The sequence below is a fragment of the Sinohyriopsis cumingii genome, chromosome 15 (assembly GCF_028554795.1).
Source record: "Sinohyriopsis cumingii isolate HCF-2022 chromosome 15, ASM2855479v2, whole genome shotgun sequence".
Lineage (NCBI taxonomy): Eukaryota > Metazoa > Mollusca > Bivalvia > Unionida > Unionidae > Sinohyriopsis > Sinohyriopsis cumingii.
This window is the reverse complement of record NC_142975.1, coordinates 27,392,665-27,658,895: the sequence shown is the minus strand read 5'-3', so window position 1 is coordinate 27,658,895 and position 266,231 is coordinate 27,392,665. Positions and strand designations below refer to the sequence as shown.

At 36.0% G+C, this 266,231-nt stretch overlaps 5 protein-coding genes across 7 annotated transcripts; 2 read left to right on the top strand and 3 right to left on the bottom strand.

Annotated features, from left to right (window-relative positions):
• Positions 1-3,169: 3,169 nt before the first annotated feature.
• Positions 3,170-25,351, bottom strand: LOC149781456 (tumor protein p63-regulated gene 1-like protein). Its single transcript, XM_089935543.1, has 4 exons — positions 24,965-25,351; positions 19,575-19,666; positions 15,240-15,416; positions 3,170-10,836 (listed from the first exon to the last, which is right to left on the bottom strand). The coding sequence occupies exons 1-4, from the start codon at positions 25,256-25,258 to the stop codon at positions 10,491-10,493; spliced, it is 909 nt and encodes a 302-aa protein (XP_089791669.1). The 5' UTR covers positions 25,259-25,351; the 3' UTR covers positions 3,170-10,490.
• Positions 25,352-69,912: 44,561 nt separating this feature from the next.
• Positions 69,913-146,961, bottom strand: LOC149781455 (peroxisomal targeting signal 1 receptor-like). Of its 3 annotated transcripts, none has more exons than XM_089935541.1 (18): positions 146,870-146,961; positions 145,771-145,883; positions 140,152-140,256; positions 138,189-138,233; positions 137,075-137,110; positions 133,491-133,614; positions 131,463-131,649; positions 130,986-131,124; positions 130,459-130,596; positions 125,723-125,832; positions 120,664-120,721; positions 116,985-117,128; positions 112,189-112,259; positions 106,472-106,657; positions 91,374-91,455; positions 85,371-85,457; positions 83,734-83,891; positions 69,913-80,835 (listed from the first exon to the last, which is right to left on the bottom strand). In XM_089935541.1, the coding sequence occupies exons 3-18, from the start codon at positions 140,245-140,247 to the stop codon at positions 80,634-80,636; spliced, it is 1,863 nt and encodes a 620-aa protein (XP_089791667.1). In that variant the 5' UTR covers positions 140,248-140,256; positions 145,771-145,883; positions 146,870-146,961; the 3' UTR covers positions 69,913-80,633. The 3 variants fall into 3 exon arrangements, with proteins under 3 accessions (XP_089791667.1, XP_089791666.1, XP_089791668.1); XM_089935540.1 differs by having other exon boundaries at positions 146,813-146,881; XM_089935542.1 differs by lacking the exon at positions 130,459-130,596 and having other exon boundaries at positions 146,813-146,881.
• Positions 146,962-147,077: 116 nt separating this feature from the next.
• LOC149781454 (retinal rod rhodopsin-sensitive cGMP 3',5'-cyclic phosphodiesterase subunit delta-like) lies at positions 147,078-175,136 on the top strand. Its single transcript, XM_089935539.1, has 6 exons — positions 147,078-147,213; positions 151,913-151,975; positions 152,849-152,874; positions 155,880-156,005; positions 159,897-160,002; positions 166,046-175,136. The coding sequence occupies exons 1-6, from the start codon at positions 147,173-147,175 to the stop codon at positions 166,125-166,127; spliced, it is 444 nt and encodes a 147-aa protein (XP_089791665.1). The 5' UTR covers positions 147,078-147,172; the 3' UTR covers positions 166,128-175,136.
• A 13,185-nt stretch (positions 175,137-188,321) lies between these two features.
• Positions 188,322-208,163, bottom strand: LOC149781453 (MICOS complex subunit Mic10-like). Its single transcript, XM_089935538.1, has 4 exons — positions 208,057-208,163; positions 203,314-203,361; positions 193,518-193,627; positions 188,322-188,798 (listed from the first exon to the last, which is right to left on the bottom strand). Exons 1-4 carry the CDS (start codon positions 208,136-208,138, stop codon positions 188,763-188,765), a joined length of 276 nt encoding a protein of 91 aa, XP_089791664.1. The 5' UTR covers positions 208,139-208,163; the 3' UTR covers positions 188,322-188,762.
• Positions 208,164-230,090: 21,927 nt separating this feature from the next.
• Positions 230,091-266,003, top strand: LOC149781452 (uncharacterized). Its single transcript, XM_089935537.1, has 10 exons — positions 230,091-230,169; positions 232,828-232,911; positions 238,622-238,767; positions 239,870-239,998; positions 240,301-240,481; positions 241,103-241,273; positions 241,956-242,105; positions 259,034-259,165; positions 263,471-263,647; positions 264,950-266,003. The coding sequence occupies exons 1-10, from the start codon at positions 230,136-230,138 to the stop codon at positions 265,108-265,110; spliced, it is 1,365 nt and encodes a 454-aa protein (XP_089791663.1). The 5' UTR covers positions 230,091-230,135; the 3' UTR covers positions 265,111-266,003.
• The last annotated feature ends 228 nt before the right edge of the window (positions 266,004-266,231 follow it).

Sequence of the window (266,231 nt, the reverse complement as noted above, 5' to 3'; positions counted from 1 at the left end):
TCGAAGGAAGGCATCCTTGAGAAACAACATCTGTGTATGCTTGTGACTTGTAACTGATAATGTATGCAGCGCAGAAACATCAGTAGCTTTGTCAGATTATGAAAAAATTTAAAGTATTCTCCTGTAGTCACCTGATGTCAGAACTGTAGACTAGGCAGGGGAATGAACTCTGATGGGAGTGGGGGTAAAACTTCTTCAATTAAAGCTGAAGGGCACTCATCGTAGTAAGGTCTTATAACAAATGAACTTGAGAGCCAGATTATGTTATGTTTGCATTAAGATACTGTACCTGATGTCTCTTGTGCTACCTGTGAAGTAACTGAAGAAAAATGTCAAGGATCACAGCTCACTATACTTGCAGCAATTTATGAGCAAGATCCCATTACTTCCAAGGTGTCTCCAATTGTATGGCAAAGGCATGACGATGAATAAAGAGAAATCTCTTGAAAGCTGAGGTACCAAAAGGGACAAAGTCTGCTAGAAGTGTCTTGAAGTCCTATGCAGGTTAGACTGAATCATGAGTGTGACTAAGTAACTGGAAGTCATCCACAGGAAGTGCCTAGCAGCACTATGCAGGACTGATCCATGTCTGTATAAATTGGATGTCATCTACAGGAAGTGCCTAGCAGCACTATGCAGGACTGATCCATGTCTATATAAATTGGATGTCATCTACATGAAGTGCCTAGCAGCACTATGCAGGACTGATCCATGTCTATATAAATTGGATGTCATCTACAGGAAGTGCCTAGCAGCACTATGCAGGACTGATCCATGTCTGTATAAATTGGATGTCATCTGCAGGAAATGCCTAGCAGCACTATGCAGGACTGATCCATGTCTGTATAAATTGGATGTCATCCGCAGGAAGTGCCAAGCAGCACTATGCAGTTTGGGTTGCTGTATACCTGGGAACACGATCTGTGTTCTTGGGTATTGAGGCACTAAGCAGGGTATTGTATGCAGTATGGAAATTGTGAACTAGACAAATTTGTTTTTTCTGGTAGCTGATGCTGCATCATCAATTGTGGTCATGGCCCACTGCGATCAAAGTTGTATGGCAGTCATGAAGGAACATAGACACCTTGGCTGGCATGACACCGTCCAGTTCTTGATATTGGGACGTGGTACTGGATAGTATCTGGTCCATAATTCTGAGATGGGATACTGTAACTGAGAATGTTGTTACTCTCCATCTTGCTCCCAAGTAAATGATATGGTTTCAAACCCTTATGTGGAAGCTGATGTTTTCATCCCTTAAGGTATGCTTCTGTGCCTTCCACACAGTACTTCTAGAATTGCTGCCCAGTGACTTCTGTCTATAATATGCAAGTCTGACATGTATTCAAAGAAAGATAACCAGAAAATGCTACACATGCAAAGTGGTTATCAGACTGGTCTCATCCATCGTCTAAATCTGAAGACAAAAATAAAGCAGACAATATATACATGTAGTGTAGCATGCATCCTGCTTCACGAACTTAGGAGTGTCCATGCAGAGTTACACTTACACTCTATCATAAATACCTGTAAAGGGGTGCACACAGTGTGTATAACAGGTAGAGAATCTTATTACTTATGAAGTGGATGCTAGATATTCAATTCTAATAACAAGCTACCTGTAGGAAGGCCAATTATTGATTGCCTATATAGGCAGAAATCACTGATGCGTCACTTATAGTAACTACATGTATTAAGCGGATACTATGAGTAAACCATGTACAGAAAATTTTCCTTTATGTATCTGACCACAATGTAAGTAATACAGTAATATACATGAGTTTTCTAAATTACACACAAACCTGCACATAAATAGGCACTGAATCATCATTAATGATACTTACAATTTAAGTAGATACTACAATATCCATTGTGAGACAATGTTACCTGAAGGAAAGGTCCAATGACATTCTATACAGGTAAAAATCAGTAAGGTGTCACATATATAACTATGTGGACATTGCAACAATATAGAAAACTTACCTATTTATATATCTAGACATGGCAAAAAATTATACAGCAATATGAAATTAGTTTTCTATATCATGTACCAGACCTGTACTTATTAGTGTGGTTATAGCAATCTGAGGTGACCCATCACAACCCATGCAGATATGTACCATCAGCATCTAAGTGTGTGAAGATGGCAAAATGACAAAACTGAAATACTAGAAACTTTGTCAGTGACAAAGTTTAAGAATAGAAAAGATGGAAATTTATAGATGCAGATTACTTTCCTTTCAAGACAAAACTCCTCCCACCTGTTTTCAGGTAGAAAACCTCCAAACTGCTTGTATGGATTATGCAAGACCTATCTGGCTGTAGAGAGCATGCTACTTGGCACTAGCAGAAGTAAATACTAATGATTTCACTGGATTTGATGCCAAAAAGCATGGAATAAAGGGGAGACTGCTCTAACTGCTACCTTGGTGGGAAGATAATTTACAACCTTTTAGCTAAAACATTTTAATCTGGAATGGCTAAATTTGTGAGGTAATAGTAGTTCTATGTATTATCACTGGTAATGCATTTGAAGAAGAAACATTAAAACAAATCACATGAGAATATAGCTTAAGAAAGAAAGCTTCTTATGTGCTGCAATAAGTAGGTCATTATGACAATTATACAATTCATCAAACTGTTTTGAGCATCCAAAGAGCGGAGACAAATGCAAACAAGAATTTAGCAGAAAGCAATGTATTGCCTGTTCCACTGTGGCATAATTAAAAACCTTGAAAAACTGCTAGAGCAAAAAACTATATCACTGTCACTGGCCTAATTTTGCCAACTGTGAGTAGTAACCTCCAGAAATCATCGTTATATGTTTGTACATACAGAAGAGACAAAAAAGGATAAATGCAAAAGTGCAACTTGATGATGATACCAACAACAACAACTGTAAATAAAAGTGAGCCATATGTCTCATCTATACTTTGTTGATAAAAAAAAACTTAATAAGAGCACAAAAAATTAATCACTGCAACCTAACTGTGGCATCAATATTTTTCAAATAAGAATATCCATGAATTATTATTGTCATATATTAAGAGTTAAGAAAATGGGGAGATAAATAAATAACATATGAACACCAATGATTTTTACACTGCTGTAAGTAAAGTGACACCTATTTCTCACAACTGTATAACAAGTAAAACAACAAACCATATGGTGAATAACTTCACAATCTGAAATTTTATTTCTAAATCACACAATATATATATATATATATATATATATATATATATATATATATATATATATATATATATATATATATACACATGCAATCAGTAATTTAAATAGTTTATAATAGTCTACAAAATTGACAGCAGAAAAACAGCAAGATCACCTTTTCAATTGCAAAACTTTAGCAGGTAACACTGCCTGCTAGGAAACAGTGGTTTCAGACAAATTTTAAACTTAAGATATTGAAAGATTTGAGGCATTCTTAAATGCCTCAGTGAAAAACATGCTGCTCACAAGGCAATATGGTCCCATATACTTATTTTAGATTGTGATTGAGTTATTATGTTTCTATAATAATATTGCTGTAAGTACATTAACAAACTTCTTTATCATGACCTTTGCTCTTTTACCTGAATGGGCAGAAAATCACTTAACAATTTCAAGACATAACCATATACTAAGTTTGTTTAAATCTATAAACAATATTAGTGATATAATTCAAGGTATTTGCCAGATATATCCATGAACAAGACACAAATTATAAAAAGTCCATTCATACTGGTTTGTTATCATGCTGATTTGCCAGTATGAGTAAAATCCCAAGTAATGACTAAATATCAATATCTGAGTTGTTGTTGTTGAGGGTTTAATGCCATTTTTCAGCATACAATAGGTTATATCTGGTGGCCAGTATAACTGGTAGAGGAAGAATCTGACAAAACCCTGGTAAGAACCACCACCCCATAGGAACTTAATGGCATGCTAACTCACACACATGGCAAAGCCTGAGACTCGAACTCATGTGGACAGAGGTGAGGAGGCAGTGATTAGTAAAGGCAAGTGCTTCGACCACTCAGCAACCTGAGGCCCAAAATGACCAAGTGCTGAATAGCAACTTGTTCAATAGAATCTAAATACAAAGTCCGGTCAAAAGCACTTGTATATGTTTCTGTGTTCATATATTTAGGATGTAAAAGAAATGCAAGCAATGACATCTGACTTCACCCTAAGGTCAATTAGGTCTGGTTTTCAAAAATCCTTGACAAACTGTAAATATGCTGATACTCAGATATGGACAATTTTCATTCAGAACCACTAAAATATTGCAAGAAATGCTGTAATAAAAAGTAAATTGTTTTTCTGAAATTTCTTTTCTAATGTTATCAGGTAATGTATTTCTTTTATAAAGAAAGCCCTGGTCAATACCACTATTCAAACAAGAGAAGTAGCGACAATAAGATTATCAAAATGACTGTGTTAGAGGTCATGGGGTCCCATTTTCATTAGAACCAGCTACGTATAGCTGTAGTGTTGTAATTTTTTTTAAAACATGTTGATAAGACCATCCATCCACAGAAGTAGCCGTATAAACACTTTGAGGATGGTCATCATGGCAGCCATTCTAGATGCTGTATCTTTATCATTTTAGCAGAATAATGGCTACATATTGCAAGAAATAGTTTAAAATAAATTTGGTATTCTTTGAGTTTACAAAGTTGGAAGGTCACAATGGCATCAATTTCAGTTGGGACCTGCTACAAAGAAGAGAATTTAGTAGACCAAGACTTTCAAGATGTCCACCATGCCTATCATAATGAATGTATAATCAGCACAATTTTTATTCAAGACCAGCTAGATATCATACAAAGGCTTTTAATAAATAGTTATGGGACTATGACTATCCATTCGGAAAAAATAACTATATAACAAGATTTTTAAGTTGTTCACCACTTTGATCATATGTTCAGTAAGAGCACCAATAACAATATTTTCGTGACTGTGGTGCCAAACTGGATGTCTGATGGGTACCATTTTCATCTCATTGGTCATTAGTTGGTCATCTCATTGGTCATTAGTCATTTTATTGAGTGTTCAAATCCCATGACAATATGAACATCCATTCAACATCATGATTTTCAAGGGCATCATCATGGCAGCCAGACTGGAACAGATTGACACCATTTTCATTTAGGACCAACAAAATAAAAAGACTTTCTGCAAAAACATTGTGTCAACATGACCTTCTGTTTAGAAGTAGTAATATTAACAAGATTTTCTAAATGGCTGCTATGGCAGCCATAATGGATGTTCAAGGGGCACTATTTCCATTTAAGACCTACTAGACCTTGGGACGTATATGTAAAGTTTAGTGACAATCTTCCCTGTAGTTTACTAGTAGCAATAAAAATCTCTGCACTAATGGAAACCAGATAAAAGGTCATTACAAAAGCTCTTATGCTCTATGACAAGTATAGCTAACAAGACATGTATCTCAAGAAGTTACTGAAACAACCATGTAATATTGAAACTGATTTGAATGGTAAACACTCTGCTGATGAACTTGATTACATGCCAGAGAGCCAAATTGTATTCAATGTTTTGTGTTGTGTTTACTGGGAGCTTGCAAATTTAAAGTTAAGTACTGCAGGAAACTATCTGCTATTCTAAAAAGAAACATAAACAGATGAAACAAATTTGCCATTACCATTATATATATTATGGAACAATTTGACATTTAGTTAGGAGACAATCATTTTAATAACAGTTGGGAAATATACCATTCAAAGAATTGTGAACTACTCCTAGTCACATTTTAATAATGCAAAGTAATAACAGCTCAAAGGAGTACTATTCCTTTATGCCAAAAAATGCACTCAGTCTGGGTAGAAGATTTTTCTGAACCAAAATTTCAGTAAGGAAGAATGCAACATATTCAATTTATAACTTATAGCATGAGCATATAACAACTTAGAATACGAGCATATAACAACATAGAGTATATAACATAGCTTAGAGCACATTAAGTTATAGAATGAGCATATAACAACAAAGCTTGTGCTGTAAGGAGTTCTTCACAAAATACACTGCTTAGGGAACAATAAGTCAGTATCATTAAAATAGTGTTCAAAATAACATGTAGAAAGTAAATCACAGTGACCAAATTTTGGTGTATAACACAGCTTACTCACAAAAAGTATTTATAATGCATGTTTGGTTGCAAGAGGTTAATAGTTGTAGAAATTTTATTATATACAACAGGCATGTGCAATGTATAGCCTGCAGGCTGCATCTAGCCCATGACCTGGTTTTATCCAATTACATTACACTTCATATAGTGTAGCTTTAAAAATCACTATCTAGCCTGTGCTCTGTAGGTAGTTAGATATGCCTGGTGTACACCATTCTTAATATTCAAAACCTTGGATCTGAATCTGTTGTGACAAAGTTTAAATTTTAAACTTTTTATACAACAAAATTTAAAACTGCCAATGTCTGCAAATCAATGTTGTGTTTAACTTCATTAGGCAGCCATGTACTAAATTATTAGATGCCAATATTTGGAATGGGTGATATACTGAATATGTTAACCAGAAGTGAAAATGTGTAAGTGCCAGAGAACACAGTAGCAATGTGGCATAATGGAGTCACAATATAAGCTCACAAAAAAAAACAAGGAAATGGGATTCTCAAGAGACCAAAGTGAGTCCAATATCACTCAACTGGCTAACATTTGCCTCATAGCAAGTGCAAGACCAGTTAGTACAGAAGTCTAGGTTAGTAAGATACTTTCCCTAGAAATTCCTTTCAATACTGTTGATTGCATATGCTACGAAAAAAACATTATTTATAGGTTTCTGTTTTATATCTTCATTCATATTTGATGGCATATCAACATCATATGTCCAATAATGAAAAGCCTTATTGCCACGATGCCTTCTGTACAGTTGATAATTTTAATGAGTTTTTGTTTTAAAATAAGTTGTTGACATTTTTTTTCTGTCCATTAATAGCAGCCATATTTGATGGCAGATCAGCATTGTTTGTATAAATGTGAAAAGCTTCTACTCTAGGATGCTTTTTGTCAAATTTGGTACAACTCTGTTGAGTGGTTTTTACAAGATTTTATCAGTTATATCTGATATTGAATGAGCATCACTGGTATAATGTTAAAAGCCTTCATTCCAATATGCTTTCAGACAACTTTGGTCGAAGTCTGACGAGTGCTTTGTTGAAATGAAACCATGTAATGATTTTTGATGGCAGATCAGCCTCAGTCTGAAAGCCTTTAATGTTTGGATGTTTTCTCTTAAAGTAATCCATATTCTGTTGAGTAGTTCCCGAGAAGAACTTGTTTAATGATTTATCTACTTTTTGTAACAGAAATCATAATTGATAGAGAAGTGGCACAGTTTGTAAGAACTTAGAATATATCTTCATGTCAGGAAGCATTTTGTCAAATGTGGTCAAATTCTGTTGATCATTTAAGTAGGAAAACATTATTTTTAGTAACATCGTCATATCTGATTGTGTATTTTGGAAGACTTGGTAGTTGGTAGAGCATCAAATTTGTAAATCAAGTGTTACAGGGTTGATTCCTGACCAGGTCAGGTGCCTCAATATCTCCTTGGAAAAGCCACTTAGCTCCCATTATCTTGGCATGATAAAGCCAATACTGTGTTAAAAATTCCACTACAACAACCCCCAAACTGAACATTTTTAAAAACTGATTGTTGACTGCTATATCCATAAATCTGAAATCCCTTCATATCATGACCCTTCCTGTTGAGTCTGGTCAAATTCTATTTAGCAGTTTTTGTCAAAAAGTCTTTAATGAATTTTTCATTTTTAGCAAAAATGGCTATGTCTGATGGTGAAAGGGCTTTATTTGTATAAACTGGACAGTTCTTAATGTCAGGAAGCATTCTATCAAATTTGGTCAAATGTTTGATCAATCAGTTATGAGTCATTTTCAAGGATTTATATTCTGAATAATGGTGGCCACATTTTATGGTGCATCATTGGCATAATGTGTCTATATATGTATGTCTTACAATTTAGTGGTATGTCAGCACAAAAATGGCTACAAATTAAAAGTTAATTATGCACATGTATTAACAAGTTTGCAGATGATTAAAAGTAATTAAATGTTGCATGACATTTTTTGATGCAATAAGGCATAATGTTATTATGATTTTTATTTAAGTCTACTTACTTTATTTAGGGCTATTCTACCTCTGTCATTTTAATATTTTATACAGAAATCAAGGTCCAATTGGTCCCAATATTATTCACCTGCTAACTTAATGACTATTTCACTAAGCAGTCGTATTTAGTATTATAAATTATTTCCCAAAGCTCTGATCATTTCAATTTCACATATTTTAATACAGCATGGTAACAATTATTTTTAAAAAATGGGATAATTAATTGTCATGATCCTTTAATAATAATAATAAATAATAATAATAATAATAATAATTCTTTATTTAAAGCAGATAAATCAATTAGTAACAGGTAATCTACTCTGAGGCCATATATCTGAAGTACAACAAAAATATGCACAACTCATGACAGATATGTGTACATCTACAATTGGTACATCTACAAATTAATCACCAACTTAAAATTAAATGACACTAATTTGCATATCCATAACAAACAAAAAAAAAAAGAGAATCAATATGAAATGAATTATGGGACACATTTCAGTAAACCATTAAAAAAATATATAAATAAAATTTACATATACATTATTAAGCTCAAAAATATAATCTCCTGAGCATAAAAAGCTCAGTCAATTTTATGCAAGATCACCTCACTAATATTGTTCATTGTTTAACTCTTAAGAAATATTAATGTTATATGCTGACATTCCAAGTTTTAACCTATCAGATCAGAAATAAGCTTTCTGGGTGATAAACAATATCACCTCATTAATTTTGCTCACTAGCAAACTTATGTATGATCTTGATGATTTAAATGTATATTTCAAAGTCTGATTAAAATCATATAAAAAGATATGGCTTCCGAAGTGGTAAAAAGCTTAATCAATTTGATGCAATATCACCTCATTAATGCATACTAATTATCCACTACTTAAGTGACCTTAATGATACAAGCTTGCATTTTAAATCTGAGCAAAACAGGATAAGAAAAATGGTCTACGGAGCTGTATCAATTATAACAAAACATATGCAAGATCACCTCAATAAAATGCATGTACCTCATTCATTTGTAAAAGCTTCTAAGACCTTCAAGTCACGAATTTATACTCGACAATGAATCAAAGTTGAATCAGAAATGTAGTCCCCAGATTAATAACAAGCAAATGTAGAAAGATGATGAATGGATGAAAGATCATCGATGCAGGCCATACCTTATCTGTCTGGCATCTAACAGCAAAATGCAAGTGCAGCAAATAATTCCGAATGCAGAATTATCACAAAAATTTGTAATATTCTGCAAGATCCAGAATGGTTGTTATCTCTGTTTGTGACACAGGAATTAAAAAATTTGAGGATGGTAAACCTGCTTTAAAGTTCCTACAATGACTGCATAATTAAATTAGATTATCAACAAATGAGGTGTCTGATTCATCTATTAAAACCAGGCTTATGTTTTAAAAATAATGCATTTAGAGGACTACATCCTTGACATATATGCCTACTTATATTCATGAGTATCCTTGACATATATGCCTACTTATACTCATGAGAATCCTTGACATATATGCTTACTTATACTCATGAGAATCCTTGACATATATGCTCACTTATATTCATGAGAATCCTTGACATATATGCCTACTTATACTCATGAGAATCCTTGACATATATGCCTACTTATATTCATGAGAATCCTTGACATATATGCCTACTTATATTCATGAGAATCCTTGACATATATGCCTACTTATATTCATGAGAATCCTTGACATATATGCCTACTTATATTCATGAGTATCCTTGACATATATGCCTACTTACATTCATGAGAATCCTTGAAAACTTGTGTTACATATGTCCATCCTAATTTGTCATAAAGCAAAACCCAGCAGAATATTTTCACAACAACGTAAAGTATCCAAGTTAGACAGATTCATGTCAAGCCCATGCTAAAAAGAAAAAACAACATGTATAAAAACATAACCTGGAGATCATAAAACAGTGAGCATGAGTTTGAGTTTTTATGTTCAGCCAATCAAATGTTATAAATGTAAAGTTCCTTGTGATTGGCTGGCACAAAATCTCAAGCTCAAACATGCACTAAGAAATTATATGATAATTTGCCAATTACATCATGACACTGATTGATATGTCTCACCATACCACACACAACAAAAAGTTTGATTTAGATTGACCAAAATTGGAATTAGGATGATTCATGCAAAGTGTTCTATTGGGAATGTTCATGGATGATTCAGTTCAACAATATCCATTCAGAATCAAAAAGGAAAATGAATGAGGCACGAAAAGAGAAGTTTACACAGAAAACCCAGTGTGAAACTAATGACAAGAAACAATTTAGAAAGAAACTCCATTTCTATCTCTACAGAAGCCAACAGATGACTGATTGTAAATCATGGATGCCAGATTAGCATAGCTTTCAATCACAATGGGACCCTCTATGACTGTGACTTTTTCCTCTGGTCGCTTGTTACTGTATTCTTTGCTGACCTGCTGAATCAGAGACTCGTAGAATTCATCCACGTTGTAGGTGACTGTTTCATTCTCCTTTGGATTGTACAGAAGAGGATGGTGTGAAAATATTGTCCATGGAATAGTGGCACATATTGGGTTCCAGCGCTGACCAAAGGATGGCATTTCACCATTGTTCCAGCAGATTTTCACACCTCCATGTTCACGTGCACTGTATACAAATAAAGTTAAAAATATTAAAATAATAAAACAAAAATCAAAGCTGTTGCAAGTGGCAATTCTTTCTACTTAGCAAACCTGCCACCTTAACATCACCTCAGTAATGCAGTTGATTTTGTTCCTTAATTTACACCAGCTTTCAGTAAAGTGTAACAAATTGCATGCATAGTTATTTTTAAGTTGGAAAACATGCATATAAAAGTCCACAAGATTAATTCAAGAGTGATGTAGCAATGGTAAACATTGTGTTCAATTCAAAAGTTTGCATAGTATAATTACCTCCAGTATAATTTCACAAACTGCAGTTCCAAACCCTGCAGATCTCAATGGCTTCTTGCCATGACATAGATCATTATTTCCCATTCGACCTACTGGTTCACTTACAGTTTCAAACTAATTTTATGACGAAATAGTGTATAAGATTCAGATCACTGATTCTGATCTTAAAACACAAGTTTGTATGTTTTATCATCAAAGGATATCATGCCCTATGATTTAAGAAAACAGACAATCAATAAACTGGTACATCCCAGACTTAGCAAAGTCTGTCATTACTTCCCATTAGACCTACTGGTTCACTTACAGTTTCAAACTAATTTTATGACAAAATAGTGTATAACAGGCAGTTAATAAATATCCAGATCACCGATTCTGATCTTAAAACACAAGTTTGTAGTTTTATCATCAAAGGATATCCTGCAGGAAATTGATAGTTGCTACCTTACTCAGAAAAGGGTTAATGGTCAATCAGCTATCAAAACATAATGCTTGTGAATGGGCAAGAGTTTGTTTGTCAACGTAATTAATATAAAAACTAGGCCTAGCTACTGATGCCTTGATGAATACATTTCGCTACAACACTAGAACTAACTGGGCTAAGGTGAGGGCATTAACAAAAAATATGGTATGGTCAGTCAATGTACACCTTAAATAATAAAAGGGCGAAGTTGTTTCCGCTTTCCTAACAGAAGAAGGCAAACTTTAGATTTTCAGGCGACTTGTCACCCACTTACAAATGGCATTTTGTCTAAGTCTCAACATGTCTTGATTCTGAGGTCACGTGCACTGCTTATTCCGCTACATTCGGAAATGAACACAATAACGAAAGCTAAAGTTGTTTTTTGATGTACTTTTATAAATGACCACAGGTACATCTCTGGGTCTTTCTGCCTCTGAATTCAATCACTGTAAATATCAGTACATTTTCCCACCCGGCCACCAGTCAAAGCCTTTGAACTTGCCACCCAGCTATTGAATCGTGTTCTTTTTTATGTACTCTTATAAAATGGCAACATGTATGTACATCAAGGGGTCTTTCAGTCACTGAATTCTGTCATTGTAAATATTAGCACAGCTAACTGATCAACACATTTTCCCACAAAGCAGGTGGCTCAAGCAGGACGGGCAAGTCTTTGAATTTTGCCGCACACCTATTACATGCGTACGGAGGACTCCCTCCTGATTTTCTGTGTCCCAGATAAAAAATTGGCATCCAAATACACATAATTAAGCATTTCTGAGATCTCTGAAAACTGTACATTATCGTGCAGCCTGGTTCCTGGGTAAACTATAACTGGCCCACAAATTATAAAGTCTTTATTACCTTTATTTAATTTCAAGTTGGAGAAATAGGAAAATATTCACATGCAATGTAATAACAAAAACAATCACAGTAGTTTTTAACAGTTTATTGACACAGTTATTGAAAGAGCTGCACACTGCTCCATGACAGGTTTATCTTGCCAATTTTGTCTTGACATTTGTTGTTTCTAGAAGTGTTGGGACACCAAAAATGCAATATTTTTTTACATGCATACAAGTCTTGGGAAACAGATAAAATTTATTGTGTCCAAAGGTTTACAGCCATTAAAGTTCTTGATGCAGTTCCAGTGTTTGTTTTCCTCTTTCCAAGTTTAGATACAGTGCTACTGGAAATAAGTGTATACAAAGATCTACTCGTGCATTTATTCAACAAAGTGATACACTCTTTTTTTTAAATGGTTCCACCTAAAACAGTTGTGAAATTAAACTTACACCAGGAAGAGAGACAGCAAAGCCATGTAATAATAGACAGTATGGTATTACAGTAAAACCTGTCTTGAGACCAGGTTATCTGTGTACAGATTTGTTGATCATATTGTATTATGACTTGTTATGAGAGATCATCTGTCATGAGAGACCTTATGTTTTGGCAGAATGGGTGGTCTTTCAAGACAGGTTCCACTGTACTACTTTTAATAATAAGACAAGTGTATAATAATTCTTGCAAAAAAACACAACCAAGATATGTTTTTTTTAAAAAGCCTTTTTATTAATCGCATTTAGTTATACAGTAAATTCTGTTCTGCAAGCCCACTGTTTGGTAAGACCATCTGTAACAAGTGACCAGAATTTTCCTGCACATATTCTAATGAGAAACCACCTTTCTGAGATACCATTTTTTGGTACAAGGGATGGTCTCTAAGAACAGGTTTCATTATAATGCAATTTAGTGCTGACATTAAACATCTAAAATTAAATAAAATGTTCATTCAAAGGTCTGATTATAGTTATCAAACAACAAATGTTTTTACACAAGTCACTTTTAGTTATTGAATATAGTTCAATGACAACTGACTGTCCATTGATGGAACTGCAACACAATTTTCCTGTATGCCAATAAATAGCATACTTAGCAGGAATTCTACTGGCAATTTTCTGAAATTGGCACTGATTCATAATCTATCAAATAAAACATCTTAACACACAAATAAGCCAAAGGAAAATGTCTAAAGCAAAATGATAAATTATAAATCATGGTGCATCAGTCATCATCTTTGGATGCGTACATCAAGCCAAAAATGACAACATTGCTGAATTTGGTCAAATGAATGCAGAAATTTCCATAACGATGTTTTATCCAAGTCCGAAATATTTGAGAATCCCTGGGCTTTAAGGATAAAGAAATAATGTTGTAAGTAGTTAAATCTTGCATTACTTGTGCCTGAAATTCTTGTTAAAAATTTATTAACTTATTCATATTAGGACCATAAGGCTGCAATGTGTACCTAAATGTCTAAATGCAGTATGTAACAACTCAAACTATGCCATTTAATTTGCCTGATTTGCAATTTGACCTTTCCCCATTCTGCATTGTTAGGGTCATAGCTGACAGCTATTTATATGAAAGCCATTGACAATGCATTCAATACCGCACTCCATTCAACATTTTTTGAATATACAGTTTCTGATAATTTAAGTAAAACATCCTTAGGATCATCTATTATTGTTTCTCATTGCTACATATGCACTGTTATGCATATTTGATTTAATTTATATTTGATTTAGTTTATCTGTCTGTTTGTTAGTTTTAAATTTTTTAAATTTCATTACATGTTAAATTAATGTAATTTTGTTAAATGGAATTTGATATTTTCCAGAAATTAGTTCGACTGAACTGTTTAGTTGTAAACACCTAATAATAGAACTTTATATCTAAAAACTGACCTACTTTCTGGCCTTGACTGAGAATGAAGTAAACAACTTTTTTTATATTATTCATTCTTAATGTGGGATTGATAATAGTAAGATCAAGGCTGTACCGGAGTACATGACCGTAGACATGTAAATAGCTTATAGAAAGTGATCACGTGACCTTTATATGGGTATCTATTTTGCATCTTACTTAGACTGGATCATCGTTTTCCTGAAATGAACCAGCAAGTTGGGCATTTTACCTTTGACACTGAAAGGTGTTTTTTTCTGTTGTGACCAGCTGGAGTTAAATTTAGATTTTTTCTTCAAATTATTTGGATTATAAGAGATTAATTCATTTCCCTGGAGAATATTTAAGTGCTCATACAGGATTCTTGGACAAAGACATTTATTGAAATTTTATTTGGAATTCAATCACACAAATATTATTTTCCGTGGTACAACAAAGAGCTGTAGACACATCAGTACTACACTGGCTATAGCATATGTAATCGCCTTCCATTTTGGATTTTTCGTCGGGACTTGGAACTTAGATTAATTAGAACATGTTATTACTAGGTCTTCTAATTTTTAATTCTTGGATTATTATTGGGTTATTTTTTAATTTGATTCTTAAAACCGTAAGTTTGTTTTCTCCATTTTTACCTTGTTTTTCTAGGGAAGCAAATTGTTAAATTTTACAAAGTTTGTTGTCTTCACTTTTTTCTTGTTACTGTTTATTAGAGCCTAAACACATAACAATACTGAAAGAAAAAATGGAAGTGGACAAACTGCCTGGACATGCATATCTGCTAACACCAGAAGTACTATGGGTGTGTTCACACATTTACTGATTTTGTAAATACTGACAAGGGTAACCTAAACTAAGGTGTTGTCACCTGTAAACGTTGCAACCTTAATGAGGCTGTAGGATATACTCACGGCATAATGGAATAATTTGGGTAGACAAAATCCCCAACAAAGATCGTGTCAATGATGTGCAGGAGAACTCGCTTCCAATATTCCACTTTACAGGTGACAAAGTTGTATCTAAAAATCAGCACTGAGTGCTCACACAAAAGTACCATTTTCTCCCTCTCAATATCCCAATGGTCAATCCTGAAAGAAAAAAAATAAATTCAGCAAAACTGATTGATCCCAAATACAATCTATGCAAAACAACTTGAAATCATGGATGTAAATCTTACTTTTAGCAGCAATATAAAGGGGATATATTTTTGAGTATTATGAAACAAAATGATACAAATAGTAAGGTACTCATGCAGTTTTCACATTTTATTCCTACTCATTTACATGTACAACCCAATTACCCATTTGAAAAAATATAAAATGTAGTCATTATGTCACATGCAAAACATAATGTGGTCATTAACACACTAACCCCTGGCGACGAGTTTACATGGCAGGAGGTAGTAGCCTACTGCCAACCTCTGTAGCGTCAAGGTAATGTATGATGCACTAAAGTGGGTGGTATTATAGAAAGGTAGACAGATGTAGCTCTGCAATGATACTAAATAATCTGGATGTTCTACAGAGAGAAAATCATCATTTTTTGGTTACAAAGACAATAAAATTGACCATACCCAGGCATTGACTACACAGACAATTCATGTTAGAAAAGAAAATTCCTTTAATAATATCTACCCAAGTACACGTCAACAGTTATCCAGTGAGTGCACACAATGTCATGTGCAATTCAGTTACAATAAACTATGACCTTCTCTGTGCATCACTGCACTGTGATAATCTACAGTGAAATGATACACACAGCTCTGAGTATACACAGGTATATTAATCTACAGTAAAATGATACACACAGCTCTGGGTATACACAGGTATATTAATCTACAGTGAAATGATACACACAGCTCTGAGTATACACAGGTATATTAATCTACAGTGAAATGATACACACAGCTCTGAGTATACACAGGTATATTAATCTACAGTGAAATGATACACACAGCTCTGGGTATACACAGGTATATTAATCTACAGTGAAATGATACACACAGCTCTTAGTATACACAGGTATATTACTGCTTATCATCATGTTGAAATTAAATATGCTCTTGTCTAAATTTTGAACTGATCGTCAATTCATCAAACTAATAAATCAAAGTTATACTATCCAGCTGAAACCATCTGAAAAGGCATGCCTCTTTTCACCAAGTCACCAATTGAAATAAATAAACTGACTTTTGGAAAGAAATATGACAGGTATTAAAGTCAACAGTACATGCATTATGGCTTGCTACGCCATCTCCAACTGTTTCAAATTAATGACATGGCAGCAAGGAAGTGTTAATTTAAATAATCACACTGTTGATAGATAAAGGAATTTTCATTTACCATATATACTTACTTATAAGTCAAGTCCAACAGCAAACAAAATGACTGATCTGTAATCACACTAATACACCAACATATCAGCATCTATGTTGACTGCTACACTGATTACTCCTAACAAACTGCAAAGACCAAGATCTGCCAGTGCATTATGCAATGACAAATCTGGGATTATGCAGTTTGCAATAAGACTCAATTTTTAAGCAAGTATAGACAGTAAATGAAAACCACTTTATTTATCTATCTATCTACAGCAGCGCATTCGTACCCAGCGGTCACAACCCAAATCAGGGTTGTGAGGACATTCTGGAGGGTTGTCAGGATTTTATTTTAGGATGGCAAAACTTATTGAAATATGGTAATGAGGTTGTGAGGCTCAGAAAATCTATTTTATAAGGTTGCAGCCAAAAAAGGTTAGGAAACCACTGATATATAGTGTGATTATATTAAATTACATGGTATAAACAAAATGAGCTAAATGTAAAAACTCAACCAAGATTGTGAAAATAATTATGTACAAAGTTAGTCCCCACCCAACAAGGTAGGTGTTGTGACACCCTTTGAAATATGTTGCCAAGAACACAGGAAGAATGCCTGAGATGTGGTGATGCTTAACATATAAAGGGGTCAAGCTAGACTATAATTTTTGGGAGAAATGACTTCTCACTTTGGATAGAACAGGGAGAAGTGACAGCTCAACATGGAGAAGTGGACGCAAAGCAAGAAATGCAATATATATATATATATATATATATATATATATATATATATATATATATATATATATATATATATATATATAATGTGTGTTCTCTTATTTGAATTATGCCCTCTTTTTCCCAGTATTCATATCTGCATTTAACAATAGATTTAAGCAATACTTTATTTTCACGTCCAGAGTTATTCTGGTCAAATGACTGACTCTAAAAGAGAACAGAAACTACATTGTAACAAATTTTAACTGAGTATTCCAGATTACATTATTGTAATTGTGAGTTAAATGCTTAATCAACTACCCTTAATCAATTTTTTTAAAAAATTTCTTTATGTTTTTTGTTTTAGACTAGATAGCTCCTGAATGACTTCATCAGCTGCCATATTTGTGGTCTGCAGGCAGATTGACTGTTGAGTTTTTATGGTGTTTGGAAGTTGAAATAAATTCATTGACTCTCAAGATATTTTTACAAAAATTGCATACATACATACACAGAATGCAAATCAGGCTTCTGTTAATATCTATATTTGTGATTTATTAGTTGACTTTGCTTCAGTGTGCCTTGTTAAAAATGGCAAATTTTTTTGATCGCTTATAGGAGAAACTGCCAGATGGCCCATCGTCCAGGTAAAATGGGCAGAATATCACCTGCTAGTGACCTAATCTGGAAGCATATATAATGGCACTTTCAAAGATTTCTAAACATGTTTGAAACAACCCCTGTACCTAAACCATGTACACGAGGGTAACTGCATGTGTCTTTAAATCATACTGTAAGTCCTCATTTCTTTGTTGTGGATAAAACAATACCATAAGTATTCATACATAACACACTACAATGCAAAAAATTACAGACATGGCTATTTTATAGTCAGTATATGAACTGAACTATTTCTAATCAAATATATAGACATGAGTGCATCTATTTTTAGAAGGAGGGGTTGATTGATAGGATTGCATATTTGTGGTTTATTTATTTGTCTAGGTACTTGTAGTAATTTTTGGCACTGGTTAAATAGCATCTTCTTCGCTGCTTTTTTTCCATATTTTCACAAATGAGTCAAGTCAGAAAACAATCTGACCTTACAACGCTTCTCGTAAATTCCACAACATAGCATTGTCCCATATGTTTCTGACCTACATAATTGCATTTTAAAGTTAAATCTTAAATAACATAATACCTAGGCCTTGCGTTCTATGAATTGTATATTTTTCAGAATATATTTCCCCGATGATTTACAAAAAGAGACAATACAATAAACTAGTATTTCCCAGACATAGTGATGTTCACCATTACTTCCCTGTTACTGGTTCACTTAATAATTTTTAATTTCTGATCTTAAAACACAAATTGCTATTTACATACTATTGTTAAAGCTTCAAAACACAAGTCTATGTTTCATCATCGAGGGATAACATATGGAAATCTGGCACAGATAGTTGCTAATTTACTCTGGAAGGGTTAATGATCAATCAGCTATCAAAACATATGACTCTGAATGTGCTAGAGTTTGTCAGCGTAATTGATATCATAACTAGGCCTAGCTACTGATGGCTTGATGAATACATTTTGCTAATACTCAACACTAGATCTAACCTGGCTAAGGCAAGGGGGCATCTCAAAAAGTACAGTCAGTCAATGTCAAAATCACAGGGCAAAGTCATTTTCACTTTCCAAACAGAAGAAGGTGAAGTTTACATTATTTTAGGCAACTTAGTGGCCCACTTGGCCTGGTAGAGTGACCCCTACATATATCTACGCTTTTATGTGCCTGGATGCCAATGCAAAGATAGTAATTAGCTGTCTCCTATGTCTATTGCATTTATTAATTTGATTGACATCAGGGGCAATTAACAAAATACCAAGACGAATTTAATTACTAGTGAATGAAATGATGACCACTGTAAAAACACCAACTAAAGGCCATTGCAAAACCTAACAATGAAAACACATCCTCTCTCCATCATGATTTCATGTTTCCATGTCTTGTTTGATTCAGTATAATAAAAAATGTAGTGCACTGTTAAGCAGAGATATGAAGTCTTGTTAACCTCATGGACCATAACTAGCCTTGTGTGAAAAAATCTTCATATCTTCCCCTTACAAGGGTAAAAAGTATATACTGTATTCCTTGATTCGTGTAAGAGTCCACCTTAAGCCTTGATTACAATGCCTTGATCACACTGCTTACTCAGTCAGCAGCCATGCTCCTTGTACTTCTCCATCAATAGCTGGCACAATTTCCTTCTTACAGGCTCCAACAGCACTATCAAATGCACTTTCCTGTCAAAAAATTAAAACATCAACTAAATGAAAGAATTATATTTGGGACAGTACTATGTATGTATTGATGCAATATAATGTGCCAGTACTGTGTCTTAATGACAAGGATTCAACATGATGTGAAGTTTTAAAGAAAGAATTCCTTGGAACAGCACTCCTTATCCTAATGAAATAATTCAGCTGGACAGTACTGTCTTAATGGCAAGGATTCAACAGGACACTAAGTCCTAATATATATATATATATATATATATATATATATATATATATATATATATATATATATATATAATGTTGGACTATGAATATTCTCTAAGATCTGACCAAAGGGCCAGTCTCCCAACAGCATGGTTGCACCAATGACTTGGCCTTTTCATGTCAAAATGTGTACATACACTGTATATGGTTAAAGGGTGGATCTCAAAAGTTCCAATTTATGAACCCAACAGATATGCCATGGAGGGTTACGGCAACACAGTGGCCTGACCATGGGCAATGTTAGTTTAAAATGAAAGATAATTACCTACTTATGCAACATTCTAAATACAAGAACGTACTTCATATATAAATTTAGTGAGCGACCTTAGACTTCCTGACCCCCACCCCAATTTCTAAACATTAAGCACTGCAATATTACTCAAACTCCTATAGGTATTTTAAAACTTAAAGGCTTACACATGACATCAAACTGATATTGGCAATTTACACAGGACATCCAGCCATATATTGCACTAGACTGATACTTACACAGTACTTCCTACCAAATACTGCACTAGATTGATATTTAAACAGTACATCAAGCCAAATATTTCACTCGACTGATACTTACACAATACTTCCAGCCAAATATTTCACTAGATATTTATACAGTACTTCCAACCAAATATTTCACTAGAATGATACTTGAACTCACTTCTAACCGAATATTTCATTAGACTGATACTTACACAGTACATGTACATCCAGCCAAATACTGCACTAGATTAATGCTTACACAGTACATCCAGCCAAATATTGTACTAGACAGTACATCAGTAATGGTAAAAGTAATAATAATGGGGACAATGTAGTGGGGGAGGGGGTAGAGTCTTTGTGATCGTTATATTTAGACTACATGAGTAACTGACAAACAAAAGAGGTACAATTCAGTATTAAACACTTCAAACAGTACTCATGCTTATATTTCAACTACATCAGTAATTGGCAAATTAACAATAACAGAAACAACGCACTGGAGGCCATCTTAATGGGCTTAAGTGTGGAACGGAGTACTTGTGATGCTTATATTTCAACTACATCAGTAATTGGCAAATTAACAATAACAGAAACAACGCACTGGAGGCCATCTTAATGGGCTTAAGAGTGGAACGGAGTACTTGTGATGCTTATATTTCAACTACATCAGTAATTGGCAAATTAACAATAACAGAAACAACGCACTGGAGGCCATCTTAATGGGCTTAAGTGTGGAACGGAGTACTTGTGATGCTTTTATTTCAACTACATCAGTAATTGGCAAATTAACAATAACAGAAACAACACACTGGAGGCCATCTTAACGGGCTTAAGTGTGGAACGGAGTACTTGTGATGCTTATATTTCAACTACATCAGTAATTGGCAAATTAACAATAACAGAAACAACGCACTGAAGGCCATCTTAATGGGCTTAAGTGTGGAACGGAGTACTTGTGATGCTTATATTTCAACTACATCAGTAATTGGCAAATTAACAATAACAGAAACAACGCACTGGAGGCCATCTTAATGGGCTTAAGTGTGGAACGGAGTACTTGTGATGCTTATATTTCAACTACATCAGTAATTGGCAAATTAACAATAACAGAAACAACGCACCGGAGGCCATCTTAATGGGCTTAAGTGTGGAATGGAGTACTTGTGATGCTTATATTTCAACTACATCAGTAATTGGCAAATTAACAATAACAGAAACAACGCACTGGAGGCCATCTTAATGGGCTTAAGAGTGGAACGGAGTACTTGTGATGCTTATATTTCAACTACATCAGTAATTGGCAAATTAACAATAACAGAAACAACGCACCGGAGGCCATCTTAATGGGCTTAAGTGTGGAACGGAGTACTTGTGATGCTTATATTTCAACTACATCAGTAATTGGCAAATTAACAATAACAGAAACAACGCACCGGAGGCCATCTTAATGGGCTTAAGAGTGGAACGGAGTACTTGTGATGCGTATATTTCGAGAGTAAAAGTTACAATAACAGAGACAACCCAGCTGAGGCCATCACAACTGGCTTCAGTATGGAACATACAGTCTCTGTGATATTTACATTTAAACAGTAGATCAATAACTGATAAAGAAACAGTAACAGGGATGACCCTCTCAAAGACATCACAAATAGCTTCAGCATGGAATATACAGAATCTTAATACTGCCTATTTCTGATATATGCTGTCCCCTTAAAGACCCTACTTCTACATACACAGTACTGGTATGGCTTACAACCTAAGTACTCTTTCTTCCATCTCATTTCTTTTTACTACTTCTGTAAAACTCTACAAGTTTTGGACTAGTGAACACATACTTAAGATTTATGTGCATCTGTTTTTATAAAATCATTATATGACAAGTGGGATAGTGATAACAATTTGTATAGGGGTGTGCAACCCAGGGTCCAAAAAAGATACTAGTTATGAACAACTGTAACTTTAAATTCTTGTACCTAATCACTAATCATGTACAGATCAAATGCTACCTGTAGGTCAGAGCATTATCCTCTCTAGTCCTCTAACCTTGTATCTGGGGTTTAGTTAGATCTTAAAGTAGAGATCCTAAACCCATGATGATAAGGACCTATTCCTCCAGGATAATGAGTCAGTTTTGTAGACATCAAATGATGGACTGCCGATCATGACAACTTCATCCAACATGTGCGCAAATACCATCATATGCCCATCTGTCTTACATGATGACTATACAGTAGCTACTTTTATGTGCATCTATATTATGTATATTAATTTCATAATAATGATTTTAATAAGGATCATTCAGTTAATGACATTTATAATGCTATTTATTCTAACATCATAGTCTGCACTTTAAAAGATGAGTCATAAAGCGCTTATATCAATTTCATTCAAAAGTTCCAAGGTATCATGAATGGAGGTCATGGGTTTCTCTATAAAGGATCCCAACCTAGTTCCTGATTAGTTAGAATAAAGCAGCTGATTTGGTTGCTGAATATTTCTAAAAATTAAATGATTCATTTTAAAGCTTCGTATTATATTGTATGACTACTGCATGTTATCTTCCGATATTAAAAGTATTCTTATACAGAATTTCTCATTCTTAAAATTACTGGACTTGAAAGAGATACAATGAGTAGCTTGATTTATTTATTTAATGTTGAAGCTACAGTGTGTACCTTTTATTCCAAGGCATTCACAGGTAAATAGCAGTATGGATTTATCATGAAACATTCAAGGACATTTGGATTTTAAAAGTGTGATTCTTCTGTGGTGTTGGTACATAAGGACATCACAGTTTTCATTTGGAATACCTCTGGGCTGTATTTAGATTAATTGGACCTACTGGAATTGACTTTTAGGATTTTGTTTTTTATTTTAGGTAAATAAATGTATATACATGTATTAAATTATACAACCTTTTTTTTTTGCTAGTTGTTGCTCTTTCTTGCCCCTAGGTTGTAACACTACATATTTCGCTCAGTAGTTAATCAGTGACAGACAACTTACAAATCAGCTTATAATGTGATCAGATCTATGGATACCATTTTTAGAAAGGTTGGCAATCAAATAAAGAAATGGATAAAGGCAAAGTATTATTGTTTTACAGAATTACAATAACAAGGAACATAAAAAAAATTACACATTTCAAATACTAAAATATTTCTGAATATGTTTATTTGATCAGGAAATAAAAGAAATATATATGAACATAAAATCAGCATATGTATCACAAAACTCCTTATTTTATAACCAATGACAAGGACATAGAATTCAAACTTTATTATTTTGTTTTATTATTTTGTTTGGTATTGTAATTGTTCATGCTGAGGGTCTAATGGGAGAACTGTATATTATAACACAGTCACCCTCATAACAAAGTATTTATTACTATTATTATTACTGAGAACATTGTAAAATCAAATGGATAAAAATCAGTAGTACTGTATCTCAATTTATACTTAATGATTCAATAACATGATCACATACGCTAATAATCAATAATATTCAGGTGTGTATATGCTTCCTGATCCAGGGCATAAACATAGTACATGTGTGTGCCTTCTGTACATACATGCAGAGACCTGCCACTCCTTGTCCTTACATATTGTTATTTTATTGTTTATTGTCAGTAAAAATAGTTTGAAGGTTTCCTTTCATGTAAATACAGATCTACTAAAAATAAAAATTGTTTTCTCAAGTGATAAAATGTTTTAAAACATAACTGCTGTATACTTGCTGATGCTCAACTGAAGTTTTAAATCATACTGACTTTAAATAAATCTAAAATGGGTACTAAATAGAATGGATTAAAAGGTAACTACCCTGTCATGATTTTGTTTTATTATGTGTGCATGTACTATCAAGTACCCTGCTCTTTGCTACATAACCTGCATCATGCTTTTAGACCCATGTCATGCTTTTGCAATTAACATATATTTATACATACTACTTAGTAACAGCTTTTTAAATTCTGTTAATTATCCTAACTTTGACTTTTAATTTAACCAAATACTAAATTTACTTTCAATGGCTGCCTTTTAACAAGCTTTGCTTGCATATATTTTAAGTTAAAAGATGTGTGTTTTGTCTAACTGTATCTGTGTATTATGTTGTATGTCTTGTAAATCATGTCTGATTTATTGTCGTTACTGTTTAATGTAATGTCATTAAAAAGCTATGTGGATGATTAGACCAATTATTGGTGGAGACCGACGATATCATACTAGGCAATATTTGTGCAAGAATTTTCAGCCTTTGACTCTAATGGACTATCGGGCCGCTTGCATATATGCGTCAGAATTTAAAAACTGTCACGCCAATAACCTAGGAGGCTAAAAGTTCCAGCGCAGATAGTGACACGCGTCGTTTGTCTCCGACACCAAAAATGTTCCACAGTAAAAATTTAAAAAAATAAAAATGATCCGACTTGTTGTCGAATTATATAATTACAGCTATTGCTGAACTGTTGCTTTAAACCTTGCCGACATTACATAGTTATTATCTTATCGTATTCAACACGTGTACTATTCAAAATGGATTAGACGGTAACTACTGTATACAAACCTTGTAGCTGAAGAAAGTTTTCGATTCATATTCTGTTTTGATATATCCCGGTCTCATCGACGTTCTACTGGTGGTAGACCGAACACTTTGGCGTCCGATCGTGCTCCCTGGACGATTCCTACTAAGACCTGCACCCCGAAATTCCACATCAGGGTCGTTATCAGTGGGAGCAGTCCCGTCAATCTGAAGAGTGGCCCCTACAAAGTGCCCCTCCTGGTTTGCCTTCTCATCATCAAGGGTGGCATCCGCTTGATCAGGAATAATTTTCTTTGGTACAACACCTTCAGTCTCCATGATAATAGGCTTGTACCGGATGTTAAAGCATGGGCCTGCGCACCTGCAATAGTTGATATCTTAAGTGACTCGATCAATTGGGCTCATGCCAATATACCCAACATATATTAGATTTTCTGGGTCTTTTACACTCTATGGCTTAAGACAAGTTCAGCTCTGACTCTTTTCCTTCACTGCTGACGGTACGCATGTCTCATGCGTGAATGTACTCACCATACAGATAAAACTAATTTTTATGAAACAAAGTATAGGTATTTCCATGGAAATGTAAATATTTACATTTTGGCTGGGAGTGACGTGGATTTAATGATAACAATAAAATAAACAGAAACGGCTTCATTTTAAAAGTGACGAAAGAACGCAACGTTTCAAAAGTAACGTACCGACAATTTATTTATTTTACAAAAGGCACAGATAATCCATTTGCTTTTTAAAGTCCACATTGCAGCCAAAAATCTTAATTGCGGTGTGTGTTGTTTTTTATTAACAAAGACAAATTTAAACAACATGCTAACCCCACACACAGACAAAATTATGGTAAAACTTAAGAGTTCTGAGTAACCTGTTAGAAAGTTCATGCTGCATAGACAAAAAAGTCATATATATATATATATATATATATATATATATATATAGAGAGAGAGAGAGAGAGAGAGAGAGAGAGAGAGAGAGAGATTTTAAAGTTGGTTTTTGATTACTTAATATGTTTTCAAACAAGCAGAAATCGGTAGCAATTAGTATGTGTTTAAACTGAAGATGAAGAAAAAGAAGAGGAAATAATTTAGCTGGTCATTCGTGATAGTGACCCGATGATGTTTTATCAACATGGACAGCCACTATTTAAACACATTGATTGGTTTTTATCAAGGTTATACTGGGGCTACGTCATTTTTATATGTAAACATGATCACGTGATCCTCTATTTCGCAATTAGGTCTTTCCAAAATTGCGCATTACTTAGTTTTAATAGTGATGCTTAGAGAGAGAGAGATCTCAGTATGGCTACTAAACACTGGGACGTATAGGTGTTTCTTTAGTTGTGTCATTTTGGGAATTACATTTTAATGTTTATTCGAGTTATTTGGATTCTAAAAGATTAATTCGTTTCTCTGTAAATATTTTGAGTACTCATACAGAATTCTTGAGAAAAGAAATTTCTTTAAAAAAAATATTAGGATTTCTAACACCGGATTATTGTTTGTGAATAACACAGAACTGTAGACATTCCAACACCATAAAGGATACAGAATCGGTCATCGCCTTCCATCTCTGATTCTTCATCGGGTCTCGAACTTGAATTCATTAGAACATTTTATTATTAGGACCTCTAAAATGTTATTCGTGGATTATTCTTGGATTATTTTTAGATTTGATTCTTAAAATTGTAAGTTCTTATTTTCTCGTTTTTACAATATTTTTACAGGGAAATAAATAAATAATTTGTTAAATTTTTCAAAGCTTGTTGTTTTCACTCATTCTTTTGTTACTGTTTATTCGAGCCTAAACACGTAACATAAGGATAGATAGATAGATAGGTTAACATATCAGAGCCTTGGTAAGCGAAAATGAGGCCATATATGTTCACTTTTAGAAAATGAACTCTAAAGCAAATTTTCTCTTCCTCCCCTCCTTGTCTTCCTCCTCCTATTTTCCCTATTATACAAAAATACTTCTGGGATTTAACACACATGGAGCTATGAATTGTTGTGCATATTCAGTTATTAGTTGGCCAAATATTGCAACAGAGACCACCATTTTTAAACTGCACGGCACTGTTTGAATTGCTTTGGTGAAAACCATTGACAAGGTTATTTAGAAATGTAATGTATATTTTAGCATAAAATGTGGCCATTAAATTAAATAAAGATGTTTTGATCTGACTTTATGCGTAATATTCTTTCTTTTACAATCACGAGAGTCTTAAATGCGAATAAAATTGACTTTCGTGCATATCAGGTTTTGTGGATTAAAATAGATCGAGAAAGAAAAATATACTGCAAAAGTAAATTCAGAGCATTTTTGTGACGTACTGTGCACTTTTTTTTTTTACTAGTTTATACATGGGTTTACCTTTCTGACCAACAATTTACATGTTAGCCGAATTGGGTCAGTTCTGCTAGCATATCAATAGCTATGCTTAGAAATACCCAAATAGTATGCCTGTCATTTTATCATGCCAGTTTGCTGACAAATTCGTCTTTCATCTTTCAAAAAAAAATTAAACTTGAAATGATAAGCTTGCACATTAAGACAAGTAAATAAAACGATTTACCACATTTTCCGGTAGGAAAACGCCACTAACATTTTGAATGTGATTCAATTTCCATAGGAAAAGACAGTCTAGGAAATGGAAATTTTAATGTAAATTGTGTTTCTCCAAGAAAACATACAGATCGCTTAACGATCGCTCGTGTGTGTGTGTGTGTGTGTGTGTGTGTGAAGTAACTCTTTCAATAAACTGCTATACTTATTACTGTCACCGCTAGAAGGCTACCCGTATACGGGATGTATACTGATTTAGGCTTGGGTTAAATTGATACATAAACAAGGATTCTCCCATATGCTAGGTTGATGTGGGGAAGACTTAATCTGAATGTGATCACGTAAGTATTCTTGGAGAAGCATACTTTATGATAATTAAAAAAATGTTGGTCGAATACACTACATCATTCACAGTCGCATTATGAGAATGGACATAGAATGAGTAAATGAATGAGCAACCAGGCTCTACTTTGATCACCATGCAGAGAACTTTATGGTATAGGTCACCATGTGAACGACAAAACCACTCTCCAAATGAGAGGCAGCAAAACTGTAGAATAATTCCTAGCGACACGTTACTATTATGGAGCATTGGATAAACCATAAGGAGAAACGTATTTTCTTTCCAAACTGATATTAATTTCAGGGCGAATCGAGAAAAGCTTTAACCCAATGTCCATAACGAAGCTTTGCTGACGTTATAATGGTCTGGTGTACATGTGGGCATCTGCCAACAGACCAACCAGCTTCACTTCTCTTCTCTGCGAAGCTAAATCACGGAAATAAAAGCCGTAAAAGTTAACTATGCATGTCAATCAACAGATTCTGTAACGTCGCGAATCGCACGCTTATATTTGAATGCGACGATCGCATAGATGGCTGTAATCTCACGGACTGGTATTTTCAGGAGGTTATCCGATCCCGTAAGATCTCAGAATATGCTGTGCAAATCGTCTGCTTGAGCCAAAAGGCTATGAATTGGATAGTGATGTCTTGCTTTCTTCTATTATCAGGAGACAAGGTCTTTGCTGACCCTGACAAATGTTTTTATGGTGTTTCAGGTAGCCCTCGGGAGCAAGAACTTAGAATCCCATTTTTCTCCAAGAATCTAGTGAGGGCAGGGAGTGAATGGTCACTTTTTGATTATCTATGGACAGCAACCAGTTCTTAGCCACAGATCCTGGTTGCATGATTCTAACCAAGAACCACCTGAACAGAAAGCTGGTTCACTCATGTCTTGTAGAGTTGCAGCTTCGTTTTGATTGGTATACCCACATTAATAATTGGGAGTATCCAGTTATGAATAGACTGGTCGGGTAACATGATAGGTCACGTGATATAAGTAAAAGCCGAGGGTGAGACGATTTGGGATTTTGACGCCTTTCATCCTCAGACAAAGAAGACTTGAGAGAAACGAGAAATGAAGAAGATAATCGTAGGTTAATTATTGTAATAAACTGGCTAGAGGTGAAATGCGCCTGAAGAAGGGTTTCCACAACTTGAGCAATATTAATGGCGATGAAAGGAATTGTTGTTTTATATTATTTGCATAGGCAAGCACCAGGGTTAAAAAAGATCTGACGCCGATACCATTGTCGGAGTAAAATCAGAGTACGAACAGCAAGGGGGAAGGTTCGCTACCAAAGCTGTAAATATTCGTTTACGCCCCCTTACACGTCACAATGATATGTCAAGTAGATAGAGAATGAAATCAGCCACTTTCAAAATCGAGAACCGTGTCATTACTGAACATGCGTGTCAAGACACGCCACTTATTCTCATGCTCTTTGAAAGTGTAACATTTCTAGCATGTGTGAGATAACTATCCTCTCAGCAAACGAAGTAGAGAATTCATTCCCATGCCGGGCTTTCCTAATTACTTCCAGATGTCACAGATACCTCTGTCTGGATAGGATTAGAAAACTTTATATATGGACGTTTGAGCAGGCCAAGAAGTCTCACAGTGAACGTATATTGTGAGTAGATCATCGACCGAGAAGCGACTGATGTGATGGGCAATCATAACATATTTACACGTCTGATCCGTTAATTTGTGAATCACTCTAAGAATCAAAACGGTAGGATGAAGGTGTTTCCCCAGATTCCATCTCTCCTGAACGATAGATCATCCATTGGCAAGGTTTCTGGGCCTGGTACAGGTGACGCAAGGACGGACGACTTATTGTTCTCTCCGGTTGTGATGATGAATAGATGGATAACAATAGCTTAGCCATTGCACCTGCCTGGAATATATATCTTGGTTGCTACGATACCAGGTCCACTTTTGTCTTGGCCGACTTAACGTACCCAATGCAAAAGGCTCTTTTAGTTATGTTGTGATCTTTTTTCTGGTCGCCTAAATCACCATGTCCTGATCTTGAATGAGATAAGACACGTTCTGCATAAGCTGCAGTACACGAAATACTGATAACCACAAAATTGTCTGACATTTTGAGGTAAATTTTTCCACAAAAGAGATTGTGCTAAGAATAAGATTGTCTTCATATTTAGTGGATTTATTTAAAAGGCCCTCTCTTCCCAGTCCATCTTGCTGCTGACAGTTCTGTCACATTTGAGAGTCCAAGGAGCTGCATAAACTCATGTCTTCATGGAGATTAATGCGTTTCGCAGGAAGGTGAACAAAAATTGCGAAGAATCAGAAATTACATACCAAGATAAACGAAATGCTGCATGGGAATGGGACCCGAACTCTCCCCAGCTGAGAGAGGAGGGATATTTAGCTGTTCATATCTTGAATCTGAATTGAACATTCCATATTTACGTGCGCTGTCAGCCAGGTATGCTACGGTTGCTGTTCATCAGTTAGGCCTAAAGCTGGTGATGATATAATTGACCGTCTTGATGACTGATGCTGAGACTGAATAATAGGCAAGGTGATGCATGGTCCAATGGAACAAGAACCGAAGGAATTGAAAGAAGACGGGTTGAATAAAGAAAATAAATCAGGCATCTGTCAAGTCGAGTTTGATGACAATCTTGCCCCGTTTTATCACCAGCACAAGGTTTCCATTCACTTTTAGCACCAGAAAAAATTGTGAATAAAACCACTAGAATTATTTTGCTAACTATATCAGAGCACATCTCATATTTCCTGAGCAAAGTCTGGAACTCCTTCTGCAACATTATTTACCGCTCGTGGTCAGCACGGACCTCTGAGAACTTAGAATTACTAAATAGTAGGTGTTTAATTGCCGTCTGTACCTACTGTTACGACTTTGTAGTCTTAAACTAAATAAAAGAAAAAAGCGAAACCAACAAGTTTAGTAAAATTAACAAATAATTTATTTCTCTAAGTTGCAAAATGAAAATTTAAGGGAACTTAAAGTATTGTGAATTAAATCCAAAAAAAAAATCCTAAGTGTTCTGTCACAAGTCCAAAAGATAAGAATGTTCCAAACGAATTTCACTATCAAATGTTCTGATGCACCCTGTCTTGAATGTGATGAATTACCAACAATCTTGTTGTATCACAATGACATAAACCAGAATGTCTTTGAATGAATTCAAATAATCCAAAATTAGTGTTTTAGTCCAAAAAGTCCAATAGCACTTAAAAATTCCAATGAATTATTTAAATAAATGATTTCTCGCAAATTTTACCTGAACAAAGCAATGAATGATTCCACACACTGAACTTAAAACAAACTGTCACCTGTCGTATGATGCATCATGGACAAATTTAAAAAGTTCATAAACAAAGTCAGGCCTTGAACTTACATTTTAGTGAATAAATTGTTTACCACTTATAACCACGACAAAAAAATCAGATATTACATGAAAATAGCCAGGTAGGTCAATACTTTACCCTAAATCACAAAGGTCAAGGACAAAATATAAATTAAATTTACATAGCACTTTATAAGAAAATAATGCTTGCAGCTGGTTTTCAGAGAAGACTTTGAAGTTATTAATGTCCTGTATCTAGTCAGAAAGACAACATTTTCTTTATCTTGAAAGATAGCAGGAGCATATGGGATGATCAGCATCATTATCTGAATCCACAGAGGCTCTGAAGAGGTCTATGTGACTCAGTGGTGGCGGTGTCATTCAGCTTGAGACAAGATTCTGTAAATCTCTTTTAAAACTTCACTCAATCCTATCCATTGTAGGATTTGGGTTCATAAATTTATCAAGGTTGTCCCAACACTTGTTTATGGGGGTGGAGGCTTATCTTGCAAGCCTTTCCTATCCACAACATTCAAACTTGGCAGAAGGGAAGATGTGTCGTTGTCAACAGATCTGTCCTATTAACTGCCCACAGGATAACCAATAAAATGTGGACACATCATGTGAACTCATGGATGGATAGGCATTGAAGCTTGTGTTGTTGAGGTAGTTGGCATGCTGGCTGTGGGATGGCTAGGCAGCTGAACTGACCAGATGGATCTTCATAAGAGGCAACGAATGAAGGAACGGTCAGATGGTTTGCAGCCCAACTCATTGTTATAGTCATCCCTGAATCAAAAGTAGCAGGGACGGCAGGTTGATTGGCTGACTTGATTAGTAAGAAACCAGAGTAGCAGCAGAGGGCACATACAGCTGCCACGCTAGTTGGAAAAGTATGGCGAGGTAGGCAGAAAACCCCATGTGCTAAGAAAGTATTGAGGCAATCTAGCCCTGTTCCAACATACAGTGTGACTGACTTGCAAATCTGAGGAGCAAGCTCTCCCACCATATCCATGTCAGCAGTCAGAATGTTGGATGACAGCAAGAAAGAAATATCACTGAAGACAATGGGGCAGCGAGTGGCCGAGTGGTCTAAAGCGCTCACCGTTCCGGATTACTGCCATCTCACCTCTGTCTGCGTGGGTTCAAGTCTCAGGCTCAGCTAACGTGGGTATGTGAGAAAGCTTGCCAGTAGCTTCTCGTGGGTCGGTGGTTCTTCCCGGGGTTTTCCAGGGTTCTTCCTCCACCATTTATACTGACCGCCATGTATAGCAAGCATATCATGTGCTGAAAATGACAAGTCACACAAAAACAATTATTTACTCCCAAATCTCCCAACATGATCATGCTTATAAAAAAAAATTACCCATTAAATGTTATGAAGCCAAAAAAACAGACCTTTTGGCTCACAGTGAGCAATCACAAAGTCTAGTACAGATATGTGATGTAGAAATAATGATATTGTGTTCGTGCGTTTTAATTCTATCTGTCAACATGATCTTGACCTTTTGACTAAGGCCGCCGTGTTTACACATGTAAATGGCTTAGTTTAGTTTACTACTTGTAAATGGTAAATGTTTACAAAATTGATAAATGTGTAAACGAATATGCACATGACAGTGAGGCAGGAACTACCCTTTCCAATGAAAATATATTTCTATATATTTGCTTATGAGAACCATCTATTTGGATATTTCGGCCAATTTATAAGTATGAATGATTTTCACCTCATTTGTGGCATTACTAGGAAAAAACATTAGTTGACAAGAACATCGTTTGTTCTTCTTACCTCAGCTATACATCACACGCATTGACGTCAGTTCCTAATTATAGCCAGCAACTCTATTTCCGACAAAGGACACCAACATATGGTGGGCAGAGACCTTTTCATATAATTTTTCTTATTGAAAACACTGTACCAGGTGCTCATTTGTTTATCTGATTATAGATGGGCATTTCAATATTCAGTTACAGGTTAAAATGCTGAGGCCTGTCCGAAGCTGGAAACAGAAGCATACTGCTTAAACGGTGGGCTGAGGCTATATACAAAACTGACAGGTGTATAGCCATTCTAAGGTATCCGAGTCTCGGGTATAAAGCTATATACCTAACTGCCTTGTTCATTGTCATTTCAAAATGCATAGCTGTTGGGTAAATAGTGCTCCCAAATGACTACATACACAACAGAAGTTATGTACTAGAGAATTGCTGCCTTGAATTTCAAAGAATTTTCTACCAATGATATATCTAAAATGTTATATTAATCAATCTTTCCTTAAACGATTCAGTTCTGCAATTAACATAATTATACCGAGTTACATCTTGAAATGTGTTATTTTCATTTAGCAAGTAATTGTTTTGTTTATTAAAAATTCCAATCTCATGGAAACAAAAATGGTGTCTAAACTTATTTTATCATGCTGTTATTGGTTTATATTGGTAGAAAGTTTAAGATGGTAGGGTAATATATTATAAGTTCATTTGAAAGTATTCAACAAATTTCAAGGTTTATTTTTTATCAGTTTTATATATAAGCTGAACAAGGTGTCTAACCAATTAATTTACTTATATTTGAAGACATGTACTAAATCGAGATCTGTATACAATGACAACATTTAATTTGAATTGTTGTTTTACTGCTCAGCAACCATTCATTTAGGTTATATAGGCGTCTTAAGAGTGGTAATAATAATAATAATAATATTAATATTATTATTATTATTATTATTGCAAAGAACTATTGTATTTTATTTATAATATTGTATGAGTACATTACGTAATACGCGTTATTATTATACATGTTGATCGTTTGCTATTGTTATTCTTCTTCATATTATTATTATTAGTTTTAGTACTAATGACGGAGTCCAACACTATTAAGGCAGTGATAGACAAGGATATCACAGGTGATGTAGGCAGAGAAATGAGAAAAAGTTACAAGAATCTACACTTCACTGGATGCTTTGTCCCACAACATAGAAAGCAGCTGGAGGCAATGACATCTCTGTCTATTTTTAGCATAAGGGTGAGTTCAGTACAAATGCCATAGGTTGTAGTGCAATCGCATACAACTACACATCCGATTGATTTACTGATATTGCCAATGCAATTTTATTTCAAATACATTATTTACCTTTGAAAAACATGTTTCTTAACTGAAGCTTTGCCTAGTAACATTTTATTTTGATAGAAACACCATTTCAAGTTTATAACCCACCATATGGTGTCTTAGTCACGGTAGATCTACAAAAGCATCCCATGTACATGTCCAAACCGTAGGTAGGTGCCTTTTTTATTGAATATATTCATCAGGTAGATGTATATAGCAGTAGGAAACAATATGACAGTGATCCTGATCATGTTTTACCTGAATTGTCACATATATTCAACAATGACAGATCTTACGTAATGAATCATGCCATATTAAGAAGTAAAAGATGTACATTAAATGGAACAATCTCAAGTTGCTTTGAGGTACGGTATGCACAGTACATTAGTAGTCAACTGTACTGTATGCACAATACAATATCAATCAACTGTACGGTCTGAACAATACAACAGCAGTCAACTATACGGTCTGAATAATACAATAGGAGTCAACTGTACAATATGCCAAATAGGTAGATGGCACAAAGGTCGAATTTCTTGTTGATTCAGTTAAATTGCATTATTTTAGCTCTTGAAAACGATCTACACATTTTGAAATTTCAGAAAACATTGCAGTCTTAATTTTGAGTCTGAAATCAAGATAGTTCTTCCTTACCCCAAGTGCCAGCAATCCTCAATGTTTGGTAATTGTAGATGCTACACAACTAGAGTTATAATGTGGAAACTAATCTGGCAACAGACAGACAGACAGATGGACAGACAGATGGAAAGGCATACTATGATCAACCTTATAGTTGGTGTATAATATCTGCAGAACTAGTTTTGCTAACAATATTGTATCATAAACTGCATTGAACCATTTGTCATAAAAAAGCAATAACTCCCCCCCCAAAAAAAAAAAACTTGCAGGAACAAAATGATTGTTCATATGGTCATGTTCATGCGATCACCATGACATTCGTTATGCTTAATGGCAATATGTAAAATCTACAGATCTAGTTACACTATCGAAATTTCGAGATTTTGTCATACATTAAGCTACAAGACAAAAAAGGGCAGTAAGAAAAATTGTAGGAGCAAAGTGATTTGTCAATATACACATCTTCAGGTGATGAGCACAATTATTACTATATTTAATGAGAATCCATCCTAAATTGTTGGACTAGTTATACTAATGAGATCATGTCATATGCTGCATTAAGGTACAAGACAAAAAGGACAGTAACTTTAACAGATATTGTGAGAAAAATGGTGACGCGGCAATATGCACATCTTTAGGTGATGGCCGTAATATTTACAAAGTTTTTGACAAGCCGTCAAAAGCCATGGGACTAGTTGCAGTCACTAAGTGGTGTTTACATAACATTAAGCTACAAAAGGGGTAGTAAAACTAACAAAGGTAGGAATAGCAAAGTTACTTCTCAAAACATCTTAAGGTGCGTCTCCTCAAGCCAAGGGTCTTTAATCCAGTTTGTTCCACCTTAACCCTTGACATATGTAACCAGCTAAAACAGAGTTTTCGGCAATTGCCCTCTTGCAGATGCAAGAGTTACTGCTGAAAACAAGCATAATCAATTCACTTATGAGAGAGTTTATGATATAACCTGTTAGGTATTCTATATTACAACTTCTGTAATATCCATATGCTTCAACTCAAAAGAAAGCAAGTTTTTAAAGTAAATTGTTTCTCCGAGAATAGGTACCCAATCACATAACATAAGAAATATTAGCCTGCTACCTCGCGAATCCAGCCCTACTAAAAGACTATATATATATAAAGGAAAATAACTCTTGCCCATTACCTCCCCTTGATATCACCAGTTTTAGGACTCACGGTACTAATTCAATTCCAATAGTAAACATATGGAAACGCTATCATATTCAAAATTCAATAACTTAGAATTTCTGGGTGCTGATGATAAGACCTATAATTCTCCATGCAGATCTAACCTTGGTGCAAGCTTATGTGTGGAGAACACCACATGAGCCGCGGCATTTTGTTTATCTACATGTGCATGAAACACATGTTATTGATTCTGCACCAAATGAATCAGGTGCTACTTTCATTTTTGAGTACTCCTAAGTCAAGCCTGTAAAAATACTAAAATTGCATCAATAGAATTTTGTCTATATTTTTAAAAAATTACATATAGGATAAGCTCTCAAAAGATATTTGTACTAAAATTTTAATTTTCATTATTAACCAATTATGGACCACCAAACCCGTATATACTCTATTATTTGTTCACCCGTTTCTAGACTGGTTCACAGTTCTTCCGTATAATTAGTACCTTGTGTCCTTTAGCTGCGCGAGATACTAACGAGGATGCTCACATGGCGGGGTGGTTGGGAGGGTGTTTAAATAATATGATTGGGTAAGTATTCTCGGAGAAACATAATTTATTTCCAGATTTGCTTTCTCCTTCGAATACGTTCCCAAATCACATTACATTAGGAGAATAGGTAAGAGGAGGAGGGATGGTGAGGATCCGATTTATGCCATGGGTATCTTTTGGGGACGAGTGGCTGGAAGATAACACATTCTCCTAATGAAACAAGCAAGACATAATGGGGTCCCTTGACCTGGGACTCGTATCTATGGTTGAGAAGATGATGCTGAGATCTTCTCACCTACCGAAATTTTCACTGGCGAATCCAGCGAAGCTAACAGGCTGAGTTGATTAATCTAGTTGGGATTTTGGCTGTATGTGCTGCTGCCACAGGCCCTACCAGATCCAAAGTTTGTATCTGGGGTAAAACTCTTCATGTGGTGACTCTGATATTATGAGATCTCAGAGTACGTCGAGCGTATAACCCACTTCAACCACGAAGCAAGGGCTTGAGGTGTAAAGTCCTGTTTTACGGCCTTCACCGGGAGCAAGAGGTTTTTGCGCGTTCTACGACTTGTCTCTGTGCGTCTCAAGTAGTTCTTGAGGGCGCGGACAGGATCTTGCATGGCTGCTACTCTCGACTTGTCTATGGAAGAGAGTGAACGAAAGATGACTCGTTGGTTTCCGACGGACGATAACCGGTTTTTGGCTACAACGCATGGTTCTGTCAGGAGGACTACCGAACCATCAGATCTGAACTGAAGATAGTTCGGGTCGTCTGAAAGGGCATGTAGCTCACTGACTCTGCATGTGGAATCTAAAGCTATCTCGAAACATGTATTTTAGGACAGAAACTTTAGCGACGTGTGGGCTAGGGTTCGAACTTGCTTTAATTGAGTGATGTTAGAACCCAGGACAAGTTCCATTTGGGAAACAATGTTATGGATTTTGGTCGCTGCAGATCAAACTTGGCTAAAAGATCAAAAAGGTCTTTATCATGCCCAGTGTCACATCTGCCACGATGTCGATATGTGCTCGATATCAAGGATCAATGGCCTTTGATAGTGATCGTGGCCAACTACATCACCTCAAAGAGCTAGAGAAAAGAGTTGGCCAATTGAGGACTGAGGCACGAAAAAGGACGATGTGATTCACCTGGCGCCAGTCCCTAAACACAAGCCACTTCCCCTCGTATGCCTTGAGAGTGGAGGACCTTCTTGCTCTCGAGATTCTCTTTGCAATCAAATGTTTTAATTGTTTGCCAAGGCTGTCCTGGTAAGAGCCTAGCATGAAGAATAAGAGGGTGGCCCGGGCAGGGAAGGACCACCCGTGACAGTGGGTGCTAAAGAAGACTCGGGTTGGCCGGAATCTTTCTGGGTGTACTATCACTAGAAAGAGTAGATCGGTGACCTAGGCCTTGTCTCATCGGAGAGGAGTTATAAGAAGCATCTTGCCATTCTGACCCCATAACAGTAGTGAAAGGGGACGATATAGGGTCTATGGGAATTAGCATTACAGACCCCCCCCCCGGGACGATATGGGGTCTATGTAAATTTAACATGGAGAAAACCCCTGGGACTGTATAGGGTCTAGGGGAATTAGCATTACAGACCTTTCCTGGGACTGTATAGGGTCTATGTAAATTTAACATTAACACCCTGGGTCTGTATAGGGTCTATGTAAATTTAACATGGACAAAAACCCCTGGGGCTGTATAGGGTCTATGTAAAATTGAAACAGGGAGGGGTCTCTATTTTTGAAAAAATAAAAAATAAAAAAACAAAAGGGTAGGCAATTGAAAGTCTATCTCTTTTCGAGACCTATGAGTGGCCCGGAAAAGGGTCTTTGGTTTTCTTCTTCTTCTAATTTCTTCTATTTCTCCACCAGCTTCTTATTTTCTGTCCTACACTTTTTCTCTTCTTTTCTTTCTTTTCTTCCTCCTTTTTCTTCTTTTTCTCTTCTTCCTGCTTCTCCTCCTCTTCTTTCTTCCTCTTCTCATTTTCTTCTTCTTTTTCAATTTTTTCGTTCTATTCTCTCATCCTTATCCTTTCCTCTTCATCCTCCTTCTCCTCCTTTATTTCTTTCATCAGAGCACTGATCATGTCCTTTACTTTTCTTAAATTGTTTATCTCCATCTTCACTCGATGGGGACTATAAGAATAGTGATCCTCGTTTAGCCTCACTAACATTTGCTCCATCATACCCAAATTGTCCATGACGTCTTGCAATGTTTTCATTTTATCAAGTTGGTTTGAAGTCATCTTCTTTCTTATTCTCTGTAGAATGGTTTGAACGACGAATACTGTGGGTTCTTATAGTGAAAGCGCGGACGTGATGGAAAACATCCCCCTAAAGCCCAAAAGTTATATTACCTAGATCATCACTTAAAACGTGCGGACGTGAAGGAAAACATCCCCTACTTTTCTCATTTCATATGATCTACTATCCACATACGTGAAGCAGCAATAAACAAACCCCTAATCTACTATTCACACACGCAAAGCATTAAAATGAAACCCAAATCTACTATCCACACAAACGTACGTGAGCTCTTACAAAATAACACACACACACACACACACACACACACAAGGAAAAAAAAGAGTCAGTGTTTATATTCACACTACTCTACCTACACACATTGGCAAATCGATTACTATTTCTTTTCTAAAGGTTTGGGTAGCCCTGAAAAGGGCTGTTTGTTTTTAACTCCAGATGCACCTATCTAATGCTGGCACCTTCCTGGCCCGGCACCACACACACATCTTCTTCCCCAGTCTCCTTTTACCTTTTTTCTTGGGAGTGCAGAGGCGGGTTAAGTGGCTTCAGAATCCCAATTTTCTGTCTCTGGGATCCTGAAATTTCTTCTCTCTTTTTCCTCCTCTTCTTTTTTTCTTCTTTCCTCCTCCTCTTTCATCCTTCCCTCTTCGACAATGGCCTCCGCGGCCAGTTCATTCAACAGGCGCCTGGCATATTCCAGGTGCATCTGGAGTTCTAGAAGCTTTACAATTCTGGTATGCATTGTCTTGTTAACGAATGAACAGGGTAGCTAGACTGCCCAGCGAGTTTCAATTTATACTTAAAGCGCGGACGTGAAGGAAAACATCCCCCAAAACAAAGTTGATCTTACCTAGATCATAACCTAACAAACGCGCGGACCTAAAAGAAACACTCACTTTTTTATACTGCCCATCACTATTCTAAAAAGTTTTCATTAATCACTTCAATATATTATTCATATACGCAAAGCAATCCAATCAAACCCCAAATCCACTCTCCCCACACCTCAAACAGCCAAAAACATGATCTTAATCTACTATCCACACCAACGTACGTGAGCACTTACAAACACACAATCATATACACAAACACATACACTCACACTATAAAAAAAGAGTCAGTGTTTATATTCACACTACTCTACACACACACATTGGCAAATCAATTGTTATTTCTTTTCTAGAGTATTGGGTAGCCCTGAAAAGGGCTGTTTTTTTGTTTGCTATGGCAATCTTTTAGTTTCTAAGAATGCGACGTCCTCTGAGGATAGACTTTCTGACGATAGGTCTGCTTCTTCGGAAAGAGAAGAAGAACTCTTTGGTGTCGATACGACAATCGACAAAGCCTCTGTCAGGTTCAGGTTGCTGCTGCTGCTTTTTTGTTGCTGTTGCTGCTGTCTCTGAAGTCTGTACTTCTCTGTCCATTCTTCTTTCTCCCTGTTCACTTCTTCTCTGAAGAGCTCTTCTATCAGGTCTTCAGTGACTTTTAACATTCTCATATCCTCTATCTCTTCTGGCTTCGGTATCAGACTGTGTCTGACCCTATGCAAATTCACGTAGGCTTCATTTAGCTTAGCTAGTTTGGAGCACATTTTCGTAGGAGGATGAGTCGACAATGGATGGTTAGACTGTAAACTACCCCGGCTTTAAAGTCAAAGCGCGGACGTGAAGGAAAACATCCCTCTACGGTTTTTGAGCCGGAACGTTCAATGAGTGTCATGAGAGGGATAGTATGAAGTCAAAGAGCATGAATCAACATTCTTATAGCCAAACAAAAGACAAAGGCAGTTTTTTTTCTTCAAAACACAACATTTTTTATTCAAAATCACTTAACACTAACCAACAACAACTCTAACATTTTTAATAATATTTCAACAATATAACATCAAACATTTTTTTCAAATGACAAACATTTTTTTCAATTAACACTCTACTGTAAACAGGGCTGACAACGTTGTGAATGAAATTGTGATTTCCACTGTTGGAAGTCATTAGGCCATTGATGGACACTACGTTTCCTAGCTTGAGACAAAAGATAAGCATAATGGTCACAAAACCATCGATCTACTTTCACATCATTTCTAGAAGAAGAACGAGGATCAAAATGAGTCACTAAATGTTCTAAGGAATAGCCCAGGCTGCGATGATGCAGAAAATACACACAATATTGTCCACACACCAAGGAATCTGTGCCTTGTAATTTCACATTATTGAATCGGGTGGTCTGAGCATTTCTTCTCATAAAGTCAATGATATCGTCTTCCAAAGGGGGCAATCCGTACGAATCGAAATATTCCACACATCCTTCTTGAGGAAAGTAAACGGCTACCCAGTGGGTTCCTGGGAGATGACTGTCGTCCGTGTTGATCACATAAGCTAGATGGTCTTGAGGTTTGCGATGAGGGAGTTCATCTTTAGCACAGACGACAGGATTCCAAGAAGCCGTATACGAACTGTGGTTCAAAAGGTAATAAAGTTCCCAGGTATCCATTTTTTGTGTGTTTTTTTTCTTCTTCACAGGTAATAATAAGTCATCAATTCGATCCTGACTTTTTGCTTGAAAATGTCTGACAAATAACCGTTTCTTCGTTTCGTCTCCTCACTTTGATTCAGGAGAGCTTCGATACGATCGATCTCTTGAGTGGTTAATGGTGTACAAGAATGTTCACGCAAGTCTTTATACCACTGGTGCAACACGACTTCGTCCGAGATGAGACTCCAAGCTTCGTCCAGATACTCGTCCAATTTTTCTTCTTGGCTCAGCATCAGGCATTTATCGTGTTGAATTTGACTGGGATGATCGTTTTGACATCCATAGCAATCTTTCTTGATCAATTCCGTCATTTTTTCGACCAAGCGTTTGGCAAAACAGGAGACTAAATGGGCTTCTTGTTCTGGCCATCTCGACTTCATCATGACAACTTCTTCGTCTTTGTCTTGGGATTCTCCTTCCACGGTCTCCTCACATTCCATGTCCAAAGTTTCTCCACTAGGTAAAGAGGGATAACAGTCTTCCATAACTTCTAAAAGTCTAGAATGACTTCTCTCAAACTGTTGATTTCTATCGTATTATCGAATTCTACATACAGGATAACGTTCACTGTCTCTTTCACTTCTTCTGCAAACTGAAGTTCCACACGAATCTGGCCGGATTTTATAGGGTGGAAATGTCCCTCGTCACTGCCTTGGTCTGGAGTGAAATCGAAAGCCCACAAAGCATAGCCTCCTGCGTAATCGTCGTACGTAATGCCGTGACTGGTGTTGGTCCCTAATTGGCCGGTGGCTTCGTACAGGGACAAGTACGATCTCAAGTAATTCATCTTCGTGTCACTAAAGTCAGGTTCGAAAGGTCTGGTACAAAGGTCTTGCCATCGCGACTGACTTCGATTTTCTTCACCTTAAAGTGTTTAAACTTAAAAGGATTTTTAGTGAAGTCTCCGTTGAAGGCTGAATTCTTGACCATACCAAGGATTAAACGTTTGGGTAACTGTCCTTGAAACAGATGATCTTCGATCATGGAATGATGTCCAGTGGGAATGGTGAAGGTTTTCACTTCCATGCGTCGTATGGGATATTTGGCGGTCGTTCCGCTCAATGTCTGACTAATGTCGTTTCCCACTTTGGGTAACACTTCCAAGCGTCGTACGTAGAGTTTGACCTCCTCGATTTTGCTTTTAGGATTGCCACCAGTAGTAGCATTAGCATCAGCCAACAAATGGAAAGCAGTACTGCTTCGATTCAGTCTCAAGCGAACATTTACCCCGTTCAGCAAATATTTCTCTTGCAACCACATGTCCAAATGCAAACGATCCATCAGTTCTAAACTCTTTCCATCTTTGATTTTGTTTCGTCTTTCCTCAAAGCCGTCATTGTCTTTATCTATTATGTCAAACTTGGTCGCTTCGTCAGGTTCCCATAGCACACAAGCATTGAGATGAGTATTCTTGGCATCTATTCCGTACGTCAAGAGATTTTCCAGGTAGGCACGGAAAGGGTAAGTATCCATGCTGCTGCTAACCAGTTTGTTATTCAAGTACAAGTCCACTGAGCTGAACAAGGAATGCATGAAATTGTTGACGGGAGCTACTTTCTCGTCACCGTCTATACCACCGAAATTCTTATCTAGAACTTTGACTTTCAAGTACAAGTAACTGCTATTCAGATCGATGTAATCTTCGGGCTGTCCCTTGATTTCAAACTCGATGGGAGCGGAATCTGTCAAAGAGGAGACGGGGTGAAATTCCACCCATTGGGATTCTTGCATGGTCATCATGGTGGGGGGCATGGCAAACAGATCCAGTTCCGACTTGGAACTGGCGCAAGACTCTCGGTGCATCATTTTTTGTTGCTGTTTCTCAATAATCGAAAACGTCTAAGTCTCAAACGGTTCTTCTTTTCTTTGCCTTTCTAGCTTTAGACGTGTGAAGTCTGGTGAAAGGGTGTTTTCTTCGTCGTCTCTTTCTGCCTTGTCCTTGCTGAATGCCTGACTCGGTAGCGTGCAGGGCATTTATAAGTGTGTCTCGTCGGCCCAAAAGGTCTTTACCCGTTTGTAGCAAGACATTTTTGCCTGCCCTCATGAAGGCTTCTTTGGGGTTTTGTTTGTCGATGATGACATTTTGGAGAAATTCTTTGCCTTGCGTCAGTGCCGCATCTTTCAAGGCGTGCAATCCGCGTGTCACCATCGGTTTCAACACCGAGGCCACCGAACGAAAGGCCGATTTTAACATATCTCCTAAACCGTGTCCTCGCTGTCGAGCAACCCCTCGGTACACTGGATACATGACTTACGAATCGTGAGAAAACCGTTTTCGAAAATGGAGTTTCACCGTGACTTTTCCTTTGGTGAATGGAATATTTTGTCCCAAATCTCCTTTTATAGCAATGTTGACCGTGTCCAAATACAACTTGCTGACAGGCAAATAATGAGGATGTACAAATTCGCGGTGGACGTGGTAAGTGTTTCCACCTTCCTGATCATTGGTTGTGGCACTATCCACTTTGAAAGGAATGACACGCAGTAACGGCACGGAGGTGTGTCCCACCACGTTGTACTCCACCACATCGGAGTACACGAACATCAAATTCAGTCCCTGGTTCAGTTCTACCGGGAAACGAAAATACCTCGAAAAATGCCCGTTGTTGTCAATCTCTGCTTTCTCAATCTTTTTGGACTGCTTATCCGTGACCAAATTGAGGTCTCCACCCAAAATGTCATACAATTCAGGGCAAAATTTAATACGTATACTTTTTTCCTCACTTTCAAATTTGACGAGTAGACGGTGAGACAGTTTGTGGTACTCAATGGTGACACGTTTTTTTAGTCCGGTCAGAACTTTGTCAAATGCTGCACAGAATTTGTCAGCGATGGCCTCCACCAGATGTTGACCACTAAAATAATGGTCAGAGTTAATTTTAAAGTGATAAACGTAAAAAGGAGGAGAAGGGTCACTGCTGCTGCGGGGTATTGGGGTCTTGGGAAGTGATTTATGTTGAGAAGTGGTCGTCATGGTTTGCTGCACTATTGGGTCTAGAATTTCGACGTCAAAAGTGTTTTGAGTTTCAGTGATGTTTTTGATTTGTGTTGGATAAATCATTTCTACCAAAGCCACTTCCCAATGGGCTTCGTGATCTAATGGGATGGCCTGAGGTAATTTGGCCGTGTAACAGCACAACGTGTTCTTGGGAAACACCTCCATGGAACTGTCACTGGGTAAGGTTAAGTAAAATTGGTTTTGGTGACTCATAATTCCAGAGTTCTGTGGCTGTCCGAGGGGTTACTGGAAGTCAGAGGCGTGTCTCCGCCCAAAATGGGGTTCTGGTTGTGGTTGTTGTTGGAGTGGTGACTGGCACTGGCACTGGACACAAGGTTTCCGTGGTTCCCGTTGGAAATGAATTTCAGAGAGGGATTGGGAAGCAGGTAACCGATGCAACTGCTCAATAAAATGGTCCACAATTGTTTGTCTCCTTGTTGCAAACTCAAATTGGCAATGGTTGCCCCGATGACACAATACGCCACAAAGATTTGGCAGAAAAAGACGATTTGCATTTTAGGCACACGTTCTCCACACCACACCCACAAAGGTTGTTTTTGTAAATCTTGCACAGAAGAACTGGGTGAAGGAGTGGTCGACGTAGCTGCGTCTGTGTGAAAGGGCATGATGGTCACTTCTTTTTATAGTCGATGACTTGCGAAGTGTCGATCCAAGAATCAAAACTGGGTGGATATCCTTTCCAACGTACTTTGACTTCTTTGACACGTCGTTTGCCCACTTTACGGGTTCTGCGTTCGAGAATGCTTTCGATGTCGTACACGTCTTCTTTTTTGGTGACACGTTGTAACTCGGGCAAATAAAACGTTCCTTTGAGCACTTCTCCGTTCATGTCTTCCAATTTATAGACGGCAGGATGACGACCATGCACTCGTCCAGTGACACGAAACAATTCGGTCGTCCAGTTAGGTAAGTAACCTTTGTCAAAAGTGCGTTTGGTTTTGCCAATGCGCACCCAATCTCCTACGGTCAACTCTTCACTTTTCTTGGGGACAGCCCTCGTCGGGGACGTACCAAACAGGCGCTCAAACACCAACACTTCGTTCTCGGGAGTCACTTCTTGCGGGGCACGTCCGATGCTTCGATGGTAAGATTGGTTGTACGCTTGCACCAGGTGCGGTAAGATGTCGATGTACTTCAGAGTGTGGTGATGCGTAAAATATTTCCACATGCGTTCTTTCAAAGTGCGTTGAAAACGTTCCACGATGCTGGCTTTGGTTTCAGGATCTTCGGTGGTAAAAAAATGAATGTCACGTTTCTTTAATTCTTTTTGGAAAGCTTGGTTCAGAAATTCGGTACCTTTGTCCGTTTGCCATCGAAGAGGGTGACGACCGCTTTGTTTCAACACCCGTTGCAGGGCTCGCACTAACTCGCTGCTCGATTTGGAAGTCAAGGGCACGACCCAGCCAAATTTGGAAAAGACGTCGATGACACAAAACAAATATTTGTAGCCACGATTGTAGCTGGCCAAATGAGAGACATCGGCTAAGTCGGCTTGCCATTGATGATCGATGCCTTCCACTTGGGTGCGACTTCTGGCGAACTTGCGTCGATGGGTTTGTGTAAAGTGTAACTAGCTTGTTCTTGTAATCATCGATGCACTTGAGGTAAACGGAGACTTTTCAGTCGCGTTTTGGCAGCACGATACAATTTTTGAACTCCTGCGTAACCTGCAGGATGGGAGGGATCGTAGTAAATGCTGGCTAAGATTTTTTCAATTTCTTTTGGTTTGTGTGTTAATAAGACACCCACTCTTGGAAGATGCTACTCTTTTTCTCTTGGGGTATTTTTTTGGATTGTAATGCTTTGCGTGTGCGACCGGCAATAGGTGTCGAGGAGGAGGAGAATGTCTGAACAGGGGATATTTTTTCTTGTTTCACTTCTGTCTTCACCTTCTTTTTCTCTTCTGATGAAGAAGGGGTGGTCATCATCTTTTTAATCCATCCAATTCTGGAGGTAGGTGGTGTTGTTAACTTGCGTACTTTTTCTGGTGGAGTTTGAAACCCTTCCTCTTCTTCTTCTCTTTTTTCTGTCTTGGCCACTGGTAGTAGTAGTGGTGGTGGTGGTGGTGGCAGTGATGGTGCTGGACTTTTCATCAAGGTCTTAAAATCTTTCAGAGTGGGTAGAGCTGTTTCGTCTAAAGCTTTCTGGTGAAAGAGTTGCAGTCGTTGCAAGAGTTGACCGTACTTTTGCGATTTTTTCTGTTTCGGACAAATCTTGGCGATCCATCAAGGACTGCAATTCGTGGGACATCTCGCTCAAATGGGGATTGGGAGGTAAATGCGGGGTGCGTTGTTCTTGCCAACGATGGTATTCCATCCATCGTTTGTAAGGCACTAAAGCTAGTTTTCGTCCTTCCATGGGGTTGTCAGGGGTCGATTCTGAGATCTTGGGACTTCCGAGGGCCTTTTTATCTTGCTCCCATCAGTCCTCCCAACATGGTTCCCAAGACTCTTTTCAGTAAGGGGCCTAACAAGAGGGGTAAAATGCCTCCACGTTGGACCAACATCTTGTTCTTTTGACGAATGGGAATTTTCTTTTGAACCATTTGGCGAAGAACGTGTCGATGTTTGCCTAAGCATTGTTTCTGGTGTTTGGACAAAGGGATCGTGCCTTTCAAGACGTTCAAACAGCATTCGCACACGGTATCGATGACCTCTTTGGAGGCTGATTGAATGAGTTTTTTTCGTAGGGGTGGAGAAGCTTTGGACAGGACAGATAACATGTCCCCATGTTTGACTAAATGAGGAGGCAGTCCTTTCCTTTTCTTTCCTTGGGGTTGTTTAGAAGAGGGATGTTTTCTGGAGGGTGACATCTTCAGGAGCACCAAAACACTGATACCCTACTTGGTCACACATCTTTTTTATACTGGAACGCGTCGCCACTGATTGTCTTTACGTCGTATCAACTTCAGGACAGGCATGACACGTCGTGCAGGTGTACGCAACGGACTAAATTGAGCCAGTTCTTGCTTGGACAAATCCAGTAAACTTTGTAACATGCCCGATCTTTCTTGAACTTTGATTTTGGGAGCAGGTACTTTGTGAGCAGCAGCCACTGTCACTAAATTGGAGGGTCCTGCCACTGGGGAAGTTCTTGAGGTCATCAACGGAGAAGTTCTTGGTGTTATCAACGTCTCCAAGTACTCTTCAGTTCTTGGTGTCATCAACGGGGAAGTGGATGAACGTGAGGCTGCCGGAGACGCGGTCACCGCCGTGGCAGGTCGTGGTTTGCGAGTGTAAGGTTGCGTCCTGGCCGAAGTGCTTCTCTTGCGACTAGTTTTCTTCTGTGGACTTTTCTTTTTCTGGGGACTTTTTCTCTGTTTCTTTTTCTGGGGGCTTCTTTTCTTTTTCCGGGGTGGTGTCTGGTAAGAGGAGGGTCCCGCCACTGGAGAAGTTCTCCTTGGGGACCTGGTCTTTTTCTTCTTCTTGGAGCTTCGTTTGACTTTTTTCTTGGGGAGAAGTTTGGGGGCATTAGGATCCCATCTTAAGAGAGAGCGAATGATGACCCCTCCTAGAGTACCGCTCCCTCCAGGTTTCAAAATGATTTGTTTTTTGGTTTGAGTGTCGATGCGGGGATCGGCCAGTTGGGTCAAAGCGACTTTGTTTCGATCAAAAAAGCGTTTGGTTTGATGAGGAATCTGAATGATTCCTTGGAGTAATTGACGTGCCGTCACCGTGAACCATCGTAAGACTTCTTTGAGACTAGCTTCTAAGACACGAGCTCGTATTTGTGGATTTTTTTCTAGACTGATGCCATACAAGGCACGAATCAATTTGACGGGAAGATGCGACTGAAGGGACGTCATGTTCAAAATGTGTGTGAGACAGACGAAAAGGGTCTGAGGATTTTATAGATTTTTTTGTGGAGTGAAATTAAGTCGAGGACGGAGACGTGTACAGGAGAGGCCCTCCGTCTTGGCACCAGTGGTGAAACAAGTGGGTACGAAATCGCAAATCATCGGGGGTCGTAGGTTTCAAATCGACGAGTAAATAGGCGTGTGGAGTTTGAGTGGCATCGTCGTACGCCTGAGTCAGCCAAGGCGTTCCTAACTGTTTGGCTAAGACTTGCACTTGCGATTTATCTCGAGGGCTTTTAAACAAGACCACGTAATGCGCATTGAGACTGATGGTGCGATGGGCTTTACTTTGTTGAAACAAGTTTTGGGTAATGTAAACGACACTGGCATTACGGTGATGCCCTTTGCGCGTGAACCACAGTTTAATTTCTTCTCCGTCTTCTCCTAACATGTCGTCGAAAATGACCAAATGGGTTTGACGGGAGTCAGAGACGATGCCGTCGTCTTCTTTAGGAATGCCTTCCACAAACACGATGGAATCGCCTTGACTTTCTCACAAGAGGTTGTACGCCGATTGCCACTCTGTAACACCACACGATCCGCTGAGGTGGTCGATCGATCAAATGATGTTTATGTTCGATCAAACGTTTGACGAATTCGGTTTTGCCTGAACCGCTAGGTCCAGTAATGAGCATGTTAAAGGGATGGCGAAGATACAAAGCCTCCCAACTGGCACGATCTAAGTGTTCGTCGATGACTTTGACAGTGGAGGAAGAGGGAGCAGAGACAGCAGAAGTAGCCATAGTGTCAGGAATGTCACTTGTGACACGAAAACAAACAAGACGAGAGTTTATATACTTTTTTCAGAACACGTTTATTGAATGTTTTAAACATGAATACGAAAGACAAAAATACATAAAAGCCAAAGGCTTAAGTACAACGATAAAAGGAACATGAAAAACATTAACGTGGAATAAAAACAAGTGTCTGTACAACATGTTTTGGGTAAAGTTCTGACCAGTTCTATAGGTGGTAAGGTCACACAAGTGTCCTCCCGAAAGGGTCTTTCAGGCCTGTCCACGACAGTCCAGTCCTGTCCTGGGTGACGGGTTCTTCTGGCACCGTCACTAACACAGGTTGAAAAGTAACTTTTTTCTTTGGACGTTGAAAGGAAGGATCACAACTCTCGAGCATACTGGGCCACTTCTTGGGTCCAAGCCTCAAAATCCCATTTTTTCCAGGCACGGACATCTGCCCAATGTGGGTGTAAGTCACAAGCTACACACACATCGTCATACACGTCTTGGGTAGCTAAAAGTTGACGAATCTTTTTTTCCCGTAGAGGTCGAGAAGTATCCAGATGAAAACGTAAGGCTTTGAGCAGAAGGAGTCTCTCGTGAACATTTAAAGGCACCACTTTCATGTTGAATGGGGTGGTAAATACTGTTCGTAAAGAGTCCACAAGGAATCGGCTGGTAAACGAAATCCCAGAAAACAAGTCACTAAGACACACACCACTTGTCGACCCAAATTGAATGGATACAGTTCTTGTAAAAATCGATGGTAATTATCCACGGTTTGAATATGGTCATTGAGTTCCTTCCACGGAATCTGTTGGATTACATGTGATAAAAGTCGTGGCATGGCAGCCTGTTTTTATAGTCTCTTTGTTTCGGAAAGAATACACGTACTTTCTAGCCAGAGATCTTCGTTTTCCAGTGGGGAATCTAAATGTTGCATACTGTAACCGAAACGTCAGAGTTTGTTTAGAAGTTTCCTCTTCCGCTAAGTAGATTCCACGTAAAATATGTCGGTAATCCTTTACCTTGTCTTCCTCAATGCGTTGTACTAGGTGAATCTCGAAGTAACCAAAATAATCAACACGTGGATCATCGGGGCCCTGGAAGTATTGAACAAGGTCTGACCACTGAAACAATTTCTGACGAATCAGTTCTCTTATACCATTCAGGTACCAGTGGTTAAAGATCTGGTGACGTAACGGATGCAACTGTTCTTTACGTTTGACTTGTATTTTGACCAGCTCTCGGTAAATGCGTTCTCTCAACTCCACAGGCAAAGCACGAATATTCTCTTGTAAAGTATCCATGAATAGGTCATGCTAAATCCTCTTTTGTCTGACACAAGACATGTACTGTTTGCACAGACATGGTTTTAATTCATTGTCGAATCGAAATCGTTTAAACACTAATCTACACGTTACAATTCGTTCAGAAGTTTCCTCTTTCACTAAGTCGACATTGCGTAAAAGATGTTGGTAATTCGTTAACTCTTCCTCTGGAATTGGATCCAGTACGTTTACAATGTAGTAGATAGAATTATCCATACCAAACCATTCCTTTTTAAAACCAGGGAGTCGTTGATCAATGTCTGTCCAATGGAACACTTTCAACTCAATCAGTCCTTGTATAGCATTCAGATACCAGTGGTTCAAACACCGGTGACGTAACGGATGCAACTGTTCTTTACGTTTGACTTGTATTTTCACCAGCTCTCGGTAAATCCTTTCTCTCAACTCCACAGGCAAAGCACGAATGTTCTCTTGTAAAGTATCCATGAATAGGTCAGTCCGTACAATTCACAATCTTCTCCTAGAGCAAAAGTAATCCACATAGTGAGTAATTTCTGGCCACTGCCATTCAGGGTAACGTCCAAGAATGTCACTGAACTCTTTTGATGTAAACGGTCTAAAGCGATATAATAGGACGAATGCACCCTTGACCCAAAGAAATCTAACACACTGGTTGACTTTTTTCACTTTCCTCTTATGAATTTCTCGACACAAAAGTTCTACAGTGACCCATTGAGACTTCACTCTGGCAAACCCCTGCCAAACTTCCTTGTAAATCTTCTCTTGCAGTTCTTTAGGTAATGATTCAATATCATTTTTGAAATGAAGTTTAAATACCGGTCTCGGTGATGTCCAACATTTCACTCCTAGCCAATCTGGTTTCTTCTTCGTCAACGACATGGTAAGTTACTTCAATGTCTCGGTCCCACTAAGGGTAAGTAATGACAATTCGGTGACCATCGAGCATGTTCTACATAGGCCGAATCTTGCGGTTCCCAGTGGTGAAGTGACACACCGCAACTGACGCACTTGACTTTATCTCCTTCGCCCAAGTAGAACAATCCGGCTCTGGCTAATTCTTCGGGGGTCGGTCCTCCCAGATACTTAGGCCATTTTCCTTTGAACGATTGAAGACGATTTTCAAAGTCGCAGTATTCCGACAAACGCACAGGAAACGAATATTCGTCTTTCACAGGTTCGTTTCGATGAGGGTTGGGTGACATGGACAGGAGTTTGCTCAGGGCTAGATGACATCCGTAGGGAGGTAGACGTGAAGGTGAACATCCACCTTTAAAACGAAACCCAGTAAAATGTCCAAGAGGACGAGCGGCATCGCTTTCGCATCCCTCAGGTTTGACACGCACAGCATCACTTTCCATGATAGGGGTAGTGAGAACAAAGTTCCCATGATGCTTTACGGCATCGCTAAGGTCACAGCGTACAGCATCGTTCCCATCGCAAGGCTCACAATCGCATTCCACTTCAGAAGCCCCACACTTGAAGTGTACCTGTCTGAACCTGTTTTGTGTTTCTCTGAAAGTAATCATCTTGTTCGCTTGGTCTTGGTAGTCACAATGAACTATCGATCTTGACCATAGCCCCTTGTTATACTAGTCGCAATGCAGTCTCAAGCTTGTACATCGTTCCTTTTTTATGTTTTTTTATGTCTAGTTTTGGAAGGTACCGTCTCTAAGGTACCGTCATTATTGTACCGTAGTGTCATGGGTGGAAAGGCTATAGAAAGGTAAGGGCAGTGCGGAGACCATCGAGTATGTTCCAGAATGGCTGAATCTTTGTAGATACATAGATCCATTCGTAACTTCAGTCCGCAAGCGAAACACTGTACTTCGTATCCCAATCTTGACTCAGGTCCCAAGTAGACAAATCCTGTTCTAGCCAAAATATGCGAAGAAGGTAATCCTTTCCTATCCGTAGGCCATGCTTGAAACGTGTCCAATCGACGGGCACAATCACAATAGTCAGGCAAGAAAACCGGAAAATGGTAGGGTTTGAACTTGGAGTTCTCATCGGGTTTCTCACTCGATTCTTGCTGTGGCGAAGTCATCCTTCTGGTGGGTGGCTATCCTCTTACAACCAATGTTTTATACCAACGTGTCCATACGGCAAAGTAAAGTGGTTGGGTAGTCGCACTCGCTTCTGGTACACGATTTGATAGACTTTTTCCAAGGGTCGACTGACGACGTGGTGAGTGGGTAAACGTACAATCTTGTTCGGTTGATAGGTGGTCACTTCAAAGTGTTCATCCTATCAAGATTGCAAGGCTTCTTTCAATACCCCAAAGTTGACCACACGACTGGTACGATAATTCAGAGTCAATCCTTTCACTTTACACGTCGTGTGCACTTCTCCTTGTGGGTCCCGGTATTCGTAGCCGTAATTTTTTGGACCGCCACTGACGAAACTTAGAATCTTGTCGTCGGGATGCTCGTCTGTCCAGGCTCCTAAACGGTCTCCTTCGATGTCAGGGTGCTGTTGAATCGGGTGATGGATGTAAATGCAACTGTCCGTGTCAAAGTACAGGACGCGTTCTTCTAACAGTTCTAAAGCTTCGTACAATTTTAAGCGAGCATGAGCTGTCACGTAAGCCGCAATGATGACATTTCCAAAAGGGTCGTCTTGTACAAAGTCCAGATCTTCTTCGTAATTGACCAAGATCAAATCCTCTCGAACGACGTCCACGTGTTTCATGTATTTGGTTTTGTCGTGAATCATCTGGAAGTAGCGGGAAGGTTCTGTCAAATATTCCGTCTTGGGTAAACACGGTCGTTGTGCCATTTTACCCCACAAGCAATTTAACATCACTTTGGCAAACGATCGCCTGCCTTCGTTTTTTTCGATGTGGTCTAAAGAGATGCCTTCTTGTGCATAGTATTTCTCTTTGAATGTCTTTTGGTCTTCGGGAGTGTGACACCAGGAAGGATAGCCGCTGGCTTCATGCTTCAGTTTCAAAAAGGCATCCACGTAGTCGGCGAAAATGCCTTTCTGAGTGGGGTCACCCTTGTGGTATTGTTGTGTCTTGGGAAAGTGACAAATTTCGTACACTTCTAACAGTTGGTATCCCATGTCCAGAGCTTTGAACAATTCCACGCTGAACCACGTCCCCGTCAAGGCCCGTTCTTCCTGGGTGTGCTGACAAGGTTGGTCTTGGTTGCACGTTTCGGCACAAGTACGGCACAAAGGAAACATCAGTTTGCCTTGGCAATGGTGAGGTAACACGGGATGGTAAAAGTCCTTGGGAGGCAAAACTTTGCACTTGATCAGACCTTCGTATTGCCGAATGTTTTTCAGGTCGATGTGTTCCGTGAACAATTAGGGGTGCCCTGCAGGAAAGCGACAATATTTGCATACGTAGGGATACAGCGAACACACGTCCAAGTATTTGATTTCTTCTCCTTTCTCTTCGTCGGCTTGGTACAGCAAACAGGTGGCATTGGTCCTTCCTCCGTACAAACTATCCCTTGGGTTCAGGGGGTCCATGAACTGGTAACTTTCCACGAGGCGTTTAAATTCGGCATCGGTTTTCAAACGGTGATCGTATTCGTGTTCCCACATTTCCACCACTTGGTATCCTTCCTGTTTTAACTTTAGGCGTCGCTGACAAGTGGCCTGGTACAAGTCTTCCATGGTTCGTTGTAAAAACTGATTTTTAGTGCCACGGTCAGGGTAACAGACGGGACATCCGTGAAATAAGCAACCGTTAAACTCGTACACGATCTTGGGGTTTTCTAAGTCCCAGCCATCGACCGAATGCGTTCCGATGGTCTTTTCGCCTCCTCCGTTGCGGGCATGCTGAATCCATTTGTCTTCCTTGTCGCACAAGTAATGTAACCAGCGTAGGGCTTTGACCGAGTATTGACGTTTGACATAGTTGGTCGTTTGAGGACTGATGACAGCCACGGTGTTTTCAGGCATGAATCGTTGCCGGTACACTAAGGAACACGCTTTGGCAATGGTGCAAGCTTCTTTCAAAGGATCGACCCCTCCGTGTTCCATGAACAGTTCTCGAAATTTTCCACAGCAACGCCGTGAAATGTCCACGTCGGAACGACAATACTTTAGCATTTCTTCCTGAAAGTCGAAAGGGTCCGAGGCGTGAGCCTGGTACCAAGCGTAGAAAGCTTCTCGTTGTTCGGTACGCATGCTGTCGGGGTCGTAATAGTGAGCCTCAGGTAAATGGGGTAGAACGGCGTGTTGATTGGCTTCCGTATTGAAAAAGTGTGGAAAGTACCCTTTAGCCATTTCTGTCATTCCAAACGTTTTAGGCATTCGACTCAAAGGCATGGCCAAATAGCTCATCGAATCTTTAAACTGTACTTGTCCCACTTGCATGAAAATGATTTTGGCTCCGTTCAAAGTCACTTTAGGACGTTCGGTGCCTTGTTCCGTATAGTATCTCAAAAGAAACTGTCCATCGTATCCGGAGAAATTGTGAGCCATCACCGTGGCATGACGATGACAATCTCCGTAACGTTCGATGTCCTCTTGGGTCCACGTCTTGTCGATGGGGTCTAAGACCCATTGTGCAAAATCGGCTAGCGTGTTCGGTCCTCTAAAGATTTTTTCACGCCCTCCGGGAATCTTGCTGCAGTGAGGGCAATGACTGAAGATAGGTTCCTGAATGCACTTCTCGCACGCTCGATGAGCCATGCAGAAATCAGGAATGTGAATGCATTCGAAAGCGAAAAAGATGAAATTGCCTTTCTTCTTGTGACCGTCCTCTTTCTCTGGTTGGGGTTGGTATTTTTGCACGTAGCATTGGTGTTCCGAGTCCACGATGTGGTGACAAATGTGACATTTTTTCTTTCCTGAACATACGTATGTCTTGGCATTATTGGTACGTATGCCTTGTCCACACGTAGGGCACAATCTCAGGAGCTGACAAGCACATTTCTGCTGTGAACCTTGCGTCTTCAGATGTTGTTGGTAACAGGCAGGGCTGACAAACGTTCGCAGACAAGCTGGACAATGCACTGGTTTTTGCCCTTCGTTCAGACAGGGTGGAGAGGCCAAACATCCTGAGCATTTCGATCCGCAATGTTTGTGTTGCTCTCGATTGTTATAGCCATAGTCACATTTCTCACAGTAATATTTGTATCCCAGGAATCCAGTGATACTGGTAATGGTATCGAAATGGTCATCGTGATAATAGACATGAATGTATTTTCCGTCCTTAAAGTCATGGCCTCGAAACAACAGAGGTCCGCGTACTTCTTGAGGGTGCACTTTCAAGGTGTATCGTGGAGCTAGGGCATCTTGCAATTTTTGCATCTCAGGAATGCCGCAGGGTGTGTCTTTGGATAGGCCAGCTTGTTGTAACAGGAGTTCTGCTTCACTTCGTTGTTTGGCTCGGTCCGATTGTCGAATGTTCTCCCAGGCTCTTTTCTATTCTGTCGTGTCGTTCTTGTCGGCATAGGTTCGTCCCACCACGATGGCTCGGGCTAAACACATCTGGTCTTGAGAATTGTGAATTTGGACGAGACTCTTTTTGGTGCTGCGAAGGTCGTTCACCAGTAACACCTTATTGCGTTGTCCGGTCCCTTGAGGAGGAGAGACGTGGGTCATGTCCAGTGTGGCTTTTCCATCGGTGATGTCAAACTGGTCATTAGATTGTTGCACGTGTTGAATCTTGTCCATGACTTTGGAAGCAGTCAGTTCTGCGGGTCTGCTAAACTCGATCCAAACGGGATTTCAAACCGTCGTGTTGTATGGAGAGTCTCAAGCGATCGTCTTCTTTGGGTTGACATTGTCGCTTGAGTGTGGTGAGCAAAGAATCCCACACCCCGGTGATGAACCCTTCTGCTTTCTCTAACGGTACGTCGGACTTGAAATCTTTAAACTTCACCGTGTATTTGTAAGCCGTGGTTCTAAATTTTCTAGAGGTGCACTTTTCGGTCTCTCGAATGGAATAGTATTTTTCAGGGTTAACTAAGGGTGGTGAACTTTGTTTAGAGGGTTTGAATTCTGGTTCACTCATGTCCTCTTCAAAATCACTGGCATGAATTTGTGCCAAGATTTCAGCTCTGGTACGAGGCGATAGATCACGTTTCTGCTTCTTACTTTCTTCTTCTTTCTTCTCAAATGAATTGGATCGTTTCATCTTGAGTGCAGAACGTCAAATGACTAAAGTTTAAACACCATAGACTAATTTATAGTCATGGCAGACCAGCGTATATAAAAGGGTGTGTGTCTTGTCCTTTCACTATTCATTTCACTCTCTAACCGAGCACAACGATGGAAGAGACTAGCCAAATCGAACGTTTCATCAGAGCTTTGCGAGGGGTCATTAGAAAATTCTCTTCAGTCCAGCCGACGGACTACTCTCCTTCCTTTCGAGATAAAAGTCAAGATACTTGCTATATCTGTCAAAAGAAAGGGCATTGGTCTTCAGAGTGTCCAGACCGTCAAAAAAGAAAAACAGGGGCTAGAAAAGACAAAAGTCAAGATACCTGTTATTATTGTCAAGAAAAAGGACATTGGTCTCCAGATTGCCCAAAAAAGAAACAAGAGGAGTCAGAAGAAGAGAGGAATTCTTCAGAGAAAGAAGAGGAGGAAGATAGCAGACAGGTGAAGAAAAAGAAACAGGAGAAGAAAAGACGAAGGGAAGAAAGTGAGGAGGAAGAGGAGGAGGAAAAGACTGTGACGGTGAAGAAATTCAAAAAGCAGAGAGAGTAAACAAAGAAACAGAAGAAGTGAATGTACTTTTTAAAGTGCTCTGTTGTGAATTGTGAATTGGATTGTAACTATTGATAAAAGAATAAATTAATTATATAAGGTAAGTGTCTTTGAGTTCTGATTTTAAATAAGAAGCTAGACTCACGCACTCATATACACGTACTATAGGGGTAAAATGGTTGGGTTTTTTTTGTTGTTTTTTTTTGGTTTTTTTTTTTTTTTTGAATTATTGGCAATTGAAAGTTTATCTCTTTTCGAGCAATGTGGGTGGCCCTGAAAAGGGCCTTTTTTGGTGTAGGGGTGAGTTTAAGCAATCAACTTTAACTGCCTTAAGCTTTTGCCACGGCCAAGGCCTACTTCTGGACTGCGTACTGTTGATGATGATGATTTGGTTGAAATCACTAAGGGTGGTACGGTAGGCTTAGTCACAGGGTTGACGTGTTTAGCTCGGGAAGGTCGTATTCTCTTCGGTCGTAATAAAGAAGTCTGATACATTTGTTTCAGACTTCTTAACTCCGCTAAAATGTCCAACAGTACGGTGACCGTTTGATTTTCACCCTCTTGTTTCTTTGCTGCTACTTCTTCTTGTTGTTATTTTTTTTCTTACCTATTCTTGCTGTTGCTGTAGGAGAAAAGCTTGTTCCGCTTCCTTTTGTCGTTGTATAAATTTCTCCAATTCTTCTTTCTGTCTCTGTCTAAAATTCTCCACTTGCGGTAATGAAGAAGGAGACGAAGGTTCCGGAACAAATTCTTGCGAGGTAAGAAAATCCACAAAATCCCAATTTACCTCTTCTGAAAGCAAGTCCGGGTTCCCTTGGGCAGTCTCCACTGCTGATGCACCCCAATGGATCGTTTTCTGACTTTCCGTCATGTTGAATCACTGTCACATAGACTGACTGCACACAGGCGCTAGCGAATCTATATAGACCACGTGACGTCGCAGACTGCTCTCTTCGGATTGGATGCGGGCTGACTGAATTTTGTAACGCGTGTTTGGATTGGTCAACAAACTCAATCCGTTTCAATCCTACCTCTACCTATAAATAAGTGCAGTTCACTGAATTGATTCACCTGTTCTCGGCGCCGCAAGATGTGGACCGATGTGCAATCTTCTACGCTTGTGTCTTCAATGATGTTCCGGACGGACATACCCATGTATGTCCGATCCAAGTGGACAGTTGTCCACAGGACAGACACCATTCTGTGGATACGTAGGATCTACGTAGAAAGACAAGGATGCCTCAAAAGAGTCCTGATTTACGGTCCTGCAGGCAGACGCAGCCTAAGGACAAGAAGACCAATGCGGTGCCCTTTATGTTAATGGATACATTAACATAAACCCAAAGGTCCTTTTCAGGGCCACTCATAGGTCTCGAAAAGAGATAGACTTTCAATTGCCTACCCTTTTTTTTTTTTTAAATTTTTTAAAAAATAGAGACCCCTCCCTGTTTCAATTTTACATAGACCCTATACAGTCCCAGGGTTTTTTGTCCATGTTAAATTTACATAGACCCTATACAGACCCAGGGTGTTAATGTTAAATTTACATAGACCCTATACAGTCCCAGGAAAGGTCTGTAATGCTAATTCCCCTAGACCCTATACAGTCCCAGGGGTTTTCTCCATGTTAAATTTACATAGACCCCATATCGTCCCGGGGGGGGGGGGGTCTGTAATGCTAATTCCCATAGACCCTATATCGTCCCCTTTCACTACTCATAACTTCTGGGTTATTTTAGTATCAGCACCGAGGGCGGGGCAGCAGAGGTCCACGACCCCTCATGATTGATTCACAGTGCATCCAGTGGGGTCTGAAACTGGAGAGAGAAAGGTGGGTAGCTTTAGATTCCACCTTGTCGCCTAGATGTCGATCATCGGATGCCCTCGAAGTAAACAAATCCAAGTGATTGTTGGAGGGACCTTTCCGTGTGAAGAACGTGACCTTCTCAAGAGTGATTCTCGGCAAAGACGCTGGTGCTGCCGGGAATGTGTACGAGTTCTATGTTAGTATGGAGACTATTGCACCCACGTAGAAAATGTCAAATCAGAACACACAGAGTGATTTGGTTCTTCCCTGTCTGGGTACACTTATCTCCTCAAAAGGCGATTTTTTTTCGAAAATGAAAGATATTGATGACAACCTTCATTTCTATGATGTTGTAGAGGCCGTTCCCCTGGCTCCCAGCTGTCGCTGACGGTAGTGAATGTGAGCACCAGGTGGACACTCCCAACGTCGCACTGGCGGTGTTACCTACCGTTATTTCCGCCTGGGGCTTCTTTAGCGGGATTCCAATGGTCGGCCGACGTGGATTGCCCCACTGACGCGGAAATGATCGAATCTCGGGCTTGATGATGACTGTTTGATTAAGAGGACATAAAACGGGGCGCCACTGAAATCCAAGACCCATTGAAAATGGAATCGACGAGTTCAACTAAGGACCATTTCACGGTTATTATCTCCCCTTGAAAACACCTGAGGGCGTCTCTGTGAAACTCACTTCCGGATAGTTCAATCAATAAAGATGTCAGATGTAAATCAAGAAAATGTGACAGACTGCTCATATTCCGCAAGCAAGATCGATATCTCACTATCTTAAAAGCAATTCTATCAATATTTCTTTGATCAATTGTTTTTACATCTTTTATTTTTGTTCACTAACTTGCGCTGTTCCCAGCTTTCAAGCAAATGTTCTCTGCTCATTTCACACCTTCATTATCTTTCCATTACTACATCATGCTCTAGTTTGTATTATTTGATTGTGCATAAAAAGATTGTTACTGCAATTTATCTCGCTTGAAGAAGAACGAAAATATGTTTATTTCTTTTTACAGCTTTAATCATTGCAGTGACTGGATGTTGAACGTCAAGGAGAAAAGAATTATAACTTCTTAATGTTCTTTTGTTATTGATTTAGACTGTTGCATTTATATTAATGTTCGGTTATTTTTTTCTGAAATAACTTGAGTTATATATAAGAAGGATATATTTTTTTTCAAAATGAACAAATGTCATCCACGCTTGAACAGACAGGCGCACGTACGAGTCTCCTTGATGATTATTTTAATTGTATTTCTTTGAACGGTTGAAAATTTTAGAGTATACAGTTTGGAGAAATATCAATGTTAGACACACTATGCATGAATAGGACATTTGTTGCTCTCACCAATCGGTCTGTCTGTATATCTGTATGTCTGTCTGTCTCATTTCATCTGGTGCATGGGTATGTATATGCTTGAATGAATGTGTGTTCGCATACGGATATTACATAAACATTCTTCTGGTTAAAAACGAGTATATAATGGTGCTAAGACAGAAAGAGTGACTGGTAGATAAAGACAACAAATATAAACATTTGTAAGTATCCATTTATTACTGACTTGAAGAGCATGTTTTTACAATCAGTCTCTTTTATAAATCATACTGTCTGCAATTTTACTTCCGGTTACGTGGATCAATATTAATTTAAAAGGCGAACCAAAGTAATAGGACGGAATGTGTGAAATAATTTTATCTTTAAAACTTACATATTTGATGCAAGGAAAGTTAAACAGATTTAAACTAATTTTAAGAAGGCTGTTCCAGATGCATTTGCTGGTGGCAATCAGAAATGTTGTCTAAAGACCCCAGCAAATTTGAGAGTTATTACAAAGTGTCAGCATAAGCAAAGAAAAATCATGCTGAAAGTTATTGCATGTACTGTCCGATACTTGATGTTTCAAATTTTGAGAAAACCAGCGAGGAATGTAAATAATTAAATATTAGGCTAAATGAATGCATGACTGTATTTGATTGGACATAGCAAGAAAAAAATATGTATATGAGGAAATACTTTTATGATCATATAAAGATGGGAGAACCCCTCCCCTCTCACCAAAAAGAAAATGAAAGAAAACGTCATTGGGCATGTTAATTAATCTGAATATTGTACGATATTTACACCCAAATATGAATAAATATTCCATCCGCATTAATTACACTCCTTTATCTTTATGATAGCTAATGTAATTATTGCTTCGTTAAGTTCCTCTGAATACATTAATATACTATGTTCCATTAAAAAAAACACTTTTCTGTTTTAAAATATTCAACATTACAGATCAACTGACGTATTGAATTCGTGTTATAATTTTTTTTTATCGAATCCGTGCTATAACTTTCTTAACTCGTGTTATAAACGAACTACTAGCCTTGAGAAAATAACTGAGAAAGAAGGATATATCAACGTATAAAAAATGCAAATTGTTGATTTAGTTTTCGTTAAAGTTATGCAGCCGAAAATGTGCAAAAAATGTTTAAAATCGGAGAGCAAAGTGAAATGTTCCTATAAATGTATCTGAAATTATGGATAATGAATCTATATTATCTGGTATAATATAAATATAGACACTGTATTTAAATTTAATTTTATATCATTTAAGTATGGACAGTAAATATTATTTAATTATCTGATATAATGTAAGCATAGACACCGAATCTAATTATCAGATGTAATGTTTATAATTATTCTCCTAGTATGAACAAAAGAAGTTAGACATATACAATTTATTCATTGGTTTAACCATAATGATCTGTAGAACAGCTGAGATTCCTTCCTTTCTTGACTTTATGTCTCGCTAAACCAAGCGTAAAACGGTGCGAAATTCTGAACTATCCGGAACTGAAAATATTTTGGTGGGAATACGCATTGGAGCTAAGGGAGATAATTTTAAGCGCTACGCTCAGTAACTCCGTTGCAACCGAGAAACCCTATATTCTGATAACGGAACACAAGGGGCGTACCAGACTGTGGTTGGTTAAAAACTCCTTACCCAGGTTGGACGAAGTTCTGGGATGGAGGGAGGTCTGACTTTCCCAGTTCGTTAAAAGGCCTAGATGATCTAGAAGTGAAGTAAGATCATTCCCGCTTTGAAGTATAATAGAACTTACCACGTAATTCTGTAGGATGCTGCCGAGGTGCGCTGACGTCGATGTAGATGACGTCGGCCGGAACAGGGACACGACGCAATCCATAGTCGGAGTGAATGCCCAGGGGCTGATAATGAGGCTAAAGGGAAAAACGGTGAATTGATAAACGGTGTGACGGTAAGCAAAACGGAGAAACTTGCGAAAGAAGGAGTGCCTATGGACGTGAAAGTATGCCACTGTCAGATCGAGACTGACGGCATGCTCGCCCCGTCTGACGGAGAGCTGGATTTACCTCGCCTTCTCCATCTTGAATTGGGTGAGAGGATTCCAGTCAATGGTAGGCCTCAAACTGCTGTTTGTATTCCTAAAAGGAAACAACATTGAGTAAAACGCTGTGGATCGTGTCCGCTGCACAAGCTTCCGCGCCTTTTTGTATGAGCGACCGTATCTCCTGCTGTAGAAAGGCATCCATCTCCCGATCTGACGGTGTATTCGCGAAGAGGGGAGGGGGAATTGTTGATGAACGAAACGCGAAGCCCCTCCGATTGACCTGGATCAGTCCTTCCCCTGTCTGATAGAATAGGAAGGTCCAGAGCTAAACAAAAATCGCTAGTGTAAGATTGCATCTTATGGATCGATGTTGATGCACGCACGACTAGGGAGATCCCCTGATTGAGGCTGTGAACATCCCTCCACAATGATGGGGATTGGGTGGTTCTTAACGCCGGTATGGGTGGAGGGGCAGTTCCTGCGCTGCCTGTCTCCGAGTTTCCTGTATTCTGCATCCAATGGAACGGTGAACCGAGCAGGGTCGTCCGGAAAGGGAGCGTATGATATGGTAGGGGCGACGTGAATTGCAAACACGCGACACGTCGTATCAAGCGTAGACTGGCCGAACCCGTCAAAGAATTGTCCATAGTATGGTGAGTAGCCCTTGTCAATGACCCTAGGAATCCTTGCCATCGCCTCCCAAGCGTGGATGCTGCCGGGTGTCTGCAACAACAATGCAAATCAACAATTTGAATTTTCAGCCTTAAAAACAGACGGTCGTACGTATGAACCGCTACTACCTTCTTGTTAAGTGTCGCGAGATAGGTTATGAAGGCGTTTGGCGCCGTAAGTCCGTTTATTCCTTCTCAACGAGATCTACCGATTGGGGCATTCTGAAGTAGCCAACACCAGGAAAATAATTTTTTCCTCGACGGCGAGTTGAAAGCTAACTCCAGTCCATTCCGTTGCACGCACTATGCGACGAGGCCTAACTGTGTCTACTTTCAGCGCTAGAGAAGACATACCAGATGGCATGAAGACTCAATTCCATCCTCAGTAAACTTCACTAGCTCTCCCTTGTGGACAAGCAGTGAACATACGTAAGTCTGGCACTACCGACAGTGAGGGTTGGTTTGCCTGGCGAATGATCGGCCTGGTAGCTGGCGATATAGAAGAACGTCCGGCTATCACCGGTACCGTCAGCTTCAAAGGCCTGGCTGGACAGACATATTTTTCACCGTGATCTCGTCATAGAAAGGACATGTCGCCGACAGTATGTTGGACTGACGGATTTGTCACTAAGACCCCCATAACTAGTTGGCTGGACTCCATGTTAGAACGACTGGACGGCTGGCGACGGTGGTGTTTTACTATGCATTAGATCCAGTGGATGGGGTGTGAATGGCATGTGGTCGGCCCGGATGCTGACAGTATATAAACGGTCCGGAAATCACCGGTACCGGTTGAACCAAAGGCCTGGTTGAACGGACAGATTTCTCATTGAAATCTCCGCTATAATAATGAAAAAAGTGCCAACGGCGTGGCTAGACGGACGGGTCTATCACTAATATCCGCGTACGAACGTTTGGCTGTACCATTTCCGGTGCCGGTGTCAGTTGGGTGGTTAGCGATGCCGGGACGGACGGTAACGATACGAGAGTATTAAGAGTTGAATCCAACTTATCAGGCATGAACCCCATGCGCCTGAACTTACAGGCCCGAAGGCCATGCTCGGACATGCGAAGAGACTTACGCCTCATGGGCTGATCAAAATTGGGGAATAATCCCCAATGAGTCGATATCGCCAACAACGAACCGCAGGTTGTCGTGCTTGATTTATTTTGTCCTTCCTTTCCTTCAATGCCGAACGGACGATCACTGTGAACGTGGATCGTTTGTAAGAATGACTGTCTGCTGAAACGACACAAAAAACACAAACTACAGCAGAGACTAGTCATGTGTTGAAACTACTAGGTCGCTAAAATACTGTCGTAACTAACAAATCAACGAAAGTGTATCGGAAAACTATGGCCCTGTTATAAACTTATGCATAATGCTTAGTTAATAATTCTATCAAAACAGCGTGAAATATAAATGAACTAAGCACAATTATCAAGCAGCACTTGAAAATTCCGCTAATTAGAGCTCCATAACGGACGGAGTAAGCATAAGCAAATAAAGTCAAAGATACGCCAATTCGTAATGACCTTGTGTAAGGTCAACGATACCGTGGTGGGACGGTGATTTTACACGACAAAAGTCCCGACAAGTGACAAATCACTCAAAAATTGTCAGAAATTGTAAAATAGAGCATACAATCTGTAGTAGATCGATAAATCCTCACCATAAATCCAAAATGTACGTTGGATGGGCACATAGGAAACAAAAAGGGCTGGATTGTCTGAAGATATATGTACCACGTGTAGAGCAACGAAGCTAAAATCTGGCGACACCTGGTGGTATCACGGGGAGGTAATGGGCAAGAGTATATATATATATATATATATATATATATATATATATATATATATATATATATATATATATATATGGAAAGACTAATTTTCTTCTTTAGTAGGGCTGGATTCACAAGGTAGCAGGCTAATATTCCTAATGTAATGTGATTGAGGAACGTATTCGAAGGAGACAAATTTGTTTTTAAGGTTTAAATTTCTAGAAAGTCACATGCCATATGCACTATTTTTCCACAGATACCACTTGGTAAATTTAATAAGCAATCTGATTGTATCAGTTTCTTTCAGCTGTATCCAGTCATAAAGTGGACTGGTATATACCATTTCTGTCAAGGGTTGGTGTGGAACAAAGTGGATCAATATGCCATGGCTAGCAAATATGCTTCTGGCAATGACCATAATATTTACAAACTTTCATAGCAATACATGAAACACTGGGAGACAATATTTTACAAGATTCTGTCACATACTGCTACAAGACAAAAAGGGCAATAACTCTTAACAAATATCGCAGAAGCAAAATGACTCGTCTATGTACACATCTCCAGATGATGACTGTAATATTTATCTCCAGATGATGACTGTAATATTTATCTCCAGATGATGACTTTATTATTTATCATGTTTCACTGCAATCCATCAAAATGGGCAATAACCCTACCAAATACTGCATGAGCAAAGTGAGTTGTTGATATTTGAATCTTCATAATGTTTGCCAACACTCAAAGCAATCATTAAAAAGTCATGTGGTACTAGTTGCAATCACAAATGTGGGATTAACAGATGGAAGAATGGACACAGGAAGAATGAACACATGGAACACTTTTCCTACTGAAATCTGTACTTCTAATAATAATTGTTGTATTGAAAATAAGCAGATATATCTTGTCATTATTTAAAATCATATTTATACTTATTCTTGCACATGTTTCAATGCCATTAATCTGCAGAATTGAGAATTATAGGTAGACCACCACATTTTCAATGCCAACAATCCATTAATGAAGAAATACAGGTAGACCACCACATTTATTATATGCCAAGAATCTATCAATGGAGAAATACAGGTAGTCCACCACATTTATTATATGCCAAGAAACCATTAATGGAGACATACAGGTAGACCACCACATTTATTATATGCCAAGAATCTATTAATGGAGAAATACAGGTAGTCCACCACATTTATTATATGCCAAGAATCTATTAATGGAGACATACAGGTAGACCACCACATTTATTTTATGCCAAGAATCCATTAATGGAGATATACAGGTAGACCACCACATTTATTATATGCCAAGAATCTATTAATGGAGACATACAGGTAGACCACCACATTTTTCAATGCCAAGAATCCATTAATGGAGACATACAGGTAGACCACCACATTTATTATATGCCAAGAATGTATTAATGGAGACATACAGGTAGACCACCACATTTTTCAATGCCAAGAATCCATTAATGGAGACCTACAGGTAGACCACCACATTTATTATATGCCAAGAATCCATTAATGGAGACATACAGGTAGACCACCACATTTATTATATGCCAAGAATCTATTAATGGAGAAATACAGGTAGTCCACCACATTTATTATATGCCAAGAATCTATTAATGGAGACATACAGGTAGACCACCACATTTATTATATGCCAAGAATCTATTAATGGAGACATACAGGTAGACCACCACATTTTTCAATGCCAAGAATCCATTAATGGACACATACAGGTAGACCACCACATTTATTATATGCCAAGAATCCATTAATGGAGACATACAGGTAGACCACCACATTTATTATACGCCAAGAATCAATCAATGGAGAAATACAGGTAGACCACCACATTTATTATATGCCAAGAATCTATTAATGGAGACATACAGGTAGACCACCACATTTTTCAATGCCAAGAATCTATTAATGGAGACATACAGGTAGACCACCACATTTATTATATGCCAAGAATCCATTAATGGAGACATACAGGTAGACCACCACATTTATTATATGCCAAGAATCCATTAATGGAGAAATACAGGTAGTCCACCACATTTATTATATGCCAAGAATTCATTAACGGAGACATACAGGTAGACCACCACATTTATTATATGCCAAGAATCCATTAATGGAGACATACAGGTAGACCACCACATTTATTATATGCCAAGAATCCATTAATGGAGACATCAATGTAGACCACCACATTTATTATATGCCAAGAATCCAATAATGGAGACATACAGGTAGACCACCACATTTTTCAATGCCAAGAATCTATTAATGGAGACATAAAGGTAGACGACCACATTTATTATATGCCAAGAATCCATTAATGGAGACAAACAGGTAGACCACCACATTTATCATATGCCATGAATCCATTAATGGAGACATACAGGTAGACCACCACATTTATTATATGCCAAGAATCCATTAATGGAGAAATACAGGTAGTCCACCACATTTTTCAATGCCAAGAAACCATTCAATAGAGATAAAAGGTAGACCACCACATGTTTTATATGCCAAGAATCTATTAATGGAGACATACAGGTAGACCACCACATTTATTATATGCCAAGAATCTATTAATGGAGAAATACAGGTAGTCCACCACATTTATTATAAGCCAAGAATTCATTAACGGAGACATACAGGTAGACCACCACATTTATTATATGCCAAGAATCCATTAATGGAGACATACAGGTAGACCACCACATTTATTATATGCCAAGAATCCATTAATGGAGACATCAATGTAGACCACCACATTTATTATATGCCAAGAATCCAATAATGGAGACATACAGGTAGACCACCACATTTTTCAATGCCAAGAATCTATTAATGGAGACATAAAGGTAGACGACCACATTTATTATATGCCAAGAATCTATTAATGGAGACAAACAGGTAGACCACCACATTTATTATATGCCAAGAATCTATTAATGGAGACATACAGGTAGACCACCACATTTATTATATGCCAAGAATCCATTAATGGAGAAATACAGGTAGTCCACCACATTTATTATATGCCAAGAATCCAATAATGGAGACATACAGGTAGACCACCACATTTTTCAATGCCAAGAATCTATTAATGGAGACATAAAGGTAGACGACCACATTTATTATATGCCAAGAATCTATTAATGGAGACAAACAGGTAGACCACCACATTTATTATATGCCAAGAATCTATTAATGGAGACATACAGGTAGACCACCACATTTATTATATGCCAAGAATCCATTAATGGAGAAATACAGGTAGTCCACCACATTTATTATATGCCAAGAATCCATTAATGGAGACATACAGGTAGACCACCACATTTTTCAATGCCAAGAATCTATTAATGGAGACATATAGGTAGACCACCACATTTTTCAATGCCAAGAATCCATTAATGGAGACATACAGGTAGACCACCACATTTATTATATGCCAAGAATCCATTAATGGAGACATACAGGTAGACCACCACATTTTTCAATGCCAAGAATCTATTAATGGAGACATACAGGTAGACCACCACATTTTTCAATGCCAAGAAACCATTCAATAGAGATAAAAGGTAGACCACCACATGTTTTATATGCCAAGAATCTATTAATGGAGACATACAGGTAGACCACCACATTTTTCAATGCCAAGAAACCATTCAATAGAGATAAAAGGTAGACCACCACATGTTTTATATGCCAAGAATCTATTAATGGAGACATATAGGTAGACCACCACATTTTTCAATGCCAAGAATCCATTAATGGAGACATACAGGTAGACCACCACATTTATTATATGCCATGAATCCATTAATGGAGACATACAGGTAGACCACCACATTTATTATATGCCAAGAATCTATTAATGAAGACATACAGGTAGACCACCACATTTTTCAATGCCAAGAAACCATTCAATAGAGATAAAAGGTAGACCACCACATGTTTTATATGCCAAGAATCTATTAATGGAGACATACAGGTAGACCACCACATTTATTATATGCCAAGAATCCATTCAATTGAGATAAAAAGGTAGACTACTACATTTTTCTATCCCAAGAATCTATAGAATGGAGAATAAAAGGTATAGTCTTCACCTACCCTCCCATTTGCTTGTACCTCCATACCAATTTTAAAAATGAAACACCTACCCTCCCATTTGCTTGTACCTCCATACCAATTTTAAAAATGAAACACCTACCCTCCCATTTGCTTGTACCTCCATACCAATTTTAAAAATGAAACACCTACCCTCCCATTTGCTTGTACCTCCATACCAATTTTAAAAATGAAACACCTACCCTTCCATTTGCTTGTACCTCCATACCAATTTTAAAAATGAAACACCTACCCTCCCATTTGCTTGTACCTCCATACCAATTTTAAAAATGAAACACCTACCCTCCCATTTGCTTGTACCTCCATACCAATTTTAAAAATGAAAAGCATCAAGAGAGAATTACAGGTAAACAACCACATCTTTATATGCTAAGAATCCACTGAATAGAGAATTACAGGTTGTCATGTTGTGGGGGAAAGTTTGCTGATGATCCATGCTTCATATACACACATATTTTCTTATAGTTAATTTGTAGTAAGAGCACCTGGAATATTATCAATATATATTATGTAAGATTACGACTTTAGACTGATTTGGACACAAAGAAACTGCCTGTGTGTTGTTTAACCATTATGCAACGACCCGTTCACGGTCAAATTCAAAGGGAATTCTATGACCAGGTAGAGGTGCCTTTGTTTGTTTTGCACTCAGTCAGTGATGTCAAGACTGGGTTGGAGCAAGTTCAGGATTTCCAGGATCGGAAATCTGAGAGCAACAAGTAAGTGTTAAATTACCCCAAGGCAGTTTTCAAAGAGCCCAGATCATTACCAATCGAAACTGCGAGAGATTCAAATCTTGGGCGGAGTCTCAATAAGCTATTTGTTCAGACTAAGTCCATTTTTCCATTAGTACATGTTCGAACATAGCTAGATGACTGTCAAATGTCAATAAGAGTTCATGAACAAAAAAACTATTTTGAAGAAAAAATCTACTGTAGCTCATAAACTCTTCATGATTCATTTTACAATCATAATGAGAAATTGTGGCATCTAAAATAAACAGCAGTTCCATTTAAAATCAATACACAAAAAATGAGACAAAAATAAATTCATTCTTCTTACTGATTTTCTTTAATTTATTTTCATTGTCATTATCACATTATTTAATTATAAATAGATCGGACAAGATAAAAAATAGAGTAATTTATAAAGCATTATATATCACCTTAATATCCAGTTAACACATAGGCTATCTTCTCAATTTTCCTCTTTGACACATTCACATATTTTATTCCCTTGCACATTCATTAAAAATCAAATACATTTTGATTCATTCATAAAATCAACATCCTTACACTGCCTACATATCATCAAATGACAGTTCATTCATGCAGAAATCATCTCCAAATGAATACCATATAAATTCACTTGTAAGTTGAGTCAAACTGTAAACAATACACGCCCTAATCTGTCATCCCATTATGTTCCAGCAAATCAAGGTCTATATTGTTTGCTCAACTGATTACTCTTAAATAAATTGCTAGACCAAGGTCTGTTAGCATATTATGTGATGTCAAATCTGGGTCTGTGCAGTTTGCAGTTGGGTTAACTTGCAGGTGAGTATAATAATTAACAATAAAATATAATAAATGACCTCTTTATCATTCCAACATATTAGTACTAATTACACAAATATAAGAAAATTTAGTGAACTAATCTGGTTAAGAACTGAGGGGAATAAACATAGAAACACCATAGCCAAGTGCTACTGCAACTGCCTTTCTTTCAATGTACAACACTGGTCCTATATTAAATAAAAAGCACAAAGAAAAGAATTAAGCCAGTCATTATCATTTATAAGTTCTCTGTCATCATTAAAATTTCAGGTCTCTAATACACTGATTCCATTATTGGTATAGCTGGGCTTGAAACCATCAGTAGTTATTAGCCCTAGGCTAGTAAATTGACCTTCCTACTTGTAAGTTTATAATTTTGGTAGTCCTAGTAATAAAATTTCTGTATTCATCACTATATTTGTAAATGATTATTAATGAAACTGACAGGCAAAGTTTTCTAAGATTTCATGCTGCAGAAGAGGCACAAGTGATATATCATTCATTGATATTACCAGTAACATTGTTGCAGCAGTCTGAGTGAACTAACTAATTAAAATCAATGCAGTCTGGGTTAGTGACCTACTTTTGGAATGGCTTAGTTATTCTTCAAATTCAGCCACATACCAATTTTTTTTAGAGTTTTTGTGAAATATGGTCAAAGAAACCAAGAATGTAACAAATAAATGACTGAACACAGAAAAGTCACTCAGGTATGAAAATTTGGTCACAATGACCTAATTTTGGTATGGTACTTCTCTTGATATGCATCCACACAGCAAATTTCACAAGTGAAGGTGAAATAGAGTCAAAGAAATTGAGGAAGTCATTAACAGCTTTAAAAAAATGCCATGTCACTCAGGCTTGACTATATGGTCACACTGATCTGGTGTTGGCATGGTAGAGTTGCTCTAATTCAAGGGAAAGTCCATGTTATTTACTTATTTATTACATTGAGTATGTAGAAGACAGGGGTTCTTAATAGACACATACCTTTAGGTTTTGACACTTGGAATTTAAATCTGACCTATTTCTGACATACGGAAATTCTGACCTGTGTGTTTTTATGATGCGTAGATTTGGCCATAGCATCAATCTCACATGCCTTTGATTTGCCTTAGGCTAGGTTTTTTACTGAGTGTGCACTGTCTATAATAAATTTACTGTAAGAGATAGTAATTGGCATCTGCTCAACAGTAGCTTACACCTTGCTGGTCAATAATTTTGCACCCAAGACCAATATGAACTGGGCAGAGCAAACAGGTCACTGTTGCCATGCTTAGGTGTAACTGAATTAAGGTTAGAGTGTTTTGAGATTATCTGTCAGCATTTGTTTGATTGTACATCAAATTATAACCAATCAGACAAAACTGTGGAACATATGGTGGCTTGTGAAACCAGTTGTCAAAAGTAAGTGGACCCACTTTAACTTTTTCTTTTTTCATTTGCTCTATTTGGCAATACATTTAAAAATTCAGAATCATTTACGACTTGACTGGATTCACTTCTGATAAAATATCGGCATTTGTTTTGCAATTCAAATTATAATCATTTAAACAAAACTGAAAAATATGGCGGCTTGCAAACCCAGTTGTCACAGTTGACAAATTTTAAATTGTTTTATTGTTGATTAATTTGCTTCATTTGGCAAAACATTTAAAAATGTGTGTTTAATTAATCATTCAGTAAAAATTTCTCAGTGAATACATCTGAACCTTAAAATCATGACGATACATTTTCTATTCTGTCGCAGTCTCAGAAACTACCTGCCAGTGATGAATTTTCTGACCTTCAGACTCCAGAAAAGCAGAAGGAGCATGAGACAAGAAATCAGTTGGTTCCATGAAAAATGAACAATCACAGCTATAAGCTCGTGACTGTCCAAAATAAAGGACTCATAAGATTTCAGTTTGGAAATCTGTTTAGAATCCTGGAAATTTTTATATTTCTACAAAATAATTCACTTAAAAGTATCATATCGTCACTGACGGCCATAATCAGAGACTAATCATGGTGTCACAAAGTCAGTTTGATTACAGTGGTTACATGCAATTCCAAGCTGAAACTCATGATAATAATACTTCCATGCTGAACAAATTACTAACTAGACATTTCTGATGCGGAAGATATGCTGGAATGATGTTTTTAATACTTAGCTCAAGTTTCAGAATGGCTGAAATAATTCTTCCCAAGATGCATCCACATTCCAATCTTCATAAGTGGAGGTGAAATTGCTAAAATAAGATACTGAATAGGTAACAAATGAACAAACAAATAAATGAACAAACACATGTGCTATCAAGCAAAATGCTCTATCTCCTTCATCTCATTGGTATGGGGATATTTATCAATAAGTATGCAATAATAGTAATGTACATTGAATTGTTATGCCCTAACATACTAATAGTGTCAAAGTAAGTTATTACAAATACATTAGTATTACTTGTATATATACTTTGAATAGATAACATATGAAACACAACAATATAATGTCCCTATGTGCTTTATACATCTATTAATTCAAGCATTATTATGATTGCTATAAAATATTAGTTCCAGTTTTATCAGACTGAAAAGATTGTTATTGCAGATTTAGTCAGGTGAAATATCTGAGTGAGCTGCTTAACAACAAGTGTGAATATCTTCTTATCCTTTTATATAAATTACAATGGTTTCCAAATGCTCCACCTAAGGGAAGAGCCAGTTGAACACATCAGAATTTTTTTTATTTCTTTCAATTTTAAAATATCAATTTACAGAAGGATATAATGAAAAGTATTAACATAGTGAAAATAGGTAACTTCATGTTCATTATTCATTTTCTTTTTTAAACAACATATTTTTATCAATAAATATCCAAGCTACATCAACTTGTTTATATTTCTGATGATTGGCAAAAATCATTTCAATCTGTTTCTAGCAATTTTGTTTTTCTATTAATCTGAGCCTAATGTTAAGAAAGATATACATGAGAAACTAAATGCCTAAAATTTGTATAAAACATATTTTGAAACAAATATTTTAAAGCATTTACATTGAAATATCACCTTCCATACCCTCATATAAATCAATAACTGAACTACTATTTGGAAATGTTCACACTAATTTGGTGTGAAACTGCACATGCATACATCAATAAAAAATTCATATTAGAAAGAAATAATGAAAAAGGTGACTGAATTTATCTCTAGCATATCAGGGCTGCTCCATTTCAAATTAGATGGTACCCAGGGAAGGCAGTTTAAAAAAATAAATGCCAGGATACTTTGATTTCACAGAGTTCATACTAAAATGATAAGAAGTTTCTAATTTGCATCTCTGGGTGAGTACCCCACTTTAAAAGTGCCTTCCCTGCGTTCCATGTATGTTTTAATGGAAGAGCCTTCAAGATGGCAGAGTTTTTGGGGTTTCCCTCTGGATAAAAGTTTCCAATCTTTACTGCTATCTACAGGATGCGCCAATCTTGCCTTGATAATTCCTCTTCACTGTTTATTGTTGTTGTGGGATTTAACCCCATTTTTCAGCACACAATAGGCTATACATGGTGGCCAGTATTAATGGTGGAGGAAGAACCTGGGAAAATCACGGAAAGAACCACCGACCCATGAGAAGCTACTGGCAAGCTTTCTCGCATACCCACACTGACTGAATCCGAGACTCAAACCAATGCAGATGGAGGTGAGATGGCAGTGATCCGGAACAGTGAGTGCTTTAGACCACTCGGCCACTCAGGGCCCCTTCTTCACTGTTTAAATTGTTATCTCAGACTTCAATATGTCTGCACAAGAAATTCATCAATGCATTTATGAGACACAGTCAAGCACTTAAGAAAATTTAGCTATCAGCGTCTGATTTTTGTGGGCTTAATGCCATTTTTCAGCACATGATAGGCTATATGTAGCAGTCAGTATACCTGGGGGAGAAGGAACCGGGAAAAACAACCAACCCATGGGAAGCTACTTGCAAGCTATCTTACATACCCACATAAGCTGAGTCTGAGATTCAGCAACATGCAGACAGAGGTGAGATGATTGTTTTGAAGTACAAATTGAATCCAATATCGCTATTTGTTTAATTTCAATAAAACTATGAATGTAACAAGAGTCACTCGATGGGACTGGGTAAAAAGAATTTCCTGACATTCAAGGTAAGATTATTTAGTCCCTTCAACTGTTTTGTGTTGAAGGATTCTAAAATTCTTCAGCAATAACAAGATTTTCAAATCAGCTGTTGTGATACGCATATTAGGTATCAGTTTGGCACCATCTTCATTTGGGAAAAAGTAACTTTTGGGTGAAAACTCCATTAAGGTGCAGTAGTGAAAGCAAGATCTTTAAAACAGACATCATGGCAGCCATATTGGATGTACTACAGGCACCATTTTGATTTATCACCTACTTGGTATCATACGATGTCTATTAGCCAAAACCCCATGATGATACAGCAATCCATTTGGAGTGGAGCAAAGATAACAACATTTTCAAGATATGCCTTTCCATTCGAAGGAGTAGCAAAAATAAGATTTTGAAGATGGCTGTTATGGGTTGCTGCATTGGACATCAGAATTAGCACCATTTTGATTTGAAGATATCATACAAAGTCTTGTAGTAAAAACTTCATGTCCTTATAACCACACATTCAGGAAGAATAGCCATAACATCACTTTCAGGATGACCATATTGTATGTCAGATCAAAATAATAAGACCCAGAAGTTGTTTTAGGGTTTAACATCATTTTTCAGCACAAGATAGGCTATACATGGCAGCCAGAATAAATGGTGGAGGAAGAACCCAGGAAAACACCAGAAAGAACCTTGTAGTGACTGTACACATTACGAGTTATAGATGTTGTTGTGGGGTTTAATGCCATTTTTCAGCACAACATAGGCTATACATGGCGGCCAGTAATAATGGTGGAGGGAGAAACAGGGAAAAAAAACCTAAAGAACCACCAACCCATGAGAAGCTACTGGCAAGCTTTCTCACATACCCACATTGGCCAAGCCCGAGACTCAAACCCATGCCAACAGAGATGAGACGGCAGTGATCCATAAGGGAAAGCGCTTTAGAAGCATGTTAGTAAAACTCCATGTCAATTATTACCAACCACTTAGAAGGAGGACTTTGAAAGTAAAAATAGCAACCATATTGGATGTACAACTGGCAGCATTTTCATTTAGGAGTAACTAATTAGCATAAGAAGTCTCCTGGTGAAAACCCCATGCTGATATAGCCATCCATTCAAAAAGGAGTAGAGATAATATTTTCAAAATATAACTTTCCATTCAGGAGAATAATTAGATTTTCAAGATGGCTGCTGTAGTGGCTATATTGGATATCAGATCAGCACCATTTTCATTTATGACCAAGTTGACATCATATGAAGTCTTTCTGTTAAATCCCAACAGTGATATCACTTTAGTGATAACAAGCTTTCATGATGACCATTGTGGCAGCCATATTGGGCTCCAGATCAGTGCCATTTTTATTTAGGACCAACTAGAACATCACAAGTCTGTTTTTCAGTAAAACCACCATGTTGATGTGACCATCCATTCAGGAAAGGCAGCAATAACAATATTAAAAAAATGGCTGCTTTGGTAACCATACTGGATATCAGATCAGCAACATTTCAATTTAGGATCAACTAGACATCATAAAAAGTCTTTCTGCAAAAAACCCATGTTGATTAAGAAGCATTTAGAAGGAGTAGCATTAACATAATTTTCAAGACTGTTCACATACTGGCCATACTGAATGTCAGCATTGCACCATTTTCATTAGGGACCAATCAGACATCATAAGAAGACATTCTGATGGAGCAGTGATAACAAGATTTTCATGATGGATACCATGGCAGCTATAATGGACGTGCAACCAGTATCATTTTTATCTAGGACCAACAAGACCATTTGTTGAATGTGTGTGTAAAGTTTAATGACAATCCTCCAAGTAGTTTAGGAGGAGTAGCAATAAAAAAAACATGTACTAATGGACGGCTGACAACATACCTTTCCACCAACTCTTCTGATCTATGACCAGTAGAGGTAAAAACTGACAAATTTTACCTGTAGTAAAAAAATGTTATTGCACCCTGTAATTGTTACTTCATATAAATGAGTTTCTGGACAAAATAAATGTTTCCTCCTGCAAAGCATGATTTCTGTTTGTATGGTGCAACCAAAATTTTTGTTTTTCTACTCTGGCATCTTCCCAATATACATTATACCAGGTGAGCTGGATCCAATTTAAAATGACAAAAGGGAGTAATGCGCATCTCAGCCCAAAATTAAAGCACAGTGATGACAAGCCTTAAGAACTGGATTAATATCACCAATTTGTCCCTAGACTTCAACTCATGGTTCCCACGCTTTTCTGAAGATAAATTTCCATGTCATTTCCAGGGTTTTTCAAGGAAGAACTTGTTTTTCAAGGTTCACATATGACCATAATTGAATGGAAATAATGAACAGTTTAGATTATAAAAAAATGAATCTTGTAAATCTAAAGATGTTTCTATTTCAAGACTCTCCAAAACATCTAAGTAAAAAAAGATGATCATGTACAAAACCAAAAAATGTATCACACAAAACAAGTTTGATTATATTCCTAGAAATGGGCATGTAAGGTCATTACAATGTACAGAATACAAATTCTAATTATGCTGACCTGTATTATATCGCAACGTGGAAACAATATAATGAACATAAATTTGTTTTGTTTCTTTTCAAACCTTTAATTCTAAATAATTATATAACAATGTATATGCATGTTATACAAAGTAAAATTTCCTATCACAGTATGAAAAAACAATAAATGTAAAACATTAGAATCTTATCTTGTAAGAAAAACTTTGAATTTATCTGTGCCAATAAAATCCCAAACAAGATTTTTCAAATAATTTAACTCCTTAAGACGATTTGGTCCAAAATTTATCATTTCAGAAACATTTACAAAAGGGGTTGATTTAAATTTTGACAAAAGACCTTCAGATTTATAATTGCTGTACTATAAAGAACTGAATTTTCTGTAAAATCAACTTGTCTTCTTGTAATTCGATAAACCAGTCCCCAAACTTGTACTGATACCAGCTCGTATCATCTTTTAGTTTAATACAAGGGACAACAATTTACCCATTTCTCCGGCATTCCATTTAAGATCTGAAACCAATGCTTCCAGCCACATGTCACTGTGTAATAGTTTCTCACCAAGTTTCAGCTCAGATTCAACATTTTGGACAACAAAGTTGGCTTAAAATGAATAGCAATCCATTTTCTAATCTGGATTTCCTCCACATATTCCCACCCCCTGCACATTTAGGTTGGGTTGTGGGGTCAGAGAAATTGCATATATAAAACATGGAATTTGCTGCCACTGTAATAGGCCTAGCGGCATATGGTAGTCGCTTACTAGCGGACCTAGCAAATTTAAACGATGTTATCTCGACTCATACCTGCATCAAATTGATAGGAAAATGATTTTCTCTGAAATTGCAAGTATTATTATGGTTATATCTTTAACCCACTCACAGTCTAGATGAAAGTATAGCATATATGAAACCTAGTCCTGTAAAAGCCATTTGTATTACTTGTCACATGACTTCACGAATCTCAATAGTCACATGATATCAACAGCACAATCCTTTTTAATGTTGTTGTACGAAAGTCAATTATATTAAATGAAAGTCAGATACCTTTTGTAAAAACCAGAAAGAACATATAATTCTCAACATATTTGGAAAACAACGACAAGAAACCTGTTGCTGTCGCTGCAATCTGGCCAGTCAGATTCATCAAGCAGAGAGCACAAATTAACGTGGTAGTCATGTGATACATATAGAATCTATGTTGGGGTTTGGACCGAGACAAAGAAATCCCAGTCAAGGGCTTACATTTGTCTCCCCACGAGGCAAGATTATTTTTCTCACCAAATATTTTCCTTTAAAGTAAAAAGAACTCTTCACTAGTGTAATATAGTTCATGTCTAGTTTACATGTGGCTCATTAATACAAATATGTCATTGAGGGCTGTGATGTGACGTTGCATCCGAAGTACACAATTTGTATGCGTGAGCAAAGAAGAAAAACAACATAAAACGTTGCATACATACCAGCAAGATACTTACGCTCCTCTTCTGACAATCGTATACTCATTATTCCCACTATGAAAACAAAGTCATATGGACAGCGTTCTTTTGCATACATGGGCCCAGCAATGTGGAATGAATTGCCCAATGAACTTAGACACAAAGACACAGTAATCACATTCAAGAGGGCTCTCAAAACTCACTTATTTCGACTGCAAGAACAAACTTAAAAGACTGAATAATGTTTCCTACCTTAAATATTCTCTGCATGTTTTTTTAATGTTTTCTAATTTCTTGGTGTTTGTTTTTGTAATCATTTCATTATATGTTTTTTATCTTATAGGTGTTGTCTAATGTTGTAAAGCACTTAGAGCTTCTAAAAATTAGGCGCTATACAAAGTCCTCATTATTATTATTATTATTATAATAATGAGGTATTATCACTTTTAATATATGAATGTTGTATGATATTAACAATAAATAATTCATATTTATTACAAGAAAATGTTTCATTTTTGTCAGTTCCAATTTTGAAAAGTTATATTGTAAATAATTAAACGATACTGGGTACACATCTCTACTGTAGTTATACTTAATATAAGCTGTAACAAAGAGTAAGGTTGCATTAGATTATTCATGGGTAATTAGAGATCTGTGTCACTATCGTATATAACTCTCCTTTTCTTTCGAGGTGAAACTGTTTTGTGACATACTTGTGTTGTAATTAATTGTATTGTAATTAATACTGATTGTAAAATTATCCCCATGTATGAAAGACCCTCCAAATATGGACCCTAGCAGATAATAATGTGCTGAACTTTCAAGTTCTTGGTTTATATGAAAATTACTTTTTCTGCCTTGGAAATATGGCAAGTGCTACCGTGAAATTTGCTTATAGATTAATGTGTGGACAGAAAAATCATTCCTTCTAACTGGTAAATGTATTATTTATCATTAAAGATTGTAAGTATATGTTTGATTGAACTGGGGCACATTTCAGATGCTAAACAAAATTAAAAGAAAGCGTGTTTGACATAACACATCTCTGGCTGTTACTAAGTTTTCTGTAGACGTTGAGAGAGTTGGGATTTTTGTGGCCAGTGATGTGTATATCCTGAGTGTCCCTTGATGAATAGAATCTTTGTTGGGATTTTGGACCAAGACAAGGAAATTCCATTCATGGCGTTGTATCATTCATCTATAATTGTATAATTTTGTGTTCTTTCGATTTTGTATTTTTATTACAACCAGCATGTGACTTTCATTTAATATTTTTTTCTACAATGCTTGAAATGGGATATTAGATAGCATGTGACTACTGTATCTATGAGGTCATGAACATGTGGGTTCTGAAATTTGTGTATGACTACCAATGCAAATCACGAGTACCAGGTCAAATTTCATCAACGTCCTAGTTTTATTTTGTCTTTCAGCAGATTAAAGACATAACGATTTTAATACTTGCAATTTATGAGAAAATAAATAATTTTCATATCAATTTAATGCGAGTCTGACTTGATTTAACAATGTTTAAGTTTGCTAGGCCATCTGGTAAGAAGCGGCTATGCTTTGCTGACACCTTGTTGGCCTCTTGTGATGCTAGATTGGTTTTCATATCTTCCATGTAAGAAAAAATATGGATATCAAGCTGTCTGTTGGGGGAAAAAGTCTACTAGATGAATCTAATCCACTGACCATTTGGATTGACTCAACAAATGTGTTTATGGCAAGCACCCAGATGATCTATACTGCAGCCTCCAAATATTCTGGTCAGAACTCGTTCAATTCAGTTATGACTCAATTACGTAATTGTTCGGGCATCAAGTGGTGGCAGAAAATTCCAGGGTTTTCCCGACTTACATAAATATTTACAAAATTCAAGGACTTATCACGGTCGTAAAAAAAAGTATCATTGCTCCCAACTTTTTCCCCGAAAGCATGGGAACCCTGAATAATACATCTGCATTTGTGAAAGTGTTGCTACTTAAGGCAGAAGAAAATCAGCTGAAGATCAACTTTAACACTCCAGGAAGTTCAGCTATATCCGTTTCTCTATTTACACTGATCACAATATCTGCTTTTAAATTTGAAGACATTTTTTCCACATTTAGAGCCTCTGGGCCTCTCTGCTTACATCAAGAAGTCATTCCAAATTCTTTGTTTAAATAATCAATATCATTCTTGTCCACAGCTTCATATAAATCTGGACGTCCTAAAAGTGATATTGCCATTCGTAGTGTACTCCAGATATTTTGTGACATGACAACATGTGGATCCTTAAGACCATGACTTTGCTTCTGCATGTTGAGGGCTGTCAGGAAATGCTCCACAGCTTCCCTGCAACAACAAAAACAACAACATAACATGCACAAATTCAAACAATTACTATGATTTCTGTGTGAACCATGGATTACCAATTTCATGGACATTATGCTTGCTACAAACTATAATTTAAACACCCAACAAGTACTGATTCATCTATGAAGATAAAGAAAACTCCTTTCAAAAAGTAAATCAATGACTTGAGTTATCAGCAAGTGGCATTGCTTTATAACACCATAATAAGTGATAGCCACATCAATAACAGTATCAATAGTATGCCCAGATTTATCTAGATTCTAACTGAACTTCAGTAAAATGTACTGATTGCACATGGGTGATGGTGATTGCACTTGAGGTTGATGTCTCTAGCTTTCTCTTTTATCTTCTGTTTGAATAAACATGACTTTCCAGGTAGATTTAAATTGATTATCCTTTGAATACTGAAAATGAATTTAGTTTAGTAACTACACACACACACACACACACACACACACATATACATATATACATACATACATCCAGATATATATATATATATATATATATATATATATATATATATATATATATATATATATATATATATATATATATATATATATATCAAGATTAATGATATAGTTTAAAAGTCCATATATATTGTTCAGATAAAGTTGTTGTTGTTGTAAGGTTTAACGCCATTTTTCAGCACAAGATAGGCTATACATGGCGGCCAGTGTAACTGGTGGAGGAAGAACCCTGGAAAACCCATGGAAGAACCACCGACCCACAAGAAGCTACTAGCAGGCTTTCCCACGTACCTACGCTAGCCGAGCCTTGGACTCGAACCCAGGCAGACAGAGATGAGGTGGCAGTGATCCAGAACATTGAGCGCTCTAGACCACTCGGGGCCCCACCAGATAAAGTTGAGATTACTAATTTAGTTTAACAAGTCCATATATAATGCTGATATAAATGATTTAGTTATTGTTTAGATAACTGATTGCACGTACAATGACTTGATAAAAAAGGTCAAACTTCCTCTTAAAAGCCAGATAATCAAACAGCCATATGACCTATTTCACACGATGTTTCTGCAAGTATTACAAAGAGGAAAGTGTTAATTCTTCAATTCAGTCCATATTTAAAAAATGGAAGGTAATATACATAAGAATTATTACAGAGACAGAACATTTCACATAAATATTTGTTTTAAATGAAATTTAAAAAATGATTTGAATGTTGTCATCTTTGCAAGTCATGCAATGTTTCTTACATTAACAGACATATGACGCAATTACCTGATATTATGTAAAGCAATTTTTCCCACATTAACATGTAATGCATATTTATTTGCTTTTGTTAGTTAGATTTATTTTATTTTATTACATGCTACTGTAATGTAACATTGTATATTGGACTTGACTTTGTCCAAAACTGAGTTCATTTCTGCTTGACCCAAATAGACTTTATTTTATTTTATTTACTGTAAACAACTAATACATAGCTAAATTATTCTCTATATGTATGGGTTTAAAATCAGTACTGTTATTAATAGAAGACGTAAATATGTTTATTTGGGTCTAGGTTTTGGAATTTCCTGGGTGAATTATGCATAATCCAGGTTATTGTTTTGTAAACATCAATATCATACTAGCAGGTTATTTTCCATTAGGTAATGTTTATTTACAGAAAATGTTAATTGTTACCTGAGGTCAGGTAGAAAACTATATATAGTGTTGTTGTTGTTGTAAACAAAAATTTTCAGCACACGATAGGCTATACATGGCGGCCAGTATTAATAGTGGAGGAAGAACCTGGGAAAACCCCGGAAAGAACCATCGACCCATGAGAGGATATATATAGTGTAACTGAGAGGACTGCATCAGTTGCTTTAAGATCTAGCACCTTGAAATTATTTATTATGTTGTGTCCAGATGGGCTGAATTTTATTTCTTCAAATTATTGAATTAAGGTGATTATTTTCTCTGGAAATACCAATGTGCTCTGAAGAAAAAAATTTGGACAGAGACATAAACTGGAATTTATAGTGTATTCAAACCTGGAATTATATTTCTGTGATTCAACAAACGACTTGGCACATCAACACACTAGAAGCTATAACAGACATATCATCACCTTCGATTTTTGGATTTATTTTGGAATTTTTCTGAATTTTATTCAGGACTTCAAAATTACTAGGACTAGTGTCTGTAATTCTTGGATTATTGTGGGATTTAATTCGCAATACATTAAGTTCTTTTTTCTCCTTTTCAATTTGTATTCTAGGGAAATAAATTATTTGCTAGATTTTACAAAGCATGTTGTCTTTCCCTCTTTTCTGTTACTTATTTTAAGAGTATAGACTCATAACATACATCCATATTATGCAATTACCTGATATATCTCAAGCAATGTTTTCCCACATCAACAGACATATTATTCAATTATCTGATATCATGTCATGCAATGTTTTCCACACTAACATATATATGATGCAATTACCTGATATCATGTCATGAAATGTTTCCCACATATGCAATTACCTGATGTCATGCAATGTTTCCCACATTAACATACATGTGATGCAATTACCTGATATCATGTAATGCAATGTTACCACATTAATATAAATATGATGCAATTACCTGATATCAAGTCATGCAATGTTTCCCACATTAACATATATAAATATGAAATTGGTCAAAGCAACATCATATCGATGATATAGTGATTTTCTTTCTATATATGTTATTCATTCTAAAATGGTAAATAAGTAAATAAAAGTGATTTTATTTTATGTAGGTAGATCTAAGTAAGACATTTACTACCTCCATGTACAAAAACATGTGAAAATGATTAAAGTATTACAGAGGAACATTAGCATATCTACATTCAAACCAGAGTTGAAAACAGTTTGAAGCTTTTTCTTACTTGTGAGCTCCTAAATTTATACAGGCTATTCCCAAATTGTAACGAGAGCGTATAAATCCTGGGGCTATCTGCAGGGCATTGTGGTAAGCATCCACTGCTTCCTCACTACGGTTTCCATTGGCAAGTGTTGCGCCCAGTTTGTTCCAGAGCAAGGCATCCTTAAAAAGTATAATATGCAGTTTATATTCATATATGTACAGTTCACTTGCCATAATGTGGGGCAACATGAATAATGATGTATAAATGGAACACTAGTTAATGTGACCAATAAACTTGAGTCTTGAATCTGTTAAGGATTTACAAGAAAATACATCTGATCTCTAAATTTACTTATTCAGTTTATCTCTAACATCAACTAAAACTATTTTACTGTAAGTGCAATTCGGATTTAAAGAAAGGCATATGAAAACAACAATATATGCTGACTTATAAGTCCAACTGCAAACAGCACAAACCCCAATCTTCCATTGCATAATATACCTTGCAGATCTTGATCTAAGCACATTGTTAGGAGTAATCAGTTGAACAAACTGCATGGACACTGATCTGCTGGTGCATTACATGATAGCAGATCAGAGTCTATTTGCTTGCAGTTTACTTGACTTATGATTATATTCAGCATGTCAAAAGTTCCATGCCATCAGCTGGATCATTAATTTGGGTTATGAAACTTACAAACTAGCCTAATATGTATACCATATTGACTTGATCGAATAAAGCCTGTTAGTTCTTATTCAAAGGACAGAACCCTGCCCCATTATCTTGGCCTGTCTCAATAACATTTTTTGTAAGGTTATTATTTTGACTCAGAAAAAAAAAGAAAGATATATATATTTAAATTTTTTTTGGCTAAATACAGAAACTACTGAGATTACATTTTCATTGTATTTTGCTGCAAAATGTAACAAGAAAATGCTGCAAACTGAAAGATTACATATTTTACATTACATTTGCATAATTACACCCATTTTAAAATGCATAATTTTTCAGCTTGCAGCATTCTGAAAAACAGATTTTCCAATGGGATGGCTTACAAGGTTGTTTCAAAGCTGCAACAGACTGCCTGACAAGATATAATTATGAAGTTACACACTGAATAACAACAGATTTATAAATTTATTTTCTTCAAACATAATTGATTAATCAAGCTTAAACATAAGAAATCTGATCAGCAAGACTTGTTACATCGCTTTCCCATCCTGGCAATTTTCATTTAGTGTTAGTTTTTTATGGGTACCAAATATACTCCATATATGTCAATTCCAACGGCACAGATCTGTCTTCACAAAATGAACTGGCTCATCTTGGTCTATGCAGTTTATTAGAAGCAATCAGCACAAATAACAACAAAGACCCTTATCTGCTTTCATATTATGTGATGGCAGATGAGGGACTATGTTGTTTGCAGTGGACTTTGACTTATAAGCAATTATATATGGTACAAGTTTTCTTATATTCATGGTTGCTGCAAGCCACAAATTTATGAAACAACAGGACACCTTACAAAATCAATGAATTTAAGCATCAATGAAAAGGTTATTTATTGAAAACCACAGAAATTGGTACCCATAATAATTATCACAATATTGAAGAACTGGAATATGTTGATGGGTCAGTGGGAATGACCTAATAATTACCTTTGGCCTGATTTGTAATGCAGCTGAGAAGCAGTCCACTGCTTTGTCATATTCTCCACTCAGATTAAACAGCACACCCAGACCACACTAGAAATTGTGAGGAAAAATGACAACAGTATTAACAGAGTACAATATAATAAACGTTTTTGAACAGAACCTAGTAATAACTGAACAATTTTATGATTCATTTATCATAATTTTCCACAAGGAAGTGAAACTGGAACAAATGCCAAATGCTTTGTCATATTCTCCACTCAAATTAAACAGCACACCCAGACTACACTAAAAATTGTGAAGAAAAACAACAACAGTATTAACATAGTATAATAAAATATACATAGTGGTGCAGAACCTAATATGGATGTAATAACTAAAAAAAACTGAATCATTGATCACAATTTTCCACGAGGAAGGGAAATTGGAACAAATGCCATCTGTTTCATAAAATACAACTTGTATAATTTTAAGTCTTCAAGTTCCAATGCATTCACAGCATCAATGTACAAATACTTAAACTCCATTGCCAATAATTCCTTTTATAACTTTGGTACAAAAAAACAAAGATGTTTTGTATTGCTAAAAGTATCAATATGGTGTATCAAACCCTTTTTCTATATTTGGCAAGCACTACAGGAAATCAGTCTTGTGTGATTGAGACACTTCTGACTCAGGTTTTTTCTCTCCCACTTCAGCTGTACTTAAACATCAGAACTGCATGGGCTGAGTATTTACATAGCTCAAATATTTTAACCTCAAAACATTAGTCAATCAAATACACATAACTCAATGATTCTCCCAGTCTTGTAAATATTTTCATACCTGCAATCTCAGCAGCCCCATTAACTAGCCAGTCAAAGTCACTGATCTGCTTCCCTCTGCAGTGCTACAAACTACCATGACAATCAAAGTCACTGATCTGCTTCCCTCAGCAGTGCTACAAACTACCAAGTCAGTCAAAGTCACCGATCTGCTTCCCTCAGCAGTGCTACAAACTACCAAGTCAGTCAAAGTCACTGATCTGCTTCCCTCAGCAGTGCTACAAACTACCAAGTCAGTCCAAGTCACTGATCTGCTTCCCTCAGCAGTGCTACAAACTACCAAGACAGTCAAAGTCACCGGTCTGCCTCACTCAGCAGCTATCAATGTTGATTATTTCACACAAATAATTTGCCCCTTTAGTAACAGCAGTTTTAAAAAATAAAAAAAATGCATGGATTCACCAAAAACATATATTATTTAAATCTTCATACCAAATTGGTATAATTATTACAAAGGAAACACGAACAAAATATTGAGTGATTCTAATATATGACAACTGATGGTCTTGTATTTGTGCACTTCTGAACAAAGATTATGGCATGTGGACTAAAGCTTTGACTATGTATTATTATGTATATTTAATTTATATTATGAGCTTGACCTTTATCCGTGACCAAGGATAGGATAGAATTTTGGCCTGCATGACTCTTGTCATGACTGAGAGTTGTGCCTACCGGATTAATGTCATTTTAAAAAAAAAGCTGTTTACTTGAATTTAAGTTCAAGGCCTAAACTTGTTTCTCAATTAGTGAAAATTTTCCATGAGAAATCATTAATTTTCCAGAACATTTGGTTGTTTCATAGGTCAGGTGACATTTTGACAGCTTGAACATAAAGAGGTTTTAGTAAACAATTCTTTATAATTGTATCAAGTTCAGTATACGGAATCACTTATTGTTGTGTTCTAATATAATCTGAGAGGAATTATTTAAATTATTCACTGGAATTACAAACTGCTCACTGACTTTTGGACTAAAACACTACCTTGGGATTATTGTGAATTCAAAAACATTCTTGAAATATATCATTGTGATCTAGCAAGACAATTGGTACACCTGCACATTCAAGACTACATTGATTCATTTGGAATACATTTTTGAACATATGATACAACTTTTAGGATTTTTGGGTGGATTTATTTCACAATACTGTAAATTCCTTCAAAAATTTCCATTTGTAACTTAAAGAAATAAACTATTTGTTAATTTTACTTCTTTCTGTTACTTAGTATAAGACCACAGTCATAACAGTATGTATGTATGTATGTATGTATGTATGTATGTATGTACAGCATGGGAAATGCAAGAGTATATGCCTAATCTTTTGAAAACAAGGATTTTTTTAAAAGAACCACAACCAATTTAGATATAAAGCACACCATAACATATATGCACTATAAAATTTCTTCAGTAAAATCATTATTAACTGACACCAACTATGTATGGTACATAAAATCAAATGGGTCTATTAACCTAATCGTGATATCTTAATATGGCATGATCAACTTTGATCCAAGATTAAAATTAATCCAAAGCATAGAATTATACCATGAACATGGCAGACCGCTGGAAACTGAATACATACAAAAAATACAATAGTTTAAATTTATACCAAAAGTAGCTCTAAGAAAACTACAGGATTGGGTTCCTTCTCTTGCAGTTTCCAAATTGAGATTATATTAAATACTACTGAGACCATGTTATGTGGAGCAAACAAATCACAATGGAAATAAAATTATTTGCTAAAAGCTCAGCACTTCACAACATGCTGCCACCTGTGCTGTAGCAAATTTCAGATAGTTGTTGTGCTTAATTTTGGTCTGTTAAGGTGAACTGCAGTTGTTTAATGTAATGACTTTTAGCTTAAGTATTGGTCAAAGATAATGTTTACTTTCATGACTTTTTATGGAGTAAAGAATCTATAGCTTACCAGAGAGGCTAAGTCAATGATTGCCTGGCATCAAAGTTTTTGGTCACTATAAAATTACTATATATGAGTTTATAATAAATTATAAGTGTCCAGCCCTTAACCTAGAACAAGTCAATTTCATCTGTATCTGTGCATGTGTGTTATATCATAATTATTATATCATAACAAAGTGAGGTTGTTGTTGCTGTTGTTGGCTTTAATGCCATTTTTCAGCACAAGATAGGCTATACATGGCGGCCAGTATTGCTGGTGGAGGAAGAGCCTGGGAAACCCTGGGAAGAACCACTGACCCACAAGAAGCTACTGGCAAGCTTTTTCACGTACCCACCTAAGCCAAACCTAAGACTCGAACCCACACAGAAGTGAGATGGCAGTAATCCAGAACAGTGAGTGCTTTAGACCACTCAGCCACTCAGGGCCCCAACAAAGTTAGGTATCACAAAGTATGTTTTGGTTCTGTTATACCTACCATACATACTCACTTTTAAGTCAAGTTCAAATGCAAACAACATAGAACATATAGAACATAGTCTTTCATCACATAATGCACTGGCAGATCAGAGTCAATGTTACTTGTTCTACTAATTATTCTTATCAAACTTTACAAACCCAGACCTGCTGGCATATTATGCGATGGCAGATCTGGATTTGTGCAGTCTGCTGTAAACTCCACTTATAAGCAAGCATAGATGGTATATGACACAAAGGACTTTTTTTATATAGTTTTATATTGAACTGTTCATGGCTTTTTTCTCCAATACAAGTTTTTGTAATTGTTAATGGCCTTTTTTCCTCCATATGAGGTATTTGATACCTGGTTGTAACAAGTAAACAAACATTTCACTGTAATAATTATTCCTAACAGCTTTATTTTCAAACATCATTGACCACAGAACATGGCCATAAAACAATTAAAAAGTACTTCATTGTCAGAGCCCTTATGTCTGCATCCTTTCCTATTATGCTCGATGTCATGTGAAAGTACTTGCTCAGGTGCAGCATCTTCTGTTTAAAACTTTTCTTCTGCTCCTTTCATATATACAGTATTATAAAATCTACAGTATAATTGCACATCAGTACTATTTTGGCTATTTAGAGCCAAATAAGCTTAGGTATCCCACATAAAACATTCTTATCTTAGGTGTTTAGGCTCTAATTAATGGTAACAAAAGAAAGAGTGAAGACAATAAGCTTTGAAAAATTTAACAAATAGTTTATTTCCCTGGAAAAACGATGTAAGAATGAAAAAAAAAAGACCCTTATGGTTTTAAGAATCAAATCCAGAAATAATCCAAGAATAATCCACAAATTACATTTTAGAAGTCCTAGTAATGAAATGTTCTAATGAATTCAAGTTCGAGTCCTGAAAAAAAATCCTAAATGGAAGGTGATTATGTATACTGTAGTCAGTATGGTGCTGTAGCATCTACAGTTCTTTGTTATTCCACAGACAATATTCGGGTGTTTGAATTTCCAAATAAAATTTAAAGAAACGTTTTTGTCCAAGAATTCTGCATGAGCACTCAAATATTTCCAGGAAAAAGAATTAATCTTTCAGAATCCAAATAATCTGAATAAAAATTAAATCATAACTATAAACTGGTCACAAATAAACACTTTTCCAGTGTCCAAGATAAAAGCACAAACTGAGGAATATCTCTCTAAACATCACTAATAAATCTAACTACTGCTCAATTTTGGAAAACCCAGAATAGGGCTGTTTACAATCTAAAGTCACACACTCCCAGTATAACCTTGATAAAAACCAATCATTTTACTCCAAGAATAAGATAAAAATATAAAGTTGTTTACTTGTCTCAGTGATTTTTGAATCAAGGTCAGGAACTAAGTAAAAAAAAAAAAGAAACTGTTTCTATTATTAGGTATTTATGAAAAGATTCACATCAAACTGAATTTTCTTGAAATTATCAAATTCCTAGTAAACAAATCTACATTACATTGACATGTAATGATATTCAAAATTAAAAAAATCAATTAATTTAAATCAAATCAAATATACATAACAACATAAAAGATAAAAGACAAAAAAAAAATCATAAAGGCAAAATAGGATTTCAAAAACCTCAAAGCACAAAGTTCTTTTTATTTAAACCACACTCGCTTAAAAGTCCAAGACCTCCTCACCCACATTCAACATCATCATCGGAAACAGCCATAGGCAAAATGGCTGAGGATCTATGATTGCTAATCATATGACTATTTTTTGGTTTCATCAAGGTTAACACAAATTCCTCATCAGTTTTTCTTTGACATTCTTAAGTAAAAAGTAGGTACTTTTATAAAATGCAAATTGTTATGTTTGACAGTAATTTCATTCATCTTTTAAAACAATGAATACAGTAGTGGCAGTTCCCATTTTCTTGCTTTTTCTTCTTCCTTACCAATCACGTATGTACACATTGAAGTAGTTAAAAAGAAAGGTGGCAGGGGTCTCTCAGAATAGATGTGAGTGAATTCTTTCTAAGTGAATTATTATATTCCATTTCTACATAATCAAATTACTTTCTATCAACTGTTACATTATCAATAAACTTCCACCCTTATCTCAAGTGAATATTCTCAGGCACTATGTTTAAACATAATTTATATATAAAATAAAGTTTGCACTATTTCTAGCCAGTTCAATTTATCATATGCAATTAATGCTGTAAGTACTGTACAATAAATTACTTTCTGAAATACCTATAAAGCTAGTTGACACACTGTCCATAAAAACAGACCATGTGGGTTAAAAATTACAGATTGCACTAAAATATGAAAATTTTCATCAGCAACTCTTAACACCTGCCCTTTAAACCAATGTAAACAGGTAAACAAGATAAGGCAACTACTCATTGGTGAGCAATCTACAGTGGGTACTTTATAGGACTGTCTGAAAACTTAAAGCTACCTCAAACTTGAACCAAAGTCTTAATATTTGTTTTATTAGCAATAAAGACAACTAGCAATAACCATCAATGAATACACAGTTTATAAATGCTGACAATGAAAGACTGAACTCATGCACTCTTTTCTTGAACTCACACATTTAAATTTATTGCACTGTACTTTAATTTCTATATTAATACTCTAAGTTTATCTCCTCATCTTACATCTTAATATGCTGGCCTGCCTTGCAACCTTGTCTCTCTGAATCTGTGTAACAGTCCTTTAGGACTTGGTTATGCATGGGGGGTGGTCATATTCATACCAAAAACATGTTCTTGTCATATACAGGCCTGTAAAAATACATACCTGAACATCTGCATCTATCTCTCCTTGAGAAGACTGACGAGCTGCACGAAGGTAAAGACCCTGAACATCCTTGTGCTCTTCACTAAAAATACAAAAATTAATAAAATGCTTAATTTCTTCTACTGATACGACAAGGAAAAATTCTTACTATAAAGGCCATGCAAACAGATGTTGATTTCTTAAGTACCACATCAGTAGAGAATAGTTATGTGATTCTGTTTCAAGATTACATAAATGACAAAGTCTGCAATGAAGACATAAATGTGAAACAAGGTCAATGTTACCAGAACTGGGAAGCTTGTCACTTACCTTTATACCGAAGAAAAATTTGACTCTACTGGCAATATGCCCCCCTCCCCGAAGTCATTCAACAGAATGACAAAGTTTTATGTTGAGTAACAGCCAAGAAAATGGCAGCCAAGTGCTTGTTTTTTCAGTGACACACCAATGCAGCCTAAATGATCTGGCATGTGTAGGCAATGAACCTGTGATTCATGAATTAAGTCTGGCACTCTAGCAACTGAGCTACAGTGGCTTGCTCAAAATGAGTGAAAACTGAACTTGACCTGGGCGGTTTTAATGTAACACCTTGAACCAAATTTGGTTTGCTCCATTAAGTCCATCAAAAGCTATGGAGCTGAAGCAAAGTTTTGATGCAACTGAAGAGAAAGTTCCACATGAAACTAGAACCCCAACTCCAATAACTTTTGCTGGAAAAGCACTTTACTATTTAATAAAGTGTTTCTATGAGAATACTTATCCAATTACACAAATGTCTGGAAAATAAACTCATCTACCTCCTGAACCCAGCCATCCTAAAAAGATGAAAAAATTAGTCTTTTCCATCAATATACCATACAGACAATGGGAAGAAACTTCTACTCACTACCTCCCCTTACCACTGCAGGTAGACACCCATTAACCAGATACTTGCCTGTTTTATGCTGCACAACACATCAAAAAAGGATGCTTATATTTGTGGGAAGGTATGGAAGGGTTCTATATTGTTATGATTGGGGATATATTCTATGAGAAACATAATATTTGCTTTCTCCTTGGTATAAATTCCCTAATACATTAACATCAGGAGAATATGTAATAGAAGGAGGAAATGCTGAGTATCCAAACTCAACTTTGGTCAAGCTGCAAGGGAAGAATGGCTGGAATCCCTACATGATGAATAACCAACTCTCCATGACAGCAATACAACCAATGGTCACATCATCTGTAATGACCATACACAAGTAAAAAGAAATAAAGAATTCTTCTTACTAATAAAAAAACAGGGTGAATCTAGTGCAAGTACTAAACTCATGTCTGTAAAGAAGTTTTGCTAACATCAACAGGGAATTGTGGTCATCTGAGCTGCAACCACTGGACCTGACAAATTCATTTTTTGCCTCTGAAAAGCTAGTTCACAGAGTTAAAAACTTGAGAATGTTCACTATATGCCAGCCCACTGTCCAAGACCCACATTTTATGTCTGAATGCAAGTCTTGCTGAGATTGCCCTCATCTCAGGAGCTGAAATATTCATGAGGCATATCTGATCTTTTCAGACTTCAGATTATACCAAGCATTTTACCCACCTTAGCCACGATTCTAGACCTTTGTGGAGACTTCAGATTATACCAAGCATATTACCGACATTAGCCATGATTCTAGACCTTTGTGGAGACTTCAGATTATACCAAGCATATTACCGACATTAGCCATGATTCTAGACCTTAGTGGAGACTACAGATTATACCAAGCATATTACCGACATTAGCCACAATTCTAGACCTTAGTGGAGACTACAGATTATACCAAGCATATTACCGACATTAGCCACGATTCTAGACCTTAGTGGAGACTACAGATTATACCTAGCATATTACTGACATTAGCCACGATTCTAGACCTTAGTGGAGACTTCAGATTATACCAAGCATATTACCCACCTTAGCCACGATTCTAGACCTTTGTGGAGACTTCAGATTATACCAAGCATATTACTGACATTAGCCACGATTCTAGACCTTTGTGGTGACTTCAGATTATACCAAGCATATTACCGACATTAGCCACGATTCTAGACCTTTGTGGAGACTTCAGATTATACCAAGCATATTACCGACATTAGCCATGATTCTAGACCTTAGTGGAGACTTCAGATTATACCAAGCATATTACCGACATTAGCCATGATTCTAGACCTTAGTGGAGACTACAGATTATACCAAGCATATTACCGACATTAGCCATGATTCTAGACCTTTGTGGAGACTTCAGTTTATACCAAGCATATTACCCACCTTAGCCACGATTCTAGACCTTAGTGGAGACTACAGATTATACCAAGCATATTACCCACCTTAGCCACGATTCTAGACCTTAGTGGAGACTACAGATTATACCAAGCATATTACCGACATTAGCCATGATTCTAGACCTTAGTGGAGACTTCAGATTATACCAAGCATATTACCCACCTTAGCCACGATTCTAGACCTTTGTGGAGACTTCAGATTATACCAAGCATATTACCGACATTAGCCATGATTCTAGACCTTTGTGGAGACTTCAGATTATACCAAGCATATTACCCACCTTAGCCACGATTCTAGACCTTTGTGGAGACTTCAGATTATACCAAGCATATTACCCACCTTAGCCACGATTCTAGACCTTAGTGGAGACTTCAGATTATACCAAGCATATTACCCACCTTAGCCACGATTCTAGACCTTAGTGGAGACTACAGATTATACCAAGCATATTACCGACATTAGCCATGATTCTAGACCTTAGTGGAGACTTCAGATTATACCAAGCATATTACCCACCTTAGCCACGATTCTAGACCTTTGTGGAGACTTCAGATTATACCAAGCATATTACCGACATTAGCCACGATTCTAGACCTTTGTGGAGACTTCAGATTATACCAAGCATATTACCGACATTAGCCACAATTCTAGACCTTAGTGGAGACTACAGATTATACCAAGCATATTACCGACATTAGCCATGATTCTAGACCTTTGTGGAGACTTCAGATTATACCAAGCATATTACCGACATTAGCCATGATTCTAGACCTTAGTGGAGACTTCAGATTATACCAAGCATATTACCCACCTTAGCCACGATTCTAGACCTTAGTGGAGACTACAGATTATACCAAGCATATTACCGACATTAGCCATGATTCTAGACCTTTGTGGAGACTTCAGATTATACCAAGCATATTACCGACATTAGCCATGATTCTAGACCTTAGTGGAGACTTCAGATTATACCAAGCATATTACCCACCTTAGCCACGATTCTAGACCTTAGTGGAGACTACAGATTATACCAAGCATATTACCCACCTTAGCCACGATTCTAGACCTTAGTGGAGACTTCAGATTATACCAAGCATATTACCGACATTAGCCATGATTCTAGACCTTAGTGGAGACTACAGATTATACCAAGCATATTACCCACCTTAGCCATGATTCTAGACCTTTGTGGAGACTTCAGATTATACCAAGCATATTACCGACATTAGCCATGATTCTAGACCTTAGTGGAGACTTCAGATTATACCAAGCATATTACCTACCTTAGCCACGATTCTAGACCTTTGTGGAGACTTCAGATTATACCAAGCATATTACCGACATTAGCCATGATTCTAGACCTTAGTGGAGACTTCAGATTATACCAAGCATATTACCGACCTTAGCCACGATTCTAGACCTTTGTGGAGACTTCAGATTATACCAAGCATATTACCCACCTTAGCCATGATTCTAGACCTTAGTGGAGACTTCAGATTATACCAAGCATATTACCGACATTAGCCATGATTCTAGACCTTAGTGGAGACTTCAGATTATACCAAGCATATTACCGACCTTAGCCACGATTCTAGACCTTTGTGGAGACTTCAGATTATACCAAGCATATTACCCACCTTAGCCACGATTCTAGACCTTTGTGGAGACTTCAGATTATACCAAGCATATTACCCACCTTAGCCATGATTCTAGACCTTAGTGGAGACTTCAGATTATACCAAGCATATTACTGACATTAGCCACGATTCTAGACCTTTGTGGAGACTTCAGATTATACCAAGCATATTACCGACCTTAGCCACGATTCTAGACCTTTGTGGAGACTTCAGATTATACCAAGCATATTACTGACATTAGCCACGATTCTAGACCTTTGTGGAGACTTCAGTTTATACCAAGCATATTACTGACATTAGCCATGATTCTAGACCTTTGTGGAGACTTCAGATTATACCAAGCATACTACCCACCTTAGCCATGATTCAAGACCTTTGTGGAGACCTCAGATTATACCAAGCATATTACCGACATTAGCCATGATTCTAGACCTTAGTGGAGACTTCAGATTATACCAAGCATATTACCCACCTTAGCCACAATTCCAGACCTTTGTGGGGTTACATTTTCTTTCTGCCCTTTACCAGACAAAAGAGACATCATGTCCTTTAACTTGTGTACTTCAAGTAATTCTTTAGACTGCATACAGGGTCTTGCAACAATGCCACTCTTAACATATCAATTGAAGAACGAAATCATATGACCAGTCTTTAATTGCTTGCTGATGACAACCTATTCTTAGCTACTGAGCCTGGTTACATCATTAGAATCTTCAAACCAACTAATTTTAATTGGAGATAGTTTGGGTCCACTGTCCGGGTATGCAACTAACTCACTCTGCATGTTGAAACTAAAGCTATCAGAAAGCATGTCTTGCATGATAGCAGCTTCAGTGGGGTTCTGGCTAAAGGCTTAAACTGATGAGTTGAACCATGTCAAAAACCACAAAAGATTCCATTTAGGAAACGGGAAGAAATTTTAGCCTATTAAAGTCAAAATTGTCTAGCAGCTCTGATAGATCTATATCATGACCAATATCTCCACTGCCCTGACACCTGAAAGAGATGGATACTACTGACCAGTAGCCATTGATAGTGATCAGAATTAACTCTTTCTCCTAAAAATAGAAGCTTAAAAACTTAGCCAATGCGGAATTGAGGCACTCAATGAGACGCTGTTGACCTTGTACTTGTCACTGAAAACATGTCACTTTCCCTCCTAAGCCTAAAAAGTGGAGGGCCTAGACAGTGAGATTTTCTTTATAATCAGAGGTTGCAACTCATTTCTTTGTAGGGCTTTCATGGCAAGAGCCAGGTGTGACTAAGCCTGACTGGGCAGGGATGAAACACTTGTGATGTTTGTGCAGATTCAGCCTTACCAGGATTTTCCTCAGAATGTCTGTCACTAGCTCAAGCATATCATTTATCCTTGACTTGTCAGAAAGGGGTTATCAAAATCAATTTGCAGTTTAGAACCCTCAATTTCTGTCTTTTTCAGTGCACTGATGGCACAAGCTTGTGTGTTTGGGTCAGGAAAGATAAAGGTGGGCAGTTTGCGATTTCATCTTGTCACATAAAGGTCCATCATTGGACACCCAAATGTGCACAATTTCAATGAAAGACTGATGACTGGAACATTCTGTGCAAAGGGGCTGGCACCTTCTTGCCAGCAAGTTGGCCAGGGCAATAAACCTGCCTGGAATTTTCTGATCTGTCAATACAGAAACTTCCAAACCAGAATGCATATGTCAGGTGATTTCATTCCCTTGTTTGAGGCAGTAGTTTGCCACTACTGAATTGTCAGACACAAGCTGAGTTGATCTTTCCAAAAAAGTAAAGCACTGTCTAAAGCCTTCGTTTCCAGAAAGTTTATGTGCAGAGATACCTGCTCTGGACCTGACTTGACACTTACCATGGATTCATGATGAAGATTATTTTCCAAACGTTAAAGTAATCAGGAAATTGCAAAAATCCAGCTTCCTCTTTCTGTTCTTAATATAAAGTATTGTTTCAAATTTGGTTTGTAGCTATGAATTCCTTCAAATATTATAGACCAGCGGGCCATAATCCCATCAAATATTTTTGGAAAATCTAACCTGACCTAAGGCTTCTTCATGAAAAGTTTCATACCAAGTATGGTTTAAATTTATTAATCCCTTTGAAATGTAAACAAATTATTAAAGAAAGGGATATGATGTGACAGGATAGATGAATATGGTTAACACTTATGCTTCCACCACAATTATCAATGTAAACCCAATCCCTAGCAAATTTTTTTTTAATGATTTGGTAAAGTGTAAGCTGTATGTACTAATGTGTAAAAGGCAGTAAGAAAGCTAAATAAGCTAATTTTTAAAGTAAATTATGTTTCTCCAAGAATACTTACCCAATCACATTATGTTAGCTCACTGGACCTCCCTGTTCCATCAGAAGGTGGGAGGGGGCTGATCCAGGTCAGTCAGAAGGGGTTCAGGTTTTGTTCATCAATTTCCTCACCCCTACAATGTACCTGGGCAGCATCTTAAAGAAACACATGGTAAGTTCAATCCTCCTCCAAGGCAGAATGATCTCCCTTCTCTGCTAGATCATCTAGGTCTTTTCACAAACTGGGATGTTCAGACCTCCGTACATCTCAGAATTCTGTCCATTTGGGCACTGGCTTCTTAACCAACCGGAATCTAGCACATCTCCTTGTGTTTGCGCTCTCAGAATTGTCAAACTCTTCAAGTCCGTTTCCATCAAAACTTGGATTTCATCGGAAGAATTCTTGCAACTCCTCGGTTATTATACAGTAGCAGACTTGACCCCGCTCAGACGTCTCATTATGCAGGCCTTGAAAGCACAATGGTGCCCCATTTTACTTCATCTTAATCAAGCAGTCATGATAACACCTGAAATTCGATCATTCTTAAGTCAGTGGGGCAATCCAAGCTGGCTGCCCATTGGAATCCAGCTAAAGGACCCCAAGTGGAAATAATGTAAAGTACTGCCACCAGTGCACATGGTGGGAGTACCAACCTGTTGCTGACCTTCACTACCATTAGCGACACTTGGGGAATAACCTCTATGCATCAATATCCCAGAAAGGGAGGTTGTCAATACCTTTCATTTCTGTAAAGATCAATCCTGGGGGTGGAACGGTCCTCTTTTGATCTGACACAACTGTGGTGGTGACCTATATCCTCAAACAGGGATGTACCAGATGACTTGTATTGATGTTCTGATTTTGCATTTTTGTTATGTGGGTGCAACAATCTACATATCAACATACAATTCAGACACCTTCTGGCTGCATCAGTGGCTTCACTGAGAATTAACCTAGAAGGGATCATGTCCTTCACATGGAATGGCCCCTCCATCACTCAGATTCACACATTTCAAGGGCATCCGAAGATTGACCACTTGGCGACGAGATGGAATCAACAGCTACCCACCTTCTTCCCCCCCAGTTCAAGACACAGCAGCTTGGGCCATGAGATGCACTGTCAGCCATCTGACAGGGGTTGTGGGCCTGTGCAACCCTCCTACAGTGCTATAATTAGGAGGTCAGAATGGCAAAGTGACTCAGATAGCACCTCTTTGAGGGTGCAAGCCCTGTATCAATGATGTTTTTTCTCCCAACGATAATACACACAGGAAGATTACGGCCAACCTTTATCAACCATCCTCTTCTTCTACATGCTCAGCCTTTACCAGTCAAGTCTTGCGAGTCAGAAAAGTCAAACCATTATTTGTGGAGATAATCTCGAGAGTAACCATCTACATTGCCAATCTGGGTGCCTCTATCCCTCAACTGGCCGACTTTCTCTGGCTCTATTCTTAAAGGAGAAACAGTATAACCCCAATCATTATCAAAAGCTACCACCCTATGATATTGGACAAATTCTGGCATCCTGGCAACATGTTTGTGTGGGACAGAGACCTATCGGATCTTTTAGACAACATTGGTCTGCTTGACATATACAGTAGTCCCCCTCTTGAACGGCCCCCCTGACCAGCGGCCACCCGCTCCTTACGGCCAGAATCCGTTGGCACTGACGAGTTTGTGTTCGAAAGTACCCCTCGCAAAAGGCCACCCGGCTAACGCGACCAGCGGCCAGCATATTAGTGCAAAATCATAAAATTTACCCCTCACAAGCGGCCGCATTTTATTTGAATATGTATCCAGAACCAGTATTGTATTCATAACGTGTGTTAAGGAATCCGATTTCTGTTTCCTGATGTCAGGTTTTCGTTACTGAAAGAAGTGTTGAGTAAAGTACATTTACCACTAAGGTTAATATTATATCATTTACGCCTCACGAGAAGCCAAATTTATTCCATAAAAACCGAGAAAGACTCAAATTTTAATCCATACAAAAGGATACGTACATGTAATCCAATTAGCCTTACTGCTGTGTTATCATAAGATGTCTGGTTTAGTCACTCTGATAATTGTTAAGAATACAATTATCGAACAGTAGTAACAGCTGAGAAGTGGCAGTATCGATGTACAATAAGCAAGTCAGCAGGAAAATGGTTTAATAGCCTTTATGGCTTCCCTTAGTAAGATGTTGAGCTTGTTCACTTTGGTAATCAGTGGCTATTACTACTGACAATAATTGTCAAAATTACGAATCCTAGTGGCCGCGAGGTCAAATCTGCGTGATGTTAATGGTACATATTGAAGCCGTTTTGGCTTCTCTCACCTAGTTTCAAGAAATGTATAAAAACAATAGGGTACCAGACTGCGACTCACAAATCACATGACAAGATCACTTCCTTTAAAAACACACGGCAATTTGTTTAGATGCATACAAAATTGTTTTATCACTATTGTAGTTGGCAACATGAATAACTTACTGCAAAAAGATCAACATGTCATCGAGGAAAATAAAAATTCTCAGTTTAGAGGAGAACGTGAAAGTAATTCAACTGATGGGGGGGGTCGTCGAGGATCCTTGCAGAAAACTAACGTCGGGAAGACTCAGATAAACAATATCGTGAAAGATAATGAAACAATTCTGCAGAAGTGGAAAGGTGAAATGGACGGAGAAAGGAAGATTGTTTGAGCCAGGAGACGTTTGTATCATGATTTGAAAGACAAGAAAAAGCAAAAATTTTGTCAGTTGAACTGGGATATGACGACTTTACCGCAAGTAACGGAAGGTTGCACAGATTTCAAGTGCGACACAATATCAAGTGTTCTGTCATTAGCGGCGAATCAGCTGATGTTAATAATGAAGTTGTCGAAGATTGGAACAAAAGACTAAATGATATATGCAGGGGATATGACAGCAAGGATATTTTTAATGTGATGAGACCGGTTTGTTTTTTTAGACTGTTACCAACAAAGTGACGTGATGTGAACTGTAACATAATTAAAAAGTTTTAAAACTGTATCAATGGTTCTTCATAGCATTCTTTTGCAAATGATGACAAAGTTTGTTTTACATTTATTTCACATCATGCATGTGATTTTTTAATTAAAATATTAAATATTTAAAATTAAATGTACTTGTGACTTTTTTCATATGTATTTACTGTTCGCATTTGTCATCCCCCTCTAGAAAGGCCACCTGCATTATAAGGCCACTTCCCTGCTGCATTAGGGGTGGCCTTATAAGAGGGGGACTACTGTATCCCTTATTTGTCTCCAATGGAATAAAAACTTTTTTTTTTTAACATGGATTTATTCAAATCCTTTTGAACTTCTAGCCTACACATTGCTGAAGTCACTATCATACAGACCATGTTTACTGATAGCTTCAGCATGCAGGGTAAGAGGGCTGCATCCCCCTTGATGTTCGCTGCAATTCTCTTCAGTTCAGATCAGAGGGTTCAGTGGTTCTCAAGATACCATCATGATTCGAAGCCCAGAACCAGTGTGCCTGCTTTCTTTCTTCTATAGCCAGGTCTAGAACAGCAGACATGCAAGATTCTGTTAGCACCCTCAGGGATCAATGATCACAGACACACTCCAACATCATGGCAAATGTGACATTGGGCACGATAAAGATCTTTCAGATTTCTTAGACAATTTCATTTCCAGCAACCAAAATCCATAACATTATTTACAAAATGGAATTTTTGTCCTGGATTCTAATTTGGCTCAACTCACGTAAGTTTGAACCTCTTGCTCAAGCTTTGCTCAAGTTCCTATCATACAAGACATGCTTCCTGATACTTCAGCTTACACATGCAGGATTTGTGAGCTACATGCCCTTTCTATCAACCAGAACTATCTTCTTTTCAGTTTCAACCGTTCAGTAGTCCTTCTTACACAACCAGGCCTAGTTGTCAAAAATCAGTTACCATCTCATAAGTAACTAGTGAGTCCTCATTTATCCTCTCTTTCCCATAGACAAGTCTAGAGAGGCAGCCATACAAAATCATTTCTGAATCCTCAAGCACTGCTTGAGATGCTCAGAGACAAGTCATGGCACAAGCAACACCTCTTATCATGGGGCATACTGCTCCTAAGTTTCTAGCAATCTCTGAGACAGAACACAGGATATCACGCTTCATTTATTCCAGGCTGAAGGGGGTCATATACTTGGTGTACTCTGACATCTCACCAGCCTCATGTCTGTGCCCTCAAGCACTGCTCAAGACACACAGAGACAAGTCACAACATGCACAAATATCACTTCCTCCGATTCAAGGTCGAAAAACAAGGCATCACCCCTCAAAACCTGGCTTTATGGTTGAAGTGGGTTATATACTCTGCATACTCTGAGATCTTTCAAGATCAGAGTCACCTCATGAGGATTATCGCTCATGAGATTAGAGCCATTTCTGCAAGCCTCGCTTTTGAATGCACTGTTTCGATCCAAGACATTATAGAAGCTGTTGGCTGGCATGCAGGGTCAACTTTATTGAGTTTTTACCTCAGAGATTTAGCATTACAAAGATAAATGTTGGATCTGGTAGGGTTGATAGCAACAGCACAGGCAGTCACCAGATTCAACTTGACCAATCAGCACAGCCCATTAGCTTCACTGGATTTGGCAGTGAAAATTTTGGTAGGTGAGAAGATCTCAACTTCATTTTCTCAGCCATGTGTGTGCGCATATATATATATATATATATATATATATATATATATATATATATATATATATATATATATATATGCACACACACACACGAGTCCCAGATCTAGGGCTGTGTTGCTTATGCCATTAGGAGAATGGGTTATCTTTCACATGGAGAATCCAGCCATTCATCTCCAGAAGAATAACCTGAGGTAGAGGCTGGATGCTCAGTATCCCCTCCTCCTATTACTTATTCTCCTAATGTAATGTGATTGGGGAACATATTTGAAGGAGAAAGCAAATTTTTAAAGTAAATTGTTTTCCCAAGACTACTTACTCAACCACATTACTTAAAAACCCTCCCAACCACCCTGCAATGCAAGCATCTGTGTTAATGTTTTGCTCAGCTAAAAACTGGCGACACCCGGTGGTATCAAGGGGAGGTAATGGGCAAGACTTACTGCCCTTTGTCTATCTAAAAATAGACAATAAGACAATTTTAGTCTTTTAGCAGGTTTGGATTTGCAAGGTAACAGGCTAATATTCCTAACATAATGTGATTGGGGAACATATCTGAAGGAGAAATGGGGACTTGACAATGACTTAGAGATGCAAGTCCTTAAGCATGCTTTGTCAGGAATCTAAGTGTCAATTTTTTTTTTAATCTAGGCAGCGTGTCTGGAATGGATAATATATTTTCTATACAATCATACTTTATCTTCATACAAGTCTATACATGCCTGCACTCAGTCATTAGCAAATTAGGTCTATCCCTCCTATTCCTGAACCCTGAATTTCTTCAATGTTTGTTTTTGCCAAAACAATAACCACATTTTACAAATCATCTGCATTCTTCACCACTGCCACAATCTATCACCTATTTACTAATTCACTGGTCTCTTGTTATATGCATTCTGTTTTTGACATTGAAAATTAAAATCTATGTACCAATCTATCATACTGGCCATTTAATAATGTTAAACTAGTACCCAGACATCTGCTGCATTAGCTAGCTAACTAAAGAACCAACTCAAAAAGGACTAATTGGAGTGGTCAACATAATGTCTATGAGGTTTGTTGACAAATCATGTTAGATTTCAGTTTATAGTGAAGATAGAAATTTAGCACCTTGAGTACGTGACTGAAACAGCTTTGAACAATGTCAACACCACAATAGTGGATGCATCCTCACAAACATCATAAAAATTCATGTGGAACAGATTAAAATCTGTCAAATTTACTGCACAAATATCCATTTTAAAGTAATTTTTAAAGACTCGTTCAATGGGTTTGATTGGCTCAGATAGCCACCAACTTAAGCCTCCGCTGTACGAACACCATCTTCGCCAGCCAAGGTTTCAATGTCTCAACCTGATCTACACCTTGGTGGAACATACAGATATTTTGGAGCTCTGTCTTGGTGAAATCTATCAGATTTCATGAGTTGTCTCCCTTAGTATGTACTGCAAACTAATCAGTAGCGTGTAACAGCAGTGCATTGCATGTCAGCTGAAAATGGTGGAGGCAACTGACTTCAAAAGGATACTTTGTAAGTTTAACATTGACTGTATAACTACATACATGCCAGCCCCTGACAAGGAAAAAGTGTAATCCAAGTGGACAAAAAGATGAATCCAAGCAGAAAAAGAGGAATCCACAAATAACATGCTAAAAATTCAATAAACAATGATTTAATTGCCCCTCTCATCTTTTAACATCATTTACTGCTTATAGTTTTCATATGTAGCTTTCGAAAGCAACAGATTTTCATGATGCATTTTAAAACACTTTGTCCCAGCTGAGACCATGAATGTTTTGCACACCAGCAGAGCACAAAGTACTGTGTTACTGAGCATGGATCTGAATTCACTTTTATTTTTGTTAACAATACTGAACAATCTCTCAGTCAGAACTAGAATGGTAAAGAACCAATATTCCTTTCATAACCTGACAAAGAAGAGGAAATTTATATCTTCCAGTGATTGTGTCTATTAGCTGGGAAATAAGGTGCCACTGCACATCAAATCTATCTGCATTAAGTATATTGTCAGGTAGAATTCCAACTTTATACTGCAGGAATTCTCCTTCCAGATGAGCCAAGGTAGGCAAAGATGGTAATAGAAAGGGATATCTCTTGACAAAGAATCTAACACTTTTGAAGCTTTTTGACTGTCTCTCATTTACATCAGCAACTGAAGCATTTAAAAGCACTTCATCTCCATAGGGGAATTTCTGGCGCATGTAATCACAGGCTGTAGCATAATAATCTCTAACATTATCATCAAACACCTTCACAACTAGAGTAGAATTGTGTTCTATGAATTCTCTTGCTTCTGCACCAACAGTAAGATCTTCATTATCTTTCTATAACTTGATAAATAACACCTCTGTATTTATAACATTCATGACCGCAATTTAGTTCTGCTGTAGATAAGAAGTTACCTTTGTATTGGAGTTCGTAAGATGAGTTAATTCGATGTTTCTTTGTTTTCAAGTGTTTCTCCACATAAAATTTACCACCATGCCCAATATTAAAATGAGCATGATGCTGCCCTAGAATACAGGGTCTCGTATCGTTGCTTAAAACTGACCCGTCATATTTGTACTATATAGTACATGTATGACAGGTCAATTTTAAGCAACAATGCGAGCCCCTGTGCCCGAGAATGGAATGATGTATTATGCCATTCATGTATTCATCTTTGAAGGATTCGTTGGTTTTTTTTGTTGTCTTTTTCTGATCCACCTGTGAAATTCGTTGAAAAAATATATGTGCTCTAACACAAACATCGACTAGAATACATCTGATGACTTTTAGCGCCAAATAGTAAAATTATTTCCACACGGCCTGCAATAGACATATGTGATGCTGCCCTCGTGTCCTCATCTTTGAAGGATTCTGTTACTTTATGTTTCGTTTATTATTGGCCTTTTTGTAATCCATCTGTGAAATTATTTGAAAGGAGATATTTTGCTCTCATACACGCATCGACTAAAATAAATTATACTTTTTAGTGCCAAATACCTATAGACTGGTTATGTACTAAATATAAATTAGAAGAAAAAAAATCTGCGAGTAAAGATTAAAAATTAGAAAACCAGTCTGTTCTCTCCTCACTAAGCCATACAGCTGCTATAAATAGAATACAAGGTCGAAAGTTTGAAAGTAGAACCAACATGTTTCTGGGTAATAGGATAGCTGCTATAAATAGAACATAATACTGTTAGGAAAGTGCACAGACAAGCGTACTCTTATAGTGTAGTTACGTAGAAGCCATCTTTTCTAAAATACGGTCTGTGGGATTAATGGGATGTTAATAAAAATGAGAAAACAAACAACTGATTTGTTTTGGAAGGTGGATATACTGAAAAAGCATAATCCATACACGTTTAAGCATAAGGCGTAATTTAGTGTAAAAAAGTGTAATGATTAGCCAAAAGCGTAATGGTTGGCATGTATGTAACTATATACCAGAAAGAAGCCATTACATGTGTATTTGAGGGAAATGATATATTTGTACAAACATGGACCGGCAGTGGAAATTGCTTATTTAAGAGTCCTTTCCATATGTGTGCTCCACTTGTCTTGATCTTGTAGGAATAGTGTTCAAATTTGAACAACTTGAATTCTGAATGAAATTTACAGACCTGAAGCACTGAAATATCTGAATGGTCTTCCAAGGTGTAAATAGGGTTAACACATCGGAAACGTGGCAAGCAAAGATATATGAATCCTTACTGGTTGTTTGTAGCAAGTAAGCAAGTAAAGCAAACTGCTGGGTACCAGTTTACAGTAATTTTCTTCCTAACTTATGACCACATCAAAATGGTTTGGAATGCAGTAATGTCACAATTCACAATAATTCTGCACAATCCAAATTGCTGGCATCTCTGCTGATGGATGTTCATATAAAATTTCTTGACAGAGACAGCTATCTTACAGAAAACTGACCTATGTGATAAAACATCAAACGTTATTTTGTAGGAAACTGATCTATATGATAACACATCAACTGTTATCTTACAGAAAACTGACCTATGTGATAAAACATAAAATGTTATTATGTAGGAAACTGACCTATGTGATAACACATCAACTGTTATTTTGTAGGAAACTGACCTATGTAATAACACATCAACCATTATCTTACAGAAGACTGATCTATGTATTAACACAAATTCTACAAAACTAACCTTGATACATATGAAGATACTCTGGGTTCCATCTCTATCTGACCTGGATACAAATGGGAGTATTTAGGGTTGTGTTTAATCCAGGCCTTCAGTGCATGGCATGCATGGGCACCCATAGATTCATTTGTGTAACTCACTGCCAGTGACATCCAGGCAGTCAAATTGCCTGGATCTAACTCTAAACACCTAAAACAGAAGTAAGAACTAGAATTGTGCTTACAGAACACGTATCCCCATGCTTCCCCATTATTACCTCCACCCCAAAGTTCGAGCTTCTTGGGTAAGAACTGTCCCAAGAGCAAATGTTAGATGGGTATGTACATTTGTCTTCTCATGCCCAACAAGTATAAACATGGTCAAATATGATGGGAATCTAGACAGTCTCCAAGTTATGATCCAAGGGCTACCCTTGCCCTTGGAGGGGGGAGGGAGAATCTATTTCAGGGATGACATTTAGTGCATATAGTTACAGTGTGGCAGTCCTAATAGTTTTAAGTTTATGATGCAGGGGCTATATCCATGAGGACATGGGAAAGAACCCAAGGCATGATCCAGTCTGACAATTCTCAGACAAATGAGAAAAACAACTCAAAAGTTATTGGAAATTTATGAAGAATCACCCTACCACTACCAACCAGTCTTATCTACATGTGGTGAGATAAAAATTCTAAAAGTGATGGTACAATCAACACTCATAAGACTGTCATGATACAACCAAATTTACTTTCTTACAAGTCGAGTCCACCTGAAAACAACATTGACCCTGGTCTGCTTTCACATAATTCACTGGCAGATCAAGGTCTATATTGTTTGTTTTGATGATTACTCCTAACAAAATGCATAAACACTTATCTGCCTGTGCATTATGGGATATCAAATCAGAGTCTCTGCAGTTGGTTCAATGTTTAAGAAAGTATGCACAGTAAAGTATCAGGCATGTGCAACTTCCTCCCAGGCATGATTCAGATAAGCAATTTTAAGACCACACCGTACAATGTAAATACATGGATAAAATGAGGTAGCAGCCTAGATCTGGCCCACAGGCCATTGGTTGTACATGCCTGTTCTAGCTATAACAGTGCAGAAGAAGTTCAAGGGCAATCCATATATATGTATAAATGTATGGAAGGGCAGAAGGATGGTGCTCCCATACATCGTTGAAAGCATGCAAATAATAACAAATTCAACATGAACCCAAGTTCAAGAGACCAGTATTTCAAAACTCAGACAATACAGAAGCAAGAAATGAGTCTCTCACTGGGACTGATGCTCTATTGGCCAAAGGTAATCTATAGGAATTCATCGCAAGTCTGTTATTTCCTTAAATTATTTAACTGCTGAGTACTGCAATAAATGCAGATATACTTGAGAAACTCTGATATACCAAACGAGGTCACACAAATGTTCTTATACGTGGAATTATTATTGTTCATAAGAAAAGTGCAATACAAATATCTTTGTCAAGACCTTTGGCCATGAATTGATATCATGAATAACATCAATGACCTCATCTCAGAGACTGTCAAGAAACATGTTTTCTTTAATCCATTATTCCTATCTTTTGGAAAAATTCACAAGTTACTGAACTGACATACTCAAATATTATTTAAATATATCCACAAAATGGGTCTGATAAAATTATATTTATACTTGCTTGATCTACCATGCTAACAAGCCATCCAATTTAATAAAAAAAAAAACCTAAGTCAAAATCTTTGATGACTGATACAGGTCTATGGCATTTGTTCATCCAGTAAATCTAAAATAAATTGTGTGCTATTGGCAAAGAGTATCTAAAAAGGTCAAATTCACAATAATTTTCTCTGGAAGGCCTTAAACAGATGAAACTTCTATAAATTATGATTGAAATATTGGAAATCCAACTCTTTTAAGGTTTATAAATATAAATTTTGTTGAAACCCAACATTCCTCAATAATATTATGTTCTGTTGTTGCTGTTGTAGGGTTTAACACCATTTTTCAGCACACGATAGGCTATACATGGCGGCCAATATTAATGGTGGAGGAAGAACCCAGAAACTCCGGATAGAACCACTGACCCATGAGAAGCTACTGGCAACCTTTCTCACATTATGTTCTGGAAACCAAATTTAGGAGCATGGGCAACCAGGGGCTACTTCTAAATGATAATGTGGAATGCTGGAAACTGAACTCCATTTAAGGACTCATCATTACAAATATGCACACTGATTCTGGCCAAAATATAACAATCTTTGGTAAATGGAAATCTGTGTCAGTAGGATGCTTTCTGTAAAAACTTCATCTAATACTGTTGACTGCATATGTTATGACAACAACTGTTTTCAAAGTTTTTGTTTTTAATTTTTTCATCCATATTTTGATGCACATTAGCATGTCCAATAATTAAAGGCCTTTGTGCCAAGATGTTTTATGTCAAAGTTCGTCAAATCCTGTTTAGCACATTAATAGAAAAAAAACATTGCTCACTAGCCGTGGACTATTGAACATCAAAAGATAGCCAACTCAATTACTCAAAAATCCATTGCTTGTTAGTCGGGGCCAAGTTAACATCAAAGCCAGGCAACGCAATGTCTCAAAAATCCATTGCCCACTAGCCTGGGACAATTTAACATCAAAGCTAGAAAGCTAAATGACCCAAAAATCCATAGCCCAAAAGCCTGGGACAATTAAACATCAAAGCTATGCAACTCAATGACTAAAACATCCATTACCCACTAGCTGGGGCTAATTTAGCATCAAAGCTGGACAACTCAATGACTAAAAAAATGTATTGCCCACTAGCCTGGGACAATTTAACATCAAAATCTAGAAAACTAAATGACCCAAAAATCCATTGCCTGCTAGCATAGGATTACACATCAAAGCTAGGCAAATCAATGACTAAAACATCCATTACCCATTATCTGTGGACAATTTAACATCAAAGGTGGGCAACTCAATGACTAAAAAAATTCATTGCCCACTAGCCAGAGACAATTTAACATCAAAGCTAGGAACTCAGTTACTCAAAAATCCATTGCCCACTAGCTTGGGACAATTTAACATCAAAGTTAGGCAAATTAATGACTAAAAAATCCATTGCCCACTAACTGGGGACAATTTAACATCAAAGCTGGGCAACTCAATGACTAAAAAAATATGTTGCCCACAAGCTGGAGACAATTTAACATCAAAGCTAGGCAACTCAGTTTTCAAAAATCCATTGCCCACTAGCCTGGGACAATTCAACATCAAAAGTATAAAAAAAAAAAAAAAGACTCACAGAAGAAACAAGAGCCAGATAACCAGCTTTTGATAGCAATGGTTTAAAATAGGTATATTTACCGTTATGCAAAATCTATTAAATGGGCTCTGTACATGAAAGTATTGATGGAAATTGTATATTTTCACACTCATTTTCACACAGTTTGCAATAACTCTAACACTGAATTATGAATAATTGATTACTTAAATTATCATAACTTATGTATCAATGCATGGTTCTCTTAAAAAAAAAAATGAAACAATAAATAAGTAATCACTGTTTAAGTAAATTATTATGTCAATGAAGCTCATGCTTTTGCTGCACAACCAGACGATGCTTAAAACTTTGTCTATACCTAAAACATTTGTTTATAAAGTTTTTTGAATTTTCTTTCTACTTCTGGTAACAGCATCAAATCCGATGTCTATACCTGGAGCATTTATTTGTTTATAAGTTTTTTGAATTCTCTTTCTACTTCTGGTAACAGCATCAAAATCTGATGTCTATACTTGGAGCATTTATTTGTTTATAAAGTTTTTTGAATTTTCTTTCTACTTCTGGTAACAGCATCAAATTAGATGTCTATACATTGATCATTTATTTGTTTATAAAGTTTTTTTAATTCTCTTTCTACTTCTGGTAACAGCATCAAAATCCGATGTCTATACTTGGAACATTTATTTGTTTATCAAGTTTTTTGAATTTTCTTTCTACTTCTGGTAACAGCATCAAATTAGATGTCTATACATTGATCATTTATTTGTTTATAAAGTTTTTTGAATTCTCTTTCTACTTCTGGTAACAGCATCAAATCTGATGTCTATACTTGGAGCATTTATTTGTTTATAAAGTTTTTTGAATTTTCTTTCTGCTTCTGGTAACAGCATCAAATTAGATGTCTATACATTGATCATTTATTTGTTTATAAAGTTTTCTGAATTCTCTTTCTACTTCTGGTAACAAATCCGCTGGTGGAGCAGTATCATATGTATCAGTTGATGGTTTTTGTCAAATGTGGTCAAATTCTGTTGAGTGGTTTTGGACAAGTTGTTTTAAGATTTTTCTATCTTTTAATAATGATGGGCCTATTTGATAACTGACTATCATCAATTGTACAACCTGTGAAACCTCTATGTGATGATCTTTTCTGTCAAATTCTGTTTAGGGAGATTTTGAGCTGTTTTAAGTTTTCTCTATTTTTAGAAATGATGGTTATATTTGATGCCAGATTGCTCCTTGCCAAGTCTGAAAATGGTCAGCCAGGTGTACTAAAAATTACAATGTCAGTACCAGTGGCCTTCCCCTTTCATCTATCAGACTCCAATTCAATTTGGACATGCCCTAGCTCAAGTGCAGACTACCAGTTAAGTTTAATGAAAATAAGACCAAGTCAGAAACAAAAAATCACATTATTTGCTCCAGTAGACTTGGACTTTACAGCCCCAAAATGAACAGACTTCTTCCTCTTCCAAAGGGTAGGATGCATATACAAACAAAACAACCACAGTAAATTAATGTTACCACCTCATCTATGGACAGACAGACAGATGGACACTACTATCATTATATCAGAATTTACTGTCAGTTGGGGGATAAAGATTAAAATTAATGCTACAGACAATCATAATTAATTTGAGTCAATTTTAATGATTATTCCAGGCCTTAAACTTTATGAAGACAATTTTTTTCCCCCATACATTATGTTTCCAAGTATCTGCTGTTAATATTTCATTATGTATCTGACACTCAATCCTGTTATAATAATGTACAACAATACACACGCATATGGATGTGTTGGCAAAGACAAAAGAATATGGAAACATGGCTTTACCAACCCCATCCAACTTGTAAGAAAGTCTAAGATAATTGTTGTTGTTGTTGTTGTTGTGGGGTTTAATGCCATTTTTCAGCACACGATAGGCTATACATGGCGGCCAGTATTAATGGTAGAGGAAGAACCCGGGAAAACCCCGGAAAGAACCACTGACCCACGAGAAGCTACTGGCAAGCTTTCTCACATACCCACATTGGCTGAATCTCTAAGATAATTGTTAATTTTAAAATCTGTAGAGCAGTCACTCCCTATATCAATGCTTATCTTATAAAGCAGGTATGGTCATGGATCCAACTAAACTGATTAGATTTTGTTTTATCATTACTTAATTTGTGGCATATTTTAGTTCTTGTCTACATCATGAAAACCAGTTATCATCTAGTTACACATCACTAAGTGCCCTATTTTTTGTTAATGCATGAATAGTTTTTGTTGGAACATACTTCAGTATAAACAGACCTGACACATCACACAGACTTTGTTTATCACTTGAACAGCATTAAAATATGGGAGCACTGTACTACACATACTACTATCTATCATTCCTATAACTGTAACACTTTACCAAAACTGCAAGAATGAAATGAATAACATTAATAAACTGTTAAATTAAAATTAAACAGACTGATGACTAACTTTATATGGGCAGCAATGGCCGCTGGCTCCTGTTCATTCTCAGCTTGAGTGGTTCCAAGGTACTGCCATGCCTACAATTCAAAATAATTATATCTCTGTATTTTCTTCCACTTTAACTGCAAGAGACTTAAGTGGCCTGAAATTGCTCACCTGGCTGATGTCTGCCTAAATGCAAAATGAACGGACAGCAGATTGCTCTATGTAGAAATTTCTTCCAGTGCTTTTGACTGCATATGTTTCAAGGTTTCTCTATTTTTTTATATCTATATTTGATGGCACCTCAGTTTTATTTGCCCAATCTCAATGACAGGATAATTTATGTCAGAGTTGGTCACATTCTACAAAACAATTTTTGAATAGATGAAGTTGTTTGTGTTTTTTATTTTAAATAATGGTAGCAACACTGGATGATGGATCATCATTTGTATAAATTTCAAAGGCATTCAAGCTAAGATGTTTCTGTCAATGGTCAAATTCTGTTGCAGTTTGTTTTTTATTTGGAGGAAGGGGTAACAGTGCTTTTAACACATAACTGCAACATCATGATGAGAAAATGGGAGCTAAGTGCCCATTCCAAAGACATGCACATATAGATGACCTGGGCTGGCCTGGGTGGTTATCGAAACATGACCCTTTACACATGAGTCTACAAACTGAGCTACCATGGCTGACCAACATAATTTTGATAAAATGAGTTAAGGTGAGCTTTATTTTTGTAATAACTTCCATATCTAATGTTGGATCAGAATCATTTAAAGCCCTTATTGCCAAGATGTTTTCTGTCATATTTTATCAAATTCAATGGAATTTTTTATTACAAGTTGTTTAACATGTTTTCTATTTGTAGCAATGGCAGCTAGATTTGATGGCAAATAAGCATCAGTGGCATCAACTTGTCCAATTCTACCAAGAAGTTTCTAAAAAGTCATTGAAGGTTTTATATTTTTTGTAACAGCAGCTATATCTGATTTGAAGATCAGCATCATTTGTACAAATCTGAATGGTCTTATGCCAGGTTGCTTTCTGACAAATTGTACAAATCTGAATGGTCTTATGCCAGGTTGCTTTCTGACAAATTGTACAAATCTGAATGGTCTTATGCCAGGTTGCTTTCTGACAAATTTGTCAAATACTGCTGACCTGTGTTTGTTGGAGCAGTTGTGAACAGCTTTTTCTATTTTTAGTAACAGTAGCTCTACTTGATTCAGTATCATGTAAACATAATGTACACAAAACTTAAGGCCCTCTATGGCAGGATACTATCTGTCAAATTTCGTCTGATTCTTTTTTAGTGGTTTTTGACAAGTTTTTTCAAAATATATTTAGTAACTCTGGTAATATTTATTGGTATTAAAAACATTTCTAAAAATATGCAAGCCCTTCATGTCAACCTGTTCAAATTCTGTTTAATGGTTTCTGGGAAAAAGTAGTTTTGATGATGCATCAGCACCTTTATATAGACATCAAAAGCCCCTATTGTGAACACTTTCTTCAAAGCTTGGCTGAAATAATTAAGGTGGTTTTTTAAAGAGAAGTTTAAAATAACAAATGTTAATGGATGCAAGATTGTCAAGGAATGGTGTAAATGTTATTCATTAAATACACGTACTCGGGTTTCGTTTTTTCGCTGTACAACGATACCCAAGGGTGTTTATGTATATGGTCTATTGTATTTTGAAATCGTGAGTACGATTCGTCCTATGCCACACGTGCAAGGTGCTTTCGATATGGCAAAACAAAAAGTCTAAACGTATAAATACTTTACTGTATGTAAAGGGTCTTTACAATACTAATGGTTTTGTCAGCAAGCGGCCTGCTTAATGGATTCGCACAACTCCAGCTGTAGGGGTAGGTAATTTTTCGGTCTTAAGTGATAACTAGTGTATTACCATATTTACCTTTGCATGTTTGTTATATAGTTTTCTTTATACAGCATAATGCGTGCATTTTTTTTATTCTTGTTGCAACGTAGTACAGGATTTATATTGGTAATGTAAAGCTCCATTTTTTTAAAGAATTGTTTACTATAGTCTTATCGAGCAGGGCTAGGTGTACTATTGAACCTGTCATTTTGTAATTGCCATAATAATATAATCTTTATAACTTACCATGTATGACGTCCTTATGTTATTATGTCTGTATCAAGTTTAGTACACTATATCGGGTATATTTTCAGCTGTCTGAGGGTAGGAATATCCGGGGTGCCCGGTGTTTGTCTGAGGGTAGGAATATCCGGGGTGTCCGGTGTTGTCTGAAGGTAGGAATATCCGGGTTGTCCGGTGTTGCCTGAGTGTAGGAATATCCGGGGTGTCCGGTGTTGTCTGAGTGTAGAAACGTCCATTTGTCCGGAGTGTTTAAGGTGCCGGAGTGTCTAATGTCTAGTGTCCGGAGTGTCTAATGTCAAGAGTGACTAAGGTGACCCAGCTGTAGAGCCGTCAAAGGACCAGGGTGTCCAGAGGGTCTAATATTTAGAGTGTCAGGAGGGTCTAATGTTCCGAGTGATCATAGTATTCCGAGGGTCCGGAGTCTGTGGCAGTTGTGAAATTGATTCGTAGGAGCTGTGGAGCGGATATGGTGCACGGGTAATGGAGTGTATCTCCATACATGTATTTTATTAGCTGTAGGCTAATTTTGGGTTAGTAAGACCCAGTGTATCATTCAGGACTGGACAGATAGATGGTATATCCGTTCTTGTGTTTAGCAACATAATTTCGCTACCTGAGCGAATACATTTTTACTATGAGTAAAAAGCTTACATCGTTTACTATTTGAGTGAACTATATTCATCTTTCCATTATTGAATCATTTGTGAATCATTTATCCTGTGTTTCTTTTTTGTGTTACTGAACTAATTTATTCGTATTTTTATTTCCATCTTTGAATCTGTGCGTTTTATGTTAAATAAATCCAATATTTGGAATATAAATACGCACACATCTTCATAATCTACTGCTCATATAAATCACCACATTAAACTATATATATATATATATGTATCATCAAAACGTGTTCTGTTGTCAATCCGAAATATCCCACCCAGTTATCTTGTTACAAAGATAACTTTGCAAGACTGATGAAGGATGACGCATAGTCATACCACAAGTTCAATTGGCCTTACAGGTAGGCAAGCTACAAAATAAATCAACAAGGAGATTTATGGCATAAGTGTAATTCTTTGATAAATCGGATGAGCCTGCTGTAAAAGTATTAGAGATAGAGAATCATTTAGATTAAACACAGTTTCTGACCCATTGCAATTTTACATTCAATACTGATACAAGAAATAATTATTTAGATGATACGACTTGAAAAGGAATATTCCTCTGAGAAACGTGCTTTACAAATCTGCAAACACAAATGTAGTGTAATTTAAAATTAAATGACTGCAGAGCATATGATGCACAAATACTGATTCAAACTGGTCTGAAATTGGATTTACTATAAAGAATAAAGCAAAAAAAAAGCACATATTTTTAGCTGGACTCCATCAACAATCTACTGCATTTAAGGAAATCCATAAAGCCATATATATATGAGTCATAAAAAAATTGATCTATCACATAAGCCATAGATGTGACAGTCATGAATAATTAAATTTTGATCTATTGCATAAAGCCTCTGATATGACAGTCATGAAAAAATTAAATTCTCATCTATCATATAAAGCCACTGATATGACAGTCATGAAAAAATTAAATTCTCACCTATCATATAAAGCCACTGATATGACAGTCATGAAATAAATTTAAATTCTCATCTACCATATAAAGCCACTGATATGACAGTCATGAAAAAATTAAATTCTCATCTATTATATAAAGCCACTGATATGACAGTCATGAAATAAATTTAAATTCTCATCTATCATATAAAGCCACTGATATGAGTCAAGAAAAAATTAAATTCTCATCTATCATATAAAGTCACTGATATGACAGACATGAAATAAATTTAAATTCTCATCTACCATATAAAGTCACTGATATGACAGTCATGAAAAATAAATTAAATTCTCATCTATCACATAAAGCCACTGATATGACAGTCATGAATAATTAAATTTTGTTCTATCACATAAAGCCACTGATATGGCAGTCATGAATAATTGAATTTTGATCTACTGCATAAAGCCACTGATATGACAGTCATGAATAATTAAATTTTGATCTATTGCATAAAGCCACTGATATGACAGTCATGAAAAAATTAAATTCTCATCTATCACATAAAGCCACTGATATGACAGTCATGAAAAAATTTAATTCTCATCTATCACATAAAGCCACTGATATGACAGTCATGAAATAAATTTAAATTCTCATCTATCACATAAAGCCACTGATATGACAGTCATGAAATAAATTTAAATTCTGACATAGGATGTGTGTAGTAACATCTTACATCAAATTTGATGTACATACGTGTAGGTATAATCCAAATATACACATATTTCATAGTTTTTTCTCTATTTTGTGGTTTACTGAATAAAATAACATTAATATCAATGTCAATAAAATCTTTCCTTTGGAGCCATTTCATGAAAAGTTTCTAAAATTCATTCATAATTTTAATCCTTTTCTAACCCAAAAGAGATAAATTATCGAACAGAGAAAATTTTTGTACAAAATTTAACATTCATGTAACTCCCTATATTTCAATTATTAAATTAAATCATGTAAGATTTATTTCTATTATTAAACACATTTAATAAATGTTATATTTAAACGAGCAGTCATGCAAGATCCTCGTTCCTTCAGTTTGCTTTACTTGACACCATATTATGGACATGTCCTTACCTCTACATGTTTGTCATTTTTCTGTACAGCAGCCTCAAACAGCAGCACAGCGTTAGGAATATCTCCTTGCTGAAGCTTTTCCATGGCCTCCAGGAAAGGGTCGAGGTGTTCCAAATGAGGATTTTCCTCTTCAAATTTATACACCTGAAATCAACAAATGAATTACAATTTTTAGGTGAATATTAAGTTTATGAACCCTGAAGCTTCATATCCACTGATGTGAAGCAAAGGTCAATATATTAGGCTTGCTGGTTTTTTAAAACTCCATATTCACTGAACCAAAGGTTGCTAATTGTTTTAGTAAATGATTTAGTACAAAACTTTGAAAATAAACTATTTCTAGAAAATACATCTTGAACTGCTTGAAATGGCAAAAATAGGTCATTATGACAGGCAAAATTCTATGACATCACAACCATGCAATACATATAGTTATTACAAATCACATAACATGCCATTCAGTGAAAATACATCTTTCACAGAAATCATAATAATTCCTTTTGTCCTCATGCTCATTTTGACATTCTGTGTCTATTAATCCATCTGCCTGTTTGTCTGCCCATAACTTTACTTCCTCTGTAAAGACCAGGTGGAAACTCACCAAACACTGCATATACTTTGGCTATATCATAACCATCTGCAAAAGGGGCAGGTGAGTAAAATTTTTGGATCCTTTTCTCCAGCATTCCAAGAAGGGGATCAAAGGTCAAATATGTATTAAAAAAATTGCAATCACAGGGACATTGTATAAATATTTTATTTACTAAACTTTATACATTAAGTCACAAGGGGGACATGTACTATATGAAACATAATGTGATGGGAGGATGGAGATATGACATAAAAAGTGGAGAATTTGCCATGGAAATAGTGACTCATAGATGAAGCCCTAATTTTGTACTAAAATCAATTATACTTCTTGCTTCATTAATTCTCTTTCAATTAAATCATAAGTACCAAAATACATTCACAAACTCAATCAGGAAACCATCAAAGTGGTAAAAGGAAATGCTAGGTTGTAATACATTTCTTTGGTAACAAAGTTCAGCCAGTAGTATGCCAGATGACCTTATGAATTGGTGTGATTACTGTTCATTATTGAACTCACATGAAATCTTGAAGCCTACATTCCATATTTGATCAAAATCTGATCAGAACTATGACCTCCAGAGTAGTAACAAGCTGAGCTTATCATATCCAATATCAGCTCATTAATATGTGTGGATCTTTCTTATCAAAATAATCCAAGAGCTTGATGATCAAACTCCATATTCCAAGTCTGATCAAAACTGGTTCATAAATATGGTTTCCAGAATGGTAACAAACTTTGCCAATCAGATGCAAAATCACTTCATTAATATGCATACATCCCACTCATTATCAAACTTGTCTCAGATCTTAATGATACAGGAAAAACCTGTTTGGCAAAATGGTCTGAGTCTACAAAGTGCAATTGTGTTATGTAAGGTATCATGCAACAAAGAGACAAGTCAGTTAACTGAAGAAAATAATTTGTGTGTCCTTTTTTGCTACACAAAACTGGAACTGGAGGGGGATGTGTGTTTGTGACTTGGATTTTTAATGTAGCTTTAACAATTTTTCAGTCATATTGCTACGATGTTGTAGTGTGGCAGTTTATAGTGATGTCTAGCACTGGGGCATCATGCCGCAGACATGTAGCATGATGTCCCACCCAGTCACATTATCTTGACAACAGGCCGACCATTCCTAACACTAACCTCTTAATGCTGTGTGCCAAGCGAGGCAGCGAACTGGAGGGGGGAGGTGCAGCAAAAGCATGAGCTTCATTGACATAATAATTTACTTAAACAGTGATTACTTATTTATTGTTTCATTTTTTTTTAAAGAGAACCATGCACTGATACATACATTTACAAGAAAATTGGCAACTGAATAGTGTAAATAGGTGAAGTACATGTGTAATCACTGACCTAACTGTATCCATATTAGTAATTCCATGCAGATATGTACACAAAGAAGAAGAATTTCTGTTAGATTCCATTCCAACACAAATACTTAAATTTTCATTGAAATAAACTCACTCGCATTAACTTATAGAACAGAAATTTTTTCTTAAATTATGTTTTTCCAAGAATACTTACACAATCACATTAACATTGGGAAATAAACTTCACTACCTTTCAAATCCAGCCCTCCCAGATTGATAATTTTGTCATTCCATCCACACAACATATTGACATAGGGAAGAAACTCGTCCAAATCACCTCCCTTCCACTACTAGGTTGCTTATCATATACAGGATGTATACCAGTTTAAGCTTCTGCAAAATATCACTGAGGGCACTCACACATGGGGAGGTGTGAGATGACTCAACAGTAACGTGATCAGGTAAAATAAAGCACTCTCTGAAAACATAATATACTAAAACATTACTTTCTCCACTGAATATGTTCTGAGATCACATTAATGTTAGGAGAATATGAAGCTTGAGGAGGAACTGCATGAGCATCTGACCACAATGACAAGTATCCCTTAAGGGAAAAAATGGAGTTTCCCATAGGAAGGATATAAAACTTCCCTAACATGATGGCAGCACAACTAATGGTCATGTAACATGTGATGTCATAACACAGGTAATGTGAAACAAATGACATTTTCAATAAAAAGGAATAATTCTGGAAAATACACAGAAAGTTCTAAACCCTTGGATGTGATGAGGTTGTGCTAATATTAACTGAGTCTGGTGGTTGTCTCTCTCCAGAAAGGCTTAATTTGAGAGGATAATGAATTTATTTCCTAACTTAGAAGTGATTGGGAATGTATTCAATGAAGAAAAAATATTTTCTAAATATTTTTTTATATGCTGGACATGTATTGATGCAATTGTATTTTGACAGACAATAAAATGACCAAATTGGACATATGGAGTTTCAATTAAAAAAACCCTGAATTTAAGATTAAAAAATGTTTGAAATTAAACTCATAAAAAGGTACTGACCTTATAATGTACCTGAGATGAACACAGCAACTAATGTAAAACTTCAAACTGTCAGTACAACTATTTAATCTCATGGCTAAAGAGTGATATCCAACAAACAACTGAGTCATTCTCTAAATAGCACACGAAAGATAAGAATGAAATATGCCATATACTGACTGAAACATATTCTGATAAATATGACTCTGAACTACTGCACAGAAAAAAATCAAGTAGTAGCATTTTTTATTATAGCAGCAAATTCCTCCACTCCTATGACTTAAATGGTTCTGTTCCAGGCAGTGTCCAAGTGCAGCTTATGTAACATTAGCATTGCGATTTGATTTGAACTTATGCCTGAACTGCTGACTACATTTTAAGAAAATAAAAACATAATGAGTAGAATTTTACAAAATAGGTATAGCTATGATAAACTTAAAACTTGTATTAAAGACATCAGGAAGGATATATTTATAGAGTTACCACTAGCTAATAAAAATTATACATATTATCGAATTACATACTGCTACATTATTACTTCACAGTAGACTAGCTCAAGGAAAATATCTAAAAATTATATAAATATGTACGTAATATGTGACTAGCAAAAATGAATGCAAAATATTTAGTTAATTATCTAAACATGACTGCAATATACAAACATTACGTAAATCTAAAGAAAAGCATCTGTTACCATTGCTAAGACAAAAACAATCTTACTTTGTATGGCTCTGTTTGCTCAAACTCAGTCAACCATGGCTGGCCATCATTTCTTGACCTAAAATAATAATAACAATAAAGCTTCTAATCTTGAATTCTATTGAAAAATGTTGTTATATATTAGTTCGGGTAGAATGATGTTATTTCAAAAAATGTTTAATAATAGCAATTGAAACAAGATTCGAAATACCTTGTACCTTGGTGAAATAGTCTGAGCAGTGTTGCATCTAAAATCCAAATGGCTAGGGACAATCTGCCTGTTCCTCAAATTTGTGGGACACACAAAATCCAAAAGGGACAAGTAATTGTATTCACTTGGAAGTAATGGTCAAGCCTAAGAGTTTCATATCATGAAAACACTGAGCCGAACATTGCTAGAAAAATGCAGTCTCAAACTCAAGATACAACACTGTTTGAGTGGCTGTTAAAGTTTCTTGTCAATAGTCAAGTCTTAGAATACAGTTCACATTAATTGTTGTTCTTATGATGAATGTACCGTGCCATGTATATTAAATTTGTATTATTTGCTGGCTTTTCTATATGATTACCAGTATATGTTATGTACCTATGTATTTTGTACTTGACTTTGTCCAGAATCACGGTCATGGTGTACCTACCCAGTAACATTTATTTTATAAACAACATAATACATAGCTAATATTTCTCTCTGAGTGTGGATTAAATATTCAAGTCATTATCAATGGGTGTAAACATGTTTATTTGGGTTTGTGTCTTGGACAACAAATTTCCACTTGGAAATTCCTAAAATTGTTGACAACTTTAAATATTTATAAGAGACTGACCTCCACCTTGGCTCTATTATTGTGCATTAGCTTTTTCTAAAATGTTGGTTATTTGAAAAATTACAATTTCTTGCCTTAACATCTGAAGCAGAATCAGTATTATTGATGTGTTCAGTTATTAGTTTGAGTTTATTAATTTATTCAAATTATTATTTGCTGGTATTACAGAGTGCTCAATAATACTGATTTAGAATTATAGTGAATTCAGACAAGGACATCTTGGATTATAATACTGTGATACAACAAGGACTTAACACATCACCACAATCCAGGCCAATGGCACATTAGCATGTTTGAAACTACAAGCACATCAGCACATTTAACAATGGGATTTATTTGGAACACTACTGGAATTTGATTGGAACTTCATACATTTGGACTTTTCAGACTATATGGGATGTAATTCACAGTACTGTAAGTATCATTTATCTTCTTTCCTAGATGATATAAACAACTTTATTGGCATAAAAAGGACAAGTCAATTATACAATCAACAGTGTCTCCTGAATCTTACCCTGTCCTTGGAAACTAGGCCCTGATGCATAACTGAGAAACTGTTCACATCAACACCCTTACAATTTTATAGACTTACTTGTCATTACAATGAAAGTTAATTTATGCATGGATTCCCGGGTCTGTCCTTACCCCACTGGTGCCTGACCTTGGAGTCAAAACTTGGAAACCAATTAGATCACAACCCAAGGAAGCTGAGGTAACTCAATGGTTGAGCCACTGTAGTCTTGACCAGAATAATTTCCACCATTTAATTTGCCCTGAGTGACACTAAATTTCTCAAAATCTTTTTGCACTTAGAAATTAAATTTGGAAATGTTTCTGCAGGAAAGCATACTGGATTATTTAACTAAACATGTCAAACTCACTTCAAAATATTCAAGAATTTCATACAGGTCAGTTCTCAGCAAAAACTCTGCAAACAGATTTTAAAACTTGGACATGGTTTTTTTTCAAGAAGTATGTTCTTCTTAAAGCTTAATCTTTTTCTTCCATATATGCAAATATGTAGTGAAATTCTGATACTTATATATCATTACTGGCATGCAGCAGAGATGCTTCTATTTGTTCAGTCTTGCGACTGAACTGCATTAATAGTAAATTCCCACACAGCCTTTTTCCTCAGTAAAAATCTCTTCATCCACAAGATTGTAATAATTCACTGGCATTGTACAAACTAGTCTTATAAATGTAACTGCATCAATATAAGCATGAAGTGTTACTTGTTGTTGTTATAGGGTTTAACACCATTTTTCAGCACAAGATAGGCTATACATGGTGGCCAGTAATAATGGTGGAGGAAGAACCCGGGAAAACCCCGGAAAGAACCACCGACCCATGAGAAGCTACCAGCAAGTTTTCTCACATATCCACATTGGCCAAGCCCGAGACTCAAACCCAAGCAGACAGAGGTGAGATGGCAGTGATCCGTGATGTTACATGTTATATTGCAATTTTATATCTTTCTTCAGTTTCATTGCTAATCATTATTTGTAGTTTTAAAACGTCTTACTTTATTTTTAATAACTTATTCTATTGAAATGTATGCATGTTGTATTCTAAAGTTCATTTTGTTATCTCTGTTGTGTTTTGCTTTGCAAGGGGAAAAGCTATGCATCCCCCTAAAACTCCTATTCCAAAAAGTCATTATCAGTGGTTGCTCCTTCCTTTCCTTTAATAAAATTGGCACGTAATTGCATGGACTATACCATGTGTATTCATTATTTCAATATGAAATAACTACAAAAACTGTATCTCTTCATGTTCCATAATATCTATAAATGATAATCTACCTCATCTGACATCTTAAACATACATATCAAATCTGTTAAAACTCTGACCAGAAATAAGACCCAGTCAAACAGATGCAAGAATACCTTATTTATAAAAGTGGATTATGCTCACAATAAAATTCTGTAGAGATTTTGTTGATATAAGCTTACTGAGCAAGTCTGATAAACATGTTAAAAATCAGGACTCTACAGTGTTCACAAAGTCAACAGTTACCAATGATAATATGTGATAGTGCTGTTCATAATCAAACTCATCTGAGATCTTTATGAAACAAGCTACCAAGTCTGTTTAAAAAAATGTAGAGTGTTTACAAGCTCAACAGATCAGATCACGTCATTAATATACAATGATGCTGCCCATAACTGAATTCATCAGATATCTTATAATAATAGCATCAACATCAGGTCTGATCAAATTCTTATCAGAAATATGCCCTCTAGAGTGTTCACAAGTTTTGTCAATCGATGCAAGATCACCTTTTTAATATGAACAGATGTCACTCAAAAATAAAACCCATGTTAGCTTACATACCATATCAGAACAAAGTCTGATTGGAAATATGGCTTTGATTGCTCCAAAACTCAAACAATGAGATGCGGGAATGTTGCTCATTACAGGTCTCGTCTGTGATCTTGATGATAAAAACATATATACAAAACATGATTTCAATTTTATTAGAAATAGGGCATATAGAAGAAATAAGTGTTGACTGATGAATAGAAATGGACATAGGATCATACTATAAACTCACTTGGCATCTGCAATAAAATCCAACAACATACCATTTTTTCTGTCAACCCTACCTTTCATTAGCTAGAACTTAATCTAAATAATCAGCCCCAGTGTGCTTGATATTGCCTGACTGGCTGACATTTGCCTAATAACCAAATGCAAGAGTAATTCACCAAGAAATCCAAGTCAAAAGGATGCTATCTGCATACAATTCTTTCATTACAGTTCATTGTTATGAAAAATATAGTTTCATTTAACTTCATCTTCATCTATATCAAATAAAAATTAGAAAGACTTCTATGCCAGAAAGCTTCCTCTCAAAGTTGGTCAAACCAATGAGTGGCTTTTTGAGAAAAGTTGTGCAACTAACCTTGTTTTTAGCTGTAGCTGACATATTTGACAGCAGATCAACACCAATTTGTAGAAATCTGAAATGCCTTTAATCTAGAAAGCTTTCTGTAAAATTTGGTAAAATCATGTTCATCAATTTTTAAAAAGGTAAAGACTTTTTTTTATTTTTTAGTAACAATCACCATATGTGATGACAGATTGCTAGCATTTGTACCAAATGAAAAGCCTTTCATGCCTGGATGCTTTGTGTCAAATTCTGTTGAGTGGTTTTTGAGATGAAGCTGCTTCAAGGATTTCCAACTTCCTAATAGCAGTCATATCTGTTGACAGATAGGCATCTTCTGTAAAAATCTGATACACCTTATGCCAGGATGCTGTTTGTCAAATTGCTCAAATTCTCTTGGGTGATTTTTGCAATAAGTTGTTTAAATATTTTGTATTTTTAATGAAAGTGACCAGATTTGAAGCTTTCTGTCAAATTTAATAAAAATTCTGCTGAGAAGACTTTAAAAAGAAGTTGCTGAAAGGATTTTAGTAACTTCAGCTACATTCAATCAGCTATACTGATATAAAATTTAAAGCCCTGAATACCAGAACCGTTTCTGTTTAGATCTGGACAAATTAATTCTCATGAACATTTTTTTTATAAATACTTCTTTTAATAGAAGTAGTCATTTAATGGTGAGCAAAAACCTTAATCTAAGGTGTAGAAGGATATGGCTGGATAGATAGATAAATGGACTGACAGATGAACAGATATGTACACATATGCCAAAATGATCACAACGTGCAGCTTAACAACAACAAAAATCACTGGCTTTGGACATTTGTGAAAATATATTAGCTTTGACTTGTATATTATCACAATTTATTTTCAGGTGCAAAAAGACATGCTAAATAAATGGAAAACCTTTAAAGCTTCAATTTTGGTCCTAAGGGATTTTGGCCTTGGAGGGTTCGCTGTATATGTACCTTGTGATACACAAACATTTTCTCTTCATGTCAATTATACTCCAATGGTCCTTACCATAGCTTTAACAACAACTATATAGTTGTACTTTAATGACAAATGCACTCCAGTGGTCCTTATCATAGTTTTAACAACAACTGTGTTGTTGTACTTTAACAAGTGCACTCCAATGGTCCATATCATACCTTTAATAAGAACTGTCTGCCTGAAATACTGTTTTCAGTTTAGTTTTTTGTTTTTTTTATTGCATCAAATACTGAATGCCATTACAATGTCTAATGACTACATTCCCTCATTTAAAAACAGGTAGGAACCAGTTATAAACAAAAAAGACAGAAAAATTGAATACTAAAGAAAATCATTATCCTGATATGTCATCTACTCTACAAGTACTTACTGATCCAGTTCCCCCCAGTGTTTTTGTAACTTATCCCAGAATTCCTCATCTGTTGCACTATGCCCTGTAGAAAACTCTTCCTCCCATTGGTCAACAAGGGATTTGGAGGTCTGCAAGGAAAAATGGAATTGTCTTTAGAATTTGAATGATTCATTACTGCCTTGCATCAAATAAAGTTGTATGCAATATTATATAATGCATGAATAAATTTATATGGCAATATTGTGTGCAATTAGCTAAATAAAAGGTGACAATTGTATAAATATATCATTCAAAAAGAGTCTTGTTAATGGATCTACTTCAAGCACCAATTCATTGAAACCTCCCTAAACTGAATACTATAGTGGCCTGACTTGTATCAGAATGGGGCCAAATTTTCTGGCCATTCTGTTGACAAAGCTGGGTTACAGTTGGGTGGTTTAGGGAAATGTCACCGTGCCTTAACATCTCAAAAAACATTTTCATGTTTTTACTCATTATTATTATTATTATAAAAACATAAGTGAAATCATCTTTGCTAGCCAAGGTTCCGATATGATAACCCTATCTCCACCTTGGCATATCAAGCACATATTTCTGTGCTTTGGGTCTGTGAATTTCATTGGATGCGGCGGTAAGCATTCACATTAAACAAAAATGAAGTTATTCAAATTTGAACACTGTTCCTACCTAATCAAGAAAAGGGGTGCACACAACTTGAATGGACTAAGAGATAAGCAATTTCCACTGCCAGTCCATGTTTGTATAAATACCTTTCACTCAAATGCACCTGTAATGGCTTCCCTCTGGTGCAAAGTCATACTTTCGATGTTAAGCTTACAACGTACACTTTTGAAGTCAATTGCCACCACCATTTTTGGCAGATGTACAATGCAATGCTGTTACACACTACTGGTTAGTTGGCATTACATTCTAAGGGAGACAACTCATGAAATCCAACAGATGTTGCTAGGACAAAGCACTAAGGGGGCACTCACCAGTTAATATGTACTTTTGAAAGAGTGACGTATGTAAGGTGAAATAGTTCGCATTTAAAACATGCACAATTGAGAGAATGTTGGCATACCTCTAATGCTACATTAATGTAATGTGGATGATATTTCTTTGTATATTGTACTTTTGGAAATTTTGCATGACTGAAGCACACTGCTAACTAAAATGACTGCTCCCTTGTTCTAAAAAAATCAGCCTGAATTAGTCTAAAGTACACTATACATAGCAGCTATTAAAATAGGGAAAATGAATTTTGCCAGACTAGACAATATCAACTTCTGAAAGTGCAATGAATGAATTACCAAATATATAAAATGTAAAAAAAAGTTATCAGCTCTTTTTTAAACAATTTACCTCGTAAGTTCAGGAAGTGAAAATGACCAAGTAGAGCTAGCACTTTTTTGAAAGGTGCACATCTGAAGTAGGCCAAGCCGTATACTCTATAACCCATATTACACCCATCAATCATACAACAAAATAAGGGGAATTAAAGGTTCTTTGAATTATACCTAAGATATACAAGGTCTTTTTTAAATAGCCAGTATAACCAGTGAGAAAAGCCGGGGAAATTCTTTTTCTTTAAAATCCTATCCCTATGCAAAATACGAAACTGTAGAGCGCCACCTAAAATATATGTTTGATCCATCAAGGTGTAAATTAGGGTTATCATATCAGAACCTTGGCTAGTGAAGATGAAGTGTAATATATTCAATTAATCTGTTGTCTCTAGCCTAAGTTAACATGGCACCACACCCTGTTATACCCAGGTGGAACCCTTATCGCTGTCTAGGGTGTGTCTCACCCTTTGCGGGACTGGGGTTGGTGAAAACACACATTCAGCTCTCTAAATCCACAGTAACACACACACACATAATAATATTCCATGTGCCTTTGGATATCAGCTACATGTTATTAACCTCTAATTTTTACATGCAGCACATGTACTATATTATATTACTATATTATATGCATCAACTGTTTGAAAAATAAATGGAATAGTGACCCAAAATCACATGTCAATCTAAATTACAGCACTGCTCTCTGTCAGTTTCCATGATGGACCAATACATTCTACCAACTCAATTTACAATAATAAAACCTGGATTGACTCTTTTCAGTAATTTTGGAAGCTGGCTTGAAAAGACATATAAATAAATGGATGGTTGTTATTTACCTTAAAAACTGCTAAATTCTAAAATCCCAAGTCTTGAGAGATCAAGGAAACTGAAGCATGGTTTATTAATCTTGTGAAAGGTAAAATGTTAAGTATTTTACTTTACATTTACTGGAACAGAATGAATTATGAAACCAAGCATGAACTGGTACAATTACCTGTTTGGTTGAGAGAAAAAAAGAGAACTATAGCCCTGATAATCATTTAATGCAATAAATTTACTCCTCTGTTTACATTTTAAACAATAGTTGCAAACCGGCTTTGGTTCAGTGACACTAACAATCAATACAAAGTAACTATGAAAACAGTTTTAGAACAATGTGCAATTATAATAACTATTTAGAAATGTTGATTCTTTTCCTTGTAAAATATTCTAAATCTGATATTGTGTGAACTTTACAAATGCATTAAATTATGGGAAAAATATGTTGTTAAGTCAAGCACAAGATATTTCCGAACAATGTCCCATTCACTTCGTTATTTAACTGTATATATTTATCCAAACTGTCCCCTCCACTTCCCTATACAATTGTATATATTTCCAAATAATGTCCCCCCTTCACTTCACCATAAAATGTCAAGTTTTATTATACAAAGGCTCTTGCCAGATAATAACACTTTTATTTATTTTCTGTTCAATAAAATAACAATTGATCTTGTTGTTGTTATTATTATTAATATTATTAGTGCTGTCAAAAGCCCTTGCATAAAGGTACCTTACTGCACTTAATATGCCCTCACAGGCCACCAGTGACCCATACTGACAAGTTAGCTTGGGAATACACTATACTTTGTTTTTATCTGAGGTATCCAACAGACTAGAAAAACATGAACAATGGTTACCAATGTTGCTAAGCATGATACTAATCCCATTCAGGGAAACTGAACTCACTGTCATATCCAAAATAATTTACCAAATCTGCAACAACTTGCTGAAGAAGTAATGCCAATTTCTTGCCTTTTCAAAAGCAGGAAAGTAACTTAAAACTGCATGCATGCTTCATAATATCAACTAATTCAATTTGAACCTCATAATTAAAAATTACAGCGAAGAAAAGAATTCATAGTATTATCAAAAGTAAAATGAACCAAACTAAACAAAACAAAAGAAATCATTGAGAAAAAATAAAGATTTTTCTAGGTTTAAATTTATACCTTACATAAAACAAATATAATGTTTCAAGCTTGCAAAATATTGTTTTTCTCAGGTCCCCACTCATACTTTCCACAAAGCTATTGTCTACACTAATGGATTATGTGGTCGTGAGATATGTATAATCTGAAAAAAATGAGATATCAAGGATACCCAACCCGTGCTTGAAAACTGACCTAAACACAAAGCATAGCCATGGAGAGATTGACAGAAATATAAAACGATGGGCAGACAAAAAGGAGAGAACACTTACAGTATTTACCCATACCACTGTAACAGTGGAGCATAAAGTGAGTATTCAACAGTAAAATGGAGATGTGTGAAAAGCACAAAGCAATAATATATAAGGATGTGTGTAAAGCTACTGGAAGAGCCATGAATCACCCTCACTGCACCAAACAAACTACATACTAAACACCAGATCTACAGGCCATACATGCCAAACACCAAATCTACAGTCCAATCTATGCTAATGATACTATCAGACTTGCTATCGATTCATTTATTTTAACAGGTCTTTTTAAATTCTGTAATGTAAGAAATTACTTTTCAGAGGAATCATTTATTTTTTTTAAAGACAAAAAACCTTTCATTGGGTTGCAAAATGTTTTAATATATAAATAAATTGGTATACAATAATCAAAAGAAATTCATGGTATTTGGATGTACTTCAAACAGCTATATATGTCACCATAAAATGTCATTGTATTTGTCTGATGATAAACCCTTTGGTCCCATCTAATAGATTTCATTAAGAAACATTTGGATGGGCTTATTAATGGAAGAATGGGACTTGCAAATGAAGCTGATAGGAAACTACAGTGAGAAGACCAATGTAACTAGGCCTTAAAAGTCAGGACGAAGATACAGACAGAATTAGGTATTGCATATACTTGCATATAAGTCCAAGTGTAAACAACATGACCCTGATCTGCTGTTGCCTAATAGACCAGCAGATCAGGGTCTATGTTGTAGTGATTACTCTAAACAAACTGCACAGACCCAAATCTGCCAGTGCATTATGTGATGGCAAATCTGGATCTGTGCAGTTTGTAGTTGGTCTTGACTTATAAACAAGTGTAGACAGTACTTTAATAAATTAATTTAAGACACTGGGAATTCATTTTAAACAAATAAACATGATAAATGTCTAAAAGACACTAAAAACTGTGCCAAACAGGAGTCATGGGACAATATGCAAAGACACTTCCAATCATATACCATGAGTTTTCCAAGTGGAAGAACAGCTAAACATCGAGCATTGTCTTATCATCAGAGAAATAAAATATTTCTAAAAAGTGCAAACTTCATCCTGACATGTGAAAAAATAAACCCTTTAAACACTAACAGCTATATGTGCATTAGTGCATGAAGGAAAAATAAAACCATTCACAAAGCAAAACAATTTGACAGTACCTGCTTAGTATTAAATTCATTGACCCATTCATCTGATATATCTTTAGGGGCCTGGGGGGTTGGGGAAACCTTCTCTATCACCTCGTTATCTTTAATTGTGATCTCCCCATCACCTATCCTCTTCACAAACTTCATAAACTGGGGGAAGAGAAAATACACTAAGTAAAATGTAAACTAGCATAAAAATGTACTTTCCATTTAAATATTAAATCAATCAAATGCAATTCAGGAACCATACAAGTAATGCTCTCCAGAACAAATCAGAAGGAATCCACAGGGAAATTCATTAGGCAGATGAAGAGGTAAAAGCACTGACTTTCACTTGCACATAAGTATTTCCCTTTTAATACTGTTAAATGAAAAAGATAACTGAAAGAGGTGAGAAAATAATATTAATTGCAAAGGGTCTCAAATAAAAAATGTCCATGAAACAAACAATAAGACAGATACGAGTCACAAGCATTATGAACCAAGCAGTCATGGGTAAACAGGTTGTACAAGGAAGCTATGGTATCTTCCAATCATACCTCTGACTCACTAAACTTGGGGTCATTGACTGAGCTTAGCAACTGATTAGCGGTCCTTGTCAGCTCATCCTCCTCATTCTTCTGGACCTGAAAATCGTCAATCCATTTTGTGTCATCCAGCAACTCATGACTCAAGTCTCTGTAGAGAGAAAAATAACTTACACATGAAAATATCCAAGAACCAATTCACATTTTGTTGGCAATATGGAATCTTTACCCAATTTTCAATCAGATATACATGTTAAACTACTTTCAACATCACAACTACTTTTTTAATATTACCAATGGAAATGCATTGTATGTATCAACCTTATTTTCTTGCTAATCTCCAAATATTTCCTGGTAGCTCTTTTCCAGTTCAATGCAATATACAACACATAAATTGACAACTTCTCTGCAGGAGAAAGTTAAATGAGGAATATTTCCCCAAATGATTACATTGAAAGTTAAATGAGGAATATTTCCCCTAATGATTACAATGTTCGTTGATCTGAGTGATCTAAATATTCCTCTGCCCATTTGACAGGTAGTGGGGCTGGAATAATGGGCTTCTGGGACACAAAGTCTTCTGACCAATCAGAATGTGGCTTGCTATTTTCTGTAGTCAGATAATCCTCTGCCCAATCTCCTGGACCTGCTGCTGCAAGGTCTGCTATTGCTGGACCTGTGAAGTACAAATATATTCAAGCTTTACAATGTGTGCCCACTGAATTCTGGTTTACAACCATAAAATAAAACTATGAAAGCTATACTGAAAACTAGACTCGAAATTCAACTTGCAAAATCACATTTAAACTATTGTTGTCTTTGTAAAAAATCTACACCCCCTACTGAAGACCAAATGTGCAAGTCCCAAAAATCTGAAAATCTGAAGACAAACAAACTTTTGTTATACAAAAATTACCTTAATCAACATCAATAACAAGAAGTTTAACAAATTTCATTTGTGTTGGTCATGCTTTCTGCATACTGTACTGTGAATTCCCTTTCATCTCAGATATAAAAATTCTCAAGGATTATGTGGCTTCTTCTACCTACAAATATTAAGAATGAACAAATGATCTTATGCCTTCAAAGAAAAGAGACACCTTAGAAATACATTGACAAACCTAAGTACCCTCAAAATGTTATAAGAAAAACAACATAAAACAAATGACTTTGACTTTGCGGCAAAAAGTGCTTTAAGACATGGTGAACTTAAATTTTGCTTCGAAATGCTGAATCTTCAAGGTAAAGGATGTATTCCAAATGTATAATGATTTAGTAATTGTTATGTATATTTGATCTAATTTAATTTAATTGTTTGTTTATAAGTTTTAAATTTTTTATTCCATAACTTCTGATTTTTTTTGTATTTTTGGCGTAAACAACATCATTGAAACATTGCATCTAATACTGACCTAGTTCCTGACCTTGATTCAAAACCAGTGATAGTTTGTAGTAAACAACTTTTTATTTTTTTCTTCTTTCTCAGAGTAAGATTCATAAAGTAAAATCAAGGCCATACTTGGACTACATGTTAAATAACATGTATTAATTAGGTTTTTCTAGAGAACTGATCCACACCTGGGCATCTGTTTTGCGTTGTAGCTAGATTTATTGTTGATGATTTGAGAAATAATAGTCATACTTGCCTTAGCACTGGAGACATCCAGGTGTTTTATGTTGTGTGACCAGTTTTTGGGATAATTATTTTATTTTATTTTAAAGAAAAGCGATTCTTTTCCTTTGGAAATACTAGTGGTCTAATGTAATTCTTGGATAAGGACATTTATCAAAATTTATACAGAATTCAAACTGGAATGTTATTTTCTGTGATTCAACAAAGAACTGTTGATACATCAGTACAATGCTGACCACAACATATGTCATCACATTCCATTTTGGATTTCATCAGGATTCGAACTCTGTTTCATTAGGACTTTTTGTTTCTAGGATTTCTATTTTGTAATTCTTAGATTATTTTTGGATTTGATTTGTAAAACCACAAGTTCTTTTTCTCATTTTTAACTTCTTTTTCTAGGGAAATAAATTATTTGTTAAATTTTATAAAGATTGTTGTCTTCACTTTTTTTCTTGTTACCTTTTGTAAGAGCCTGTTGAGTGGCTTTTCCATAAATGTGTTAATACATTTTGATGTACAGACAGGACCCAACCAACACACCCCAGCTGCAAGCAGTGGAGGCATAAAAAGGTAAAAAATGCACATCTCATAACAGCCCTGTTAATCCCATAAGGGAATTAAACTTTTCTGACACCTAAATCTGCTGTGGTGTAAAAGACACTTCATGCTCAAAGCTTCTTTCTAAATGTGATTTCCCCTTCATTTCTGCAATTTATGTATTACATGGGATCCAAAACATTTATGTGACCCTGAATTTATGACTTTCTTTGTGTGAAAATGAACTAAAATTTGGGCTGCCATGACTGTTTTTTTCTTTATCTGTTAGAGGTATGTATGTGAAACAAAATCCCAAATCTCTGTTTTATCTCCAAATCCCTTACCTCTTTGAGGTGTGTAAGTGAACTGGGACTCCTCAATCTCTCTCATTTCCTGTAGAAGACTACCCATATGGAATGTCTGGGGTGCCATTGCCACCCTCTGACTTGACAGGAACTCTTCAACAAGCTACACAAACAAACAAGTTATTATAAGATTATGGTCATAAATGGTTGGGCAGAGCTTTTAATCATTTATACAGGTGTACCATACAAAATTGCTTACAAGTCCAACTTTAAACTGCACAGACCCACCTATGCCATTACACAATCAACTAATAAATCTGGGTTTTGCAGTCTGTTAAGTGCAATAAGCAGAACAAATAAAATGTACCCTGATCAGCTGGCACATTATACAATGACAGATCAGGGTCTATGTTTATTTTATTTCCTGATAGAAGCTGGGTCAAAATAGTTATTATACTAACCTTTTTGGCCTAACGATAAAATATGGGCTGTTATGTGGCCAAATTTTAAACTACAAGATATCTTGCCAGTCTTCAAAATGCGTTTTGTGCTATTTTGAGTTTTTAAATTTCAGAGCCGATTGGGTTTTATCTGCATTTGTTGTGGTTTTAACTCTCATCTTTTGAATCACACAGCAAACAATGCCTGAAGGTCATTATGTATGCAATGTCATTTGTCAACATACCATGATAAATGCAAAAAAATTTATCAAACTTTTATTAACTTCAGTCCTAAAGTAATACAATTTTGTCACTGACTGCATTTTATCTCTTTTTTTACGTTTTGTTTTCTGACCATCATACCCTTTCACATCAGAATATTCTCCCTTTTCGAAACAGTTATTTTTCCGATGCAGTATTGCCACTGTATTTAAAAAAAAAAAAGAAAATCAAGATTTCTTACGTGATGTTGTCTTATTGCTATGGCAGATCCCAAGTAACTCAAAAATTGAATAAAGTGTTGCTCAAAAATAACCATACTGTACTTTTTCTGGAAACCATGGTTTTATGGAATTACACACCAAGAAATTTAGATTATACAACATCTTCTACAACATTCCTATAGGTTTTCAGTATTTGGTGTACTTTACTCTGTAAAAAGAATCTTTGGACCAAATTCACATTAAAAATGAATTTTGCCTTGTAACATACAGTTTTTATTACAGTGATTTTTGTTAGCATTGAAGAATTCCACAAGCCCTTGTATGCTGATTGAAAAAAGTCAAAAGCACATTGACAACTTCAAGTTATTAACAAATGAAGAAGAAAGTGTTTTGTACATTGGTTAAGAAATATTTCTTTCCTTGAAAAGAACATAAACACGATGATGATTTTATCCTCTGAACTCCATCAAAATTGTATGTTACAGTTCTCATTATAGGCATCTCAAATCAATCTGAATTCTGGAAAAGGACAACACCTAAGCCTAAAATCTCTCCTATTTTAATTATGGGATTTTCAATGATCAAAACATAAACACTAATCTAAACAAGAGGTCCAAGCAGTTCTGAGAGTGCTCATCTGCTTGATATCTGCTTAAAAGCCAAATGCAAACAAAACTGGCCAGGAAATCTACGTCAGTGGGATGTTGCTTGCATTAGTTATTTTACTGTTGATAAAAGGTTTCTCTAGTTTGTATATTTTCCTCCATATCTGATGGCAAATCTGTATCATTTGACCAATTCTAAAAGGCAGTCAAAGTAGCTCACATTCTGTTTAGAATTTTTGTTAAACTGAGTTGTGTAAATGTTTTCTATTTTTTTAGTAATAGTGGCCATATTTGATGATGGAGTGGCATGATTTCTACTAATGTAAAAAACCTTCAAGCAAGGTCACTTTGTTAAATCTGGCCAAATTCTGTTAAAGGTCTGTTTAAAAAAAGTTATTTGAAGTGTTGCTATTTACATTATCAGCAGATGTATTTGATGGCAGATTGGCATTTCTGTTCAAGTTGGCTAAATAGTTTTTTAATAAGTTGTTTAATGGATTTTCCTTTTTTACTATTGGTGACCATATCTGATAGCAAATCAGTATCATTGTATAAATCTGACAGAATTCAATGCCAGAAAGGTTTCTGTCAAATGTTGCCAAGCAGTTTATGGAAAGAAGTGATTCAAAGATTTTTCTATTTTTTGGCAATGTCCATCCTGTTTGATCGTAAATCAAAACCATTTGTACAATCTTAAAATAGAAACCTTATGCCATCTGCTTGTGATATTTATGTGAAGTCATTTTCAAGATTTTGTTCTCTTTTTTGGGGGTAATTTCAGCCATATTTGATTGAAGATCTGCATTATTTGTGTAAATGTGAAAGCCCTTTATATTAGGGTGCCTTCTGCCCAATTTAATCAAACTGAGTCAAGAAATTTTTGATAAGTTATTTCAATTATTTTCTATTTTTTATCATGGTGGCCATATTTCATAGCAGTACAGCATCATTTGCATAGAGCTGAAAGTCACCATTAGCTAGATGCTTTTTGTCACATTTTTGGAAATTCTTCTGAGTGGCTTTGAGAAGTCATTTAAAGCTTTTTCTACTTTTATCAACAGCAGCTAGATCTGAAAGCAGATTGGCACACTGGAGCAAATCTGAAAGACCATAATACCAGAATCTTTCCTTTCAAATTAAATTGAACTGTGTTGAGTGTGTGCAATTTGCATTTTTAATGTCGGTTTAACAATTTGTCAGTCATATCGCTATGATATGTGCAGTGTGGTAGTTTATAGTCACATTATCCTGACACCAGACCAACCAGTCCTAACACTAACCTCTTAATGCTGAGCGCCAAGCAAGGCAACTGTTAGCACCATTTTTAGAAGGCAATTTAAAACATTTGCCTTTGGGTTTCAGACTTTCTTCAACATCACCTGTGACATTTACAGATGTTTGTGGCATTAACTTAGCCCACAATACACACAGCAAAAAAGTGAAAGTGATTTCTTGTTAAAGTAGTAAATTCCACAACTTCTTAGTTTGACATTTATTGGTGTTTCTGATAACTGCAGGTAAATGTCACATTGTGTTGTATTGTGGCATTTATCAGTGATTATGTATATGATGTCAGTTGTGATGTTTATGAGGATTTGTGATATTTACAGGTGCAAAAAAGCTGATTTGTTAACTTTGTTAGCCTGGCAGCTTCAAACACTGCCATCCCCATGTCTATCTCTACCCCCCCCCCAATTCTCAGCTTAGAATAATCTCATTGTGATTTTCAGTAATTTTTGAAGGATTTCTCAGTCTACATTAACTGCATGTAACTTCACAAAATGTTCATGGTGACCAGAGTCAGACTGAGTTTGCTATGTCCATGCTTCTCTGACATGATTTTACCTAAGGGGAAGACTTTTTATTTAATTAATTTACAATACGGACAAAAATATGAAATTTATGTGTATGAAACACAAACTACAACGCCTCCCATTTTCTTGGTGCTAATTTCAGTTGGCTAGTCTTGTGACTATCGTTTTAGCACTAAAAAGTAGTTGATGAAACAGTTTATTTACATTTATTTATAAAATTACCCAGTGATCATGATCACATGATGGTACTTTGACCAATGAAATTACCCAATATATGAAATATTAATGATTGCAATTATAGAGCAGATGTCCCATACCTACCTCTGTCTCAGTTATATCTGCTATTGGCCGACTTATCTGAAATTATACAAAATATTCTTGCACTTTAGTACATTACATGTATAGAAAGAAGTAAGCTATAACTTGCAATGTTAAATAGAGCTGCAAACACTGGTGATGGTGGGGACTTGTTTGATGTGAAATTGTTGATCAGAGTCATGATATAATGGAAAACAAAATGTTCAATTACTTAAAAAGAACATCATCTTGTAAGATTTCTGGCAATGACTTTATTTAAACATCAAAAAGATTCCTACCTAAAATTTCTAAGACAAATTTTGACTCAAGTTCTTGGATTATAGGTTTTAGGCAAATTTTGACTAAAATTCTGGACAATGATTGTTTTTGGTTGATGCCATTTCTCAGCACAAGAAAGGCTATACATGGCAGCCAGTACAACTGGTGAAGGAAGAACCCAGGAAGAACCACTGACCCACGGTAAGCTATAGGTAGCATTCACACAAACCCTCACTGACTGAGTCCAAAACTCAAACCCATGCAGACAGAGGTGAAATGGCAGCGATGAGTAACGGTGAGTCCCTTAGGCATCTCGGCCACCCACGACCACTCTGGACAATGAAGATTTAGCCATATTTTAGCTCGACAATGAAGACCATGCAAATTTTGGCAATTCTTTTCCAACTATTCATTTCCAAAGCATAGACAACTTTTGCCTAAACCAAGTTAGTCCACTGCAGATGCATGATTGAATCAAATTGAAAAGCTCTAATGAAATTAATGAAAATTGAGACAGAAATGACAAGTGACAACCAATGTACCATTCTACAGTTTCTATCAATGAAAAGTTAGACAGAATTGACAAGTGATAACCTATGTACCATTCTATAGTTTCTATTGATGAAAAATTTAGACAGAAAGGACAAGTGACAACTATTTAACCATTCGAAAAAGTTTCTATCGATGGAAAATTTAGACAGAAAGGAGAAGTGAGAACGTATGTACCAAGCTACAAGTTTCTATAAATCAAGCTCTCTTAGTCATGGCAGGAAAATAATTTGCAATTGACAAATAAATCTATGTGCAATGACTCATAAATCAACTTCTTTGCCAGCCCTGTATTTGAGTAAATGCTTACCAAATCTGACCTCTGTGGTCCGATTCGACCTGGTGCATATCTCTCCTGAAACAAAATAAAAAACATAATTGGAATGGATTCATAAATAAGCAATTTTCCACTCCCTGTCTGTGTAATAGCTTCTCTCTGGTAGGTAGTCGTACTTTTGATGTTAAACTTACAAAGTATCCTTTTGAAGTCAATTGTCTCTACTATTTTTAGTCAATAAACAATGCATAGCTCCTGCATGTTACTGGTTAGCTGGCATTACAAACTATGGGAGGCAACTCAATAAATCTAACAGATGTCGCTAGGACAAAGCAATGAAATGGGTTAACATTTCAGAACCTAGGCTAGTGGAGATGACAGAGAGCATAAAAAAAATTTCTTTTTTTTATGATGCACAGTAATCAGTAGTCAGGTTCTTTTTAATTCACTTGTATTAATGGAAAAAAATTCTTTTTATTTGACCCTGCCCAAGACCTTTCACAGAGATTCATGGGTAAAATATTTGTATCGACTATCAAGGCAGAGTATTGGAAACTGCAACTGATTTGTATGGTGTAAAAATTTTTTTATGAATAATGAAATATTAATTCTAAACACACAAAATTAATTTTCAATTATATGCAGAAAAACTATGAGAGAAGCAGGAACCATAACATTATTATCATCCATTTTAATGAGTAGACCTACAATTTAACATTTTAAAGGACATCTGGCAAGATCACAGTGAGCTGATTATTAAAGCAACACTTACAAGGTGACCTCATCTTTAAACAAGCCAAATTTTCATGTTTTGTATGAAACTGCGATGCAATTTCAATAAATAATTTCTACTGACTTTAAGTAAAAGCATCAACCCCTTTTAAAAGGTACAAGCTGTTCTTGTTGATTCAAATATTGCACAAAAAAAAATCAGCTGATGCTTAGTTGTGATCCACAGAGAAATGCTCAATGTGTTTGGGGAAGAAGTCAAGGTGAACAAACCGTGATCAAGTCTAAGAGTAAAAATTTAATGGACAAATGGAAGTCAAGCCTGGGCTCTCAACATAATTTCAGAATGAGAAGTCCTGGACTCTTCACTCATCAAACTCATGAGTCCATAGCCTATCTTTGAGAGTCCCTGGCATAAATATGAGAGCTAAGATGGCTGCCACACTGGATGTCAGATTGGCACCATTTTATTTAGGGCAACCTGGACATCATAAAAAAGCCTTGGAGTGAAAACTCCATTTTTAATAAGACCATCCATTCTGGATGAGTAGTGACACTGGATGTCCAAGCCACACCATTTTCATTTAGGACCAATTAGACCATGGAATGAATGTGTACAGCTTCAAGGCAATCCTCCAAGTAGTTTAGGAGCAGCGATAACTTGTAGTAATGGCTGGCTGGAAAACAAATAAACAGTCAATCCTTAAATGCACTGACTTTATATATACAAATTAGACCCACTGAGAAGAACAAATTTATTTTAATAGTACATCAAAATTTTTTAAATGGGATTTTGAGTCAAGTTTTGTATACTGTAATTAACAAGATTCCATAGAATTATGTAGTTTGCATCCCCCAAAGCACTAGCCCATTAGAACCAAGTTCTTAAATTTATTAAAGAATGAGTAAAATTTCATGGTTTGGATTTTCACCATGGCTTCTAGAAAATTTGGAAGCTAAACCCAACTGATAATTCTGTAAAATTTGTGCAGTAAATGTAAAGACATTTCTCAAGTTCCATGATGCAACTGAATGCTCTTTTCATCTCAAAGAAACACAAGCTAAAACTTTAAGCGGTTATATTGTCATGTGAAATGATAGTGTCACCTTCTGGGACTAGTAATATCTCAAGGGGACAAGTTGCTATTTTTAACCTATTAGTCCTTTTGGCAAGCATAAAATTCATGTTAAATTCAATCATTGCTTAAAAAGGTCTATCAAACTTTATTTCCAAAGAAAGTTGTTGCTGTTTATAACCACAAATTACCTGTCTGAGGGCTCTGTCTTGAGTGAAATGAGAAGTTAGCTTCATCAAAGAGTTGGAACCCCCACATTCCCCGTCCACCAGATTTCTCAATGCCATGGTTACACTCTGAAAGAAAGACAATTCTTCACTTAAAAAAGCATCTTTAAAACTCTTGATGTATATAATAATAATAATAATAATAATAATAATAATAATAACAATAATAATAATGAGGACTTTGTATAGCACCCACTCTTTAGAAGCTCTATGCGCTTTACAACATTAGACAATACCTATAAGATAAAAACATATAATGATATGATTACAAAAACAAACACCATGAAATTATAAAACATTAAGAAACATGCTGAGAATATTTAAGGTAGGAAACATTATTAGGTCGTTAAGTTTGTTCTTGCAGTCGAAATAAGTGAGTTTTGAGAGCCCTCTTGAATGTCATCACTGTGTCTTTGTGTCTAAGTTCAGTGGGCAATTTATTCCACATTGCTGGGCCCTGGTATGCAAAAGAATGCTGTCCATATGACTTTGTTTTCATACTTGGAATAATGAGTATACGATTGTCAGAAGAGGAGCGTAAGTATCTTGCTGGTGTGTACAGATGGGTGAGGTCGGATAGGTATGTTAGATTAGAGTCCGACAGTGAAACGTAGCACTGAGAACACATTTTATGTTTGATTCTGGATTTGAATGGATAGCCAGTGTAGGGTACAGAGCAGCGGGGAGGTGTGCTCTGATCGTGGTACTCTCAGTATCATCCGAGCAGCTGTGTTTTGAACTTTTTGAAGTTTCTGGAGCAGATATTGAGATGAACCAGATAGAATTGTGTTACAATAGTCCAGTCTTGAAATTACTAATGAACACACAAGTCTTTTAGTGGCATCAACTGAAAGATATTTGCATCTCAGCTCAAGATAGGCAGCCTTACATATGTTCATGACATGTTGGTGCAATGTGAGAGTACTGTCCAGACTAACACCTAGGTTTCATACTGATTGTGTGAATTTAATGTTGGTGTTGCTGATATTTATTGTTTGAGGTAAAGGATGTGAATGAGAAAGTCTTTGTGTTTTGACCAGAATGGCCTCAGTTTTATCATCATTCACCTGCAGCTTGTTACATGTCATCTATGATTTCACATCAGAAATGCACCTCTCTACACCTTGGATGGTAGCATCAACTTCAGTTGGGTGGCTAGATTTGTATATTTGGGTGTCATCAGCGTACAACTGGTGAGACACTGGATGATGATCTATGACACTGGAGAGCAGCTGAGTGTACAGAATGAAGAGAACAGGTCCAAGAATGTGGAACACCACAACATAGATCAACTGGGCTGGAGTGTATTCCATTTGCAGATACAATTTGTGTCCTTTTGACCAAGTAGGACTTGAACCACAGTAAGGCTATATCATGAATGCCAAATACATGCTGGAGATGGTGAAGCAATATATAATTGTCTATTGTGTCAAATGCTGCAGACAAATCAAGGAGGGTGAGGATTGTAATCTTTTTGTAAACCAATGCAGAGAGAATGTCATTAACTACTTTTAGAAGAGTAGTTTCAGTACAGTGGCAAAGGCGATATGCATACTGTACATGGCTAAAAAGACTGTTTGAATTCAGATGAGATACAAGCTGGGATAGAACAACCTTTTCTAAGATTTTTTTAGATGAATGGGAGATTAGAAACTGGGCGGTAGTTCTTTAAATCATTATGGTCTAGTGTTGGTTTCTTCAGCAGAGGCTTTACAATGGCAGTCTTAAAAAATGATGGGAATTCCCTGGATGAGAGAGGTATTAATAACATCAGTTAGTGAAGGCAATACTGGATCTAAGCACTCAAGAAGCAGTGATGTTGGAATTGGATCAAGTTCACATGACTTTGGTGCACTCTTCATCAGGATTGTATGTAAGAAATCCATAGAGACAGGTTCAAATGCTGCTAATGGTTGCCACTCAAATTCTGTATCCCAACTGTATGGTGACGACGAGTCAATTGAAATTGTGGTGTCAAGCTTATCTCTAATGGTTTGTACTTTGTCACTGAAGAAATCTGCAAACATGTCTGGAAGGTCGACTGGAGAGAAGGTAGTTGGAAGTGGTGTAGATTTGTTCCTTGACATTAGCTTGTTAGTAATCTTGAAGAGCTCATTGCAGCTGGAACTTTCCATGATCTTAGTAGTGTAGTGGGCTGATTTCGCTGCATGGACTATATCTGTGACACTCTTCTTAGTGGCTTCATAGATTTGCTTATGAATAGTGAGTCTGCTGAAAAGCCAAAGCCTCTCAGCTTTACGGCAGTCTCTTTTAGCAGTGCGAAGCTGGTCCCTAACACTGCTATACCATGGAGAACACTTCTGAATTGATACTCTGCACTTGGCAGCTGGGGCATGTTTGTCAAGCAATGAACGCAGGCAGTTATCGAGTTGTTCTGCTGTAGGAGGTAAGCAAGTTGTTAGGTTTGATTGGATGTCATGCATTAGTTTGGTTCTATTTATCATACGGAGGTTTCTCTTAGTAGAAGATAAAGGTGGATGGCTAGGGACTGATACATCAAGATGGCATATAATGTAGAGGTGATCTGATGCAAGGTCATGGGATACCAGGGAGGACCGCAGAATGTTATCATCAGGTCTATGAAAAATCCAGTCTAAAATGTGACCATGTTTATGGGTAGGTTGGTTAACTGACTGTTTGAGGTTGAAAACATTAATGGAATCTATGAGTTTTGATGTGTTTGGGTTTCCGGGACAGTCAAAGTGAAAGTTGAAATCTCAAAGAATAATCTTAAATAACATAATACCTAGGCTTTGCTTTCTATGAATTGTATATTTTTCTCAATAAATTCAATTAAGTAGGTCATAAATATACAGAATAATGTTATGTTGTGGAATTCGAGAAATGCTGTGAGGTCAAAGCTGTATTCTGAGTTTATTAATTTTTGTGAAAATACGAAGAAAAAGAAAAAACAGCAAAGCAAATACCATTTAACCAATGCATAATGTTACACCAAGTATGTAGACAAATAATAAAATCTTACATTTGCAATCCTATCAATGGACTTTTGTAACGAAGCTATAAAGTAAGTGGTTTCATTAAATAAACCGCTCTTTCTAAAAATAGATGCACTTGCATGTTGACTGTGTTGATTCAGTTGAAAAAAGGATTTAGTTCACTCATTTATTGACTTTAATTCTTTACTGTGTTATCTATGAACAGTTATGGTAAAGTTTTATACTCATATTAAATAACAATACTGTATTCTAGTTACTCAATTAAAATTCATCACAATGTATAGCTTCTTTTGTTCTTTTTTATGTCATATTGCCAAAATACACTGAATATGAATGAGTTTTTAAACATGCACCAAATGTGTTTATAATATAAACAGAACTCAGTAAATTTTCTATTTGAAAATATAGTATTGCTTAAAACCAATGTTAAATGCAAATATGCATACTGGCAAATAGATGGCATAATTCAAAAAAGAGAATGAAAACAATGCACACACACATACAGATATATATATATATATATAAATATAATTGTGTGTCTTGCTTTGCTCCCATTAGTCTCTACTCAGGCTCCACTTCTCCCTGTTCTGTCCAAATTGAGAAGTCCCTAAATTTCAAGTCTAGCTTGACCCCTGACATATTTCTGTGAGGGGATAATACTTATCAATGCATCCACTCAGCATGATACAAAGAAAACAGTTTGTATACAGGATACCAAAAACAAACTATTTGGCCATGAGCAAAACACAGAATCTTCAACTAAAGCATCAAAATGTAAAATGTAGGTCACAGTGCCCTTCTTTTGTTATGGTGGCGCTCTGCAGTTTCGTATTTTCCATAGGGTTAGGATTTTAAAGAAAAAGAATTTCCCCGGCTTTCCTCACTGGTTATACTGGCTATTTAAAAAAAGACCTTGTATATCTTAGGTATAATTCAAAGGACCTTTAATTCCCTTTATTTTGATGTATGATTGATGGGTGTACTATGGGTTATAGAGTATACAGCTTGGCCTTACTTCAAATGTGCACCTTTCAAAAAAGTGCTAGCTCTACTTGGTCATTTTCACTTCCTGAACTTACGAGGTAAATTGTATAAAAAAGAGCTAATAACTTTTTTTACATTTTATATATTTGGTAATTCATTCATTGCACTTTCAGAAGCTGGTATTGTCTAGTCTGGCAAAATTCATTTTCCCTATTTTAATAGCTGCTATGTATAGTGTACTTTAGACTAATTCAGGCTGATTTTTTAACACAAGGGAGCAGTCATTTTAGTTAGCAGTGTGCTTAAATCATGTAGAATTTTCAAAAGTACAATATCCAAAGAAATATCATCCACATTACATTACTGTAGCATATAGGTATGCCTACATTCTCTCAACTGTGCATGTTTTAAATGCGAACTACTTCACCTTCCGTATGTCACTCTCTCTAAAGTACATATTAATTGGTGAGCACCCCCTATATGAATGTGGTATAAACAGATATATAAACTATGACCTAGTTTAAAACTTTCTGCATGAACTGTGAAAGAAATAAACAATATTCAACCCAAGCCAGTTAAGCACAAAATAAGGGACATAATCACCCCACTACTGTACTGAAACGGAGGTAGTGCTAATCAAGATGCATCCTCTCACCAAGTTTCAAGATTCTGACAGAAAAGAAAATGGAATATTTTAACCTAAGCCAAGTATAAAAATAAATTAATATTCCAAGTGTAATAGCATTATTCAGTGTGCATATGAGCTAAACACATAATCTTTACCAAGACTGTACAACTAATGTATATGTATTACGTTAGCACACTTAGCACTTACCTTGGGGGTAGGTGCCATGAAACCCAATCCAAACTGTTTGGTAGGACCGAGGAATAAAGAATGGTTCTAATTCAGTGAGGATGTATATATGTATTATCTGTGGAGATGCTGATACATATGGTAGTACAACAGCTCACTCCTACTCCAAAGAACTGAGTTCAAAACAGTAACTTAACTGGAGACTGGATGGTGTTATAAGAAACCTGAATACCATCAGAATTATTACTGGGTGCATACTAGGGGATGATTCATGCTAAAAAGGTGCCCCTATAGTTCTCGTTTTCCAAATGATGCATGGAGAAATAAAATATGACTTTGCTATGTTCTAAGTCAACATCCCACCCATACCCTTCTTATCCACTGAAAACCTTTATATTGCAAGTATAATATTGACTTTCTGTATTATTCATGCTTTTCTTAAAGCAACTTTGTGTCAATTTAAGGATTATGTATGCACTTGTAGCCCAATCATGAGAAAATTAATACTCTTTGGAGGGTTTATATGCTGACTGCAAGTAAAAGAAAACAAATTTAGTTTATATTTCATCCTGTAAAAGTAGGAAGCAAGGACATGTACCTATATATCAACAGTACCCTATTTTTAAGGTTACTGTCTTTGGCCAAAAAATAGTCATACAAGAAATAAAGCAACATTTTCAAAAGCTTATTTTTATAAACTTCAGAGAGTATTGGAATTTTATTAATTTTGGGGGCTCAAGCATAAATAATAAGGCAAGTTCTAAGTGACTGTTTTAAAAATCAACGTTCTGTCCTCTCTGCACTTACTTTTCCCTATTTTCCCACCACTTAGCTTTATTCTGGCTTTGGGAAGAAGTCACTTAGTCCAAATATTTAAGCCCAGTGTGGATTCTGCAATGTTCAGTTCAATTCACTCTCTTCTGAAATAAAATAGCAAATCTGGAACATCATACAGTAGTATCATATGGCAACTAAATCGATAGTCTAGCAATTGTTACTTTAAAAAAAAACTACATATGAGATGATGGAAAAGCATGATGACACGGCAATTTGGGCTGATTTTCGCTAAAACAATTTCAGCTAGTCTTGCTTAGTAAATATTATAATAAAAAACCCTACTTTGTTTTCAAAATGTTGTCAGAACAGGCACATTTTTGCAAGAGTGCTGTTTCAGTCTAGAATTCAACTGCTAAAAAAGTGAGATCAGCTCTGAAACTTCAAATAATCTGAGAAAGATTTAATATCCAACAATAACTTTTGACTCTCTCCACCGCCATTAAACCAGTTCAATGGTTAACCGGGTCAAATGCACACAATCCTACCAAATGTTTTCGTCAGATTTTAGAACCTTCAAAGGGAATCTTTGCAAAATTGCCCTAACCTCTATCTGAAATGCCTGAAGAGATTAACACTTTCCATACTACTAGGACACATAAAAAAAATACTTGGAACAATCTAAGACACGCAAAATTCTCGTTACCTCAAGCACGGAGTTACTTTTTTATTGTCAAACTTTAAATGCGGGGTAAACAATGTTCATGTCTCAAAATATAACAAATAAAACATTATTAAATGTAATGTCTATATAAAAAGAACAGATACGTGCTGATAAACCACTCAACAATTAAACAATTATAATTAGGCCTATCAGTGTTATCTTGAGACGCTTCCAAGTTGCAGCTCTGATCCGACTATTCCAATGTGCACTTTTATTTCTGGGGGCAATGGTCGAGCAAAGTACGAAAAGGTATTCCCAAATACTTTAGAACGCTTTTCTTCACTATTAAGGAAAAATTAAATACGCACTAACTAATAATATTAAGCTCAACCGAACGAAAACTTAAAATACTTTATATATATGATTCAATTTATCAAGGCATCCGAATTTATGAACTTTCATCCATACTGAATAAAGTTGAACCGAAGAACAGCCTGCAGGAAATGCATTCGATATATGTTAAGCCGAAAGAAGATCAATAAATAGTCCTTCTATCAAACATTTAGTGCTTGCAAACCATGCAATGAATTCGTCTTCTAATATATGAGGAATATAATCTTTTTATCGATAAGATATTATTAAGTTTATTTTTAGAACATTTTACAATAATGTGCCGCGGATTAATACTCAATAAAATCGGAAGTCAGACATATTGGATTGTTGACACTGGATCCTGCCATTGGTGACCAAGAGACACATCAGTGTTGCAAAATGCCAACTAGAGCAGAAGACATTATGAAAGGGTTTAAATTGTATCCTTCTGTATATTGCATTTTGTTTTGATTCGGTCATTGCTATAATCATTTGTTGGCATGTGTTGATTTGTCATGAAAATAAATGCGGATGTTTAATCTAACGGGAATACTGAGTATTGTCCATGACGTAGCTGCAATAGATCCCGTTTATTGCACACATATCCAGTACTTAAATCTCGTAATTAAAGTTCATAAGATGAATAATTTGAGTAGCCTGATGAAAAGTTAATTAAATTAGTTTGAGAAGCTGTTGTTTAGTCTTGAAAACTCTATGTATATTTTTGTCATGAACGTTTATATTTATAGTAAGGATAACCACATTGGCTCGTGTCGTTGCTTACAATTGACCAGTTGTACATGTACTATATAATAACGACAAGGGAGGACACTTTTCTCCTTGCTCGCGCGACCTATTTTAGAATAAACACTGATTAGTTCTAGATACGCTTTGCGCAGCTTAATAAATTTGGTACCGATATTTAGCTCAGGCATTCGACTGTGTATCCCTATCATAAGTTTGACCTAATATCATACTTTAAGGAATGCCAAATCATTTTTCCACGTTACCTCTCGACATGGCTCTGATCGTCCTGCATGGAGGAAAATTTCAGCAGCTTTATCAGATGTATATACACTGACCAATTTTCATGGTGGGAACAGGAGAATGACTTTGAAGGCGGCCAGCATATAAAAGTGGTGCATGCCAACAGATTCAAGACTGAGAGAATATTATTTATCAACTAAGTGAATGAAATTGAAATTGTTTAATATCTGCCTTTTAGAATAAGAAGTTGTGGTTATTTTTTAACTGAAAGAGACTCAATTTAAGCAACTTACCAACTGTTTTATATAACTTGTCATGTTTGTATATTACAGTCAATTTGTGTGTGTGTGAAGTAAATCCTGATATATATAATGTATCAAACACTTCCATTTGAATTTTATGTTCAGCTCCTAAATTTTCACATTTGCAGAATAATAATGGAAAAATAATTGTGTTGAGATAAAGGAAACACTTTTTTTCTTCAAAATTTTCAATAAGGAATGTATGTGTTCATGATTGGGTGGATGTATGCATCACATTAAAAGAATCTGAATTTTGGATTGTTCAATTACAATTTTCATGCAAAAATATAATGTAAAAATTACTCCATCTTTATTGTCAGGGGGACTCCACACACCCACACACCATCCCAACTTCTAACATGGTCTTTGATCCCTGACCTACTTTTTAATGTTGTGGTTTTTCCCAACTTTCACCAATGAAGGTAGAAGAGAAGTGGTGTTTCAGCACAGATTATACCCCAAAAAGGCACCAGATATATTTGCTACTAAGCATAATCTCCCACATACTGGTTATCACCATGTAAATAAAACAAAAATGGTATCTATTGTAATTATTTTTCTGTTTTGCTAAGTTCTTTTTGATGGTGGTGATGGGAGTTTCAAAAGTTAACCTATTTTTCATGTCATCCCATCAGGGATTTTGGGGTGGGTGGGTGGCTTTTTATAGTATTTTTATTGTTTACCCAAATCATAATCACTTTATAGTGGTACATTTTCAATTTTATTACAATTGCTTCCATATAATTAATTTTAAAGTGTACCATCTCCTCAACATGAACAAAAGAATGAATTGGTGGCTTAGTATAAACCAGGAAGGAAATTCCAGTTGTTCCATAATTCTTGGAAAAATATATTGTTCCCTCATTCTTAGAAAAATTGTAGTTCAAGTAATATGCAGTGTTTACCTTGGTTTGAGTAACTTAATACAACTGTCACAATTCAGTACTGACAGAAAGATTGCTTTGATTCAGGTTCCCAATCAATCCATTTTGGCTGCCTACACTATAAAGTTTTCCAGACTTATTTTTAATAATGTGATTATTCATAGGTAACAGTATTATGCATCATACTTATTTTAAGATATTTTCTGTCTTGCAAAATATTTAAGAGCCTAATTAACATAGACTAGAAAGCATGATTCAGTTATGTCTTTCCTTTGCTTGTTGATTACTAATTGTAGTCTTTTTAAACTTGACTGCAAATTATTTGAAACAAATGCAAATTATGTGTGTGATAATAGTGATTATAAGAGAGTGCCTCAATCATATGAAATAGTATTGTTGAGTAATACTGATTTTTTTTATATGGAATAAATTTGGATCCTGCAACTTTTGTTCATGTCTGGTAAATATTAAATCAAGTGTGGGATAATGACAGGTATTTGTACCATTACGGAAGGGATTGGTGTGAACTGGAGAGTAGGACTGTCAGGGCAGTAGAAATAAAATACAGAACCACTCTGCACTCCAGGTCACTACCAATCCCATAAATTATGTTCCAATCCCAGTGGTAACAATGAGGGGAAATAACATCTTTTTCAGACCAGCCGACCTAACTTTTGTTAAAGCATGAAACCAGAAATGCAAATATTATCTTTTATGCCTCATCAAAAGAAAATTTCCTTGTGTACTTTAGTCAGTTGTAAAACTTATTTCAAGAATCATTTGTGGCAAAAGTTTTTGTTTCTATCCTTTCGATAAAAAGTAAAGTAGAGTTGAAATGAATACCAAACTTTCCTGTCTGAATAAAGGGTGCAACTCATTTCCTAAATCAATACATCCAAAACTACCTGGGTGTTATTTTTGGAAGTTCCAGCATTATATATTGATGTACCAAAAAGTTCTATTGTGCTGTTGTTTCTTTAGTGTGAATACATTTAAAAAGCTTGTGTTTGTGATAGCTGCACTAAAATGTTTTTCAGATCTTTTTAAATATTGTGATCATTCATATGTAACAGTATTAGACATCACACATCTTTAGATTTTTTCTATCTTTACATATATTTTGAAGAGCCTGTAAGTGTTTGACATAGAGTAGAAGGAATAAATTTGGGTCATGCAGGTGTTATTCAGGGAAAATGACAGGGATTTGTACCATTATGGGTAGTGGAGTGGATGGTAGGACTAGGATGACTGTATAAATAACATACAGAGCACCTTTGCCCACCACTTCACCACCAATCCCATCCAGTTATGGTCCAATCCCAGTAAAAAAAATGATCTGCGTGATAGGCAAAGAGTGTTAAAAGGTGATAAAGACCTTTAAGATTAGTTAATAATGCTAATTATCCTGTAGGTATAATTATCTTGTAGCCATGCATCATCCAGTAGCATGAAATATTTTCTACCCAACTAATACACATCTAGTTTTTTGCGTTGCATTTTAACTTCTTCTCACGTTGTTTTTATTTCTGGGAACTTTATTCATTTGGTTTTGTTAGGGATTGTTTTCTTATTTTATCCAATGGCTGACAGCCCTTGCCAAAGAGCCATATGGAGTTGTAATTTTCGTTAGTGTTACATACTCACTTTATGAATAATCAGCAACACTTAAACCACAAAATAATAAAATTTAAAGAAACCCCCCCCACATCAAATCTTGTTTTGAGGATTGTTTTGTTGTCTTGTTAATAACAAGATAATACACTAAAAAAAATTACTTTTCCATACTTTACCATATTCAGCAAAAGCATTTAGTGTATTTGAGGAACAGTAAATTTTGAAAAAATATGGTCAAGCCATTATCAGAGCTCTGCTAATCAAAGTATTCTAACCATTTTCTTTGAAAATGCCTGATTTAAAAAAAGATACATTTTTCAGAATTTTCAATGTCTAAATTTGTATTTTTAATGACTTCTTGAGCTTAGGGAGAAGTTTCCTTGGGCACCAACAATTTTATTTTCAGGAGGTGGGTCTTTGGGAAATTAAAAAGTTAATAAAACTCATATTCCGATGTGTTTGATGACTGTTTTAGCTGAATCCCATACACAAGTTTTAACCTCATCTTGTATATAAGATATACGTTACAGTAGGTTTGAAATGGCAATGTAGCTTCTATAAACAATATAATGTAACATTTACCAGGGTGATATACCAGGGAACTCTGCTTCAGTCATGTGTGGGAGTAAACCATTTGATTTCATGGGTAAAGAGTGATTTCCAACAGTTATTTCATTTTATCATCTTGTTCTTGTATGTGAAATGTACTTACAGCAGGTGTGAAATGTCCTTCTATTTTATGGGTAAAGAGGGATTCCCAACAAACAGTTTGCCATTTTCAAAAAGGCAAAGGAAAGCTAAAGTAGAACAATCTGTGCATGAATTAAAATATACATGGTGATAACTGTGACTTTGTACTACTAGTAAATGCATTGCAAAAATGGAATGGCAGTCTTTATTTTAACAGCAAACTCATCCACACCTACAGTTTAAATGTTTCTGTTCCAAAGTTATATCAAATGGCCAATGCAGAGCTCAGTGACATGAAGCTGATATGGAAACATTGGTGTAAACTAATTCAGCATTGCAAAGTTTACAATTAGTCTTATTAGTTTCATAAAGGATGCTTTCAGATGATTCAGCAGGTTTAAAGATGTTCCTAAGTAAGTTAATTCATAATTTCATGGTTTACATTGAGCTTTGTTTATTTGTTATAAAAATTGCTCCTAAACTCATTAGGTCAACAAATATTTGAATACCAATTTTCTATTTGAATAGTCCCAAAAAATATTATGATTTAAATATTGTGATTATTAATTTCAGCTCACATTTATGACATGTTTTTTTAAAACTTTGTTACTTTAAATGATTAAGAAGTCCTCTACATTTGGATTTTCCTTAACTTGCATTAGAAACTGGATGAACCTTAGAGATGCCGACAATGGAAAAATTTTGTGGCAATCAAGCGATGATTTGTAAGTATGTTATAGCAAAAGGCGACAGTCTTTGTGTGAAGAAGCCTTTATACTGTAGTGCAATGCAATTTGATGGAGTTTTATTTAGACACAACTAAATATTTATAGTGAAGTAGCATTCTCGCAACATTTCTTTTCATTCCCATTATACACATATGAATAAGTATCCCCACACCTCTAAATTACACACAGAGGATGGAATAAAATTTTAAAGCTATACCAGTCCTTTTATCTCAGATGGCCCCCAATTTTGACATTTAAGTTGCTGTCTTCTCGTTCATGTTCTTGATGGGCATTTTTACATTTGAAGTTGCCGTCTCAGATGGTTAAGATTTGGACATGTTCAGGATTGGCAGGATCACATAATCCCACATATTTGAAAAGCATGGGGGTATTTAAATGCAATAAAAAGAAGCTAGAGCAATCATCTACCCTTGCTGAGAGACAGGATTTTCAATTTCTGACACATCAGGAGAACCTATCAAGTGCCTTTTCTTGCCATCAATTTCCACCCAATTGGCAAAGGGTATTACAATTATCTGTAAAGTGTTTAGCACAGGCTTTTATTTTGAATCCTGGTGTTTTAATTGTGTCTAAGTACATGCCTAGTGATTTGGTATAAAATTATACAGATGATTAAAACATTGTATCCAAACTATTCATGTCCAAGTGTTCCAATACATTTCAGATTTGTTGTATCTTAGTAGTTTTGTTCAGAGTTCTACTGAAACTTTTTCATATATAACTTACCTTTGATGAAGAAATATTAGTTGGGATCTATAGCTTGTACAATTTACCTTAATTTTGACAGAGACTTTTTATTATATTTTCATGACTTTCATCATATAAATTATTTTTTATTTTTATTTTCAGAGCCGTCCCAGATTTAGAGCATGAAGGTAATACTAATAGATGATTCAGTGTGAAAGGAAACTAAGATGAGTCTTCTCAGAGTTATTCAAGAACCTTTGGAAGAAACTTTGTTAAAAATCAACACTACGTTTAACTTAACTTTCTTAATGACAATGTTTTGAAAATATGTGGTTGTCCCTAGGCAACCAGCTTTAAAAGCCTGGTTGCAACACAGATTTTTCTGGATGCCTGATAAATTACTGCATTTGCACCAAAATTGTAGGTGTGTGAAGTCAAAGAGGAAAGAAACATTGGTGTGTTGACAAAAAGACAGGCATTCACAAGTCTTGTCACTATAACTGTTGACCAAGATTGGCTAATAGTATGGACACTGACTACTTCATCAAATAATGAGTAGCCAACACATGTGGATTATTGTGTCTTTTTGTCATTTGAAATCACCCAACACTCAGCTACAGAATTATATGGAAATAATTTGGGCACTATGGTTGAATTGTACACCTGTGCCACATATCAATAATATTCACAATACACAGCCTGCAATACAATACATTATCAGTACACATATTAACTTGATGGTCCTATCATCTTTAGAAGGTCTGTCAGTGGTTGTTGTTGTTGTAGGGTTTAATGCCATTTTTCAGCACACGATAGGCTATACATGGCGGCCAGTATTAATGGTGGAGATAGAACCCAGGAAAAAATCGCCGACCCTCGAGAAGCTACTGGCAAGCTTTCTCACATACCCACAATGTCCGAATCCGAGACTCGAACCCACACAGACGGAGGTGAGATAGCAGTGATCTGTAATGGAGAGCGCTTTAGACCACTCGGCCATCTGTCAATGGTAGGTGGTGCCATTTTATGTGTTTTACTGGTTGCAGTTCCGGTATGCAGATTACAGACAGACATCTACATTGCACCTATTTATATGCCATTCTTATCCAGTTTCCAGTCCGACAGGAGTTTTCTCTTTAATGAAAAATGTATTCTGTCAAGAATATTTCCAACTCCTTTCATTCAAATTTCATACTTTCTACCAGATGTAGTTCTATCATAGCTGGTTGAGTAAAGGTTTATTCTAGGCAAGTAAAACCTTGAACACTTAACTGACTAGGTGAGTGGAATTTTAGAGATTTTCAATCCAGTTAAAAATGTTCATAATATATTTGGATTATTTCTATCAAATTTGACACATACTTCAGAATAAAAATGCAGTGATTTCTCCAGGATTTTGTCTTCTTTTGGCATTTGTGACAGGTCAGAATTTCAATTTTTAAAGGAGTGGGTGGCTTTGCTATCAGAACAGTATCTCTGAATAGCCCCTTATCAGATTGTTTTAGGAAATATATGTGTGATAAATAACCTAAAATGAAAATTTAAATATTTATATTTGTTGTACAGTGGCAGCACTGGCATGTAATGACAAAGGCACTGTATCCTATGCATATGCTTGTAACAACAGATATATTACCATCAGGTACTAAAAGCTACATTTTCACTATTGTGCAGTCCAGTGCAATTGTTAAAATGCTTGTAACAACAGATATATTACCATCAGGTACTAAAAGCTACATTTTTACTATTGTACTGTCCAATGCAGTTGTTAAAATGCTTGTAACAACAGATATATTACCATCAGGTACTAAAAGCTACATTTTCACTATTGTACAGTCCAATGCAGTTGTTAAAATGCTTGTAACAACAGATATATTACCATCAGGTACTAAAAGCTACATTTTCACTATTGTACAGTCCAGTGCAGTTGTTAAAATGCTTGTAACAACAGATATATTACCATCAGGTACTAAAAGCAACATTTTCACTATTGTACAGTCTCACAAAGTGCACTTGGTAAAATGCTTGTAATAACTAGATGACCAAGATCTGTGTAATAACCCTCGTTTGGATGTCTGTTTTTTTTCGGCGTTGGGTGGGGGTGATTTTAACCATTTTAACTAATAGTTGGCTATGTCATGACAAGGAAACTGGAGCTAAATAACTTTCCAAAGGACACACTGAGGCAAAACTTTGACAAATGACACTAAATTATAAAAAAAAGGAAAACAATTCAGCTCCACATTTTACTGATCTAGTTTTTTTAGTTTCAGTTTAAAAAATACAGATTACAACTGAAGCTAATACAAAAGTATTGTTGTTTCTTCTTATTCCCATAACATGATAAAAGTATTGGCAATAACAGTGACTAGTTTAAAAGAAGAAGAAACATTGCCAATAAGAGAAAAATTAAATTTGGGCCCAGAAACAAAAAATAGCTAGGAAAAGAATTGGGAAACTGATCTAACCAGGAGGCAGAATCTACATCAACACCACTTACATGTACAGTTGCAGGAGGTGCAGATCTGGACCAGTATGGTACTTAGCATTTGGACAAAAAAAGCACAACTAAATATGTTTTTAAATGTTATTTTGGTTTCAGTCATTTTATATACCTTCTGACTTTATGGAGAATTATAGAAAAAAATTATGAACAAAACTAGGGCAATCTTGAATACAGCTTGACATTTCGCTGTATTCCACTGAAAATGTTTGCCACATGGACACAAGGCAGGGTCTTTCTAATTTGATAATTTTTACTTGCACAGAACATAATTTTGCATGAATTTGAGTTCTTATTATACTATATTGTTATAAAATAATGAAATAACGATTTTTAGCTCGACCTAAAATATTAATGAAGTAGATAATATGAATACAAATGTATTTAAAAAATGAATGGGTGACACCAGTTTGATGCAAATCAGTGTTTTTGTACTGTCTTTTATAAAATATAACATTATGTTTTAGTAAATACACATTATTTTCAATTTGTACCAAACTGTTGTCACCCATCCATTGCACATGACTGATTGTATATACTTATAATGTTATGAACATACATGATAGAAGACTACAAATAAACAACAAAGCCAACAGAAACAGATTGTCATCAGTATTCTGTGCACTATTGGATTTATCTGAGTTATCTACTAAGCAGATTGTTTCCATCCATAAATCTTTTCTCTTTCAGCTCGAGTCCCCAAAAAGATCTTGAAGTGTAAAGCTGTCTCCAGGGAGATTAATTTCTCTTCCAAGGAAGCAATGGAAAAATTTCGATTAGAGCAGAACGTGCTTTTCAAGGGAAAAGTTTTAGAAGGTTAGAACATCTGTTTCGAGAGGAGCTTTAATAGTGTTGTGGGTCACAATTGTGTTTCAGAGTTTTTATGGTGCTTGCAAGAGGGAATTCTTTTCAAACGAGTCTTAATGTTATGTAAGGGTACTTTAGTTTCCAAAGTTTTACTATGCGTAGATACTTTGGCCATATACGTTTAAACTTGTCATTATCTCTTGTAGTCACAGACCAGAATAGCTTATCGGCTGTCTGTCATCCATCAGGCTCTTTGCAGATTTATTATTTTTGCTCCTATTAAGCTACTTTGAGGATTGTCATGAAACTTTACACACAAAATTATCCCAGGGTCAAGTTGGACCCAAGTGAAACTTATGCTGTTCAGATGTCCAATTTTGTAAGCTATACTGGCTCTCAGCTCAGCATTGTTTTTATTTACAACAAACTTACATCATAAAAAGTCTTAAAGTAAAAGATCCATGTTGTTACACCATTAGTTCAGGAAAAAAGGCAGTGGCCATGTTGGAGGTCTGATTTGCACCATTTTCAAATGAAAACCCAGTGTCAGTATGACCATCCATTCAAGAGAAGAAATAACATAACTTCTCATTGCTTGAAATTCTTGTCATTCATTTTGACCTATGGTTTTCATTAAAAGATTTATTATTATATATAGGTGTCTGAAATGAAAATGATTCCAATCAGAACTTAGTCATGGCTGCTATGGTGGCCATTGTAAAAATCTTGTTTCAGCTGCTTTTGCTCAGTGGATGACCATAGTGATATGGTAGTTGTCAATGAAAAGCTTAAAATGCAATGGGTCTTAAATTAAAATGGTACCACTCAGATATCCATCATATCTACCATGGCAGCAGTCTTAAAAATATTATTTTTCTTCTCCGTATCAACATGGAATTTCACGAAAACACTTCTTTCTATATGTTGTGGACCCTAAGTGGAAATGATGCCTATTTAGTGCCCAAAATGACCACCACATGTGAGATATCTTCAGATTGTTCTCCAACATAAAAAGGTCATTAATGGTAATACTAGACTTCATTGTTCACGGGTTGCGTGGTAAAGTGAAACTTAAATTATACCTGCAGTTTTAACTCATTGCATATGTTGCTTATCTTTATTGATATCATTGTTCATTCAGATAACATTATAAACAGATTTTAACTTCCCACTTCTTTTTGCCATGGTTCATTTTTCCAGATTGCATCTTACTTAATTCTTGCATTGCTATTTTATTATTATTCAGTTACTTGATCAGGGGGTGCCTGTAATCATACCACCACTATGCAGAGATGGGTATACAGTAATCCTCATGTTTTACCATCCCTCCATCTAGCACTTCCTAGTAAAACTGGTCCTGTAGTTCTATGAAACTGAATATGAGCACATCAACAAATCACTTTGCTACTGCAATTTTTGTTATAGAGTTATCACCAGTTTGTTATGTAGCATTGTATGAAACAGTTACATCAACGTAACTTGAGCTGTTGCCCTTTTAGTACTGTCTAAGTGGGTCACCTGGTCTTGCAGTTTTACAAGGATTGCCATGAAACTTGATAAATATTTTGGTCATGACCTGGAGATGCATATGTTGCTTCCAGTTTTGTCTCCACCATCTACAGTTACCACACTTTTTTGTGGATGACTTGCACTTGGAGAAAGGAGGAAGCCTATCAGTTTCGAGATCAAAGTCATGTTGAATAAAAGGAAAATGGTTTCTGCACATAAATAAAAGTTATTAACCACATACCTTCACCAAAAATTTGTGGATGACTTGGACATTCAGTTAAAAAGAAGCCTGTATATTTATGACTCGCAAGGTTTCCTCTGAAAAACTTTAGTTCTGTATGAGATATATCTGGACCAAATATTGTTAATAACTTGCACTTTGGCAAAGGAAGAAGCCTATTGATATAAGGGTCAAAAGTCATAGTCATTATGATTGGAAGGAGAAAAATAGTCGCTGCAAAAATCTAGTTCTTGACCATAGCTTTCACTAAAAATTTGTGGATGCCTTGTAGAAGGTCAGAAAGAAGCTTATACATTTAGAAGTCCATAGTTCTCTGTAACTGAAAGTAGAAATGGTTTTTGAATGATAAGTTTTGTTCTAGGCCACATGCTTTGATCAAAGTTTGTATCGGGTTTGAACTCGTGGAAGAATCCTGTTGATTTTTGGTACAAAAGTCAAAATCAATGTGGCTCAAAGAAAAATGTAGTTGCAGAATAGCTTTTGTTCTTGAGTAAGTTCTGTGACCAAACTTTGTATATGATTTTCACTTAAGGAAAAAGAAGGCATCTTTTAATGTAGGTTCAGAAGGTTAAAGGGGCAAGGTCACTGACAAAAGCAAAGAAAAATGGTTCCCCAGTAAGAAGATCTGGACCAAACTTTTTGAATGGCTTGCACATTGGGTAAGGGACAATCCTACTAGGTTGGGTTAAAATATCAGGGTCACTGTGACTGAAAGAAAAATGGAGTTTTGCAGAATACGTTTTGTTATAAAGTAAGTGCTTTGACCAGGCATTGTTGATATCTTGAGTTTAGGGTAGTAAAGAAACCAATATATTATGGAGTCTAAAGATCAGTGGTCATGGTAAGTCTGATAAGAAAATAATGGTGTTCCGGCTACTGATAGGCCCCTGTCCCAGAATATTGAATTGTTGGTCACTCATATAACTGTGATATATATTGCAGCATATTCAGAAACATACTATATCATGGTACAAATTGTTTTATGGTATCTAGTTTTAATAATTACTAAAGAATTAACTAACACAAGCAGCATGTATGTTTGACCCATGCTTAACAGTACCCTTTATAGGCACTAGAAGGGTATGTTTGACCAGGACATTACTGTCCAGTGAATCCAAGACCTTTGGTCACATTATGAGGTCTCTGATTAAACTTATCATTCAGAAAGCATTATTTTCTTATCAGAGTTACCATGACCACTGATCTTTGGACTCCAGAATACATTGGTTTCTTTACTACCGTACAAATTTTTAATTAATTTGCTGTGTACAAGTTAATTGTTGTATAAGTTGCAATCTGAAAGCTGTAACTAGAGTGGGATGATTAGGCTTGTGTTATAGCTTATATTTTCAAAGACATTTTGCTGACGTTAGAGAGCCTGTTGATAAAAATAGGAAGTGCCGATTAAAATTTTCTAGCTACTCTATTGACACAAGAGGAAACTTTGAGTGAGATGTCTTCACCCGGAAAAGATATTCATCAGAAAGGGCCAGTAAGCATAAAAACATACTTGGTAAATGCTGAAATATTTAGTGGACTTGAGAAATTGTGTAAAGTAATGTTTGTTTGTTTTTTAATTAGAAAGTTTTTGAAAAGTTGGATTTGGCCCAAATATGTTTCACTTCATTCCATTTAGCACCGCTTTGGGATACAAGACTTGCGTCAAAAACATATGATTAAAGGATCATAAATATAATTATATTTGTAATATTCACAGTTAATATATGACTGATACATCTATTTTGCAAAAAAGGATTAATTTTGGAACTATTTTTTATGAATAATGAAAAAATGCTGTTACTATCATTATAGTCATAAAAAGAGTCCTCATGAACTGCCATATATTCCACACTGATGGAAGCTACCATTTTACCACCAGAAAAAATACTACGATAAACTAGTATATGCATATGAATATAATGATTTCCTTTATTTCATTATTACTGAGCACATATTAGTAGGAAATTGAGATAGTGATCACTAGCCTCTGTGTGCACATTCATTCAGTATCTTCAGTCTGCTGAAATATTTTGGATTAAATGCAGTGCTCAGGCTTTGCACTTTCTAGCTGAGTTAAAGGTGGGTGGAAGAAAATGTGAGTTGCATCATTATTATTATTATTATTATTATTATTAAATAATTGTTGACAGAATGGTCTTTTGAATTTGGCTTTGTGATTCCTGGGTCAACCAATACCTGGCAGTCAGTGATCGAAGCAGCACCAGAGAATCAGATGATGCCTGCTAATGTACTCAAGTGAGTTAATTTGTTTTGTCTACTATGTCACACTCACAGGTATATATTTATTTGGGGTAAATGTGGACAAGTATACAATTCAGTTTTGATGACTTTATTTGAGTTCATTTGAAATAGTCTTCTATGTAGAGTTATAAAAATGGCAATGCCAACAGATTAGAAAAGAATTTTTTAAATCATACATATCCTGTTTTTATCCAAACTGAATTCCTGCACTTATGATTGGTATCATTTGTCTTTTATTATGTTTTAAAGTTGTTATATACAGTGGTCATATGCTTATATGCCCCGCCCCACCATTAGCCACCTCCTCTACACTGCCAGTTTTCTTGGTACCAATGTGTTTGTGTACAAAAGTACCCCTTGTAGGCAGTTGCCCTCTTCATACAGCATGCAGAAGCAGCCACATTTTATCTGTGTCCAAAACCAATATTTAATTCAAACTGTAGGGTATAGTGTGACTATATCAACCCGTTTGTTTGTATAAAAAAAATGTTAAAAAAAAACAACTGATTCCCCTACTGATTTCAATAATGGAAACCTTTAATGTGATAAAAAGTGCAAGGAACTTAGTCAATTCATTCATTGATTTTTTATTTCTAACGTGAGTAGAGTGGCCCTAACATTGTCATCACCTGCATGTTTCATGCTTAACTGAAGTTTTCACTATAATAGACAGACATGCTAGAGATCCATTTCCAGTTCCTGGATAAGTTCATTTTCAGCAAAGGGGTGTGTGCATGACTACACAGATGTACATGCATATGTCATCTGCTTGCAATATTACAAAGGAAAAGAATGACAAAAAACAAATTTGCCTTTCATGTGGATTTAACAAGTGGTTTAATTTCTATGTTCATATGTGCAATGGGATATAATTCCAAACTCTCATTGTTATGGTAATTACAGAATTATCTGGCAGTTACCGAGTAGGTTGAACTATGTCATTATGTTCTCTGATGGAAATAAAAACTAGCCCATAGTGTATGCTATTTGGCGCCGTGTTAGTATGGAAAGTCCATTAAGCATGAAAAGTGCAGGGGATGCCAGTATTAGTGCCATTCTGGTTATAAATTATAAATCAATGATTCAGTTGACTTAGTTCTGTGCACTTTTTATCACATTAAATGTTTTCATTATTGAAATTGGTAGAGGGGTACAAACAAACGGGGATGTATAGTCAGACTATAAGTAATCCAAAAACTATATAGGATAACTGTTTCCAGATATCTGGTTTTTGTTAATGAGACAGTTGCTTGATATTGTGCCACTAAGGTTAATATTACATCACCACCTGCAAATGCCAACATTTACAGGAAATGTGTTCAGCATTGTTGTGATGGAGTTTGGACTTCACACAGCTGAACTTTGAACAAAACAGGTACCAGGCAGAATCTGAAAAATCATATGAAAAGTACATGTGTAACTTGCTTTACAAACAAGGCATTTTTCTCTACGAAAGATTCATCTGCATGATTAAATTGCATTACAGTTGGCAACACATGAATAAATCATCACAAAAGTTTCACATGTCATCACATGAATGGAAAATTCTTACTTTACAAGGAAAAGTAAGTCATTTAACTCAACGACAATGGGGGAGAATTCATTAGTACTTGCCGCAATATTTGATGTTGAAAAATCTTAAACAAAACAAAGACTCAGATTAAGATCATTGTAACAGATTAGAGGTATAGTCCGCATCATTAGAAAAATGCAGTAAATGGAAAGAGAAAGATTCTAAATGCCTAGTGATGTTTCTACCAAGATTTAAATGACAAGGCTTTGAATGGTTTTGTAATGTGCATGCCACCAACACCCCACTCAGATTTCATAAACTATTAATGTATGTTCACTTGAAATAAGTCTATTCTTAATACAAGAAGAACCTTTTAATAATAATTGTTACTCTTAAATGAAGATATTAAATGTTTTTACATGCAGCTTTCTTACTTCATACATGTACATGTACTTCATCCAAAGGCCACCAGTCTTACAATACCACTTTATAGGTGCAGAAGGGGTGATCATATAAAAGGGGGACCAATGTAGCTGTAAAATTACCAATATGTTTCTAATTGAACAATGCTTACTTATTTTTCAAACAGTAGCTAGAAATGGAGATGTTAGCTGCATTTCAGATAGACATGGGCCACATGAAAATGTGTTGCTTTGGTAGGATGGATATAGTATAGTAGCTAGATAATGATTTTAGAACACAACCAGGATGGTTCACTTTGCTGTTTCAGTCAAACTGGCTTTTGTCTGTCCGTTAGAACAGGGTGATAGTTATCAAAATATACCACTCCCTCAATAACTTGAGCCCTGATAACTCACGAACCCACTTATAGCATGGGGTCAGGCATTTATCCCATTTTTAAATCAGAAAATACCTCAGAACTGATCCCTATTTGTTGAACTTGAAGAAAATGGCGATAAAATTGGTAATGGAAACTTTGATATATCGCTCTTTTTATCATCAAAAACTGTAGATAGGACCTGGAAAGTTTAGTCAACATCATGAAATATCAACTTTAAAAAGAAGTCATAAAATGTGTTACATTCTCTTTCCAAACGACATTCTTAGTACACCGTAATTAATGATATTCAAGGAAATTTCAATCAAGGAAAATGTCACTTACACCTAGTGGAGGCAGTACTTTAATAAATAAATACCAATTAAATATTTGTTTTATTAACTGAAATTTGTGTTCTAGTTTTTTTATTGTTCCTTTTAAGTGTAATCATCATAAGTGCAATGTGTCCTCTTGTAATTAAATGTAAGACATGTCAGTCTACCATAACAGCTATGTCCACTAGCATTTCTCTGAGAACCTAATTAAGTACTGATTGTACAGCATTTGTTGTGTTGTTGCACTAAATAAAAAGAGGTATTCCTTTTCTATTATTATGTTTATTACATCTTTTAAATCAAAGGAGATGAATTTTGTTGTGGGGTTTAACGCCATTTTTCAGCACACGATAGGCTATGCATGGCGGCCAGAAATAATGATGGAGGAAGAACCCGGGAAAGCCCCAGGAAGAACCACCATCCCACAAGTAGCTACTGGCAAGCTTTCTCACATACCCACATTAGCCGAATCCTTGACTCGAACCCATGCAGACAGAGGTGAGATGGCAGTAATCCATAACGGAAAGCACTTTAGACCACTCGGCCACTTGGGGCCCTAACAACAAAAAGTTAAAAGGCTTACAAATCCTACATGCTCAAGAACCAGCAGCCCCGGTTGTATGTCGGGTAACTTATTTCAGTCGATCAATAGAACACTTATTAATGTTATTGTGTAATCTAATTAAACTACATTAAATTAACCTACTCAATCATAACTGATTAAAGATGGCAAGGCAATCAAGTGAAATGAGTACTTTATAAAATAAAGAGCTTTGTTTCACAGATATGGACAATCGTGGGGAAAATGAGTTTCAGAGAGTTCCTGAATTTGCACCTAGAGCTATCCTCAAAGATTATAAGAAGTTTCACTGTTACTTCCAATGAAATCACCGAATCAGTATTTTACTAATTGAACAATTAAAAAATTGAGTTTCGACATAGACAATGGTCTCGCAAAATGTTGCCTGTTTTTAATAAAAAGGAATCTTGTGTGGTAGTGTATCATCAGTTAGTCTGGTTTCCTGCTGGGAATATTCCTTGATTTGGAAAATACTATCTGTAACACTCTTGGAACCAGACTAAACAACAAAACAAAAAGCCTTGACGTAATACACAAATGTTTTTGCGCACCATGTTTGTTGTTGAAACCAGTTAGAATCATGTTATCAATCTTTAAGATGTTGGACATTTTAAAAATAAATGTAATTTATACAGAATAAAGAACAGCTTCATCGGAAAAAGCACTTTATTGACAGTTATTCTCGATGTGATTGTAAAACAAGGATTCAGTCATTAAACAGCCCAGTTCCCCACCCCAAATCCCAAATTTCTCTGGATGTCAAGCAGATTTTTTGGAGGTACCTCAGTAACTCGCGCCTTTGCTTATAGTGCTTATAGTGCGGTCTATGCTTTTGGACCCCAATGTGTGCAACTTATAGAGGGAGAGGTGTACATTAAATTTTTGACTCCATTGTCTTTTTTGCAAATGGTCTGTTTGTTGGAGATTCTTTTTTACCCTTGAAATCAAATGGCCTACTCCCAAACTTGGTTGGGTCAAAAAATGGTAGTTACCAGATAGGTTATATTGTACAGTTTTCTAAACCCCAAATGCAATTTTGCACCTGTTGCAACATCTTACATGTAAGCTAAGGTCTATAACTGTGTACAAGTTTAAGTTATTCAGGTGTAAAACTTAATATCTTATAATCAGAAGGATTAGTGGATTGAGAAATTTACTGGCCATGTTGGAGCTCCAGGTGGCCAAGGGTCTAAAGAGTACATGCCTTTACCTATACATCACTGTAGTCCACGTTGGTTCAAGTCTCTTATTTGGCAAATGAGGATATGTGAGAAAGCTGCCAGTAGCTTCCCATGGGTCGGTTATTTTTACCGGGGTTTGCTGAAGTTCTTCCTTTCTCAGTTCTACTGGCTGCCATATATAGCCTATCTTGCACTGAGAAATTGCATTGAGCTCCAAAACAACAACAACTAGTCCTGCTAAATCATCACTTGTCATTCCCACAAAACAATATCAGACATGTATGTAGATCAACATTCTATTTCTTAAGTATCACGTGAAATCATTTATAATCAAGAAGTACATATCTCGCTTTAGAAAACCAACCAGGTTACATGAAAATAGTTCACAAGAAAAACAATGAATGATTTACCAGAAGTTAACTCTAAAAAAACGATGACCTTAAACATTTTTAAAGCCTCATCAACCAGGAAGAAAAAAATAACCAATTTAGAGAAAAAGACAATGACCTCATTCATACTGGTCCTTATTTGCAGTAACGTCACAGACATTTGAAGGCAGTACCCATAGTTCTACAGAAAAATTAGGGTGAGAAGATTTCTCACTAGATCAGTATAGGCATTGTACTGGGTTTCATGACAGATCTGAACTTTTGAACAGAGTATGTGTCTCCTTGATGCTAATCGTTTAATGATTGAATGGTTGAATGATAATAGGGATTATGATGACAGTGGCACAAAAATGGCAGTTTAATAAGTTCATATGTCTGGTTTACAGTTTATGTACATGTACAGATTGATCGATAGCTTGCTAGCTAGTTGGATAGGTAGGTAGGTAGATGGGCAAATGGATTATGAGATATAAAATAGCTTACAAAACAGATACATACAGAACAATAGATAGTCAAATCATTAACCCAAGGCTTTTGTCAGTTTTGCCTGAAATGCGAGTAGGAAACACATTTGGGGGGCTACTTCTGAATACATCCAAATAAATCGACTTGCAAGGGATTTTAGGTTAGCCTGTGGCCAAGTTGTGTTAGAAATGTTGTTTTTCATTTGCTATTTTGCTCACGCATGTGCAGAAGAGTTGGAATTCTTTCTTTTTTTTTTTTGCTCATTGAACCCATTATTTTCGTGTCCTGGCCCCTTTTTACTCCAAATCCTCATCTTGCCCCACTCTTTACAAAGGTTCTCCTGTCTGTGTGCAGTTCATACCAGTCTGCTTAGATCTGAGGTCAAAAACTCTCAAACCCGGACACAAAATCTGATTCCTACCACGAACAAATTTTGGGTGTAAAAACATTAGGGATACAAAATATACATTCCCCCCCCCCCCAGTATTATGTAAAGTGAGTAGAAAGTCCAGCTCATTTGGTACCATTATAGAACTAAATCTGACTACTTTTCTTGTTACCAACCACTTTAGTGTATCTTAAATGACCTTGATGCTACAGAGCTCAGAGGTAGGGTACTACCTCGGATGCTTAAATGGGGTGCCGGGGTTAATGAGTTAAGCAGATAATCATCTCCAGATGTTAGAGTGGTTTTCTTATCCAGTAACAATTTTGGCACTGATTATTTTGTATTAAAAGTAAAGTTTCATAATATATCAATTATTTAGTCTTTTTAGTCCTCTGTCCTTTTTTTCAGTGGCAATGTGGTGATAGAGACCAAATTTTATGATGGAGACCTACTAGTCAGCACATCCAAAGTACGAATTTTCTATGTTTGATCAAGTCGTATTATGGACAGTTTCATGGTCTTAATTAACACATTTTTTAACCATCCTAGATATATGTGTGGTGATGCAGTGAAATAGACCTTCATTGTTTCTTGTGCATTCCTTTATTATCTTCATGGATCCCTGATGTCAACACTTAATTGTTACTTGTCTTGAATGCTGTACATAATTCATAATGTATACAATTTAACAGGTAGTGGTTTCTAAAGAAATGCAGGAAATGTTTTGCTAGAAAAGACTGAATTTGGATTGCATAGTAGTAAAAAAAATACTAAATTTATTATTTACTTTGTTTTCTTATAAGGAATATCAATTGTAATTCCAATAACTTTTGTCTTTATTTTAGATTATTATATTTGCACTTTTTACTGACTTGTTTTTATTTAATAGGAATTATCAGCAAGCAAAATTTGTTTTTATATCTATTTTATTTAATTTAGAATCTGTGTACAGTGTGAAATCATTAACCATTAATCAGTTAGAATTACACCTGTTCTTCACAATTGTTAAAAATTGGCAAAGCAAGTTAAACATGTACAGCATGTTTATTAAATGAGGAATATTTTTACTCAGTTTTGGCAGCAAAAACATAAAGAATAATAGTATGATTGTTAAGGGGTTATTTGTTTGGAGATTTTTAGCCACCTGACTTGCACAAGTAGGTATTGAATTGGCCCTTGCTGTAATACTGTGACCTTCAGATGGGCCTTTCTTGTACATTTTTTCTTCTTGTATGTAACATATGTGATCCAGTAAATAAGCAAAATCTGAATGAATTGAGATGCAACAATGTCCATGTGATGTAATTCTGTAATTGTTAAAAATTTTGTGAATCTTGCACCGGTTATTCTGTTGTTATTGTCGTGTCCATTATTCTATCCTTCTTGTCATGCCTCCAATTATGTCCTTAATGTCATGCTTGTTCTTCAGTTCTTATTGTCAGTTTTTATTCTATCCTTTAGTGTCAGGCCTGTTATTTTCTCCTTATTGTCATGATTGTTATTCAGTTCTTATTTTCATATATTCTTGTGCACTTTGTTTTTAGAGAGAGAAAATAAATTATTGTTAATGAATGCTATGTTCATCAAATTAGTTTATCATATTGTCATTTTGACCATGTCAAGTTAGTTTTAACACAAAGTTTTCATTTCCCTTTGGTTAACAGACATGGGATGATTGTATGTGTATTATCATTGGCAAGGGTTTGGGGCTTTTTTTTTCTTCAAATGCTTTGAATATAATCATGGAAAAATACACAAATTCTTTTTATAATTTAAATGTAACCTAACAGGAATCAAGTTGATACGGTAAAGTAACATACAAGTCATTGTGAAATACAGCAAATGTCATGATCTCCCATCACATGATGTACTGGTAGATCAGGGTCTATGTTGTTTGTTTTGCTGATTGATCCTAACAAATTGCAAAGACCCATATCCTTGGCATACTCTGCAGTGGCATAGCTGACTCAGTTTGATTCAACTTGTATGTGAGTATATACAGTAAAAATGTAATAGTGTGGGGGTTCTTAGTTTAAATGGAATATGTCTCCAATACAAGATCTCAGTTCATTTCATGTAAACAAAAATTTACATAACAAAACTTGAGAATCTGTGTTTAGTATGCAGCTAATCTTGCAAAGAGATATCAGCCATATGTAAAATGAGAGTTTGAAGCAAATGGTTGGCTTGAAATTCAATACATGTAATCTGTGATTTTGACCATTTTCTGATTTGTCCAGGTTTTTTCATGATAAAGTACTCAAGACAAGTCTGCAGTGTTTTTTTAAAATGTGAAATACAGCTGTATTTCCTAGTCATTTACCTTACATATTTGCTTATAAGTTGAGTCATACTGCTATCAACTTAGACCCTGATCTGTCATAACATAATGTATCAGCAGATCAGGGTCTTTGTTGTTTGTTCTACTGATTATTCCTTACAAGAGGCATAGACCCACATCTGCTGACACATTATTTGTAGGCAAATCTGAGTTTCTGCATTGGAAGCAACTTATAAGCAAGTATATACAGTAGGTGTTTGTAGCCCCTAACATTTAGGACAACAAACTGATCACTATTATGATTCCCATCTTTTTCTGTTTTATATAATTTGTAAATTTGATGGATACATTGCTATATTTTATACACTTCTTGATATGTGTATGTACCCGTGATGTAAATATTATCCAATTGTTGTTTGTATTTATTAAAAAGTTTCAATTTATTGGACAGTATATGTTAATCTTTTATTAGAAAATAAGTTTTGTCATTGGGCTGGCCTTGGTGGAAGCTTGAAATAGCAATTACTGGTGTATCTATGCCTATGTCCATCCATATGCAGTCTATACATCTATGCACACACGAGAGTAATTGTGTCAGTCCATACCCTTGATTAATTACACTGCTTTTGTTTTTCAATGATGCAGTGAGCTTTTCAAGTACATTTGGCCTCAGTCACATTGCTTGGTATATGGGTAGAGTGTACCAGATTTACCGGACAGGCTAAACATGTGATGACCAGCTTATTGTTAGTTTTTGAGCTCTTAATATGGAGATCATTTTCGAGATGTTCTGTTGAACAAGCTTTTACTCCATCAAGAATGTAACCCGCAAGTTTATATTTTTAATATGCCCCCATTACTTTTTGAAGATGGGAGCATGTTAATCTGGTTCTCTCCATCTTTATGTCTGTATGTCTGGACAAGCTTGTTAGCAGGATTGCACAAAAACCACTCTTCAAAGAAAATTAAATCTGACTAGCATATTGCTTACTCATTCAAAGTTGGATATAAACCTAGATAGGTATGGGGCTGGGTCGATTTCTTAATGCCCTCCTACACAATGTCCCATAGCTCTGTTCTGCAGATTTTCCTGGGAGAACTTGAGTCTAGTTTTCAAAAGTAGCACTGCTGTATAGTATACTTTAATGGATTTACAAGACAATAGAAGAACCAGGACTTTCAAATTGGTGCATTTTATGCCAATCCACTACCAGATATTGCCACTATTACTAAACATATAATAGCTTTAAATGACTTTTTATTTAAAAAAACAAAACAGAAATAGTTTCAGATTTGTATCCATGATGTCAGTCTGCCTTCAAGTATGGCCACCATTACTAAAAGGGATAAACCTTTAAATAACTTCAAATTCAAAAAGGCATCCTGCATGGAAGTCCTTCAGATACTTGATGCAGATCTTTCATCAGATATAACCACCATTACTGAAAATAGAAAATCTTTAAACACTTCATGTCTTTAAAGTTTTGATGCAGATCTTCCATGAAATATGGCTTACATTCATAAAAATAGGAAAATCTTTAAGCTCTCAGGCATGAATAACTTTCAGACTTATACATTTGGTTCATATACACCATCAAACATTTTAACAGCTTTATATGTATGCATTCTGACAAAGTTATTTCCAATTCTTGCAAATGATGTCAATCCGCTAATAATGTCATTATATTACTTAAGACAGAAAGACTTCAGTAGCTTTATCTCAGTAAGCTATTCAACAGAAATTGACCAACATTGATGAAAAACATTCTGACAAAGAGGCCATTCAGTACTGAACAGTTGTTGTTGTTGTGGGGTTTTAACGCCATTTTTCAGCACATGATTGGCTATACATGGTGGCCAGTAATAATGGTGGAGGAAGAACCCAGGAAAACCCTGGAAAGAACCATCAACCCACGAGAAGCTACCGGAAGCTTTCTCACGTACCCACACTGGCTGAATTCAAGACTTGAACCGGCGAAGACAGAGGTGAGATGGCAGTGATCGGTAATGGAGAGCGCTTTAGACCACTCGGCCACTCGGGGTCCCCAATATTGAACAGAATGATGCTGCTGATAGCCATCAAATAGGGTGAAGATTAAAACAAAAAAATGAAGCTATCACATATACAGTTCAACAGCATTGGACATTATTAAAAAAGGCATCCTGCTAAGCCCAATTTCTTTGCCATCTACTCTTTTATTGGGCTGTTAGACATGTAAAACAGGTGAGCAGTCCTGAGGCTTCTTGTTGAATATTTTGGAGCTCTTTTTAAAAAAATAAAAACTTCTTGGCACAATTTAGCAAAAGCCACTTGAGGTAGAAAAAGTTGATTTTAAAGGTGTATTTGGATTTATATGTAAATGATCTGATTAAATGTTCAGGCTATTTACAGAAATGTTTCATTTTTTTAATACATTTTTAAACCTTTTTGAATAATTTTTTTTTGGACACTAATTATTGAAGCATAGTTGATCAAAACTGAGATGAGCATACAGTTTTGTAGGCATATTTTATCTGTATATAAATGATTATATTACCTTTTAAGCCATTACAGAAATTTTGTACACGTCTCGAAAATTTTGGATTTGAGGTAGACAAATGAATTTTGGTATGCATATACCGCATGAAGCATTATGAATCTTAAGACAGTTAATTCTACAACATGCTCAAGCACATTTTTAACATTTGGAGATCAGGGTCATAGAAAATTTTGATTCAGCATATTTTTAAAAGATTTATCTTGTGAAACTAAGACACTTCATTCAGTGACACACTCACTTACCCCATTTGACCTTTGGGGTAATAGTTTAAATGGTCGGGCTTTATACTCTTTAACTGGCCTTCATGAAGTAGAGAAGACTTAAATTAAAATACCACAGCATTGAGGTCTGTATATGTATGTACATCTCAACCATTCTTACTAGGTAACAGTTTGGAGTGAATTTCACTGAACCTATACTTACTGTGGAGTGCACTAAGGGGACTAACTCTGTATATACATGTTCTTTATTTGTATATAGTTAACAGCTCATTACCACTTATGTTTTTTTGTACCCTGTATACATACTGTTGTAGTTCAGATCATGTAACTTGATGTGGGAATCCATCTTGATAAGCGCTACACCCTCAGCACAACAGTAGGTTATTGTGACCCATATTTTATATTTCACCGACATATTTTGTTTGTACTTCTGTTACTACCACACCCCTTAGAAAATTGCTGTGGCCTACATTTTGTAATTTATTGCATTTAAGTTTTTGCATTTAGTTCATAAACACATAGTTTTTGCATGCAATGTCCCAGATAGTATAATGAGAATTGATGAGGGGATGCACTTTAATAGGTACTGTAGCCTTATTTCTAATTTCATGGTGTTTGCTTTTGTAATCATATCATTATATGTTTTTTTATCTTATAGGTTTGTCTAATGTTGTAAAGCGCTTATAGCTTCTAAAGATTAGGCACTATACAAAGTCCTCATTATTATTATTATTATTATTGAATAGGTAGAACACTATGACCCATATTTTACACTTCACTGATTTTAGTTACATTTTGTGTTTAAAGTTAATTTCACTGACACTGTTCTTTATAAACTCACTAAACATGAATAAGGTATGCATTTCTGTTGGTAGTATACCCTTGCAACAAGTTAAAGTGACTGACTTATATTTAATGTTTTATTGGCTTCGGTTGTTTTTTGGCATTTAGTTCTTGATGACATGGGCATTATGCATGCTGTATACATACTAACCCAGTTAGACTCCTCAAACTTGGGAAGGGAATGCATCACAATAAGTAATAAACATTCCATAACAGGGACAATATACTGTATATTGTGTTTGGTTACTCTCACTGGGTTAAATGTGTATTATCCATTTGAACAAGTTGGCATTAGAACAGTTGACTACATGCATTTCATATGATGCCTTATTTGTAGCAATAACTAATCATGCATGAACTATTTTTTGTACAAGAGGTTATTTTGATTGTCACTCCAAGGTTACTTGAAGCCTATGACTTCCTCTAGCTGAAATCTGGTTTCTGTGCATCAAGAATGTTCGTAGCTTCTACAGCAGATTTTTGTGCGGTGATTTAAAAAATATACTTTCTGGTTTTTATCAACTGGTACTTAGTACATTGATCTGCTTTGATACTTTGGAAAAGAATGTTCTTCTGTATTGTTTTATGTTATGCCTGTCCAAAAGACACCATTTATGAACATGGTCACTTTAATCAGAATTTATTAACTACTTGTTAATTAAAATTTACAGTGGCAGCTGGAGACAACTAAAAGCTTCATAGGAGTGTAATCAGTGACTGATTGACAACTTGTAGAAATAGATGTACATTCAACAGATTGTCTGAGGTCAACTAAATGCTTTACTTTTTCACAATGTTACTTGTGCACAACTGAAAAATAGCTGATAAATTTGCTATCAAAGAGATTCTTTAAGTAGGTCACTGTTTCCACCATTGGATAAAGCATGACATTTCAGCTTTTTCATTTTTCTTTCAACAAGTGAAACTTGTGAAAGAAAGTTGCATAGTGACTTAGCCTGTTCAAGAACTAATCCAAAAGGCCAACTTTTAGCACGCAGGCACAGTCCAGTGTCATCTATCCAACACAAAACATTAAAAGAAGAAAGATTGGATTCACCCAACTGTGTGATAAACTGATACAATTTTCCAATCATGGTGGTCTCTGTACAGAAACAATCATCTGATAAGTAGAAATTTTATTAATAGAGTGACTTTTTCATTCTGGATTATTTGAAATTAACTGAGCAGTTGGACTATGAATGGCTGTTCAGGTAAAGAGTTAATTTACACAGGTTCATTTTCTTATCAGCCAGTTTTTAACTGTCATTACTACATAAATGATCAGTTATTTATTTGTGTGTGGTAGTCGTAACTCAGGTCTGAATATCTCTCCTACAATAACAATGTCACTTATCCATACTTTTATTTATTGGTTTACCAGAGCCAAGTATATGTCCCCTGAATGTACAGCCCAGACAGGATCAACTAAACTCAACATTTTTCATGTTATTTAAAAGTTTAGATAAATGAATTAGCTGTACTCTATCAACAATGTACTTTAAAGTACTAGTTTGTTTTAATGATATCAAAGTCAATATTCAAGTAAATGTCAATTTTTGTCAATGTTTTAGCTCTACCAATCAATAACAAGATTTTGATGATAGTTGCTGTGCAAAAAACTTATGGGATGGCCTATTGTCCATGACACATCATCTGTAGGTCATCTCTTGACATCTGTCCATCCATTGGCTCAAGTATTTTAATGCTACTTTTTCTAAACTACTTAAAAGATTGCAATGAAACTTGACACATACAGTCATCCCAAGGTCTACTTGGTCCTAATAGAAAATAATGCTGCTAAGATATCCATTTTGGCCACCATAGCAGTTATCTTGAAAATCTTGCTACAGTACTTATCCTGAATGAATGGTCATGTTAACTAGGAGTTTTCATTTAAGAAGTCTAGTTGGTCCTAAATGAAAAATGAAAATGGTGTTGATCTGATGTCCAATATAGTTTCCAAAGCAGCCTTCTTCAAAATCCTGTTATCACTTATCCTCATGAACAGAAAGGCATATCGGCATGGGTTTTTCACCTGACAACTCCTTACCGTGTCTAGCTGGTCCTAAATGGAAATGAATCCGCTTGAACACCTAATATGCTGGCCACAGTGGCCAACTTGAAAATCTTATTACTAATCGTTAATGTATGGTAATATCAATATTGGGTTTATCACTTAAAAACTTGCTATATCTAGCTGATCTAGATAAAAGTAGTGCCAATTAGATGTCAATGTAGTTGCCAATCAGACATCATAAAAATTTTATTATCTCTTCTTCTCTGGAACCAAGTTATATCTGCATGGGATTTTCACCAGAAGACTTATTATGTCACATTTGCCCTAAATGGCGCTACCCAGACATACCATATCAGAGAAGCCATCTAGAAAATCTTATCACTTTCCACCTGAATGGATGGTCATATCAAAATGGGGTTTTTGCTAAAAGACTTCCTATGATGTCTAGTTGGGCTTACATGAAAAGGATGCCAATCTAACATCCAGTATGGCCAGCATAGCAGCCATCATGAAAATCTTGCCATCACTACTCCACTTTAACAGAAAATCTGATCAGCATGAGGTTTTCTTCAGAAGACGTCTTGTTGTGTCTAGTTGTCTTGAATAAAAATTGTGCTGTCTGATATCCAACAAAGCTGCAACTTAAAAACAATATCATTACTCCTCTTAAATGGAAAGACATATGCCAGAAGACTTCTTATATTGTCTTGTTGGTACTAAATCTCATTATTGCTGCACCTCCTGATTGTAACATCTAGTTAATCCTGAATGAAAAGGGTATTGATCAGACCTACTCCAAAATGGAAAGTCATATTGAAATTCAGTTTCATGAGAAGACTTCTTATGGTGTTTCTATAAGAAAATGGTGCCAATCTGACATCCAATATGTCCACTGTGATGGCCTTCTTGAAGATCTTGTTATAACTAATAGTCATATGAACATGGGATTTTTACCAAAACACATTGTATAATATCTGATTGAGCCTTTGTCTGGCCTGAATGTTTATTGGTGTCTGGTGCAGTTTCCATAAATGATAACTTTTATATGGCCATGTTGTTAACAATGTATACAATAATCATCCTTTGACCAGGCTTGGGATGTGCAGGAGCCTGCAGATTGAAAGCTACAGGTGGAGTTTTTAACCTTTTTTCCTTAAATGTATCCTCATTTCAATAGTTTCATTGTTAATTCACCCATTAAACTGATGTCTTCATTTCCTTAACATCTTTTATAATATCAGCATAGGAAAAATGTTTCTCAAGCTTCTTATGGCATGAGCTCAGCATAATCATTCTAGCATATACGTGCATGTCTGTGTGTTTCTGAATATCCATCCAAGTAACCTGTCTTAAGTCAAAGCAATTTACCTTCTGTTGTGTGTTTTTTCTAATAAAAGGCAGACTTCACAAAAGGGGCAACTTGTTTTGAAGTTTATGATTAGTTTCTTGTTTAAGCTGTCAAATAAGCATTGCTTCATCATAGAGAATTTTATGTGTAAAAAACAAAAAGAAATATGTCTACTCAATTTATGTGTTCACTGTTCACAACTCATTCAATTTATATGCTCATGCTCAATAAAAAGAGTAATTTATGTGATTGTTTGTTTGTTTATTTCTTTTTGGCATTTATTCTATCTTGTTCATGTACATGAAAAAATTATTAATTTCAGTGTATAAAAAATTATATATAAAATAAATTATTATCATTTGGTGGTACTAACCGTGTACGAACAATAAATGGATCATACCTGAACAAGTTCTACAGAACACAAGCTACTCAACAACCTAACGGTACAAACATACAAAGTAAACATTTATATTCTGTCTCATTCTGCTCTGAATTCAAGAATCTAATTACAATAAAAATAAAAGCACTCAAAAAAATGTGTTTTTTTTATTAGTGAATGAGAGGGAGGATTATGTCTCAGTGTGCAAGCTCATCTGCATTTAGAGCATATATAGCTGTTATGTTGTGTAACATTGGCAACATGATTAAGATGGCTTGAACATGTATTAGTTATGGGTATTATTTATTGGTAAATTGTACGCAATGATACAAGTCCACATTGTCAAGAAATTAAGTGCAATTTGTATTTTTACATCAACAATAATCTCATTATCAAATTTTAATAAAAATTAAGAACATGAAATCACATTTTAGTTAATGTGTGTGAAGGGGCAAATTTCTGGTGATCTAACAAGAATACATTAGTTGAGACCAGAGAACCATTAATTAGATTTATGGAGACAGGCGCGGATCATATCGCCATACTACCATGTTTGGTAATGTCCTTTCGAGGGAGAATTTTGTTCCACATTAAGCAATTGTTTATACAGCAGCCAGACGGACTATTAGGGACACGGTAAACTTTATTTTCATGGTAAAGTTGTCACAATTGAGAAATCGCAGAAACTCAAACTACCAGGTCAAGCTGACTCCAACTTTGGTGCCTCTGGAAAAAGGCGGCAGAGATATTTGATTCTGATCGGTTACGTTAAATAAGGGATGTGTTTCCCACACAAAATTCTTTAGGTTTTAATATCGCCACATCAGAAATTTTAATTATTCTAAGCTTTTCTGCAAGAGAAACCAGAGTAGGCTCCGGGGATTTGCGAGAAATTCCTCGTAAAAGAACTGTTGTCAAAAGGTGACTGTTGTCGAAAGAAACTGACAAACTAATTTGGTGATTAGAGGGAGAAACGTTGAAAGCAAAGGTAGTGTGACAATTCCATGTAATTTGTTGATGCCATATATAATGCTTTGCTGAATTTATTTATTTGTATTTGCATGAATCTTTTTTTCTACATTCGTGTAATAATTTGTTTTATGAAGTATAACTGTGCTGAGTTTATGCATAGGAAGTCATACATTAATCTTCTTTAGATAAGTTTGACAAATTATTTGAATTTGTTGTCTTGTTTGCATAAGAATTAGGTTCTAAGAATTTAATGCATTACATTAGTTAATATGATTACAAGAATCCGTGTGAATTCACCGAATTTAAAAGATTTCACGTATGATTAAGAGTAAGTGTGTATTGACTGAAATGATGTAGTAATTGATGTAATGTATTCCATTTATTCGCTGTGTAAATTGAGGCTGGCTCATAACCCCAGGCCTCGTGTGGTGTGTTAATGTGTGATATCATTGCGTAATGAATTAGCCATTTGACTAACTAGGGTCATTATAGGACATGTGGAGTCAGTTGATGGCCTTAGCATCTGTCTAGCACTGATAGTAAAATCTTATAATGAGGAAGAATAATGCAGAATCCCCCGTATCATAAATAACAGGAAATTTAGGTTGTCTCTATTTATATTTATTTAAAAGGGAGAAAATAGCTCCTGAGACGTATCAATCCTAAGACATATAATCCTGTGACGCAATCCTGCGACATATTAATTTCTGAGACGTATAATCCTGTAATGCAATCCTGCGACGTATCAATACTGAGAAGTATAGAGAGAAGTGCAGTGGGACATACAATCCTGTGACGTAATCCTGCAACGTATTAATTTCTGAGACGTATTCTGAGAGTATCCTGAGATGGATGGTGGAAAGTATCATACAGTGGAAGCAGAACAAACTGGGGACGAGCAGGTTATACAGTCATACAAGACATTGATTTCGATTGTTCACTTGATCCTGTGATGAACTAAATCTATCAGTAAACAGATCAGCTATTTTATTTAAATCTATTTGTGTTTCTTGGTAATTCGGTGAAAGTTTAATTTCTAAAAGCAGAGTATATTCCTGATGTTATGAATTTTCACAGTTGTTTTATGTTATTGATTAAATTGTTTGTTAACATGTACAGGGGCTCATGTTGGCTTGTTCTTCATATCTGCTCAGATCTCTGTCTATTTCACCTATAAGTTTCACCACTTATATTTATATTTACTCGAACTGGGCAATAACATCAAGGGCAGTCAACCTCTAGATAACAAAAACCAAATTAAGCGGGACACCCACCAGAAAACATAAACCCCTTGCAATGTGCATGAGTGTGCTTGTATGTGTGTGTGAGAGAGATGAAACAAAATTATGTCAGTGTACAAGACTGTATTTATTCAGGGTGGTTTTTATTTGTAGCTTTTGCAAAGAGAAAAAAAGACTATTTTCAGTTACCTGACGATTGTGATAATCCTTATATATTACGACCCTACTATATTCCATTATCAATAAACACAGCTAAATCAACAAACTTTCTTGTATTAATTATGATGTAGATTGTCACAACAACCACATGGTTATGCAGTGTTATTTACATGGTAATTAAACACGCTTAGTGCTTTGTTTGTCCAGTTGAAACCAGATTGAGGGCAAGAATGGACAGAAGAGGTCAAATCAGCGAGGCTGCCAGTAGGGAAATGAGTCTCTCTTCAGGGAAATGAAAATCTGTCAATGTGCTATTGAAGCCATTGTCCAAACAGCAGATGTTATAAGGACAAGCAACAAACATTACTTGTTTTTCGATCTTGCCAATAAAGATAATAGTGGGGTATATCAGAGAATAGAATTGCAATAAAATGTTAATTATATCCAAGTCAAAAAAGAACAATCATTTAAAAGATAGTATATGTATATATACAAATCTATTTAACGGAGTCTGTGACTTTCAAATTTATGAGGAAAATTACAAGGTTTTTATATTTTATGTTTATATGACTATAATGAACAATAAGACTAGTTGACCAGTGGTCTGTGGTCTTCACTTTTGCATGTACTGAGATGTAATATTTGTTGTATAAGAAAAAAAATCAAAGCGCTTCCAAAATGCATGTGGTGTTTTGTTATGGGCGACAGACAATAAGGAGAACTAATTAACGATAAAACTTAAAGGTATGGTCTGTGAAGTCCTTTGTCTATTTCTTAATAAACACCAGTAGATATTGTAACAACAATAAGAAAGCTTAATGCACATGGGACTGCAGGATATTTTGCAGGAAAGAGGTTCAAAATTTTTTGCGGGGGAATCAGTCACGGCCGGGAGAGTTAGTAAACTAAAGCTAATATTTAATAAGTATCTTGAAATGAATCTTGTACATATATATAAATGCAATGAACTGACAATGAACAGTGCAAAACTAGTATCGAACTAGCCTGAGTGCTTTCGACTCTTTAACGAGTCTTTTTCAAAGGCAAATACAAAACACAGACAAGACAAACAAATAAAACAGAAAAACAGTTATATTTGCAAAACTTTACATGGCTGTTTCTACAGGAATTAAACCTTTTAACTTTATTATGTTTCAACTATTTCAGCTTGTTGCTGATACTGGAAAATATTTGTATTGTCCTAGAAATTGATGAGCCATAACAACATCTGTTATTTTATGTAAATTTATATAAGCGCAAATTATTTCCCAGATATTTCATTGTTATCGTAGTCATAGACTATTAAGCAGATTTAGAGAATTTTTTAAAATAAAATGTGTCTGCTGCAAAAGATAATTTTATTTGTGCATGGTTGTCTTTTTCTAGTCTTCCTGGTTTAAACCACTTGGTTCCAATGTTCTAAGGCGGCATATCTAGTAAGATTCCTTTTCTATTTTGGTTTGGGAACTCCAGTTTTGGTTGTGAGCAATCGCAATGTTATATCACTGAAAGTGTGGCCAGGGGAGGAGAAGTGTTCTGCAACTGAGCTTCTGTACAGCTTCTTTGTCATCCAATGAGATCTATGAAGGTTGTTCCTTTTGTGTAGCTTTTAAATTTCTCCAACATACTGAAGGCTACAGATCTTACACACTGTTCATTGTCCGTTTATTGCATTTATCTTAATCAATCCCTGACACACATGATCCCTTGCTGGATCCAGTGCACTTGAAAGGATTGTTATTCACCATATGATTTGTATTCTTTATATATATATATATATATATATATATATATATATATATATATATATATATATATATATATATATATATATTTGCATTATGATTGGGGGGGGTCGTGTAACAACAAAATGGCAATATGGTATTTTCAACCTTTTTACAAATGTAAATCTTCTTAATTGAAATTTTATGTCCAATAATTTAATGGACTTTTTTTAAAAATACAAAGTGATATGCATGGAAAATTATGATACATTTAAATAATTATTATTCTGATAATTGGATTGTGTATGAAAAATTAAAGGGTATGAAAAAATACATGAAATACAGTAACTATACCCTAGTTGAGCTGGTAAGGAATAATAAGTATTTTTACCAATTTCCCAAATAAAAACACTAAATTAAAGAGAAAATATATACCTATCATCAAAAAGGTTTTTTCTTAATTCCTAGCAGGAAGTCTGGGCAAAGAGATCTACTGTGATGGACATTTCTGTGACACGGCAAAACCTTTGTTTTATAAATATGTTGCCAAATCCTAAGACATTAGAAAAACATCCACTGTCTCTTTGGCTGATTTAAGCAACAAAAAAATGCTAAAATGTTGTCTGCTTACAAGACAGAAATCAGATGAGTGTGACCACCATTGGAGAGAGGGACTGGCGCTAAATCTCATCATTCATCAGTTACTATTTCCACTGAAGTCTGGTCAGTATATTCTCACAAAGGCCATGCAAATACTTTGCACACCTTGCCCTGTTACCAGTTTGATTAATTCTAAAATGTTTTTTTCACCTCAGTCTGTTTTCTTGCTAAATGTTGCTCTGTCATCATCAAAAAATATTTTCACTCCAGCTGTCAAACTTCACTATGAAACAGCTGACAAGCTCTGCCATATTGTTTCTAGTACTCACACTTTATCTCACAACTCAACTTTTTGTAGGTTTTATCTATTAAATTTTGCTTATTCTCAGTACATGTACTAAGATCATTTCTGTAATTTTCTTTATCATTTGATTCACAGTAAGTTCAGCACAATATTTTTAATGGATTTCACTTATGTATGCTATAGTTTTTGTCCAGCCTTCAGGGCAAATTAAAACAACACAGAAATCTGTCCCATGAACAGTAATTATATTAAAGAAATTAGTGTTTGTGGCCCTCGAGTGGTCTCAGAAAATGCAATCTGGCCCTTGGTCAAAATAAGGTTGTGCACCCCTGCTCTAGATGCATATAGCATCTGGCTCACAGTCATGGCAGGACTTAGGTCTTGCTGACACCAAGTTAAAGTAATACCATGTTCACTAAAACTGTCTCCCAAAATATCCAGCATAACTGGATGATACCAGGCAGGTGCATAACCTGTCATGGTTCGACCATGATGCACTACTGACTAAGGTGACTTCCCATTCCTGGACAGCCAGTACCCATCTTAGACCTTTAAGAACACTCAAAGAAAGCACCAAGAGATAAATATGTTCCAACATAGGCTCCCACCCTCACTGCTCCAGTGGCCTAGTGGTTAGAGTGCATGTCTCAGATGCAGGAGGTCGTGGGTTTGATCCATGGCTGAGTCATACCAAAGATTTATAAAAATGGTACTAACAGCTGCCTCGCTAGATGCTCAGCATTAAGAAGTTAGTGTTAGGAATGGTCAGCCCTGTGTCAGAATAAAGTGACTAGGTGAGACATCATGCTATATGTATGCGGCATGATGTCCCAGTGTTAGACATCATTATAAAATGCCACACTGCAGACATCGTAGCGATATGACTGAAAAGCTGCATAAGCATTTGAAATCCAAATCACACACACACGCACACTCATCATCCTCATCTATTTGCTTTACCAGCTCCTCTTTTGCTACCTTTGCAAGAGACTTCTCTGTCACCCCACTCTTCTGAGTCTGAAAGACAATTACAGGTGCGATCATCCTTCCATGATCCATTGATATCCAGGGAAAATTTGGCCTTCCATGAAGCTATTACATAAGTCTTCTAGCTTCTGTTTTCAGAGTTCCATCTGCTTCCTTCTGTTCTATCAATGACTGCTTATAGAATTCCTACATCCATAGATTTATTAACCTGATCATCCTTCTTGTTGTTGTTGTTGTTGTGGGGTTTAACACCATTTTTCAGCACATGATAGGCTATGCATAGCGGCCAGTATTAATGGTGGAGGAAGAACCCGGGAAAACCCCCAGAAAGAACCACCAACCCATGAGAAGCTACTGGCAAGCTTTCTCACATACCCACAATCCTAGAATCCTAGACTCGAACCCACGCAGACAGAGATGAGATGGCAGTGATCCATAACGGAGAGCGCTTTAGACCACTCGGCCACTCGGGGCCCCCTAACCTGATCCAGTTGCTAATATTTTACATTGCTTCAAAGACAACTCCAAGGTCCAAGTTTCAAATATACCTTCCATTTTGCAACGACAACCAGAAAGATATACATCAATCTTCTACAATGAAGTCCTGGCTATCAGCAGAAAGAATATGGGCCTGGGAACGTCCAAACCCAGTGCTCAGGGACCAGAAACCCTCTCTTGCAGCAAATGGTACACAACATCATAGACGTTAGTTTGATGCTTAACTTGGTCCAAAAGGCTATACCTGGTATTTCAGCAATCTGAGCATTGCCTGGAAGTCCATTCCAATTAGAACCCTGCCAACTGACACACCTGGGAGCTAGTCTCAAGCATATAATAAACAATGGGACAGCTCAAAGCTTACTCTCCAAGCCAAAGCTGCTTCAGAAATCTTCAGCCGCAGAAAAATGTGCATTAATTTCATATCTAGGTTCACTGCTAAAAAGCCATCACAAGGCCACCCACATATCACAACTTCCAACCTCCTAATTCATGGCCACATAGATGAAGTCAAGATTTTTCATTACAGCCTGAAAGAGAGAAATTGTAGTGCCTACAACATTTATTTTGTACATTAAAATCCAGGGTTACTGGTGTCATTTTTATCTAGGACAATGTTCTTCAAAAATACATGTACATAAGCTAGTGTTATCTGTATCTGGGATATTGGTCTTGCATCTGCTAGTGTCATCAGTACCTGGAATATTGATCTATAAAAACATATATATCAGCTCATGTCAATCAATAACTCAGCAGTCTTTAGTGACATGTACATCAACTGGTGTCATTAGTAACTGGGATAGTGGTCTTCAAAACACGTACATCAGTTCAGGTCATCAGTATCCAGGGTAGTGGTCTTTTAAAAAATAATGTGTATCAGCATTTACTTTCTGTTATCCTGTTACCAACAAAGTTTGTCAAAGAATATGATGTTTGGCATAATTGTGTGTGTGTGTGTGTGTGTGTGATTTGGATTTTTAACATAGCTTTATATATAAAAAATCAGTCATATTGCTACAATATATGCAGTGTGACAGTTTATAGTGATGTCTAGCATGGGAGCATCATGCAGCAGGCATGTAGCATGATGTCCCACCCAGTCACATTATCCTGACACCAGGCTGACCAGTCCTAGCACTAACCTCTTAATGCTGAGTGCATAGCAAGGCAGCTGCAAATACCATTTTTATAAGTCTCTGGTATGACTCAGCCAGGCTTTGAACCCACGAACTCACACATCCAAGGTGGAAGCTCTAACCACAAGGTCACCTGAGCAGTCTGGCATAATTGTATGTTTCCAGTATGTTAATATGTGTTTATATATTTCCTTTGTTGTTATATATGAATGAGAATAGCAGATTAGTAGATTTTTACCAATGAAACTTAATGATACCATGATACCAAAACTTTATTAAAATTTACATACTACCAGTAAGGATATGTAGAATTTTAATCATAAAATTTGTCATTCAGACTTGTATCAACCTGTATCTTTGATACAAGAAACCAAATCTATTTCACTGATATACTTTATATGAGTTGGTACTTGAATCAACAATACGGAGTAAAGTTCATGTTTTTGTTACAAAGTCCCTATCTAGCACAATCTTTGTCTTGTATGTATCATAACATTAAAGATACCAGTTATTGTAACAAAATTGCTAACACTTACACAGTAAATTGTATTGTCATCTTACATTGCCTTTTACAATAGCCCCTTCTAATCATGGGCTAACCTAGCTGGAACAGGTCAGGAAAAATACATGGTTGGCTAGAGGGAAACACTTTTGTCAACATTCTACTGGTGATTCACTTGTAAAACTTCTCAATATACCGTGCAAATTTTGTGATACAAATGCAAGGGGCTGTTTTCTACACAAAACTTGTCATATTCATGACTGATAAATAAACTGTAGAACATTTACAAGAGTCCCTGAAGGAACCTACTGCCGAATATTTACAACAAGAGTCCCTCAAAAGAGTTAGGCTTTACCACCCATAATAGAATTTTCATGAATCAAGATATCATCATTTCATCTTTCTAACTGCTGAGTGTTGAAACCAGCTAGCAGCCATATTACGTGTAAGATTGACACCATTTTTATTTAGGACCAAGTATCATATGAATTCGTTTGACCAAGTCCATATCAATATGACCATGCAGGACAAATAGCAGTAATGAGATTTCCAAGAAGGCTGCATTTTTTATGTCAGTTCAGCATCAGTTTCATTCAGGACCAACTAGACACCATATAAATTCTGGTCAAAACCCTATGTCAATATGTCTTTTCAATTAGTGATAAAAAGATTTTCAAGATGGTGGACACATTATGTGTCAGATTAAGACCAGCCAGACATAATATTTAAGTGAAAATGCCATGTTAATATGACCATCTATTTAAATGGAGTAACAATTTCAAGATTTTCAAAATAACCACCATGGCAACCATATTAGAGGTTGCTTCAACACCATTATCATTTAGATCAACTATCTGCCCATGTGGGGTCAAATCTAAGGCTCGACCAACGTAGATATGTGAGAAAACTTTTACCATTAGCTTCCCATGGGTAAATGAGTCTTGCCAGGGTTTCCCAGGTTCTTCCTCCACCAATTATAATGGCCGCAGCCTATCATGTACTGTGAAATGCCATTAAACCCAAAACAACAATAAAACAAGTTCCTACTAGACATTATGTGAAGTCTTTTATTATCAATAACACAGTCGTCATGGAGTTTTAAGGATCTTCAATTTCATTAAGGATCAAGTATATCATGGAATGAATGTGTCTGTAAAGTTTGTTGGTAATCCTTCCAGAAGTTTAGCAGTAATAACAATAACAATTCTTTGCTAACACATGACAGATGAAAGACCGTCATATAAGCTCTTCTGGTTTGTGACTAGTAGAGTGAAAAATAAGCAGTTTGATCACCAAATTGTTATCATTCTGCTGCACTAACAAGACTCCCTAGAAGGGATTGATGTTGTACCATGCAAAATGAATTTCCAAGAATTGATGATGAGACCATTTCTTTAACTGCAGGATGATGAAACAACCTGATGTTCTTCATTGACAAGATTCTTTAATTGGCCACTGTGGCAGCCATTCTTCTTGTAAGATTGTTCCACAATTTTCATTAGGGCAAGCAAGGTGTTATTGGAAGACCTTTGGCAAAAACCCCATATGACCATATTTGGTATAAGATTGGCTCTATTTGTAAATAGGACCCAAGTCTTTTGGTAAAAACACCATATTGATATGGGGGCCCTGAGTGGCCGAGTGGTCTAAAGTGCTCTTCATTATGGATCACTGCCATCTCACCTCTGTCTGCATGGGTTTGAGTCTCGGATTCAGCCAATGTGGGTATGTGAGAAAGCTTGCCAGTAGCTTCTCATGGGTCGGTGGCTCTTTCTGGGGTTTTCCCGGGTTCTTCCTCCACCATTAATACTGGCCGCCATGTATAGCCTATCGTGTGCTGAAAAATGGCGTTAAACCCCACAACAGCAACATATTGATATGGCTTCCCATTAGGTGTAGCAACAATATTTTCAAGACGACTGCTGTTATGGAGATTAGATCTGTACCATTTTCATTTCAAACAAGGCATTATACGGAGTCTTTCAGTGGAAACCTCATGTTAACATGACAATCTGTTGAGTAGTGACTGGTGCCCATTTTTGAATGACCAAGCAGCACCATTTTCATTTAGGACCAACGTGACATCATTAAAAGTCTTTTGGTGCAAACCCCATGTCAATATGACTTTCCATTCTGGAAGAAAAGCAATAATGAGATTTTCAGGATCTGGTGGCTATACTGGACACGAGTTCGGCACCATTTTCATTCAGGATGAAGAAGACCATGGGATACATGTGCATGTAAACTTTCATGGCAATTTTTGTAGAAATCCGATGCTGGGACAACTCTAACTCTAGATCAGGCCCTTGTTAACTAGTGTTATCTAAATTTAAATGAAAGAAACCTTGAGCATGCCAATGAAATGTGAAATTTTTATTTTGAGTTTTTTTTTAAAGACGTCAGAAATATATCAATATTCTTCCCTCTGCTGGGGTTCCATTTATAGGTCCCTCCCCCATCTTATGAAGATTATCTAAAGTCATAAACTTTGCATACAACACTGTACTAAATCTGTTCTGCATATTTTACTGTGTACCTATAATTAGCACCAATGAATAATATTGAGCAGCTGCATGCTAATTTGGTAATACATCACAAACATAGTCTATGCAATTGTTTTAAAACTATGCAAAACTTGGGGATTAGCAACTTATACAAAGTACATAATACAATGTTTGTCACCACAAAGGAACTGAAATAATTACATTATATTTTAATCTATTCAGTTCTGAGTTTGTACCTGCTGATTCCATCAATACAGTCCTCAGTGCTCAGTCCTAAGTATGCGGCAGATATACAATTGCATGCAAGTATGTGATGACATTCTCTCTCTCTTTCTCCCTCTCTCAGGAGGCAATAATGCTTCAAAGCAAGTTGTTCAACTCTGGAAACCCTTTTCAGAAAAGTGGTTTTCTGCCTGATGCAGCTTGTTCTAAGTGCCATGAGAATGCATCAAGCAAGCATTATAGATCCCTGTATTGCACTCAGTCCTGAAAGCAATTGTCTTCTCATTTATCTCACCAACAGGTCTGAGAGTGAGCTCCCTTGCCTTCATGATTGTGATGTTCAATATCTCATCTAACCATTAGAAACTGCCACACGACAGATAGCATGTCCATGTGCTATTTTACTAAGCCTACAGTACTCATAACCATTAAGGGTAAAAGTTTTTTCCACTTGTAGAAGTTCCATGTATACCTTGTACTTCCATTTTCAAAACTAATCACATCTGCACAAAATTCAATCCTTGGATGCACAATCAAAATTTTTTATATTTTACTATGATTAAGACAGATACCCAGTCAAATGAAACCAACACGTGTTTTAAATTAACAAAGTCAGTGTAAGTTACTACAGTGACTTAAAACTAAAGTGAAGCCAGTACTTGTTCTGAATGGTGTTGCCCAAAGTCAGTGACACGAAACCAATATAATAAGTTTTACCATAAGACAGAAACCAGTCAAATAAAACCAACACTTTTTTTTAATTACCTCAAGCACAGTCAATATTTTACAGTGATCTCTACTGGAAACTACTTGTTTCTAATGGTCTTGCAGAAAATCAGCCACAGGAAACCAATATAACAGTAGTATTTGGGATCCAAAGACAAATGGTACTATGACCAATAGTACTTATGACCTTAATTCCGTATGACCAAAAGTTCTTATGATAAATGTCCAGATGACCAGATGGCTATGACCATACTTACAATGACCAAATGCACTATGACCATTAGTCCAATCACCAAAAGCTGCATGCACATAGAGTTAGCAAGAACAGGAATATAGCACTATTATTCTGAATTCAACAACTGAATGTGTAGAAATTGTGAAATTGTTAGTAATCACATTAACTGATAGCCTCTACATCAGAATGTGAATGGGGGTTCAGTATCATGATTATTATAAGGTTGTTACCATTTAAATTTTCAGGGTGGGGGTCAAAATAAAAGTAAAACAATATGGTTTTGTCTGGCAAGTGGATTTCAAGTTAGGGCAAGTGGTTATTTAATGGCCACTTGAACTGGAAATGTGTAAGATAAAATTTTTTTGGCACTTCTTTTGAATTGTTATGAGGAATATTAAATGCATGTGCAATGTACATTTATTTCCCTGTATCACCTTCCATCACTTGAATACAACACAGTTGTACTGTTTTATTACCTGTGTAAAACTAGTGCTGAGATCTTGGAAACGCTTAATTATGCATATCTGGATGCCAATTTTTGATCTGGGACGCAGAAAATCACTAAGGCAGGAGTCCTCCGTACGCATGTAATAGGTGTGTGGCAAAATTCAAAGACTTGCCAGTCCTGCTTCAGCCACCTGCTTGTGGGAAAATGTGTGATCAATTAGCTGTGCTGATATTTACAACGACAGAATTCAGTGACTGAAAGACCCCTTGATGTACATACATGTTGCCATTAAGCTGTTTTCCAACTTGACACGTATTTGCGAAAATACGGGGAAAAAAACCAGCAAATCAGATACTATTTAACCATTGCCTAAAATTACTACAAGGACGCAGACAAGTAAATAAACCATAAATTTGCAATCCTGTCAATGGACTGTTGTAATGAAGCTATATTAAAGTGAGTGATTACATTACAGAAACCTCTCCATCTAAAAATATATGCACTCATGTCTGTGTTGATTCTGTATGAAAGAAGGGACTGCAACTTTTGATGGTGGGACTCCTATTTTTACCAAACTGGGAGTCCTGTACTCCTTGTTTTAAAATCCTAGCGAGATCTCTGTAGTGTTTCCATAATTTAATGGTTAAAGTGAATAACGGATTCAAAATATGCATAAAATCCATATTCAATTATATCAAAAAATTTAATCAAATGTAATGGAAATTATTTACTTTCTCATACACTGCAGATTATGCACCACAGTTAAATTTATAAGAATATAAAACAAGTGTCCTGACTGATTCATTACTTTTTATTTTTTGAAGTTACAATATAAAATGTTTAATACATCTATCTTATCCAACTGAAAAAGTTCAATAAATGTTTCAGTTGGACAAAGGTCATAATGACAGTGTTTCTTCAGTGAAAATAAAATAAAAATAGCTTCTACATCAATCATTGGATATTTTTTCTTATAAAATGTCATTTTTTAAACATTTGTTTTACATCCTTGGTCCAATACAAGAAGAACAGTACTCCCCCACAAAGAGATGTTATATTCCAAGTCAAGGAAAAACGAGGAAATTTCTTCAAATCTGAAACCTCTTCAGACGTATTTCAACATTTCAGAAAAATAGGACCATTATACACATAATACAGAAATCACAAGTGTCTTATCACAAAGTCATTCAAAAATGTACAAATATTTATATTTCTTTACTGTCTTCCTCAGGTTTAGTTCATGAAGAGTCGCCTGCACTGTCTTTTGCTTGGACCTGAAAAAAGTATAATAAAGTCATTAGTTTGAGAGAAAAAAATTTACAAGTAGTGTGAAAAATCTCAGCTTGATGTATCTGTACTAATAATGCACCTTTCAAAGAATTTTTTAAGGAACTGAATACATTTTCTCTTCCTGATGTATCCATGAATCAAAAATAGATAACAACTACATACTTTGGTAATCACTATATTACAATACTAAGAAAAAGCTGTATACAACTCTAATTCTGTGTTTGTGTTCTAATGCATTTTCAAGTCCAGGCTGAGATAAAATATTGAAGCTGTATAAATTAAGTACCATACATTTTAGTCAAATCCAACTGCAAACAGCATAAACTCTGATCTGCCAATGCATATTGTGCCAACAGATCAGGGTCTATGTTGATTTTTTTATTTTATCGATCCAAACAAACTGCAATGATCAAGATCTGTTGGTGCATTATGCAATGACTTGGATCTGTACAGTTTGCAGTTTACACTAATAAACCACATTTTTCTAGCAAAATAAGTTCCTTCAAGAATACTTACTTGATCATAATACCTTACAAGAATTACTTCTACCTCACAAATCCAGCCCTCCCAGGTTGAAAACTTTAGCAAAAGGCTAACAGTTATCTGCCCACCTAGGTAGTGGATGGGCAGAGAGATCTCCCCTTGGTACAGGGATTGGCGGCAAATCCCAAGAATACCTCATTTACTACTGGGTCCGAAGGTATGCTCTCTATGTGGTTGTAACTGCAGGGTGACTGGGAGGGTGTATGTGTATTATGATTGATTCTCAATGAAACTTTTTACTAGAAAAAAATTAGTGTGTTCTTTAAATATGTTTCCCAATCAAAATACCTTAGGAGAATAGGTAAGAGATGGAGGGAGATACATCCCCTTACTTCGGATGATACCATCTCTAGTCCCCTAAGGTATGTGAGACAGCTTCTAGATAACCTTACTGAAGAAAACTCCATCTGTCTGGAGCAGCTTCAAAAACGGGAAAGTTGTGAAGCATCGTCGTATGAAGCTGTTGAACAACCTGGAAAGGTGATCTGTTGTGCAATAGCTAAAGGTTCTACCAGATCAAGCTGAGCCCTTTGCGATGAAAGATCTCTTTGATAAAAACTGGAGAATGTCAACTGTGATCACCATCCCATATCCTGGATAATGTCAGTCAGAGAACAGTTCTGGTCAAATGCTGTGCTTCTGGTAACTGCTCTATCTTGTGTAAATGCCAAAATGTGTAAAAGATTCACTTGCTGAGCAAATAACCCACTTCTTCCAGGATGAAAGGTCTGTGCTGATACATTTTCCTCTTCCTGTTCAAGAGGTAAAAAATAAGTTTAATCTCCTTCAACACAACAGCTGTTTCATTTTAAAATACCACTTCAAGGTTCATACTAGATCTTGAAGGTGATCTTCAGCTTAAGTGTCCAGAGCAGACAGTGATTTCATTTTAAAAAACTGGTTACCCTTGGATGGAAGCCTGTCCTAGGAAATGAAACATGGTACCATCATGAGTGAAACTGACCCATCTTGTTGGAACTGCATGTAATCTGGGTCCACTGATAAGGCATGATTCTGCCTGTCACAGCTAATGTAAATGAGGAAGCAGGTCTTGTAACAATGGCAAGTCAATGTTGATATTGCAAGTGGGGGGGGGGGCTTCATGAGCAATACTGATCCATCATATCGAAACTAACCAGACAGGTCCACTAAGAAATGTATTGCTGATTTAGCCTGCCAACCACCAAGGTAATGAGGAGGCATGATTGCATCATAGGTGAACTAATTAAGCTCTTGAGAGCAGTTAAAATGGTGTCTTGCTCTGCCAGATTAATACCCATCAAAAGGTCCCCTTGAGCAAGGGTCCAGTACCTCTGTCCAGGTGAAATCCAAATGAATAGAAAAAGATCCAAAGGTCTTAGCTTTGTGCAATGTCCTCTCTTCTATTATAGTGAAGTGTGGAACATTAAGTTTAACTGTGATGGGTGCTACATGTTCTCATCGAAGCGCCTAGAAAGTTAGCTATTGTGGTATGGATATCTCTGGTGGAATAAAGTACACCGGAGTGAACCAATGAGATTATATTCCACTGGCTTCCCATACTGACCCAATTGGTCCTGTATTTCATATTTTAGTAGAGTAATAAGAATGAAGATAAACTCAGATACTTTTGGTTCCTGTATCAAATTCAGAATCCTAGGTGTTGAATGTATATACATTTGGCCATTCTAGTGCTTAGGAAGCTGCAATTAGCCAGGACTTTGGGTCCAAGATAGGTGTGACAAAGTCTTGGACTGTTGGCATTCCACCTTGTCAGTAATGTCCATTATAAGTTGATCCTATTGAGATACAACTCCTCGAATGGGATTTCCTTGTCTTGGTGCAAACCCCAACACAGATTATTTTTTCATCTAATATTTTCCTTTAAAGTTAAAAGAACTCCTCATTTATGCAATATAGTTTAGCACATTCAATAGTATTCATCAGTGACTATTATTTCTCCACATCTGTAGTCATTCGGTCCTATGTTTTATGAAAATCAGAATAATCATCTCAATAGAATCCAACTATATTTAGCAATTATACACCCTCACCCACAAACAGCAACAACCTAACAGTTACAACTGTTATATATTTAAAGTATTGTGCAAAAGGTCTATAACCATATGTAAATGTTGTTTATATATGGCACATTCATGGAAATATGTTAATGAGGGCTGTCATGTGACCTGTCCATCCAATGTACGTTTGATAGTACTAAGGTATAAACGCATTTAATAGATGGGTCTTACATGAAATTAACAATAAATAATTAATATTTATTACAAGGAAATTTTTCATTATCATCAGTTCTAATTTAGAAAGTTCAATGGTAAAAATACAATACTGGGTGCAATGCTCAAGGCCATGACAAAGAGTAAAATGTAGCATAGTGACCATGCATTGGATTATTCATAGTAATTAGAGATCTGAGTCAGTGTTGTATATAGCTCTCTTTTCTTTGGAGGAGGCAAAACTGTTTGTGACATACTGGTGTTGTAATTGATATCGATTGTGAAATTACCCCAGTGTATGAAAACCCTCCCAACACAGTCCCTAGCTGATAACCATGTGCTGAAGTTTCACAGATTTTCTTGGCAAATTTACATTTTCTGTCTTGGAAATATGGTAAGTGTTGCTATTAACAGTGGAAGGATATGCTACAGGGAACTCTGATTGTGGAATAACATTTGGATGGATAAATGATTCTTTCTGATTGGTATGTGCATGATTTGTCATTTCAACTGAGGCACTAACAAGAAAGCAGGTTTGACATTTCTGGTTATTACTAAGTTCTTGGTAACTGTTGAGAGAGATAGGATTTTTGTAGCCAGTGATGTTATAGCCTGTGTGTCAGGTACATTATTTTCTATTAGTTTCTGACAAAATCTGTCAAGCCTGAGTTTGTAATGCATTTAGAAGCATAATCTGTAAGTATGTTTAGATAGCCATTTTTTCAATAGTGTGTTAAGTTTTTGTGCCCTAACTGGTACATATAAAAACCACTGCTCATTTGGCCCAACTGCATGCACCTGAGTTACAGGGGCAAAGTAAAATAGATGGTCAGGGTCACAAAAATCACTTCAATATTTGTTCATAAAACATGGGTAGATATTTGCAGGACATCTATCTGCAAGAGGGGTTAGCATTATGTAAGTACATTGTTTTTCATTTCTTGTGTTTCTCATGTCCTCCCCTGTTCCCATCTTTGTGTGTCTCTTGTTAAATTCTAAATAGTCTCGTTTAAGCTTGCAATGTTGCTTTAATGAGATATCTCCCCATTTTATATTTCTGTATTCTTCAACCCTCCCCATACTCCAAAGCGCAATGTATTGTTAAACCACAAAGTGTTTAGTATACCTGATGGTGTGATGTCACCCAAAAAGTGAGGATTAAGTGATCATCATCACTGACATCATTAAGAGTCAAGATGTTTCCTAGCCTGTAGTCCATTTTCTGTTTGTTTTATTTTTTCTAGGCTTTTTAAATCTTCTTTTTGTAAGTTGTTTCCCTCCTCCAAAAACTATATTGGTAAATTTCAGAAAGTGTCAGTGTCTGTTTGATTCCATCGAGACAAGCATAAAACAATGGTTGCCTCCCTTGATAAAATAGTTCCTAGCACATGGACACCATGACTGAGACAACCAGAATGAGGTGGGGAAAGTAAGGTAGGCAAAAAAGCAAGATTTCTGTTGCATGGGTGAGAAAGACATATCTGTGTACAGACTGATGTACAAGACCTGGTAAAAAATGAACATACATATCAATGTACAGACTGATGTACTGGACCTGGTAAAAAAAAATGAACAGACATATCAATGTACTAACTGATGTACAGGACCTGGGGGCAAACAAAACAGACATCAATGTAGTGACTTATGTAGAGACCTGGGGTAAACAAAACAGACATATCCTTATAAAGACTGATGTACATGACCTGGGACAAAATGAACAGACAAATCAATATAGAAACTGATTTCCAGGACCTGGTACAAAACACAGACATTTAAATGTACCGACTGATATACAAAACCTGGGATAGAATGAACAGACATACCAATAAAGTCTAAAAGTAAATACAATTTCAGTCTCCTGAAATGGAAACAAAAGCAAGGCTTGACAAGGTTTTAGCTTTTCACTGAAAGCCATCAGTTTACAACTCTGCTTATGTATTTGTTTACCTTAATGAATTTTCCAGGCATAGGAAAGGCTTGCTTGAAATCATTGTTGCAGTTTGAATATCCCATTCCCAAACCAAAACCAGCTCCAAAAGCCACAGGCCAGGGTCTTCCTGCAATAAAAAATGAAATATGAGATTTAAGTAAACTTTCTGCAATCAGTTTTCTGATGAGAACATTCTTCATTTATTTTGTTCATATTATAACATATCTGAAACTATCTCTTAACCATTCAATGTCTTTTCTAACGAGGCATGAATGTGATGAGTTTTACCATGCTGACACATTACAGATATACGGACTCACTAAAGACAGTGATGCAAGTGACTCTTAGTGAGCAAATTAAATGTTCAAGCAATATTATGACTTTATTTTGAAACCAATTTCTTGAAAACACATAAAACAAGGTAAAATGATAAAAAATATGGACCCATCAGATGTGTATTTAGATCAGCTTGTCAGATATCTAATAAATTTATGCAGAATAAGTCATATATCTGTGGACACTTCATTGGTCCATATGATTGAAAATTCAGTGACTGAGAAGTCCGGAGAAGTGGTATCCATATAATTGATGTTTTTCTGTATAATTCTTAAATGACTTTTTGTTAATGGAGTGACAGTTAATCAAAATGAATGAAGTTTGTTCAGAAACATTAAATGACCATGCATATCATGATGATTTTGAATCATCAAATATAATCCATTTAAATGTGCGACTTTTTGTGACAAAATCTTCGAGGAAATGTAAAATATCTGAATAAGTGCCTCCATTTTCTTTGGTACACACCATGTGTCAACAATATGGCTTATGATAAATATATACAAGCAACTTCACAGTTACTTATCTTGTCAGAAAAGCCCAAAAATAAATACATATAACACATCTCCAGTGGATTAAAATTAATAGGTAATCGACGATGACAGACCAATCATCATCTTTCAGTTCAGAAAACTGCCTATCACAGAGTTTCTATCAATTTATTCTGTCACCCAGGTTGCTTCTGTTGTTATGGATTTAACACCATTTTACAGCACATTATAAGCATTACATGGGGGAGAAAGAACACAGGAAGCTACTGGCAAGCATTATCACACACCCACATTGGCTGAACCCAAGAAAACTTACACTGAAAAAGATGATATGTCAGTGATCTGGAAAGGTGAGCACCACTGACAACTTGGCCACCTGGGGTTTCCTCTATCACAAAGGTAGTATTTGAGGTAAAAGCTTAAAAACAAAACTAAAAGCAGCAAGAAGTTTGTTATTCATGGTTATACATTTAACACAAACCTTTAAAAACTCAACCTGATGATGGATTACTACTGTATAATGAAACACCACAAACAGGAACAATTCCACAAGCTGTTGATGATTATGGAAGGCAAATGTTAGAGACAATCAATAGAATGAACCCTTAAACAAGCTACCTGACTGAATAACCTGACTGAATATGAGAGATAGCTACTGTAATGATGTTAATCTAAAGGAAACATACCTGCAAACCTTCTATATTGTTTTTTGGGGATGGGGGTGGGGAGACTGAACAAAAGATGTTTGGAGGTCACAAGGGGGTACACACAACACCAAAAGTGTGACTGTTAAACTGAGAATAAGTTCCTTATATAAGGTTATAGAGAATGATTTAAAATTCAAATTTAAATGAAAGAAAATCAAGTATGTTTTCTCTAAAACACTGAATACACTTTCATAAAAGTTCACTTTGTCAAATATCACCACATATTTTCACTCACATAATCTCAACCACACAGGCATTAAATAAAGAAATACTTAAAGTTTTTGTCTTTTAAATCCAATGGACAGTGGAATACAGTCTGAACTTGATACAGTCTTTGCCACCCTTAATAGATAAAAGGGTGGTGGTGCTTGAATGTAATGCAAGTGTCATTGTTGCACTCATCAAAGACTGTTGTTGAAACTTCCCCAAATACCTTGGTTTTTTTCTCAGTAAGGAAAATCGTCTTTCTGCATCTGCACTTGTCACAAGTTTTAGACATGCAATGGCAACACCAGTTAAAATCTTTCAACATATTAGTTACTTTTAAGACTGAGCTCTGCATTTGTGCATAGTCCTGAATAAGGATAAAATTACCCCCCCCCAATCCTTTGTGGCTGCACTTCACAAAGTCAAACTCCATCAACCAAGAGTTCAAAATTTAGTTTTGTTAGGCTTTTGTAACTTCACCAATGGCTTATCCTTCCCGGCTGTACTTTAACATTTTTCCTTCAAAAATGAATCACACTTCCACAGTATTCCAACTGCCAAAACAATATATGCAGTAAAGTCCAACTTCAAATTATTATTGCCGCTGATTATGAACTAGCCAATAATCTTTCATAAAGACTTAAATATTATCATTTAAGGCAATGATATGTAATAACATTTGTTATTTCCACACAGTAAATGCATCTCTTTTACTTTCCTAACTTCAAATTAATTGGGTTGTTTCACTTTATGTACTTTACCTCTGAAAATCAGCCTAACAGGCTCTGCCACAAAAGATTTTTAACACAATATCTCAACTTTCACATATTGTCATTCAATTAGTTAATCCATGCAAGCGTGGTTGTTTATCTCTGACCAACTTGAAAAACTTTTAATAAGCAATAAGACAATCAACTTTATAATCTGCCCTCAGTCAAGTTTTCCATCAGCACGTATCATGACTTTACTATTTAATATACAGGTTACTGTCATGTAACACAGTGTCAAGAAAGATCTCTCTCTTCTTTCTCTTTTTTCCCCTCAAGGTTGCTAATAAATCAATTTTGTTTTCATACAGGGATTGGGCACCAAACACTGTGAATACTTTAGTTACATGGACCAGAAGGTATGCTCCCCGTATGGAAGTAAGTGTGGGGAAGCTGGAGAATAGGTAACCTGTTGCACCACACCTATAGGACCAACCAGATAGAGGTCAGCCTTTTAGGATGAAAAGGCTGGAGAAGTGGACCCAGATCACCATCCCATAGCATAGACAATAAGAGTTAAAATCTCAAATGCAATCTTTGCAGTGGCTGCCCTATCTTCGTAAGCCAAGATTCATTTGGTGTGTGGTTTATTTCTGGTTTGCGGAATGAATAACCCATTCTATACAGGATGAAAGTCTGTGCAGATATGTTGTTCGTTCCTTCTGTGAGGGGTTAAAAAAGCCATGATCATCCTCAATGTTCCTTATTACCACTTGGGTCCTGTAGATGATCTTGAGGTGAAGTGTCCAGAGCAAACGGAAATTCATTACAAACATCAGAATTTAAGCCTATTCTTGGCAATGAAACCAGGGACCATCATGAGTGTTACTGATGCATCTTGTCAGAACTGCATATGTGATTATTGCATGTGTTTTACAGATTCCGTCTGTCATTTGCTAACTCAGTGAGGAAGCATGTCATATATGAGAGGTGAACTAATGAAGTTCTTAAGATCAGTTCTAATAGCGTCTTGTTCAACCACGTTAGTACTCATGATAGATTCCACTTGAGCAATAAGCGGAGATCATTGGGCATGTGTAATCAAAATTGGATAGAACAATGGATAGGTCTTTGTTTTAACTGACAGCCTTTCTTCCATGATGATGCAGGGTACCAGCGATCATGGAATGGCTGCCTTTAATTACGATTAGTGGTAACTGTTTGTCATCAAAGAGCTGTAGTAGGAAGTTATTTATTACGTTATTCATACCTGAAGTGGGATAAAGTGTTCTTGTGCAAAGATATTCCACTTGCCTTTGTACACAATTCAAGTAGAGGGCCATCTCACTTGAGCAATTTCTCCACCACTGATTGTGACATCTGTTGTACATGAGGCTTGTTTAATAAGATCCAGATATGCAGTTTCAGCATCTCTGGGTTGGGATTAAAAACAAGGTTGGTTGATAGAGCAGATAAGGGAATATATTTTTCCTGGACATTCTGTTGCAATATTAATGAGGTCATTGATCCAAGATTTCTCCAATCAGAATGGCGCAATCCATATAAGGTGACACTCCAATTCTCTTGCTTTCTGAATCACCCTTGGAACCAGAGCGTTGGATGAGAAGCATACACATCCAGAAAATTCCATTATATAAAAAGAGTATCAACTGCCCAGGCATTTGGATCCTGGGTTTCGGTTTTGAATTGGTCAATTCTTCCAGGATGGTCAGCTAATACATTTAGCTGGCCTGGAATATAACAAACTTGGACATGAATTGTTGTTGAAGACACCACATTAGAAAATCCAAACAAGAATGGAAAGATCTGGTGACTTGGTTCCACCTTGCCATTTAAAATAAGTCACCACTGTGGAGTTTTTGGACAAGAAGTGAACTCCATTCCCATGTAAATTCTCCTACCACCAATGAAAAGCTCTCAAAAAGGTTTTCATCATGAGAATGTTGACATATAAATAATGATCCTGAGGAGACCACACTCCAATGGCTTCCAAGAATGACAAAAGGAGGTATGCCCGCAGTTCTCTGTGCTTGCATTCATAAAAATTGTGTTTATTGGAGCTTCTACTTGCAGTGGCATCCACAAACTGAGTCAAGTGAGGATTCCCCATCTCTGAAAAGGATGCTCATATTGTACAGACTGAGAGGTTGGTTCAATGAACAAAGGCTCAGCCTCCAGTTGGACAACAGAAACATTTTAATGGGCACATAGGATGGTGACCAAATACTAAAACATATCCTGCCTCATTAAGCAAACCAGCAGGTGAAGGAATTCTCTGGTGGGTGGATTGTCCCATATAAGCAAGAAAGCCACCATTGTATTAATTAAGTGTTCCTTCCTCAGGAAGACATACTCATTTACTTGAACTCCAGATATAGATGACCAAAATCTTGGTATGGCATGAGGTTGGAGATGTCCTTGTTGACAGGGAAACTGAGGTTGAGAAGGAAACATTGGGTATTCTGATATACCTCACCTGGTATTTTATAGAATCTACTCTTTGTAGTTGAATCACAGGAATTTACTTGAAGCTGTGTGAGTTTGGATGTGAAGCCATGCCTCTGGCAAGTCCAAAATTATTGCACAGTATCCCTGCTGGTCATGGTTTTTCATGCCTCTGGCAAGTCCAAAATGATTGCATAGTATCCCTGTTGGTCATGGTATTCCATGCCTCTGGCAAGTCCAAAGTGATTGCATAGTATCCCTGCTGGTCATGGTGTTCCATCATGAACAAAGGACTGCAAGTGAGTGGAATGAGTGTGCTTAGGACAATGACCAGGTAAGGAGGCTAAGTTTATAGCTGAAGGAACCCTGGACAAAGGAGGCATGCAGAAAGTGATCCTAAGTACCTCAGAAAACACTTGTAGGGTCCATAAGTTGTCACAACAAATCTTTTCCCATTCAGCAACAAGGACTGGAACCCTCGTCCCACCAGGATCTATGATAAGGGTGGTGATTATGTCATTTGAGATAGGGAGCATCTCACAGAGAGAAACAATGGTGAAAATGATCACCTTCTCGCTGCCTTTTGTCCACTTTTGTTTGGGAGAACTGTGGTTTTTGAAAGTTGATTCTCAGTGGCCTGTGTTCTAGGGACCTCCCTGCGATCTATTTGCTGACTGCCTTACAAGTCCCTTGGCTGTAGCTGAGATGGTAAGGGAATGAAATCTGTGTCCTTGGTGGCTTGTCTGTGGATTTCATGAACCTGACCATCAACTGCGAGTTTTCTATATCATGCACTAGACCTGAATATTAAATACAGCTCTATTAATGTAATGGGGATGCCATCATGGCCCATGCAGATACATCCCAAAGACACCTAAGTAGTGTGAGGATGGCAAAGTGATGACAGTGAAACTTTGTTATTAACAAAAGAAAGAACAGAAAAGTTGGAAATTTATAGATGGAAGAGAACACTCCTCCAACTTGCTTTAAGGCAGAAAACTTCCAAACTACTTGTGTGTGGAATGCAAAGCCTTTCTGTTGAGAGTGATAATCTGAATAAGCAGAAGTAGCTGGAGAATGCACAGAATTTGGCATTACCGTATACATTGGGACAAGATAAAATAATTATCATTTTTCCTGTCCCAGAACTTATGGTGAAACTTTTTTCGCCTAGGACATATGTGCCAAGACTTAAGAAACGAAATAAATTTGTATTGCATTTGTGCTCCCCACCTCCCATTGCAATAAAATAGATAAACAAAACACTTATTTGATAATAAAAGATATCCATGAACTCTGTATATGTAGTGTAGGCTTCCATACTGTAGCATGTATCACTTGTGTCCAAGAACACATGCCGTTTTGTTCACTGACATGAACATTGAGAAACCAATTGTGTGTGGTTGTGCTCAAAGGTTTGAATATGTTAAATGACTGAAAACTGGATCCAACAAAATTGCAAACAAGAGGGAGATAATCAACTGATATCTTGAAGACAACTGTCATTCACGCATGACAGAGTGTTAGGTGCAAAATAATCAAGACGGAATTATATCCTGGTCTACTGTATGACAGTATCTCGCAAATAAAAATCATTATTTGAAAACACATTCTCATGAGTGTAAGTGACAATCTTTTCACCAATACGCGTTACAAAAGTATCATTACTACATGTATTTCCCCGCAGACATCAATGCTGCTTTCTATTAATTGTAACTACAGATGCCAAGCACACAGAAGCCCGAGTGGTGAATAAACACAACTGGCAGCGAGCAGTAAACTCCTTCTTTGAACTTACCGACAGGACATCAAAGACAAATGTTATTTTTATTACAAAGCAAGCCGACCTCAAAAACCGACTTTGGTTATGTTTTTTTGTGTAAAGGATATCAATACAAAGACAATCTTTTCGCCAGCACGGGTTACAAAAGTATCATTACTACATGTATTTACCCACAGACATCAATGCTCCTTTCTATTAATTGTAACTACAGATGCCAAGCACACAGAAGCCCGAGTGGTGAATAAACACAACTGGCAGTGAGCTGTAAACTCCTTTGAACTTACCGACAGGACATCAAAGACAAATGTCATTTTTATTACAAAGCAAGCCAACCTCAAAAACCGACCTTGGATATGTTTTTTTTTGTTACAGGATATCAATAAAAAGGTTATTTTATTGCAATGCAAGCCAACATTGGAAGCCGAATATGGATTCTTTGAAGTGAGATGATTTTATTTTTAATATACAAAGACGGCCGAGATATGGAAGCAAACTTTGGTTCCTTTTCACCAGCATTTATGGGAATTTTGAAAATAAATTGAAACAATGAAACAAATTTTAAAGTGGTACAATATAGTGCTTCATGCACAGACGTCGATGAACCAGTGTCGCCCAGAAGATATGGAGAAAAAATCCTGTGATTAATTCGTGAAAGGCCAGAAGAGAAGATGATTTCACTAACGAGAGGAAAATAATCAACCGATATACTGAAGACAACTGCCATCCATGCATGACAAGGTGTTAGGTGCAAAATAACCAAGACTGAATTATATCCACGTCTACTGTATGACAGTATCTTGCAAATAAAAGTCATTATTTAATTAGACATTCACTTGAGTGTAAGTGACAATTTTTTTGCCAGCATAAGTTACAAAACTATCATTACTATTTACCAGCAGACATCAATGCTCCCTGGTATTAATTATAACTACAGATGCCAAACACATTGAAGCCAGGCTGGTGAATAAACACAACTGGCAGCGTGCAGTAAACTCCTTCTTTGAACTTACCGACAGGACATCAAAGACAAAGGTTACTCTTATTGCAAAGCAAGCCAACCTCAGAAGCTGACTTTGGACACTCTGAAGTCAGTTTTATTTTTATTAAAGGATATCAATAAAAAGGTAATTTTATTGCAAAGCAAGCTGACCTTGGAAGCCTATTATGGATTCTTTTAAGTGTGCCAATAATTTATCTTTGTTGATGTTGAATATACAAAAACGGCCGAGATATGGAAGCTACCATTGGTTCCTTTCCATTGGTATTCACGGGAATTTTAATAATAAATTGAAACAATGGAAAAAAATTTAAGTGACACAATATAGTGCTTCGTGCATGAACATTGATGACCAAGCGTCACCCAGAAGATTTGAAGAAAATAAAATCATGTAATGAATTAGTGAAAGCCAGAAGAGAAGTAGACTTTGATTACATTTCTGGACAGACTGAAGATATGATGGGGGTCAAAAGTGCGTGAATTAGCAAGACTGGTGTGGATTTGAAAAAATCTGACTTCAGTCCTTGCAGTTTCCACTTCAGTTGATGTGTTGCTTCTAAAAAAAATTCATGGCATTAGAAAGCTAAAAAAAAAATATTCTTGTACTGAAAGAATGGATCATATATGTGCAGGAGAAGGGTTGTGTTGATGAGATACTGCTGCAGTGGATCAAAGAGTTTTAACTCAAGTACACAGTTTTATGATTTTTTAAAATAAAATTTCAGTTGGAGTTCATTTTCCGATATGTAATTTTCAAATGATTTAAAATGTGTTCCATAACTTATGACTTGAAAAACATGTGTACCAGAACATACAGTGTACAAAAAAATTACTTTTATAATTAATTTATGGTGTCCCAGCATAAACGGTAAAGGTGGCATTCCAGTCTCGCACAGGGTTAGAATTTTAAAGAAAAAGAATTTCCCCAGCTTTCCTCACTGGTTATACTGGCTATTTAAAAAAGACCTTGTATAACTTAGGTATAATTCAAAGAACCTTTAACTCCCTTTATTTTGGTGTATGATTGATAGGTGTAATATGGGTTATAGTATACAGCTTGGCCTTACTCCAGATGTGCACCTTTCAAAAAAGTGCTAGCTCCACTTAGTCATTTTCACTTCCTGAACTTCAGAGGTAAATTGTATAAAAAAGAGTGAATAACTTTTGTTACATTTTATATATTTGGTAATTCATTCATTGCACTTTCAGAAGCTGGTATTGTCTAGTCTGGCAAAATTCATTTTCCATATTTTAATAGCTGCTATGCATAGTGTACTTTAGACTAATTCAGGCTGATTTTTTTAGCACAAGGGAGCAGTCATTTTAGTTAGCAGTGTGTTTAAATCATGTACAATTTCCAAAAGTACAATATCCAAAGAAATATCCACATTGCATTAATGTAGCATAAAGGTATGCCAACATTCTCTCCTTTGTGCATGTTTTAAATGCAACAACTTCACCTTACATACATCACTCTCTCAAAAGCATATAATAACTGGTGAGCGCCCCTAAATAAGGTAATTCCGGTCTCAATGGGAGATAACTCTAACTGCCACATAGTAGGTCAAATAACATTTAGCTTCATAGGTAATACATTTTTGCCATATTTGCAAGGCAGTAGTAGTTATTCTAAAGTGTTATCATTGGATAATGTATAAGGGTTTTCTAAACATGATAGTTTCAGTGATGCTGGTTGTCAACAATCATGATTTTCCCATGACACATTATGGCAGGTATGAGTAAGTTGGAATTGTACATATTTTATCCCTTGGCAGATTGTTACCAACATGTTTCGCTCTTCTTACTAAAAGACATATCACAGTAGTCAGGTCAGACCCAGTGACCTGAGGAATTTTCTAACTGTCACTTCACCAGTGGTCTAACATCAAAGTCCTAAGTGATGTCTTTAACAAAATAAAGTTTATAACATAACATCAACCTCTCTTAAATTTAGATCATCGCCTACATGATCACATCTCCCTTTATGAGAAATACAGACCAACATGAAATACCATGACTATCATTAGGCTACATACAAGTAAAATTGTAAACACCTTTGTGACAAAAAATACTAAGATTCTTCTATATCACAAAAATGGCAAAAAGTACTAATACTTACTTTTGAAGAACACAACGGAAAAAATTATGCCTAATCCGAGACCACTTGCTGAAAAGAGAAATGCTAAGGTTAAGACAAGTGCTTCATAACTGATGGAAGTAAATAAAAATGCTCAACATGCATATCATATTACCATTAGAAACTCTGAGAAATTATGTCTTAATGCTCCCCTGCTTGACAGAGATACAAATATGATTTCACTTTCAAATAAACTTGACTATTCCTGTGGGTAAAATGGAGGGAATCAATGGACAAAAATTTCAAATGGGATTGCTTGCTGAAGCTATATTTCAAGATCACAGCTATTTATAAGTGCCTTCTTGTCTAAAAAAAAACCTAGCGAAACACAAAATTTTATCATGGTGTATGGCACTGGGCATTAATTATTTTCTGGAAATAGTTTTCCTTATCGAGTCTCTCTGACTCTGACCATTAATTCACAAATCAACAGTTGTCCTTTCTTCAATGCAAGACACCAACAAAATCTACTCAAGGTGTATAGTATAGAACTTAAGTAGTAACTTTAGTAGTAGTGAAAACTTTTTCTCTTTCTCTCCATCAATATGATCTTGACCTTACCATCTTACCCCAAAATAAACAGATGTTTTTCTTGTCTCATATGCAAGCCATCGATAAAGATTGGCAAAAGTAGGTAATAAAGCTTGGTTAAGTAGGTAATAAAGAAATGAAGATATCATGCAGAAACATTTTCTTCTTTGACTCACTTCTTCATTTATCTTTGACCCAAAATTTAATAGGTGTCCTTCTTATCTCATATTCAAGCCATTTTAAAGTTTGGTCATGATATCTAACATACAAAGTCAAGTTACTGTGCAGAAAGTTTTTGTTCTTTCATTCCATGTGACTTGGACCTTTCATCATTTGAGCCCAAAGTTGATAGGTTTCTTTCTTGCCCTCCATGCTTTTTGTTGTTGTTGTTCTCGGGTTTAACGCCATTTTTCAGCACAAGATAGGCTATACATGGCGGCCAATATAACTGGTGGAGGAATAACCCTGGAAAACCTAGGGAAGAACCACTGACCCACGAGAAGCTACAGGCAGGCTTTCCCACATACCCATGCTAGCCGAGCCTTGGACTCGAACCCATGCAGGCAGAGGTGAGATGGCAGTGATCCTGAACGGTGAGCACTTTAGACCACTCGGCGACTCAGGGCCCTCCATGCAAGATACTTACAAACTCTGATAACAGTATATTGTTAAGAACATCTGTTAAAATGAAATATGGAATAGATGAATGGACAGACAACAGTACACCATAACATGATATGCTCTGTCTTATTGTGATCATATAAAAATGCACCCAAGATATGAAAAGGCAGAGCTCCCTCATATAACAGTTCAAATATCAAGCTATTTTCCCCCAATTTTGGGACCTGTGACCATACATAAAATGTTTAACTGAAAACTGAACCAGGAGTTTCAACTAACCCTAAAATGATTGAGGGCCATCAGAAGGGCAGAGGTACATGGATTTTAAAAGGAGGAGCTTTCTAATTCAGCAGTCCACTAACTGAAAACTTAACCAAGATTTTCAAAAGACTCTGTACTTGTCTGGAGGAGTTCTGCGGGAGTAAATGTGTGCAGAGATGAAAGACCAATACTTACTGCTAATATGGTCCAATTATCAATGCATTCCCTCCAAGAATTAAGACTACTGACTAAACAGAAAAACTTGAACCAAGACTTTAAATAATGCTAGCGCTGCTGCCATGACTAGAATATGTGACTACTGTGTCTTGCCTAAGCTAAAGCAACTGTGCGAACAAAAATTGAAAATGGAAACTTCAGTTGGAATATATCACAAAACCTGTATAAAAAATGTGTACTCCCTTTTTATTTAATCATTTTTAATTTACCAGAAATTACTGCATCTATATCATAAAAAATTCTTCAAAATCCAAACATAGAAAAATGGGACACTCCAGTTTTTGAGTGTGCCTCTGGTAATTCTCAAATAAATAAATGTTCTTAATGGTCTGAGTAATGAGTTACTTTCCGTGACTTTTATTTCCTACTTACTACTTTTCATCACCTATTTGCTGACTGTACTAGCATAACTCCAGCAATGGATTATTTAACTTTTGCCTTAAGGCTAATTCATATTAGTTCTTCACTGAAGTTCCAAGTCTATCATCACTTTGCTTGATGAGTTTAGTTTCTGTATAAAAAAACAGTTTTTACAGCAAGTAAATGCTTGCAACATTTTCTGGTCAGATTAAATAATGGTTCAGACAATGAAATGAACCTTGGCACGGCAAATGATAAAAATCAAATCACATTAATATTATTTCAACTGCAAGAACAAACTTAAAGATCTAATAATGTTTCCTACCTGAAATATTCTCAGCATGTTTTTTATTTTTTAATGTTTTTTCTAATTTCATTGTGTTTGTTTTTGTAATAATATTATTATATGTTTTTTATCTTATAGGTGTTGTCTAATGTTGTAAAGCGCTTAGAGCTTCTAAAGATTAGGCGCTATACAAAGTCCTCATTATTATCATTATTATTTCAAACCATTAAGGGTTAAGATAATATCAAACAAACATGAAATGCTTTGTAATTGAGAGAAATTAAATTATCATTTTAAATTTTGCTGTTTAATTTGTCTGTTACAATCTCATAATTGGACAGAGTAAAAGTTTACTTTCGCTAAACTGACAGTATCATCTTCCCACCAGCACCACAAGGCAGGGTGCTGGTTGTCTAATGCCGCTCAGCCAACATAACATGTCCATATGATCTTTCATTAGTGCAGAAATAGCTAACCTGGATCCATCAGCTATTAATAAACAAGCTCTAGCCACAAAGCTGTGTTGATAAAAGAATAAGCTTAAACGGAAATGGAGGGGTGGCAAAGAATGAATTTGAAAATGAAGCATTTTCAGTTAACACTGACAGCACCTAAAGTTCTAAGTGGAAAGCTTTATGAAGATGAACTGTCATCTTGCAAACAAGCATGTGCAAGTTTAGCAACTGAATTGCCACAGTTCAAACAACAGTCTGAACAACAAATCAAGTCACTTATGGCACAAAAAACTGTTAAAGTTAGAGAAACTATAGAAAAATATCAGCATGAGATTTTTAGTCTTGAAAGGTCTAATTCTCAAGAATTAAAAACTCATATCAAAGACCCAAATGAAAAGGATAATAAATGATAAAGACAAAATGCTTCAGAAATTCCATTTCGATAAGAAAAACAAGATGCTTATTATGAAAACACTACTCAGGAGAACCCTAATGTGATATGCCATTAAGAGAGCTTTTGATGCAAATGGAGCATTGCAAAAGACCATAATTCATCAGAAGGAAAAGCTTTCAATATTTAAAGCTGACAATGAAAATGTAAGGCTCAGCAACATCAGATTAACTGATCACTTACATTATGAGCAAGAGAAGGTGACAATATTAAACGAAAAGTTAATAGCATCCAAAAATGCAAGTGATCTCGAAAGTAAAGGTAATAGCTGAAGAAAGACTAGAAACATATAACAGAGGACAGAGATTATTTCCAACTAAAATGCAACAATTTATTCAAATGTATTAGTGCAGTCATTTAGTTCATATTCTACCATTGTGCTGAAATGTATATGGTCTTTCTTTTGGAATACAACAATTAAAAGTGGCCCCGAGTGGCCGAGTGGTCTAAAGCACTATCCGTTACAGATCACTGCCATCTCACCTCTGTCTACATGGGTTCGAGTCTCGGATTCAGACAATGTGGGTATGTGAGAAAGCTTGCTAGTAGCTTCTAGTGGGTCGGTGGTTCTTCTTTGGGGTTTTCCCGGGTTCTTCCTTCACCATTAATACTGGCCACCATGTATAGCCTATCATGTGCTGAAAAATGGCGTTAAACCCTACAACAACAACAACAATAAAACTTTTGCTCTTAGTTTTACAGGGTGAATTATAACAGTATGTAAGGATGAATAAAAGCTTTATACACTTATTTTTAGTAGTTTGCAATGAAAGCAATTTTTTATTATGCAGCAATTTACTCATATTGTAAGAAACGAGTTATCTTTTCCTTTTTGCACTTCAAAAAGATATTTATGTGGACTTACATCATTTTGTACATAACAAAAACACACCGATATGATCTATAGGAATGGGAAAACAACATTTAAATGGGCTATAATCATCAGTTCATAGTTTAAACCTATCAGTAAGACAACCAACTTAAATGTCAAAATACATACGAATGTTTTCTTAAACAGTGTCCTGACGTTTTTCTGTAATCTGAATGCGTAAAAATGTCTGAGGGTAAAGGTATAAAAAAAAACCAGCCATAACTCAATCAATTTACAGATGTCCTTTTCAAATAAACATTATTATTCATCTGAAAGATGATATTACCCTAATATCTGTTTCAAGCTACTTCTAACAAACGGCTCAAAAACCTTTGCCGTCCCAACGACGTGTGTCGGCACTGTCCAAGTGAGTATGATGTGTACTACCATTGCGGGATAAACAAAAATAAGGAAGAATATCAATAAGGTATTAAATACCGACTCTCTATCTTTATAATATACAATAAAAAGATCAAGTCTCATACCGCTTTTCTATTTTTTAAACACCTGCAGGTCAATGCATCGAAAACAAGTGACATGAAAAAACGGTACAAGGACAAACAGAGGACACCCTCCGCATTCTAATAAACTTGAAGATCACTTAATCAAAATAATGCACTCGAATACCATTTTGTAAAAGAGGTACACTGACCAAGTTTAATGGATGTGTCTGAGAGACATCGGTCCCATTTTTGACCCAAAATATCTTCCGATCTCACGCCGGTCTCCGCCATCTTCACACATAGGAGATACTCTAATAATCGCAAGAAATTTCGAAATGAAACATAGAATCGGACATATGGTTAGTATAACTACTAGTTACAAAAAGTAATACGAAAAATTGGAATTTAACAAAAACGATGATAGAGAACTAGTATGAAAAGAAAGAAATATGTTCTTTTTAAACAAAATTCCAGAAGACGAAACAAACTCACACTTTAATCCCAGCGAATACTTTTAACTTGTATGCATGTGATTTATTTGCAATTAGCTTCACTAGATGTGATTTATTTGTGACTAGCTTCACAATGAAAGAAGAAGAAAAAAATAGCCACAATCCCCCATTTCCCCCCCCCCCCCCAATATCCACCAGTCTCCTTTTGGAGAAACAGCAATACCATCTACGAACAGCATAAGGCAAACCAGAGACCTAAATGGTCAACAGAACGAGGCAAATTATTGTTAATAATAGGAAAATCTGATGCATTAAAGGTATTAATTTTTGGTATGTCACTGGTTAGTGAAAAATCTAAAAATAAAAATCATCTCACCGTTTGGTAACAATGAAACGGACACAAAACAGTGCACCTTTTATGCTGTATTTGTTTGGGTGAGGTGGGTGTTTTTGAATTGTTACATGGCAGCGAACGAGCTACATTTTCCGATCAGTAAAACGTATAAATTTTGCATAGACTGCATGTAAGACCGAGGGGTGTGCGAGGTCTGGGCTAGACGTCCTGCTCGCCAAAGGAAAGTGAAGTGTCTCTCATAGCCTCTCCTTTCCAGGGGTAGCGATCGCCGCGAGAACCACTGTCTGGCTCTGTTGGGAAGGAGGATACATGCATATGGCATCTCCTACACTACTGTGTCCACAGCAGCTCCTTCATGCGGAGACCACTGATTTCTCAGAGCCCGCTGTGTGGCACGACCGAGTGCCCGGCGAAATAACTGGATGGGCAGACTGGGCTCGATAGCCTTGGCAGATAGCCAGTCTACGAGAAGGAAAACTTTGACTCCAAACCCGGGCAGATGGAGCTCGTTAACCTTGTCAGGCACTTCATATAGGAGAAAGAAACTCTGATACCAAACCCACCAAGTCACAGCCGTTGGATGATAGCTCCGCTGCCTTGTGGATATCTTCGGGAGAAGGAAAGATTACGGGGGTAAACCCAGACAGAAAATCTGGAGTGGAGCCCCTAAGGCGGCTGGGTGTCAAGTACGACTTCCTTCCGGTACCTCCTGCATTCGATCTAAAACCAGATGTTATGATCGGCATTCCTTTGGACCCCACCAGCAGGGACGAGAGGGGGATCCTGACGTCTGGGCAGCTCAGGATCTCCGAACTCTATGCACAGGCTTGCGCCTTGGAGATGCCAATCCAGCCTCGCACTTGAGTGAGAAAACAACACGGAAGGTGGCAGTCCACCCGATTGCCGTAGGGACGGAGCGTGACGGGTCAGCTTTGACGGTGGGAGGGATCATCGCGTCCCACGAGCCGACTACCACCCGCCTCAAGCCGCACGAGACAAAAGAAACAAGAAACCAACAAAAAAGACTACAGATTTTCGATTCGCAAGCTGGAACGTACGCACCATGTGCACGGAAATATATGACGACCTCAAAGAGATGGACGACACCAGGAAGACGGCCATCATAGACAGAGAGCACACTAGACTAAATGTCAGCATAGCTACCCACCAGGAAACCATGCTTGCCTTCAGCGGCTCCCTCAAAGAGGAAAACTTCATCTTCTTCTGGAAGCTGTCCGCGTTTTTCCTGAAAAGTGTTTGCCAAACCAGACATAACAAATTGGATGAAGATCTTCGGCAAACTTAAATAACTCGATACAAGCCAATCCAGTCAGGTCAAAATTGTTAATGGTTCGTTTCTCGATACTCTGGTCATATCGTGTGTTGGATGTCCAAATCGCTCAAAATACTTTGAACACTCCCATTCCAAGAAAACTTCAGAGACAACATGCAACCATATCAACCGATATAAGATCTTTATAATCGAATCTGGTATTCCATAATCAATCGTGCTGTATTCGACACAACTCGATATTATATCATCGAGAAAATCAAACCTAGTAGGCTTCCAGAATTTTTTCTCTTTAGCAAAATGATCAGCGATTGATGGGATCGTAAAGCAATTACTGAGTAACTTTTCATGCATGACATCGTCATGGGTATATTTCAGCGCAAGATTTTTCATTTCTTCGTGGAGAGATTATGGTCTATAAATATCACTATTAGGTATTCCAAACTGATCAAACTTATTGTTTTTTATACAGATACTTCTATCAGGCTTTGTTAATTCTTTGTGATTTTCTTCAGAACTCTGAAATAACTATACTCATAAAGGATCAATTTTATTTATTTCGTTAATAAAGTTAAATATATCTTAAATGTAACATTTCGATTTCGTGGAAATATTGTTGTAGCCGATGTCCACGCATGTTCATTATGATCAATACTATTCACCGGAGCTCCGTTCGATTTATATTTCGATTGGTACAAAATCTCTACTGTTATTGTTTTTACTATTATTGGGAATTTTAATTACTTTCCTAATTCATCTTTATCATTTATTGTAGCTCCTTTATCTTTGACTGATTCAGCCCATTTGTTTATTTTTTTTGACGTATTAGATCCGTTAAACCATTTCCACGTATCGCGTTTGTAAAATGTTCCATTACTCGTTCGGCTACACAATTTATTTTCGAAAATTTCATTGGTGTATTATCATGAACACTGGGTTTATCATTCAGCGGACATTTTGCATAAATAACTGCGGTCACAGGTTACGCTCTTTCATAATACGGTTTGTCAATACCAGTCAACTTTCCAGGTTTGGAATTTTTATTTAATGGTACAGTATCTCTAATGCCGTAGTGTAATCTAACAGGTTCACGTTTGTCACCAAGAATCCAAGTGTGCTTCCTTAATAAATTTTACTCTGGAAAAAATATCTTTGATTGTCGAGATAATTAATAACCGTCGGCGCCCGTTGATCGTTCATTGTGGCATTGTTAATAATTATAAATGCTGACCATACATGAGATTCGCTATCTGTGCGAAATTCTTCTTTAGCATCACGAATAATTTTAATTAAATTATTATTTGCTGGACTAGCTAAAGATCGTTTTCGTGGGTCAGGGGTTCTTCTATCAAGATCATATCTAGATTGAGAAGTTTCAATTACAGATAATCTTTCAAATTACATATTATAATTAAGACAAATATATATTTAAATTAAACAAAGAATAAATGCAAATGGCTTATGACAGGTTCCACAACCCCTTGTAACAAAGCTTGGGTAAACGAGTTTGTAGTGTGGTGTTGCGGTTAGAGGAGAAAGGCAGTTGTGTCCGCAATGTGGTGGTAAAAACATAGAGAGATGAAGCGATAATATGATATAAAAAAGTAAGACTAACAATACTGACAAGGTTATAAAAAGCGCAAAAGATTATCTCGTCAGATTTTCAAAATAATCATGTAGACCAATAATATTATTACATAAATGGAACAAAAAGAATTTATGAAACATCCCATCATCAAGGATTACGAGACATCTCGTGATGATAGAATCAGGCGCTGTCGACTAAAAAGACCAGTCGGTAATGTCACTAATACTGGTTATCTCAGATTCAGTGCAGGAGGGAATACGATGCATCTTTGTCATAAATTCGTATACGAGTCTTATAACGGAGTAAACGAAGGCGGACTTGTGATCGATCATACTGATTAAAATCCAGAATATAACTATTTAAATAATTTAGGAACTATTTATTATACAGAGTCAGAATAACAAATGGGGGGTGGTACTGGGAAATATAACAAATTTCCTAGGGTAGTTAAATCTGTAAATACAGAAACTGATGAAGAAATAATATGTCAATCAGTGAATGAAGCTGGCAAATATTTTGACATTTGCATACTTTCAATGAGGTAAATAATATTACTAAATCAGCATTTTCGAAAAGATATAAACTAAAAAACATATTTCAGTATCTCCCATTGTGTTAAATACAACCGGATGAAGGGAGATAAGCAAGTAAAGCTAGGCTCTCTCCGGTAGAGTAATTAAGTAGCTAACCCGCTTGTTACTGCGTAATGGTGGCGCTCTACAGTGTTATATTTTGCATAGGGTTTGAATTTTAAAGAAAAATAATTTCCTCGGCTTTCCTCACTGGTTATACTGGCTATTTAAAAAGGACCTTGTATATCTTAAGTATAATTCAAAGAACCTTTAATTCCCTTTATTTTGGTGTATAATTGATGGGTGTAATATGGGTTATAGAGTATACAGATTGGCCTTACTCCAGATGTGCACCTTTCAAAAAAGTGCTAGCTCCACTTAGTCATTTTCACTTCCTGAACCTAAGAGGTAAATTGTATAAAAAAGAGCCGATAACTTTTTTAACATTTTATATATTTGGTAATTCATTCAATGCACTTTCAGACGCTGGTATTGTCTAGTCTGGCAAAATTCATTTTCCCTATTTTAATAGCTGCTATGCATAGTGTACTTTAGACTAATTCGGGCTGATTTTTTTAGCACAAGGGAGCAGTCATTTTACTTTATAATTTATTTTAGTTAGCAGTGTGTTTAAATCATGTACAATTTCAAAAAGTACAATGTCCAAAGAAATATCATCCACATTGCATTAATGTAGCATAGAGGTATGCCAACATTCTCTCCGTTGTACATGTTTTAAATGCAAGCAACTTCACCTTACATACGTCACTCTCTCAAAAGCACATAACAACTGCGTAAAATGTATACGATTAAGATTTTATTTTTTGTGTCATCATTACTAATTATATACAATAATTTAAATTTCCTCATAGTAATTAACACCACACAGTTCAATAAAATGTTTCACTTACCTCTAAGTTCACTTCAGATTGCACTTCCAGACTGACTAGGAGAGAGAATTCTGGCCGTTTTCCATAGTCATGAACACGCCCATGTAGAATATTTCAGAAAAGACGGGATTTCCAGATTAGCTCGATCAAGTGATTTTCTAGAACATTTTGAATTATTCGCCTACGCAAAATGTTCTAGGAAATCACGTGGGTTTCTAAATTTACTTGAATTCCAAACTCAGTCACGTGAGTTTCTGAATTATTTTGCGTGGGCGTATTCATGACTATAAAAGACGGCCAGAATTCTCTCTCCCTTCTGGGCGCACGCGACATAAATACAATCAGTCAATCAATCAAATCTCTCCCAGTCAGTCTGTAAGTGCACTCGGAAGTGAACAGATGTAAGTGAAATATTTATTTAGTAATGTGTTTGCGCTATACTACACAACTGTGTATCGTCTCGGTTGAGTATCATAATTTAAATATATGAATGCTACTATTTCTGCAATTAAAAAAATAAGACATGAAAATATAAAAATATCTGATGAACTGAATCCTGATGAAAATATATTTGCGATTTTGAACCATTACAACAGCGCAAATATGAAGATAGATCTACACTTAAAGCAGAATCGAGATTCATTAAGCTCATTCAACAAGCTATGTTCCAATCCTTGGCTACAGTCTAAGATACAGAAGTTGAAATATTCGTATCTCTCTCACGCGCAATTTAAACAAAATTAGATCAGAATTAGCTAACGAAATTGAAACAAAGAAAAAATTGACACACGTGTAAGGCAATTGAGAAAGATTATGTCTGCTAGTGAAAATGAGTGTCGGTAATTTTGATGAAAGTGAAAGTTATGGCAGAGACCGTTTCAACATTGTCTGGTGTAACGGATTGTGAAAGATATTTTTCTCATAATATATTTCTAATAATAATAATAGTTATTTATTTTTACTTTTGATAATATTTGTTATTATCCAACCTTATAATTTATACTTTAAGTACCATATAACCCCATCAAACTATAAATTCAGTTCCATAATTATTATTCTTGTAAGTATCTCTTATCCGAACAAATTCGATAATCAGTGAAGAATAAGATTTTTATTTTTATTTTGATAATAATAAATATTCTGATTCTGAAAATAATATTTATTTATTCTGATAATGATATTATTTTTATTTCTGATGATATTTATCCTGAGTCAGATTTATTTCTGATAATGTTTGTTCTCATTCAGATTTATTTCTGACAATAATATTTATTTCTTTTTATTTCTGATAATATTTATCCTGATTCAGACTTATTTCTGATAATATTTATTCTGATTCTAAAAATAATATTAAATTCTAAAAATAATATTAAACCTCAGGCAGATCTCTAAGTGATTTTAGGATTTATTGATAATTTTGTTAATTTTGTTCATGTTTTTGTGGACATTTAATCAGAATCAGATATATATATATATATATATATATATATATATATATATATATATATATATATATATATATATATATATATATATATATATATATATATATATATCTTGGCATCCGTCCGTCTACGAGAGACGATGGCATAGCTCCAAAGTACGCTTTTGCTTATCCTTCTTTTTAGCTCTCTTTTCAGCTTGCTTTATTCTTCTCTTTTTCTCTGCGTTTTGCACTCCCTGCCTGACAGCTAGACGCCAGCTGGAACGGTTGTTTGCACAGCTCTCCCAGTCGTTGACATTGATGTTTGCTGTCTTCATATCCTTCTTGCAAACATCTTTGTAGCGCAGATGTGGTCGTCCAGTTGGTCGTGCACCTTCTGCTAACTCCCCATATAACAGGTCCTTGGGAATGCGACCTGGGTCCATTCTCTTGACATGGCCGAGCCAGCGAAGGCGCCTTTCGCTGAGTATGGAGAACATGCTGTTCATGTTGGCGCGTTCTAGAACCTCTGTGTTGGGTACTTTGTCCTGCCACTGGATGTGCAGAATGCGCCGCAGACATCTCAGGTGGAAGCTGTTGAGTTTCCTCTCGTGTCTTGCATAGGTGGTCCATGTTTCGCTGCTGTAGAGAAGTGAGCTGAGCAAGCACGCTTGGTAGACACGCAGTTTGGTCTTCTCTGTGAGGTTGGGGTTGTTCCAGACCCTCTGGTTAAGTCTGGCCATCACTGCTGCTGCCTTGGCAATCCTGCCGCCCACCTCAGAATCAATGGAGAGTGAGCTGGAGATGTTAGACCCGAGGTATGTGAAGTTCTCGACAACTTCCAAATTGCACCCATCGATGGAGACAGAGGGAGGGGAGTCTGTGTCCTGTGCCATGACATTTGTTTTCTTCAAACTGATGGTCAGTCCAAATTCCTTACATGCATGGGAGAGGCAGCATACCAGCTGCTGAAGTCCATCTTCCGTGTGTGATGTCAAGGCTGCATCGTCGGCAAAGAACAATTCACGGATGAGTACCTCTGTGACTTTAGTCTTAGCACGGAGACGGGCGATGTTGAACAGCTTGCCGTCAGCCCTGGTATGGATGTACACTCCCTCGCTGCAGTCCTTGAATGCGTACTGGAGAAGCATGGAGAAGAAGATGGCAAAGAGCGTCGGTGCAAGGACACAGCCTTGTTTGACTCCGCTAACGACTGGGAATGCTTCAGATGTTGCGCCATTGAAGCACACTGTGCTGTGCATGTTCTCGTGGAACGACATAATGACAGCAAGCAGACGTGGGGGGCAGCCGATCTTCTGCAGGAGTCTGAAGAGTCCACTCCGACTAACCATGTCAAACGCCTTCGTCAGGTCTATGAAGGCAATGTAGAGGGGCATCCGCTGCTCGCGACACTTCTCCTGCAGCTGACGTAGTGAGAAGATCATGTCTACAGTTGACCTGCCGGCTCGAAATCCACACTGGGATTCTGGGTAGACGCGGGAGGCTAGGATCTGCAAGCGTGCCAAGGCAACACGGGCGAAGGCCTTTCCGACGATGCTGAGGAGGGAGATATATATATATATATATATATATATATATATATATAAACATTACCTCAAACGGAGTTTCATGAGAATTTATTAATAAATCCTAAAATCACTTAGAGGACTGCATGAGGTTTAACCGTTCGAAAATCGATAAATTAACGGATTCGCAAAGATCATTCGTTAATATTACTACTACTACTACTACTAATAATAATAATGATAATAATAATAATAATAATAATAATAACAACGACATTTATTCTGATAATAATATTTATTATGTAATTTTCTGTTTTTAGTAGGATTTTAACAATTACGAGTACCATTCACCCTATCAAATTTAAGAATCAGTGAAAAACAAGATTATAATATTTATTCTGATAATCATATTTATTCTGATAATAACAATTATTTTGATTCTGACAATAATATTTTTTATTCTGATAATATTTTTATGTAATGTTCTGTTTTCGATGAGATTTTTATTATTTTAAGTACCATACATCCCATCAATTTGATGAACTTGTTTCATAATCTGAAAAATTATTTGTAATATACCGATCAATTTAATAAAATTGTTTGATAATCTGAAATAATATTAATAATGATAAAATCAATAATAAAATTATAGTTAATATACCAATCAATTTGATGAAGTTGACTAATCTGAAACATTGTGGGTAATATATACCCATCAAATTATAAAATCTGACTGATTTTCTTGATTACGAGTACCATATACACCTAACTGCCTTAACTTTTTCAAGGTTGAATATCATATACCTTGAACAAGAATCAGTAAAATATACATTTTGTTATATATTTTATTTCCCTGATTATGAACCAGGATTGAAAATCAATCACTAACTTGAAGTTCAGATTTATTTTCAGAGTTTGAATCCGTAAATCAAGTAACTGTCCTGATTGGTCAATAAGTTTGAAACGTATCATTGATAATAGTGTATTATAACCTCACAAATAGACCGGATTAATAGGTTCTTGTACGATCAAATATCCCAGAGGTACTTGAGGCGTAAATGTGTATAAAATATATCCTTGCTGAACCTGACTAGATTTTTCAAGATCTATTTGATAGCTGCCATCAATTGTATCACATACAAGATTAACTGCAATTGTTGATGTTATGTTAACAATTGCCGGTGAAATATGTCGGCCGCCACCGTACGGATCATTGTTATGTTTGAAAATATCTGCTGACGGATTTAGTTTTTTCCATGCCTCAACAATTTTAGGCAAGTTTTCATTGATAATATCATTGACCGATTTGTTTAGTTCGTCGGTATAAAATCCTGGTAATATAAAATTTAGTAAATCTACTTCAGCTATTTTATAATGATTAGCAAATAGTTGCTTAAAATATTTTATTTCCCCAACAATGGCTAACAGAACACTACTATCATGTATATGCTTAATAATAATTCGATTAGGTTACTCATGGTCTGATACAATTTGATTTTTAATGTTGCATTGTTTTAACGATTTTCCTTTTCAGATCATTATTAGGATACTCCAAAATATAATTTTTAAATAATTGTACTAATGTCTTCGACAAAGTTAAATATTCATCTTTAATTTTATTAGCCAGTGATCTAAATCCATGTTCCCTAACAATAATTGTATTGGTTTCTGGATCACGTTTGAGTACAATAGGAGGTAAATAACGAAAATAAGGATTCCATGGATATTCTTTATTATTTTATGGAGGATTTATAAATATTTTATTATCCGTGAGGAAATCATCTCATTTTGGTTCTGGTGGTACTTAATAAACAGATGGACTTTCAGGCTATCCCAATACACTTCGGATCGATGATTGATATGTATCTCCATCATAATCTAGAGAGTTTATTTATAATGCAGCTGTTAATGTTGGTTCATGAACCGTAAAAGCGATTTTGGATTATTTTTCCGTGATAGATTTAATTCTTCGCTGGAATTCTTCGGTGATTTGTTCAGTTTGATAACTGCCCGTGGGAATTCCAATAACTTCGGGAGTTTCATCGGGTTTATTTTTTATTGCAAATAACAAAGAAGTATTTGCTGGTAATCCAGCGAATGAATTTTATCTAGTATTTGTCCAACTATGAGATACTCGTAATGGTGCTAGTGCTATTTCTTTCTCTGGAATTGCAGTTGGAGAGTTTACTCTAAATTCAGGAATGGTTGAGCTTACTGATATCATCGTAGTTTTTTTGAAGACGTTGTATTAACAACAATCTGCAGTAATGACTCGTTCGGGGCTGACATTATTATTATTATTATTATTATTATTATTTGAACCGGGAGTGGATTCTATCACAGTTATTACTTCCTTGTAAATTTTAATCATCGCCGTGAACTCAAAATCTGATATGTTTCCATCTCTTAGAATTGTTGATATTAACAAGGATAATTCGGAGTATGCTAAAGTCGCTGTACGTAATTTTATTATATAATCAAGTAAGTTTGTGTTTATGCACACGCATATTTTTTTCTTCTCGATGATATTAAGAAGGCCAGCAATTGTTGTTGTAGCTGAAACATAAATTGTTATAACTGCTGGTGATGTCATTGGTATTGTTGATAGTAATACGCCGGTTCCAGCGATAACAGCGTACGCCGAAAACACAATTACGTCAACAACATCTATAAGTCTACGATATATTTTTACTTTTACTGTATACTCGTCAACGATATTTTTAGCTTTTTTTTGCCATTCATGTGCTTGATAGTATACGTAATGTTGAACGTTGATTGGGGAGCTCATATTTTAAGTAGGTGGTAGGTTAGCAACTAATTCAAGACACCAATAATACAACACCAGGTTGCCTTTTTGTTCAGGTTCCACAACGAATGTTCCCTCGTCGTTTTGATCTAACATAACTAACACACATCCATTAAACTCGTTAATTGGATAACGCCATTGTATTGTGGTGGATATCGTAACTGTCGAAGTACCAAGTACTGATCATCTGTATAACCCGGTAACCTCAGCGCGATGCTTAATGGATTTATTAAGTGGTGACCATAATGTTCATCCAGATGCTACCGTATATAATACAATGTCGGTAATTTTTTTTATGTCAACGAGTTTAATATCAATAACCACTAGATTTCCAAAAAATTCATTAATGGTTCTATTTGTGTTTCTATGAAAAATTTTAAACGCTTGTACATGATTAGAGTATTCAGATCTAAATGTGGCCATTCCATCATTAATTGTCATTAACGAGTTCATCATCGGAATGTTACTATCATCTACATATTTCTTCGTTGAAGCGTCATCGCTAGATTCTGGTTCTCCAAGACCAGTAATTGTATTGTTAGTCATATTGAGAGAACCAGTCATTGTATCACCTGCGGTTAATAAACGATCATTGATCTCATTTCTGACCATGCTGTTGTTGTTGTCTACATATCTTTTTGTTACCACGTCATCATCTGATTTTGGTTCTCTCACATTAATAATTGTATATTTACTCATATTGAGATCGCCGTATATAATATTGCCAATTCTGCAGATACGTCCATCAATTTCTCTCATGATTAATGGAACTGGTTCCTCTGATTTTTTTAATTTTACCGCTTTTAGTAAACACTACTAAGCTATCTTCTGTCGCATCTGGAACCCGCAGAATAAAATATGTCAACGGGATATTACTAGTCTTTAATCGCCCTTGTTTGTCTTGAGAAACAAAGACTTTATTTTGGTACAAATTTGCAGGACTCAAAAGATTAGCGAGTTGATTCTTGACCTCGTCAAGATTTGCATATTTAGATAAGTCGCTTTGAGGTTTGACCTGAGTCTTACTCAGAGAATATCATCCGTAAATATCTACCATTTTACTTTAAGATATGTTTAAAATGATGGACCGTCGGCTCATATACTCGTGTAGGACTTTATGAGGTGGTATTAGGGACTTTGACACAGCGTCGAGTACAGCAATTACTTCACTCCTGCATATTGGCGGATCTGTTATTGTCTGTATTGGTAATGTTGAATACCAGACTGGAGGTTTTATTGCGTTTACGTAATTTATAAATTCTTCAGGTGGAGCCAACCCATACGAATCAATATAAACAATTCCTTGTGGATCAACTGCGTATATTACCCAATGAGTACCTGGACCGGAACTTTTATCGAGATTAATGATGCCTGTTTCAATATTGTTTTGTTGTTTTGGTAACTGATAACGCATAAGAACACATCTGAAGTTTTTTATATTTAATTTTGTTAGTGGTATCAGTTAAATCAAAATTTGACATAGGAAGAATCATCGAAGTGTCCTGGAATTCTCAGACCTTTTCCGTACCAATGAAGGGTTTCTGGCAATCTAAAATCCTTTCCCCCATTTTTAGAAGTCTTTATTCCTTTTCCTGTTGTTTTCTTTAATGCCATTTCAGAAGCAATTCTAACAGCAACACGTGCAGCTGGTTTTGCAAAGGCTCGAGCCTCAGCGGCTATTAACGCTGGTATAGCTGCAAGAAGTGGAAATAACTGTTTTGAATACATCTTGAATGGCATCCGCAGAAAGATAAAATTTAACACCGGTATTTGATCTGTTGGGGTTATTAAAGTGCTTGAGTTGACGTTCAGTCTGTGATAGTTTATTTTGACCACCTTCGATCTGATTTTGTTAGTGTTATTTTTGTTCCATAATTCTTTTTTTTTATATTGATTGAAGCTTTTTAATCTGAGCAGGAGTCAGACTGACACTAACATGATGATATGACATCTATAATATCATGAGCGATTTAATTACACGTTTTCTACTGGGGCATCAAGAACTCTAATTCGTCCACCAACACCTTCAAGTAGCATTGTTTTATTGCTGAGTATAACAGCGATTGATTTCTAACTACCAGCGGGTAGTCGAGCTACACGCGGTGAGAATTGTATATCAACGACTGATTGAACAAATCCAAATGTTCCAACGAAAAGTAATATATTGGATACAATGCTGTGAAATCCCGCTGAGATATCTGCAAACCAGAATTAACATTCTGATCACGTCCCAAGAATGGCACCAACCGATGATAAGCACGATCAACATGATTTTGATCAAAATTTATCAAAACTTCTTCAGAAGGTTCCTGATGTCCGTTTATCCTGAAAGCAACTTCAGAAACTCAAAGTGTGTCAAATACCATTGGAATTTGTTCCTGCGAATCTGTTCTGGCATTTTCCTGAAATGAGATGAATATATGTCGTTTTTTATCCCTTTTTATTAACCCCGTAATAGGTTGACCACTGGGTCGTGGAACCATCCCAAGGTCACCTTACAGTAAAACATTTCTAGTTATCAAATAATCTAGGGATAATAAATATAATCTACAGAAAAAGAAAACAGATACACACACGCATGCACACATGCATATAGCACACTATCTAGGTAACATGGACTTTGTAATATTACAGTATTTTGTTCCATTTTACCGAAAAGTCAGATACGAGTTACATGTTCATTATTAAGGTCCGTTTTTGAAGAAATTTGTCTTTTTTTTAAATTACCTTAGCAGTGTATTTTTCAATGTTCTTATGCATTGCAACTATTTGCTTAAAAGCAAAAATAGAAGGATTTTTCATAATGAATCTGCAAATATAAATATAATATTTTGCCAAAATAAGCAAGAAATTACACAAACTGTCCAGTTGTTTCACTTCTTAAAATGTTTCTTTTTTGGACAAATGTGCAAAAAGTTCAATAAAACGGTACAAAACTGTGAAGTAACATTGCAATCATAAAAGAGATGCGCAATACTTTCATTTTCACTCTTACAGAAAGTACTTTTATTGTCATCTAATATTTTAATTCTTTTCAGAACATCATTGGTAGTGATTATTCTACGGATTAATTTAAAGTTAAAAGATATCAACTTGGTATTCTTGGGACAGCATTTCGCCCGGCTATAAGTCTCATTCCACTCCTCACTACTTATATTTTTATTAAATACTTGCATCCAAGTTTCTTGCTTAGCAGTGTGCTGCCTTTTATCTGTAAAAAAAAAAAAATCTTCGCAAAAAAACATTGAGTGAATTTTGTTTTTGCAAGTTCATTATTTTATCCTCCTGTTTATCAACATTTCTATGTACTAAATGGTTTTTATGGCGTCTTTCCATGCTTTTGGAATTTTGAATATTAAGGAGAAGGATTTCAAGAAATCATCGATTCAAGCTTTTTGTTTTATTATTTCAAAAGGTATTAAATTACCATGATCATCTACTAGATCATTCAGAATTTCAAAACCGGCTTCTGTCCAGGATTTGTATTGATAGAACATTTTAAGGGGGACAAAATTTAAAATACTCATGGATAGATACTCGTTTGGACTTTGCGGTTCCTCTTTCCAATTAGTTACTGCCAAAATTACATCTCTCCAAAACTGTTTTTAATGAGCTTGCTAAATTCTTTCAATTTTCTTCTCCCTAAATTCCAAATATTCTTTTTATTTCTGAGTATAGTTGTATTAATTAAGCTCTGCCACGTTCCATTCTCCTTATCCAGCAATCTTTTACCCATCTTATCTTAATATACCTAATGAATGAAAATAAGTGTATCATATTTAGTCTTCCCTCGTTTTCTGTGGATTCTAGTATATTAAGTTTTATTCTCTCGACTTTTACACCCAATAAAAATTTAAATAATTTGCGATTTAGTTCTGCTTCAACTTTTGTTGATGGATTTGGAAGTGCTGAAAAAGATGTATGAATATGGGCAGAAGAAGAGTTTCTACAACAATTACCTTACCAACTATTGACAGGTGTATCTGACTCCAGCTTGCCAGTATTTGTTTTGCCTTTGTTAGTTTCTTCATATAATTAATTTCCACCGTTTTTTGTAAATCTGGAGAAAAAGCTATCCTAAGGAGTGTAAAGTTAGAAGAGGACCAAATTAGGCATATTTTGGGACATATTCTTTAATTAGAAAATTTCCTGTTTCCAATCCAAATAGCTTTTGGTTTTGTTATGTTACAATTAAGTCCAGATAATAAAAAGAAACCTTACAAGATATTCATAGTTGCTTTAAGAGAAAATCGAGATCCATCAAAAATAATAAATGAGTCATCATCGGCACACTGACCCAATTTATATTCACTGACGTCAGAGATCAGTCCTCGTACATCCACATTTTGCTTTAAAGTTATAGCTAGAATCTCGACCCCAGTGATAAACAAATAAGGTGCAATGGGATCTCCTTTACGACATCATCTTTCAAGTTAAAAAAAAAAAAAGATGCCATACGCCCATTATTTATAACAACTTGTAGAGTCATTACAAAACAGTTTAAACCACCTATAAACGGAATCACCAAAGTTAAAAGACTGTAAAGCTTCTTCCACAAAGGTCCAGTTAATTGAGCCAAAGCCTTTTTCAAAGTCTATCGACAATAATAAACCATATCTATTTTCAGCCTCAAGTTGGTCCATGATATCGTATAATAGCCGGCTATTTTCTCCAATTATTCTACCCTTCATATATCCTTTTTGATCACTGATTATTAATGGAAGAATCTTTTCAATGCTAGCTGCAATGGCTCCCAAAGCAATCTTATAGTCGATATTTAAAAGTGATATAGATCTCCAGTTTTTGAAATATCTTCTGTCTTTTTCTTCCTTAGGCAGACATGTGATGACTCCTTGAATATGAAAATCTGAAAGTTTTCCTACAGTGTATCCGTAATTTATGGATCTACATATAAATCCTCCAAGATACTTCCAAACGAAATTGTAGAACGCTACAGTGAATCCATCTGAGCCAGAACTTTTTCCATTTTCCATCCGTTTTATAGACATACAGAATTCATTAATTGTTAACAGACCCTCGCGTGATTCTCTTTCCTCTTGACTAAGTATAATATTGTAATTAAAAAATCTATTTCGAGTTTCTTGAGTGGCTTCATCATCAAGCTGAGCAATTCTACTTTTGTACAATTCCATATAAAACTGTTTTTGAGCTTCTAAAATATGTATTTGGTCAGATATATTTGTCCCATTGTCTAAAATAATTTCCTTTATTGTCTTATTGACATATTTCTTTTTCAAGATTTAAAAAGTACTTTGTGCCCCCCCCCAAAAAAAAACAACAATTCGTGCCATCTAGCTTTAGACCTTAATAAAACACCTTCTATGTAATTATTCCTAGATTCCTCTAATTCTGCCTTTTGTTCCTCTAAATTTTCCAGAGCTTCCCCACCTATGTTATTCGACAGTCCCCCCCCCCCCAGTTTATATTATTTCCTGCTCAATTTTCTTATATTATTTCCCGTTTCTCTTTTGTTTTCCTAAAAGAATAACATTAGGTTTCAGATCTTACTTTCTTTTTCAAACTTTCAAAGAACATTTGATTGTTAGAGGAAAGAAAACATGGAGAGAGTCCTCTTTTTTCCCCCTACATAATATTCATTTACAGTGTCAGTTATACACATTTTGACCAAATCAATATACTCAATGTTCCTCAACAGCAGGGCATTAAAATTCCAATATCATTTCCCCCATGGACACGTTGAAAAAGTCACACTCAAAACAACTGCTGAATTATCAGTTTTATACCCTGGTAAGATACACTCATCAGCTATATTCATATGAATGTCGTCCGATACAAGAAAGTAATCTAATATACTTTGTTTTAAAGGAGATTTTTCCCTCCAGGTATACATCTTTAAGTCTTGATTGGAATTTCGCCAGGAATGAGTTAATTCCAATTCGTTTTTCAGGTCTTGAATCTCTGCCCAAGACTGTCGGTGTTTGTCATATAAAATATTATAAGTATCCAAATCTAAGTCTTGAGCAGTGTTCCAGTCTCCGCACATTAAAATTGATGAGTTCTCAAAAAAAACAAGATCACCTTTAACTTCCTAAAAAAAGTTCTGATTATCATCATTATAACCATATAAATTCACGAGGGTTATTATGTTGCCATTAATTGTAATATCTAAAATAATAAATCTCCACTGCCTGTCACATCTTTCTCTATGAATTATGAGTTCAAAATTATTTCTAATAAAATATTGTAACTATTACCAGAGCAGTGGCTGAATATACATGTGTTTCCCCATTCAGCTGCCCAGTATATTTCATCTTTTTTGTACATGAATTTCTTGTAAGCATGCTACAGAAGCATTATTTTGCTTTACCCAGTGGAAAATGTCCCTTCGTTTGAAGACTGAAAATTGCAGGCCTCTAACATATATAGATATAATTGTTATGCTATTATCCATGAAAACCGTTTAAATTTTACTTATACATGTTCTTGTACAGGAATGTATGAAGTAATTATCACCTTGAGTTTATCATATGCATGGCTTTCACACTCACACTCACACAGAATGCAGACATACATAATAAAATCATCCATGGTGTTACAGTGCATGCTGTAGATTTGGCTGCAGTTAACATTGATACAGAAAACGAACGACAACAAGTGAAGCAACTCCATTTGCGATAACTCTTATGCACCTCTGACAGACCTTTCCGGAGCTAAGACAGTTTTGTAAACCAATAGGCACATCTTAATAAGAGTATAACTTACAAATTAATGAATGAAAGAAAGAAAGGGTAAAAACGAAGAAAACAAAGTATGAATGAGAACATACATGGAAGTGGTGGGTGATTGAATGAATGAGCAAGAATGTGAGACTGAAAAATTGAACGTGGAAGAGTAGTGTTAAATAAAGTGAGTAAACGACCGAGTAAATGAATGTGTATATGAGTGAAAGATTATTTATGAACTAGTGAGTGAACTGATTAGAGAGCAATATGACACAACAGAAGAGCGAATAAACTAATCTATTAAAAAAAAGACAAAACTGGCGAGGGAATGAAGTGTCTTATAGAAAAATATTAAAACAAATTAGAGTAGAAAAAGGAGCATCAAAACGAAAGTTCACATACCCATTTGGTCAATTTCATAAGTTCATAGAGCTGCATATTACATTTATATTCTAATTTTCTCATCAATTTCATCATATATGTCAAATTGTATCCTTTATCCTGATTTGGTTTTACCATACACAGATCCATTAAAGTACCATGCACTGTCAATTTCCTGGTGCCTGGATAATTTATTGATAAGTTCAGTATTCATCCTTGTCACATCCTCTACCAGTCTAATTCCTTTGTTCTGTTTAAAATCCTTCCGTTTCTTGACAGTTGGAAGTTTACAATCCAGACTCCAAAATTAGACGATCACTGGCCTTGGTTGTCCCTGTCGGCCTGAAATCCTATGCACAGTCACTATGTCCATGTTGTCCAAATTAATATTTGTGACTTCCTTCACCAATTTTGGAATTCTCTGTCTCAGCTTTTCATTTTCCTCCGCCTCCAGCCTAAAACTTTAACTTTCAGCTTCCTTGAATATTGTTTGATTTGTTTTGAAGACACACTTGCTTGCTTCTATCTCCTGTCAGAATCTTTCATCTCACTCCTCATTTTATAATTTTCCCTCTTTGCCTCTTGTAATTTTTCTTGCAATTAGTGGTTTTGGAATTCCAGTGAATTCACCCTATCCCTCAACTCTCGTGTCCTCTCTTTACCACCCTTTCACTTTCTACAACTATCTCCTTTCTCAGATCTTCTTTCACATTCTCTAACAATTTCCTCGCAATAGTTGAGACAGTTTCTGTTATGTCATCTTTTTTCACCAAGTCAGCAATAGCAGATGTGAAATGTGCCTTTGAAATGCTCCCTCTGAGACTTTGTTTTATTTCATCTAAGTCCAGCTGAATTGTACTCTAGCTTGATTCACTCAAACTTGTGTCAGATGTCTCCATTAGGACTCCACTCTGTCGTCTGGTTTTTATTTGTTGCTTGCCTTGATCTTTCTTTCCACTCATGCTTGTAGATAATTCTGTTTGGACTAATTTTTTTTCACTACTCATTTGTGACCCTGACACTTATTACTCACCATGTGCTTAACAATTCTTACAATTGAAGGCAACTGATGGACAGGTAACTACACTGAAATAAGTAAATGAGTCAAACAAATCAGGTAGGGAATGTCTCAAAACTGCACACTAAACTTCCATCTCTACTCCGTCATAATCGAATTTTGGGTGGAAAAACACTTAAAACACTTTTTTTTTCTTATCCAAAATTGATTATTATCCACCATAATGTTATATACCATGTATTCTTTGAACAGTCACATATCATCCCAGCAATTATGAACCTATTCACTGTATAAAAAAAATAACCACTTATAACCATCAAAATCTACAGAGCCCACTTTACTACCTTCCACCTATAGCCGCCATTACTGTAATCGATGAATATATGTCGTGGTGCTGACACTCCCTGCTGTGATGCTATCTGCCATGTGAATAACCCAGCAGCATTACTTTGAACGCTATCTGTAGTCACTGTCAACCATCACAATGATGATTTACCGCCCTGACTCATGAAAGAAAGTAACCTTTGTTCTTCGTCGATCGATGGAGTAATTACTGGCATCCAAAGTGACAGTTTTGTTAGTATTACTTTACCTGCATCAACTGCGTTGGGTCGCCAGATTGCATCATTGTCGGTGGCTTCTCTGACAAGTACCACGGTGTCTTTAGCGCAAAATATAATTTTTTTAACATTTCTACAAAATACAAATATATGTGATAGTGGAATCGCACATGAACAATTTTCTTCTCCATTTAAATTTGTCTGCGTGCTGCGAATCCCAAGTTGAAATTGTCATTCATCGATGCAACTGCGTCCCCAACTGCATTTAATCTCACGCAGCTACTCTCAGGATGATCAGTGGTATCTTTTGCAAACATCACTGACGGACCGGCTGACCTCGAGTAATCATCGCTGTATCTTGCCAGACCCAATATCGTCGTAGCAATATCAACATTTACAAGACACGATTCAATACTATTTCCGTCAATCATGTATATGGCACTGTTAGAAAATGCCATAATACCACTGTTAACAAAACCAGGACGATATAAAAGCCCGTATGCTGTATAATCTGCTTTCAGAAGTCTACCTTCTACTTCAATAAATGCCTCAGCGGGTAATACATATCTACTTGTATCCTGAACTTGCAACTCGATTCTTCCTCGTGCGTTAGGTACACGTGCGTCATAAGAATAAGACTGATAATCGCGCATAGATTCATCTTTGAGAACTGACGCATCCATGTCAAATGCGGGATCACATACACGTTTGAACATTTTATTATAATTGTTATCGTCTAACACGAAGACGACATCCTGCTATTAAACTTGCCGTTATAATTTTTTTTTTCTTTTTATGACATGGGTACATCAGCCAACTCTGCTAACTATTGATTTGCAGCTTGATTGATTATTTTACTGACATTTGCAGGCATAACTTCAGTGCTGGGTAATTTTATGGGTTGTGGTTTTCGTCAATTAATTGCGCTAGTCTATCCCTGATTGCCGAGAATGCTTTACTAGCAACAACACCAATACCTTTGTCACGAACAACGTCAATAGCTTTCGTTGATAATTGTTTTGCAATCGGTATTGCTTTTGGGGCAATCCTTCTAAAAAGACCATGAACAACATCGCCGAGTCCATCTCCGTAGATAATTTTGTATGTTGGTAATCGTGAATGTATCACCATGACCGTTACAGGTCCACGTTGAGCATTATGTACGATCATCTTACTTTCTTGTCACTGATCTAATTGTATGCCTCAGTCACCGCGGTAATCATCAACGATCTCATCAATGAGAGACCGATAAATATTAATGTCCATGATATCGCCTGTAACTAATCGTTGACAAAGATCGGCTGTTTCATCAATGATTTCTGGGGAATTATTACCGGCTCGTTTTCTGCCAATCAGAATTTCTAATTGTTCAACATCGACAAGGACATTGCTGAGACATGGAGTAATAAGACCACTTCCTCGAGTAACAAGGACACTTTCGGCTGCTCCTTCTTCCTCACTTGTTGTTTCTTCTGCTTCTCTCTTACTTGGTGAATAATATAATTTCTTCCATCGTCTAATTTCTTCAAAGTGCAAATCTTTTTGTTTCCTTTCTCGTTCAACCTCCTTAAGTTTCGACTTCATTTCTTTTTCTCTTTGTTTCATTTCTACTTTTGCTTTTTCAAGTTGCAACTTCATTTCTTCTTTTTTGCCTCCTTTCCAGAATTGATTGTCTAATACGCTCATATACTGTCTGGTTAAAAATGTAAAAATTATTAACATCTTCCTCAGATCAGATTTGTTGAATATTAGTATCAACACTAGATACATCCCTAATCCAGTCAGCATTTTTTGAAGTGTTAACATATTCGTGTTTTACATACTTATCTCTATCACGATATCCAAACGCAGCAATATCAATTATTTGATCTGGGTCTTTTATAGCGGCAATACCTTAAGGTGTAAATTTTTCAATGATGTTAGTTCTAACTCTTGGCAGAGGTTGTGGTTGAACACCAGGTTGTGTGTTGAGGAGGTTGCTGGGGTAGTGAAGATGGCTAGCATTAGCATCAGGCAATGCCTCAGAGGTTTTTTGAACCGCCTCAGATGATTTAACAATTTTCTTTGTCGGTTCGACAATTGGTTTAAATAATTGTTCTGTACCTTCTGCAAATTCCACCTGAGACTCCTGACGTGCTTGTAGTTGCTGCTTGACAGCATCACGAACAGGAATAAATTTCCTAACTGACTCTAGTCGCTCTCGAGCTAATCTAGCTTTACGAGATTCCATTATTGATATAATAATGATTTAACTACTCACACATTACAGCAACAGAGAGGGTGAGACCAAAAATGAGTGTCACGGTGGGCAAACAAAAACACGCATTAAAATTTAGAAAAACATGAATGACAAAATGAAGCAACAAAAAAAAACCTACCCAATGAGAGAAACTCTCGGTTTTGGTTAGAGGCTTCGGTTTTGTGTTATTACGCTTATATTTTTCATTTTTGTAGGAAGCTTTATTTTTCATAAAATGGACTTTTCAGCAAGTGGACTGTTCACCCTCGCTGCTGCTGATTCAAATACATTTAATCCTCTGCAGACTTTTGTAGACATGTATTTTGTGTGAAAGAAAAAAAGACATTTAAACGAAATAAATAAATAAATAAACATCCTTCCGGTTCTTTTTTTAACAAACACATGCCGTCTCGGAACTGATTTAGTTAGGTTAATTTGGTTGTGCAATAAATCCGGAAATTGTATCGTTCGCATGGCGTCGGAATGGCAGCAGGTCCAATAGCAGAGAGAAATCAAGGTGCTCAGAAATGAACTGATGATAAATATTACCAAATTTTGTTAATTCTGCGCAAAATTTGCTGATATTCCAGTATATTTATATTAGTAGGTTATCTATAGAGATTCGATATATCTCATGCTTTGATAGCTTACCATGGGTTGAAACCTATTTTCGTGGATAGGGTTAATCGAAGCTGGTAAAAATAATAACCAAATTTTCACCGTGTCCAAACATTTACAAAATTTCTCTCCGTTAGGTGACCGTAAATCATGTTCCCTGCTATCATATACACCGACTCTCTCCTACCATGTAAGACGTATCACATATTATTTATGTTATGGTGCTGCATCTTACTGCCTAAATAATGGCCTTGTGATTGACATCGGAACGAGCGACCAAGTTCTGAAGAATATCATATACAGCACATATCGAAGCTTTTCCACAAAAATATAGTCCTGTTGATTTAAGCGGACTGTAGTCATACAATGAAAGAATATCAGTATCACATGTTATTTATGTTTTAGTGTAACATCTTACTACCCAGATAAGTGACTTGTATTAGTGTGTTCTGATGTTGGTTGATATCGGAACAAGTAATCAAAGTTTCACGAATATCTCACACATTTGGCAGCCCATATTGACAGTCTTCCACAAACTGATGTAATTAATATACTTACTGTGCTGTTTTTATCCTGGTGGACTCAAAATCTGACACTAGCAAATAGATACGTTTTCGTGTTCCATTGACATACATTTGAATTTGTTAAAATGCGACGGTAGTCGAGGTATGCCGAAGTAGGTTCATGTGGGGGATATGTTTCTTGAATGAAATGAAACGTTGCTTACAGTTCCAGTAGTCATTCTTTTATTTGCTTATTAAAGAATAATATTTAAAATTGACCCGATTTCTGCATTCCCTGCTTTCATCGCTTTCCAGCCAACTGAAATGTAGGCCAACAAAACATGAAAACAGGTCCATTTTGTGAGAATTAGACTTTATTAGAGAAAAGACATCAGAGTAAGTAAAGTCTGACTAAAACATTATGACTTTACTGTGTACGAAAGCATTTTTATTGATTGCCAGTTGTGAGTTATTCCTGAAAATTTAACTTTTGTTACAATGTTAGTCGACATCAAAACATGTTACACAGCGCTGTTAGTTAGGCAGTAAGACCCAGATGCCCAAAACATAAATATCAGCATCGAGGTCATGCATGTAGGACTAGGAAGACTGTATTTACTCTTGTGTTTTTTCAAATAAATTCAAATTCTCACACAAGCAAATGGACTTGTCTTCAGGTTCCGTTGAACTACATTTCAGTTGGTTGGAATGCATTGGAAGCGGGCAATGCCAAAATTGGTTAAAAGTATGATAAAATTATCTTGAACAAAATGAAGCTATCAAAACACTTTCTTCAGTATTAGTATTTTTTTTTCGTTAAAAAAACATTTTTCAACTTCATCCAATTTCAGTATTCCCAGCTTCCTTCACATTCCAACCAGCTGAACTGAACATGAAAATGTATCCATTTGCTACTGTCAGATTTTGATTACATCAGGATAAAAAGACAGCAAAACAAGTATAATCAATTAGATTTAAATTTGGAAGAGTGTCAATGTGGGCTGCCAAATGTGAGATATTCCTGAAAATGTTACCTCTTGTTCTCCTGTCAGCCGACTTGGGAACACGATATACAAGACCATTATTTAGGCAGTAAACATTGCACCAAAACATATATATCATGTATACATCTTATATTGTACAACTAAAATTAAGATTTGTTCAAAGTTTGATACCTGACTCTTCATGATCTTTTTACATCACTTCACCAGTTGTCATTGTCTTACAGCACCTTCTTGGATCTAATGAACATAAACTTCAAAACCAATTTACCCATGGAGTTTATTTACCTCTTCACTTGCATGAACCCTTTAATGTTTCCCACATAATCAAAAAAGACATGGTAATTATCCTTCACAGAGGTACTTTAACAAGAAAAGGGCAAATTATATCGTTCTCAGAAGAACACCTTATTTCATTGTGAATTGTTCTTATTATTAACAACAACAAAAACAATAACAATTCATGAAGAGAGACTGTTTTAAAGATTTAATTTTGTTGGTTTATTACCTTATGGTGAGATAGCTTTTGCTGAGACAATCAGAGTAAAAGCCCAGATGCATTAAGGTGTCCCCAATACACTGTTATTATTATAGTAAAATTAGGAAATTATGTGTCTGAGTAACTGCCGTGTAAAGGATTTTTATTTAAAAAATGTGAATGTTAAAAAAGGTGCAAGAGTAAAATCCTTAGTACTATATTACTATAGGATTAAATGATCATGGTTGTGTATTTATTGATGTGTAAATTTGACCTATTTATCAATGTGTGAATTTTTCTGAGGGCTTTATGTACCAATACTTTGTTTGACTATGTCAAATGAAATTCAGGTTAATGAAATAATAATGGACCTGTGGCTAAAATGTGATCGGCGAGAATGAGGTATATAAAAAAAAGTTGAATACATCGAAATCCATGCCTATTTTTTTAATTTTTTGATAGGAACAAAAAATATGCTATGTGTAAGCACAGTATGGTATTGAGTATAGACTGTAAATACTATGTGACCTGTGAATCGCACATAATAATTGCTTTATTGCTTCTCTTTGTGTTAGATGCCACTGTATATGTGGGAGGTTTGGATGAGAAAGTCTCGGAGGCAATCCTGTGGGAGCTTTTCCTACAAGCAGGTCCTGTTGGTAAGTATCAAGTACCATTACCATATATACTCACTTATATAAGTCAAGTACAAGTCCAAGCAACATAGACTCCAATCTGCTGTTGCATAATGCACTGGCAGACCATGGTCTGTATTGTTTGTTCTACTCATTAATCCTAATACACTACATTAAGCCAGTTCTCTTGGCACATTATGTGATGGTTAATTTGGATTTGTGCAGTTTGCAGTTGGACTCGACTTGTGAATGAATTTATGGTAGTTAGTAAACACATGAATACTGGAAATATGTGTACTTTGTGGTATGACATATCATTTTGTGCCTCTAGCTAATATGTATTTCATACATAGCATTTATTTTTGTAAACAAAACTTTCAGCAGGACAACTGAATCCATTAAATATTTATTTATTGTACATTTATAGAAATATCGTTATACAATATATGTGTTGTCACATAAATTGTATGTTGTGGATATGTTTTACTGAGTTAAAATTAAGCTATACAAAATTATGTTTGACAGTAGTTATGTAAGATTCAAATAGTTTTAGTTTTCTCCATCCATCACAGTGGGGCAATTTATCACCTTTGTGCTTGCTCCACGTTGCAGCACTGCAGTGGAAATAGATAAGTATCTACCATTCTTGCTACAACTCTGCAGGCACGTATTGTGCATATCCATTGCAGGGGAGTTGGAAGATGTCAGTCAGATGGATGGACATGTATGTTCCAATGGACAGGATGACATGATCTCTTGTACATCGTATTTGTAACAATGGACAGGATAATGTGATTTCTTATATATCGTATATGTAACAATGGACAGGATAATGTGATTTCTTATATATCGTATATGTAACAATGGACAGGATAATGTGATTTCTTATATATCGTATATGTAACAATGGACAGGATAATGTGATTTCTTGTACATCGTATTTGTAACAATGGACAGGATAATGCGATTTCTTATACATCGTATATGTAACAATGGACAGGATAATGTGATTTCTTATATATTGTATATGTAACAATGGACAGGATAATGTGATTTCTTATATATCGTATATGTAACAATGGACAGGATAATGTGATTTCTTATATATCGTATATGTAACAATGGACAGGATAATGTGATTTCTTATATATCGTATATGTAACAATGGACAGGATAATGTGATTTCTTATATATCGTATATGTAACAATGGACAGGATAATGTGATATCTTATATATCGTATATGTAACAATGGACAGGATAATGTGATTTCTTATATATCGTATATGTAACAATGGACAGGATAATGTGATTTCTTATATATCGTATATGTAACAATGGACAGGATAATGTGATTTCTTATATATCGTATTTGTAACAGTGGACAGGATAATGTGATTTCTTATATATCGTATATGTAACAATGGACAGGATAATGTGATTTCTTATATATCGTATTTGTAACAATGGACAGGATAATGTGATTTCTTATATATTGTATATGTAACAATGGACAGGATAATGTGATTTCTTATATATCGTATATGTAACAATGGACAGGATAATGTGATCTTTTGTATATTGTATATGTACCAATGGTCAGGATGACATAATCTCTTTTATATTAAAAAAAAGCAATAATTATACTGGATTTACTGTTAATTTTAGTCTTTATGTTTATAGAACAGGTAAACAGGTTAATTGGTAAAATCCAGATTTGCTTCAGTAAAACTGCAGAATAGCCAGTGCATGAAAGCTACATGTGGAAGTGCAGTCACCATCATGGTCAGAATCATAGTTATGTCAGTTATTACCAACCCCTGTCATTTTTCTGATATTGAAATTGCAAACACTTATTTCTTCATATAGATCTGTTTAACAGCATTCCAAAACAGTTTTTTAAAAATATCTCTATTAGAAAAAAAGGTATGCAACTTTTAATTTCCAAAATATTTACAAATTTCTAGAATTTGTGACCTATATAAAGGTATTAAGATTATGTGGCAGACATGGAACTGAAGTAAAATGTTCTTTGCATCAAAAATGGTATAACTTTTTATTTTGTTGAGATATTATTATGAAATTACTGTCATTAAATCTCTTGTCCAACTTCAATATTTTCATTTATAAATGAATATCATATCAACACTTCAAAATTTTTATGACATTTAACTTAATACAAATATATCACATTAGTAATAATAGTTCATATGCATGTACAACTTCGAAAACAAAAAAAATGCAATGTTTTTTCATAATTGTCTTTGAAACAATGTTGCAAGACCTAATTTCATGAATAGGATTCAAGATGGTTTCATCTTCTAAATCCCGTGATGTTAAATTTAGCTCCTTGCAGAATGGACCAGGGAATGCTGTTATCTTTCACTTAGAACTAATGTTTCAATATCATATACCTGCAAAATTAAATAATTTATCACTTTCAAACTTTGTATTTTTTGTTTTGTATTTTGAAAACATTATTGCTCCTATCAAATGTTATCAATGCATTGGGAATTTAAGAACCCACTTTCAGTGTGCGTGTAGTTACTTTTCTACACTCGTCAAAGTATTAAAAAAATTGTCATACTGAAACTTTGCGTTTGCCTGTTAGTGATGCAATTTTTTATCATTATTTCATAAGACAATGTCCCATTACACAATTTGAACAAATATAATAACATAATATAAAGTTGAACATATTTTAAAACCAATGACCGTTTGTCACTTAAGATATTTACATCATCGACAGCTTGAGCCTATTTATAGTGGACAAAAGTCTATGCTTTGCATGTTCATTTTGTGACTGTATACTGTCTAAACTACAACAAGCATTAATACAATAAAAACTATTTTTAAAAAATCATTTTAGCATGTTCTTCCGGCACACCAATTTGTACAAAATTAATAATAAGTTTAGTTTTGGAATATCAGTTATGGAAAAGTTAACATCATTATCAGCTGTTAGAAAAATCAAATATGACAGACAGTGTCAACATGGGGAGATTCAAATGTTTTACAAATTCAATGCTTGTGGTGGTTGGTTTATAAACGTTTCTGATATATAAATTTGGTAGCAAAATAAAGCTTGGAATATGCCGATTTTGATGACATATGACGCATTTATTTAAATTGCCAAACATTTGGTCAAATCTGAATAAAGTTTGAGGGATTATTTCTTTGTGAGATGAGAATTTTTCATAACGTGAACTTCTGAAGTGGCTTGACTTAGCAGTTTCAGCCTCTCTCTGAGCAGGAATATCAAATATTTAAATAGTGGTACCTATTGTCCGTAATCACATGACACTTGTTCATGGGGATGTGTATTGCACATCTTTAAGAGAGTCTGTATTCTGAATGTACAGGGATGTGACTAAAGTCAATGTTCCACAATAATCAAGACTTATGGACAAGTTATTGTCCACACTGTCATATGATATTGACATAATTAGCATCAAAAGAGGATGTCACTTTCAGATTTTGGCATGTGGGAAAAGTGTCATTTATATTTCATAGAGCTGCCTAACTTGGAGACATATTTCAGCTAGAATTGGTACGATACCATCAATGAATTGCAACATTTACTCTGGCAGTTGTTTATAAGGGCTCAGACAAGAGGTATCAGTACAGGCCAAAAGTAGAATAAACTAACTGAGAAAGTGTCTAAAAGAAAACGTTGTTTTTTTACTTTTGTTTGAATGAAGTAAATAATAATAGTCCTTTCAGTAAATTCATTCCTATTTGGATTTCTGTTTAGAGTTGATTTTAATAGAGATTTTGCATTCATTCTCATCACAATCCTTTTGTGAGTTTGAAAGAAGGTGTTTAGGAGAATTGTGTGCATTTGCTCTGGTCATTTGAACAGATTTCAGTGTTGGTTTTGAAGACTGAAAGCTATTGTTTTTCTCAGAACTATGTTTAAATTCCAGACTTAAAAAAGCAGTCTTGTACATTTTGAGCACATTCAAGGACTTATCACATAGGACTGGGTATATTAGGATAAACTTTATAAGTATTTGCATCATTATGTAAGAATCCACTTTTAAAATTGGATGTGTGATTAAAGTTGTTTTTTAATGGAAATGCAATTCTGTTGGAAGCAAAATGATGTCATTTTTTGCAGCAGTTTGTTAAAACAGAATTCATTATTGCCATGTTACAAAGTTGTACATTGGACATGTGACCATTCTTTGACTGTCAAGGCATCAGTAATAAAGATCAATTTTGCATTAATTGTGCTGTTTCAGCTTGGAATTTAGCTGCAAAAAATGTAAGAACAACAATACAAAACACCGAACAATAAGTTTTCTGGGGGAGACTTTTGTACCAATGTTGAAATTTGTTCAGATGTTTACTGAGTCAAATATGCACAGTTCTTACAGATAAATTCTTTTGAATCTGCAAAGGGATTTTGATGAGGGTGAACAGTAAAAATACAGTAGAAATAATGAAGAGTCGGAAACACAGCAGGGATTAACATCAAGCTTTAAACTCTCTCGGCCAGTACACAGACTCTGTAAATTCAGAGAAGATAGTACATGCAATACCATTACTGGAAAGTATTCTTTGTGTATTCTAATGTACATTAGTTCTGGTATATGTTTTTTTCTGCCTGATTGTATATTAATGAATAGTCTAAGTCCCCAGCAATGCTTAACATATTGTGCTTTAAAAAAAATGACCCCTTTCATTTAAACATAAGCAGTGATTATCTTTGAATTCGATACATTAATAATGGAATTCTATTTAGAAAGCAGTCTACATCCTGTAACTTGTTAAGTTTTATGTACCAGATCTCCTGTGATAAACATATTTAATACAAAACAAAACTTTCTCTGGTCAGTATTCCAAGTGGCTGATTCAAATTTTTTGGAGAAAAAGATCACTTTTGTTTTGTTTGATTTTTTGAAGCAGTAATCTGCTGAAAGTTTCAACACGCTTTCATTGTACTGTACATGTTGCAATTTTAATGCTGATCTGTACCATCATCGAATCTTATGCCATGATTTCAGATGATCAGCAGCAAAGTAATTGGTCACTGGAATCCAAAATCAATTAATCAAATAATATTTTCTACATGTATGCGTATGCATGTGTAGTTTGCAAGTTGAGATCGTATAGCAGACATGTCAGACATTGATTCGTCTGAATAAAATTTCTGTTTCAAATTCTGCTTTTAATTTTACATGTCTCGAGTGTTCAGTCCTGTATGTTTTACTTAGTATAATAATTTACAAAAGTTATATCAGTAGAAATATTGTTTCCAACAAAGAGAAAGAAAAAACATTTTGTATCATCAATTGTAGATTGCTTTTTCCATTTTTATTTGTTATATTCCACCGTTTTAGGTGGGGGTGTTTATGTTATTCCTCCTGTTCGTCAGTCCTTTCATCATATTTATTGCAGCTAACCCAGCAGTCTTGGATTGATTACAATGAAACATGGTAAAGTAGAACAATGCTTAATGACTGATAACAAGTTAAAAGAAAGTTATAAACAGTTCATTGTAATGGGCTACAGAATTTATGTTAGATCAATGGGCACTGAATTTGTTAGATTACTTTACTTGGTAGCAGACTACAATCTAATTTTGAAATTTATTGTCTAAATCCATTAGTATATCTTGGCCTTATGATATGTATGAATAACACATTTAATAATTCTCACTGTTTTGAAAGTGTTTACATTCTGTACCAGGTTTGAAGAAGCTTGTAAGCTCTGATTTATTTCTCTCACAGTTAATGTTCACATGCCAAAGGACCGAGTGACGCAGGCCCATCAGGGATATGGCTTCGTGGAGTTTATGGGTGAAGAGGATGCTGATTATGCTATTAAGATCATGAACATGATCAAACTGTATGGCAAACCAATAAGAGTGAATAAGGTAAGATACAGCGGATTATGTATGAATTCTTGCAGATGGAATGAGACTCCAATGAAACCCCACTATAACACTGTGGTCTGGTCCATCATGCTATATATCAGATTGTAAAATAGCCAACCAAGTCAGTAGTGTATTAGCCATATGAGACCATCATGTGGAGGAGGTGGGACAAACATGAATGAAACAGTCAACAACTTAATGCCAGATATACTTCAGACATTTAATATGTATTTAATATTTATTTGGAAGAGAACTATCATAAAAGACAGGGAAAAAATATATTTTCATTGGAATTTAATTTTTTATAAATTTTGCAGAGCAAAAACAATAGTAAGTCTCTCTACCCTACAACTTGAATGACTCTGTTCCAGTCAGTGGTGATAACAGTAAAGCTGTACATATAACATTAGCATTACAATGAACAAGTGGCTTGTGTATATTGGAGTGATTTGAATCTGTTGCCTTTTCTGACTTTATAACTAAAGAAGGATTAAGATGAAATTGGGGTAGGTATGTGGTATTGACTAAAACTGCTTCCAAGAATTTAAGCAATAAAATTCTTTTGGGTCAGAAACTTTTTTTGTGTGCACAGAATGCAGACAAAAAGAAGACTTAATGGCTTTCTTGTTGATGGTTCAATAATAATTAGATTAAAAATTATCAGTTTTTTGTGGAGCTAACATGATTCAGAAATTTCTGTAGTATGTGTGTTACATCATGGGTGTGTGCGTCTTTTATGGATATTTGCAGGTATATTGATTGATTGTTAATATTTTGATATGTATTTCTTGTAGGCCTCTGTTCATATTGTTAATATTTTGATGTGTATTTCTTGTAGGCCTCTGTTCATATTGTCAATATTTTGATATGTATTTCTTGTAGGCTTCTGTTCATATTGTTAATATTTTGATATGTATTTCTTGTAGGCCTCTGTTCATATTGTTAATATTTTGATATGTATTTCTTGTAGGCCTCTGTTCATATTGTTAATATTTTGATATGTATTTCTTGTAGGCCTTTGTTCATATTGTTAATATTTTGATGTGTATTTCTTGTAGGCCTCTGTTCATATTGTTAATATTTTGATGTGTATTTCTTGTAGGCCTCTGCTCATCAGAAGAACCTGGATGTAGGTGCCAATATTTTCATTGGAAACCTGGACCCAGAGGTAGACGAGAAATTGCTGTATGATACATTTAGTGCTTTTGGAGTGATTCTTCAGACACCAAAGGTATTTAATAATATTCACTGACATATATATGAATACCAGAACCCATATATTATTATTCTCTTTCTCATTTTGATCCACATTCATTTGTTGCTGCATACATATACATACCAGAAATATTGAAATTGCTATGTTTGCTGGACATGACAGAAACCCAAAACTGTTGTGACTGTTTGCTAACTTGACATATTGGACCTAAACACATAACATAAGAAGGCATCCAAACATTTCACTGATTTCAACTGAACAAACAGTAATTGCTGTATTTCTGTCATTTAATTCCAGTTTTCTTGTGTGATTTTCAGATCATGAGGGACCCGGATACAGGAAATTCCAAGGGTTATGCCTTCATCAACTTTGCCAGTTTTGAAGCTTCAGATGCTGCCATTGAAGCCATGAATGGCCAGTACCTGTGCAATAGGTCCATTAGTATCTCATATGCCTTCAAGAAGGACTCTAAAGGGGAGAGACATGGCTCAGCAGCAGGTAATTGTATATCTATGTACATGGGTCCCTTCCTACAGTGAATCTTGAAATCTTGAATGTCACTGCTAATGTCTGCCTAAGTGTCCAGATTGCTTTTTGGGTCACATCATGTCCCAGTTTCCATGGTGAAATGGGCTAAAGTGCATGACTTATCATGGATATAATGCCTATTTGCATATTAAATTTAAGCCAAGTATTGCCCCACTGAGCTTTCCACAGGCCAACTCTGGCTGTTAAAAAAGAAACTTCTTGATACATATTTTTAGATATAAAGAATACATTGTATACGACATGACAGATGTTTACAGTTACTGTAATGTAACATTAGCTATCATTAAAGATTCATATAAATATTAAAGTCTAGGCTTGGATATAAATGGAACATCAGCTCAGTTGTATCATTTGCTCTCTCTCTCTCTCTCTCTCTCTCAATAGGAACCTGATTGGTTATATACCTGATTGTTTTGATAGTCAGGCCTGGCCCCCATACCTGTACAAGTACACCTACTCAGTTTCAAAATCATGTCTTTACATAATTTCTGTTGTTTTATATGCCTAGATCTATTACATCTGTCATGAAAAATAGTTTATGATAGTTTTCTGTATTGTTTTCAATTTCAGAGAGGTTATTGGCTGCTCAGAATCCTCTTTCCCTGACAGATAGGCCACATCAATTGTTTGCAGATGCCCCTCCCCCCACACAGCCTCCTGCTCCTGCCCCTCCCACACCTGCTCCACCCCCACCTCCACCAGCTCCAGTCATACCAAGCTCCACAGCAACCACAATGGCAGGTAGGTAGTCAGTTGTTTTATATATTCTTCTTCTGATAAGTCTAAGATTCATTTAATTCAAAAAGCACTGTGACCAACTTTAACATTCATTTGACAGACTGTTAAACTGTGACTAGGACAGAAACTAGTTGTTTAGATGGGTAGCATGCAATTGGAAAGGTGTGCAACAGTTCCTTCATTTGGTGGAAAGGCTGTTAGGGGAGATAATTTATACAGAGATTTTGAGGTCATTCATAGATGGGCTTCCAGTTTTGTTGATAGTAAATATCCAGGCAAGTGGTTAGAATTGCTTACACAATATTATTAACAGTATGTTTTCTGTAGGAAAGTAAAGTTTATGTTTCATTCCACAGAGAACACAAAGTCAACATTTTTAATTTTTTTAAAAGTGGAACTGACTAGTGATTTTACAAGACTGAAATTTTATTATTAACATTATTAGAATTGGTTTGTTAAAATGTTATTTCCTGTTTATCTACAACTTTGTATTTTTGCATATTGCATGCTAAATAAATGTTTCATTTGCACACATTGTCAAAGGTAAACAATTGTTATTCATTTTTCAAATATATTGAACCTTTCTTTATGTATTTTGAATCTGCATTTGCTCATGTACACATTACTACAACTTGTATTGTTGAGACACTTTCCTCTTATTACAGTAAATAATTTTCTCTTACAGGAGTTCAAGGTGCAGGTGGAGTACCCCCACCCCCAGTACCACCTCCAATGGGCATGCCAGCTCCAGTCTCCTCAGCTCCAGCTATGCCACCCCCTCCTATGCCACCAACAGGGATGCCACCATATCCAGTACCAGGAGGACCTCCACATGGTAATGTAGTTCTCATTCACTTTGTATCTTCAAAATTAAACATGTTTATAAATGCATCTTTGTTTGAAAAGTGGGTAGCAAGCTCTCTCTTTACCACAGAAACAAGGGTGTGGGAAAAATAAATGTTGTGATTTACTTATGAACCAGTTTTTCAAAATACAGCCTCAACTCTTAGGACTTGAGTCACCATTTTTTCTTAACTTCACTCAACCTTGTTTCTGAATGCAAACTAAATTTGTTGCTATTTCTAATGTGGCAAATTCCATGAGGATTTGCAAATGGTAATCATATTCTTCATTCAAGGATTCATTACAGCCACAGATGACTGAGTGGTCTTATTCACTCACCTTTACAAATCACTGACATCACACCTCTGTCCACATTGGTTTGAGTCTTAGGCTTGGCCAACATGGGTATGTGAGAAAGTTTGCTAGTAGCTTCATGTGGGTCATTTGTTCTTCCTGGGGTTTTCCCGGGTTCTTGCCACCATGAAGTGCCTATCGTGTGCTGAATAATGGTGTTAACTTAAACCCATAACAACCAACCACCAGCCACTTACCTGCCCATAGTGACTTGGAAGAAATAAGTAATTTTACCTTTGGCCATACTTTGTCACAGCTGAATAATATACATTCAAGATATTTTTACCCTGGATATTAAATTGGACCTGTCCATACTATCTTCTGTATATACCATATACTTTCCTTTCTGCACAGTATGTTCATTATTACTATAATTATGGATTTTACTCATATTTGGTGTACAGCTAAATATTATGAGACGTTAAGAGCTCAGTTGTCAACATTCTACATCATTGGTTGGCAGAGTTATGGCTACTTATTTTCATAGCCTCCAACTTTATTTTCTGCACAATATATTCCTTGATTATTATTTAAATCTAACCAAATGCTGCTTAATATTGATGAGACCTTAGCCGAATGCACTTGCCAATGTCCTGTGTCATCTTCTGGTAGAGTTAAAGCTGGATCCACCCAATTTTGTTTCCATGTAATAGCCCCCTTAATTATTTTGGGATTGTACTGAATTTTGGTATCCATCTGGATATTGTTGAGTCCTTATAAAAGTTTGATTTTCTACATTATCACATATCAATTTTAGTTCATGATTGTCAGATCCACCCAGTTTCCTTCCCAAACAGCAAAATCTTATTTTATTTCAACTACGTTTGGTACGCAACTTGATATTATTGACATCATGGAAGGGTTTGATTGTCAGCATTCTTCATCAATGCATAGCTGAGTTATAACCACAAATTGTCCACCACTTTTGTTTCCACACAATATTTACATGAATTATTGAATTTCGTCCAGATTTGGTAAACATCTTTATTTTCATGAGACCTTGTCAGAATTTGATTGTCAACATTCTGCATCATTTATTGGAGCTTAATTTTACAACCCACACATTTTCACAATAACTCCTTTAATCAAGTTGTTAGCTCTACTTGTCTTAGACCAGTCGAGCATATTGGATGGCATGTTCTCCATCATATGACATGCATCTGTTAGTTAGCACAAATTTGTTATTGCTCTTGTTCCTAAGCTACTTGGTGGATTGATATGAAACATTACACACATATTTATCTGAAGGTCTGATTGATCCTAAATGAAACTGGTGCAGCTCAGACATCCAGTAAGGCAATCACAGTATCTGTTTTGTTAGCAACTCTTGTTATTGCTACTCCCCTGATTGGATGGTCATAGCAACATAGGGTTTTCACTCAAATACTTCTTTTGATGTCTGGTTGGTCCTAAATGAAAATGGTGCCAATCTAAAATCCAGTATGGATGCGATAGCAACCTTTTTAATAATCTTTTTATCGATACTCCGGAATGAGAAGTCATATCAACCTGGTTTTTGTAGTAGAAAACATATTATGATATCTAATTGGTCCTAAATACAAATGGCTCTACTTGGACATAAATGTAGCCGTTACAGTTGTCATCTTACTGCACATTAACAGTATTTTTGTGTGATTTATGTTGATGACAACTTGGGCATGGCATGGTTGACTTATAATGGAATTTTCTCACCCATGCGACAGAAATCTGCTTTTAACTGTACTGTTCCTGTCTCAGTTTTATCTCAGTCTGGTCATTTTAGTCATGGTTTCAACATGCTAGGAACTACTGTTTAAAAAGAAGAAACCCTCGTTGTCTTCTGCTGTGCCTGATGGAGTTGTTATAAAATCCAACAACAACAGCAGCAGATATATAACAAAAGAAATTCACTTATAGAGTAACTTAAGGTCACTTTTTGATAATGTGTCATACTAAACATTTTGACATGCACACATGTCAATCTATTTCATTGAGCTTCAGACACATAGGCAATGCACATCACTGGCTACACCAGTCCAAACTCTCTCAAGAGCTACTGCAAAGCTGACAAAAACTGGCAATGTGTTATGTCAAACTGTTTTTTTAAAACTTTGTCAAACACCCACAATCCGCCCCAGTTGAATCAAATATAACAATGCAAATGAAAACTCCAGCATTTACCATTTATCAGTCCACATGCTACTCCACAAGATTTCCATTTAGCATATCATAGTGATAGCAATATTTGCCATATTTCTAGGACAGAACATGTACATTTCCAAGAAAGTCTTGAATTAAAAACTTTCTGTCAGTACATACTTAATTAGAACTGTACCTAGTAGGCCTATCATACTGATGCCTACCATAGAACGTGTTCCAAATTTAGAACTGATGAAATTAAAATTTAAGCATATAAAATATATTATTTTTTATTCATGGATTAAATGTCATAATACAGTAATAATTAAATGTTTTTATGTTTCTATTTTCTCAAGCATAGAAGTTGTGTACTTAGGGTCATCAGGTCACACCATTGCCCTCATTAACATATTCATATTAATAGGCGTTATTTATGTAAACAATAGCCACTTGTACAGTGCTTTCAACGCTTGACAATTATACCTTTTTCATGATTTTCTTTTCTTTTCTAAGAGTGGCGATATAGCTAGATTCTACTTAGATAATTAGTCATATTTTCATAAAAGATTATAAAACCTGATGACCTTTATATAAAGTGAGAGGAAATAATATTAGCTCATTAATATTATATATGTTGAAACTGATAACTCTATTGCAAAACTGGACAGTTGTTTTAATCTGATAGGAAAAAATTGGGTGAGAAAATAATGTCAGTGTTTGCAGCAAAACAAGGAATTCCTACTAGCAGATTTACATTATTTGTGACTGCATTTGGCATAGCCTTATATGGAGACAAAAAATGTAACCATATGACTGGGATTTTCTTGTCTAGGTCAAAACCCTATAATAGATTCTATCTGTATTCTGTACTCTAATCACAGCCTCTTACTAACATAGAAACTAGAAGAAGTGTGGACCTTATAGCCACAAATACACTCACTTTAACTTATCAACAGACCATATTCAAGGTCTGGACATTATAGCCACTAATACCCTCACTATAACTTATCAACAGACCGTATTCAAGGTCTGGACATTACAGCCACAAGTACACTCACTATAACTTATCAACAGACCATATTCAAGGTCTGGACATTATAGCCACTAATACCCTCACTATAACTTATCAACAGACCGTATTCAAGGTCTGGACATTACAGCCACAAGTACACTCACTGTAACTTATCAACAGACCATATTCAAGGTCTGGACATTATACCCACGAGTACACTCACTATAACTTATCAACAGACCATATTCAAGGTCTGGACATTACAGCCACAAGTACACTCACTATAACTTATCAACAGACCATATTCAAGGTCTGGACATTATAGCCACGAGTACACTCACTTTAACTTATCAACAGACCATATTCAAGGTCTGGACATTATGGCCACTAATACCCTCACTATAACTTATCAACAGACCATATTCAAGGTCTGGACATTATAGCCACGAGTACACTCACTTTAACTTATCAACAGACCATATTCAAGGTCTGGACATTATGGCCACTAATACCCTCACTATAACTTATCAACAGACCGTATTCAAGGTCTGGACATTACAGCCACAAGTACACTCACTATAACTTATCAACAGACCATATTCAAGGTCTGGACATTGTAGCCACGAGTACACTCACTATAACTTACCAACAGACCATATTCAAGGTCTGGACATTACAGCCACAAGTACACTCACTATAACTTATCAACAGACCATATTCAAGGTCTGGACATTATAGCCACGAGTACACTCACTTTAACTTATCAACAGACCATATTCAAGGTCTGGACATTATAGCCACTAATACCCTCACTATAACTTATCAACAGACCATATTCAAGGTCTGGACATTACAGCCATGAGTACACTCACTATAACTTATCAACAGACCATATTCAAGGTCTGGACATTATAGCCACTAATACCCTCACTATAACTTATCATCAGACCGTATTCAAGGTCTGGACATTACAGCCACAAGTACACTCACTATAACTTATCAACAGACCATATTCAAGGTCTGGACATTATAGCCAGTAATACCCTCACTATAACTTATCAACAGACCGTATTCAAGGTCTGGACATTACAGCCACAAGTACACTCACTATAACTTATCAACAGACCATATTCAAGGTCTGGACATTATAGCCACTAATACCCTCACTATAACTTATCAACAGACCGTATTCAAGGTCTGGACATTACAGCCACAAGTACACTCACTATAACTTATCAACAGACCATATTCAAGGTCTGGACATTATAGCCACTAATACCCTCACTATAACTTCTCAACAGACCATATTCAAGGTCTGGACATTACAGCCACAAGTACACTCACTATAACTTATCAACAGACCATATTCAAGGTCTCGACATTATAGCCACGAGTACACTCACTATAACTTACCAACAGACCATATTCAAGGTCTGGACATTATAGCCACGAGTACACTCACTATAACTTATCAACAGACCATATTCAAGGTCTGGACATTACAGCCATGAGTACACTCACTATAACTTATCAACAGACCATATTCAAGGTCTGGACATTATAGCCACTAATACCCTCACTATAATTTATCAACAGACCGTATTCAAGGTCTGGACATTACAGCCACAAGTACACTCACTATAACTTATCAACAGACCATATTCAAGGTCTGGACATTATAGCCACGAGTACCCTCACTATAACTTATCAACAGACCATATTCAAGGTCTGGACATTATAGCCACTAATACCCTCACTATAACTTATCAACAGACCATATTCAAGGTCTGGACATTATAGCCACGAGTACACTCACTTTAGCTTATCAACAGACCATATTCAAGGTCTGGACATTACAGCCACAAGTACACTCACTATAACTTATCAACAAACCATATTCAAGGTCTGGACATTATAGCCACGAGTACACTCACTTTAACTTATCAACAGACCATATTCAAGGTCTGGACATTATGGCCACTAATACCCTCACTATAACTTATCAACAGACCGTATTCAAGGTCTGGACATTACAGCCACAAGTACACTCACTATAACTTATCAACAGACCATATTCAAGGTCTGGACATTATAGCCACGAGTACACTCACTATAACTTATCAACAGACCATATTCAAGGTCTGGACATTATAGCCACGAGTACACTCACTATAACTTACCAACAGACCATATTCAAGGTCTGGACATTACAGCCACAAGTACACTCACTATAACTTATCAACAGACCATATTCAAGGTCTGGACATTATAGCCACGAGTACACTCACTTTAACTTATCAACAGACCATATTCAAGGTCTGGACATTATAGCCACTAATACCCTCACTATAACTTATCAACAGACCATATTCAAGGTCTGGACATTACAGCCATGAGTACACTCACTATAACTTATCAACAGACCATATTCAAGGTCTGGACATTATAGCCACTAATACCCTCACTATAACTTATCATCAGACCGTATTCAAGGTCTGGACATTACAGCCACAAGTACACTCACTATAACTTATCAACAGACCATATTCAAGGTCTGGACATTATAGCCAGTAATACCCTCACTATAACTTATCAACAGACCGTATTCAAGGTCTGGACATTACAGCCACAAGTACACTCACTATAACTTATCAACAGACCATATTCAAGGTCTGGACATTATAGCCACTAATACCCTCACTATAACTTATCAACAGACCGTATTCAAGGTCTGGACATTACAGCCACAAGTACACTCACTATAACTTATCAACAGACCATATTCAAGGTCTGGACATTATAGCCACTAATACCCTCACTATAACTTCTCAACAGACCATATTCAAGGTCTGGACATTACAGCTACAAGTACACTCACTATAACTTATCAACAGACCATATTCAAGGTCTCGACATTATAGCCACGAGTACACTCACTATAACTTACCAACAGACCATATTCAAGGTCTGGACATTATAGCCACGAGTACACTCACTATAACTTATCAACAGACCATATTCAAGGTCTGGACATTACAGCCATGAGTACACTCACTATAACTTATCAACAGACCATATTCAAGGTCTGGACATTATAGCCACTAATACCCTCACTATAATTTATCAACAGACCGTATTCAAGGTCTGGACATTACAGCCACAAGTACACTCACTATAACTTATCAACAGACCATATTCAAGGTCTGGACATTATAGCCACGAGTACCCTCACTATAACTTATCAACAGACCATATTCAAGGTCTGGACATTATAGCCACTAATACCCTCACTATAACTTATCAACAGACCATATTCAAGGTCTGGACATTATAGCCACGAGTACACTCACTTTAGCTTATCAACAGACCATATTCAAGGTCTGGACATTACAGCCACAAGTACACTCACTATAACTTATCAACAAACCATATTCAAGGTCTGGACATTATAGCCACGAGTACACTCACTTTAACTTATCAACAGACCATATTCAAGGTCTGGACATTATAGCCACTAATACCCTCACTATAACTTATCAACAGACCATATTCAAGGTCTGGTCATTACAGCCATGAGTACACTCACTATAACTTATCAACAGACCATATTCAAGGTCTGGACATTATAGCCACTAATACCCTCACTATAACTTATCAACAGACCATATTCAAGGTCTGAACATTATAGCCACAAGTACACTCACTATAACTTGTCAACAGACCATATTCAAGGTCTGGACATTATAGCCACTAATACCCTCACTATAACTTATCAACAGACCATATTCAAGGTCTGGACATTACAGCCATGAGTACACTCACTATAACTTCTCAACAGACCATATTCAAGGTCTGGACATTATAGCCACAAGTACACTCACTATAACTTATCAACAGACCATATTCAAGGTCTGGACATTATAGCCACTAATACCCTCACTATAACTTATCAACAGACCGTATTCAAGGTCTGGACATTACAGCCACAAGTGCACTCACTATAACTTATCAACAGACCATATTCAAGGTCTGGACATTATAGCCATTAATACCCTCACTATAACTTATCAACAGATCGTATTCAAGGTCTGGACATTACAGCCACAAGTGCACTCACTATAACTTATCAACAGACCATATTCAAGGTCTGGACATTATAGCCACGAGTACACTCACTTTAACTTATCAACAGACCATATTCAAGGTCTGGACATTATAGCCACGAGTACACTCACTTTAACTTATCAACAGACCATATTCAAGGTCTGGACATTATAGCCACGAGTACACTCACTATAACTTATCAACAGACCATATTCAAGGTCTGGACATTATAGCCACGAGTACACTCACTATAACTTATCAGCAGACCATATTCAAGGTTTGGATATTATAGCCAACAGTACACTTACTATAAATTATCAACAGACCGTATTCAAGGTCTGGACATTATAGCCACTAATACACTCACTATAACTTATCAACAGACCATATTCAAGGTCTGGACATTATAGCCACGAGTACACTCACTATAACTTATCAACAGACCGTATTCAAGGTCTGGACATTACAGCCACAAGTACACTCACTATAACTTATCAACAGACCATATTCAAGGTCTGGACATTATAGCCACTAATACCCTCACTATAACTTATCAACAGACCGTATTCAAGGTCTGGACATTACAGCCACAAGTACACTCACTATAACTTATCAACAGACCATATTCAAGGTCTGGACATTATAGCCACTAATACCCTCACTATAACTTATCAACAGATCGTATTCAAGGTCTGGACATTACAGCCACAAGTACACTCACTATAACTTATCAACAGACCATATTCAAGGTCTGGACATTATAGCCACGAGTACACTCACTTTAACTTATCAACAGACCATATTCAAGGTCTGGACATTATAGCCACGAGTACACTCACTTTAACTTATCAACAGACCATATTCAAGGTCTGGACATTATAGCCACTAATACCCTCACTATAACTTATCAACAGACCGTATTCAAGGTCTGGACATTACAGCCACAAGTACACTCACCATAACTTATCAACAGACCATATTCAAGGTCTGGACATTATAGCCACTAATACCCTCACTATAACTTATCAACAGACCGTATTCAAGGTCTGGACATTACAGCCACAAGTACACTCACTATAACTTATCAACAGACCATATTCAAGGTCTGGACATTATAGCCACTAATACCCTCACTATAACTTATCAACAGACCGTATTCAATGTCTGGACATTACAGCCACAAGTACACTCACTATAACTTATCAACAGACCATATTCAAGGTCTGGACATTATAGCCACTAATACCCTCACTATAACTTATCAACAGACTGTATTCAAGGTCTTAACATTACAGCCACAAGTACACTCACTGTAACTTATCAACAGACCATATTCAAGGTCTGGACATTATAGCCACGAGTACACTCACTTTAGCTTATCAACAGACCATATTCAAGGTCTGGACATTAAAGCCACTAGTACCCTCACTATAACTTATCAACAGACCATATTCAAGGTCTGGACATAACAGCCATGAGTACCCTCACTATAACTTATCAACAGACCATATTCAAGGTCTGGACATTATAGCCACTAATACCCTCACTATAACTTATCAACAGACCGTATTCAAGGTCTGGACATTATAGCCACTAATACCCTCACTATAACTTATCAACAGACCGTACTCAAGATCTGGACATTACAGCCACAAGTACACTCACTATAACTTATCAACAGACCATATTCAAGATCTGGACATTATAGCCACAAGTACACTCACTTTAACTTATCAACAGACCATATTCAAGGTCTGGACATTACAGCCATGAGTACACTCACTATAACTTATCAACAGACCATATTCAAGGTCTGGACATTATAGCCACTAATACCCTCACTATAACTTATCAACAGACCATATTCAAGCTCTCGACATTACAGCCACAAGTACACTCACTATAACTTATCAACAGACCGTATTCAAGGTCTGGACACTATAGCCACGAGTACACTCACTATAACTTATCAACAGACCATATTCAAGGTCTGGACATTATAGCCACGAGTACACTCACTATAACTTATCAACAGACCATATTCAAGGTCTGGACATTACAGCCATGAGTACACTCACTATAGCTTATCAACAGACCATATTCAAGGTCTGGACATTATATCAACTAATACCCTCACTATAACTTATCAACAGACCATATTCAAGGTCTGGACATTATAGCCACGAGTACCCTCACTATAACTTATCAACAGACCATATTCAAGGTCTGGACATTATAGCCACTAATACCCTCACTATAACTTATCAACAGACCATATTCAAGGTCTGGACATTATAGCCACGAGTACACTCACTTTAGCTTATCAACAGACCATATTCAAGGTGTGGACATTACAGCCACAAGTACACTCACTATAACTTATCAACAAACCATATTCAAGGTCTGGACATTATAGCCACGAGTACACTCACTTTAACTTATCAACAGACCATATTCAAGGTTTGGACATTATAGCCACTAATACCCTCACTATAACTTATCAACAGACCATATTCAAGGTCTGGACATTACAGCCATGAGTACACTCACTATAACTTATCAACAGACCATATTCAAGGTCTGGACATTATAGCCACGAGTACACTCACTATAACTTATCAACAGACCATATTCAAGGTCTGGACATTATAGCCACGAGTATACTCACTATAACTTATCAACAGACCATATTCAAGGTCTGGACATTATAGTCACGAGTACACTCACTATAACTTATCAGCAGACCATATTCAAGGTTTGGATATTATAGCCAACAGTACACTTACTATAACTTATCAACAGACCGTATTCAAGGTCTGGACATTATAGCCACTAATACACTCACTATGACTTATCAACAGACCATTTTCAAGGTCTGGACATTATAGCCACGAGTACACTCACTATAACTTATCAACAGACCGTATTCAAGGTCTGGACATTATAGCCACCAGTACACTCACTATGACTTATCAACAGACCGTATTCAAGGTCTGGACATTATAGCCACCAGTACACTCACTATAACTTATCAACAGACCGTATTCAAGGTCTGGACATTATAGCCACTAGTACACTTACTATAACTTATCAACAGACCATATTCAAGGTCTGGACCTTATAGCCACTAATACACTCACTATAATTTATCAACAGACCGTATTCAAGGTCTGGACATTATAGCCACCAGTACACTCACTATGACTTATCAACAGACCGTATTCAAGGTCTGGACATTATAGCCACCAGTACACTCACTATAACTTATCAACAGACCGTATTCAAGGTCTGGACATTATAGCCACCAGTACACTTACTATAACTTATCAACAGACCATATTCAAGGTCTGGACCTTATAGCCACTAATACACTCACTTTAAGCTATCAACAGACCATATTCAAGGTCTGGACCTTATAGCCACTAATACCCTCACTTTAACCTATCAATATACCATATTCAAGATCTGGACCTTATAGCCACTAATACACTCACTTTAACCTATCAAAAGACCATTTTCAAGGTTTGGACCTTATAGCCACTAATGCCCTCACTTTAACTTATCAACAGACCATATTCAAGGTCTGGACCTTATAGCCACTAATACACTCACTTTAACTTATCAACAGACCATATTCAAGGTCTGGACCTTATAGCCACTAATACACTCACTTTAACTTATCAACAGACCATATTCAAGATCTGGACCTTATAGCCACTAATACACTCACTTTAACTTATCATCAGACCATATTCAAGATCTGGACCTTATAGCCACTAATACACTCACTATAATTTATCAACAGACCATATTCAAGATCTGGACCTTATAGCCACTAATACACTCACTTTAACTTATCATCAGACCATATTCAAGATCTGGACCTTATAGCCACTAATACACTCACTTTAACTTATCAACAGACCATATTCAAGGTCTGGACCTTATAGCCACTAATACACTCACTTTAACTTATCAACAGACCATATTCAAGGTGTGGACCTTATAGCCACTAATACCCTCACTATAACTTATCAACAGACCATATTCAAGGTCTGGACCTTATAGCCACTAATACACTCACTTTAACTTATCAACAGACCATATTCAAGATCTTTACCTTATAGCCACTAATACACTCACTTTCACTTATCAACAGACCATATTCAAGATCTGGACCTTATAGCCACTAATACACTCACTATAATTTATCAACAGACCATATTCAAGATCTGGACCTTATAGCCACTAATACACTCACTTTAACCTATCAAAAGACCATTTTCGAGGCTTGGACCTTATAGCCACTAATACCCTCACTTTAACTTACCAACAGACCATATTCAAGGTCTCGACCTTATAGCCACTAATACACTCACTTTAACCTATCAAAAGACCGTATTCATGGTCTGGACCTTATAGCCACTAATACCCTCACTTTAACTTACCAACAGACCATATTCAAGGCTTGGACCTTATAGCCACTAATACCCTCACTTTAACTTATCAACAGACCGTATTCAAGGTCTGGACATTATAGCCACCAGTACACTCACTATAACTTATCAACAGACCATATTCAAGGTCTGGACATTATAACCACAAATACACTCACTATAACTTATCAACAGACCATATTCAAGGCCTGGACATTATAGCCACGAGTACACTCACTATATCTTATCAACAGACCATATTCAAGGTCTGGATATTATAGCCACGAGTACACTCACTATAACTTATCAACAGACCGTATTCAAGGTCTGGACATTATAGCCACCAGTACACTCACTATAACTTATCAACAGACCATATTCAAGGTCTGGACATTATAACCACAAATACACTCACTATAACTTATCAACAGACCATATTCAAGGCCTGGACATTATATCCACGAGTACACTCACTATAACTTATCAACAGACCATATTCAAGGTCTGGACATTATAGCCACAGGTACGCTGACTTTAGCTTATCAACAGACCGTATTCCAGAAATTTCCAGATGTTTTTATTTTTGCATCATTCACAGTTTTGCACCCATTGTTAAAGCTTAAGTTTGGAAATATTTCAGATGTTTGGCAATTAGTGCTATCAAGTTTGTGAAATCATGACAGCAAGACGTAGTATTTTCTAAACATCTTATATTTACATATGGAAATTTCCCCATATATGCTATATAAAGATGATGCCTGTGAACTGGAGTGCTAAATTTTGTTTGAAGAATTTGTGGTTTCAAAAGCAGCGATAACTGACAACTTCCACAATGGAAGTCACACATAGAATTATCCTCTAGAAGCAAAATAATTTGAATTTGAATTTTTAAGGAAAGGAAAGCAACAGAATATAAAAACAGTAATAGTTACTCTCCATGAGAATAAAAGAATCAATTTTGAGTCCATGGTGCTAGCTTCTTTGCCAAACTGTTACTTACTTTCCTTAGTACAGGATTGTACCTTATTCCTTTTCCATTAAAATAATTTGATATTCATTTTATGGTTGTACTAAGCAAACATGTTTTGCACATACAGATTTATTTCATCCATTTTTTGACCTCCTTTAGTTAAATATTGTAGTAGTTGTGATGTGGAGCTGGGTATTGCCTGCCATGTTGTATCATGATACACATAACGATTATGCTTGATATGATAATGTGTCCCAGTAGTATCACATACATACATAGACTGAAAAAACTATACAAATCAGTCCATGGTGCCTTTATTTAATATTCCAACATCTCAACCATCTTGTTCTCTCTAACTGCTGTTCTAGGTATGTGTACTGTGCATTTCTTGTTTTTTCATCTGGTCATCTCAAGATCTGCTGACATGTATTGAGTAGAATTGCAAAGCTGGAATGACATGAACAGTGGGTTTTTTTGGGGGTGGGGGTGCTTTTGTTTTTTTGAACATGAGTTGCCAGGATTTTACATGTTCCCCTAAATCACCACCTGACCAGGTGCATGGGTCATTACCTTAAGATTATTTTCCATCCTGAGCTTTATTCATGTTCCTTTACTTAGACACAATACACACATTCACACACTCACAAATATTGTACAAAAAACAACTCATTTACAAACTCCAAGCTGTTTTGCATTGCCTGTTTATTTCTTTGATGCGGAAGTAAAGAAAAATCAAGAAATGAAACCAAAACATAAAAGTTGACCAAAGGGTCCACTTTTTTGTAAACTCATCAGTTCTGTTATTCACTTTAGCGACATTTTTCCAGCCTTTTTGTATGATAAAGCAACTTTTATAAGTCAAATTTAGGGTTTTTAATGCACAACATGATCTGTATATCATATATTTCGGAAGTAAGATTAGAAAGTTGACAAGATCATCAAAGTTTTTACTTCCTATAAAGACATCTTTTCATGTAATTTTAACATTTGGTTCATAAGTTTGGATCCATTCAGCAAATAAATTCAGAAATTTTCAGTAACTGAACAGTCATAGAATAAGTGCTGAATTTGTTCTGTTCACGCTTTACAGAAGGTGTGTTTATCTATAGTACTTAAATTAAAAATTTTGAAAAATAGGTTTGTGGCAATAGTTCTGTGTAGAAATTTAAGATTAAAGCTAAGCAGTTTTTTGTCTTTGTACAGAGTTTAGCCAAAACACAAGAGTAGGACCATTCATTTACACCAGTGGTTCCCAAAGTGGGTGGTACTTCCACCTTAGGGGCTGTGGGATTACTTAGGGTTCACTACTGTTGATTAATGCTTGTTACAGCGTAAGGTAAGGGGGCATTGAGGATAACGGGGCGGGGGGGGGGGCAAAAAGGAGTGAATTGTTGTCGAATATTACATGGAAAGTATTTCCAGTTTTAAAAAATCCTTTTAATTTTCTTTGTCCATTTCCTCTGATATCTTTGAGATAAGAGCAATGTACCGCTTAAAATTATTGGTTTGTGTTGTTTTATTGCATCAAAAGTTAAAAGAGATCCTTGTGCATCGAAAAGTTGTTTAATAAGTATAACACCATTTGTTCTTCACCTTCTGTATATTTTAAAATGCTGAGTGACATCCTTTTTTCTTACATTGTATTTGCTTTTAAAATCCCTTTTCCTCCTGGCGATATTGACTTTTGATTCCGAATTTGAAAATTTCACGATTGCTGGCTTTGGGAACCATTTTCCCCAGGGATCTGATGTATTGCAAAATATCCGTCTCATCTACTACATGGCCTGTTACTTTTTGCACCATCTCTGCAAATGTTGCTCTTACATTCTGTGATTCAGGGAAGTTAAATTTTGATGTTATTTTTTTTTTGAGTATTGTTCAGCATGGTACCGCTTAAAATTATTGGCTTCTTTAGAGCAATCTCCATTATATTTTAATTTCTTCCTTTAGCTTTTGACTTTCTATCCTCAGGTCCTCTAATTCTTGTTTCAGCCTGTTATTTTCAAAGTTCACAGACTCAGTTTTTTTCTTGACACTTGTTTTGTTCACAACTATTAATTTACACTTCTTTCATTAGATCGACTTTACATTTATTGAACAGCTGGGACACTATGTCAGATATTAGGATACTTAACTCCTCTGGTCAGTAATAAATTAATGGCAGTGTTTATTTCGAGAAATGTCCCTCTGGAGTAGGGCAACACTGCTCACTTCTTACTGTCCAAATCCCCAGAATGAGCTTGTAGCTGACCTAGTTAATGGCATGCTGCTTTCCTTTCTAGTACCCAGGAAACTAGTGTTCAGGGCAGACTGAACAGTTTTCTTGGCATTACTCATTTTGCCACAATAAGCTGGACAGGTTAAAAGAGTCCAGCACAGCTTAATGCAGGGGCCTCAGTGGAAGCAAGTAATGTAGTTTGTGTCATTGGACTAGAAAGGGGATCCTCACAAGAAGGTAGTACACAGTATACACACAAGAGAAAGAAAACTCGCTTTCAAATTTATAAAATCCATTTTTTTAAAACAAAAGACACATAATCATTCTCATAGATATTAGTCTGAAAATGAATCACTATACCACCCTGTGAACTATGTAATACCACCAACATCTGAGAGAGAATTTTTGCTAACTGCAACCCTGGTGGTCATCTTGCTCTCTCCATGTTGAAAAAAGACCAAAAAACAAAAATAAACCTTGGGTTTTGTTTGTTTTAATGTAATCTGTCATTGGACAGTCAATGGTAGGCTCTTGATTGTATTCAAATGGAGAGGGGCATGTGTTTATTTAAAAAGACTTTATATGCACTTTTATGGAAGGTAGATTAATAGTCACTCTGTAGTAAGAGGTAAGTGTATAAATCCCAACAATTCTCAGGAAGTGGAAATATTTACCAAGATGAATCAAATGTACTGAATTCAATTTTTAAAATACTTTCAAGGATTGATAATTGATATATTGTACTTTACAATTCACTGAATGTGAAAAGAATGTGTAACAGTTAATTAGGTAGATAAAGTAGGTACAAGGATGTGCACTAAAATTCACTGAATGTGAAAAGAGAGTGTGGAGCAGTTAATTAAGTAGATAAAGTAGGTACAAGGATTTGCACTACAATTCACTGAATGTGAAAAGAGTGTGTAGCAGTTAATTAGGTAGATAAAGTTGGTACTAGGATGTGCACTACAATTCACTGAATGTGAAAAGAGAGTGTGTAGCAGTTAATTAGGTAGATAAAGTTGGTACTAGGATGTGCAATACAATTCACTGAATGTGAAAAGAGAGTGTGTAGCAGTTAATTAGGTAGATAAAGTAGGTACAAGAATGTGCACTATAATTCACTGAAAAGAGAGTGTGTAGCAGTTAATTAGGTAGATAAAGTAGATTCATGGATGTGCACTATAGTTCACTGAAAAGAGAGAGTGTAGCAGTTAATTAGGTGGATAAGTAGGTACAAGGATGTGCACTACAGTTCACTGAATGTGAAAGAGTGTAGCAGTTAATTAGGTAGATAAAGTAGGTACAAGGATGTGCACTACAATTCACTGAAAAGAGAGAGTGTAGCAGTTAATTAGGTGGATAAAGTAGGTACAAGGATGTGCACTACAATTCGCTGAATGTGAAAAGAGTGTAGCAGTTAATTAGATAGATAAAGTAGGTGCAAGGACGTGCACTACAGTTCACTGAATTTGAAAAGAGAGTGTATGGCATTTTCAAACCAGCCGTATTACACAGGTGCAATTGTTAACAGAGTGGTCAAAGGTAAATTACTCCCCGATCCATATGAGGTAAGCATAAAAAACTGAGTACTATTTTTTTATCCGCAAGTTGATAAATTGCAGCAGTAAAAGAGTTACAAGGCAAAGTGTGCATAAAAATCTTCAGCTTTCTATTATTATACAGCATTTATGTGTTGTTTCTCTTCCAGGTACTATGCATCCATACCCTCCACCTCCAATGAGCAGACCTCCACCTCCAATGCACCCATCATCTATGGCAGGGCGTCCTATGCCTCCATCTTCAATGCCTCCATCATCAATGCAACAGAACAGAATGCCAGGTAAACACTTAGTAATTTGAGGGTAGATGGGTAGGTGGATGTTTCACATGTTATTATTGCCACAATGGCATAGGTAAATAAAGTTTTAACTGTCAGCAGGCTTATATTATTTGCTTTTGTGCTTTATATTTATTCAGCTTTGAGAGCCCTGGAAAAGGCGTGAGTGTCATCTATATCCATCCATCATGTACATTAAATCCATTTTTGCTGAACAAATGTTGAAGGATTCATTGAATTGAAATCAATCTTGGCCATGTGTTTAATCTCAATGAGACCTAGATTTTGTCATCTCCTTTTTATTCTAAGGGAAGATTTATTTGAAGTCCACTTGATTTAAAATTACAATTCAGCATAAGTTTTAATGAGCTTTCTACGAACATGGCATCAAAGCAATAAAGACTTTAAATAGCATCATTTGTATATGTTGCGAGACATACCAGCCAAGCATAATTCATAAATACATGGAGACAGTTCACATAGGATTTAATAGCAGCAATAGCTTACCCATAGCTATTGTTGAGCTTTCTTTTTCATGCCAAAAAAAGGCTTTGTGTGTTTGATGTGCATACATCCTCCCTTATAGTGAAGTATTGTCAGTATGACACAATTCCTTGTGCAGCTTGCCTTGTTGTTGGATGTTATGTGCAAAACAAGCACAAATAGTTAATCTTTTTCAAGGATGTTGATGTGATCAGACATGCACTAGACAAAATTTGCCTGTTGCATTGTTTTTTAACTGCAATTATGGTCTGGCATATTCAGTAATTATCTCTGATGGTGTTACATTATCTGTTTGACCGCTCCAGTGGCCATGTGGTTAGAGCATCTGCCTTGGATGTGGAAGGTCATGGGTTCGATCCCTGGCCAAGTCATACCAAAGGCTTACAAAAATTGTACTAACAGCTGCCTCACTTGGTGCTCAGCATTAAGAGGTTAGTGTTAGGACTGGTTGGCCTGGTGTCAGGATAATGTAGCTGGGTGGAACATCATGCTACACATCTGCAGCATGATGCCCCAGTGCTAGACATCACTAAACTGCCACACTGCAGACACTGTAGCGATAAGACTGACAAATCGTTAAAGCTATGTTAAAAATCCAAATCACACACACACACACACATTATCTGTTTGTTTTTTCCAAATCTTTACATGGTAACCTTTGTTCCTCTTGGGACTTGTGGTTACTTTGTGTACACCTGAAGGGGTTGGATACACTGTCAGAATCATTTTATATCAAGGTACCGGTAAGTCATTTATGCAAGGAATAATGGCGGCAGCTTGCTCACCAGATGCTGCATATTCTTCAGTCTTGATTGATATCACAGGAACCACATAGTCGGTATCTGTACTTGGTATATGATTCATTGCTTTGAATTCTGTTCATATTGTTATTGTATTTATGTATACTTCTTTTTTTCAATATGAGTTTAGAACACACAGAGATTTAACACACTGATAACTCTCTTTCTTACATGGAAAAAGACGTAAATTTATGCTACTGTTTACTGTCTAGAGATAACAGGGGTACTCCATACGTGGTACATACAAACAAGGCAAGTTATACGTGATATTATAAATATTTTAATTTAATTACTATAATAAAGGAATAATATCAGCACTGTTTGGGGGAAAGTGTGGCCACAAGTAGTATTCTTGGGACACTCATCCAGAGTATTATATGTTTCAAATGTACAAGAAGAAAATTGTTTTACATTTTGTAAATCATTGTCTGCAGAAAGCCAGAATCTTGCAGACTCTGGCTGCACTAATCAGAGAAAGAAGAATCTCCATTCTCCTTCTTTATCAGAATTTTCTGGTTCTCAGTTACTGAAAATAAGGGACCATTCATTTAGTATGTATGCAAAAATCTGGCAAAGCTTACCCGCCCCCGCCCCCCTCGTACACATACATACTTTTTTACACACACCCCACCTGTGTACACTATATGCCCCCCCCCCCCCATTTCTGTGGATCGGCCTATGTTGAATCCATGCAGAAATGATCATGGATTAATAACATTAACATGTTTAATAAAACAGATTGTCCACAGATGTTGAACGGCTGGCTGCATCTAAGAAATAAGCTGCATAACTTTAAAAAGTTTTCCTTGTGTCCGCTAAAATTCAAACATCGACTGAATGGGTTCAGTTTAGCAGGTTACATATTAGACAAATTATTATTGAGGTTTCACCCCCCCACCTCCCCGTTTCCTATGTGTCTTCTGACCAGAATACCCCTCCCAGCACTTTGCTACCTCTCATTAAGGAAATATAGCAACCATGCCAATCTCTTCTCAGCTTGTTCTTTTAATATGCTGAAAGAAGCATCATTGAACCCAGCCACTCTTGAACACATGCTGGAAGCTGTGGCCAAAACATCTTGGCATGCACTTTATGTTTTTGTGGCTTTGTCGGCAGAACTTCTTGACATCAGCCATGACGTTGCTTTAGACTCGTCAGTGGTATTACTTGATAACAGTAAAGACATCCTTATGGCTACTCTGCTTGAAGCCAAGAGTCTATTTGAAGGCCTCAATCCTTCCATGGTATCTCAAGACTTGTTGGATCATCAGCATAGATTCTTCATATCCTCTCCTGGTTCATTGCAATCTGCCAGGAAATGTGTCAGTGTGAATCACCATCAAGGGCCTTTTGCGTAGTTCTTTAGGCAGACACAGCCACAGTCCAATAAGCAACCACAAAATGGACCTCACCCTTTGTGCCCATCTGGTTCTCAGAAACCAAAAAAACAGACATACCCGATGAACCTGGAAGAAGGAGACCGTTTTCACAGCCCCGTCTTTTCCCCAATGAGGGGGCAGTGGTCAGCCCTAGGGACTTGAGCCTTCTCCTGCTGCACATTCCTTTCCCAGGCATTCCCTTCAGAGCCTGCCTAGGCCTCTTTTCCGAAGCCTGGTTAAGCGTCATGGACGATGGTTGAGTCCTTTCACTAGTGAATGAGGGGTATTGACTCCAGTTTCAGAAACTACCTCTTCTATCCAGGACCCCCATCTTTCGTCCCCAATCCAATCTGGTGAAACTGAGGGAGGAAGTACACATCCTTTTACAGTTTGGGCAGTCAAGATAGTTCTGAAGGATCAGTTATCTGTCTTCTATTACTAGTAACATAATGCTGATCATGTGTGATAAAACAAATTAATGATGGAATAATTGCCATATTCTGTCTTCCCACCCACTTATGATGTCCCATGAGTAGTCTTGTCCTGAAAAAGATGAGAACTATGGCACATATCCCTTTGACTTGACCAGCAGACTTGGTCTGTTGTGTTTATTCTTCCCAGAATCCTCTATGGGAGGATGAATGTCTATTACAAGATGACGGTAAATTCCATCCCAGAATAATAAAGCTATATAATACCAAGAGGTAAATATTTTATGTCATTAAAATATTACCCCCCATAAACTACATTTTCACAAGGTGGTGTGATTTGAAAGCCTTGATACCACAAATAGCTATCTTCCTTTAGTGATTTTTTGTGGGCTTCCATTGATCAGAGATGACAGTCTTTGACTTTTACCTCAATGACCTGTCATTCCAAATCCCTCCGTTCATCCTCGTGGGATCATTTTCAGCACCATAACAGGCTCCAGGGTTGCTTAGCAGCTCTGTAATGATGCATGTTATGTTAATTCTTCTAAGTTTAGCCATTTTGTTATCTTTCTTTACACTGCACTGATTTACCATTTGCTAACCCTTAACCGAATCTTGCACGTAACTTGAAGCACTATTGTGTGTGTTAAGAGACCAGAGTAAGGGCCATCTCAGGGGTAAGGGGATGTAACTCTGTCTGCCTTTTACCTATTTCCCTAATATATTATGATCAGCTAATGGATATAAAAAAAAGAAATAAGTTTTGGAGGTAAATTATGTTTATTCAGCAATACTTACGTGTACCCAATCATAAATACTGGCACGCCCCAATTGTCCATAGTTAATCCCTGGGAGAGCATGTACATCTGCACCAGTAATAACTAATTGGTAATCAAGTAAGTCAACTTTTACCTAATAAATTGGTTTCATTTACTGATGCTTCATTGTTTGCATTCATATGATTATTGTACATTTTATGTCCTCATTACTGTATGCCACATTGCTTTGTCACCAAGCACGACTGTTAATCAGTGCAGTGTACATATAGGATCTAAAACTTGTAGCATTTTTTTTACATTAAATTGATGAATTTTAACATTCTTGAATAATAAAATACAAAATATTGTAATTATAAAACCATATTGTGAAATTTGAGCAATAAATTTCATGCTGTATTAAATCTTCATTACACAGCACCACCTGGGATGCAGGGTCCTCCCCCACCAGGTATGCAGTATCACCCTGGACCTCCTGGGCCGCCAGGTCAGAACCAACAGGGACCCCCTGGTATGCATCCTCCTCCTGGCATGAGACCCCCACCACCAGGCTGGCGAGGCCCACCCCCACCCAGAGGAGGACCACCACCATATGGCAAGTTCTTTGACACTTTATATACAGCACTATACACGCCCTTTTTACATACCTGTCATATTATGTATCTTCAGATTTAAGTTAGGTGAAATCTGAAACTGCAAGATTCTGGTCATAACAAAGTACAGCTTTGGAATGATTTTGATAACATCAAGCTTTCCCATTCAGTAGATGTAATTTCCTTCTAATATTAACTCGTTAAAATTTTCTTACTTAGGGAAGGTCTTCAACCCATCCAATACAGCTCAGCTATGGCATGGCAGACCTGCCAACTCTTATGATTTTGATTAAGTATTATAAAAATGACAAATTACGAATGTACGGAAAAAATTAAAAAATTATTCTTGCCAAAAAATCCGGATAATTTGTTCATCTGTGTTTGATTTGGATTTAGGTTTCATGAGAAGTAGTGGAATTAGTCAGGGAACCAGACTAACTTGACAGCAGTAACTCAGGTGCTTTAAATTGCACATTTTTTTATGTGAAGCATCTGCATGATCATACTGTTGATTATAGAATTTTTTTAAATGGCATCCTGCAATTGATTCATGTTGAAGACGAAATGGAAATTAAGTCACTTAAAAAAATATTAATAATTAGCACAGAATAATAAAAAGGAATATTCAAATTCTTGTGAATAAAAACAGAAAGGGACACAATTGTTTATTAGATATCACATGTCAGTTTGAGTATGTCTCTTGGCAGGTTATGATTTTTATCAGCATGTGAAATGGACAAAACAAAAACAATACGTAAGTTGAATTGAGAAATAGCAACAAGCCATTGATCTGCATAGGTTTCAGAACTGATGTTTGTGCAGCTATACTAGTGGTAAATAAGGTCTACATTTACTTTACAAACTTTTTAGTTGAACATAATGTTTACCATCGCTGCATGTTTCAAATACCAAACTTTTAAATACGTTTTCCCCTTTTACAATAGCAGTTTATGATATTTTATTACACCTTACTGAAAACTGGTCAAACTAACAGAAAAAATTCAACTACCTTACTGACACAGTCTCATCAGGGTTGGCAGGTCTGGCATGGAACTATCAATAAAACATAACAAATCTCTGCACAATATACTGCAAATCATAAAATGTTATTGCGTATTACATTTTTGTGAATTTACTGAGAAAATTGATTATTAAATAGTTTTATTCATGCAGGTAGCAGTATTGTCACATGATATGCATATTGCAAACAAATAAATCATATATTCTCTGTTTACTGAAATAATCCAAAATTATTTGAAAAATTATATGATGTACAATTAATATTCTTATTGTCTTGATATCAGGTCCTGGCCCAGGCCGTATGCCCCCTCCAGGCATGAGAGGCCCTCCCCCTCCTGGCCCACCTCGAGGACCCATGAGGGGTCCACCACCACCCAGAGGTGGACCACCATTTCGCCCTCCTCCTCCAGGCATGCGAGGCCCACCTCCACCTCCACAGTACTGAGTGTTACAGTTCAGGCATATGGATGAAATACAGAGTCTCAGCTTGTGATACGTGTCTGTAGTAGTTGTCAATATATCTTAAAATGACTGTCAAAATTGACAAGAACTGAATAACTTGTCAGAACTTATTTGACCATGGATGACCGTTGTGTTTTCCCAAATAGTGATACAAAAATCTGTTTCAAAAGAATAAGTTTCTTGTTCATGTAAACTGTGATTCTTTTACAGTTTGCATTCATTGTATTGAACTGTTGTAAAGAGAATTCATTTCTCTGTCATAACCCAGATAACACTAACCACTTTTGTTTGCCATGTTCATATTATGTCCTTTTGCAGCACTAATGATTCAATGCGAGTAATATTCAGTGTAGCTATATCATCTTTGGGGTAGTACATGTACAGAATTCCTCAAATTGTCTGGTTTCAGAATTACCATCTTTTCATATATTATGTTCATTTCAAAATACAAATTGAATTCTACGTATTGTACACCAGAAAACTTTTGTGCATGATGTGAAGGAAAAATTCCTCCATCAGTTATAGATCAGTAAAAAAAACATTTGAACAAATATTTACTGAGGGATTCTTTGTATTGTATATTGAGTCAATTAGGAGTTATAGTAGCTTAGTTGGTATTGTGTGGGATTCCTAATCCAAAGGTTGCAGGTTCTGTGCCTACTCAAGTCAGAAGGTTGGCTGCCTCTGTGCATTCTTGGGAAAGGCAGTATTTAAACTATACCATTAAATCAACAAAAAGAAAGAAAACAAATGCAGTCTATCAAACATAACACAGAAGTTCATACCTGTCAGTACTGGGATATATTGTGTTTTAAAAAATGTTTTAAACATGCTCATTAAACATATGTATTATAAGAAATAAATTGATGTCCATTTTTTGTTGCTTATTATTTCCTTAATGTAATTGATATCTCATGCAGACAGAGAATTCCTCTACACTGTTTGTGTGCCCTACCTGCTTGAAGTGGCTGTATCTGAATTTAGTCCTGTCTATCCATTCATCTATTTCAGGATATTATCACATTGTGCAAAGGTAGACAGATTAAATTTGGTTGCCATGTTTTGTATGCATATGTAGATGATCTAGTTCAATTTTTAGACCAT

Bases quoted from the DNA above. Each gene is read 5' to 3' on its own strand.
- LOC149781456 (XM_089935543.1), bottom strand. From the start codon at position 25,258: ATGGAGACTGAAGGTGTTGTACCAAAGAAAATTATTCCTGATCAAGCG. The intron at 15,417-19,574 runs GTAAGCAGTGTG...TTTTTCTTTCAG, and splicing joins GGAGCATGGCTGCTGACTGA to GATTGACCATTGGGATATTG. The intron at 10,837-15,239 runs GTGAGTATATCC...ATTTGTATACAG, and splicing joins CCAAATTATTCCATTATGCC to TGCACGTGAACATGGAGGTG.
- LOC149781455 (XM_089935541.1), bottom strand. From the start codon at position 140,247: ATGGCATTGAGAAATCTGGTGGACGGGGAATGTGGGGGTTCCAACTCT. The intron at 131,125-131,462 runs GTAATCATTAGG...TTCTCTCTACAG, and splicing joins CACTCAGATCAACGAACATT to AGACTTGAGTCATGAGTTGC. The intron at 106,658-112,188 runs GTTAGTCATCAG...CTTCTGTTTTAG, and splicing joins GCCATTGCTGCCCATATAAA to GTGTTTAGAGTTAGATCCAG.
- LOC149781454 (XM_089935539.1), top strand. From the start codon at position 147,173: ATGCCAACTAGAGCAGAAGACATTATGAAAGGGTTTAAATT. The intron at 147,214-151,912 runs GTATCCTTCTGT...AACTTGCATTAG, and splicing joins ATTATGAAAGGGTTTAAATT to AAACTGGATGAACCTTAGAG. The intron at 160,003-166,045 runs GTGAGTTAATTT...CCTTTTTTTCAG, and splicing joins ATGCCTGCTAATGTACTCAA to TGGCAATGTGGTGATAGAGA.
- LOC149781453 (XM_089935538.1), bottom strand. From the start codon at position 208,138: ATGGCGGAGACCGGCGTGAGATCGGAAGATATTTTGGGTCAAAAATGG. The intron at 203,362-208,056 runs GTCAGTGTACCT...TTCTCTTTTCAG, and splicing joins AGACACATCCATTAAACTTG to CAAGTGGTCTCGGATTAGGC. The intron at 193,628-203,313 runs GTAAGTATTAGT...TTTTTATTGCAG, and splicing joins TTCCGTTGTGTTCTTCAAAA to GAAGACCCTGGCCTGTGGCT.
- LOC149781452 (XM_089935537.1), top strand. From the start codon at position 230,136: ATGGCAGCAGGTCCAATAGCAGAGAGAAATCAAG. The intron at 240,482-241,102 runs GTAATTGTATAT...TTTCAATTTCAG, and splicing joins GAGACATGGCTCAGCAGCAG to AGAGGTTATTGGCTGCTCAG. The intron at 242,106-259,033 runs GTAATGTAGTTC...TTTCTCTTCCAG, and splicing joins ACCAGGAGGACCTCCACATG to GTACTATGCATCCATACCCT.